The following is a 277,984-nucleotide window of genomic DNA, read 5'->3' as shown; positions in this document are numbered from 1 at the left end:
TAGATCTACATAGATCTATATATGTTACAGTCGATGTCTACAATCAGGCAATGTAAGATACGATGTGTGCATTGCCTGGTTCACTGAGTCATTGTTTACAATGACTAAAACATTCAGACATTGTGTACATATATAAGTAAAAGATTTCACGTGATAGCATAACACTTTTTCAAAACACCAATTAACACCAGTTAATTTTATTCTTTCACTTCCTTTCCATTTCAGCATTTCACTGTCCCAGTCAGATCACGCGGCGATATTTCAGGATCTATGTCAGCTGCTGGAAGGAAATAATTCACGGTGCTGCTTCAGTAAGATACGATGTAGTAAAACACTGCGCGCAATAGAGAATCACTGCCTCCTAAATCTGCTGGGGTAACATCGAGTCTCCGAAATGAAAATATTTCACAGAAAAAGTTCATTAATTATACACGCAAAGAAAGTATAATGAATCAGATAACAAAGTCAACAGTGGGGTTTTTGTAGGTCATTTCCTCCTAAACTTTTGCTAAGTGCAGACTTGTGACTCAACCTGACAAAAATGATGTGAAGTGCTGACTAGTCACTCAGTGAAGTAAACAACTGATCTTACTTGTCGACTGGTGACTCAACGGAAAACAATGCATGATGTGAAGTGCAGACTAGTCACCCAGTGAAATAAACAACTCATCTTAATTGCCGACTGGTGACTCAACGGAAAACAATGGTGTTAAGTGCAGACATGTCACTCAACGGAAACAAATGACGTTAAGTGCAGACATCTCACTCAAAGGAAAAGAAACTGATCTTAAGTGCAGACATGTCAGACAAGGGAAAAATGGATGTTAGCCGCCGACTAGTCACTCAAAGTGCCAGTATCAGTGAGCATTTTATTAATATCCATGCCATTCCCTTCATGCAATGAGCTATCTGAATTAATTACTAATGTAAACAATAAAAGTCTCAAATTTGTTTTTTTTAAAAGGACAGCTGGTGTTTACACATGTGTTCTAGCGATACTTTTCCGTTCATGTTTTATATATAATTAGGAGGGATGGCCGTGGTGTATCATTTATTCTTTCATTCATTCACATATATACGTCTTTCTTTTATTCTTTTTCTTTATTTCTTTCATTCATTCATTCATTCATTCATTCATTTATTCATTCATTGCGCTGGGAACGAGCCAAGTCACTGTGTGCGTTGGAGCATGACGGGGCACACGCTAAATAGTACAAATGGTAAAGATAAGCAAGCGAATGATATGATGTCCGTGCTCAGTGTGTTCCTTTTATCAACCTGCATTACACGCTGTGATCGGGACAGTTCGGCTACAGAATTAAGTCACCAGACCTTTGAGTGTTCCACGTGGTGCATCTACTGGACAGCAAAAGAAATGCAAGTTTGGGAAAATGAAATCTCATAAAATTAACGGTTCATGTTTGTGCAATCCGTTCAGTCTTTGAGCATTAGAGCACAAGGCCAGTCCTGTCTCTTGCTGATGTGTCACTGAGCCTAGACAAACAGGTCTCGACACGGAAATGAACCATAACAATGCTATATCCTGTTACTATAGCCTACAACACACAGACCAAGCGTATCACATTTCCCTCTATCCGTTTCAGTAATCTAGATCATGTGCACAGCTTTAACACTCGTGACATGGCTGAACTGTGTATTGCAAATTACACATCCACATAAACACAGTAAACTCAACCCCAACTCCAATATACATGTATTATGTATGTGTGTGTGAATTGTGTGTGCGTGTACTGTAAATCATCCATCCATCCATCCATCCATCCATCCATCCATCCATCCATCCATCCATCCATCCATCCATCCATACATACATACATACATACATACATACATACATACATACATACATACATACATACATACATACATACATACATACATACATACATACATACATACATACATACATACATACATACATACATACATACGCCCCGTGAAGGTCCCAGGGTAGAATAGGCCTTCAGCAACCCATGCTTGCCATAAAAGGCGACTATGCTTGTCGTAAGAGGCGACTAAGGGGATCGGGTGGTCAGGCTCGCTGACTTCGTTGGCACATGTCGTCGGTTCCCAATTGCGCAGATCGACGCTCATGTTGCTGATCACTGGATTGTCTGGTCCAGACTCGATTATTTACAGACCGCCGCCATATAGCTGGAATATTGCCTAGTGCGGCGTAAACACACACACACACACACACACACACACACACACACACACACACACACACACACACACACACACACACACACACACACACACACAGGGACCCCTGGTTTTTTCAACATGTTTAATTTCATTAAATTTCACAATTTGAAAGCTGCTTCTGTAGACTTAGTAGCGAGTGTGTCCACCTCGTGCAGCCACAAAAGCTCGATACCGTGACGGCATGTTGGACACCAATCACCGGACTGTCGCCCTTGGAATCAAGCCCCACTCTCGCTGTAATGCTCTGCCTAACTCGTCAAGATTGGCTGGTGCGGGATCCATGAAACGGACTCTTCACCCTAAAAGTTCCACAAATGTTCAATAGGGGACAGATCTGGGGATTTGGCCGGCCATAGTAACGTTGCAACGGCTTGTTGTTGCAGAAAGTCTACTGCAACTCTTGCCCTTTGCGGACGAGCATTATTGTCCTGAAAGACGAAGTTTCGACCAGCTCTTTGAGTGAATGGAACAACAAGGGGCCGCCAAATTTCATCAACATAGCGCTGGCCTGTCAGATTTCCACGGACGATGACCAAATCTGTCCTATCGAATGAGACTCCACCCCAGACCATGACAGACCGAATCGTGTTCTTGTACAGTGTTACCACAATTACGCTCCCCTCGACGTCGCCATACACGGATACGTCCGTCAGTGAACCATAAACAAAAGCGGGACTCATCACTATCTATCTATCTATCTATCTATCTATCTATCTATCTATCTATCTATCTATCTATCGTTTTCTTATGGAAAAGCAGCCCCAGTGAGATAGCTAGGAGACCACAGTGCGGCCTGGATGTCTGAGCTAAATCTAAAATATGTTTTTTTATGACAATACTCACTCCTAATACCACGAGTTCTTCTCAATTTGCACTTACTAGCCAAACTTACAAAATGCACTGAGTTTGTTACCTCGAAGCCGGAAAAGAAACGTACAAGATATCTTAGTCTTGGGTTTAGCGCGCGACGTTGCGCTGCGCAGGGACAACATGCGCGCGGATGACACCACGCGCTAAATGAGGTCACGACTTCTATAAATATACGCACTACCTATGCGATGTCATAATTTCAATTTGGCTGCTATGGAGCACATTTCACCTCGGTAATGTGTATCCATACACCCAACCAGTGGTTGCAATGCTTTAATTTGCCAGCTGCCCATCAGGGACTGTTGCCGCCTACAGGCTTTAAAATCTACAGGCTCTGCAGGCCATTTTGTCAAGACCATAGAAAGACTACACTGTACACTCTTTCAACACTGTTTCTACAAAACCAGTGAGCGAAGCCTGTGGCGTTTAAACTTGTTAAAGACTGGTATTGACGTTCCTATGCACGAAGCGCTGAAACACCAGGAAGTGAAACTGTAAGCATGATTGATCATTGAAGACCCCCGAACGTTAAGAAATTACGAAAATAGGAATTAAAAAAAAGAGAAATTACAGCTGAAAAAGAGAGAGATAGTGCACTGAAGGGATGCAGTTATTTGAAATTGCCGGCCCGAAACAATAACAACCGGCCTCGGCGATTATGTCTAACCCTGCTCCCAGCACTTCTTAATCTAATCGATTCAAAACATCATTAAAGTGACAGTTACACTGTAGTGTCTGAATATATCTAATTTTGATACAATCAAATAACCAATTTAGTTTGAAAAGATTCAACACAAGACTTGCTTCACTATTACAGAAAAGGCTGGTCTTAAGGGAAAATAATGTCGGCCCAGAAATAGCAAACGTCATTTACAAGCTGATTGAAACTCATGACTAACGCTTCATCTCTGAATACATAGATTTGATAGCTACAAATAAACCCATTCAAACTGAAAAGGAGCCCAAGGGAGACCGGAGACTCAGAACCTGAGGAAATCTAGACTTACTTCATTTAGGACTTTTGCATTGCAGGGTTGCTAGGTTGTAGAGAAAATAATATGGTTCAGGGGCTGTGAGACAGCCTTAGAAAATCACTGCGTGGCCTTGCCTATTTCATCTTATGCGGAGGCTGCACCTGGATGTGTAGTCAATTTCACAATGGCATACTGACACTCGCCTTAATAACAAAATGATACAACACTAAGTTGTTGTTTCCTTCCTTTCCAACCCCATCTCAAAGGAAAACGAAACGTGTGTGGTAGGAGATCAGTTCATACAGGTTTTACCTGATAGTTTTTAGTTCATCCTCCTGTTGTAGTTTCTTCAACTTAAATATATATAAATCGTGTGTATCTCAATGTATTTCTTTTTACAGAGAGTTACAGTGGACCGATACAGTTCGATATATAATAGCATTTCGTGAAATAACTTAGAGGGTTAGGCAATAAAATTTACGCGTTATTTTGTGTAACATACATAGTCATTTTCATGAACTTCATTTCATCTACATGTGGTGGACATGGGTTCGTGAGGTGTGACTGCTCTGGGCACAGCCAGTGTCAGACACACAGGTGTAAATGCTTCAAAGCCAAACTGAAGTGCAACAAGAATTATTGCTGCCACAATACTTTTAACTGTTGGTGACAAAACGTGATGCTGAAATTGCGATCCACTTTTGTAGATTAAGTTATTTAGTGACATTTCATGATTGACTGAAGTATATTGATTGTTGTTATTTCACGAAAGTCATTTCACTGTCTGATTGTAACATATACACACCGAAACATTTTTTTGTTTTTGTTTGTTTTTTGTTTTTATTGTTTTAATTTCTTATTTATTTATTTTTCTTTTTACTTACTTATTTTTTTTTATTTTATTTTTTTATTTATTTATTTTTTTGCCTTGGTTTGACATAGGTTATCTTGTACCTATCACATCCCGGGTGTACGAGGTTTGTCCAGAATTGGGACACATGCGTCGGCATACGGCCTGTCAGCAATCAGTCCAAAAACGCTCATTCAATACGTTTATTGTGAATCACCGGGCCGTGTCGACGCGGCAGCTGAAGGTGTTCATGGCCATAAAGATAACCCGTCCATTGAAAACCAGACTCACAAAAGATTACACTGGAATTCTACCACGTGATCACAGGTAGTGGTGGAGTCCTGAGTACAGACTGCACGCAGTAGTGTATGATCACAAATCTGAAAGAGTAAATTTAGCGTTCCCATGTAGATCTGTACTACGGGAAATACCCGAGCTTCACCTGATCTTCTGATTAACCCGGGATAATCTCTGTGTAGTCTCCCTGGATTAATATATCACTTGATACACAACAACAGACTGCTGGCTGTCCCTGGGTATGCTGTGACAGAGTGGAATCAGAATGCACCTATGGCGGACACGTATATATTGATTAGACAAGGACAGATTTCCACATGTTCCGGGTACACGTAAGTTGTAATTGGTTGTATTGGTAGTGTGAAATGTATGAAAACGATCGACTTAGCTCGGATCACTTCGGCACCACTCGGTAGCTGGAATCTTATTCGTCGCCGAGGTATTCAGCTTGTCCGGGCATAACATAATGAGGCATCATCACAGGAATTTGTTTTCCACAACTTTTTCCTCACGAACGTTTTCTTGCATACCTTTACCATGCCCCGAATTTATAAAAGTTATCTCGTCTAGGCTGACAAGCGTATTCATGTGTAATATGCTTTTCTGCCCAGTGACAGCTGAAGTTGGCTATTCTGTGGTTTTGGACCTTGCGTTGTGTATTTTTTTATGCGGAGATAACTTAGCCAACTTCAAGTAGGCTCTAGGAATCAGGCCTTATTGCTGGCAAAACATAACAAATAGACAAGAGAAACTCAATAATTTATTCACAACAAAATTCCTGAAGCTATCCTTACCTACCAACCTAGCCTAATCTATACCTTACATACCCACCTAACCTGACCTATACCTAACCACCTAAACTATACCGAACAACCTAAGCTGCCCCCAAATCCTACCAAGACATGGCTCTGATTTCAAAGCCTATGCCTAAAACAAATAAATAGATTAACTTCCTGTGGTAAACTATGAAAAACGTATCTACTTGGTCTGGATCACCAGGACTCAAACAACTAAAATAAATGTCCTCACCTCTGGCGGACCAGTGGACTAAAGACAATGAGTGTTATGAAGCTACTCCTGTTATAGGTCTAGAAACAGGCAGTGCAAGGGCTGCACATGCAAAACAGACCACACTAACCTGCCGGGTGTGTTGTGGCTATGCATATCAGCATAGCCGGGAACACACTAATAGCCCATATTGAAATATTCAACCCTAAATATCCTAAACTACCACACATGTATTGAGGAAGTTACGTCCGTAACTTTGATTTTCCACCTCGTACCACGTAAATATTTCTCACGAATGGTCATTATGAATAGTACACAAATGGTTGTAAATGTTAATTGTTACCAACTACTTTTTATACCTCCATCTACCCCCTTTGGTTCAATAAGTAGTTTGCAGCACGTGCTTGGAGCTGTGCAGCGTAACTGAGTTTGAATATTTTAGTAATAGCAGGTAATATGATGGCGAGGTTCCTTAATATATTTATGGAGGAGAAAACGTATGATTTTATTTTTTAGTTCTAAAAATGTTTGATAAGCATTTCCATCACGCCTGTGTTGATATTTGCCATGTTGGCGGTCAGGATGAAGTAGTGTATACGAGGGTAGTAAAGCTGTCATGAAATCAGACGCATTTCCAAATAAAATTGATAGCTTCTAATTTTGTTGATTGTCCACTGAGACTTTCGCCTCTCCCCAACCCGCACCCTCACCCGTTAAATATACGTCTTGTCAAATGTAGTCACCTGAATTTGTCATCTGATAAGGATGACTTACAACATGATTCGTTAATTGTACCTAAACATAGAGAAAGACATGTTCTACCTCTAATAATACTACTACTCACGGAACGTTTTCCTTGAAACATAAAGGGATACGGGCGGAAGTCTTACCACATATATAAAGTTCTACAGGTAAGCGAGTCGCTATCCGGCACGTCTCGATGTAACGCGAAGGTTAGCATACATCGACATGGGGCTAACAGGTTACGGATACGGGCGAGTTGTGACGATTGCAGGAACTGAATTGAATATTGTAATAGACATGCCAATGATGATTAAGTATTTAGAGAAAATATTTCATTCTCAGTATTATTTGTTTGTCAGCTTACCGAGGACAAGATAAATCGTTTTCTTGCAACAACTAAAGTATCGCTAAAAAAAATAAAAATATTTTAGGGTGTATAACCGTTTTTTCTGTACTCGATCGAGGGGAATGTGACAAACGACGGAATTTAGAGCGGCATTAAGAAGCTGCACGGTGTGATGAACAACATGTAAATTTCTATGGATATACGTACAACTCTTTATTATAATGTAGCGACGTTTCAATGTAGCTGCTAAATATCACATTATATGTTTGGTTTTAACAGCTACACTGACACGTCTTTATGTTAGAATAATGGAGCTGAATATGGATAGAACATCCCTTGCTGAAGAATGCATAACCTGTATTTCGCAACCGCTACCGTCCCTAGCAACAGCGTCCATAACAACAAAGGCCTTTACTTTACTGCCATATGCTACCATGCATGGATTGATTGCAAGGCTTCACGTTTTTACAAAGGCTGCTGCCGCTTGAAAACATACGTGGAAAGTGTGCATAGTGTTCGGTTTCTCTGCTTTGCTCGCTCATTGTGTGGGTTTTAAACTGACCCAGCATGCGCACTGTCTTCTTTTGATTCTGTACTGTGTAATGTTTAATTGGCAATGAACATATATTACTACTGACATTAACCGATCCACCAGGGTGGGTGGGTGTGGGTGCGCACTCTCTCGTTTTGTCCTGAACTTTTATTAAATGCCCATGGCAACGCTCGAGAAAATCGTGTTTGTGCGTGTGTTTTTCTAAGCGCAGGTTACTATGACACAGTCGGCCCAACCCCGGATTCATATACTGAAACCCAACCCATCCCTCGCCGCGCCTCGCAAACCCACCGGGCCAGGTGCCATCCCGAATAGGTTTGACTATAACAAAATTCATCTGTATCTTCAGGCAGTGATCCTAGGACAACGTTCTTCCAAGGGCTAACATGCTGTCTGTTGGATCACTGCCTGAATCACTGTCTGAATGACAGCCACAAGCACACAAGCTTCGTCAAATCACGTGGGACCCGAGAGCGACCTCATTTTGTTCACACCATACCAACATGTGCTACATCCTCATTCAAAACGCAAGACTCGCTCGTTAAAGCGAAACGATCCGATGCAATCTGATCTGGATGTGGGTATGTACATTTGTGCACTGTATGAAATAGGTTATTTAATAAACACGGCTTGCATATTCTCATCCCATGTGAGTTGTATATCATCTCGACAACAACCGAATAAATAAGTCAGTTCCTTCAATAAGAAATTAAGAAATTACACATTACCCTCATGTCATTAGCTGTTCGGAAATTACCAGTGTACAGATCGTCTGTCGCCGCTAAGGCTTCGTTATAACGCGTATTGCTCGCGTTGACAGACCAGATCACAAACTCAATCAAGCGCTCAAAACTGAGTGTTTTTTCAATGCCATCACCTTTGGCAAAACATGATACGGTTTTCTCAGAAAGATTTGAATTTCAAGAGTTGTCTTAACACAAACGTGTGATCGTTTCCTAGCTCCCATGATTGTGTCATGACACTAGACGTCATGTCTGTACTGTTAATCTGTGAATGTACTCGATAACATTAAATCTTCCTTGTAACGATGCCTTTTGGTGTTGCCTAATTCCATCACAGCGTGTTGTGAAACACTGACTATAAACAATCAGTCAGTCCGTGATATCGATGTCATAGCACCATATATGTCTTTCACCATTAATTGCAATTTTTTTTCTCTCTCTCTCTCTCTCTCTCTCTCTCTCTCTCTCTCTCTCTCTCTCTCTCTCTCTCTCTCTCTCTCAGCCTGGCACAGTTTCATGTATATATATGCACGGAGCTTTCACGCGTGAAGGGTTATATAATGCTGTCGATATACTGAGTGGTCTCTTTGTCAGTTAAGCTTGGAAAAAGTCTAAATGGTTAATCCGACATATCAGCTCTCGAGCACTCACTCAATAGTCGATTTTGAAATGAGGTTCAGCGTCGCCACGGGGATGATCTCAATTAACTTATGCAGCCACCTACCCACCGACTTTTCACACACGACTATCCTTGAGATAGGATCTGTACACAACCCCTGAGCCATGTTGATTTCCCTTCTGACCAGCTCTGTGTCAAATGCTTATACCGTTAGGGAAGCATGTTTCGACTTCCCCAGTACTGAATCATCTATCTCAACGGAGAGTGTTGTTTCTCTAAGCAAAGCAACATATTTTCAGAGACAAAGCGTTAGTCTACATGCTGAGCCGAGAGGGAGGGCGTTGCTGTCAATGTGTATCTACCTATATAAATTTTAGGGAGTGAATTGTGTTTATCAGGATTGAGGACATCATGCACTCATGAGTTGACACCTTGTTTGATTCCTCACACACGCACGTACACACGCACATGCACGCACACGCGCGCGCACACACACACACACACGTTTATATGAATCTTTACTGCTCTATTCATATTTCAGTTCCTATCAGGTACGGAATTTGAAAAGTAGGTACGGGGGATAACTCGTGAGTTCGATCACAAACGCCAACGGAAATGTTTGGAGGTACAGTTGCTATTTCTGCTACCTCTCGCTGTCTACTCAGTGATTCAGGGTCACGATTAAAGTGTAATAAGGGTAAGAAAAATATATAAGTTTGTGTGCTTATATTAGTTACATATGTCATCATGTACTTGGGTTGGGTCAACTAGTTCAGGGCAGGCGCTGCAAACAGCTTACGTTAGGAGTTACTTCCCTTACCTCAATGCACATGTAATGGCTCGCCAGCCGGCATCTGGAAAATGTCTGTAAGTAGCTAACCACACCTATTTTAGAGCACCCTTTGTGCAGTATCAAAACTGGAACCGGCCTCCCTACCACAATGATAGTGTCCATAGCTATACTTGACAGGGCCTTTTGCACAAAGGAATGGTAAGCTCTGAGGCGATCGTATCTTTCATACTTGTACGCCCCGTGGAGACCCGGGTTAAATCGATCATGAGTAGTGTGCTCGTAGTAAGAGGCGACTAACGGCTGGAATCGGGTGGTCAGACTCGCCGACTTGGTTAAAACGTGTCATTGTGTCCCAGCTGCGTGGAACGAATGGGCTGACTTTATGGGTTGTGTAGTCACGATGGTCCGAATTCGACAGCCGTAGCGCTATATTGAAGTCGCTTGTTGGACGAGGTGCAGGTGGTTAGGATAGCAAAGTATCACCTCTGAAGATAATTTCCATGTTTGTTACCTTAGTTCAGTTTTCACACAAAGTGTTTCAGCGCAGAATCTGGGTTTTGAATTTTCGAAGTTTTGCACATTTACTTGAATGTTCACAAGTAAGGCTGCCTGTTTTACTTGATATAAATCAAGTACCGTATTCCCTCAAGTAAGCGCGCTGGAGCTTATGTTGTTAACAGACTTCAGTTTGGTGCTTGTTCGAGGTAATACGGTACACGCCATTTCACAACGGTATCAGCACTTCGCGAATAGACAAGTGGAAATTTATTCACCTGTCTTTATTTTCAAAAGGAATGCGTGTCTGTCAGGTGCTTATTTCACATGCCCAAGATATCGTAACTTGCCTCATGGCGTCCCTACTGCCTACACTGTAACATTACCTCAGGTAGTCAGAGCGCTACGAGAGCTTTGTGAAACGGGGCGTATTCAAAAACATTTCGAGACGTTTAAACTTGACACAAATGTTATCTGGTCTATCTGGTTTAGATATTATTTTGGGATTGTTGTTTGTTGTTGGTTATGAATGTGGGATCGTAGTTGACTCCGCAATGAGCAATGTTCATGCTATATCACAAAGGTTATTTATAGTATGAGCTAGCACTGATCCTCGTTATATACTGAGATGCGATGACCGGTGTCTTCCACCGTGCCCTACCACCCGATCCCGTTAGTCAATGTGCGAAGTTGTTTCCAAAGTTTGCTAGACAGTCCTTCAAGCTACATTTGAAAATTACTTGCTTACAATATATTCACTAGCTCGCAATGTGTATGTGGAAACTAAACAAAATGTTACAGAAATATGTGAGAGTAATAAGATAGTGTGGGCATGACACGGATTTCATCGTTAAATAATATTTTTATCAGGCCATATTCTTGTGTGATTTAAAAGTATATCATAACTTACCAAGTCGGAAAGAGTATATTATATTTACAAAGTGACTCCATTAAAATGTACTAGCCAGTCCGACCAGTGACTGGGGATATTAACTGGCCCGACTGGATTTTTACTAGCCTCTGTGTGATTTGAGGATTTATTTGTTTACCCCAAAATGCAATTCTGAAAAGATCGTTACCAGTTCAAGATGCATGCGGGTTCTAAAGGTCCCGAACCAAAGTCCTCTTGTCTAGAAGTATATGGATTGGAAATACCTAGCTGCCCAGTGAATGATTGTTGTTGAAAATACCTATTCATGAAGCTTTTATTTCTTCTCAGGCGCTGCGACACTGCAGTTTTACAATCTCCAGACCAGGTACAATGAATATACGATGTATGAATACAAGGGGAGGTACGTACATACAGTTTATCAGTTACAACATAACCAGCTGGCTAGCTATTCTCGAAACGCTCGTAACCCTACGAACTTCTTAAGCCTATTCTTAACACACTGGCTACGATCAAAGTTACGAATTCTTAGGGCTACGAACGTTTCGAGAATAAGGGCCCTGGAAAGCTAGTGAAATGTCATGTCCATATAAGTCAAATGCAACACGCTTGGCTTGTGCCTTGAAATGTTAAACTATACAGACACCCATGATGACTTACACAGAGAATGAAGTCGGATGGCGATTATTTTCGACATAGGCGTTGGTGTGGCATAGTCCTAGTAGATTTGAATAGCGTATACAGTCTATGATTACCTGGCTTAATCCTCATGGCTGGGAAAGTTAGGTTTGGTTGGATGATGGTTTGTTGTTTAACCATGCACATCATCATCGCAGCTATATGGCTGCGGTCTATCGAGTATGGACCAGACTATCCAGTGGTCAACAGCATGAGTATTGATCTACGAAATGTGGGTACAATGACATTGTCAGCGTGCTGGCAAGAGTAATGACCCCTGCGTTAAGGGTCTTTGGCTCAACCACATGTGGGTGTCTAGGAGTGCCGTTTTGACCGCACCAGTGACCTTTGATGAAATTAGTATGAATCATGAGGAAGCAAGTCGTCTGTAACAATAATACCATTTATTATGACTATATCACATGAAGATATGAATAACCAAAATCAAATATGTAATATGGAAAACAACATCGAGGTCCTCTAGTATCTGAGGACTTTACCACACTAATCTTCAAACAGAATAGAGATAATGAAAATTTGTCATAGATACTATTCTATTAGATAGGACAAATGTGTCATCTACCCAAAATATCAATACTCTTTCAATACACTAAAGCCTTGCACTGTTATGCGACTATGAACTGCTATGAACATGAAGAATATGAATCTTCATGATGTGATAAGAGTGATCATAACATACCTCTAACAAGACTATAGCTATATAGTCTATGAGTCTATGAAGTTACCAGTGGAACGCCAGACCGAAGGTAAGAATACAAGGAACTTACCAACATATTCCTGTGTCCAGCGTTCCCAAAACGTCCTAGCTGGTGTGAGTCCACCCTGGGAACTAGAATGGTCCCCCAAGTAGAATGATCCTGGGTGGGCGTTGGAGGGGTGAGTGAGTGAGTGAGTTTAGTTTTACGTCGCACTTAGCAATATTCCAGCCATATGGCGACGGTCTGTAAATAATCGAGTCTGGACCAGACAACCCAGTGATCAATAACATGAGCATCGATCTGCGCAATGGGGAACCGATGACATGTGTCAACCAAGTCAGCTAGTCTGACCACCCGATCCCGTTAGTCGCCTCTTACGACAAGCATAGTCACCTTTTATGGCAAGCATGGGTTGCTGTAGGCCTATTCTACCCCGGGACCTTCACGGGTCGCGTTGGAGGGGACAGCCTGTGGCTTGACCAAGAAATATTAAAGCTGATACTTGTAATTTGTGTTTCTCAAGCATCAGGTTTTAATCCATAGCAATACTATTAATTGATCTTATGAGTTGATAACTGAAATGTGATAGTAGACGCTACTGGCTACCTTCATGTATAATCTTAATTGTTCATGAGTTACTAATAATGAAGATATTGTTCCAATAAAGATTTTAAAAACAGTTTTCCACTGAGTTTTATGGAAGGAAATACTGTATCCCTTCCAAAATAAACACGTAAGAATAATTTACAAGTTAGACCATATAGCCTGAAAGTTATTAGGGGCCCAATTACATGAGAAAACATTCAAGTTAAATTCACGTGTTGACCTTAAACCTTGACACGAATTGTCCGTGACAAATACAGACAGCGTAATACAGGGTTTCGTCAGAGACATGTGTCAACCAAGTCGGAGAGCCTCACTACCCGATCCCGTTAGTCGCCACTTACGACATGCATGGGATACTGGAGGTCAAATCAAACCCGGATCTTCACGGGGCTTTTATTATCAATTTTAACACAATAATCGTGAATGCTATGTCTTATCGCCGCCAAAGACAAGCTGTGGCCTATAGTAAGAACCTTGGATTCGACTTTGTGTTAGGACTCTTTCAGTGTTGTCACAATCCCCCGTGTACAATGCACAACCCTGTTAGCTTAAGAGAACCCTTGAATCCGTTGGTAGATGACTAGACGGTGGTCACATGAATACGTGCAGACACTCCGTTGTTGGTACAGCAACGTGCAGTAAACGTGGACAGAGAACTGTGGCTGTATGTTTCCCAGTCCACCTAGCTGAGAATGGGTACCTTGGAAGAATGACAAAGCCGCATTAACTCGGTGCGTCTAGTGGCTGCAAGAGTAGTATGTTCCCCGGGACGTTGAGGTTGATAATATGATGTGCAGTTGAGGCGGACATCCGATGATCCAGGAGAAAAATACCATCTCATTGAGCACATACTGGTTGCCTGGATATGTGCGCCATATAAATATCCATTAACAATAATATTGACAGTAGCAACATACCACAGATTGTCACCATGCACCATTGCATAGTCGACAAGCTTTGCACGATATGATACACGCTTCATGTGATTGTACATGGGTTCTTTTTTTACACATATCGATTACTATTTTGAGTCTTAACACATTTGTTTCTTCTTATTTTTTACACAAAACAGCAAACGTGACATTAGAGTGAGTGATGTGTACTTGGCTGACAGGTCGTTGTCCTTTCTCTATTAATTTCTATCTGTGACAGAAATGACTTGTATTGTTTGTTAAGAGGTTTTCAGTGAACTATGGTTTCAACATCAGACAACTTACCATTAAGGTAATGTCTGCATGTTATGCACAAAATGTCGAATATTACGTACCGCGAAACGTATCGTATCATGACCTCAGTAGCCAGGTACGTATCATATGGTGAGGCACCTGTACCGCGAAACGTATACTATATTCACCGTGATGATACGTGTTCGGGGTTCCTTACGTTTTTTTTGGGTTGCATTTGTATTTTTAACCCCTGTCATGGTGTCACTTATTAACGGTCAGAATAATTTTAACCCTGGTTTATATTTCAGGCCGACTAACATTGACGTCAGTTTTCTGCGTTCTGCTAATCATCATTGTGACGTACAATCAGTTGGTCTATGACGTCATTGTTGAGGAGCTCGATGTTCTACGATACAAATACCAGGCTGGTAGGACCAAATACATCTGCTGCGACATGTCAGGCGGGCTTGGCAACCTGTTGTTTCAGTACACCTTCACGCTGGCCATGTCACTCCGCTTTAACATGACAATGGTGTGTGAAACAGATAAAATTCATACCATACAACAGATATTCGACATCCCAGACTGTGCAGATGACAACAGGGGATTTCGGTTGTGTTTTGGTGAACGGGCAATTACAAACAAGTTCAACGTTGGCTATGATTCGAAAGTTGGAAATATGCTTCTGGAAGACGACACTCATTTTATTGGTTATTTTCAGTCCTGGTTGTACTGGATAAAATACGAGGACACAATAAAGGAACGCTTAACCATGAAATCAGACCTTAAAGCATCAGCTAAGAGCTATATCGAAGCCTGTTTACACGAACTCGGAGTGGAAACAAGATCCTCAGTATCTCTAGTGGGCGTTCACGTTCGACGTGGTGACCTGTTAAATTATAAATTTCGTTGGTATGGTTACTTTGTTGCGCCAGAGGAGTATTTCCACAAGGCTATGGCGTACATCACCAAGAGAGTTAGAAAACCAGTTGTGTATGTTATCAGTTCTAACGACATGGAATGGTCCCGAGCAGCTGTCAAGGCCACGAATGCCGTGTTCCTCCTGAACAATACAAGAGAGTTTGACTTTGCAGTTTTGACCATGTGTGATCATTTTATTATGTCTGTGGGAACGTTCGGTTGGTGGGTAGGTTGGCACATTCAAGGAATAGTTATATACTATCTTAAACCATTCCGACCAGACTCTGGGCTGTCTCGTGTCACTACCAATGACTACGTGACAACATTTGCCTATCCAAAATGGATCGGAATGAGCTGATATTTGTATAAATGTGTATTGAGTTGATGACAAATGTGCGTATGTGAACATGTTGCACTCGTCTACACGGGGCTGCCGGGTCACGCCGAAAACAGGGTTCGTGGCAACATAGGTGCAAAGGCTGAAGCCCATTTCTGGTCTTCGCACCCAAATGATATTGATGAAGTAGGGCCATAAATGGGTAAATCGTTGTATATATGGCCAGGCACTCTTGGTTTAACGTCTGTAAAGAAATGTTTGTTTGTGGTTTGAAAACGCATTAAGCAATATTCCTTTTACGTGTATATGAGAACAGGCTGTAAATATCTGTGTCCGGAACAGACAATCAGTGATCGATATTGTGATTACCAAATCTCCGGCACCTATCGTGCAGATTTCGGAACACCTCCACGGGAGATCGCACTGGTGAACTGGAAATTGTGGAGGTATTCAAATTTTTATAAAGAAAATCAGAACATATACTCTCCTGTTGCGCCCCTTTCTTGGTGGTGGAATAGCCCAGTGGTTAAAGCGTACACCGCAGACCCTGGTTCGATTCCCCAAATGGGTACAGTGCTTGAAGCCCATTTCTGGTGTCCATTACTGTGATATTGCTGGAATATTGCTAAAAGCGGCTTTAAACTCAACTCACTCCTGCTCGTTAGTGTCATGGCGCTCGTAAACAATCTGGGCCTAGATTTTCGAAGCTCTCTTAGCGCTAAGATGGTCGTAAGTTTGTGTTAATGTATGGCACTTACGACTATCTTAGCTCTAAGAGAGCTTACAAAAGTCTAGACCCTGATGTATAGCACACACAACACAGTATTTTTCAAGTATTTTATTATTTGTCTACACTGAGAATTTGTCTTATTTTTATTAAATACATATTTACACACGCGAGTCGGAAGTTTTGACTCATACGTACGCGTAGAAATAATAGAACTAAGAGAGTCATAATGTTTAATTTTTTGACAAACAGACAAACAGTTCAAACAGCACTACTATAGAATAGCCCCCAAAATGGAAATCACAGACATGTCGCACTCGGTCATTCAATATCTTGTGTACCCTCCTCGCGCGTCCAAGACGCCGTGTTCTCATGCTCCTTACCAAATTCATAAAGAAGGTTTGCGGATTCGCATTTCATTCCTACTCTGGAGCTCATGGGGGTCCTGGGAGTTCTGCTGGTTCTAGGTGACGTGTGTCCACAACGTCGACCGAGTTCATCCCACGCATGCTCAGTTGGGTTGAGGTCTGGTGAGCATGCTGTCCTCTCCACTCCACTCCACTCCACTGCTGCCTAAGGAATCCCGTAACAATGCTTTGTCGTCTTGCAGTAAAAAGGGTCAACCATAAAATGCATAGCTTGCAGAAATGGTACTACTATAGCAGCCCGAATCTCGTCCCGATAACGCTTTCCGGTTACATTACCGACGACCACGTGCACTGGAGTCCGTCCAGTAGAACCTATCCCCGCCCAAAATTGAATCTTCTTTCATCTGTGAAGAGCACACTAGACCATTGCCGTTGATTCCACCTCCAACGTGACAGCATGTGACGTAGTGTTAGTGGTGGCCGAAATGGAGGTCGACTACAGCGGAGTCAGGCTTCCCTTAAAGGGTGTTCCCGGATATTCTTACATCCTTAACATTGAAGTGTTCTGGCCTAAGATCTGATGCGTTAGGGAAGTATTAATCATGTGCCTGTGGACACCTGACTTTTGTGACTCCGTGGTCGACATGTGTAATCCACGAATCTGTAGACTTGGAATCTCTGCCACAGTCAACAAATAGCTCTCTGACCCACATAAAAGCGGACAGTTTGAACTCTTTCAGCAAGGTATCTGAACAGTGTGCGAGAGTGAAAAGTATCAATGCATGTGTCTTGCCCTCCACTTGCCATCATAGTGACTTACTCGTGTATATTGAATTTGAATAACAAGTACGGTATGCGTAACAGTGTTACGGAAGTTAAAGAACGTAATAACGACATTTCAACGACCTGATGTGTTTTACATATTGTTAAGAAAGGCTGTAAAACATTCATTTGTATAGATTTGAAACAAAAATGAAGATTTTACAACTTTTAAGAACTAGCGATACCAAATGCTTGACTCTAGTTAAATGACGACGAGAAGTGCTGGAAGTTGTAACAAATGTTGGAAAAACCTACAACCGGTGTCACGCATCATTTGGGGTTTTTTTTATTCATTTCGGTGGAGCATTTACAAACATATATAACTGTGATATGATGGCATGACAATGGTGGTCTCATAGACTAGCATAACAAGTACCGTAGGTAGTGCCTATACCACTTTTATGAAAAAGTAGATTAAGACTTTCGTTCCAGTGGAACATTAATTTTACTGAAGTGTATTACTGTGGTTAAATGACTTAGCAATGTTGACATCATATACTAGCATAAGAAGTACAGTAGGTAGTGTCAAGTATACATATACAAAGACGTACAATCAGGCTGTTCATTTCAGTGGAGCATTTACAATAGCATGTAACTTCGGTTTGATGACATAGCCATAGACTAGCATAACATGTACTGTAAGTAGTGCCCAGTGCACTTATATGAGCAAGTACGGTCAGGCTATTCATCTCAGTGGAGCATGTATGAAAGTATGTAACTGAGGTTTGATGACATAACAATGTTAGCAAACTAGACTAACAAGTCCAGTAAATCGTGCATTATGCACTTATACGAGCAAGAACAATCAGGCAATTCATTTCAGTGGAACATATATAAAAGTAACTAGCTGTCACAGTGGTTTGATGGCATAACAATGTTGGGATAATAGACTAGCATAACAAGTACAGTTGGTAGTGCCTAATACTCTTATACCGTCAATACTTGGGTCAACAATGATAAAATTACCATTCTCATCTTTCTTACGTTTATGAACATCAATCTCTGTCATTGTTAAATAAATCTGCAACACCTCTAGAGTTTGACCAATAGGGTGCTATGATACACTTCAAACCCCGGCGTCACGCATCTCGTAACTTTCACTCAATGATGAATGTCAAGCCATGGTGTTACTGAAATATAGTACATGTACAATAATTCAGTGCCAGCCTGTGCAGCAAAAATACATACCACATCCCTCTGTACATATATGTATACTGGGGTGCGATAGGAATGCTTCGGGATCAAAATCGTCGGGTTCCATGGAGCACACCGTCCCACCACCCTGTTTTCATTTAAATTAAATAGAAATCTTCAGAAAGATAGGAGATGCATGCTTTGTTTGTTGTTTAACGAGGTACAGCAATATCCCAGCTATATGGCGGCGGGCGTTAAATATTAGAGTCTGGACTAGACAATCCAGTGATTGGCATCATGAGCACCGATCTGCACAATTGGACCAGGACACCATCAACGAAGTCAGTGAGCCTGCCATGAAGACTACCTCGATGAAAGTATGCAGTGTCGTGAACAACACATTGGAGTGAGTGAGTTTAGTTTTACGCCGTACTCAGCAATATTTCAGCAATATGGCGGCAATGTATAAATTAATCGATTTTGGCTCTAAGAGTGATCACATTCATGACCATCGATCTACACAGCTGGGACGCGGTGGCGAGGTAACCAAATCTGCGAGCCTGACTACCTGTGCTCGGTAGTCGCCTCTTAGAAGCATCGGTTACTGAAGATCACGTCTCACCCGGATCTTCGCGGAGGTCAACAGATTGGACTATATTGTCGTTTTAATGGAAACAGTTCTTCCAAAATGTACTCTAATCCAGTAATGGTTTCTCTGTCTGTAGTCCCTTATTCTTATTTAGATACTGAGACAAAAAAGAAACTTCACAAAATGTAATGTTTAAAAACAATAAATAATTTTTCTCTGATGATATATCTATGTATCCGAAATGGGATCCCTATCTTTCGACTCTAGAAAAACGTTAGCAAAGCCCACTCAAACCCACTCGTGCAAATGACGTTAGCGCCAAGTCAGGTGTTGAACTTGCAGTCATTCACGTTGTTACGGATAAGAATTTACCGTGACAAACTATGTAAGAAATCCCCTCTGAACCAGCAAAACAGAACAAAGACAAGTCGTAAACGTTCCAATTCTCTATTATTATGCAGCGAGAGCAAGGTATACAAAGTCACAAGTCAAGAGTCGCAATGCTGATTACAAATTCAGTACAAATGAGACAAAATCTAAGTCAATGGGTCACAAGATATAAGACAGCAAACTCACCAAAGTCTCATTACGAGAGATAATAAACTATGCAGAATGTAATCGGTCTGACAGCAGTTAATATAGATTCAGGCATTGACGAGTTTTGATGATCAAGCATTGGTAGTGATGTATATCCTCCAGTAATGTGCATGTGTGTCACCCTCAACACTCCAACCAGCCTTTTTATATATATACTAAGTCATTTCCTGAAAGTTCGGGCACATACGGCAATTGTCAACACTGTAGAATGCCCACGAATAAGTCTCCCAGAAGTAAACACATAGAAAACTAGAAGCAGATAAATTCCGGAAAACCAGAATCCTAAAAGTGTTGACCGTCTATTAAAACAAAATGTGACCCATCATATTTAATATTCAAAACACTAAACATTGTGACCCTGTAATAATTATTACTGAATTAACAAAATATACAGAAAATACACACTCATAACACTCCCCTCCTTGAGGAAAAGAAAGTTTCGCAGAAACTTTCTGTTACAATCATAGCAATAATAACTTCCTGCAGTATCACTATGATAAAATGCAGATACATTCATACAGCATCATCAAGTCATCATACATTTATACCCTGGAAAGTGCATCAGCACAAACCTTGTCTATGCCTTTCATGTGCTTGATCACAAGATTGAACCCTTGCAAGGTCAAACTCCACCTCATAAGACTTTGATTCTTGTTCTTCATTTTGTGAAGAAAAGTCAAGGGATTATGATCCGTAAAAATTTCAACTGGCAAAGTGGTGGTACCAAGGTACACTTCAAAATACTGTAAAGCTAACAAAAGACCTAATGTCTCTTTCTCAATGGTTGAATAATTTCTTTGGTGCTTGTCAAATTTCTTTGAAACCATCTGTTCAATCCCTGAATCATCCTCTTGAATAAGGACAGCACCTGCACCAACATCACTTGCATCTATTTGCAACTTAAATGCTTTCTCAAAATTTGTTGCCTGCAATACTGGAGAATTCATGAGTATGGCTTTGACTTTTTCAAATGCAGTGTGACAACTGCTATCCCACTGAAATTTTTCCTTTTTCCCCAAAAGGTTAGTGAGCGGAAATACAACATCTGAGAAGTTTTGACAAAACTTTCTGTAATAGCCAGCCATACCCAAGAATCTCATGAGTTCTTTCTTAGATTGAGGTACTGCAAAATGTACAATTGCCTCTGCTTTAGCATGAACTGGTTGTACCTGGCTGTGCCCTACGACATGCCCTAAAAATTCCACTTGTGCCTTTCCGAATTCACAACTGGTGAGATTCACAGTTAACTTCGCCTCAGACAGTCTTTGAAGAAAGCAGAAGTCCTTTTCAGATGGTCATCCCACTCCATGTCGTAATCGATGACATCACCCAGGGATTGACACGATCAAGGCCTGATGTGACATTGTTGACGAGTCTCTGGAATTTCGCTGGAGCATTCTTCAAACCAAACGGCATCACCTTGTATTGATACAGTCCATCTGGGGTAGCGAATCCCAATATTTTCTTTCCACGGTCTGTGAGTGGAATCTGCCAGAAACCCTTCAGTAAGTCAAACTTACTTATATCCTAAGCTTGACCAGTGCGATCAATGCAATCGGACACTCTCGGAATAGGATACGAGTCAGTTCGTGAGAGGGCATTGACAGCTTTCATGTCAGCACAGCAGCGCCAACCACCTCCACTCTTCGGCACATGGAACACATGGTGAACTCCATGGACTGTCACTGGGTTCAATAATACCATTGTCCAACATGTATTTCACCTCCTTCCATAGAATTTCACACTTCAGGGGATTCATCCGATAAGGGTGTTGTTTTACAGGCACAGCATCACCTACATCTATATCATGGCTAACAACATCAGTTTGACCAGGCACATCAGGAAATAAGTGAGAGAACTCATGAATCAAATCTGACATCTGAACTTTCTGCTCAGGGGTTAAATGTGATAGTTTCTCATCAAGGTGAGCTAACACATCAGAATTTCTCAACTTTGGTGAAACATTATCACTAAGATCATCAAACTTCACATTGCTAACATAATCATCAATGTTGTCAACATTTTCACAATTGTCTTTAGTACAATCAGTAACTGAGGAAAGTATGACAACACAATTGACATGTTTGGTTTCTAACCTGTCATGATATTTCTTATTCATGTTGACATGACACAATCTCTTTTGTTTACGACGACCAGGTGTCAGGATGACATAGTCGTGTCGCTAACCTTTTTGTCAACAGCATATGGACCTTGATATCTTGCTCTCAGTGGCTGACCAGAAATGGGAAGCAAAACTAACACTTTCTCACCACAAGCAAAATTTCTCTCCTTTGACTTTTTGTCATAATTTAGCTTCATTTTATCTTGTGAAACTTTCAAGTTCCTTCTGGCTAATTCACTTGCTTTTGATAATCTGTCCCTAAATGTAGACACACAGTCTAAGAGATTGATCTCATGTCTGTCATTGAGCCATTGTTCTTTTAAGTGTTTTAGTGGCCCACGTACACTGTAACCAAATACAAGTTCAAAGGGGCTAAACCCTAAACTTTCCTGAACTGACTCTCTGACATCAAACAACAACAAATGCACACCCTCATCCCAAACTTTCTCTGTCTCAAAACAATAGTCTTGATCATATTCTTCAAAGTTTGATGAAATCTTTCTAAAGCTCCCTGTGACTCTGAATGATAAGCATAACTTGCTTAATACCTAACTGGTACATAGCTTGCTGAAACACCTTTGGCATAAAGTTTGAGCCCTGATCAGACAGAACAACATCTGGCAATCCAATTAAGGTGAAAAACTTCATCAAAGCCTTGACAATCACAGGAGCAACAATCCTACGAAGCGGAATTGCTTCAGGAAATCTGGCAGAAGCACACATGATTGTGAGTAAATACTGATTACCAGACTTAGTCTTCGGTAGTGGACCAACACAATCAATAATAACTCTGCTGAAAGGTTCCTCAAAAGCCTTCAAGGGAGCGGAAGGAATTTTCTGATTTGATTTTCCAACAATTTGGCATGCATGACAGGTCTTACAAAATTCAGTCACATCTTGTCTCACACTGGTTCAGAAGAAATGTGCCAAAATTTTCTCACAAGTTTTGTTTACACCCAAATGACCTGCCATGAGACTTTCATGTGGCAATGAAAGTACATGTTTCCAAAATAATTTTGGTACCACAATTTGATGGTACAATTTCCATTCATCCTCCGCAGGAACATCCGGCGACCTATATTTCCTCATCAGAACACCATCCTTGTAGTAATAACAAACGGGAACCTTGCTAACCTCCTCAAAAGAAACAGCCTTACTAGCCAACTTCTGCACTTCAACATCCTCACCCTGTGCACTAATAAGCTGCTCTCTGGAAAGATAATGTTCACCACCTGACAAACTATCTGACTTATCAAGAAGTCCTGAAGAGCTACTACCCTTTGAAGATTAGTCATCTGTCTCTACCTCACACAAAGAATGATCCATAAAAGTACCTGACAAATCATAAATGGTATCATTCTGCAAAGAGCGAGCGAGTGAGTCTATTTTTACGCCGCACTCAGCAATATCCCAGCCATATGGCAGCGGTCTGTAAATAATCGTGTCTGGACCAGACAATCTAGTGATCAACAACATGAGCATCGATCTGTACAATTGGGAACAAATGGCATGTGTCAACCAAGTCATTAAGCCTAACCACCCGATCCCATTAGTCGCCTCGTGCAACAAGCACAGTCGCCTTTTATGGCAAGCATGGGTTGCTGAAGGCCTATTGTACCCCAGGACCTTCATGGGTCTTCTGCAAAGAAGTCTTGGAAGAAATGCCTTTCGACATTGAACGAGTCACCGCACAAGAAGGTAAATTCTCGGAAATTCATTCTCCAACTTTTCTGTACTAACTGAACTCTCCGGCAAAACAGTGACAATATGATCAGCGCCAACTTTAGCCCCCATAAGATCATTACCGATCAACAAATCAACACCAGGAACTGGGAGAGAGTCAGGAACACACTAACTTTCACCTCACCTGAAATTAGATCTGAAGTCAAATTCACAAAATGGAGAGGAGCAGAAGAAATGCCACTATACCCTGAAACAAAACATCTGAGTTAGCTGAAGACTCATCAGAAAAAGGCAAAATATCATTCAAAATCAGCGATTGAAGAGCTCCAGTATCCCCCAAGATAATAGAGTTATCGTGGGGTAGAATTATCTCCCATAAGTGACACAGAACCCTTGTACACAAAGGGCAAAAACTCTTTCCGAACTACAGAATCTGAAGACTTACTCTCACAAACAAATTAAAACTCTCCTCAGAACCACCTGGAAAGAAAGGCTTAGGTGCGATGGACACAAAAGTATTTGGGGAACCTGTAGCCTGATGTTAAAACTGGAGTTTGTAACATGCAGACACCATATGACCTGGTTTCTTACAATACACACAAACAGGATCAGAACCATCAGAGCCACTGGTAGTCTTAGACTTAGACTGAAAAGTATGTGGCTGCTTGCCACTAGAATTTGAATCTGTTCTAATACCACTGTAATTTGCATGTCCTGAAGTCTTAACCGGTGAAAAGCCCTTTTGGCCAGAAAACTTTGCATTACCGGGAAACTTAAAAGAACTCTTGTGAGTCAAACAATAATCATCTGCCAACATTGCTGCCTTATGTAAGTCATCAACCTTTTGTTCATCCAAATAAGTCTTAAGGTCAGCATGAATACTCCGCTTGAAATCTTCCATCATCACTGTCTCAAACCATCAAAATCTGTGACCTCCTTAGACCCACACCACCTATCAAACAATGTTTTCTTTTCTTTAGCAAAACAAAAGTCTCGTTGTCCCTTTTGTGAGCATTTCTGAATTTCTGACGATAAGCCTCAGGCACTAACTCATAAGCTTTCAAAAGTGTAATCACAAGATCATAATCTGAGCTTTGCTGTACTGACAAAGCTGAAAAAACATGCTGAACTTTACCCTTCAAAACAGTTTGCAATAGCATAGTCCATGACTCCCTGGGCCACTTGAGATTTTCTGCAACTTTCTCAAAATGTAAAAAATATTTGTCTACTTCTTTCTCATTAAAAGGGGGTACAAGCCTAGCATGCCTTGCAATGTCACTAGTGGAAGATTCTGAGGTTTGAGAAGGGCTTTCAAGTTTTTTCAGAGCAATTTCATTGTCATTTTCCAATTTCTTCAGTTCGAATTCCTTTCTGTCTCTTTCCTTTCTCATTCCTTCTCCATCTCAAACTTTTTCATTTCCATCTCTTTTTCCATTTCTAACCTATTCAGTTCTATTGTTTTCATTTCCAACTGGCCTGAACCTCTTGACCAATTCCAAAACATCTTCAAAAACTCCCTCATCAATATAGTGATTCAAGACAATTTTCAAAATCTGAAATTTCCTCATAGCAGGTTTGGCATCAAGTTTGAGATGTGAAGAAATGTGCAATAAATTTGATTTCCTCAACTGACTATTTGTCTCAGAGTCAGGGGACAATACAAACTTCTCAAGTTCAAACACCATTTTGCTGGTTCAACAATTACCTTGCTGCAAAATTGCAGAAATTTGGAATATATTTCACAAAAAGGTCTCAAATGTCAAATGAATTCTATCTCGGATGAGCCCCCAATTTTGTTACGGTTAAGAATTTACCGTGACAAACTATGTAAGAAATCCCTTGTGAACCAGCAAAACGTAAACGTTCAAATTCTTATGCAACGAGAGCAAGGTATACAAAGTCACAAGTCAAAAGTGACAATGCTGATTACAAATTCAGTACAAATGAGACAAAATCTAAGGCAATGGGTCACAAGATGTAATACAGCAAACTCACCAAAGTCTCAGTACGAGAGATAATCAACTATGCAGAATGTAAACACAGCATATGTCCTGACTTCGTCCGAGAATGGACTTTAAAATGTTTGAAAGCTTTAAATGGAAATAAAATCAGCAGGTAAGTGATACGCAAGGTACTTTACAGAGGTCAACAGAATATAAATTGTGCAGTCTTTTCAACTATCAAAGCTACAGAAGCTTTTGTCAGACCGAAAACGAGCCGAGGCGAGCCGGGCCGCCATTGTTAGTGTCACACCTTTCTATATCTTGCATATTTACGTCATACTTCCAACTATGTACCAGTGTCGAGCGCATGTGCCTGGTCATACATATTATGAAATAGCAATAGTTCTTTAGAAAATGCCAGCGATATTGATTTTCACCGTTTCGTGCAGTATTTGGGAGCTATTAACGTGTGATGACACCGCAATAAATGACAGCATGCTTTGTGTCCATGGAGGCAAATGATGCAGTTCTCCAGATGCCCTGTCTGCTCACCGTACCCAGTGGCTCGTGAACGCAGAACTACAGACCGAAGATATACTGTGAAAAACAAATAAACGATCATAGGCAAACAATTAATAATAATATAATATTTTCCTATTTTCATCGACTCGTGAAGCTCCCGGGATAGAATAGGGCTTCAGCAATGGGGCCAGTTTTTCGAGTGTACATGTAAAGACACGACTGAGAGTTCTCTCATCATGCCGAAGACCTGGGTTCGAGACATGGGTACAAGGTGTGAAGTCCATTTCTAAATAGCATTGTGTATTCAGGCATACGTTTAGCTGATCAACACCAGACTTCTGTAATTAAACGTTTTCTTTAGGATTTACGTGAGCATCTTGATGTTAATTATTCATAAAGTTACCTGGATCAGATGTCGGCATCTAGCATACACCACCCGTTGACATTTTCTCGGTTATTTTAGTTATCTCGGCGTTCACTAAATAATTCATCATTTGAACGTGGTCTCGCGAGCGTCCTGAGCATTGTAGATTGTTTGACAGAGTAAAACACACCATCTCTTTCTAGTGTTCCTGGTATAAGTATGAAGTTGGAGCGATGCCTGTCTAACCGGCGTAAATAACGGTTCTCAATCTCAGGGTATGTAACATTTTGGGCATTTATTATGCATCTAGAAACCCGCCAACTGTCGTGTTTTACGTTGAAATTATAGTTCGGACCTAGTAGAGGTTACAGATCTCGTCGCCATTTTCCATTATCTGAATCAATATTCTGTTCAACTAATTAAGGGCTAGTTGTTTCCTTGATTCCGTGTCATTACAGGGAAAATCTACAGGGATAGGTCACTCGCTTGCTTTCTTTACCATTTGTACCAATTAACGTGAGCCTCGTCATGCTCCAACGCACACAGTGACTTGGCTCATTCCCAGTGCAACTTCACCTGTATCTAGAAGAACTTCATGTAGTTTATTGTATCAGTCGGAATTTTGCAATGAATGAATGAATGAATTATGGTAAAAATTAAGAGCAAGAATTATGTGAATGAATGAAAGAATAAAAATAAAAGAAAGAAGTATATATGTGAATGAATGAAAGAATAAATGATACATCGCGGCCTTCACTCCCAAAACATGTTAAAGAATGCAGAAGTATCGCGAAAACACAGGTGTTAACATCAGCTGTCCTTTTTAAAAAATCTGCTTTGAGACATTTTTGTTTGCATTAACATTTAATTAAGATATCTTATTGCATGTGTTGAATGGCATGGGCATTAACAAAATGTTAACTGACACTGTCACACAACCCTCAAAAACAGAAAGTGTAAAACTGTCACAAAGCTTTGCAAACGCCTTTCTAGTTTTGTCAAATAATACGATCCACGAGAAACAAAGAAGTTATGGAATTATAACCCTCAAGCATCAATGGCGGATCAGATCAGCTCAGCGATATGTCACATTTTGCACACACCTCAAATACACCCTAACATTCTTTTTATGATTATGAAGCTATCACTATTACTTGCAAACACATTTCACCTGATAGTATATTCCCCTTATAAGAAGTAAAGGTGTATAAGAAAGATGTTTTTGAGGAAATAACTAGAAACACTCAAGTAACGGCGAGTAGTATTTCAACGGCGAATCAGAACATCAGATATGTCATGTTTTTCATACTCCTCAAATACACCCTAACAATTTTTTGTAAGTCATAAAGCTATCACTGTTACTTGCAAATACCCTCTAAGTAAAGGCGTGTTTCCCTTCTATGAATGAAAAGAATGTGTGAAAGAAGTTTCTATCGGCACAATTTAGCCTATCTTCGCGGTGAATCGAGAATGGAAGCCAGTGAGCAATGACCACAGGTAAACTGTAGCGCAAATGAGGTTCCGCAGCATAGAGTATATGACCAGTCTTCTCATATGCGAGCGAAGCGAGCAAAGGTTGGCATCGTACTTCCCTCGCTTCAAATCGAAAAATATTTTTCATGTCAAAATATATATCGCCACCATCAAATTTAATGTACATTTCCATTTCCTCACTTGGTTGTACTCTCAGATTTCCAACCCCATGTTTAGTAATTACTCACGTGAAATATGTTTTATTCAACATTTTAAGCGCCGCTCGTGGTATATCAGACCACTCTTCACCTCCATTCCCTCCTGCCGCAGTGAAGGAACAGAAGGGTATTATTCCATATGGAATATACACAGAGTTACCTCAACTGCCTCGTTCACCCACTACGCCAGAAATGATTTTACTGTAGAATAAAAGTTACGAAAATTCTAATAATAACGCCGACAGTTAATTCTAATAAACTACAACAGGTTCATGAAAACATGAGGCAATATGGTATTTGTTTTCAATTTCTGCTTTTTCTTGTTCCTTCACTCCGTTGAACCGGAAGCTGGCAGGGGTAATGAAGGCGAAGAACGATCCGAATACCGAAACTTTACTAGAAATCTACTGTCCTAATACTGGCACTAATACCAATTATTTGACTTAAACTGAAGTGACAAAATAGTTAACTTTACTTATCTTCTACATGTAGGATTTCAGTTGTCACAACACGCAGCGAATTTAATCAGCTGTTGAAAATATACCGGGCTCGTCTTGAATACTAAGCTGTCGCCATACTGGATACACTGGTTACTTAACGACCCGCGGCATACGTTCAGGGGCTTTTCGAGGAGTTTCCTCTCCCTCTCTACGGTGTTTAATTATGACGCCATAAATCCACTTACCGAGAGTAAGGGTGTGATACCGACAGACCAAGAAACATTGGCACGGACCGGCTTTTGAGCCAACGGTCATCTAATTCCGACACAGTAAAGGGTCTCAACTGATCACACATTCAAAGGATTCAGGGTAAAACTGGTCTTCGGTACTTGTAGAGAAGCGACTAACGGGATCAGGTGGTGAGGCTTGCTGACTTGAGAGACACATGTCCTCGTATCCCATTTGTGCAGATTGATTCTCATAGTGTTGATCACTGGATTGTGTGGTCCAGACTCGCTAATTTTCAGGCCACCGTAATATAGGTGGGATATTGCTGAGGGCATTGTTAAACGACATACGAGCATACAAATGAACTGTGCAAAGAGTGTCGGCTCTCAGTACAGGGCTACCCGTGTCGCCACCCAGTGAGTGAGTGAATTTGATTTTAGGCCACTTTTAGCAATATTCCGGCAATATCACGTTTGGGAAACCAAAGATGGGCTTCACACACTAAACCAATGAGGGGAATCGAACTACTTAACGACTAGCCTACTTAAGAGTTAACGAACTACTTAACGACTAGCCTACTTAAGAGTTTCAGGAGAATTACCACTTGCCAACTCAGGACATGTATAATGAAACGGTTTCAATGAAAGTCGTGAACATGAGTTCACCCGGAGAGAGCAATGAGGTAGCGTAGTGGTTATAGCGTTCGCTCGTCACACCGAACACCCGGGTTTGTTTCCCCACATGGGTACATTGTGTGGAGCCCATTTCAGGTGTCCCCCGCCGTGATATTGCTGGAAAATTGCTAAAAGCGGCGTAAAATAAACACCACTTACTCATCCCTTTCTGTAACTTCCAAAAAGACTTGTCCCCGTCTCGATGCTTGTTATGTGCGAAGATACGACAAATCAGTCAGAACGAGCAAAATGGTTGTGGTGCTTTGATAAAAATAATCCCGAGTACTAAATCGTATCTGACATTTTGTCTTTGTTAAGAAAGTCACAAATACATGTATATTTCGCCCTATTGGAAGCACAAAGAACGTAGTTAACAGAACTGTGCTGAGATAAGGATAATACGATCTAAGATGAGAGATACAAACACACGCACGTGCGTTTGGTATAGGAGAAAGCCCATCTCCTGGGATTTTTTTTTTTTTTGAGGGGGGTATAATATATATACCGCAAATGATGGATACGTACAAATTACAATGTATACATACATAGATAGTGTGTGGTAGAGCGTCTGCCTACAAAGCTGTGAGCTGCCGTTCCAGTCTTGCTAGGGAGAACACTTTGAGCTTAATCTTGAACGATATTTTCAGTTGATATCAAACACTCGTATATCATTTGGATGTTGATGTTCATGTAGAGTTCGGAAAAGATAACTGCAGAGAGTAAAACCTCGGAAAATGTCTTTCTAGCGAAAAGTAAAACCTGTCCCGGCAAAACAGAAACCTCAAATGCGGTTATTCTGGGAAAACAAGAGATGACCAAATATATCACGAGAAGCACACTTCAGGTTTATATTTTCATATCGGCTCTCGTGGGTCAAATTGACTATCTTGCGGGCTTGTTTTGGAGATTGTACGTGCGCTTGCATACATAGTTAGAAATGTTGAATAAAAAATATTTCACGTGAGTAATTCTTCAACATGGGGTTGAAAATGTGAGAGCACAACCCAGTGGAGAAATGGGTATATACTTTGGATGGTGGCGATATTTTATTTTGACATGAAAAATAATTTTCGAACCAAAGCGAAGGAATTACGTTGCCAACCTTCGCTCGCAGGTAAGACTGGTCATTTTCTCTATGCCGCGCAACCCATTTGCGCCACAGTTTACCTGTGGTGCATGTTCCTGCAGAAATCTCCCCAAACCATTACGCTTTCGATCTATCGAAATTGAAATCGATCTCATTCGTAACTACTCGCCTCTTTCCGTAACCTGCTTTCCGGAATGACCAGAGTAATTACGAAGGAAATCGATCTATGTCCCATACCACACGGCGTGACGTTCATCGCAACGACACCATGCAAGCCCTCTTCCGCCAATAGATAAAACCTGATTTGTTGCTAAAACCAATCCTGTCCCATTGTCTCTGGTTCTAGCGTAAGCGCAAATCATACGTTCACTTCCTCGCTCACTTTCAACATTTGTAAGGCGTGGCGTGTGTTAATCGAGCTGAAAAGACTTTGAAATTACGAGTTGGTTTGCCTCAGGCATTTTGTTATGCCTCAAGAGAAATAGGACGTTATTCTGTAGGGATATAAGTACACTTGCCAAGACAAAGGGGCATGTCATCGTCCTTTGTTCACAAATGAACCTTTTAATCCCTTGAAACAAGCACATCGTATTTACCAGCACTGCGCACAAGGCGTAACTGATACTGGTAACAAGAGCTAATGCAATTTAATAAGACGAGTTATATTACCAAGCGTGATATTGTTTTCATTGCCGGGGACTTTACCGTGAGAATTTGAAGGGGCTGTGAGTAACCAAATAGATAAACGTTCGCCCGTCATGCCACAGACCTGGGTTCGATTTCCCACAGGGGAACAATGTATGAAGTCCATTTCTGGTGTCTCCCGCCTTGATATTGCTGGAGTGAGTGAGTGTGTTTAGTTTTACGCCGCACTCAGCAATATTCCAGCTATATGGCGTCGGTCTGTAAATAATCGAGTCTGGACCAGACAATCCAGTGATCAACAACATGAACATCGATCTGCACAATTGGGAACCGATGGCACGTGTCAACCAAGTCTTCGAACCTGACCACCCGATCCCGTTAGTCGCCTCTTACGACAAGCATAGTCGCCTTTTATGGCAAGCATGGGTTGCTGAAGGCCTATTGTACCCCGGGACCTTCACGGGTATGATATTGCTGGAATATTGCTACAAGCTAAACTCTCTCACTAACTTCAGATGACAAGAATGTTAGGTGAAATGGGAGTTGTTTTCAAGCCTGTTAAAATATGTGAACGTGAAGTTCCATGAACCAAGTGTTTCACATGATGGAAACATCTGATCTTCTCTTTTGAACACCGGTAAATGAACATATGAACCCCGTTCATATACACACCCTTGATACCCGGTGTGGTACATAATCATCTAAGTTGTGTAAACATGCATGTTTCCCACCAAGGAAACTACAATAGAAATATCAACTTTGCTCCTTTTGCAATTAAAACAAAGACACTGAAAATACTCTGTGGTCACGTATTTGCGGGAGTACGTGCTTTTGTTTGTTCGTTTGTTTGTTTTTGTTTTTGTTTTTGTTTTGTTTTGTTTTTTTTGTTTGTTGTTGTTGTTTTTTTTGGGGGGGGGGTTGTTTGTTTTTTGTTTATTTTTTTCGGTTCTGTGCTTTTGTTTGCTTGTTTGTTTGGGTTTTTTATTCATGCTTGGAAGAGGTGCATACGATGATGTTATGTTTCAAGGGTATAGCATTGCATGAAATATATGCCCGAATATCTAACATACGTAAATCCGGTCACAGCATGCATTTCCTACCGTTTTTGCGTTTAATTTAATGGCGTACAATCCGGGGTGTTTTTCTTTTCTTTTTTTTTTCACGTTGTGTGTCACATTGTGTCACAGATACAGATGCGGTTGGCCAGACTTTGGTCGCATTTTCGCAAGCGCTTGTTACCATGGTTATTTCGCAACATATGCAAGCAGGGTGCGTTGTAGTGTTCAAGGGTTTAATTGGGTAGGATGTAAGAAATCTTTGATAACAACCACCATACCAATTTGACACTACCTACCTTTATTATTATGCTTGGACCGTTCTCACACAACCATGTAGGAAATCAGAACGACCACAATTTTCATTATTAAAGTACAAGTATTTATATAATAGCTCATATCATGATCCGCTACTTGACAAAAGATTCTTCTATACTCCAAGCCTTAAACAGCAATATATATCTTTTGCAGGATACCTTGCATTGCTTAAGGACATATGTTAGACTGAAAGGTTTATTGCCATGGAAAATAACAGATTTAGGTCTTATACGAGGAAATGGTGCTACATCTTACTGTGACAATCTAATGAAGCACTCAACATATGTCATATTTGGGATTTCACTTTCTTAGTAAAGTACAAATTCTAGTACTTTTTTCGGTTTAGTCCCATCCGGGATTCGAACCCGCACCCTCAGAGTCAGGCACCTAATCGCATGCACTCATAAAATATTTCTTATGCAAGCTAATGTGTCCATTACAGCTAAAGACGAGAGAGAGAGAGAGAGAGAGAGAGAGAGAGAGAGAGAGAGAGAGAGAGAGAGAGAGAGAGAGACTGACTTGGTTATGCAGCAGCCAAGATATGTCATATTACCTGTACCTTAAGAGGAAATAAAACAGACGAAGACATCGTATGCAGACACAACACGTGCTAAGTGACTGGAGGTACTGCAGTGGCGTTGGATAGGTATGCTTCAGTTGGTGGTGTAGGCACTCAACAATATTCCAGCAATATCACGGCGAGGGACACCAGAAATGGGCTTCACACATTCTACTCAAGGAAGAATCGAACCCGGATCTTCGGCGTGACGAGGTAACGCTTTATCTACAAGACTACCCCACCAACACTGCACGGTACGACGGGATAGTCAGCAGGTGCCCATGGTACTGGCTGAGATGACATTATCTCACTGTTTAACGCAATGACGTGTTTCACACATAAGTTGTTCCACACATACACTACAAAAGACAGTACGTAAAATAACATATTTTGTGCAGACACTTCAACCACTAGGCAACACTTCCTCTCATTTTGGCTGTGGAAAATGGTTTTATCGCTTTTGTTTGATCATCAGAATTGGTGTCTCAATTCGCTTTACCGAGTATGAGAGAACTCAGTTTTGATCATGAGTGTGAATCTCGCTTCGACCCGACTATTTGTATAGGTGCATTAACCGAGTTATGGCGTTTCTGCCTCATCCAACCATCACGTTTTGATGTATCTGAAGCGCTGTTAAAGTAAACTATCACGCCATACATTTTCCACGACACAACACTGATTATGCAACAGTCTCGTCTCATGCTGCCTGGGTTCCGTCCTTATTGTGCAACTTAGTGCAATCACCAGTCCAGCATTTTCAGACCAACGCTCTCAACTAGATATATAAATAATACTCAGAATTGTTTGATACATATAATCACTTGTATTTTGTAACAGTATACTCCTTGTAACCCTTGGTAACACGTAGAGCGTGTTCTGTCGTGAAACCAATTTCGGACTGGTTGAAAAGTAGGTCATTATCTCAATTGGTTAATGATGTGCATGTTTCGATTTGTCATCCAGTCATGGAGCGGTGTTCATGCAGTCAACCACACTGGACTTGATGATGGACTGCTGGTAGCCTAGTTGTTACGACGTTCACTCATTACGCTGACTGCCTGAATGTGACTTCCCACATAGTCACGGTGTGTACAGCCGATATTTGGTGTCCAAACCATGATATTGCTGGACTAATGGTAACAGCGGCGTAAAACTACACGCATTCACTTAACGAATTGACTGGATGATAGTAATGTAACTCCAAAGTGTACAATATGTCATAGTGGTTTCGTTTGAAATCGATTTCCTACTTTCAATATGTTTTGTTTTACATCAGGCAGGTGAGACTCGTTTAACGACTGATGAAGCCAGATGATGTCTGCCACAAAACACTGACAAGATGAAACTAGGGAGGGAAGTTCAGGGCAGGCTGATACATGCTCAGCATAACCACCATTTGTGTTGTTTACAATAAATAAGACCATGATGCACAGCGATTTTGAAACACAAAACGAACATTGTTCCCGATTAGCACGTGGTGCATGTGTTCACAATAACTATTTATAATATAAGCCTGGGTATAAAACGGGTATACGATCAACACCTCACGTTGTGTCATCATACGCTTAGGCTGTTATCTGCACTAGCTCTGTACAAAGTTCCCGATTGTTTGCCGGAAATAACTAGGCGTCTGTGTCTCGACTTTGAAGCTTATCAGCGTTATTATTTAGTGCTAAGCGTTCCAGTTAACGAGGCTGGGTGTCTACACGAACCTCCCTCCATTCGAAGGTCACTTTCCGAGAGAGCGTCACGGAAACCGGGCACTGGAAGGACTTGACGCAGTCCCTGGTAGAGACATCAGAACGTGTCTGCAGCTGTTGAATATACACACACTGCCCAAGTAACATCCTGTGATGCTGTGACACATTGCCCAAATGACGTAATGTGATGCTGTGTCAGGAGACGCATTGGATCGTCACATGACGAAGCAAATAAAAGGTCGTGGTTGCCAAGCTGCTGTAACGCCTATCTGTTATTAATAATGAGGTTTTTCATTCGACAAAGAGGTATCAAGTTCTTCGCTGCGATCGTTCTGGGATATTGTTTTTTCTGTGTTGCATCTTTTATAACAAGCAAGTTTGGAATTTCTTACTATACTGGATTACTTATGAGGAATAGACAACTGAATTTAAATGCAAACAGTTTGACGGAGCATGTTCATAAACTGTTTGAATCTTTACGAAATCCACATGGGCCACGCATTCCAAACTGGATGGATATAAACCAGTTTCCTATGGACGTGGAACAAATCAGTGAAAAACAACATGTCAAGAATGGGGAGAAGTTTAACTACAAAATCAAACCCGATTCAGTTGTGATATTGGTTCAGGTGCACGACCGTGTCGATGTATTAAAAATGCAGCTCGAGTCCTTCCGAACAAACAGGTACATCAATGAAACCCTTCTTGTCATAAGTCACGACTATTATTCAAAAGCTGTATTTGACGTTATCGATTCCATAGACTTTTGTCCTGTTCTACAAATATTCTACCCATATTCTATCCAAGCTTACAATAAAATGTTCCCCGGAGACGACCCGAATGACTGTCCGCGTGATCTGTCTCAAAACGAGGCCCGGAAGCGGAAGTGCAACAACGCCGAATTCCCGGACCGGTACCAGCATTATAGGGAAGCCAAGCACACACAGCTCAAACATCACTGGCTGTGGAAACTCCAGTTTGTTTTTGAACGATCCTTCTTCAAAGACGTTCCTGGCGTCACGGTCTTACGTCTCGACGACGACTACTACCTTGCCGCAGACGCCATAGATTTTATTAGGAAGATGAAAGTTGCACGGGATGCTGATTGCAGAGACTGCAATATGTTTATCATGGGAGAAATGGACGAGACGTCTTCACGGCCCTATCGTGCCCAGTCAGGCGACGTTAACAGAGGGTACTGGTACGCCGGAGTTGGAAGAGGTCAAGCTTTCACGAAAGATTTCTGGAAATTGTTAAAAGACTGTCAGAAAGCGTTTTGTCTCTTTGACGATTGTAATTGGGATTGGGCTTTACAGCACGTGACCGCCACGTGCATCCCCGGCGGTCTTAAAATATTGAAACCGGTAGCCAGTCGGCTTTTTCATCTCGGCAAATGTAAAGGTTTCCATAGAAATTTGTCTTGCACCACAGAGAGCGTCAAACAAGAAGCTGACCATATTCTTAAAACGAATTCGCAATACTTGTTCCCAGGTAAAGTTCAAATTGTTGGACACTTCCCCAAGAGACCGATCCACGATGTGCCTTACGGGGGTTGGACAGACGTCAGGGACCATGAGCTATGTTTTATGATTTACAACAACAAGACCCTCAGCCATAAGGATTTGTCTGGTATTCATCAACTGTTATTCAAGAAGAATGACTAACTGGATAACATGTGCTGGAAAACAGGTGTTCTTGCGGTAATATCATGGGTATATCGGTACATATATATGTTACTATGTTACAGCTGTATTGTAACACGTGGTGATATCCAGAGTCAAGATATCAAGTGAGTGCCTAGTGCACTAGCACTGTCGGATGTAGCTAGATGAACTGGCCTAGATCTAAGCTTTTTTTCCACATCGTTTTGTAGGAAAGGGTAGAGAAGAGATAATGTTATCTGTATTATTTCTGTACAAATAACAGGAAAGAACAGCGTATCTCGTTTTCCTGTTTCAGAACATGTGAAGATTCGGGTTAGAATTATTCTTCAGAAACCCTTGCTTGTCATAAAGGCGACTAACGGGATCGGGTGGTCAGGCTCACTGAATGGGTTTACACGTCATCGTATCCTCGTTACGTTCATCGATGTTCATGCTATTGATCCCTGAATTGTCTGGTCCAGATTCGAATATATACAGACCGCCGCCATACAGTTGGAAAATTGCTGAGTGCGGTGTAAAACTAAACTCTCTCACTGCTTTTTAAGGAAATTGTTCAATAACGAAATGGAACTGTGTAGCCCGGATTAAGTTCCATTGTAACTTGTGCCATATGGAAGTCGCGCGATTCTTAGCACTTCATGTTAATTCTTTCTGTACGTACGCAACCGCACACGAAATCACACGTGGTACATAACATTAGGGTCATGAAGAAAATGAGATAAGTTCAAGAAAACATTTGATAACAATTGACGTTTGTTGCTTAATGAAACTTCGCGTTTATTGAAAAGCAGCAACAAAAAAACGGAAACAAAATGCCCACCAAACTTAAAAAAAAACATTGAAAGGTGCCATACGGAGAGTAATGCTTCTGTTAATTACGGACACAGACAAATCTTTTAGGGCTTGAATGGTCCGTAGGGTAGCCTAGTGGTTTAGGTATTCGCTCGTCCGGGTTTGATTCCCAACGTGGGTACAATGTGTGAAGCCCATTTTGGTGTCCCCCGCCGTGGTATTCGCGGAATATTGCTAAATGCGGCGTAAAACCACACTCACTCAGAGTAAGGCTTGAGTAAACTCCTTTCCCGCAGTGAACAAACTTCCATTTCCAAAAAGTGTCTTGCCGTCGAAAAAGGTTTCATAATGTCCCGGACTTACCCAAGTGGCGCCATCTCCTGTGACAATGATCACGGCCCAGCTTTCCGAAGCTCTCTTAGCGCTGAGATAGTCGTAAGCAGCGTTCGTAATAACCACTAGCCCGGTAGCCCGATGCTAAGTGAAACTTACCCGGGTTAGTGAAAACAGAATGACCGTAGCCCGGTTTGCTAGTGTGAATGTTCAGTCTGTGAAAAATTCTCAATTGCAAATGGCGCAATGGTCCCGTTTCCCCGCTGATTGACTGACACAGCCCTTAGCTGGACTGCCACTGTTTGAATAGTAACAGTTATAAACCTGAAATTTGTGCTGAATCATATTGGTCTTGACAGTTTGTGTCGTTGCTGTTTGACTTTCAGCTTCATGAAACAAATAATAAGTAAATACTTTTAATTGTTTTGTATCTATATTTAGTTTGACTAGTAAATTTTCATTCTGGCTAGTAAATTTTCATTCTGGCTAGTAAATTTTCATTCTGGCTAGTAACATATAAAACTTCCTAGAATGGTTAACTAGTGATCCTGGACAATTATTTCATACATTGGTCGTAAGTTAATGTATGGTATTTATGAATAAGGGCTCCGAAAATCTAGGTCCTAGGTATCACACGAGTGGTGTCCACTGTAAGACGTTCATAGACACCCGTGCTGCATGAGGATAAACGTTGACCGTCTGAAGGATCGGGAGTTGAGGTTGGACGTTCGAGTAACAACCCTCCAGAACGCAGCGGGTCCGTCACAGTATCTGTCTGTTGAAGCAATCTGGTGATGGTAGTTGACCTGCAGTTGATGTTGATCCGGCCTGTGACAGCCAATGCCAACGCCCCTCTAGAGTTCGGTCTATTGAACCATCGCAATGCGTGCATTTTGCGCTACATGTGAAAAACACGGCAAAAGAGACTGCGACATGCTCCAGTTGAACTATGTTTACAGCGTTGGGACTGACATGACAGTGAAGCTGAGAAAACATTGTATGAATTCGTTATAACGTCAATGACGTATGAAAGACTACTAAATGCATGGACTTGACACTAAGTCAGATACTCCTGGATCTCTGACGTCACACGCCCTTGATTCATGTTCACTGGAGCGTATCGACATATTGATGTCATGTAACTACAGACCTGAAGATGCAACTAGATTACAATCAGTGCTCTCAAACGATGTTCAGACTAACCCAGGCCCAGTAAATATGAAAGCATGTAACACCCATTTTACATGTAACATGACTCCACTATTCTCAAGTTCTTTGAAAACGTCACACCCCTCGTTACATGATATGACTAATGGAGTTGAGGATAATCTTACAGAGAGCATAGACATGTTTGTAAATGCTATTGTCTCAGCTGCTGAATGTATGAAAAAACAATTAGAATTAGCGCTTAACAACGGCGTGAAGTTTTTTTTATAATATGAACTGTAAAAAAAAAAAACAAGAAGCGAGAAAACGCTTGAGAAGATTCAGAAATATTAAGTCATGAAAACAGATGGTTGTATTGTCAGATGAGAAATAGAAAAAAGTATGAATGTAAAACGTCAAAATATAATTACCAGAACAAGAGAAGAAAGGTCCTGTATGATAATGTCAAATACTCGTGAAAGTTTTGGAAGGAATTAAAGAGTGTCTCTCTCGTGCAGATTTTAGTACTTCAAACATTGAACCAGACATGTGAATGAACCATTATAGGAATGTATTTCAGAGGATGGATACCCAGTCTAATGTAGATTACAAAGAGTATGATCACAAACCGTTAGATTAAATTAATGAATGTATTCTTGTCATCTAGTTTATGATGTAGAAAGTCATGATGCCGTCGCGCCATGATCATATTGTTGCCGACTTACTGTAATGTTCTGCAACTCCCATTACTCTCATTTTTAAGAAATTTATTTAGTAGAATGTTTGATTTAGCCGTATTTTCTCACCAAATAAGGCAATTATCACCAGCTTACAAGAAAAGGCAATAAGGACAATCCAGACAATTACAGGGGATTTTCACTTCTTTGTACTTTAATTAAAATATATGCCTGTATACTAAATAACAGATTGACTAACCTGGCTACTATATCTGATAAACTAACAGACACCCAATCTGGATTTTGACATGGGTATCCTGCTTCGGACCATATATTTAGTATATATGCTTTAGTGCAAAAATGTTTATTGGAGAAGAAAAAGAAGCCCGGTGAAGCCTTTATGGATTTTAGGAAGACGTTTGACTCCATTGCCTCTATTATTGTAATAGGCTTTGGAAATGCTCTTAGAAGTTGGTGGAATCAAACTCAATATACCGTATGGTTCAACTTCTTTATTATACAAGGTCACAACGTTTCGTTTAGTCTCTTCTTCAAACTCGAAACACTGTGACCTTGTACAATAAAGAAGTGGAACCATAAAGTATATTGAGTTTGATTCCTTCAATAACAACATCCATGTACATTGTATGTAATTAATACTCCATGTAAACGCACAATGTGTATATGGGTCAAGTGCCTTCATACAAATAAACAACTTGACTTGAGTAATTAACTACTTATGTTTCGCATGTTTAGTTGCATTGCGTGTCTTTGCTACTTTGCTAAGATGTGTATTTAGCTGCTTTCCTGTGTAGTTGCTGTGCTTTAATAATGACAGATAGGGTTACGGTTGTAGTTTGTTAGATTATGTGATTATGTATTGATTTGTTGTTATTGTATGTTTGAGTTATTTCAATGTTCGTGAGTAAGGGTCGTGTGATTTCACGGAAAAGACGGATTTTTTTCATTGCTTCTTAATGTAATCAGCCTTTCTATCTTTATAATTGTCAATACCATGTGTGCGCTCAAGTTTTAAAAAAATGTGGTACTGGTCGACGTGCATTATTCAAGTGGAACGTTTCATTCGTAACTTGCATTTTATTAACATAAAACAGTCACAATTACACTTACATTTACACTCACGGTTACATTTACATTCACACTTATTCTTAAATTCACACTTACACTAGCATTCACACTCACGGCTACACTTTCACCTAGTCACCTTCAGTGATGTTTACACTCACGGTTGCACTTTACATTCACACTTATTCTTAAATTCACACTTACACTAGCATTCACACTCACTGTTACACTTACACCTAGTCACTTACAGTGCTATTTACACTCACGGTTGCACTTTACATTCACACTTATTCTTAGATTCACACTTACACTAGCATTCACACTCACTGTTACACTTACACCTAGTCACTTACAGTGCTATTTACACTCACGGTTGCACTTTACATTCACACTTATTCTTAAATTCACACTTACACTAGCATTCACACTCACTGTTACACTTTCACCTGGTCACCTAGAGTGATATTTACACTCACGGTTGTACTTTACATCTATACACTTAAACCTGTTACACATTTACACACTTATATTCACACTTAAGGTTAAATTCAGACTTACATTTACATTAACGGTTAAACTTACATTCGCACACATTTCACATACACCTGTGAGTGATATTTGCACTCATGGTTGCATCTACATTTACCTAAACATGCTTACAGTTACATTCAGTGTCATATCCACACCAACACAAACACCGCACACACACTAACAGGTTAAAACTACTTAGTCACTGCATACATACGGCATATGCATGTTATTGGTAAAATATGCTTTTCAGTATAGAAACTGCAGTTGTAATATCATTTAATCATGTATACATGCTGCCGTGACCCTATTCAGACATCCGAATTAAATTACCTCTCATTATTACACTCACACTGATATATACACTCATACTGACATTTACATCCACACCTATACCCGCATTTACACTCATACTGAAATGTACACTCACACCTATACCCACACTTACACTCATACTGACATTTACACCCACACCTATACCCACACCTACACTCATACTGACATTTACACCCACACCTATACCCACACCTACACTCACACTGACATTTACTCCCACACCTATACCCACACTTACACTCATACTGACATTTACACCCACACCTATACCCACACTTACACTCATACTGACATTTACACTCACACCTATACCCACACTTACACTCATACTGACATTTACACTCACACCTATATCCACACCTACACTCACAGTGACATTTACACCCACACCTATACACACACCTATACTCACAGTGACATTTACACCCACACCTATACCCACACCTACACTCATACTGACATTTACACCCACACCTATATCCACACCTACACTCACAGTGACATTTACACCCACACCTATACCCACACTTACACTCACACTGACATTTACACCCACACCTATACCCACACTTAAAATCATACTGACAATTACACCCACACCTATACCCACACTTACACTCATACTCACATTTACACTCACAGCTATACCCACACTTACACTCATACTGACATTTACACTCACACCTATACCCACACTTACACTCATACTCACATTTACACTCACACCTTTACACACTTAAAATCATACTGACAATTACACCCACACCTATACCCACACTTACACTCACACTGACATTTACACTCACAGCTATACCCACACTTACACTCATACTGACATTTACACTCACAGCTATACCCACACTTACACTCATACTGACATTTACACCCACACCTATACCCACACTTACACTCATACTCACATTTACACTCACACCTTTACACACTTAAAATCATACTGACAATTACACCCACACCTATACCCACACTTACACTCATACTGACATTTACACTCACAGCTATACCCACACTTACACTCATACTGACATTTACACCCACACCTATACCCACACCTACACTCACACTGACATTTTAATCCCATTCACTGTCACACAAGCACCTAAACCTCAGCGGCCCACATTCATAGTACGCGTTTCTGAAATATCACCTCTTTCCTTTCAGAAATTAGTTCATTGTTAAGACGTCGTTTTTTTATATCTTTTTGTGTTTTCATGATAAATTCAATCATGCTCTATAGCACTGACAAGGCATACATATCAGAAATATGTTCTCGACCGAAAAAAGTGAAGAAGAAATTAAACATGCCGAATAACAACATTTGGGGATCAAGGAATGTTAAGCGTGGGTGAGCTTACTCCGGACCCACCTTACTAATCTTACTCACAACGGTATTTAATCGTTAAAAATGCTATTTTAGATCAGTTTGACCTCCGTGTGAAACACTAGGCTTGTCTGGCGCAGGCGGTGAAACGGTACCGGTGTGTTGAAGCTCGGCTTGGACACGTGTGAGACGTGGTACGGGCATAGTGTGGCTACCTGTCTGTACTAGTTCAACATAAGGACATAAGGACAATACTGGCTGTAATGTCTAAATCCTCCTTACAGCATATGGTATGGATTTCCAACTTCTTTTTTATTATTTATAACATGACGTCCCTGGATTACATCCTGCTCCTTCTCCGGAAACGTTGTAAAATAACAATGAACAAATCCAACCCTTGTCACCTTTCAAGTATTCACATCTGGTGTACACGTTCATCCAAAAGGTTCGGGACAACTTGTAAAAATCGATAGCAAATGTCATGAATGAGAATTTATGCTGGGGTTGGGGTAAAATCAATGCAAGCTAATTTGGCTAAGGAGTGTAACATAACTTCAGGTATATCAATGATGAAATACTATCTACAGAGAGAGGAGGGGAGGGGCGGCTTGCAAGTTGTAAGATTTTCATAAGCATATGTCAATCAATAGTGAGTGAGTGGATTATGTTTACTTTATTCCATCAATATCAGGACGGGAGACACCAGAAAAAGGCATTACACATTGTACCCATGTGGGGAATCGAACCCAAATCTTCGGCGTGACGAGCGAACTCTTGAAGCACTAGGCAACCAATGCCATCAATAAAAGAAAGAGGACGAAGAGGAGAATTCATGATGATGATGATGATGATGATGATGATGATGACGACGAAGACGATGGTGAGTAGCATCAGCAGCAGCGGTAGTAGTAGTAGTAGTAGTAGCAGCAGCAGCTGTGGTAGTAGTAGTAGTTGTAGCATCAGCAGCAACTGTGGTAGTAGTAGTAGTAGCAGCAGCTGCGGTAGTAGTAGTCGTAGTAGTAGTAGCAGCAGCAGCTGTGGTAGTAGTAGTAGCAGCAGCTGTGGTAGTAGTAGTAGCAGCAGCAGTTGTGGTAGTAGTAGTAGCAGCAGCAGCTGTGGTAGTAGTAGTAGTAGCAGCAGCAGCAACAGCAGCAGCTGTGGTAGTAATAGTAGTAGCATCTGTAGTAGTAGTAGTAGTAGTGGTGGTGGTGGTGGTGGTGGTGGTAGTAGTAGCTGTGGTAATAGTAGAACGGCAGTAGTAGTGGTGGTAGTAGTAGTGGCAGTGGTAGAACGGCAGTAGTAGTCGTAGAACGGCAGTAGCAGTAGTAGTAGTGATGGTAGTAGTGGTGGTAGTAGTAGAACGGCAGTAGTAGTGGTAGAACGGCAGTAGTAGTAGAACGGCAGTAGTAGTGGTAGAACGGCAGTAGCAGTAGTAGCTGTGGTAGTAGTAGTGGTTGTAGTAGTGGTAGTAGTAGTGGTGGTAGTAGTAGTAGTGGTGGTGGTGGTGGTGGTGGTGGTGGTCGTCGTCGTCATAGTAGTAGTAGTAGTAGTAGTAGTAGCAGTAGTAGCAGTAGTAGTAGTAGTAGTAGTAGTAGTAGTAGTAGTAGTAGTAGTAGTAGTAGTAGTAGTAGTAGTAGTAGTAGTAGTAGTAGTAGTAGTAGTAGTAGTAGTAGTAACATCAGGTTAATAACGACAGTTACACACGGGAAGGGATTACAACATTCTGAGACCTCTCCGTCCATTTGTTGCTGTTTTGTTTTTTTTCTGAAACTTTCGGCCAACGGCGAGGAGAGCACTACCATTAAGACCTGCAAGCTTTGTACTCGAGGTTTCCAGCTAAACGTTTACACTGTCGGAACAGGTTGTTACTAATTACGTCAGGCATTAAAAAGCCAAACACAATATATCGACCACTTCGTAGAGCAGTATAAAAAATCGAAGTCGGGTTTTAAAGGAACTGTTATCTTCTGATTATGTCGAGTTGACTGTCTGGTCGCACGGTTGCTATCAAGTACAGGTTTTAGCAGTGGAGAGACGTGGGGCGAATCTGGTGGTAACATCAAGAATGTAGGGTTTATTTTGGGGCTTGTGCGGAGCTGTATGTGTTGCCGACAACAAATATGGGGGTGGTGGGGTCGCCCGTTTCTGGTGTCCCCTGACGTGATATTGATGAAAAATTGCTAAAAGCCACGTAAAACTGAAATTCCTCACTGTTCTAATACGGTCTCCTGTTTTATAGTGTTAGCCAGTTGAAATACCACGCATTGGTGCCCAAAACAGACACATTTCACAGACTCGGATGTGTTTTTTTCTCCATAACGACGAGCTATAGGCAAGGTAACAATATGTACCGTATTAAAACGCCTTTTGGTATGACGTGAGCAAACGATCGAACCACGGACCTCCCGCTTGCCGGAATCATGGGAAAGATAAATCACAGGGGCTTGTAAAGCTAAAACCTGCCTTCAAAGTATATAGTGTCACTGACGGCGTCTTTGTACTACATAAAAGTCATTTATACTGAACAGCCAAAGAAACGCACGTTTAAAAAAGTGGAATCTCATAAAAGTAAGCGTTCATGTTTATGGCTTCTATTTACAAACTTGACAAAACGTTGCGTCTCTTTTGCCGTTGAGTATTGTACTAGAACCCCGTCAGTGACAGTATATACCTTGTTGGCATTTTTAGCAGTACAAGACCCTGCGTGATGCATGACTCCGGACATAAATGTCTGATCGTTTTCGATCTATGCATGAATAACTAACTAAAACTACGGATTTACGTCCAAGTTGCAAACATTTTTACATGAGGTAGAGCAACATATTTTCAGACAGACAGACAGACTGATATTTCAATTCAATAATATAGTTCATTTGGCCCATAATGAAACAAAATGCGAGTGTAAATAATACTTATAGGATGAATATATATATATGTGGTGAACATTGAAATTCAACTCTTAGAGTAATGATTAAATAAAAATTAAGTAAGCTTAACAAAGAGAAGAGGAAAGAACACAATGGGTGTTTGTAATGCATACGTGAGTGAGTATGGTTTTACACCGCTTTCAGGAAGAACCAGAAACGGGTTTCACATATTGTACCCATATGGGGAATCGAACCCGGGTCTTTAGTGTGACAACCAACGAGTAAACCACTCGTTTTGGGGTTTTTGTTTTTTTTGTAAATAATGTTGTTAAGGGTAATTACATGTAAACGCATAAAGGTTTCAAAATATTTTCAGTATGTATTTCATGTTACCATTGGTGAGACGTATTGACTAGAGGTTGGGACCTAACTTCACCTTTGCAAACGAATATAATATTCATGTGGTATTGAAAGAATCACCTGTCATAGAAATTGTTATAAAGCCCAGTGATGAAGTGGCCTTGTCATTCTTGAGCGAGGAGACCATGCAACACTTCACTTACAGCGATATCCATTTGCAAGTTAAGATGGAAGACTATCCTCTTTATGTACCTCACTATGAAAATTGGAAACATTACTTCAAGAAACTGAGCACAAGTCACCAGCAATACCACAATTGAAAATTATCAGCTAAAGTAATACCATCTCATACATTGAAAAGAAAAGAAGAAGGACTTTCAGTTGAATTGCAGACTCAGAGCACAGTAGAGAAAGCAGATGCCAAAAAGAGACGTCGCAAGTCTTTAAAACGAGCTGCAGGAGAACAGATCATCACTTCCAAGAGGGTACGTCAGACAGACAACACTACTCCTTCTAAGACAGCTAAACTTTTAAAGTGCACACCTGTTGCAGGAAACGATATTTTCAGTTAACACAATGACACTCTTATCCAGCAGTAACTTTTCGGAATATCTCCCAGATTCTTACTCCATTTTTTCGCTTCCAAGTTACACAACAACCACAGAGATGTTCTATTTCAATGATGTATGTCCATTATTAAGCCAAATCAATGACTCGTCACCATTGGAATTTGCTATCCCTAATCAGGGTAGTGAGTACATGTGAAACTTAAAGTGGTACATGATGATGCTACATCATCTTCACTGGCTGAGAATGAGAAGGTGGGACCTATCAACTTGATCTTACAATCGATGTTCTCCCAAGTTTCGCTTTCCCTGGGAAATCAATTGGTATCGAGTGCAAATAATCACTATCCCTCTAAAAGCATGTTCGAGACATTGTTGAATTATGGAGCAGATGCCAAGAGTTCTCAGTTAACATCACAGTTGTTCTATAAAGATACTGGTAATGACAATGACGACATTGAATCAACTGATGCTGTTGCTCGTGGTAATCAAGGATTGTTGGAACGTGACTCCATTGCCAAACTTCAAGTGTTGACAATGGTTGGCAATTTGTTTGAAGATGATCGACATTTGATTAACGGAGTAAAATTGAATGTAACCTTCTATAGAACAGAACTTCAGTTTTGTCTCATGAGTCTCATGAGTGGGGTTGCTAATACTAAATACAAAATAAGCATTTTAGATGCGACACTGAAGGTGTGTTATTTGAAAGTGAACCCAGCTTTAATTCTGGCTCATAACACATTGTTTGAAGAAAAGACAAACGGGAAACCAAACAATGCACTGTATCCCTATGTGTAGACCGAAGTCAAATCTACCACTATTCCTGTGTATATTGAATCATTTACTATTGAGAATATCTCAAATCCTGTTGCCCATCGATACACAGATGCATTTGTTGAGAGCAGTAGTATGTCAGGTTCTTTAGAGAAGAACCCATACACCTTTCAGTCAAGTATGATCAAAAAGGTTACTCTGAATATAAATGGTGTCAGTCTTCCCGGGAGAGCGTCCAATGCAGATGATGTATATACCTGTCTGAATCTATTTGATGGTGTGAATGTAAAGAGAGAAAGTAAAGGGAACTTCATCAGCAGAAAAGAATTTGTACTTGGAAGTGCCCTTTTTGTGTTTGAACTGAACGAAACTGGCACTGAACATCTCAGTCTAGTAAGACGGGGAAATGTATCACTAGAAATTCAGTTCAATGCAGCCTTAACCAAAGCACCGAGTTGCATTGTATTGACTGAAAGGAAATGGCTTATAGAAATTGACCAAGCCAGGAATGTGTATGTCAAGTGAAGAAGATGAAAACCTCCGAATTGTCATGCGCTATTCAATGTGATCCTGTGGTTAAGAACCATGTTTTAGGAGTGTATGCTAGAGACACTTTACCTGTGCTTATATCTTCAATGTAAATGAGATGTGTTGGTTTAATTGTTAATACTGATGTGAGAAGTAAAGATGGTCGTCAATAAAATGTAGTTTAGTTTAAATCCTGTGGTTGTTATTTGTATAAAAAAGGGACGTCATGTGAGGTTTTAACTCACTAGTACATTACACTGGTGAAGTGAGCAAGTCACCATGGAAGAATGTCTGTTACCCTTTCATACACCTACCACAATTTCTGTAGCTGGAGGATCCTCTAGTGGTAAAAGTGTTTGGACTGCACGTCTCATAAAAGAAGCGAATGCCATGTTTGATCCTCCACCTCACTTGATTATTTACTGTTATGTTGTGTGGCAAGACATTTATTCAGAGCTTGAAAAAAGTGTTTAAAAAATTAGATTTCATGATAACTTGCCTACTGAGAGGAACTGAAATCTTATTCTCATGAATCGGACAAACAATGTTTACTTGTCCTGGATGATTACATGCAACAAATTTGTAAAAGTCCTTTGTTTTTAGATCTGTATACCAAACTATCGGATCATTTAGGAATTACTGTTATCAACATTATGCAAAGTGTCTACCCTAAAGGCGGATGCATGCAAGAACAATGTCACTGAACACGCATTACTTTGTCTTGGTGTCTAATCCACGTTCAGCACATGAATATAAGATTTTAGCGTCTCTGATATTTCTTGGTCAAATGAAATATTTCACTAACTCATTCCAAGATGCTGTAGGTGGGAAAATATATGGCTATTTACTTATTGATGTTAACCCATTTACAATGGAAGATTATGCTCGTTTGAGAACTTCAATATTCAGTGATGAGTCATGTATAATGTACCTGACTCAATAAAACCAAAGTTGAGGACATACCTTTGATCATTTTTCAACTGGGGGTGTACTTGAAAACATCTACTAACATGGATGTGTGTGGACATTTTCTTAATGATGAAGTGGTGGCTGACTGTGTTGAAATACCCACCTTTACCAAACAGTTTGGACAAAAGTTTACTGATAGACTGGCTTCGTTCTAGACTTGGCCCATTCAGATGAAACAGTCACCTAAATCTATGGCTGAAGCAGGATTTATTTACACAGGACAATCTGATAAAGTGTACTGCTTCAAGAGTAAACTTCGTGCGTCACATTGGATACCAGAAGATGACCCAATGAGTGAACATTTTAGGCTGTCTCCTCATTGTGATTACATTCAGATGGTTGGTGAACCTCAAGATAACAAAACAAATTGAAATCAAGATGGAGTTTTATTAATGTTGTCGATTGTTATGTCATATCTTAATATGTTTGTTGTTATTCTAAATACTGTTAACCTTTGTGTGTGGGTTGTGTATAATACATAGTGTGTAACCATGTGACAACAAGTATTTATGTGTTTATGTATGTATCAATTATCGTATACATATATAGTAAAGTATATAACCACGTAACCATGTCAGATTCAGCATACTCTCCATGACCGGCATATCTATACGAGTCATTATCTCTTTCATTTTAGGTTTAAGAAAGAGTTTGATCTTACTTTGGATGATGGTTTGATCTGTAGGTGGATTCATTTCTTTTAGGCTGTCTAGAAGCGTTTGAAACAGAGGTGCCTGTTTAAAGTATTGGGTGTATTCTATAAGGCTGTTTAGACTGCTAGCCAATTGATTTTCCCAACAGTTGTTTCATCTTTCTGTCAATCCATTCCTCGGTTCGACCATTCTGTTTGTACCTTTTTCTTTTGAGATGAATATTCTCATGATACAAGTCATACACCCGCTTCCAGATGTGTTGTAAGCCCACATTTTGCCACTCCTCAGCTTCCATGTTGGTGAGCAGTATCTGACCTCGACGACGCTTGGGAACAGGTCCTCCACCCTTTTGAGAGGATGAATCATCATCATCACCATCATCACCAGTGACATTCTTGATTTCAGACCATTTGGTTCGTTTCCTAATGGCTTTATGGTTATTGACAGGACTCCAGGTCTTGATGTGGTCTTGCAGATCTGTTACATTATCCATCAACACTCCACAGTCAGCACAAGCAATAGCCATAGTGAAAGGACCTGTCTCGCTATCCGTGTCTGAATCTCTTTCTGTGTAGGGGTAATGATCAGCTCTACTATGTTCTTCAGTTTTGCTGCTTGTCTGGACAGGTTTATCAAGTGAGGCTTTTGTTTTGCTGGGACTGACAGTGATTTGCTTCCTAGGCTGTTCACGTTCACACTGAGCATTTGCTCCCTCATCTGTTTCTTTAATGATGTTCACATGCAGTCGGTCCTTGTCTTTTGTGGTATGTTTTAAATCAATGACAAGCTGACCATATGGCTTTTCTGTAGTCTTTTCATACATAGACAAAAAGTAATCCATATTTTCAGGAAAGATTCTACAAGCAAAACGTTTAATTTGTTGTTTGTCAATTGGTGAATTAAACAGGGTGACATAATGAGCGTTCAGTGCAATGTCTCTGGATTCTCGTCCTCTTGGAAATAGATTTTGAACTAGAAGAAGAATTAGGACATTTTTGTGATGAGAAGTTTGGGTGAACAGTTTAGATATTTTCTTGTCAACTTTTGATTGAGCCCAAAAATCGTCAAATACCAAAACATTCCTCAAATTTGCTTCAAAGTAGTTATCATCAGTGATATCATAGGGTAGCTCTTTGACAAAAGTAACTTTTTGGGGTAGTTGTTCGCTAATAGTTTGATATAAGGGTTGCCATTGCATATAACACCAAACAATACGTTCTGGAGGAGGTTCAATCAAACCATTTCGTAGAAGATGATACGTGAACATTGATTTCCCACAAGAGCTTTGTCCAACAACAACAACACTTGACGGAATTACAAATTTGAATTCTTTCTCCTGGTGTGAGCATACATTCTTAGGGGGAGGAGGAGGAGTGTTTATGTTACCATTAGGAGTAGGCGGAGGAGTAAAGAATTGTGTCGACCTATGAAATTGCTTCAGATGTCTCTGTAGGTTATCGCTTCTTGTAAATGTCTTACCACATTCAGGACAGGTGATCATTTCCATGGTGTTCCAACTACAAATGAGCAGGTTTATGAGTCTGAAGCAGTCTTTTATACCCACCAACCATCTTGTTATGTGTCAATTTTTGTAGAGCTCGTTTCAATTTAGTTTTGGCTCGTTGCAATACAGCTTGTGTTGTGGAAACATATTTTATCTTCACAGGCTGTATTTTCTGTGGAGACTTTGTTCCTATCTTGTCTCTCATGTTCCTCTTCTTTTTCTTGTAGATTAAATTTTCTTTTCTTTTCTTCCATGATGCTCTTTTACATGATTTTGCTCTCCTTCTCTGTGATGATAAAGGTCCAAATACATCATCTGTTGAATTTGTCCTCATGGTTCAACAATACGTACTTTCTTTAAGCAGGCAAGCATAAAACTGTCTCTTTGCTACATACCAGTGAGGTTTTATTATTTCTTTTGACGTGTACAGGACAGTTAAAGACCTGGGTTTACTTCAGTCCTCAGAGTATGCATATGTAAGTGTGTAGAGGGTGGATGTTCCCATCAAGAGAGGGATGGAGTTGGTGTGTCTATTAGGAGGAGGAGGAGAAGGATTGGCGTGGATGTTGTTCCCACGAGGAAGAGGGAATGGAATGTTCTCATCAGCAGGAGGAGATGGATGTTTCCCATCAGGAGGACGATTTTTCTGTTAAAGATAGGAAGAACAAAATGGTTTCTACTTTCTACATTTTGTTATATCATTTCTCAGTTATGGTTTCATTATAATAGTCATGTGAACATTAAGTTAACAGGATAAGTTATCATAAGCTTGTATACTTTATGGGAACATTTCAATACCAAGTTGACATTGTCTGCTGGTTCACACGAGCTGATGAATCTCTCTTTCTCTTGTCATTGTGGTTTCCAGTTGAGTAAGACAACATAACTGCTACTACCTTTTATCTGATTGTTTTTCTACAAGCATATGCTTGTTCTTCCACGAAAAGGGATTTGATCTGCAGTGACTGGATTGATTGGATAAAGGGAATGAGATTTTTGGTATTGATGCTGGATTTGTCATACCTATGTATGCATTCAATAAGGGTAAATTTATAATATGTTTATTAAGCAACAATTATTTGTTTTCTTTTCTATGAAAGCAGTATTTTAAACTAAAAGTGATGAACTTTTTATCAATGTTAAGGACTTGCAAGTCTAGTTTTCGGTTCAGTAAGTGTTGGATATTTACATTTCTTTAATTCACTCCCTGTATCGCATAGGCCCTATTTACTTTGCTGTCAACTTTTGAAAAATGTGTGTTACATAGTCAGCTGACCCAGTTTATCAGTTCTAAAAATGCATGTTTGAACTGCTAGCAAGCAAACGTTATATAACGGTACTGTGTATGAGTGACAAAGCGAACTATGTCATATAGTTATGACAGCATGTGATGACAGCACGAGGTGTGAATGCACTTAGCTGTGTTAAATAAGCACGACTAGGAGTGTAAAACAAATGAATGATTAAAGCTGAATTTACCTCACTGTTCTAGTAAACAATTCTAAATATGAGCATCCAAGACGAGACATCCTACATTATGACTTGAATTCAACTCACTGTTCTACTAGTATACTTTGTGTTTGAATTTTATGCACTACTAGAGAGATAGATTATAACTACACTGTGTATGAAACGTGAAACGAGATGAGGCGACCTGCATTTTATGATTATGTAAACATGGTGTTTGAGCGTACACGGGAGAGTTTGTGGTGAATAAGTGCGATTAACCCTTTCACTGCATAGTTACATGTCTCTTATCCGCATGTAGAACTGCTTTGAAGTGAGCATGATTAAGTGGAGTGTAAAACAACTTGAATAGTTTATTTTTACATAAAACAAAGAAAAACTATAAGAATTTTAATACTGTATAGAAGGAATGTGTATTGACTAAATGATACACCTATGAATGCGAGTTAGTGAACCTGTATGCACCTGGGGGCAGCTGTAGGAATGTCTTTTGACTTCAGTTTTGTATAGAAGGAATGTATGATGACATCCATGAACCATTCATACATTTATTCAGGTTGATCCTGTAGGAATGTCTTCTGATCCTTTAGGAATGTCTCTGATCCTTTAGGAATTTCTTTTGTCTGATACTGGAATGTCATTCATAGTTGTGGAATGTTATTGTGTTTGGCTAGGAATGCTATTGTTTGTGTATGACGGGGTACTTTCCTACTACTTATAGGATCTAAGGTTTATTACATTCAGCAATTTGATAAATTCTAGGGCTTCCTCGATTTAATCAGACCTCAGATTCGATTCATTTGTTGATATTGGACCTTCGGTTCGATCATTTTCGATTCGATTCTTCAAACGAGTAAAACAATCAGATTTCATTTAACGCTCAGAATTTACTAAACAAAACATATCACACTGAAAACGTTTTCCAAGATTTGAATGAGATTAGGAATGAAAATGATGGAAGCTTTTTCAACGAAACAAATTATGAAAATATGATGATTGAATAAGAATTATACGCACACGCACACGCACACGCACACGCACACGCGCATATATGTACACATATACACATATGTAAATATATAATAATAATAAATGAGAAAAGTTTATTTTTGTTAAAATACTGAAATTACTTTACATAATATGCAAAAGCAATGAGAAAAGTTCATTATACTTTATTAAAACCCATGCTTGCCATAAAAGGCGACTCAGCTTGTCGTAAGAGGCGACTAACGGGATCGGGTGGTCAGGCTCGCTGACTTGGTTGACACATGTCATCGGTTCCCAATTACGCAGATCGATGCTCATGTTGTTGATCACTGGATTGTCTGGTCCAGACTCGATTATTTACAGACCGCCGCCATATAGCTGGAATATTGCTGAGTGCGGCGTAAAACTAAAACTCACTCACTCACTCACTTTATTAAATATCAAATACTTTTTCATGCTTACAATCTATAACAGCACTAATAAATGTTCCCTCTTTTATGGACTACATGAATCGATGGGCTTTTGACAGGGGTGACCAAACTAGCAAGGAGTTTTTTTCCAGAGGGGCTTATGAACCAATGGACTTGTTGGTACCCATTGAAGCAAAGCAATTCCATTGCGATTATACACAGGATTTTACTAGCGCTTCATCTGACGTTATGATAACAGGCATAAGACATTTCTGTGTCATTTGACAAGAATATATAAGTAATATCTCAGTATATATCCTGTACTTGGATACTCTTTGCGTATATGTGGCATATGGATAGTATACATTGTGTCGCAATAATTATCATTTTCCGTTTTCTTTCAATTTCGTTTTCTACTTCATTCTTTTTGCGTCTCCACGTTTGAAGAGCTCCACAACAAAACAACACGTGTTTGTGCGACAGAATGTTGTTCCTCAAGACTTTTAGATGTCTGACGAGAAGAAATGTCAGTGGCACGTGGATAAGACTATTTTCAACTCACGACAATCCATTTGTAAGTTTTACAGTGCATAATTGTCGTGACTTTGAGAAGGGCTTTCAAAATCAGAGAGAAACTGTCATATCTCGCTCACAGTTAGAATATATACAGTCGCTAGCTCTACAACGATATTTTACCCGATGCTAGGTTGTCGCGTCCTGTATTTCGTAATAGTCACACAGATCAAAATCACTCTTTACTTTCACACCACGTTCATATGTTTCTGTACAAAATATATTTATACAGTTAACAACAACTTCTGAACGTCAACATGATGTGTAGGTGTTAAATGTGAACTAAAGATTATTCTGTTTCTACATAAACTAGGTTTCTGTCCAGTCTGTGTGGAGGGACTGGGGAACTTTCCACCTTTCTATCATAAAAGGTCCGTGAAACTATAATGTCTGTTCTCATTTTATCTTAAGTACATGTAATAATCATAACTAGTCTCTCCATGCCTATTGCCATACTCACTTACTCATTACCATGTCGCCATCACAAAGATCACATTATTTTCAGGGCATTCCTCCTTCATCGAAGAAAAAATCACAAGAGGAACTGAGAAGAGAACATATGGCTCGAGGGTTGCCACAGAAACGTCAGATTGATGGAGTGAAACATGTCATTGTTGTTGCATCAGGAAAAGGAGGGGTTGGAAAATCAACAACAGCAGGTAAGGCTCACGGTATCCCAATATTGCATAGATTGATGTTCATGCTGTTGATCACTGCATTGTCTTGCCCAGACTCAAATGGTAACAGACCACTATCATATAGCTTAAATACTGCCGAGTGCAGGGTAAATAATAAGCAAGACCAACAAGGTAGGACAGGATCAATCATGGTGTTATTTTCCTTCCTACTTCCCAACTGTTACACAATGTAATATACTGATAAAGGTACATATAGACACAACATCAATTAAATGACAAATAAACCAAAGCACAGAATAAATATAACAGAACAGAGATGATTACTTTATAAAGCGTACCTATGGAACGCACCAGAAAGACAGTACAGTTTATATTTACAGTCCGTTCAACTTCATTTGAGACCGTTGAATTGCTCACCCATACTAAATCTAATAATTGCAATAAAACCAAATAAAATCAATGGACCAACTCTTTATAATTTGCATCAAAATTTTGGACATGAATTAAGAATTTGTTTAACAAATGATCATTATGTTGTTGTCACTTGTCGCCATCTTATACATTGCGGTACCATTTGCTGGTAGAACAGCCAGGTGTGTGAGTTGCGCCTGTGAAATTGAAATTTCTCTACACACACTTGTTGATTATCTGGGTGTTCTGTCAGCAGGTGGTCCCCTCAGGTCATAGGTTTGGGTGCATGGGTAGGAAATATGGACAGGTCCCAGCCCTAATTTTCATCACTGACCTCGCATGTGCTGTAATATGCACAGCTGTGAGGTCAAGGCCAGACACCCAATGTAGCTGCAGCTGTAAGTGTACAGGAAAAACCCATACAGTAACTAATGGCTACACCTTGGACAACTGTTTTCAGGGATAGTCATTAAATAGACAATTTGAGAATGATAATGGTGACACTCAGTACATAGCAATAATGCTTACTGACTATAGTGACAGTATCTTGGGCTTGCATGATGGCTAGTTGTAACATGATATTTTTGTCTCATCTTTTGCAGTGAATCTTGCTCTGGGTATAGCAGCTAATGAACCGGTGAGATGTTTTCATTTTCCTCTTGGGGTAGTCTAATTGGGGTGGTTATTGCAGAAAGTGTTCATATTGCAATCGATATTGCGATTCAAAAGCATATATTGCAATATGTACCGCAATGTATGCAAGAAGTTTCTTTAACAAAAAAATACTAATAATCAAGTTAATGCTGGATTTATTTAAAAAACCAAAAAGACAACAAAATCACTATGGTTGATTAAGCTTTAATAAAAACTTTTAATTAGGCCAAATTAAAAATGTAAATAATATTTGGCACAAATTAAGCAAGAGTCGTCAGAAGATGAAACATCCCGCAGGCCCCCACATATTTGAAAGAACATATCATCTGACAGTTAGTTACTTAAAGTCCAGCTTGATGCAAGCTGTTTCTTTAGACACTCCAAGTCATTTCCATAGAAATCACGAAAATATAAAAACCTAAAATCTGTAAGTAGCAAAATGCACCACATCAAGATCGGCCTCCGGAAAAGAAACCCATCCCTCCCTTTTGAGACCAAGTCCTAAAGTCCAGGAAACCAGGAAAAATAAATGACAAAAATATGCGAATGGCTAAATGCTCCGCTTTGTTACCTGCCTCACATATATGCCAGGTTTTGTTGAAAGAGTGTAAGAAGTTTTTGAGTTGTGCTCTGAAAACGAGGCCTAACCCTCCCTTTTGAGACTAAGTCCAAAACATTTCACAGTCATTTATTTATTTATTTGCTTTTATACACTGACAGAATAATTTCTTTATTATGCATTAATAAACCATGACATTTCGGCATAAATTTCGATTAAATTTTCAGTGAAATTGTAAACATATCCCGCGAAATCTACAGATTCTCTTTCAGACATGTTGCTTTTCAGTATGAGTCAAGAATTAAAAAGAAAGCTTTGGCCATTGGGTTGCATCCATTACACTTTTCAGTTGAATGTTATGGGTTTCTGAATGTTCCAAAATCATGCATTACAAAACTAATAGAACTTCAAAGTCATTTGTCCCATACAGTGTAAAACTTCTAAATCTTCCTCCTAAATTCTAATAGTGAAATCAATGATGTGGCATGAGTGATAAGAATTTGATTTAATTATGGTTCATCATTATATTGTGATTAGCTTGACATCGTGTATTTATTATGGCACAGGTCCAAATTTTCTACCCAGATACCCCACCTCCTATTACCCTACCCTACCCAGGATACCCATTACATTAATTAGTAACATGAAATTTACAAGAAATGGCCATATATTCTTCTTCTCAGAGGCTAAAATATCAAGTTTTTTTAATATTTTAACGATGTATTATATTCAAAAGAAGTGACTGTATATTCTGTCGAAATGTTCAAAGACAATACAATCTTTTAACCATGGAAGATTCAGATGTTACATTATTTAGTGTATTGACGGCATGACCATAACTGGTTTGGGTAAAGAGATGGGTCCCCGGACACAACTCAATACCCATCCATCCCAGGTATCCAGGTTACCCGTCCAAGCCTTGCTATTTATATGTTCTTTAAATTATTTGTTGTTACATGCATGGTAATGGCTTTTTGAATGGAAGACAAATTTCCTTTGCGGGGACAATAAAGTCTCGTCACCTGTCCCCGCCCCACTTTTGGTTTGGACCTGACCAGACCGGACCAGACCAGACCGCTTGTGTGTGTCAGTTACACATAGTTAGTGTTTGTGTCTCATATGTTTTACAGATGAAGGACGTCGGGCTGCTGGATGCTGATGTTTATGGCCCTTCGATACCCAAACTGATGAACCTCCATGGAGAGCCGGAACTCACTACAGGTTGCTATATACGTTAGTCCTTATCAGAAAGATTTCTTTAACATTAACATTTGCATCAGAAGTCCAAGACCTGTGAAGATCTGGTTTGTAATTACTCTTCATAAACCCATGATCATGCTAAAGGGTCTGCGGACTTGGTTAACACATGTCATCATAACCCAGGTGTATACATTGGTGCTTATGACGTTGATCACTGGATTGTCTTGTCAAGACTTGATTATTTACAGACTTCCACCATACAGCTGGAATATGCATTAAACACCATACAAACTTAACCAAAGCAAGTCAAATTTGGTTATTAATAACTTCTCCACAAACGATCCAAGTTGTTGTGTCTGTCTGAGTATCCTTGATACTAAATTGATTGTTATTTCCTTTTGCAGATAATCTGATGAGGCCACTAGTGAATTATGGAATAAAATGGTAATGTATGCGTGACATAAAACATAGTTGTTAATAGTTTTTTAGAAACACTGTGTGAAATAGTTTGTTATGATATTTGATATTTTCATCACATGGGCAAATAGGTAAAGAAATTTGGTAATGTGTGGAATCGAAGGCTGAGTGGGACTTCAGCCATGTCCCCTGTACTCAATGACGGGTGTGAAAGCCAACAAAAGTGGAGATCACATGATCACATGGCAGATTGTGTATAATTATACCTAATTGTGTGGACTGTAGGGCTGTAAAACAACCCATATCCCTTTATGAATTCAGTTCTTTAGTGAATTATCAGAATAGAGTATTCATGATACTTTTTTTAATAATAGAGTGTTTTACTCTGGAGTTTTTCTGTTATTTATCAAAGCCTGATGTAGATAAATAAACTCACTGGAGACAGAATATCACGCCCACAGAATATTTAATTTGATAATCTTGAATTGTGATCTCTGGTCCTTTTCTTGGAAATCACTGTCAACATGGTGAAAACATTTCAAGTATAAATTTGACTCTTTTAATCCACAACACAAGCATTTCTTCCTCATTGACATAGTGACAGATATTCCCATGAGACATATGGTGGCTCCCTCAAAGAATAATGACTGCTGGTCACATCTGAGGTCAACACTTGACAAAAATAAAGAAAGAAAGAAAGAAAGAGAGAACAAAAAGAAAGAAAGAAAAAGTTGAAGAGGGTAGTCAGGCCACTCACTCACTAACTCACTCAATCCCCCGCTCTTGCTTGCTTCTGTTACCATATCTGTGGAGGCTCCCATGGCCCAGGCAGTGGTCCTTGCAAGCCTGACAGTCACATGTGTCTGCTGCAGTATATCCATGGGATTTTTGGTGGAGGAAAATGCAGCCATTGTGTGGAGAGGTTTGATGGTGATGGCAGCCATTGAGAGACTGACCAGGCAAGTGAGTATGGTCATCTGCGCCAAGCTTTCTGTATACTGAATGTCCTTTCCATGTTGTCTGGTACCTTCAACATTTAGCTAAAACAAGTACCACAATGTATATGCTTATTATGATGATTGTTCTTACAGGTCTCTTGGAGCCCACTTGATTACCTGGTCATCGACATGCCACCAGGGACAGGCGACGCCCAATTGTCCATATCACAAAACATCCCAGTCTCAGGTAGAAAGTGACCTGTGAAGGTCCCGGGGTAGAACAGGCCTTCAGCAACCCATGCTTGCCACAAAAGGCAACTATGCTTGTCGTAAGAGGCGACTTACGGGATCAGGTGGTCAGGCTGGCTGACTTGGATGACAGATGTCATCGGTTCCCAATTGTACAGATCGATGCTCATGTTGATCACTGATTTTTCTGGTCCAGACTCGATTATTTACAGACCGCCACCATATAGCTGGAATATTGCTGAGTACGGTGTAAAACTAAACTCACTCACTGACTCAGGTAGAAAGTTTAAAGATCAGAAGAAATCAGTGGGCAGTAAGGTTTCTCCACTCAACTGGATGGTGGAATAATCTTCTGGTTAAAATAATTGCTTGTTCAATTCCCGACATTGGTACAATGCATGAGGGCCTTTTATGATGTGTTTTTACTGGAACATTGCTTGAAATGGCCTAAAGCTCAACTCAAAGGGCTTATGCCTTGCCCCAGTCAGAAAACATTTCTCTTATCTAGAAATATCTCCACTGTCCTCTGCTAAACAATTAACAATTGCAGTAAACCTTTTGTATAACAAACATGCTTATAATGAACTGACAGATGCTACATATTTCTGTCATGAACTCTTGCTCTATGCTTTAGTCGAATTTCCTGTGAACTTAAGACAGATCTTCAGTAACCCATGCTTGCTGAAAGAGGCAACATCCAGGATCAGGTGATCAGGCTAAACGACTTGGTTAACACATGTCATCAGTCCCCAATTGCATTCATTGATGTTCATGCTGTTGATCACTGGATTGTCTGGTTCAGAGACCACCACCATATAGCTGCAATGTTGCATAGTGGTGCATAAAACTAAACTCACTCACAAGCTTTTGTCGAAAGGAAGTTTATGAACTACAGTTATTAGGAACTAATGTTTGTGGTCCCATTGACTTTGTTATGACAATAGTTTACGGCAGTGCTACTCACAGAGTCCTTTCTCATTTGGTTTCCTGTTTAACAGGTGCTGTTGTAGTGACAACACCACAGGACATTGCACTGCAGGATGCACGTCGTGGAGCAGAGATGTTCCGGAAAGTGAATGTCCCTGTGCTGGGCCTGATCCAGAACATGAGCGTCTTTGTGTGTCCCAAGTGCGGACACCCAGAACATATATTCGGGAAAGATGGTGCGGAAGGAATTGCTAGGGAAATGAGCTTAGACATTATTGGCAAGTATCCTGGCAGAGGTCCAGCAACATCAGATTAGGAAATCTGTTATCAAGGCTGGGACAGTGGGGTAGCCCAATGGTTAGAGAGTACACTTGTCACAGCAAAGACCTGGGTTTGATTCCGATATAGGTACATAGGTAACATTTGAAGCCCATTTCTGGTGTTGCTGGAATATTATTAAAAACAGCATAAATCCTCACACACTCAATAGTGACATATTGGATAAGAGGCTGAATTATCAACAGGCTTGTGTCATACTCTTTTGTCAGTTTTGTACAAGAAAGAAATGCAGTGTGGAGATTTGCAGTATATGAGCACCAGTGTTAACATGTAACTTCTTTGATGTAATGTGAAATGGCTTACCATCCACGGATGACTTAATGTAAGGTGACTTACCTTCCACAGGCGACATACCTCTGCACAGGCGCATCCGTGAGCTCTCCGACTCTGGCCAACCTATTGTAATAGCTGAACCAGACAGTCCTCAGGTAACATCCATCCCCTATACTGTTCTGTGGTAAGGTGATCTGAAGCTTGGAGTGTTGATACACCTGTATTACACTGATGCTCGCTCATTCACTCACTCACTCACTCATACAGTAAATAATGTACAAAACCACAGCAGAACCTTGTCATTTTATTTGTTTCTACCTACACTGTGACTGAATGACAGTGGTTAAAACGTCATGTTGAAGGTTGGGTGCACCGTAAGTTTGCCTTGTGATTATGTGTTCACTTATCATGCCGATAACATGTTTTCAATTCCCCACATGGGTACAAAGTGTGAAATCGTTTTCTGCCATCCCCTGCCTTGATATTGCTAGAATATTGTTATAGGTGCGTAAAGCTAAACTGAGAATTTGTCAAGGGAACGCCTTAACTACCGGGCTATCCCACCGCCTCAAAGTGAATGTGAAGCCAGGAAAGGGGGTTTATAAATGTTCTCATAGCTACTGTTAAAAGGGTAAAGCCCAAGTGAAATTTTGTAAAATGTTTTACAAGACCTACTTATTCTTTTACAGGCAGAAGCTTACAGATCTATAGCAAAGACTGTTATAGGGCGCTTACAGGATACATGAGTCGGCCAGATGTTCATCTGATTGGTCTGATGTTACCTTATCGTGGACATTGCCAGTGTAGGAGACAGCCCACTCCGTGTTGTCTACAATAAACTGCAGGCTGTCAGAAATCCAATTGATGTGTGAGCCATAGGGATGTGTATTGGCAACAAGATTCTGTTGCAATATGTTGTGATATAGGTGTCCATATTGTGATACGTTTGTGATATATTTAAGTGTTTGACAGTGAGTGGCACTAATTGTGCATGTCAATCCTACTTTCTCCTGAACATTTGTGTTATGGCTCTGTAAACAGTGAGTGAGTGTGTGAGTGAGTTTAGTTTTACGCCACACTCGGCAATATTCCAGCAATATGGCGGCGGTCTGTAATAATCGAGTCTGGACCAGACAATCCAGTGATCAATGACATGAGCATCGATCTGCGCAGTTATGAACCGATGACATGTGTCAACCAAGTCAGCGAGCCTGACCACCCAATCCCGTTAGTTGCCTCTTACGACAAGCATAGTCGCCTTTTATGGCAAGCATGGGTTGCTGAAGGCCTATTCTACCCCGGGACCTTCACGGGTCTCTGTAAACAATAATCTGAAAGTTAGGCTGCATAGTAATGGGTACTATTTACCTTTTTATACAATTTATTGTATTAAAGGGTGCAGTTTTGTCACTAAATAACAAAGGAAAATATCTGTTGTGAATAAAGATATGTGTAGATTCTAATTGAAACCATACAGATTATCACAAAAACTTCATATATGTTCTTTACCCAAAATACCGGTTCTCGGAAAAACATATTGCAATACGTATCTGTCATGAAGCATATTGCATTAGGTATACCGGTATTACCATGCAGCCCTGGTGAGCCAGAGGCAAAATCTATTCAACTGGATCAATTTCGTTGTGTATGAACAAAACACCTTGATTCCAGGATGTTTACCTCCCGTAGGGAGAGGTTCACAAGTCCATGTATTTATGTGTGGCCTGGCTGATTGTGTGTTGTTGTACAAAGAGATGTGAATTGGTATGGATCGACTCTGCCAATAGTTTTCCTGATTGGATTGTGTACAGGCTGTGATGTAGCTGGAAGATCAGATGAAGCTTGTATATCTTTGTGTAAATATATATGTTACAGTCAACTAGCAGTGTGTGGTAATGTCGGTTACATGTGTCTTCAAGATAATGAGGTTGAAGGACTCTACATATTGCATGTTTTGTCATGGCCAACAGAACATTGATGTCTACTGACTATGAGCCAACCAGTCCTTGTTGGACCCATTAATGCCGAGTGCCAGGCAGGGACCAACATGAACCACAATAAAACATTTTTATGCTACAAATTGATGCTGAGCACCAAAACCTGCAACTTTCAGCTCTCTGCCAGCTGCTCAAACCACTACACCTTAGAGGCACCTTCACAGATTTGGCAACCTGATACAGCTTGTTGGACCCTAAAAATCTAACCAACTTTATGGAACCTTGAACACTTTGACTTACCTTAAGAATTGCTTAAGCATACCTGCAGCACCACCTCAACCTACCTGCAAAACCACCACAACCTACTTGCAGCACCACCTTGACCTGTCTGCATCACCACCTCAGCCTACCTGGAGCACCACCTCGACCTACCTGCATCACCACCTTGACCTACCTGCATCACCACCTTGACCTACCTGCATCACCACCTCGACCTACCTGCAGCACCACCTCAGCCTACCTGCATCACCACCTTGACCTACCTGCAGCACCACCTTGACCTACCTGCAGCACCACCTTGACCTACCTGCAGCACCACCTTGACCTACCTGCAGCACCACCTCAGCCTACCTGCAGCACCACCTTGACCTACCTGCAGCACCACCTTGACCTACCTGCAGCACCACCTTGACCTACCTGCAGCACCACCTTGACCTACCTGCAGCACCACCTCAGCCTACCTGCAGCACCACCTTGACCTACCTGCAGCACCACCTTGACCTACCTGCAGCACCACCTTGACCTACCTGCAGCACCACCTCAGCCTACCTGCATCACCACCTTGACCTACCTGCAGCACCACGTCAGCCTACCTGCATCACCACCTTGACCTACCTGCATCACCACCTCGACCTACCTGCAGCACCACCTTGACTTACCTGTTGTGCCACCTCAACCTACCTGTAAGCACCACATTGACTTAACTGTAGTGCCACCTCAACCCACCTGTAGCACCACCTCAACCTAACAGCAACACCACCTTACCTGCAGCACCACCTCGACCTACCTGGAGCACCACCTCGACCTACCTTAAGCACGGCATCCAACTAACATCAAGGACTTCAATACAGTACTTCTAGGTTATCACTGGCCATCCTGGCCAGTGGAGATGCTAATATTGCATGATGCTCTAAATTGATATTTAGTATGATGTAGTGTAATATAGCATTGCTTCATTCGCATATAAATATGATCATAACAGGTGTTTACTGGTATTGTGTGTGGTCTTCATCATTATATTACACTCTGTAACAGTTGGATAGGTGGAAGTAAATTAACAATAGGATTGGTCCTGCCCAACATTGTTGCTATTGTTTGACTTTTAAGGCTGAACACAACAGTATTCCAGCAATATGACGGCACTCTGTAACTAATCGAGTCTGGACCAGACAATTCAGTGATTAACAACATGAGCATCTGTCTACGCCAGACTACCCAATCCCGTTAGTTGCCTCTTACGACAAACATAGGTTGAACACCTGTTGTAACTGCCACGATTAAGGGTCAGCTATCAGATGTTAGACGTAAGGAGATATTTTGAATATGAAATTCTTAACCTGTTAACTGGACAAAATATACATCCGGATATTTACACTCAAAAGTCAGTGATTTCATTGTTTCTACAAAGAAAGATGCTAAACTGGTATCATGAAAAGGGCTGCGTTGCAATCACGACACTAATGGAAGTAACTAACTTTGGTAGTATAGGAAATAAATGTTTTATTAACGCATTTATTGTGGTAGATTAACAACTCTGAAATGGACATATTTTACAGAAAAAAATGTTAATAGTGAAAGATATATACGTATATTGGCCTGAGACTTCCTGAACCTCTCGAAATCTAAGCTTGTCGCATTTTCTAGTGAGTGAATGTGTGAGTTTAATCTTACGCCACACTGGACAATATTCCAGCTGTACTAAGTCTCCGGTCTGTAAATAATCAAGTCTGAACCAGAAAATCCAGTGATCAACAACATGACCATCTATGTACTCAATTGGGAACCGATGACGTGTCAACCAAGTCAGCGAGCCTGACCACCGTATCCCGTCAGTCGCCTCAAGCAGTGGTTGCATAATACCAATTCTGGAAGTGAGCCTATCCGGGCCACACTTTCTAGACCTGCGTGGGCTTTCCTGGATAGATTTTCTTCGGGATCTGTATGACAGACTATGATTGTGGCATAAGTGGGGATCAGGTTTACATTTGGATTGAGATACAAATAGTATTAAAACCATTCCAAGAAGACAGCTATTTATCAAGTCGGTTCCCCACTCCCTCGCAGCAGCAGTGAGTGCGTGGGATGGGATTCTAAGCCGCCTTTCAAAGATATTCAGCTACTGCACCAGAAATGCCCCTCATGAAGTGTATACATGTGGGGAATCGAATCGATGTGACAAGTGAATGTTGTAGCTACAGGCTATCCCACTACCCCTTTGGAGTGGAGCCATCTTGCTGGTCAGTGATTTGTTTTGTAGCTTCAAAGCCAGAGAGCTAGAAAATTCAATATGTACCTAACACTGGGAGTTTTTGTGATATGGACAACTGGGCGTCAGCCTTCCAAGGTGACATGTCCATGACAAGATAACACAGAGGGTGAGTGAACCAGACAGCATGAGTGAGTTATACCGCTATATCAATACCCCCCACATCACACAACCACTGATCCAGAAATAAGTCTAGAAAAAGGCTGTTGCCTGAGGACTGTCTGCTTCAGCCACTACAAAAGACTGGCTAGTGTCGGAACAGCGTCTGTGTAGTTGTATGTCACTCGTGAAATCACTTTACATAACGTCACCTGTGAAGGGTAAGTCACTTTACATTGCGTCAGCTGTGAAGGGTAAGTCACTTTACATTGCGTCATTACTAGAGTATTGGTAAACCTTTGATGAAATTCCATTGTCGACAATTGTGAAAAAATACAACCAGTAACTGAAAGAAAGGAAGCTCTCATGCTTTTGTGAAGACATCGAAAGTCAAATCCACTTGTTGCAATAACTTGTTAAACTATAAATATACTGAGTCAAAAATGAAACTTCACATTCATTCTTCAGGGTACTATAAAACAACAAGACATGGTAAGATGGTTAAATTGTTATTATTTCATTGCTGAGATCTGTGTGATGTACTCGATACACTGACAGTGCCACAATCAGTTCCATTAGGCTACACCGCCCTTTCAAAACATGGGTATACAGAATGTCAAGTCACAAGAATAAAAATTCGAAATTTCTCAATTCAATATTGTGTATGGCCGCACCGCACGTTCACCACTGCCAAACACCACCACCTCATCGACTGCCTGATGCTTGTGAACACGTGGTTGGGGATTCTGCACCATTGCTCTTGCAAGGCAGCGCCAAGTTCCCGCAAATTCTGAGGTTGGTTCCTAAGACCACGAAGCCGCCTCCCAAGTGCATCCCCAAACGTGCTCTATTGGATTAAGGTCAGGGGATCTCGATGACCAGTATGTGAGGTTGATTGCAGCGTTTTGAAGAAAATTTCGTGTCAACATGTATGTATTATCATGCTGGAACTGTAGACCTGGGCCATGAGCCACCATGAAAGGAACGAGTTCAAGGGTGAACACCTGGTCGAGGTAAGCAGCAGCTGTGAGGTTTCCACGGATGACCAGAAGTCGGTTGTTCCCAAAGAAAGCACCACACAGCATGCAACTTCCGTCCCCGATTCTGTCGATTTCCTGTACACAACATTGGGCATACCGTTCACGACGTCGTCTCCAGACTCTATGCCTGCGGCCGCAAATCTGAGGATAAACTTGGATTCATCGCTAAAGACGACTCGATTCCAGTCTCTCTGGGTCCATCGGCGGTGACGTTGGGCCCACAGCAGACGTTGACGTTGACGAAACTGATTTCGAATGGTCTGTGAGGACAGTCACCCTCTAAACATCTCAGCCCTGGTTCGTGTAGCCGGCAGAAATCTGCCACGAAGGTGACGTACGACGATTTGACGGTCTTCTCCTCGTGACGTTACTCGTGGACGACCCGACCTTGGGCGATCAGAAGTGGTGCCAGTTTGTTGCAGACGACCTCGCAAGTCATACACAGTACGACGACTGCATCCCTTTGATCGTATTTCGTCAATAACTCATCTTCCCTCTTGCAACATGCCAACGGCACGTTCACGTTGCACATTTGACAATCATGGCATTTAAAGTACCGTTAGAACTGTGGTTTAAAAGCGTTTTTTTTTTATAAATTCTTGAGGCCAGTGCAAACACGTGCAAATGAAGAAAACTTCCATGCGAAGATCACGTGATCGACTGCACGTGCAAAACATGATTTGGCACTAACGTCATTTGCACGACGAATGGATGGGTTTGAGTGGGATTTCCTAACGTTTTTCTACAGTCGAAAGATAGGGATCCCATTTCGGAAACCTAGATGTATATTCATTATTTTGAAAAATTACATTTTGAGAAGTTGCTTTTTTGACTCAGTATATGTTGGGAAGATACAGTCATATACTGTATAGATATGGGTGTATTTTACGTTACGACCTGAGCACATCTATGCGATCATCTGTTAAGGAGTTTATAGCCTAGTTCCTTTTAGGATCATATATACACCTGGAAATTAATCAAGCAACACCCCAATTTTTTCTATTGGAGCAACTTTGAAGTGTTCTGACAATCAAAATATGCCGGGTTGATATAGTTTGACACTTTTTTATTCAACAGACGATCTCTGACAAACAACTTAAAGGGAAAAAGTATCAAGACTTTGCTTTATTGCAACGAAATCCAAATTCTTAAAACTGTCTTAAATTCATGAAAAAATGGACACAATTTACTATTCATCCACAGACGTTGTTGTCAGGTGTATTAACACAAATGTCACATGGAAAGAAAGAACAGTCATCTGAGAGTCTGCACACCGACTTTCATCAATATCTAGTGTGTCCTCCCTGCGCACGCACCACCGATTCCAGACGCCTCCTCATTCCTTGGATGAGTCTCCGGATCTGATTCTGGGGGATCCTGTTCCACTCCTCATGCAGGGCAGCCGTCAATTCGTTGAGATTATGGACTGGTGGGTCTCTCTGCCTCACACGACGGCCAATAAAGTCCCACAAATGTTCAATGGGGTTGAGGTCAGGGCTCATGGCAGGCCATGGAATTCTGTCAATTGCATTTTGCCGCAAAAAATCATTTACAGCATGCGCCCTGTGAGGTCTAGCATTGTCGTCCATAAATATGGGTCTCGTTGCCAGAGGATGGTTCTCAAAATGAGGTACCACAGCCCTGTCAAGAACCTCCTGTTGGTAACGAACACCGTTAAGGTTGCCACGGATGGTAATGATATCCAACTTGCAGTTCATGGAAATGCACCCCCATACCATAACGGAACCTCCCCCAAAGGCCACAGTCTCCTGGATGTTCCGTGGAGCCATTGCTGTGTTCCTCTGCCTCCAGACCCGAGTACGACCGTCCACCATGTGCAGCAAGAACCGGCTCTCATCTGAGAAATGGACCTTCCTCCAAGAGGCAATGTTCCAGTGCAAACGGTCATTACACCAGGCCAGTCGGGCTGCCTTATGGGCTGGAGACAGTCTGGGTCGCTTGATTGGCCTCCTTGCCCGGTATCCTGCAGCTTTCAGACGATTCCGAACAGTCCTGTTCGAGATGGGTCTCCCTGGAAGCCACTCCTGTCTCAACCGAGAGCTCGAGTCGAAGGACCTGCGCCGTACAAGTCTCAGTAAAGCTCTGTCCTCCCGGACTGTGGTCTTCCTGGGTCTTCCTGGTCTAGGCAGGTCTTTAACTTCATTAGTGGCCCGGTATTTTTTCAAAAGTTTTGAAATTATGGAATGATGTCGTCCGATTTGAGTCCCGATTTGTCTTAGAGACATACCAGCATTCCTCATGCCGATTATTTGCCAACGAGTGGCCTCTGATAATTTCCTACGTGCCATGACATTGAAATGAATGAAAAACCGAATGCAATCGACAACCTGCGCTTGTAAACACCCCAGGGAAAAAGTGCATTTTTCGAAAGTTGAGGTTAAAGCAATGCACGTGCGCTGTGCAAGCTTCACGCGCGTCATATCAACCCATGAAAAGCTCATGCTGTATGTCAATACATCAAAATTGAATAATCAATCATCAAAATTACTTCGTTAAACTTTGTTAAGTTTTTATGTGTCTTTGAATTTGGTGTTGCTTAATTAATTTCCATATGTATAGTTACCTATATTCGGATCATATCATATTTTTAACTTGACTCATAATAATGACTAATGTATTTTACGTAACATATTCCATGTAACGGCAATTCACGTTCCATATGCTTACATCACTAACATATTTGGTGACATCATGAAAACATGTAGTTGAGTCATTCATGCTGATTTCATTGTGCCTAGTGAAGTTCTTACGGATTCAATCATCTGTATATAAGCACTGAACTTTCAGCGTTATGATTCTTGTATATACGTACAAGCCAAACTGTTAAACGTTAGAAAACTTGACGGCGCATTTACCATAAACAACAGTTTTTGCCATAAACATCGGCATCCAGCAGCCCAGCGTCCTTCATCTGTAACACATGTGAGTCTCAAATATCTACCATAACTGACGCGTTCTCCAGGTGTCATTGGCCTTGCATGCAATCAAAACTATCATGGTGTATCACAATATGGTAATCAATCATCTCTTCGTGCAGGGACTTTTCTGTTGTTTTGGAATCCAGTGTAAAAGTGAAAAGGACTTGTCTTCAGGTTTCAGAATCAAACCAAACTATGTTAGCACTGTTGAATGGTTAAAGCAGATATCTCTCTCAGTTAAAATGCTGGCCTTACATATGACATTATTTGATGTGATATATACCAAGCGCTTTGATCAAACGATCTATGTAACGATGTTTACATGAAATGGTTATGTTATTTGATACTTTGTGAATGGCTACAAATCGGAGTGACTTCAAATGTTTCATGTAGGGCAGCCAGATGACAGCTGCTGGGACAGAATGGTTTATTCCAATTCTGTTTCCGCGTTTTCGGTTTGTGCATTCTACCAATGAACTACTGACCTTACCAAATCTACAAATATTTGCAGATTTCAGAGTTCGAAAGTTTTCACAGACTCTGAAATAGACTATAGAGAAATGGCCCTTGTTCTCCGCGCATGCTCAAATGTGTGAAACCAAATCAAACAAGAACGGTTTGTTCAGAGTGTCAGCCTTTCCAAACCTTAGCCGGAAGCGACCTACAGCCGACATGCGTTTGACGCTTAGGGCAACAAGAAATTATCTAGTGTTAATTGTGGTGATTTTCACATTTGTGATCCTAATTCGAAGAAATTCCATTAATCTTGGTAAGTATCCGATGTGTATGTTTAAGTATTTCAACATATTCCAAACAATCTAGACTTATTTACTTATTGTAAATTAATACAATCAATATGAGAAATATATCTCTGCAGTGTATTAAGTATGTTTCTGGCTTCTTACAATCAGCTTGGGTTAGTGCACATTAGTTCAGGGACCGGGAAAATCATAGTGTTGCTCTGAGCAGGACCCCGTGTGGTGTGGAAGTATAACATTATGGCTTCTTTCAGTGTCCGGAGCGTGAGTAGTCCGGGCAAACGAGGTTCGATGTATTATTGATTATATTGATTACACTTTTACGTTAAGATAGGTGACTTTGTACATTGATTTGTGATTTACATGTTGTGGGTTATCATATTCACGAAATTATGTACTCGGTAAAAACAAAGCATTTACAAAAACAGTAGAACACGTTCAGTACATATTTACAATATCCGGCCATCTTCATTTGCTAAGGGAGCTACGAGGCAGGCCGGTGGTCAAGCGTTCGCTCGTCACGCCGAAGGCCCGGGTTTGATTCCCTACATGGGTACAATATGTGAAGCCCATTTATGGTGTCCCTGCAGCAATATTGCTGGAATATTGCTAAAATTGGAAAGTTGTGAAACTTAACTCACTCTCTCATTTGCTAAGACAGATTGTCTTGTCTCACAGGGATTGACACCGGTACTGATTATATGAGAAAAAGCTTGTAGGATCATATATTCTCATGTCTAATTTAGTCATACATTTTTAGCAAATTATCTTGGTTTTTTTTTATTACATCATCAGATTGATTAAAATGTGTGTAACGATTTTCACTCCCGAGATGCCATATTGTTGTTTAATAGTCATGCTCGTTATGCACATGCGAGGAATCGAACCCGTGTGGGCGTGACGAGAGAACACCCATCAATTTAGAGTGAGTGAATAAGAGAGGGGGGTTTTTATGCAAAAGTTTTTCGTGACGAGAGATTGTTTATGTGTTGTTGAATGCAGCATTCAGAAATATTCCACCTATATGGCGGCGCTCTGTTAATATTCGAGGCTCGACCCAACAATCCAATGATCAACAACTGGGATACAATGGCATGTGTCATCAAAGTCATCTCGCTTGCCGCCTCTTACGACAAGCGCGGGTACCTCATCAAACCAAGACATACATTTAATGCTCCGTCTGATCTCGAGACCCCGGAACAACTCCGCTCGCTCAGCTAAAGCCTTTGAGTTAACTAGAGGGCCCATTGCTCTCCCAGCAGTTCTAAAGGTAGAACCAGTGCTGTGACTTCCTGTTTGCAACATGTAACGTTTGATTGCTGGGCAAGGCGCCGGGGTGAATGCATGGGACGATACGTTTGGGGCACACTTGACAAAGTGGAGGCCGTGCACTTATCATTTTCATTTTCACAAGAGTTTCAATGATCATTTTCCGGACAAAACAGGGATTCCGCCTATGAACTGTACTTCCAGCATCCATTAACATACCATACATGCTATTTCACATCGACGAGAAGTGGGGATGGGGTAGCCTAATGGCTAAAGTGTTCGCTCGTTATGCCGATGATCCGAGTTCGATTCCCCACATGGGTACAATGTTAGAAGCCCATTTCGGGTGTCCCCCTCCGCAATATTGACGATAACAACAGAGTCCACAAAAATGTCAATGGATGGATCGTTGGGCGATTACTTTACGAATCAGCTTTTATTTCAACGTGCACAGTGATTAACGAGTATTGCCTTTATGTTATTATCATAGAAAGCTGACTGACGGAAATTGTTTGTATATTTCAGAAACACTTGGAGTAGCATTTTCCAACTTTGGAGTGAGTATCCGAACACGAAAGTAACACTGGTGTGGTGGATGAAGGTTGATGTAAAGGGCCGTCAGTGCTACAACAGCTTCTCGTAAATACATACATCAGACACGTAGTGTCTACGTAGTCTCAATAATATTTCTTTGATTTTCCTAAACAAACTACTTACATGTTTTAACACAGATTCTAGAAAACTCAGTAAACCTTCTGGAGAAAAGCTGAAACGGATATTAAAATCAAACTTACTAGACAATTAAAGTTTGGTAGATAGGTTACTTAATCTTTTCTGTGTACCTTCGTTTTGGAAAACGCGATTGAGTTGAAAGCTGTCAAATTCTAGAGACCCTTTTTCGAAACATCGTGGCTAGATCGATCGATCAGAACGCGTGAAGATCTGGGTTAGAACTGATCTTCATTAAATCATGCTTGTCATAATTAAGAGGCGACGAACGGGATCAGGTGGTCATACTTGCTGACTTGGTTGACACATGTCATTATCTGATCCAGACTCACACCTTTTGAACTCGGAACGAAGTGTGCTTATAATAGTGAGCCAATCAAAGTCAACTTTTTATAAATTTAGATTTTCAAATGAAAACACAACCAGACAGTACATCCTTTGTGGAGTTTATAAAATCTACTGAATGATACATCAGAGCGATTATACTTTTTGAATTCGGACCTCGTCGATTATATTTGTTTTGGATGTAGAGCGGTAAAATATGACAGACGGGCTTCGCAGGAGTTCACCACCTGGTACCTTACACGCACAGGACTAACTTATTGGAGTAAAACGAAAGAGTATGAATTTGGGAACCTTACCCGGAAAATCATTTGTATTAGTTGTTAGGGCAAGTTTGGATGAACTCAACTCAGTTACAGTGAAACCCCCTATCTGGATGTTAGTTCCCAGGGAAGCAGGGGCGCACCCAGATTAGGGTGCAGGGGTGTGCACCCACGTTTTGTCCTAAAGGTTTTTGAAATGACAATTGAAATTCTTTTGAAAAAGGCTGAACATGAAGTGTGTCCTCACCCCACACACCCACATCCCCCTCCCTTTTTCTCCAGAGTTGACATCCCATTCCTACCACATCCATCCTTTTTCTCTTTGTATCCACCCTACAGAATAAATCATGGGTTCTCTCAGTTTCACTGATCGAGTGTTTATACACATTCCTTATGTGATTTCCCCAAAGGTCACATCAGATTACTTGCTGTAACAGACGAAATCTTGGGTGACCAAGCTAACGATAACTTGTTTGTGTATGTCTCGATGGGATATTTGGGATGTCACTAAAGTACCACGTATTAGACTGGCCCGTGTTTCCAGTCCACAGATAAAAAGAGAACGTATGTACTTGCACAATCGGAATGGACCCAAAATTGAAAACGTCGAAAAAACTTTACTGGTCTGAAAAAAGCCTCACAGAAACACTACAATCTTAAGGCCAAAACATAATATGACACATAAATGAAATGCGTCACTTTCGAATAACTAGTTTTCACGGGTTTCTTTTCATGCTTTGCGACCATGAAAAGATCTATGCTCTTTTTCGTGTCAGTTTAGCTTGTTTATGCGGCGTTAAACAAATGACAACTTGGGTTTTTTTTATTTAAGCCATGTGTTCTCAATTCTTTCAGGGACTCGTGGAAAGAAACAGCAACGCCATTCATCAAACTGGAGGTGTTTCTAGGGGATGCTCGATCAAAGAATGCAAGAGGACGGTTGCGGCACAACAGTCATCTAATATTACCACAAAAGATCATGAAAGAAATCTAACTACTATTGGAAATGACTTAGCTTTCAGAACCAGCCATGTTAAAAAGGAATGTGAAAGGCTATCTGTTTTTGTAACTCCCAACAGAAAGGTTCGCCACATCATGACGAACAGTGCCACGAAGCTGGCGTATTGTTACATCCCAAAGTGCGGTTGCACCTTCTGGAAGAGAGTGATCCGGTTTCTGAACAGGGACTACGTGGGCAGGAACGTTACCTCGCCCTTCCACATCCGCAGGTTGGACGTCCACAGAGATCAGCACTACAACTCTGGCACCTTCATGTCTTTCAACGTGTACAGACACATTTCCAAGAGATTCAACAGTTTTATGTTTGTTCGTGAACCGTACGCTAGACTGTGGTCCGCTTATGTGGACAAATTTTATTTGCCCGATTTTTGGAGCAATTTTCAAGCTAACATTCGAGCCAGAAGGCACCCATCTAAAGCCTCAAAATGTGTAAGTGACGTCACGTTCCAGGAGTTTGTTAACCTCTCTTTGGAGACCCAGGAGCCCCATTGGGACCCCATGCACCAAGTGTGTGACCCTTGCACATTCCAGCCTTCTACGGTTGGAAGGGTTGAATCTTTTGTCTCCGATTCTCAATACATTCTCCACAGAGCCAATTTGTCATGGGTGATGGAAGGTTATAATCACCATGCGCACGTGCAGGAAGAGCTCACCACTTTGATTAATTATAACATTGACCTTCTGGCTGTTAAGCCCTACACATGGAAATGCATATCAAAGGTGGAACTGTTTCTACGTCTTTGGAAAGCCTTCCAGATTAACGGCTACCTTCCAGAATACGTGAAACCACCCCCACTTTTCAAGACTACGACAACTGCCGAGTTTACCAAAATTGTCCTCGATCAGTATCGAAGTCGACCGAACACACCCGAGTTGTGGCGAAAACAGCGGAAGCGGTTTATGATTGACGCATACAAGACATTGTCAGCTCAAGCTTTGCACGCACTGAAGATGAAGTATGTCCGTGATTTTATTTTGTTCAACTACAACCCTCAACCAGATGAGATCTTTGGTAATAGGCATTGATTAATGTAATATGTTTTGCATTTTAATACTGTATGTTCTGTTGAAATAGATATGATCCATAGGCATTTTTGTCATTATTCAAGTTAAGAACGTTGCTGATATCACGTGACCTAAATACGTCATTCAAAGAGGTTCTGCACACGACGCCATTGTTGTGACAACATTTATAGGGCAAGGAGAAGAAAACTTCAGGACAATGTCACAGGTAACAACTCTTGATATGGACACTCAGTGGTCCATTTTGGGTTCACCCGTTACCCGACGTTTTCGAAGAGATTTTACTAGTGTTTATAGCCAATACTGATTTAAAAGTTGTCAACCTTCGTTCAGATGTCTGTGCATGTTGAGTGTATCCAAGATTGGCACATGACATAGGGGCTTGTATTGCTGAAAATAATACGTCCTGGGTCCAACAAGCCTACACTGATATCCATACACATGTAAAGAAGGAAAGGGATGTAACGCGCACAAAGTTGTCGAACACCCCACTGTCGATTATGGGCGAATTCTGGGTGAACATTGCGGAACATACACCCGCAAATTAGCGGTATCGAGTGATCGAGTCCACCATGTTTGTCCTTCACCCTCTATAGGTTTGCACCAACACGATATGTCACACCACGAAATAAGCGTACACTAGGGGTTGTGACAACACTGAAAGAGTCTGCACACAAAGTTGACTCCGAGGTTTTTACACCCAGTCACAGGTGGGCTCGATCCCGACACCTCAACCACACTGGATTACTAGCCTGACGCCTTAGCCAGCTCGCCCTCCCACCTAGAAGAAGGTAATGTCTACACAAACAAGTGGATACATTTAAAAAACGGAGACGTTGAGAGTGATGGTGAAGTCGTGACATCTTGCCCAGACTCTTTCAGATGCCCAGCTACAGAAGACTGGCAATCTCCAGCGTGCATTCTTTCAGTGGCGATGTTCCGTGTCGCAGAGTCAAGACGTGGCGTTGTGATTTCACCATGAAACTCCTTTAAAACGAATGCCAATTTCTGAAAGTAATCTGGATTTTCATTGCCAGACAGTACATGCTCCTTGCTGTACAACTTCAAGTGGAAGGTGTTTTCGGTTGCGTTTTGGCGATGTCTTTCTAATCCTTGTAAGAAATCTCATCAGAATCAATATTTTCAGGTATAATCGATAGTTTACTTCTGCAATTGCGTAAAATCATGTTATCAACGCTTTTGTTACATATTTTGACGATTGTTTGAACACAATAGGGAATTAATAGATTTTTTAAAATATAAATCGGACATGCGTTTCTTTTTTGGGAAAGTATATTATAAATCTCCACACATTTTCAAACCTCAATAATCTCCACAAATGAAAACCTCAGTAATACCCACATATTTACAAACCTCAATCATCTCCATACATTTGCAAACCTCAGTAATGCCCAAGGGACCAACTTTCAGTTTGAAATATATTCACAGAGGAGTGAGAACCTGGATGGACTGAATACGTGATTTACTCAGTATTACACTCTGGCCAATATTTTAGGAGTTGCACTTAGAGAATAGCGAGGTTTTTACTATCCACGTGTTACGTTTACACGTTTCAGAATCAAAATACAAAATTTACAACTTGGATAAAATATATTTTGTGAAAATTTACACGGTGACCTAAAACGTGGATAAACTATATTTTGTGAGAATTTACACCTAAAGTTTGGATAAAATATATTTTGTGATAATTTACACCTTAAACGTGGATAAACTATATTTTGTGAGAATTTACACCTAAAGCTAGGATAAAACATATTTTGTGAGAATTTACACCTAAAACTTGGATAAAAAAAAATATTTCGCTAGACACGTTGACAAAACATGACACCCACCATATTAAGATATTAGATACGTAATCAATGCAACAGTTACTATAACGTTTGCTTGATAAAGGTGTTAGGATCTACACTGAAACGTCGCTTCTATTCCTGTAATGAAGTATCGTCCATAACGAGTGACCCTCTTCACCACACCAGCTCCTAAAAGCCACTTACAGAAGTCACACTCTACGTTTGCATCTGTTTGCGCTTTACTTGTGCGTCGCTCTCTGTTCAAATACAGCCATCTTCAAACAAACATGAACAAACATTATGGATTCCCATCTCGTGTTGGACAAATGTACATGATGATAGGTTCATTTGGTGGGGCAGTCATTTGTGTGTTTGCTTCCTCTTTGTATTCATGGCAATTTATTTATTTTTATAAGCGCTTTGGTTACTTTTACATCGCACTCAGCAATATTTCAGCTCTATTGCGGTGGTCTGTAAATTATGGTGTAGTATAAATGTCATCGCGTGGCGCGTAAAAATAAGAAAGGCGTCATGGGCGATTACACCAGTCTCGTTTCCAATTGACTGGGTTCAGGCCTATTGGCAACCTAGTGCAATAACCAGTCCAGAATTGTTAGAGAAATTCATTTAACTGGATACGTAAATATTGATATTAACCATATATATATACACACACACACATATATATATGTGTGTGTGTGTGTGTGTGTGTGTGTGTGTGTATATATATATATATACACACACACACACACATATATATATGTGTGTGTGTGTGTGTGTATATATATGTGTGTGTGTGTGTGTGTGTATGTGTGTGTGTGTGTATATATATGTGTGTGTGTGTGTGTGTGTGTGTGTGTGTGTGTATTACCTGAAACAGCACTTGCACATAGCAACACTATGTCCATCTAATCCTTACAAACACGTCGTACAGCGAGCTCTGACATACGGAAACCTAGAAATCGCGGAAATCTCAAAACGATGCTCTGCTGCTGGAAACGTTTGTTGGTATGGTGCGGAATTGATATTATATCTATCTCAGTGTGCTTCACAGAACTACACTGAATAAGCGTAAAAACATGACCGGTGTAACCAGTGAGGCAGATGCATTGTGAATCATTTTTCGACCTCATAAAGCAGGGACAGTCTAAGACGTCTTAGTTAAGGTCATGCTGCGTACACCTCGCCATAAAATACAGAAATACGGTGTTATTAAAGTTTAAAATTTAAATTCATTTGTAAATATCATTTTCTTGTGTGACAAGGAAATGAAATTCAGTGTAACCAGAGTTTATGATGTCTATTTTCACTTTAACATGAGAAAATTCGGATCGGCATTGTCTGAACAGGTTAATTAGACTCATGTTTCGGTATGCAAACATCGTTACCGAATATATAAGATGCAAACAAAATGGCGTCTGCCTCTCGACTGGATTTATAAAATCATTAAAAGATATTCTGACGAGCCTAAAACCGTTATAAAATGGTTAGCTATATTCAGCTTTGGTGTGCAAACGACGTAATGTATAAAATAGTTTAAACAGAGCAATGAAACTCCATAACATTACTTACAGATCGCTGCTATATGGCTTGAATAATGCTGAGTGCGGCGTAAAACTACACTCACTCACTAAGTCAATCTTGGATTCGACCAACGACATGCACTCGACACGTACAGATATATGAACCAAGTTTAACAAATACTAGATTCTATTCATCACTAAGGTCGCAAGCTTTTCCTTGGAGCCTTCAGAACATCACCGAGTTTACTCAGTACCGTAACTCGCCTCTTGAGACAAGCATGGGTAACATAGGATCAATTATTTCCGGGGATCTTCGCGGGTTTTCTTCAGTGTAACGTTGAACACAATTCACTGCCAGCTTTGTGTGAATATGATTAAGACAAGACAGCACTGTACAATATCGACGTCAACCTGATCATATGTATTCAAACTTTATTTAAACTCTATTTACGCACATTATCTGATACACTATGGTAATTTTATCGAATCGTAAATATAACGTAGGTCTTGCAATTTTATTAAGCATAAACATCCATTAAAGATTTTGTTTTCAATGATTGTTTAACAGTATCGAGGTCAACAGGGTCCCAAGAGGTGAAGGTGACTGTCCTAGATGGCGTCACCATGAGGAATCCATTGTCAGAGAATCTCCCTGAGATGCCAACTGCGTCCAGCCACACAAATGGCGCGATGCGATTTGATGCCACGGTGACTTCAAACTCGGTGTTCGACATCATTTTAACATCAGTTACCTGGAACATAATTGAGGTGAAACATCAACACAGGAGATGGGTGAAAGGTTCAACATCTTGTGACGCCGGTTACCTGTGCGATAAGTAACACCGAAATGTCTAAAGAATGTCAAAAAGAACAATTTATTGTTTACTGGGCAGAGTCGCAAACATAAAGACCAGGATCAGCACAGGAGAACCACATGCATGTATGTGTATTCAGAGTGAGTGAGTAAGTTTAGGTTTAGGCCGCTTTTAGCAATATTCCAGTAATATGACGGCGGGGGACACCAAAAATGGGCTTCACACGTTGTACCCATGTGGGGAATCGAACCCGTTTCGTCGGCGTGACGAGCGAACGCTTTAAGCACTAGACTACCCCACCGCCCCAAGCATATTCAGACTAACAATGGTCAAGTGACTGACTTTGGTTTTACGCCGCTTTTTGGTAATAGTCCAGCAATATTCACTGTGGGGAAAAACAGAAATGGGTTTACCCATGTATGGAATCGAACTCAGGTTCTCTGTAGGACAAGCGGACGCTTTAATCATTAGACTACCCCACCACAACACTAAGACGTCCGACATGAGGTGAACGTCTTGTTCACATTAGACATTATTTAACCAAAGGTTCATTCTGTGATACAAAGTGTTGGGAATTGGTTGAAATCTCACAACTGATGATTGGTTCAATACCAACAAGCAAAAAAAAAATTTTTTAAATTGGTTAGTGTCCTATTTTTAAGATTTTCCTTTTCAGGTTGTTATTGCAGATAAGTATTAAAAAACAGTTTGACATAAGTTTTCATTTAGATTTGAACTTTTGGTGAATTTAGAAGTTGGACGAACATGAAAGCATGAAATGTTTTTGAGAATAACAACATTTTTATTCTTTAGACACCGTTTCAGAGCTAATTCTTGCTCCGTAATCAGAGTGAATGTGAACAATTATATGCCAAAAATCAAAACAAACAAAAATGAAAAACGATCTCAGTTCAGCTCTGTGTGTGTATTGTTTTACGCCGCCTTATCAATATTCCAGCAACATGAGGGCAAAGGACACCGGAAATGGGCCTCACATATTGTGCCCATTGGGTGAACCGAACCTGGGTCTTCGGCGTGATCAGCGGACGCTTTAACCCCTGCCCCCACTGTCCCCAGTTCACCTGTGAATTATTAAACAATCCTTACGTTCGTGTATCCACAGTGACATGTAATATGCATTTTTCGGTCCAGCTTGCTCTAAAACTCTTTTGTCTTCGATTAGTCTTAATCAAAGGAAAAGTACTCGGTCTTTGAAATTTATAGGCATGAAATAGCTTTTATAATTAACATTTTGAAAGACTCTAAAAGAGGGTCGTATTATCCGACTCAACAACCTAATTCAATTTAAGAAAAGCCAACGACATACCACAACTTGTGCTTTGGCGAGTCCCTTGACGTTGTTGTAGTAGGTGAGACGGAGGAATGCGTCGATGCCGCTAGTTGGATCATTCAGGTACACGTAGATAAAACAATACGGCCTGTCTGGACAGCCGGACGCAGTAATCAGAGGGTAAATATCTTGCTTGAAGACTGACTGGGACGACTGTGTGGTCTGAATCCAAAAGGAAAAAAAACATCATGGTTCTATTTCTTAGCAAGCTCTATCCGGTCGTCTTGAAGTACTTGTGTGTGAGTGAGTGAGTGAGGTTTTACACCGCGTTTAGATATAGTGCAGAAACATCACGGCGGGGCGTCACATAATCATTGTACACATGGCGAGAACCGAGCCCGGGTGTTCGGTGTGATGAGCAAACACGTTAACCACAAGTAATAGTTTTTCCTACGGTCTTGCTTGAAGACCAATACTGTATACCTAAATACGATTGAAACAATACGGCAATGTTGTGTGGTTGTCATAAAGTTGATGTTCCTACGTTCATCTAGTTCTCATGCTTTGTCGAATTAAAGTGAACTGAAAAATGCTCTGCCTCTGCGTGTGTTTGTTGAACCGATGGGGAGGGATACGCTAACCTTGTATGATCCCTGTTTAATCATGATTCATACACATTCACGTAAGGGACATTTGGAATCTAAGGCAGATACTTTCACTTTGAAGAAATTGCTTATGACGGACTGAAATGATATTCTTGACGTTCACCAGTGAAGGGGATATAACGCTATTCCTCCATGAACTAATGAATGTGAGTAATTTTAGTTTTATCCCACACTCGACAATATACCAGCTATGGCGGCAGTCGGTAAATAATCGAGTCTGGACCAGTGATCAACAAGATGAGTATACGATACGATATGCCAACAAAGTCAGCGAACCTGACCACTCGATCCCGTTAGTCGCCTCTTACGACAAGCACGGGTTACTGAAGATATAGCAGTGTGGTGCTGTAAAGCATTACTTTGGTGGGATTTTCCATGCAACGTTAGTGCGATTAACCAAATAGTGTCATCCTTTTAAGTTTCACCTTGTACGTAATGTTCCATGTCTTGAGAGGGATGAAGCTGTCCCATCGGTACATCTGGATGAAGAGCGTTCCTGCGGTGGGAACGGCTGTCTTCGTATGGTAGGAGAGGTCGGAACTGAAGGGGCTGCTGAAGACGTGGGCGAAGTCGTTCATGCTGGTCTGCGGGTCCTTGACATCGTCCACCACCAAGTAGATGTTGAGGAAGTTGCCGTCCATGGAGGGGGAGATGAGAACGGGCCCAAAGAATCTCCGAACAAAGTAGTGCAGCATTTTCCATTTGCCCTTGTAGTCTGAAATTCGGACAATTTCAGTATGATGTTTTATTTCCTAGATCAGAACTATGTAATCATCATTTTGTGGTTGTACTTATTACAATTTCCGTCCCGTGATGATCCGGGTCAAAACTGACCTTTGGTAATCCAAGCTACTTGTAGTGGGCGATGAACGGGATCAGGTGATCAGGCTTGCTGACAAGGTTGACACGTCATCGTAATTGCGCGGATAAATGCTCATGCTGTTGATCACTGGATTGTCTCGTAGAGGGTCGATTATTTACAGACCGCTGTCATATAGTTGGAATATTGCTAAGTGTAGCGCAAAACTAAACCCACTCACACACTAATACAACATCTACTTGTTACGAGATTGTAATAATTGTGATCAAGTGCCAAATCTGTACAATTTACTCTAAATGAGAGTGGACCGCCGCACCTGGTTGATGATAGTGGCTGCATGGGTGTATGCATATTGGGAGACATTGACTCCCTAAGGTTTGAGGGCTTTGGCTTTGTAACACATTAGGTCATATGGATGACCATTGGTGAGAGACCTTATTGAACCTTGGCCTCCAATAGCCTGGCAAGAAGTGGGTACCTGGTAGAAGATTTGATTGAATAGTCCTATCACTTGTGAAGCTTTGGGGATTCTGATCGTGAAATCATTCATCGACGCTCCAAGGAACAAAAATCATGTGCTGTCATTCAGGCAGGGAAAACGCTAGACATATCACTGACCTATACTCGCCCATGTTGGTGCCTGCCAGATATCATTAAGCTGCCAGTAGAGGGCGCCCATAGTCTGCCCACGCCCATCTGACGTCAGGGTATTCTGCCAGCGTCGGTAGTGTTCGCTCTCAGCCTGTACAGACACTGCCTGAAATAAGATTAGATGTGTCAACCAAGTCAGCGAGTCTGACCACCCCATCCCGTCTGTCGCCTCTTACGACAAGCACAGGCTGCTTTAGAAAGGTGCGCCAATAAGAAAAAAATCTATGTCAAAACTGCCTCTCTCACCTGAGTTAAGTAGACGATGTCGCTAAATTCCTGTTTGGTATCTGGATTATTTAATGCTTTGAAATGTTGGAGAAATTCTTCAACCATCTGAATATTACCTATAAAACAATGGCGAGCGGGGATAAAAATGAGTATAAATTTATGCCGTTTTACGGCAATAATCCAACAATATCACCAGAAATGGGCCCCACAGATTTTACCCATGTTGGTAATTGAACCTGTTATGATCATAAGCGTATGTTGAATGTGATCGCCCGAAACATTTAGTGTAAACATTAAAATCACAATTATGAAAATCGCATAAAATACGTGATGACACCACGCAATTGTTAAAAGGGTAAGTGAATGTAGTTTTTATGTAGTCTTTGACAATATTCTAGCAATATCACGGCTTACGATACCAGAAATGGACTTCTGACATTGTACCCATAGGAGGAATATATTTTTTTTTATCATATCACATGATATTCATACAGTGCACCTATCCACATGCATATGGTCTTGGTACATTTTCCCTCTATCATTGGATATCTATCTCAACGGCACATCGTATTGAAAATCTCAGCTCCCTGGGGATCATGCAACTCTTGCAACCACTGGGTGCTCGAAGTTATTGCAGCTTATAGTCACAGTACTTTGTCCAGGTTTACTGCACGTTGCTGTAGGTGCTTGCACGTATTTATGTGGCCACAATCTGGTAATATTCCAACGGATTCGTGGGTTCTTTTAAGTGCACAGGGTTGTGTACGCTACACTAGGGGTTGTGATAACTCTGAAAGAGTCTGCACATAAAGTTGACTCCAAGCTTTTTACACTCGGTCACAGATGGGCTCGGTCCTCACTGGATTGCTAGTCTGGCACTTTATACAGATCATCCACCACAAACCATTGTCGTGAGGGGCGAACACTCTACCCATAAGGCTATAGCATCAGCTGAATTTCGTTTGAATTTAAACCTAAATGTTATTTCCTCACTAAGAATTGAGAAACGCAAAACAGTGAACGATACCTGTTAAATATATATACAATTGGATTCTCCACCAAGTTTTATATACTATTCAAAAAAAGAAATGCATACTAGGCAGTATGTTTTATTTCAAAATAAAGTGTGCACTGTCCGGATCATAATATTGACAAAACTATCCTTCAGTATTTGTTACTGGTACATCTAGTGTACATCTGATATCCATGAACAGGACCTCTTTAAAAAATGTTGACTTTGATGAACTGTGTTTGGAAAAATCAGGACAACATCGGCGCAACGCAACATGCGCGTTTTTGCACGTCAAGTGGACCGATTTGGCGTTGGATGCGTCATGATGTGGGGGAAGATATCCTACACGTACTGATCGTACGGATCTGGTCCATGTTCAGGGGAATTTGACAGCAGTGCGCTACAGAGACACAATCCTGCAACCACACTTCCTGCCTGCCATTAACGTCCAACGTCAATTTTTTCAGCAGGATAACGCCCACCCGCATACTGCGCGTGTTACGCGTTATGGGATTTTCTTGCAGCCAACAATGTGAATGTGCTCCCTTGGCCCTCTCGATCGCCTGATCTCAACCCTATTGAGCACCTATGGGATGAGCTGGATCGACGTCTCCGTCAGCGTCAACAACAACCTCAAACGTTGCAAGCACTGGCTGCATGTCTGCAGGAGGGATGGCAAAGGATCCCCCAGGCGGTTATCCAAAGACTCATTCAGTCCATGACTCGGCGTGTGGGAACTGTCATTCGTGCACGTGGTGGCAGATACTGACTTTCCCTTTAACACCGACGAATAATGTAAAGGCCTAAACTCATCTCCTTGGTCGCTGTTTCTATACAATGAACTCCCCTAAGCCAGTGTGAAAAATCATTCTTGAAAGATCATTTTTCACATTGTTATTTATGATTGAATACACAACATTTTGTGTTGTACGGGAGGATCCCTTTGTTCCCCACGACATTATGCGTTTCTTTTTTGAATAGTATATATCATCAACATTTAAAAGACGGTGAACACTATATACCGTTATGTCACCAGTCTTCCTATACGTCTTCCCGTACGGCAAACTGAAGTGATATTGATTGTTTCATGGTATAATGTTGACGCAACTGACCAAGAGGATGGTGATTCCTGTGATTAGACATTGGTCCCCAGTAGTCAAAGTCCCCCGCGTCAAACACGTCTTCTAGGGTCTCGACGTCACACCAGGCCTGAAGCCCGTACTCTGAGGCAAATCGAGGAATCCGGAAAGGCGAATAGTTCCACAGGTCGGCGGCATAATCATAGAAGTGAACTGTGGATCGAAAAAACACCTTAAATAAAGATGCTGATCTTAAAAGCTGCTGAAATTGATCTAAAATGATTTTATAAAGATGCTGAAACTCATCTTAAATATAGGTGTTGAAATTGATCATAAATAAAGATGTTGAATCTATTCTTAAGTATAAACTAAGGGGCCAAAAGAAACGATACCAAGTCGAAATCACTGATGTTACAAAACGACAAACCACCATTTTGAAAAACGAAATGCATGCACACTGCCCATACACCTGTTATATAAATTCACTTTCCTTTTTCAAAACGGGGTTTGTCATTTTGTAATATCAATGATTTCAATTTGTTATCGTTTCTTTTCATGTTCGTTTAGATGCTGAATCTGATCTTAAATAATGCTTCTGAAACTGATCTTAAATAGAATCAGTGTGAACAATCAACATGTCATTTTACGTGTCTTACACGAATCAAGGTCAATACCGAGTGTAACCTCCATGTGAGCCCTCCTCATACACCCTGCCAGCCTCCTGAACCTCTGCAGGGGCAGTCTACTCCAGCCTCCAAGTGATCTAGGTTCTGTACAGGAGGATTCGCTCGTCAGGCCGAAGACCCGGGTTCGATTCCCCACGGGGGTACAATTTGTGAAACCCATTTTCTGATGTCCCCCGCCGTGATATTGCGGGAATATTGCTAAAAGAGGCATAAAGCTAAACTCACTCACTCACTCATTCAATGTACAGGAGGATCCCTTTGTTCCCCACGACGGCCTCCCATGCCCGAAATATGCCAAAGGGCTAAAATCGGGGCTCGTTCAATCGTGAGATATGTCAGGGAGTGATCATGTTCTTTGTCTATATCATAATTGTTATTATTATACTAGACATTTGTATAGCACCGATGTTCATTTCGTCAATATGCAGTTCAACTGCTCAAATGCGCTTTACTTTCCCTTCGATCAGTGGATGTCCGTCACAACGGCACATTTTTCAATTTCAACTCCCTCAAAGCATACAACACTTGCAGCCTACAAAGTGCACTGATTAATGTGGCTTTCCCACCCTTACGAGGTAACCATTCACAGCTGGGTGGAGTGGGACAAAATAGTTACAGTACTTTGCTCGTTGCTCTACCTGCAACGTATTCATGTGGCCACCATCTGGTCGTCTGATTCGTGGTTGTGAATTACTAGCCTGGTCCCTGAGACAGCACGCCCACTGCGCCATATGATTAGCATCATCATAAATAAAATTCAGGCAAAGAACTGATACAAAAAAGTGCACATATAAATACACAGTCGCCAAAAAACAGGAGAGTAGCAAGTCACATTTGTCTAAGCATAACTTACTGTCACCATACATCTCTGATTGTGGGTTTTGTGCCACCCAGCCCTCCTTCTCTGTATCCTTGCCGTTACTAGGACTTGACGGCAGACACACCCTTGTCTTGTCTTCCTTGGTGATGATGGTTTTGATAGTTGTTACATACAGCTTGACGTAGTCATCGTAGTATCGCTTGTAGTCATGGAAACTGAAAGAACACGAAGTTGTGACTAAAATTCAGAGAGCAAGAAACGGCTATTTGTATGGCAAATGAAACCTTTTTAAAATAATTATTTTCTATAACCAGCTAGTAGAGGTGGAAGTTAACTTCACAAATGCCTACCCTTCATCTCTGAGGCCTATCTCCATCTCATTATTTCCTGACCACACGGCGATACAAGGATGGTGCCTGACGCGTCTCACCTGGAAAACAAGAATCATGTTCACAATCCCCATTAGTCCACATTCCGATGTAGACACGACTGGGGGCCACTTTATTCATTCATTCGTTCGTTCGTTCGTTCGTCAGTCCGTCCATCCGCCGCTTTATTCATTCATTGATTTGCCCATTCATTCATTCAATGCCTGGGGCCCACGTAGGGGAACATTATATGCTCGATCACGATCGCGGAAGAGTTTAGGTTAACAGCACGAGAAAGTAACGTTTGCGCATATAAAACACCCGGTGTCTGTGATACCTGGTGTGTGATCTCTTGTGACACCGTATCAAGGAAGTCGGGAGTAGTGGGGTAGAAGTCATCACTGAACATCAAATCGTGCCAGATCATAATGCCATACTCGTCGGCCAAATCGTAAAAATCATCTGATTCATAAACCTGCAAGAAGAAATATGACATATAAAATCATTTACAAAAGAGTTATTCAAAGACCATTAACAAACTGACGGCATTCTCTCCTGGTTGGACATATACCTCTACAAGAGACGTTTATTCGCAATAACTGTAGAACAGTATATAAAATCAGCGTTCATTGCATTTACACTACATCTGATGTTAGTTGTGCGCATACATATTCTTGATCTCAGTGAATCATTTATTCATGTCAGGTTTGTCAATATATACTCCAACTGCTTAACAAGTATTAGATGAGTCATGACCTGACAAATGACCCCAATCTGCATATATGGGAACGCCCTCCAGGACATTCCATTTGAAACAAGAGGGAAACAGGTTGTCGTGTAAATATTGAAAAGTTCAATTTCCTCGTGTCGCGGTGGGTGTCTTGCTGAAGTAAATCACTCTACGAGACACGTGTTAAAGAGAGAGGTATTGATTTCACGCCCCGGACAGCATGTATTGCACGTGCTTAATTGCCAGTCACCAAGTGTATTACTTGTCCCGCCTGCTTGTCACACATGCGTTCACTGCGCTGGCTCAAATAATACTTGTCAAGTAGTAAAAACGCAGGGAAACTGAACTTTCCATTTGTACCTGAAGTATAAGCGTTGACAAACATGTCAGACATCTTATTTCTATTTATCACTACCCCTGAACACAATGCATGGGTTGCACAAGCACAAGGAGGCAACCCTCAATGCATGGAGTGTCATTCTTGATTTTGACGATTAAAAAAGTCGATAAATCACTGTAGACAATTAAGTTTCACAGGCAGCTTGCATCACACGAGTTTGCTTCAATACGTTCGTTTTGCTCGAAAATAAATATCGTTAACATGCAAATATCAACATTGATTGACTTTGTAATCGTAACTGAAATTCCCTTAGTTTTAAGAGTATATTTTTTTTGCTTCATATCATTTATCAGCATTATCATACTCGCCCCTCCTCCCCAAACCCTCATCGAGTTGATGTGGACTTCAACTGCCGACTGGAACAAACGGCGAAGTCGCTGTTTGGTAATATTTTCCTGAAAACTGTCCGCCGGTATCCAGTTAGTTCCTTTGAAGAACACTGGTAAATTGTTTATCTCGAAGTAGAAAGTTAAACCTGTTGGTGAAAAAAACAACAATAGAGGACAGCCTAAGGTAACACTGAAAAAGTGATTCTGTAAAATGTTTGTATACTTGAGAGCAAAAGAAACGCAACTCAACTTGTGTCATGTTTTTAAAGAGAATACATAAACATGAACGCTTACATTTATGAGAATTCATTTTTTCGAAATTTACGTTTCTCTTGCTGTTCAGTATACCCATGACTTATCAGTGAATGAGTATACTGATGACAGATGATGACTGATCATATCAATGTTTAGCATAACAAATTCATTGAAAAAGACATCCCAGAGACAGAGCGATACACCTTAAAAGACGGATCTAACAGTTTAACAAAAAATAAAAATATCAGATGTGACAATGTAGGTTGTTGTCGACATACCCTGACCTTCAGGGTTGTAGCTAACACACACCCTCTACCAAGTCAGTACATCCTCAGCAAACTTTATTTCCTGCCTCCATGCCCCTACCCCATCGGGCTTGCTGCAAACAAATCCTTCACGGACTTGAGTTCCTCCCAGCATACCCCAACCTATCTGGCTTGCTGCAAACAAATCGCTCACTGACCTAGGTTACTTTTGACAACTCCCGCACATTGTTTGTTGTCGTCAGCGATTCCCCACCCACCTTCGTTGGTGACAAGACAATTTTCAGTCCCCACCACAAAATCCGCTGAGATGACAAGAATAGTCTAATGTTGTTGCGAAGAATGTTTGCAGTAAATCAGTAAAGTCCTGATTTAATTCAGTAGTTGGTTGGTCTGTTTGTTGGTTGACGACGCGCTCAGCAATATTGCCATAATTATGGCGATGGTCTGCATATAATCGAATCGGGAGCAGACAATCCAGTGATCAACAGCATGAGCATCGATCTTTGCAAGTTGTATACAATGACATGTGTCAACCAAATCAGCGAGGTTGACCACCCGATCCCGTAGATCGTCTCTTACGACAAGCATGGGTTGCTGATGACCAATTCTACCCGGGATCTGCAGGGGTGGACATGCACGTATGGGCGAAGACTAGAAAAGGCGATCATTTCAGCAGAAACCTACATCAGGCACTGAAACCGAAAAGACCGACGAGCTGTTTGTTGGTGAGAGGGTCAGAGCCATTGACTTAACTACTTCTGTCCCTTCAACTTTGGTGGTGAGAAGGCCCGATACAAAACCGCCGCTTACATCGAAGTACACCCCGACGTCCACAACCCACTGTCCTCCCACATCTAGAAATGTACAAAACACATAAAATCGAGAGTCACAGAACTGTGCAGAAAAAGCTAATGAAATGTAGGCCTGCATCTTTAAACATCGACGGACAAAAAAAAGATAATTATATTGTCATAACAAAACCCATTAATAGAAAAATATATATTACATCGACGTGTACATGGGTCACACTCTTGTTCCTTCCATTGCATTTCTCGTGCTGTGAGCGACATTAAGGTAAAAGCGTTTTCTTGTGACAGGGTCCAATTTTCGATATGGGTGAAACAGTTCTGGTGTCCACACCTGTGTCATCGCTAGAATATTGATAAATATCACTCATGCTTTACACTGACTGTTTTGTTTCCATACAAGTGATAAAATTGTCAAAGGTTTTGATTGAGACGCGTTTATCTCTCTTTCTCTCTCTCTCTCAGATATCAACACGTCGCGCAATGCTGTCAAATTCTAGGACCCCTGCGCGGCATTTTCACATCTCCTTCCACAATGAACCTCATCTACTTGATGGGTGTTGTCAGAGGACCAGGACATGACAACACCCCTGCGAACACCTGGTGTCACTAATGATTTTCAGAGATCCGCAGAAATGTCCATCCGTATCTTACCCTTTGCGCCGTAAGGAATCTGTTTCGACTAATTTTCGAAAATGATAATTTAGCAATTCTTCCGTAAGAATAAAGATTTAATTTAAAGATATATCCTGAATAAAGTATACAGTTCAATCTTTGATCCGATCAGTTTGCGAGAACATAAAAATATCGACTTTTTTTATCCAAGACAATCAACAACTGAAGGTGTCCGATTAGGAGGCACCATGGAACGCTACCCATTTCCAGTACTGTGACACAACATGGCTTTTACTGTTTTGAGCAGTCAGTGAGTATTTGGTTTTATGCTACTTTAGCAATATCCCAGCAATATCGCGGTCGGGGACACACGTTGTACACATGTGGGGAATCGCTTTTAACATTAGGCTACCTCATCGCCCTGTTTTTAGCAGCCGTTGAAAGGAATTTCATTTCCAAACAATACCTAACGTTGTTGCCACTGAAAGCTCACGAATCACGGCAGTATTGAAAGCCTGAATGTAGATATCTTTCCTGAAAAATTTAAAGAAAGCGGGAAAACAACTACAGGAAAATCGTTCTTATATACACAGCGAATTTCAGTTCATCAGAGTGGTAACAAGCGGTTAAACTGACATTTCACAAAATGTCTTCCTAGATATTCTCATTTCAGTTACTGAACCTCATTCAGTCTCCGGCTTTCCCCTTCTGCCACTAAATCCTCACAATTTCTAGTTTATGTGCGAAAGAAAAATAAATTTTCACATAAGTAAAACGAAAACGTACAACGGGATAAATATGTAAACTGTTTAAACATGAACTGGAACGCCAGACATACAACAGACATAATCTTCCTTAGTTTTTAAGTCATTTTCACCTGTGACACATGTCAAGTGATAGACAATATTCGAATACACAATTTCTATGTAACTTACTTTGTAAATCTGTACACCATAGAGCTAGCTCACTGTAAAACTGTAAAACCAAAAATTACGTAAGGGCGTTTCCCAGTTCCAAAGGAAAGAAAATCCCTCTGTTCGGAATCATAAGCACCAGTTGAAATACTTTATTCCTTCTTACCATACTAGGAATGCATGATTCCCATTTGCAAAAGCTTACTCTGAGAAGGCCTTTCCTTGATTCTTGCGTTTAACAAATTACTGTATCCTAGTTCCAAAATATTCCAGTATTACCTGAATGTCAAAGACAGTAGACAGTTACCAGTTCCTATAGCTTACCATATGCCTTGTGTTGGAAAGGGGGATCCCCAGTTTCTGAAGCTTGCCAAATTCCTTGTGTTGTGAAGGACAGTACCCCAGTTGAACAAGCTTACCATATTCCTTGTGTTGGGAAGGGAGGTCCCCAGTTTCTGAAGCTTACCATATTTCTTGTGTTGTGAAGGACAGTCCCCCAGTTGAACAAGCTTACCATATTCCTTGTGTTGGGAAGGGAGGTCCCCAGTTTCTGAAGCTTACCAAATTCCTTGTGTTGTGAAGGACAGTCCCCCAGTTGAACAAGCTTACCATACTCCTTGTGTTGGGAAGGGAGGTCCCCAGTTTCTGAAGCTTACCAACTTCGTTGTGTTGTAAAGGACAGTACCCAAGTTGAACAAGCTTACCATATTCCTTGTGTTGGGAAGGAAGGTCCCCAGTCCCAGCTGAAGGAACACTGCTCCTTTCTGATCATGTTAACATGACACTCTCCATTCCGTGCGATCCCCGGACAATCATAGGGGATGTCATAGGCAGAAGCATTGGCCTTCTGTGCAGCATAAGTTACAGCAGACTCAAAGTCAATGCGGATCGTGTTATCTCCCTCCTGGGGAATAATAACACAAGGTCAGTGACAAAATCTACAAAGGTAATTGAACACAGTAGCATTCGACCGTTATCACAGATCAGAATCAGCATCCGCAACGTATAAAGAATCTTTAAAAATGTACATGATTCCATGTTGCTCACACTCGCTTTACACAGCCAATGACCACCCGATTAGTCCTTGTGTCACTAAGCATGGTCCACTGGGATCGTCTGACCCGTGGTATTGCACATGTATATATCCAATAAGTTAATTAGTGACTGAATTATGTATTCATTTATTTATCATTTATCAATATCAATCTGTAGAATGGTTACTAGCTTGAGTTCAAAATACCAAATGTAACCGCCTGATCCCGTTTGCCACCTCTTACGACCGGCATGGACTGTCAACACCAATTCGAATGTAACCCGGATCTTCATGGGTCCCCGTGTAGGTAAGATGATAATGTATTTTTCAAATAATGGGGGTTTGATGTTGGTATTAGCACGAGCTGCACGAGGCCTGGCGTTTTCCTGTTGGGACAACTCCCTCTGACGGTCGACAAGGCGATGCACCTGAAGACGAAGAATCTTGTCGACGCAGCATCTTGTCGACGCAGCTAACGTCACGTAAATGGCCCATTTAAGGCATTCCGGAACTGAGCCGATACTATTTTGCACACTGCGTTTGCGTTGAACTGACCCAGTACAGGCAGAGAACTCTAACCCAGTACACAGCCGTAACGGTTGTCTAACTGTCCCTTTACAGTTTGATAGCCACCGGCCTGGTTATTAGTTTAATACCGTTTCTACAGTTTAAAATAAGCTGATACAAAACAAAAATAATCTGAAGGAGAAAGGCAAAACAAAACAAAACACAAGTTTATCCATATGAGTTTAATTCCTCCTCACCTGAACTTATGTTTTAGAATTAGATATGCAAACAAGTTTGATATATGCGTACAAACGTTCGATCATTATTGTCAACTTAAACTTCGTTTTGTGTTTCTCTCTTCGTTCATTCATTCATTCATTCATTCATTCATTTATTTATTTGTTTATTTAAAAAAATTTCAGTCTAGTAAACTTGTTTTGTCAAGCCTATGTCCCTGACATATGTGACAAACATTGTTACCTTGGCAGTTTTTTTGATGTCGTAAACATACTGAACAAACATGTTCTCGGATGTCCCAACTTTCTGGTCATTGATGTAGATGGTTGAGATTGTGTCCAGGCCATCACAGACAAGACGGAGGGAAGAAGCAGCCAGTTCATCTGCACTCACTGCAAAAACATTGGATGCAAACATAGCCTCACACATTAGATGTAGCAATGACCTCATACGTGATATGTAGCTCACTACAGAATACTGGCTGTAGTAATAACCTGATGCAGTTATAGTACATATAACTGTTATAGTTATGTAGCAATACCCTCACGACAACAGATAGAATGAGATGTAGTAATGATCCCAATATAATACATTGCATGTACTAATGACCTCAAAATAACAAGTGAGATGTTGTAATAACCCCAATATAAACGTACGACATCTAGTAATGACCTCAGTATAACACATAGAGTAGTGACCTCATTTTACACATGATATGTATTAATGACATCATCCAACAGCAGAGACAGAAGCAATGTAATTATGATAACTTATGATAACAATACATGTGTAGCCTCACAATTCTCAACATTCTATTATAATCTGAAATACGTATTAAACTTTTTCAAAGTAAAACGTGTGTTCGGTTACATGTTACAGGTACATACAGGATATTAATAACAGATTCACATTATGTGTGGTATATTGCTTAAAGGGCCTTAAATACATGCTGTTAACTGCTGTATCAATAAGATATATTCCTTAAATCAGAGATAAGAAGATCATCGATCATGGTTTCTTCATCGGATATTTCTTAATTAAACCGGTGGGGTAGCCTAGTGGTTAAAGCGTTCGCTCGTCACGCCGGAGACCCGGGTTCGATTTCCCCATGGGTACAATGTGTCAAGCCCATTTTTTGGTGTCCCCCGCCGTGATATTGCTGGAATATTGCTAAAAACTCACTCACTCACTCACTCTTATAGTTGAAATAGAATATATTTTCTTATATTGAGTGGGGTGCTAATTGTTGTCTTGTAACAAGATAATTAGGTGTCTCTCTTTATATATGTTCTTACACTGAACGGTGCGTGTGTACGTCCAGTTTTCTCGTCCAATCCATCTCAGATTGACGTCGTTGTCTCGGTAGAGAGGATTCGGAATCAGCTTGTTGTCGTACAGAGCTGTGTACATGCTGCCTGGAACACTGGCTGGGATCTTCACAGCTGGAACAACAGTCATTGGTGCAATACAAGCGAGGAACATCACTTTCTTGTAACATTGGGTCAAGAAACACGCGACAAGGGTCGTAACGTCACTTAAGAAAAAAGTCATCATGACTAAATATTTCTTGATGACGCTGGGAAGTTGATGTGAAATTTACAAATGTAATTGGTACAGATTCTAAATAAAACAGAACAAAACAAACAAAAAAACACAGAGAACCAAATGGTTTTAATACTCATCTGCAATAACAACCTGAAGAGGTAAATATCTAAAAAATGAGCCCAACCAAATTGTTTCGATATTTGCTCGTTGGTATTGAACCAATCATTAATTGTGACTGTCAGCTAATTCTCGGCCATGAAGAACATTTGGGAAACTGATCTGTTTTACGACACACTGAAGATTAGTTTTAATGTCTGAGCCTTTGGTTCTCCTTGATTAAGCATAATTACTCATATGCTACAGAGTATATGATGAATATCGGGGACTTAGCCTACAAGCACAAACATCGACACGGCTGAATTATGTTCGGAGAAAGTGCGAATGACTGTCGACCAAGCTTGGTCAAAGCAGCATAGGTAACCGATAATAATGTTTCGAAATGTAATTAATCCTTTCATTAGTTTTCCAGAAAATACTACTTAAATTATTATAGCTGACCTTTGGATTAGTTGTGTGCTGTTTATAGTCAGTTTCCAAGTCTTACGACTGATGACAACTCATTCTTTCATCGCACCATGTGTCCGAAACCATGAAAGCTGTGCAATCATGAACACGGTGTCTCTATATATACTTGTCATTTATCAATTTAGCTTTTTAGAATTAAAGTCTTTAAATAGACAGAGCGAACGTTCTTTTCAAACTGAATAATACAATCATTACTTTATTGATAACCGGCAAGTGATCTACATACTTATCTCGCTGTGGTTTGGCAAAGCAACTATATGTCTGAGTCGTATGAGGTAAGTGATAAGGATAACCGGCTATACGCAAGTTATCTTAATAGGTCGAAGGGTCAGGGTCATTTTGAAGGTTATATCCAAAAAGTTCTTCTTTTGATCTGGCTTTCCGGAAATCATACTGAGGCCAAATATGTTTTATCGCATTTCTTATCTAAAAAGAATTTGTTTAGGATAAAGCACTTCCTGAGTGTTTTAGAAGTTGAGGTGATGAAGAATATGATATATGTATGGATATATCACGGTCCGTATTCTCGAAACATTGCTAGCTCTAAGAATTCTTAACTTTGATCGTAGCCAATGTGTTAAGAAGGGGCTTGGGAAGTTCGTAAGGTTGCTAACGTTTCGAGAATAGCTTGCACGTTCTTTGAAAGGCTTCGTTTCAACATAGATTCTCTCGTCGTTGTAAAGCAGATGACACATGAGACTTTTGTTTATGGAATATGACCATGAGGTGTTATTACATTAGATTGGGGGATGAGTTGTATGTATAATAGATAAGATAGCTGTTCCAGGAAGGTACAGTCACAGATGGACAACAGGAAGTCAGTCAAACAACGCATATCACTATGTTTGTCTCGAAGAGAGGTTTGTTTAACAAAAACGGTGTAAGTCATATGGGTTTACTGAAAAAATAACGACTGTTTTAGCTTGAGTGATTCAAATGCATTGAGTACAGTACTGGGCGTGAGAAATGTTAAAACATTAAGAATCACGTTGGGAAGTAACTGCAGTAAGCGATTTGAAGACCATTTGATCTTGGGCCACTGAAAATCCATTAATTCATCACACATGACTTAGAAAACGGGCATTATGAATTCAAGATTAACATCCTGTTTCCGCATCCACTCACTGACTTGATTGACACATGCCATCGTTTCCCAGTTGTGTGGAATGATTGCTGTTGATCACTGGACTGTCTGCTCCAGACTCAATTATTTACAGACTGCCACCTTATAGCTGGAACACTGCTCACTCGCTCACTCACTCACGCATTCACTCAATCTACCTTCATAATATATCCAGTCCATTTGGGAAACTGATTTGTTTTACAACACACTGAAGATTAGTTTTAATGTCTGAGCCTTTGGTTCTCCTTGATTAAGCATAATTACTCATATGCTACAGAGTATATGATGAATATCGGGGACTTAGCCTACAAGCACAAACATCGACACGGCTGAATTATGTTCGGAGAAAGTGCGAATGACTGTCGACCAAGCTTGGTCAAAGCAGCATAGGTAACCGATAATAATGTTTCGAAATGTAATTAATCCTTTCATTAGTTTTCCAGAAAATACTACTTAAATTATTATAGCTGACCTTTGGATTAGTTGTGTGCTGTTTATAGTCAGTTTCCAAGTCTTACGACTGATGACAACTCATTCTTTCATCGCACCATGTGTCCGAAACCATGAAAGCTGTGCAATCATGAACACGGTGTCTCTATATATACTTGTCATTTATCAATTTAGCTTTTTAGAATTAAAGTCTTTAAATAGACAGAGCGAAAATTCTTTTCAAACTGAATAATACAATCATTACTTTATTGATAACCGGCAAGTGATCTACATACTTATCTCGCTGTGGTTTGGCAAAGCAACTATATGTCTGAGTCGTATGAGGTAAGTGATAAGGATAACCGGCTATACGCAAGTTATCTTAATAGGTCGAAGGGTCAGGGTCATTTTGAAGGTTATATCCATAAAGTTCTTCTTTTGATCTGGCTTTCCGGAAATCATACTGAGGCCAAATATGTTTTATCGCATTTCTTATCTAAAAAGAATTTGTTTAGGATAAAGCACTTCCTGAGTGTTTTAGAAGTTGAGGTGATGAAGAATATGATATATGTATGGATATATCACGGTCCGTATTCTCGAAACATTGCTAGCTCTAAGAATTCTTAACTTTGATCGTAGCCAATGTGTTAAGAAGGGGCTTGGGAAGTTCGTAAGGTTGCTAACGTTTCGAGAATAGCTTGCACGTTCTTTGAAAGGCTTCGTTTCAACATAGATTCTCTCGTCGTTGTAAAGCAGATGACACATGAGACTTTTGTTTATGGAATATGACCATGAGGTGTTATTACATTAGATTGGGGGATGAGTTGTATGTATAATAGATAAGATAGCTGTTCCAGGAAGGTACAGTCACAGATGGACAACAGGAAGTCAGTCAAACAACGCATATCACTATGTTTGTCTCGAAGAGAGGTTTGTTTAACAAAAACGGTGTAAGTCATATGGGTTTACTGAAAAAATAACGACTGTTTTAGCTTGAGTGATTCAAATGCATTGAGTACAGTACTGGGCGTGAGAAATGTTAAAACATTAAGAATCACGTTGGGAAGTAACTGCAGTAAGCGATTTGAAGACCATTTGATCTTGGGCCACTGAAAATCCATTAATTCATCACACATGACTTAGAAAACGGGCATTATGAATTCAAGATTAACATCCTGTTTCCGCATCCACTCACTGACTTGATTGACACATGCCATCGTTTCCCAGTTGTGTGGAATGATTGCTGTTGATCACTGGACTGTCTGCTCCAGACTCGATTATTTACAGAATGCCACCTTATAGCTGGAACACTGCTCACTCGTTCACTTACTCACGCATTCACTCACTCTACCTTCATAATATATCCAGTCCATTGTACTGCTCTGACAATATCATAAGCACGTGTGTAGTAGGGACTTAAGGCAATGTACGCGAAAATGTCCTCATCGTTGGCGTCAGTCACGAACACCTGCAAAGGCGAGTCAGTCGGTAATGTGTCATATATGTTACTCAGTGGATTGTAAATAATAACTTGGAATTTGGCTTCTGAAGAATTGATTGACTGAGTATAGTTTTACGCCGCTTTTGGCAATATTCGAGCGGTGTGACAGCGGGAATACCAGAAATGAACTTCACACGTAGTGCTCATGTGGGAAATCGAACCCTGGCCTTCAGCGTGACAAACGAACGCCTTATCCATTATGCTACCCCAACGCGTGCTAAAGACTTGAGACAATAACAACAATCAATAGCGTCCCCTACCTCTAGGTTTGTTTAGGAGTGTCCAGTTTCCGGTCAGATCAAGAACACCAGCATGAGAAACCGATACAAGAGCAGATATCAACGTGCAGCTGAAAAACACCGCCATCTTGTCATGTGACAGACTGTCGGCTGGTGGGCTTATCTACAGATCACATGATCACAAATGCAGCTGTTTTAATGTTTGTTTTACTTTTCTACATATTATCAGTCACCCTCAACCAGACTGGTTTCGCTTTGTTCCAGCCCCACGATCCCCAACGAGTTTGACTTTTTATCTTGGTACCACCCCAAAACGCAAAATCTGCAATAAATGCGTCACAAACTTCAGAAACAAATTATGACAGAAACAGTTTGTGTCTTTGAGATAGGCAGAGGTCCACTAGGTGCACACTTATGTAATAATAGGCATAAAAGCAAATTGAAACTACAATCGCTTGTTACAGTGACGCCCCTTTCATGTTTACTGAAAGAGTTTCTTTTAAATATGGAGACCCTACCAATTCCCCTTTCTGATGACGTAAACATAAGGGCATAAGTTATTCTAATATTTTCATTCTTTCATGTACAATGCCAAGGGATCAAACTAAACGTTGAATGGTCACAAAAATGTCAGTTCTCAATATATTGTAAATAGTGCCAGCTTGAATATCTGGTTACAATGTTTCTGAAAGATTACATTGGGTGTGTCCTGTAAGAAAACAAACCCCTCTTTTCAGAAAAGAATTCAAAATAACACCTAACCTTCATTCACAACCAACCTGAAGCTTATTCATTTCAGTCTTTTATTTATTTGTTGAATGTTGAAGTTTGAAGTATAAACGTTTCTCAAAAGTGAAGGGGTAGCCTTTTTGGTTATGGCTTTTCAGTGTGTACACCTTTGTAACTTTTGAACTTTATAAATATCAGATGCTTAAAGTTGAATGGAAACTTTAGTATCTGTCATCAGCTGTCTATATGGCGTGACCGATGTCTCTGTGACACTTATCTGTTTGTTCCCATACTCCTCAATAAAGGTGTTGCTTAATTTTCACAATCTATTGTCACCTGTGGTTACAAGTAACAAATTGACAGTTGTCTGAAGAAATTTAAAATGTTTCAAAGTTCCGGGTTTGCAGCTCTTAGCTTCGAGGTATGGTGCCAGATACCATTTGTTATTTTTGTCGTTTGATGTGAGTGGTGTCTCTGTTTATTTTATATGAGTTTGCATGTTTACATCGATGTTTTGAGGATAATGTCTGGTGTTCACAAGAGTTTGTTTTTCACACTTTATTTTGAAGAGTTCTTCATAAGCACTGCTGCTTAATATTCCCTATTTTTTCAGTTTATTGTTGAAAGAATTGTTTAATCTGTTGATATTATGGCTGAAATTAACATGTCATGCACTCGGTCACACTCAGTAATGAACAGTTTGTTTAGTGTGTTTACATGAAGAATTCTCATAATGTCCATTTAAAAAGGCATCTAATGCCCGTCGTGTATTGTTGAAAAAGTTTTGAAAGAATTGAAGTGTTTTCGACTGTTGATTATTCAAAGTAATAAACACCAGATAAAACGATTCACAAATATTTATGGTTGTTTTTTTCTTTTTATTGATCTCTTGTGCAATCACCTCTGAGCCATGATAGTGGCCAAATGCATAGTTTCAAATTATAGTAAGAGTAATTACACGACCTTAAACCATGTGATACACTTTCACAATATATCGCGATACATACTGCAATATTTGATAATACCCTACCCTTGTATCCATTACACTCTATATCAGTCGAGGTTTTCCTGTCTGTGAGCCTGTCACAAGAAGGGTAAACATATTAGATAAGTAACAAGCTCAGAATATCTATTAACTTTAACCTGCAGAATTAATATCAGTCAATCTAAGTAAAACTAGATTCAGTATTATTCGTTACACTCCTACACTAAATCTAACAAACCCTGGTGTAAAAAGGTAGCGAATCGACGGTCATACATCTCAACTGGCAGAAAACCACCGAAACCATGCCACGCTAATAGCACATGAGAGAGGGGGTTATAGGTACGAGGCAGAGAGATGCCAACAACAGCCATATTGCAACGGCCCTGAACTGGTACCATCATCAGCCTGTTCCAGTGTTGCAGGGAGACTGGCAGCACCCTGGACAGGCCACGATGAGGAAGACCACCATCTGCGTACTCTTGACCTGAGCAGCAAGGTCATCACTGCAGCGGTCGAAACGGCTCTATAACGACATGTCATCAGACGTCTACGTGCAGCAGGTATCAGAACTCAAGGTTCTCGTGGCATGACAATGACCCAGGAACGTTGTTGTGTGTTACAGTGGACAAGGACTGTACGTCGCTGGCTGGTTCGAAATTGGCAGCGAGTGGTTTTCACAGACGAAAGCCGATTCTCCATGTTCCATAATGATGGCTGGATGCGAATATACCGTCGTAAGGGAGAAAGACTCGCTCCGAACTGCGTCTATAAAGTGCATCGGTCGTTTTGGAGAAGGCGGTGTGATGGTATGGGGAGTGATTTGTGGGAAACAACGTACACGATTGGTCATGATACGTGGAAACATGAATGCTCAGAGATACAGAGATGACACTCTTCAACCCGTGGCAACACTATTTCTTTGCAAGCAATAACGGAGAACACTTCTGCAGCGCGACAACGCCAGGCCCCACACAGCGCGAATTGTCCCGAAATTCCTGAACAGCCAGATTATCCAAGTTCTTCCATGGCCAGCACGCTCACCAGACTTAAGCCCCATAGAAAACTTGGGGGATCACCTGAATGGCCAGGTGAGGTGGCGACCACGACCCCCAGTGAACCAAGAACTTGCAGACGGTCTCGGGAAGTGGAAGCGGATTCCAAATGACGTCATTTGTCGGCTGACGACATCTTTGAGACACCAAGTCTGGGGGAGTATTGCTGCTGGAGGTGGTCACACTAGTTGTGCATGCGTGACCAGAGACTTGAAATAACGGAGACATTCCATGACTGACTCTTGTTGCATCTGTGAGCTGCGCTATTCCTATCCCTCTGTCCATTACATGACACGTACTCTTCATCTGTGATTAGTTTCTCATGGACACTGTTGGTGTATTGTCCCAAATGCTGGCTTCATGAAACATACTATAGCTTAAAAACATTATATGTTCTGCTTTGACTTTAGTCAATCATTAATAAGGGTGTTCACTTTCTTTTGCCAACTATTTTAGACAGAAAAATGAAAACTATTATCCCAAATTACCATGATAATTTCAAACGTACAACATTTCAAAAACAATACTGATTAATATGAAAATAAACATAATGTAAGCCCATTTTGACTTTTTCTATAACCATTTTGACTTTAGATATGGCCTAATAATCACGTTTAATCCTGCTTTCATCTCGACTAGGGTATGTCATACCATCAAAACCAATTTTAACACAATGGAAAAGATTTGATAACAATTACACTTCCTAGTCCTATACTAGCAATCCAACTTGATACAATCAGTGTCTGTTTTGTTACGTAAGCGATATTTAAACATTTATTCCCCACGCATATGTTTTAAATCTTTTGCATATCTAACATTTTAAGTGAGTAATTGTTATGCAAAAAGTATTTTTCAATGCATAATTGGAATATTTCTGTAGATATTTTACCTGCATATGCAGCTAATCTGGGTCTCTGTATGCCAAAAATTTAAAACATATGGCAGTACATACTTGATAGTGCTCAAATACCGACATGTATGAAAACAGTGGGTAACGGAAAATGAAATACCAACTCAGCATTCATAATACCCACTCCAAAAAAATACAGTGGGTACAGTACCCACATGAGCCAAATCCTACCTGGAGTTCTTACTTTGTTATCCAACCTGAACTATAGTATTCCCAGAAATTATTGAGAATCATGTTGCGTCATGTAACTCATTACGTTTATTAACTTCTGGCGTTTTACTTACATCAACATGTTAAAACATCATCCTTTTACAGTCTCAGTCTTGTTTTAGTACTTTGTTAGACCTCCTCGCTCAGCAATGCATGCCTGAATACGCCTAGGCACACTACCCATCAAAGTTTGTAGGTAATCGTGTGACAGGGTATCCCAGTATTGGACCACCTCGGCCTTCATATCTTCAATATTTCTCAGTCCCTTTTGGTTTATTCTGTCCTTCATGACTCCCCACACATTCTCAATTGGGTTTAGGTCTGGGCTGTAACTGGGCCAGTCTAAAACTTGAACATTTTCGCCCGACAACCACTGTTTTGTGTAGCGCGCAGTGTGTTTTGGGTCATTATCATGCTGGAAAATCCAATCATCTTCATACAATGTTTGTGCTGTCGGAAGAAGGTGACCATTTAGAATGTCAACGTATCTTTCTTTTGTCAAGTTTCCCGTGCAAACACACAATGGCGTCACTCCGCGACCCGATATGCCACCCCACATGTGAAACTTCGGGCTATGTTTTGGTCGCTGGTAGATATGTTTGACAGTATCTTTGGTCCAAATTTTCACACAATTAGGGAAAAGCCAAACAGAACTTTCATCCGAAAAGAAAACATTATCCCAATCTTGATTTTCATGAGCCCGACACCAGTTTAAACGTTTTTCCTTTTGTGCATCTTTCATCAACTTCGAGGGAATTCCACGTTTTTTCACCCAATTAAGTCTCTGTAATTCCTGCCTAACTGTTTCATTGCATACCTGAGGACTTCCTCTGCTAATCATTTCATTTCTGATGTTCTCAACACTTTTCAATTTGCCCCTACTCACAATCTGCCCAAGTCTTCGGCGATCCACAACACTGAATTTCCTAGGCCGACCTGCCCCTGCTTTGTGCTCTATCCCGGTTCCTGTTTGAATATTCTTCAAAGTTCTGTATACTGTAGACAGAGGAATACCATGTCTACAAGCTAACACTTTAGCATCAGCCTCACCCCTTTCAAAATCATCTAGAATGAGCTTTCTTTTCTCTCTTGCTGTAAATTCTGCCATGTCAACACAGGAAGCCGTTTGCTCAGACAAGGGAGATAACTCTTGACGTAATGAGCTGCCTTCTAAGCCTTCAAGAGTTGTCTCCCTTATTTAGTATGCTTAGTGCATAGTGAAAGCCCTTTTTCCAATCTTAGCATCATTAGAAAAAAAACAAAGATTTTCTCAATATTTTCTGGGTACACTGTATATAGGCATCATATGCTATCATGCTCTATATTGTATCCAGTCCAGTGATACTTCAGTCGTGACATCCCTATGTAGTAACAATTCAAAACATCTAAAAAAAACAAACAGCATTTGCCATAAAGCGTTATAAATTACTATAATATTTTTAGCAAAAATAGTTTATTTTGTCTGAAATTAATATAACCAATTTAAAATGAAAAGTGAATATCCATTAAAGATTTTGCTTTCAATGATCGTTTAACAGTATCGAGGTCAACAGGGTCCCATGAGGAGAAGGTCACAGTCATAGAAGGCGCCATCATGAGGAATCCATTGTCAGAGAATCTCCCTGAGATGCCAACTGCGTCCAGCCAAACAAATGGCGCGATGCGATTAGATGCCACTGTGACTTCAAACTCAGTGTTTGACATCATTTTAACATCAGTTACCTGGAACATAATGGAAGGGAAACGGTGTTTGACATCATTTTAACATCAGTTACCTGGAACATAATGGAAGGGAAACTTCAATTCAGAAGATGGGTGAAAGTAGAATTTAATATCTTTAATTACACATTTGTCTTGCTTGACAACGATATAAAAATCCATACTGAAATTCACCCTCAGGTAACAGTCATATCATATATAATAAAGAACTTATTATCCATAAAAAATCTTACACATCAACTTCTAAAATGCCAAACGGATCACAAATTCAGAAACAACCATGTCCATTAATAACTGTATTTCCATCACTTATGCAAACTGATTTCAAATGCAGCATTCTTATCCCCTTGATAGCATTGTTGCCATAATTTGTATTTCATTGCAACTTTAGGTAGGCATGTCGCTGAAGATTGTTGATCTCATTCGACAAATTTTCATAGATGGCAGTTGTGACTCACAAAAGTTCACAAAAGTATTTTTTTACTAGTGTAAATATTATTTCACAAGTACCAATACAATGTTTAGAATATCTAGTTGGCACTGATGTTGTCATTCACATTTTATTACACCTTAGTTTCCATGACTTAGGCCCCATGAAGGTCCGGAGTAAACATAGGCCTTCAGCAACCCATCAGTCCCACCTGGATTCCGCAGTTGCAGAAAAAATCGCGGAATTTACCTTGCCCTGCAGAAAAATGCCTGGTCTGCGGAAAACGCATTTTCATGCAGAATCCCTGCAGAATTTGCCACTTTTCTGCCGCAGAAGTTGCTTATTTTAAAAACTGAGTGAACACTGACTGTTGGCCAAAATGAAAAGTAGAGTTAATGTCGGATATTACACATAAAAAGGACTGACATATTTGTTGTGACAACATTTTCAAAATAAACATGATTAAAGATACTTTATTAATGAAGCAAGTTTTAGGCATCTTTCAAATAATATTAGATTATCTTGACACTGCAATTACATTCTCAAAATCAATCATTTTGAAAATTGAAATTATTTCAGATTTCTTTTAGGTATAAAATTGTTTTGCATGAAACCAGTAGTTGTTTGTTTGCTTCCAAGTTTTGACTGAGAGGAGAGAAATAACTTTCAGCGAGTGTTAAATTCTCAAACACAGAAAAAAGGTGTGGGTGCTTTGTCATCAAACTTCCTCAAGATGTGATGTGTACTGTCGACTTTACTTCATATCTGTGTTTGAGAATTAATCCATGAAGGTCTGTATAACGTCTTTGTTGTTTTTTCTAAATGTTCTTTAACCACAGAATGTTTTGCAGGATATTGAAAATTGGGGTGCAGAATTTGCTTAAATTCTTAAAACTTTGCCGCGGAATCCAGGAGGGACTGACCAATGCTTGCCACAAAAGGCGACTATGCTTGTTGTAAGAGGCGACTAATGGGATCAGGTGGTCAGGCCCGCTAACTTGGTTGACACATGTCATTGATCACTGGATTGTCTGGTCCAGACTTGATTATTTACAAACCACCACCATATAGCTGGAATACTGCTGAGTGCAGCGTAAAACTAAGCTCACCCACTGCATGACTGAGATTTTTCAAATTCAACAAAATCTTTCTCAAGAAGGTTGTAATGATCATTCACATGACCTCAAAAGGAGAAATAAATAATTAGCAATTAAGAAATTATTTTGTTCATATGTCAATCAAGCTTGCTTCATTCAAAACATGTAATAATCTCAGTGTTCAAGATTATTTTATCCACACAGTGTTGTTTACAGTGTTGTTTACAAGTCTGACATCCTCGATATCTCCTGGTATAAGTTCCAATAAATCTCCACCTGGATGCATCTACAGCTTGGCCCTATGATTTTATTACCTCCCTTTGCTGGCTAAGAATTCTCACAGTAGCCAATGTAAACAAAAATGAAACTGTTTGGTCGTAGTGCAATTCAAATTCTGGGCGAAATCATACAGACAAATTGTCAGGTCTGAAACTTTGAAAAAATATATTCAAGAACTCCTTCTACCTCTTTCAGAGAACCTCTGCATCATTTGTGTTGCAAAGTCTAATCAGTTAGACAATTTAAGAGTTGTGATTGAGAGAGTGAGTTGTGACTGGTAAGCTCAACTTTCCAGCATACACACCTGATTGGATAGTACCTTAGATGCATCCAGGGAATCGTGGAGATTTATCGGAACATATACTCTTGAGATATTGAGGATTTGAGTCCAGTTGTACTGGTCAAACCTTATGTCACTTCTATAGAGCTAGGCCTCCTTTCACAAAGCACAAAGGTCATCATAGATCACTAAGATAACCTTGGGGCAATGTTTAAGAATCAGAGTTGAGGTTAACCTTTGAAGGTTGCTTTGTGAAACGAGCCCCTGGACAATAGACACACTAAACTGAAGTTTAACATGGGTACACCACTCTCACACAACGACTCCAAGCCAGGCAGTCCTTGGTGTATCAATAAAGATAAGACTAAAGCATTCAAACAAATGGTTTGAGAAGCACAGCCTACCATAACTTGAGCTTTGGAGAGTCCTTTGACATTGTTGTAGTATGTAAGAGGGAGGTGTGCGTTGATGCCACTGGCTGGGTCATTCACGTACATGTAGACAAAACAGCTGGATCTGTCCTGACAGCCGGACTCACTGACCAGAGTGTCAATATCTTGCCGGAAAACTGACTCCGACGACTTGGTCAGCTGTAAACAAAAACATATGGTCTACAATAAGATCTCAGTTAATTCACGTAACATCTGACATAGGTGGATCAGGGAATTTGGAATTGGGACCAGACAATCAAGTGACATTTGGGACAAGACCATTTCACATTTGGGACAATTTCACATTTGGGACAAGACCATTTCACATTTGGGACAAGACCATTCACATTGGGACAAGACCATTTCACATTTGGGACAAGACCTCAACCCAGTCACTGAGCTTGACAACCTGATTCATTTGGTCACAAGCATAGTTTGCTGGGGTTTAGAATTTGGTCATGGAATCAAAAGATGCATATATTTTAACATAATATACAATATTTGATAAAGCAGAAAGGTACATGGGGTAGAAAATAAGTTTTGAAAGTGTTAAGAACATTATGCACATTTTTCTTGTGAAACTGATACAATATCATAAATAAAGCCATCTTTTCAATGTTTGAACTTACCAGCTTGAAACACAGGGGCTTGTAACACTGAAAACTGCAATCAAGGTATATATTGTCCAGAATGGGTATTACTACACAGGGGCTTGTAACGCTGAAAACTGCCATCAAGGTAAATATTGTCCAGAATGGGTATTACTACTATATATTTATAAATATAAAATATATTGTAGTAATACCCATTCTGGACAATATATACCTTGATGGCAGTTTTCAGCGTAATAGTAGTAATACCAATTCTGGACAATATATACCTTGATGGCAGTTTTCAGCGTTACAAGCCCCTGTGGCTTGAAACACATACATGGTTTTATGCTACACCTGTGCAGTGAACACAAAGATATAGGGTGGCATAGAAAAAATATATATTGTAAAGGACACACATTATTCATTGCACAAAACTATCTACCAGAAATGAAAAGTTTATGTTATTTATAAAGTACATGTACTACAACCATGCCATGATGTGTTTTATAGTCTCTGAATTAATTTCCATGATATACTTAATTTGGACATACTCAATAACACATCCACCATAATATACACACAATCAGAACTAGCGATGTCAATAAGAATAATATGATCTTCAACACAGACATACAATCATATACAACCATGCATGCATACATGCATGCATACACTCTCTTGTAGTCTTGTGTATGAATTCCTACACAATTATACAATTTGACATTAGGCCAGAATAATCTTATTTCTTGTTTCACAAATTTTTGTCCGTGTGAAACTTAAAGGCTGGAGGGGAAAAAAATAAAAATAAAATAACCACCTAAAGTAATATTCCTTGTAAATATAAAAAGTATTTTACTTCTGGCAGTTCATGAATTGTATATGGGCAAAAATCCATCAAAAAACAAATTTTCTTGTAAGTTGGTCAATAAAACCACAAGGATTTTATTTTTTTATTTTATATTTACTTATTCTTGAAAAAATATGACAGGCAGATCCCCAAAATAAAATTGGTCTGGCCTTATAATAATTTGGTGAGTCATTAAGAAAATAGATTCAATGTTTAGTTTGCTTGTTAAAGTATCAATAACACTGTGGCCGAATACGCATCCTCACCTTGTACGTAACGTTCCATGTCTTGAGAGGCGTGAAGCTGTCCCATTGGTACATCTGGATGTAGAGAATTCCAGTGGTGGCCTCAGCTGTTTTTGTCATGAGATGCACAGCTTCTTGACGAGGAAAGCTGGACTTGAGGAGGGTGACGAAGCTAGTGGCAGGGGTGAAGACATTGACGCCAGTCTTGGGATTCTTGACCTCAGTCAGGGGGATCTCATCCACCACCATGTAGATATTGAGGAAGTTGTCGTCCATGAAGGGGGAGATGAGGATGGGAGCGAAGAACCTTCGAGCAAAGTAGTGCAGCATCTTCCATTTGCCCTTGTAGTCTGAGTTTGGACAAAAAAAATATTTTGTCACAAAATGTAGACATTATATATCTATTCATAAAAACAGACAATGATGTAAGAGTCCAGTGGAATTAACTGACCAATTATCTATATGTTCGCAGTGAAAATGTACCGATGAATTTCACAATTAAGTAAATCAAATAAAGTGAAATTAAGATTGTGAATCCTCATAATTTTACCTTGCCATTTGAACATTTAAAACACAGAATTTGTTCAGCTTAGGATAAACTTTGTTAAACAAACTATCATATTTTCAAACTGCTACTATAGGTTTGTTTTATAATTTTTATCCTAAGATGAATAAAATTCTCAGATTTGAATGTTCAAATAGCTCAAAATCTTAATTTCAATTTATTTCGCTTACTTTTTTGTTGAAAGTGAAATTCTATGGTACTTTTTAACTACAAACAATCTGTAGGCTAGACTATGAAAGGGGACCAGTATTGGATCAGAAGGTCACCAAATCACTTTTTATGTCAAGACATGTGTTTACCCAAGGTTTAGAAGTTTGTTTTATTTTCTCTTACCTGCAAAATTTGCCATCTACCTTTTGTTCAAGGAGGTAGCCTTTCCTGAATTTAACTTTCCTTGGGCTTGTTGTTTGATAATTTTGAGTCATGCTCTATCCCCTTTCAAATATAATTCAACATTTCTGCCCAACAAAGTTAGGCTACATATGAACTGAGAAAAAAACATATTTTTTAGCTAAAAAACTGACCTATACTAGCCCAAGTTGGAGCCTGCCAGATATCATTCAGTTGCCAGTAGAGGGCGCCCATAGTCTGTCCCCGGCCATCCGACGTCAGGTTATTCTGCCAGCGTCGGTAGTGTTCACTCTCAGCCTGTATTGATACGGCCTGGTTTATCTGGGAGAGACCAAGATTTCAGGTAGTGAGTGAGTATGGTTTTACACCACTTTCAGTAATATTTCATAAATATCACAGTGGGGGACACCAGAATTGGACTTCACACACCTGCACCCATTTGAGGAATCAAACTCAGGTTTGGCGAACACTTTAACCACAAGGCTACCCCACCATCTGATTTCATGAACTGTAAAGTTTACTTTATTTCAAAGTCACTAGATGAACAACTAACAGGTTTCTCCATGTTGAAGTTATTGGAAAATTGATACAACAATTTAATGATATCAACCTCCGGTTTGTCTCATCCAGATATGATTATGTTTGAGTTGCCAATATACAGTTGGGATATTGCAGAATGCATCTCATTCACTTCACTCACCTGTGTCAGGTAAATAATGTCACTAAATTTCTGTCTAGTATCAGGATTGGTGGGTTCGTTGAAATGAAGGATTATTTCCTCAACCATCTCAATGTTACCTGTAAACAAAGAAGGTTTGATAACAGCCAGATAATCCTTGAGCCATTGTGTACAGACAAACATAATCACTCATTTCCATACAGATTTGTTTGTCATTTAATTTATTGTTGATTATAAGCAATTTAAGGTAAGAATTCTGCTCGTACCTCAACCTCAATCAAAAACCGAAATTACCAAGTGACATGCATGCTTCATGGTATATATACATTCAATGAACTAGAACAGGTATAAAAAACTGTCAGTGAATTTATGTCAGTGTTTGAATATTACACCAGGAAAGGAGTGACTTTACTATCCAAAAAGAGGGAGGTATGGGCAGAACTCTTTCCCAATTTAAGCTAGAAAGAACCAAACATGAATCAGATGAGAACAATAGTGATTCAGTTATCAAAATATTTTCAGCAATTCACCAAAAAAAACCACATTAGCATTATAACTACAAAAAACAAAAAATTGCAGATGCAGAATAAATCAGACAAGATGTCATATTGCCATTTCAGCAGATGTCCGATACTCTTGACTTCCCTGCATCAGACATAAACAATAACAAAAACAATGTTCAGCATATCCACCCTTTCGTGATTCTTGGCAGATCTTAGGCTGCTGTAAATAATGACATGAAAATTAGTCCTACCCTATTAATATTTCAACATATACTGGACCAATTTTATTTTTGTTTTACAGATCTGCTTGCCAATTCTTTTCACGAATAAGAAAAAAGTAAATGTGACTTTTCCCTGCACAAAAAATAAAATCTTTATGTTTGCATAGGTCGAAAGTGTAAACTTACAAGAAATTTTTTTGGCCCCATATACATTTCATAAATTGCAAAAAGTAAAATACTTTGATTATTTAGAAAGAACATTACTTTCATTGGCGATTCTATTTTATTTTATTTTGTTTTTCAATAGTGCCTTTGGGTTTTCTGAGGACAAAAATCTGTAAAGCAAGAAACATAATTGGTCTGGCCTAGGAATAAAATGTTTTATCAGCTTAACGATAAACTGACCAAGAGGATGGTGATTCCTATGGTAGGACATAGGTCCCCAGTAGTCAAAGTCCCCTGCATCAAACACATCCTCCAGGGTCTCGATGTCACACCAGGCCTGAATCCCATACTCAGATGCAAATCGGGGGATCCTGTATGCAGAATCCTTCCATAGGTCTGAGGCGTAGTCATAGAAGTGAACTGTTCATAGAAAATAACGCAACCTACTCATAACATAGCACTTAATGGTATGCCCTCATCACCTTGGTTACCAGAGAAGGTAATAGGGAAAGGAAAATAGCCATGAAAAGTAAGTAACTCTATTTAAAGGTAGGTAACTTTGTGACTGTTTAAAAAAGGATTCTTGTTGTGTTAAGACATTTGGCATATCAGTAAGTAATTTGTGAATTGAGAAATGATTTAATTATTATCAAACATACAGACATAAACTATAATTATTTCAAGGAAAAATACTTATTTCCGTAAATTGAAGGCAACAGCATATCAACTGAACTGCATTTAGAATGCGGAAGTCTGAAAGGAAGATGCATCTGACATAACTTTATCAATAATGACTTACAACTGACGAGGTTAAGAAAGCCATGGGAGACACTTAGGGCATGTTAGTGAGGTAATGACTTACTGTCGCCATAGAGCTCTGAGCCAGGGTCCTTGGCAACCCAGCCCTCCTTCTCTGTCTCCTTGCCATCACTGGGACTTGACGACAGATATTCCCGTGTTGTGTCTTCCTTGTTGACGATTGGCTTGATAGTTGTCACATAAAGCTTTACGTAGTCATCATAGTAACGCTTGAAGTTTCCATGGATGCCGTACCTGAAAGTCACAAGACTCCAAGTGTCTGCAGTTGTCAGTTGTAAGACAGTTTTATTCATTTTGCCTAGAAATATTTCAGGTATGTGAGCCTAGTCTGACAAAAGTCTAAGTTTACTGTTTTCTCTGTTGTTTAAACTGATACCCCTCAAAAAACAAGATTGTCATTTTATCAGCTATGTAATAAGAACTGGTGAAAATGAAGTAAGCCCCTCCTTTTGAATTTTGTACAATGTCCATTCATTTCATACATCTAAACAGGTTCCTTTGCGTAAAATCAATTTAAAACTGACTTGAACACATTGACATTATAGTTGCATAAATGAATGAAAACACTGTGCATTTTCCTATATAATAAGTCATCTTCTTTACCGCGCAGTCTCTAAACACCAAGTGATTGCTTAATCAGAGTCTGAATAGTATTACGTAGATAACCCAAGCTGTTAAGCACTAGAAGGTTATAGTGATACGACTTTATCCAACTGGGTAGCAATTTCCTGTGGGAACAGAGGCAGTTTTGAACAAAATTACTTGCCTAAGGTCTGTGTTTGCCATGACGCAGTAAACCTGCGTATTTGACGCACAAATTATCTCAAATACGCAGTGAATTTAGAAACTTGTGTCATTGCTGAAACAATGCAACTGGGCCCTAAGTTCAGTTAATCAAAGTTTGTAATTTGCTGTTGATTAAAACTACTCCACTGGTTGCCAGTTACATGTATCTACTCCGTGCTGATTAAACACCTGACCTGCTTTACCTTGTTTTTTCATCATTACTAAACAATCACAGTTGATGTCTTGATGAAAGTTCCATACTGAAGTTGACTACCAAAAACATATCCATGACTCTCTCTCATGACACCAGGGAATCATAATGACTCCTAAATTTTCATGTCTAGGGTAAACACTGCTAAGGTGATCACATGTATCAAATGTGTGTCATACATACCTGTGTATAGCCCAACTTGCTCCCTCATTAACAGATTAACAGAGTAACGGATAAGGGCATATGACAACTGCACCTTCTGTCATGTTATAAAACAAAAAGAAGTTGTCATCCATATACTAGTCTTATATATTCTCAAGAATCTCGTCCATGTGACAATTTCATACCTACCAGTCCTGTCTCAGCCCTTTCTCATTCTCGTTATTTCCTGCCCACAGTACTATTGACGCATGGTGCCGGAGTCGCCGAACCTGTGGATAGGTCAACAGGTTATTCTACAAAACTCTGTATCAGTGCATTACACCCATAAGTTTGGTTTTCCGATCAGTTTCATTTTCGCTATTGACGATCTACTGCAACTACATGGATCAAGCTGTCTTCATGGGTGACACATAAATGGTATTATATGTTATTGTAATGTGTAGTATGGATATCATTATCCTACTGTGTGATATCATTATTCTGCTGTGTGATATAATTATTCTATTGTGTGATATCTTTATCCTATAGTGTGATATCATTATCCTGTGATATCCTTATCCTGTGTGATATCCTTATCCTAGTGTGATATCCTTATCCTACTGAGTGATATCCTTATCCTAGTGTGATATCCTTATCCTACTGTGTGATATCCTTGTTCTACTGTGATATCATTGTCCTATGGTGTGATATCCTTGTCCTAGTGTGATATCATTGTCCTACTGTGTGATAACCTTATCCAACTGTGTATCCTTATCCTATCATGTGATATTATCCAGGTGTGTGATATTATTATTCTAGAGTGTTAAGTCCATAATCATAGTGTGAGCTGAACATTCTTCTTGAGTTAAAGTTACAGCATGCCAGTGTTTGAAATATGCAAGCCTTGTGTGTGATGCATAATACCCAAGTCATCACAAACATCAGAACAAATTCCCCATAATACTGGACCTCAACTCTACAAAGCATGTTGCACCTTTCATACTGATATCTGTAACAAACCTTTTCAGGCATGTGATACCCAGTTTCTTAGTGCATGAGATATATCATCCTTGTCAATGAAATATAATCCAAGTATGCAATATGCTATCCTAGAGTGTAATATGTCCCCCTGGTGTCACACAAGTAATGCGTCATATGCACATTTCTAGCTTATAGAATGACACACATGTTACTAGTGCTGTACGTATACCAAACAGCAATAAAAATGCAACTCAGAATTCATAAAAATTATACTTTTTCAGCATGAATTTGGATTTGATCAAGAAACTAAATTGTTTGGATTTCTTGAATTGCGTTTCTTTTGCTGGTCAGTATATGTATAATCAGTTGTGTTAAAGTGTGATACTGTCTTTTATAGAATGTGATATACTTACTTAGTGTCATACCCTATTCTCTAGTGTTTGCTCTTTTTTAATGTACTATTCTACCACTACCATTCTGTAAATAACAGAGCAGACCAGAAATTCCAGTGACTAATATCATGAGCATTCAGAGAGTGAGTGAATATTGTTTAACGCCACACTAGTAATGATGCAGCTATTTGCAGCGAGTCAAGAGCATTGATCTATCCACCTGTGACACAATGCTTGAGTCAATAAAATCAGTGAATCTGACTACCTGACCACATTAGTCGTGTCTTTGACAAGAATGGGTTACTGAAGATCAATTATGACCTGGATCTTCACAGAAAATGTTCAGATTGTAACATACTTGATGTGTGATCTCCTGTGACACGGTACCAAGGAATTCTGGAGTAGTTGGGTAGAGAGCAACACTGAACATCAGGTCCTGCCAGATCATGATGCCCAACTCGTCCGCCAAATCGTAAAAATCATCTGACTCATAAACCTGCCACAAAGAAACAAACCAAACATCAAATTGATGTTTGATACTGTTGGCGTAAAATCAGAATATTACACTTTATTTATGACTATTGACACATATAAATATTGCCTGGATACTTAACAAAAAAATTTAGCTGCATGTAACTTAGAAGCAACCTCTCTATAATGTCAAGTTTACTGCATGTGTGAATCAAAACATTATTTCCTCAAAGAGTTTACATAGGATATTATCAGTGACACAATTTTTAAATCAATAATCATTAATAATTCTTGCTGTCAACAATCTTATTTCTATTAACTTAGCCTAGCCAAACATTCATGTAGGCTTATCTTCTCTTTCCAAAGAATCACTTGCGCTAACTTCATTAACTAATACGATACTTGCCCCTCCTCCCCAAACTCTCATTGAGTTAATGTGCACATCAGCAGCTGATTGTAGCAGACGGCGTAGACCTTTTCTGGTAATATTTTCCTGAAAACTGTCTGCAGGTATCCAGTTAGATCCCTTGAAGAAAACTGGCACATTGTTTATCCTAAAGTAGAATGTTAAACCTGTGAAAAAAAACAACGTACAGAATTTCTCAATGTTCCAGCTATATGGCAACAGTCTGTAAATAATCAAGTATGGACAATCCAGTGATCAACAGCCTGAACACTGACCTATTCAAATGGGATACAATTACTTGTATCAACCAAGTCAGTAAGCCTGAACAATTGATCCCAGTAGTTGCCGCAAGGATGGACAACACACTGCCCACCCACCTTGGTTGTTGCCAACATAATCCCTACCCACCATGGTTGTTGCCAACATGATCCCTACCCAACATGGTTGTTGACAACATGATCCCTTCCCACCATGGTTGTTGACAACATGATCCCTACCCACCATGGTTGTTGACAACATGATCCCTTCCCACCTTGGTTGTTGACAACATGATCCCTACCCACCTTGGTTGTTGACAACATGATCCCTTCCCACCTTGGTTGTTGACAACATGATCCCCACTCATCTTGGTTGTTGCCAACATAATCCCTTCTCACCTTGGTTGTTGAGAACACGATCCCCACCCACACTGGTTGTTGAGAACATGATCCCCACCCACCTTGGTTCTTGCCAACATGATCCCCACCCACCTTGGTTGTTGACAACATGATTCCTCCCCACCTTGGTTGTTGCCAACACACTGCCCACCCACCTTGGCTGTTGCCAACATACACCCACCCATCCTGGTTGTTGCCAATATATACCCACCAACCTTGATTGTTGCCAACACATTGCCTACCCACCTTGATTGTTGCCAACAGGATCCTGCACCAGCTCGACAGTCCGGAATCCCACACGACGCTGTTCACTGGACACCTCGTTGTTGCTGGTGAAAGTGACGTTGACATTATATCGAGTCTGGTTTCCATATCCATTTGGCCACCATCTTTCAATATTCTCTGTCTACAGAAAAAGGCACATGGTCTGTCAGACAAAGATAGTTTCAAAATAGATACCCAATCCATTCTGAATTAGGCACATAACTGATATCAGTCCTAGACTGTCTGTCCCTGGTCTTCCACCCCTACCTACATTCAACTCTCTTTCTCATCATATGGTAACAGAAAAAAAATTCAGCAAGTCTGGTGCTTACACTAGGAATTGTGATTGTGAACACAGATGAACTGTTTGTAGGTGTGAGCGTCAATGGCATTGACTTTGTGACCGATGTCCCTATGATGTTGGTGGTGAGGATGCCTGACACAGAGCTCCCGCTGACGTCAAAGTACACGCCCACATCCAGAAGCCATTCTCCTCCCGAATCTAGGATTGCACAGGAAAGAAACAATCAGACTTACATTTAACCAGCACAGTCATTTTAAGATGATACTCGATCAGTTACAGGAAGCACAAATGTATTGGAAATAGAGCTGAGTGTGGCATAAACAGAATTCATTCACTATCAAATTTCTTGACGGTCCTTGCAGTTTGAACCAAATTTACATCTACATGTAAAGTCAAGGTCTTCAGTTTGAACTACAGCTAAATATGGTCAATTGAACTTGTGGTCAAACAAAAAATTAAATGATTTGTTGTAGTTAATATAATGGCGCAATAGCAAAAGAAATAATGAAAAGGGTTAGTTTGAATGTTAGCCAAATAATGAAAAGGGTTAGTTTGAATGTTAGCATATGATATCTTTGTTTATAATTACCATATTCTAAGGTAAGTAATATACTGTCCTGTCTGGTTTCATATTTGCAAGGGGCAGTGGGATAGCCTAGTGGTTCAAGCGTTTGCTCATCACGCTGAAGGCCTGGGTTTGATTCCCCATATTGGTACAATGTGAGAAGCCAATTTCTGGTGTCCACTGCCATGATATATTGCTAAAGGCGGTGTAAAAACCCAACTCACTCACTCACTCACTCACTCACTCACTCACTCACTCACTCACTCACTCACTCACTCACTCACTCACTCACTCAGCAACCTAGCCGAAAACTATCAGGAACAGCAAAATTAAATTTGTGAGAGGGATTCCAGAAGTTGCAGGTATGTGACACAACTTTATGGAAGATCCGCTTATGTTTTTCAACAACAGCGACATACTGATATAGGTCTCTTATACTGTTTTCAAGCACGCGCACATGTACATGTGCATACGCAAACACACACATGCTCTCTCACACACCCACACCCACACACCCACCCACACCCACACACCCACACACCCACAACCACACCCACACCCACCACCCCCCCCACCCACCCCCCCACACACACACAAAAAACAAAAAAAACAAAAACCCTGATATAATTTTAGTTTTACATATTGTCTTCCAATACCTCTTGTTGTTGCCATGGAGAGTTCACGGATAACAGCAGTATTGAATGCCTCAATGTAGATGTCTTTCCTAAAAGAGACGAGAAAAGTTGATTCATTCATGAAAAACAGCATATATGTCTATATTTCTATTCCCCAGTTCCTAAAGCTGATTCATCCATGAAAAACAGCATATATGTCTACATTTCTATTCCCCAGTTCCTAAAGGTTACTATATTCGTTGTGTTGTGAAGGACAGTCCCCCAGTTCAACATGCTCACCATATTCCTTGTGTTGGGAAGGGAGGTCCCCAGTTTCTGAAGCTTACCATATTTATTATGTTGTAAAGGACAGTACCCCAGTTGAACAAGCTTACCATATTCCTTGTGTTGGGAAGGAAGGTCCCCAGTCCCAGCTGAAGGAACACTGCTCCTTTCTGATCATGTTAACATGACACTCTCCGTTCTGAACCATGCTTGGACAATCTCTGGGGATGTCATAGGCAGATGCATTGGCCTTCTGTGCAGCAACGTTTACAGCAGACTCAAAGTCAATGCGGACTGTGTTGTCTCCCACCTGGAGCAGAGTTAGTGATTTTACTCCTGCATTCTTAGTATTTGATGATGGGGGATGAGATGGTCTAGTGGTTAAATGTTCACTCATCGGGTTCGATTCCCCACATAGGTACAATGTGTGAAACCCATTTCTGGTGTCCCTTGATGTAATTTTTTCTGCAGTAATGCTGAAAGGGGCATAAAACTTAACTCAGACACTATGTATTTGCTAAACCAGTGACCATTTACAACAATGGCATTTTCTGATGACTTTTAGCACAAATAAATTTCCTCATAAGTGAAACAAAACCTTTACCTACATGTACCTAAATCTGGGCAATTTCAAGATGGCCACCAAATGGTAGACTAGCAAAATGGCAGTCAAGAAAGCGGATGTCTTTGACCTTTATGCACAGATAGGTCAAGCTCACCAGTTTGAAAAGGCATGCTGACAAGTGAGAAAGTACAATTTATAATGTGATGAACATTTTTTACCTTGGCAGCATTTTTGATGTCATAGACATACTTGACAAACATGTTTTCAGATGTCCCGACTTTCTGGTCATTGATGTAGATGGTTGAGAAGGTGTCCAGACCATCACAGACAAGGCGGAGGGAAGAAGCAGCCAGTTCATCTGCACTCACTGCAAAACATTGGATGTCATAAGAACTTCATACAATACATGGGATGTAGCAAGAACTCAGAACTTTACTACACTGGGTGTAGTAATGGACTCACTACAAAACACAGAGTGTTCTAATGACCTCATAATAACACATTAAATCAAGTAATGGCTACAGTGCTATACATTAGATTAAATGAAAGCTTCAGTACATCATGTCATATGTCACAACAGCCTAAAGTGTTTAATAAATAGTAATGAGGTGTCAAAATAAACTTACAACTCAAGAAATGAAAAAGGTATACTTCTTTAACTTATATCTGCTGGGTTTTATATTATTGAGAAATGTTTTCACATGTAATTAAGGCCAGACTAATTTTATTTCTTGCTTTAAGAATCCATCACTTGTATTTTTTCAATAATAACAAACATTAATTTCAAAAATTCTCAAAAAAAATAAAATCCTAATGTTTTTATTTGCCAAAAAATGTAAACTTACAGGAAAATCTTTTAAGATCCTTTTTTACCCCATATACACTTCAAAACTTACCAAAAGCAAAACACTCCTAGCATTTAAAAGGAATATTACTTTGTTTGGTGTTTTTCTCAATTTTTTTCTCCTTGCCCGTAGATTTTCTGAGGACAGAAATCCATAAAACAAGAAATAAAATTGGTCTTCCGCCTAATTACTCAATTTGTAATTCGCAAATTTTGTACAATGTACCTCAAGTTCTTACATTAACACCTTTATTTTGCGTAACATATTATCTGATCTCCTTAACATCAGATCAAGTTCACATGTCAGGTAAACATCTGAGAACATGCCACTGCATGAAATGACACCTTTTGTGAGCATTGCCAGACCAATGAGGTGAATCAGAAGAAGTTGATATCAGTGATTCAGAAAGCTGCTGTCTCAGCCTTTCCATACAGGACACCCTCAACAATTTAAAAACTGGACTAAAATAAATTCTGTAAATTCAAACTGTAAATGTTTGTTGCACTGAGGCAAGAGACAGAGTGTGATCTTGACAGAATCAGCTGCTTAAGTCGTAACTTGAGTTAAGAATATCCCATGTTCAAGTTGTCGTTTTCCTAGTCGAGTGACACCATGATTGTTGTCATGAAAGTCTCCAGATCTTTGTTTGGTAGCAACAAGAACTAATGTATCATTTCAATGTAATGACAATTACTGATTACTGTTGAACACTGGAACATTGTTGGTTTCATAGAAGTCGCAGTGGCTGAACAGACTAGGCGGCTGACTTTGTGTGCTGGCAAATTAGAACCCTGATTCTGAAGGTACAGGTTCGAATCCCAGATGAGACTCAACCCAAAAAGTGTAATCCCAAATATGACATATGTTACATTTGACCACTTTCTAAATGGCATTGTGTAATCATCTCCACTTACAGTATATTATACAGTCTCAATCACTCGTACAAACAGGTAATTAAGTGACTTTTGCTTAGCCATGTCCTTACATTGAAAGGTGCGTGTGTACGTCCAGTCTTCTCGCCCAATCCATCGTAGTTTGACATCATTGTCTCGATAGAGAGGATTCGGAATCAGCTTGTTGTTGTACAGAGCTGTGTACATGCTGCCTGGAACACTGGCTGGGATACTCTCACCTGAAACAATCACACCATAGGTGAGGTAAATGGTTTTACGCCCCTTTTACAATATTCCAGCAATATCATGGAGGGCAGCACCAGAAATGGGCTTCACACATTGTACCAATGTGAGGAATCAAACCTGACTTTGGCAGGGCAAGCATATGCTTTAACCACTAGGCTACCCCACCAACCAATGTGCTTGAATATGTGTAACACTAGAGATGAAAGGAATACATGGGAGGGTGATAAGTACAGACAGGATTTGCTAAAGCCCAAGGGCAATAACCCACCAAAGTATTACGGATGATAAACTGGGGTTTAAACTATTACTGTCAAACTAAAGTTTGGTGAGTGTTTTAAGCTACTTTCAGTTGTATTCCCCTCATATTATGGGGATAATGCAGGAACTGCATTTCTGGTGTCTATTGCTGAGTTAATGCTGGAATATGCTGAGAGTGGCATAAAGACTCATTCACTAATAGAACTCATCCTACCGGGTACCCAATCACTGCTGGTTAACAAGATGAAACATGGACAAAGAGACACAACTAATTCAACAAGCAGTGATTTATCTAGGAATCAAAACTCTTGAATCAGAACCCCAAGAACAAAAAATGTGTTTTACTTATGATAATATTTTCATGCATCAAGAAGAATTGTAACTTTGTATTTTGTCACTGCTCTATTGTTAAACTCAGAAAAACATTCCTCTTCCTATTGATTAATGAAATATAAAGAGCCTTAACCAAGCTATGAATTGGCAATACATCTGCATTTGTTACAGGCATAGGCCAGATATCAACCCCTGAACAGAGCTGGATTTGCGGTTTCTTATCAGAATTATGACAACACTGAACTGTCCGCTGAAACTCATTAAAAATAACCGAGTGGACCAGACAAATATATGGTTGATATCGGAAGTGAGTGAGTGAGGTTAGTTTTATGCTTCACATAGCAATATTCCAGCTACATGGTGGTAGTCGGTAAATAATCAAGTCTGGACATGACAATCCAGTGATGAACAACATGAGCATCGATCTGCACAACTTAGAACTGATCACATGTGTCAAACAAGTCAGCGAGCCTGATCCACAAGATCCTGTTAGTCACCTCTTTTGACAAGCATAGTCGTGTTTTGTGTTGTTGATATTTGGAACTGTCTACTGCTCTCTGCCGGAATCTTCACGACAAACTAAGGGTCAAACATTAATCTTTGACCAGGTCAAGATAAACCACTGAACCCTGCTACTACAGTCAGTTATACTGATAAGCAGATAAGCATGATAAGCAGACTGAACTGTCTTTACCTAGCACTGACATTTAGGCATTAAAGACTTGGGTTTGGGAATGAATTATTTTAAGCAAGAATGATAAATACCCATAACATATGTTTAATTGGAACTGGTCCTGCTACTCACTGCCATGTACATATTAAATCAGCATATATAATATTGGTATTCTGATTAATTGAAATAATCGATGATTGGTCATAATGGGCAAGCAACCAAGCACATTTTCTCAAAATCGAACACAAAAGATTTTGGAACCACTGTAACAGAGTTTAAAATATTTGATGATGGAAAGCATCTAGGATGTTGAAAATATGTTTAATCTTGAGAAAACTCCCTTCACTTACTGAAAAGTCATGACTGAATATTTGTTGAAGATGGTGGAAAGTTTATATTCATGATACATTAGTCACATAAGAAGCTGCATCATTTTACATTTGATAGAAAATTTCCAAATGCAATTTGTACAATTTATAAATAAAACAAAAAACAGAGAACCGAACAGTTTTTCAATACTAATATCTGCAATAACAACCTAAAGAGGAAAATCTACAAAATGAGTCTGACCAGTTTTGGGGGGATGAACCAATCATCAATTGTGAGTGCTCAACCAATTCTCCATACTAATATATAATCATATGTAACTGTTCAGTTAACATGATTGTTTTGGATTGGGTGTAAAATTCACCATAGTATGTGGTAGACTTGTAACCGTCCGTTTTCTCTCTGGGTATGTATAAAAACTGTATGTAAGATCATGTAAAGACTTCAGTCAGGAGACATGTTCCTTGAATGTCAGAAAAAAAATCTGTGGGTTACAATTTCACTATTTGTACATAGCTGCACATGTATATCATTGTCTGTATAAACAAAAGATTACAGCATGACCAGAATTTAGTGAGTTGGTTAAAATGTCCATACCTTTTTTTGTGTGTATTCGGCAAAGTAACAAAAGCATATAAGGCTCTTGCTTTTTCCTATTGCTGTGTTTGTATTTTTTTTAGCTAAGAAATTAACCAGTTTGTCATCGTGGTCTTCATTACAAGTCCAACTGGGAAAGGGGATCAAAGAGATGATTATGCGGATTATGGGAGTTAAAACAAAAACACATTTGATATAACATTCTTAGGAAAATATATCGATATACTTAATATTAATGATAATTAATCTTCCAACTACATATCAATGCAGGCACGTCACTTGGCTTTATAAAACACAAGGTGTAATTCCCGCAGATGAACTAAACTCAGACTTTTATCAAAATTACTAGATTAGGAAACGACGTGGCTCCTGTAAACACCTGTTGAAAGATTACAGTGCTTGAGCCCGTTTTCACCTGTTTTCATGTTCAGTTGCTACTCTGATAGTAGCAAGTCCACACCATTTTTAGATCAACGGTTCAGATTTTTAAAACTATTTTGCCAAGGTTTGTTGATACATCAGCATTGCAACAAACTTTACCTGATTAAATTCTGTCCATCTGTTCTTGATCAACAAGGTGATCAAGTCAACTACTGTCAACTCTGAGAAATGTCCACATTTCCATTTTTGTGAAAAAAACGTCACACCTATTTATTTCAAGTACCAAACTATTTTAAGTAAATGTTGTTGAACCACAAATATATTAATAGTCTTTTCTATCAGCACAGTGCTTTCCAGAGGAAAAATGTTTCATCTGGAATTATACGTCTTCTTTGAACATCCTAGAACTTCGAATCAACGTATGTTTCAGGTCTGCAGAAGAAGAAAGAAACGGTTCATTAAACATCATGACTGATGTACAGTGTCAATGTTGGCAAAATCAGTATCTAAACACTAAATTATTGAAACAGATTCAAGTTAGAGTCAAGATTATGAAGTGCTACCTTTGTTTTTAATCAGTTAAGATGAACTTAAGATTGTAACATGTTTTCATATATTCTAATCTTAAACCTGTATCACCAGTGTTGAAGATTCAATTTACACTGTGCTTTTAAAGACAGTGCTGAAGATACCATGTTTCAAACCTGAAGCAAATCTGATGCTGAATTATATCAGTGTATGTTGCGCGTGTGTTGTGATGCTGTAATGTGCAAAAAATACTCACTCTCTACCCAAATCTACATCATGTGTTTATGTAAGTGCTATGACATCCACAAATGAATAATGCTGAATTCTGCTTAAATTAAAAGATCAATAAAATATTGTCAGTTTTCAAATATTACTATTATTAGCCACAATTTTGTGTTCTATGGCTGTCACTTTTGGATACAGACAGAAAATACATGTAAATCTGAAAATAACATACATATTGCGCAAGGTATTTGAAACAAATAATGCTTTCCTACCTGTTTAATAATCAAAGTACACACATTTGAACACTTTAAAACATATTAAGCATGTTAAATAAAATTACTCAATGAATGAGTCAATGACACGATCATTGTTAGCTGGATTCACACATGGAGTTGTCTGCCCCTGGCAATACACCCCTCCCTCACACAAATCTATCTGAAATGTGCATCCCTGGTTACATTAAGTTAAAATTTGTTTTATAATGGAGAGGATTGATGTGTGCTTATGATAAAAATAATCTAAAGTGTGCCATCGATTGATAAAACAAATTTCAATGTTCAGCAATAGTTTAAATTGTTGGAAAACTATGAAAGAACAGAGCAGACCAACCTTTTTTGCCAATGGCGCCAACGCGGGAATATCTTCTGAAGGGACCAGTCGTTGTTTTTCACCCAAATACATCGTGGAAAAAGCCAGAACGCGTAACACAAGGACCCCCAAAATTGGACCAGGTTTTCATGAGTACTACAGAGTTACGTCCCTTGGCAACTCACTTAGTGTGGACTTGCTACTGATAGGCGTGTGAAATGAAAACTTTGGAAAACACTTTAATCGCGTTTGTTTTGAGCACAACAAGTTCATAGATCAACGAGTGGCGCTCACCTCTAACATTGTTAAGAAGAGTCCAATTTCCAGAAAGATGCACAACATCAGCGTATGAAACCGACACAACAGCAGCTATCAGCGCACAGCTGAAACATCCCGCCATGTTGTTGTCATGTGACACCCAACCACTACAGACAATTTTACAAATCACATGACTTCCATAAGGAGATTTCACACGCATGTGTAGTCTATTAATAGAACAACTAATTCTCAAACTATGTGACCGTCAAAGATAAAGCACAAATGGTGGACAAAAACTGTACCAGTGCTTGAGAAAAAAATCTGTCGTGATTAAGTGAGCATACTTTCTTTTGGAAAGTATTGTTACTTTGACGATGCCTTGCGAACACAACGTATCTGTGTTGCATGTTTTAAAAATTTCTCAACATGAATCAATATAACTCAAAACCTGATTTTTTACTTATGATATCTGTATTGTTTTGGCTACGATACACTTTAAGGCAATAATAACCAAAGCACTCATACCATTCATTCACCTGATGAAGTGTCAAGGATCAATATACTCTGAAACGTGTTAAGTTCTCATCCATGTGTATCACTTCTAAATGTCAGTGAAAGACCCAACCGCCGCACTGTTTATATCTTCTACAACCTACAAACCACGAATGTAGTGACAGTACATATGTACCATTAAGAAAAGTGTGGATATTCCTTTTTGCGACTAGCCATATCACTAGTCAATGACAGTACCTATGAGATGCCGTCTCTGTTAATTCTGCCAAATACACATCTATGGTTTCAGTTGGTAATAATTTATGTGATCCAAACTTTTCGAGCAGAGACCATCGATCGGTTGGGTGGACGTATTTGTCCTTAAACAACTTTTGGACTTCGTCAAACAGAATGAATTCATTGTCTGATGTCTGCAGCACGTCTTTATACCACAAATATGCCGAATCCTTTAAAAAGAGTGGGAAAACCTGTATTTTCTGAGCGTGATTCCATTGTTTGAAATTAGCAAAATGGAGAAAACGATCAAGCCATTCCTCAGCATGAGAACTATCTTTACTTGTAAAATGTTCTGGCATTAAAGTGGAATCGCCCATCGTGAATTCAGAATTGGAACTTACAAGAATGTCTGCATCTGCCAAATGTGTACAGGAACTTGAAGATTCTAAATCCTCCTGAGAAAGGGATGAGAGGGAGTCCTGAGAAACAGAATGAGGAAAGTTCCGAAGAACAGGTGGAACTGAGCCCGAAGCGTCAGATGGAGGCAGATTCTGAGGATCCTGGGGGGGGGGGGGGGGGGGGGGGGGGGTGGAAGATCGTAACGGTGGCTGTATTAAACCTAGGCGGGCCGGATTAGTGAAAATGTTAGAAGTGATGGGGTGAAAGACCGGACTGTCATATGACGTCGATAAGTCAGAATCATTTGGTTGAGACATTACAAGTCAAGAGCGGTGGAAAAAATACTGCAGATACCATATTCAAACGGCGAAAAGAAATCTACAGTCGTCAAACGTCAGTACGAGCGAATGAAAAGGTATTAACGGTCGTGTGTAAACAAATGAAGGGAAACGTCTTAAACATTTTGTTCAAGACAAAACCCGCAATCTCCACCATGTCGTAACTGGGATTTGGGTGTTAGTAAACCCTCTTACCAGTTACCTGTTACGACGACCGTTCTGCCTTATTGGGGGTGCTGCCAGCTCTGGTGGCATACTCGATTGGTCTGTCCGGGGGGCTACATCTAGGAATAAGTGGTCTGACGACCGGGATTCCTAACTAGCACATATCATTCATGTACTGGCACTGAGGCATACAATGAATAACTCAACACAAGTTTCTATACTCACATCGGTTTACTCGATCCCTCTCTTCATAACAATTGGTCTTGGCCTGGACAGGGTAGGGCAAGCTCACGGGATGTGAACGTTCTACTGTCTCTTCAACCCGCACCGCACCTCGCACCTTTTTAGTGCTGCGGTATCTTTTTAAGGTGTTCGAGCCTGCTCCACCCTTATCACATGACCATCTACCATCTCTGATTCGTTAGAAGTTACATCATTCCCTGGTCTCATGTCGTACCTCGTGATTGGAAATCTCCCTTAATTCTAATCAGTGACTCAGCTTTAATTGCTACTTGACGAATCTATTCTGTTGTGTTGTTTGACATTTATTCCCTTTTTCCATCCCTTAATATATTACCCAATAGTAATAGCATTGGTGCTATGTCGAACTAACCGCAAATCTCAATGAAAGATGTATAAATCGTTTCTTGTATACGATTGCAATTTTCACCTTATAACAGTATTATTACTCGCCCGTTGAAGATACCGCAGTGTAATATTTTTACAATATTACAGTTTACACTAGTGTAATATACCGTTTGACGTATGACGTCAAAATGGTTCACAGTTTCACTCGTTTGATGCCAAATCATTGACTCGTTTAATAAAAATGGTATTACACGGATGCGAGTTTAGTATCCTCTATATACACTTTTCAAAAAAAGTAGGGGATATTCAATTCTGCGACTAGCCATATCACTAGCCAATAAGAAAATGGTAATATATCGTCCAAAACTGTGTTCAACAGGAGATATCGCTTGTGTGAGATCTTACGTTTTGGCAGTAGATTTTGAACAATGTCCTAACAATGCTATGACGTTATGAACGTGATGAAGCCACAATGCTATGACATCGCTGCACTGAAAGTCTAATGGTAGTACAGTGTTGAGAGATGTACATTTTTCATTGAAAACTAATGAAGAATGATTTTGATGATACATAAAATCTCACCATCGTTTGCACTGATATCAATTATATCAATACTTGTTGATAAAGTTAATAATATCCTCGGCAAACCTCGGATATTTGTGACTCATGCTGATATATTTGATATCAGTAGACACTTGGGTGAGATTCTCTATATATATCCATACAGATGAAACATTAACAAAAGGAATGGAATATATTTACAATTTTCCTCTTAATTTCTCTTCATCATCTGTTTCCTCCTCGGCTTCGTCATTTATATTTTACCAATGTTGCAATCCTATATCCCTTCTTTATTAATGGTATATGTTTTGAAACAATGTTATTATTTATTTGCTGCCATCATCACTCAAATCAATGTAAGGTTTTGAAGTTTTTACAGTGAAAAAAATCCCAATAACCCTTAATAAAGCAAAACCCAGTGGTGTCTGAGCAGCGTTGGTACAAAGGAACCCCTACCACTGACCTATAGCCGATTACTAGAGACCACCATATGCCTACCCAAGTCCATAATCCGACAAACGGGATCGGGTGGTCGGGCTCACTGATTTGGTTGACACAAGCTATCGTTTCCCAATCGCAGAGATTGTTGCTCATGCTTTTGATCACTGGATTGTCTGGTCCAGACTCGGTTATTTATGCTCAGTGTGGTATTAAACAACCAACAAACAACAACCAAAGTGTATAATTACACAGTACAGTCTCCTTTGAAAGGTGAAACTACATATATCACCTACGTCGATGACAGTATCTTAGTGAACGATGACGAAAGTATATTCGATGCAGAAATAAATTAGCATGTACGTCCATGAAAGTATCACATACCTACAAGACGGTGTGTTCTGAGTTCATGAAGTCTCTCCTACGCTGGTGAATGATAACCTAGAAATGAGGGATCATTTATGTCGAGGAAAGCATCAACGACATATACTAAAGTATCTTCAGAGTAGATGAAAACATAATCTACGTAAAAAAATGTCCATTTGGCGATGAAAGTATCCACTGCGTATATTGTAGTTTCTTCTAATTGATAATTGAATTAGAGGAAGGCAATAATACGATTCCATACATGCAGGACCTGAGAAGATCCGGACAGAGACCATATACCGGTAGATCGATGTTCATGCTGTTGGTCACTGGACTGTCCACACTCGATTATATACAGACCACCGTCATATAGCTAAAATATTGCTAAGTGCGGTATAAACCTAAACAAACTCACTTACTCGCCCATACATACAAGACACAAGGGGCAATCATTTTTTCTCATTTTAATTGTGAATTCCGATGATTGGTCATATCTTAATTGGGGATTAGACAGACGTTCGCGAGAGACGTAATGACCGGATAAAATACACAACATTTTACTGCCATTCTGAATTTGTTTTGTGGGGTCCCTTAATTGTGTACTTCTCAAATCTATCGACAGTGGACCGCTCAGTATATTTTAAGGGCGCTTTAAAACCATTGGCGGAAGTTATTTCCCTTTGAACTCAACGAAAACCCGACTTCCCGAAATGACGTCCAGAAATATAATCGTATGCTTTTCTCGGTAAGACTAAATGACAGGAATTGTTAGAGCTACTTAAATAAATCATGGATCGGTTTCTGTTAAATCTATGTTAAATCTAGTTAGAGGTTTTCTATCTTGGTTGAGTAATCACAGAGAATGTCTAAAATTCCATTCAGTCTCAGAAACCTCGATCCAAGAATTAGTGTGTTAGCCAGTTTGGCACGCCTGGGCTTGTAACGCTAAAACTGCCACCAAGGTATATGCTGTGACTGACGGGAAATATATAGTAAAGACCTCGTCAGTTACAGTCTATACCTTGAAGGCAGTTTTAGCGTTACAAGCCACAGTGGATCGATGTGAAGGTTGAACTTTGATCCATGAGACAGAGTTATGTCCCTTGCCCTATTTATACACATTTGCAGTAACAATGTTACACTTGAAATGAAATTTGTACAGTCACAAACTACTAATAATAACAAACTTGCAACGTATGCAGCAACACTGTCTCATTAATTGTACACGGTTATTAACTAAACTCAGTTAATGTGCTATTACATCAAAGTGATGTTGAAAGATACTTTATTTACACTTGGACCGATTCTCAAAATATCTGGTTGTGACTTTGATTGTATTCCTAACTTTTCTAATAACATAATGTTGTGTTTCAATAAGGAAAATGTAGACAATACTATAGCAATATGTAGCAAGTGTCAGTTTGATGTCACAGAAGACTTTCTATAAGTATGTCCTTACTACCATAAAAGTTGGGTGCAGTTAAAACATTATCATTATAAAACAATATGTCTCTTAAGTTAAAGCAGTTGTTAGGTACAAAAAATATGAATCTTATTAATAGCTTAGCAATTTACCTGACAGGAAACCTACCTGTTTAACTGCTATATTGATGCATTATATTTATGTATCTGTATTGTATGTGCACAAACAATCAATTATCTATTTTTTGTACTCTGGCCCATAAGGCCAATGAGTGAAATAAAATTCTCCCTCATTTAATGAAGAAGAAATGATCATACTTCTAACAGCTACTGTCTTGTTCCTGCAGTATTGCCCAGCAGATAGGCCATGGGGTGAAGCGTGAATTCCCCTCTCCCCATCAGTGTGTTCTGTCCCTCCCAGGGGGAATCTCCTACGAAGCATTTGATGGCAAAGGTAACTGAAGAATTTTACTTGACCTTCAAATATTCAAGAATCATTGTTCATGTTTGGAATGTGAGGCATGTGCTGAATAGTGAATGAGTTTGGTTTTACCCTGCTTTTGATAATCCACTTTTATAGCACTGAATTCCAGCTAGACTGTTCACAGGCACTTGTACTGTTCAGTCTATTTCATTTCAAATAGACATGTCTTCAGATGTTTCTAAACTTGGAGCAGATTTTTGCAACATAGGGAGGTTGTTTCATAGCATATGAACTGCACGTTCAAAGCAGTGGTCCCTGTATTTGGTTCTGGATGGTCTGCTGATAAACAGATCTTATCTTGTGATCTAAGAGTTCTTGCTGGTCTATGGTTATTTAGAAGGGGTGACAAGTGCATTGAAATAGTGTTGGTCTAAGTCACTTGAAGATGATGGTGAGCATCTTGAATTTTATGGGTCTTACAACATATAGCCATTAACCAATGGAGTTGTCTTAACCTAGGGGTGATGTGGTCTCTTCATGGACGAGTTATTTTCCCGGTAGCTGTGTTTTGTATAGCCTGGAGTCAATGAACCAGGGAAGCTGTTACTCCATACAAAAGTAAATTCCAAAAAGTTTATTCCAGCATGTTGTGCCCATGGGGAATTGAACCACTGTCTTTGGCGTGATGGAGGTGTGGATGAAATACTGTCGCTGTGACTATAAACTTGCATGATGAATGGACGCTCAAACCACCAGGCTACTTCACCACCCCTGCATTATTGTATGACATGTGAATTTATGAAATGAAATAACTGCATCTGGAAAAACAAACATTTTAACCACCAGTCTGCCCAACCTCCCTTTTCCAAGGATGAACAGGTGATAGCTAAATCCTGATTATTTCACTGAGCCTGAACTGATCATGTTGAAAAGTGCAAACATGAATTACGAAGAGAATTCATGTACTTTCTTGTTGAATTAATTCATGTTAGATAGAAAAAGATCTTTATTGATTTTCCTCATGAAGCTCACCATTAGAATAATTTAATATTGCCAGCAACTTAGGTTTGTTGAAGCAACTCAAAGTTTGTATATCCAAATATATTTGATCTAAATGAGTGACTTAGTTCTTGTTGTTCATGAAGTCAGTCACAGAATTGGCTGGCCCAGATTTTGTTATTTACAGACCCAGGGAGGGTACATACGATTACAAGTCTTCACATTCTGACCTTTTAGAACCTTTCAAGGAACAGTCTTTGCCCTAGACATGAATGTTTAGGCATCATCATGACTCCCTGGTGTCGTGAGAGGGACTCGTGGATAGGTTTTGGGGAGTATGGAACTTTCATCAAGACATCAACTGTGATTGTTTAATAACAAAGTAAAACAGGTCAGGTGTTTAATCAGCACTGAGTAGTTAACTGGCAAACAATAAAGTGGTTTTAGACAATAGCAAATTTCAAGCTCAGATTGTCTAAACATAGGTCCCAGTAGTATTGCATCAGCAATGATGCATACTTTTAAATTCACTACATAGTTGAGATAATTTGTGCATCAAATATGCAGGTTTTCTGTGCCAAGGCAAACACTGAAAGCCCAATAATTTCAAGACTGTGTGAAAACATCAAATACATCAATGAATAAACATGAAGTTGGTTGAATCTAGGACTGGACTTCCATGAAAAATAACTACATCACTGTAATGAGAAACTTTTGCTTTGCAGTGGAGATTAATTAAAACACATTCCGAGGTATTTTGTAGTTTCCTGCAAGATCTTGACAAGTTGTGCTAAAGTTATGGTCTTTTTGGGGTAGGATCAAATTTCAGGCATATCAAGCATGTGTGAGCCCTGAGATTAGTGTTGTATAGCTGGAATTTTGCTGAGGTGGTGTTGAACAACGACAAAAAAACCCAAACTGTCAGAATGATTAAAGAACCTCACCAACTGTAAATTTGTGTGTAGCAATATCAAGCTTGTACCAGAACTACTGAAATTAAAAAATCGGGAATTCATTGATTTCCTGTAATCTGGAATATTTCAACATGTTGACATTTCAGCCCATGTGAAGCCATGGCATGTGCTGAACCTTGTGGAATCTGGACGAGCAATGAGTTTCAACCCCATTCCTCACGATGACCGTTCCTACCTTGACTTCCACACTCTCTATGAGCAGTACTTGGCATTCATCGTATCTGCAAGGCTGGATATCCATCCAGAGATGTATAGTTATTCCGTGGCTAAAAGTCCCCTCCAGTTGAATAAGGAACTCCTCTACTATGGTAAATCTTCTACAAACCTAGAAACAAAAGTTACTGAATCCAAAACTGGTCTGCTTCTGGCAAGCTGTCAACAACAAACAGTTTCAGTTTCCAAGGAAACCCGTCGTCCTGCAGCTCTTCCTGATTGGTGGAAGGAAAAGTATTCCAAGATCAGCTTGACAGGAAGTGCACTTCGCATAGAACCAGCTCCACGTCCAAGCCAATCAGAGATCAGCTCATATTCACTGACAGTACAGCCAAGTGATACGGATACATATTTACATGTAAACTGGACAGGTTATCTGAAGTTTTGCCTGGAAGCTTTTGCTGGGTTTAAACATGACAGAGACAAGACCGCCAATGTTCTAGAACTGTATCGACCTGTGAAGGTCGCCGAGGTGGGTTACGTTAAGGAATGCAGTCTCGGGGACCTACTGAGGGTAGACTTCTGGTCAGAGCAGACGTCAAATGATAAGGTTAATTTTGAAATCAGAAACACTATGGATGAAGTAGTTCTGTATTGCTCTGTCGAATTTTATCAAGATCTCAATTTTGATTCCTGGTCTTAGCTTTGTACACAAGGTTGACCGTTGACCATCAATAAATCAAACAAGCTGCAGCACCTGATTGTGTGTAGTTTACTATTAATTCAAATGCGGTTACTGCCACATTTCCTGTTAGATGTCATGTCATTAAAGGCATTTGTTCAACCATTGATTGTTCCATGGCAACATACTACCTCAATGAATCCTGTATTCTGCTGTCACAGTTTAAGGAACTGTAATTTTCAAATTCCTGGTTTCAAATTTTTATCAGAGCATATACCAATTAGAGGCCAGTGTCAAACAAATTATGGTGTCTTCTTTTTGACGTTATACAGTTGTTGTTATGGTATACACTTCTGATGTTAATTGTTATGTCGTTTTTAACTTTGAATCAATTTGAAATGATGATGATGATGATGATGATGATGATGATGATGATGATAAACATGTTTGTGCGTGCATGTAATTTTCTGATTCACATTATGAATCTGAAGTATCGCATGTGAAAAAACAGCAAAAAACAGATCCCATCAATTGTTTGCTTCCTCAGCTTTGCTCACTGAAAAGGAGCCAGTGTCATCGGAACTTCTGTTAATACAACTGCTACTAGTCCCAGAAGCAAGGTTGAGGGCATCTTGGTACACTATGGGGTCCGCTTGTCTACGAGGGGTGTCCCAAAACTGGTCAGCCTCACCTGGACAGTTATAAAAATGCAACTGTTTTTATGTTTTATTTTTCTACATATTATCTGTCAAGCTCAAGCAAACTGTTTTTGGCCATATTCCAGCCTCATGATCCCTGTTTTGACTTTCTATCTTGCAGTCTAAGTAAACTTTACACCCCACCACTGAGTCTAACGAAACCTAGTAGAAGGTTGCGTCAGGTAACCTTTGAGCGACCAGTGACCTTCCAATCAAACGAGAGACGGTTGAATAGATTGGACCAATTAGACAACGGATACTATTTAGGGATTGGAGGGAGTTTCAAAATATTCAGATCACTGACAGATCTCCCCACAAACAAAAATCCGCATATAACACAGTTATTTGACCTGCAGTATGTATGCTTTGGGGTTTCTGTTGACATGGTTACCATAGCATTCGGAATCGTTCGGGTACGAACCTTTTCAAGATAAAAAGTTCCAAAGGCATATATACGAATGTCCACTTTCCTGAATTGATAAGCTGTGTTCTGATAGGTCAATCTCAAAGGTTACCTGACGCAACCTCCCATAAGGTTTTTGTTAGACTCAGTAGTGGAGTGTGACGAAAAGTACTGAGGCTAAGTTTACTTAGACTGTTTTATAATAACGCAAAATGGCAATAAATACATCACTAACTTCAGGAAACAAACTATGAAAGAAACAGTTTGTGTGTTCATGTTTAAGTGATGTTTACTGACAGAGCTGGTTTAGGAGACAATACCCACACCCACTTTCGTAATCAAAAGGACACAACTTATTCTAGTGTTTTCACTTATTCATGTATGATGACAAACAAAATACTGAATGTTCACACAAGTATCTGCTCTCAGTATACTGTAAATAGTGCTAAATTTAACGCCAGTGCAAAATGTTTTTGAAAGATTAAAATGGGGGTGTTCTTTAAAAGCAGCCTCATCTAAATATAAATCAAGCAATCCAAATCTTTGAATGGTGATTTTGACGTGGAGTCATCCATACTATACTGAACATATTTTATGACATATTAACCACCTGTGTGAAATTCTGGATATGTCTTTGCTAATGATTCCTTCAAAATAAAATGGAAGCTTTTCTAACATTGGACAGGATATAGTGAAGCCGACCACTTTTGGGGCACTCATCTTAGTCAAGTAACATAGATCCAACTTAGGATTTGATGTACACGTGGACAAGTGGTTGATTGTTGTTTGATAGCAGTATTCCAGCTATACAACTGGATGACTGTATGGACCAGACAATCCTGTGGTCCACATCATGAGGATGGACCTATGCTGACCAACCTGTTTCTGTTGGTCACCTATAACAACATGCATGTAGGTTGCGGTTGGAGGGTGGTTCTGCCTGGAGTGTAATGATGGATGATACAGAGAGACTGAGCTATGATAAGTCAGCTAATGAAGTGGATGTGATTTGTATCACAAAACAGTACTTTCACTTCGTAAGTTCAAATTGTTGCAGGTGGATCAGAACTTTGTTCTGTCACCGTTCAGAATCTGCTTTTTGCTAGCTGGAAAATATTGTCCTGGAGAATCTGCAACATTTCTACATCAATATAGTGATGAAATGTATGACCATACAGGTATTAAAAATCCATGAATCATTAGCGCTGTAATGGTTCACACACATTCGATTTTCAGTATTGGGGCCTTGATTCAGTCATTTTCCATTTGATTCTTCATATCATTAAAAGCATCAGATTTCGTTTAGTTCAGTCTTTTTTCTGAGCGAAATCCATCGTCATCCTTGCAATGTCTCCTAACAGTACACCCTGGATAATTAGCAACGAATCACGTATTGCCTTATTTCAGAGCTCGAAACTTATTGAGTTGGAGTCAAAATATTGTTGTGGCTATGTGGTCACAATTCAAAAAAGTATTCAAATATTGAATCAAAATTATCGAGTTATCGAAACCAAGACGTCAGATTTTCTATGAATCTGAATCATTGCAGACCTATGTACTCACAAGCACACATGTTTTACACTAAAAATAGACAGAGTGGTGTGTAAGTGATGCTTGGAACTAAATTTCCATGCAAATTTGCAAATAGACATATATAAACAGAATAGACTATTTTGCAATGTACTAAACCTTTTAATTTTCAAGTGGACACTATCTCCACAATTATTTTTACCTGGTACTGCTATTAGTTAATAAATTACAATGATGTTTTGGGAGTGAACAGAACCAGCCTGGGTGTAAGGGAGAAGACTTAAACAGGTGACCAGGCTTTGACAAAATAAGAACTGTCTCCAGGTTCTGAAAATGGTCAATTCACAAAAAAGTCAAACAAAGTAATAAACTTATGATTTTTTTATTCTTGGGCTGCGAAAAAAATGCTATCACAAATGCACCATATTCAGAACATTAGTCAAACAAAATAAGACATCAACCGTAATTACTGTCATAAGAGCACTAAGGCAAATTGAAAAATGTGAGGCATATTAAAACATGGAGGAGTTTCAGTTTTACTAACTATTCTTTAAGAGTTACTTGGCACCCATTTAGAGCTAATGGAGTGACAGTTTTGTTCAGGTGCTAATGAGTTATTATTCAAGCCCAGCCATTAATATGGCAAATATAGTATGTGGAAACCTTGCTAAAGTAATTGTCAATACAGCTTCCATGAAGGTTGTTTTGTCGTTAAGTCTCCTTTGTACTGCTACTACTAAATAGGATTAGATATGCAAATTGTCATTTACTTAGTTGGTTAGCAACCATTATATAAACAGTAGTCCTAAAATTAGTTAAATATCGATAAAATAGTTAGTTTCCTTTTTTTGAAGGGACATGCTAAAAAAATACTGACAAGACAAATTCGTATCACATTCACTGAGGTAGAACACCTTTCTATATACAGATCAAATTATGTACACTATAAATCTTACATACAAAGACATTTTAAATACATAAAATGCTGAATGTTGAATGAGGCAAAGATTCATCATATCACATACTGATACAGAACTTTCTTTGCATAAGCTAATTAAATTTAAATTATTTGTGTCATTTTAACTTATTCAACTAATCTCAAATTTAGTTTTGCAAGTATCTACACCATATTTCATTCATAACAGACACAGGTGATGTCAGTGCTTTGGACGAGTTGGTACTATTGTATTGTAACAATTACTTTGTTCCTATACCTAAAGGAATCAATATGGATAACTGTAACCAAAAGGAATATTTTAATAATTTCCTACAATTTCCTACTCTTGAGAAAAGGATGTATTAATGAGGTACAATTATTTTCTATTAAGATTCCATTTTCTGAATCAATTTATTTTCAATTCTAAAATCCAAGACTCCTAAAATTGGGTCAGTCCTAACTAAGACACCTGTTGTCAATTAAAACTTTTTTATACCCAACATAAGACATATTTTCAAAACATTAAAACTGTATTTTACATGAAAAGGTAAAAATGCTAAATCAATAAATCTTTTTTACCAACATTAATGCATATATAATCTTTTTGCTTGCTCTTTTGGTAATACAAATTAAAATACAACATACATTTTTTTGGCACAGAAGTTAATGACATGATTAATAAAGCATATGAGACACGGGGACTTGTTTAACCGGGATTTTCCCAAGACTAGAAGACACTTTACTCATTATTTACAGTAACTGCATCACAATAGTATTTGTCTATCACCTAGTAGATGTAGACACATAATGCTTGATCCTTGCTGGTCCTGTATACAAGGAAAGTCACACTAATAGAAAGCCATCATTATTCAGATAGTCCATCTTGACTGTTTATACTGTAATGTGGGAAGTCTTGAGATGTCACACATTTTAACTCAGGATAATGTGAGCTTCCATTTGGCAGAACTGTTTTATCTCCCTTTGGCTTGGGGCTATCTACCTTTGGATCCTCTTCCGACACACTGCTGTTCATGGAAGAATTTCCACTGCTATTTACATCACTGGCTTCTATTGATACAAAACTCTCTGAGGACAAAACACTGTCTGAAAGACCACTGTCATCTGATGTGTTGGGAATGCTGATTGAGAACTGTGATTGACAAACGACACTGAAACAAAATGGACATTAGCTTTAAAGTAAAGTGGCTTTACGTGATTAATCACATCATCATGCAGATAGCAAGGGAGTGAGTGAGTTAAGTTAACGCTGCACTACAAGTATATGGATGTGGCCTGTGAAATTTTGTATCAGACAATCCAGTGATGAACAACATGAGCATCAATCTAAACAACTAACATATCAATCAAGTCAGTGAACGTGACACAACAATCACCTCTTACAAAAAGATCAAGAAAGTAAAGCAAGAAACTAACAAATATGGAAATGACATACAACTGTCCATGGTTGCAAAGGTTGAGAGGGTGAGTATTGTTTCAATCTGCTACCAGAAGCTACCAATAACAGGCGCACAAGAAATGGGAATCAAACCAGGGCTGTTACACTCCACTTGTTTGTGAACAGCAGCAGAACCACCAGGACAATTTTGTTTTGTAGATTTAAAATGTTCTCACCTTCTCTCTTTCTCTTCCTTCTTCTTGCCCCCTGCCTTCCACACACTCTGAATGTATTCCTCCGTCAGCTTCCTCGAGATGAAGTCACTGATGTTACTTCCTGTCAAGTTTGTCTGGAGGAACAGGTGCAGCACAGAGTCTGACAGGTACAACTTCTCAGCAATCACACTGAAAATGGAGAACCATTATACACTTGCATCAGAGAATTATTTAGATAGATATATATTTGAAATCTAAGGGTTTCTTGATAAATATTATTTCAGTATTATTAGTATTACTATATGCAGCCCAATATCCAGCTCTGGATGCAGGGAAAATACTCCTTAGGCTTTGGTTACTACATGTGTGTCCTTGGCAAGTGTATTATTGTACATCGCTTTAAGCAATATTTTAGCATTATTGCTATGTAGGGCATAGACCCTGGGCTTTCGTTGTTATGGGTGAACGATGTCCTGTGCTTTAAGTGATAGATACCTGAAAGACTGAGAAGAAATATCAAGTGCACTCTAATCAATTCAGCATGATAAGATGGCATCTACTCTCACAACATTCAGCAGTCCACAAATGGACTTAATCTATACCTGTTGAGGAACTTTTCAAGACCTTCTCGTCTCTTCTGGATAAATTCATCATCAAATCTCTGCAGAAAGAACTTCTTTGGTGGAAGATCAGGGGGAGTCCTGCACATAAAGAAATAAGAATAAATTAAAAGAACACATTACACTGTATAAAAAAGGAGAGAGATTGCTGGGTGGTTGTTATCATAACCCCTCCACCAAACTCATGTTGACACAGCAATTCAAAATGACAGTGATTAATACTTCGATCAAGGAAACTTCCTGTTCAGACATGCATGCAATATGTTCCTTATATCAGTTGTCCATTTCAGGATTTAAGAAAAATATAAAGGAAAGCAAACTTAAAGTCGTTTATTTTACATTTCTATTAAGTATTCATAAGTCTCCCGAGACCACAAAGACTCAAGTCTTCGACATTTTGTGTACATACCTGATTGGGTGATGAAACTTCAACTGTTTCCTGAGCCAGACAAACTCAGAAAATCTGCATCTCACAGTTGTATTGGGTAGACTGAAGGCCTTGTTCGCTGTCTGAAATCATGATCAGGGTACACTCTGGGTTGAGTATAGTTATGGAATAAAATTTATATTTGAGTGAGTGAGTTTAGTTTAATGCCACACTCAGCAATATTCCTGTGGCATATATATGGTGGCAGTGTGTAAATAACAATTTACATCTGGAATAGTTTGAAACAAAACAAATTAATAATAATAATACACACATACAAAATCTGACCTTACAAAAATTACATGAAATCCAAAGAACGAGTAATAATACGACTGCTATGTATTACTGGTATTCACACAATGCAACATAACCTACATGTAATTTCTGAATCTATAAAACTGTTTAATATTGTGATGTACCTGTATAATGATATCGTATGTGGTGTACCGTCCCTCATCCCACGTGTGGTGTGTGACTGGGTTCACCACTTGGACATGTGGCAGAGGACACTGAAATGTAAAAAATGTAGAATTGAATAACATTTCATCAGCTTGACATTTCAGTTTGATATTATTTTAAGGGGTGAAATGGTATATCACAGTATTCTGTCAGTTTGGTATGCCATAATAATGCTATCCAAAAATTTAAGGACCTTCATTTCTATTTCTTTGTTCTTTCAAAATAACCAAGAATATATTTTTCAAGAAACAATGAAAAGTTTGCCTCATGAGATCATATCTCAGAATATGAAATGAACCAAAGGACAAATCGTTTGTACCGCACTGTTGTCAGAGTGTACTGTCTTACCCCTAATTAATATTCTGCAATTAAAATCCTGTTATTGTGCATACACACACATTTTTCATGAAGCAAAAAAGCGACAATGTGCCACAAACAAAAAATGTGATAAAGTATTATTACTCGCCCGTTGAAGATACCGCAGTGTAATATTTTTACGGCAATATTACATTAGTGTAATATATGGATTGTCGGATCTAGACTCGGTTATTTATGCTCAGTGCGGAATTAAACAACCAACAACCAAAGTGTATAATTACACAGTACAGTCTCCTTTGAAAGGTGAAACTACATGTATCACCTACGTCGATGACAGTATCTTAATGAATGATGAGGAAAGTATATTCGATGCAGAAATAAATTATCATGTACGTCCATGAAAGTATCACATACGTACATGACGGTGTGTTCTGAGTTCATGAAGTCTCTCCTTTGTATAGGTAACGATCATCAACGCTGGTGAATGATAACCTAGAAATAAGGTATCATTTATGTCGAGGAAAGCATCAACAAAATATACTAAAGTATCTTCGGAGTATACGAAAACATAATCTAATGATGTCCCCTCTGTGCCGATGAAAGTATCCACTACGTAAATTGTAGTTTCTTCTAATTGATAATTGAATTAGAGGAAGGCAATAATACGATTCCATACATGCAGGACCCGAGAAGATCCGGGATAGAACTGACCTTCATTAACTCATGCTTGTCGCAAAGGGCGACTAACAGAAGCGAAGGTTCAGGCTTGTTGACCTGTTTGACACATATGTCGTCGTCCCATTTGCGTAGATAGATGTTCATGCTGTTGGTCACTGGATTGTCTGGTCCACACTCGATTATATACAGACCACCGTCATAAAGCTAAAATATTGTTGAGTGCGGTATAAACCTAAATAAACTCACTTACTCGCTCATGCATACAAGACACAAGGGGAAATCATTTTTTCTCATTTACTTGTGAATTCCGATGGTGGGTCATATCTTAATTGGGGATTAGACAGACGTCCGCGAGAGACAAAATGACTGGATAAAATACACAACATTTTACTGCAATTCTGAATTTGTTTTGTGGGGTCCCTTAATTGTGTGCTTCTCAAATCTATCGACAGTGGAGCGCTCGGTATATTTTAAGGGCGCTTTAAAACCATTGAAGGATGTTACTTCCCTTTGAACTCAATGAAAACCCGACTTCCCGAAATGACGTCCAGAAATATAATCGAATGCTTTTCTCGGTAAGACTAAATAACAGGAATTGTTAGGGCTACTTAAATAAATCATGGATCGGTTTCTGTTAAATCTAATAAGGGGTTTTCTATCTTGGTTGAGTAATCACAGAGAATGTCTAAAATTCTATTCAGTCTCAGAAACCTCGATCCCAGAATTAGTGTGTTAGCCAGTTTGGCACGCAGGGGCTTGTAACGCTAAAACTGCCACCATGGTATATGCTGTGACTGACGGGAAATATATAGTAAAGACGTCGTCAGTGACAGTCTATACCTTGAAGGCAGTTTTAGCGTTACAAGCCACAGTGGATCGATGTGAAGGTTGAACTTTGATCCATGAGACAGAGTTATGTCCCTTGCCCTATTTATACACATTTGCAGTAACAATGTTACACTTGAAATGAAATTTGTACAGTCACAAACTACTAATGATAACAAACTTGCAACGTATGCATCAACACTGTGTCATTAATTGTTCACGGTTATTAACTAAACTCAGTTAATGTGCTATTACATCAAAGTGATGTTGAAAGATACTTTATTTACACTTGGACTGATTCTCAAAATATCTGGTTGTGACTTTGATTGTATTCCTAACTTTTCTAATAACATAATGTTGTGTTTCAATAAGGAAAATGTAGACAATACTATAGCAATATGTAGCAAGTGTCAGTTTGATGTCACAGAAGACTTTCTATAAGTATGTCCTTACTACCATCAAAGTTGGGTGCAGTTAAAACATAATATCATTATAAAACAATATGTCTCTTAAGTTAAAGCAGTTGTTAGGTACAAAAAATATGAATCTTATTAAAAGCTTAGCAATTTACCTGACAGGAAACCTACCTGTTTAACTGCTATATTGATGCATTATATTTATGTATCTGTATTGTATGTGCACAAACAATCAATTATCTATTTTTTGTACTCTGGCCCATAAGGCCAATGAGTGAAATAAAATTCTCTCTCATTTAATGAAGAAGAAATGATCATACTTCTAACAGCTACTGTCTTGTTCCTGCAGTATTGCCCAGCAGATAGGCCATGGGGTGAAGCGTGAATTCCCCTCTCCCCATCAGTGTGTTCTGTCCCTCCCAGGGGGAATCTCCTACAAAGCATTTGATGGCAAAGGTAACTGAAGAATGTTACTTGACCTTCAAATATTCAAGAATCATTGTTCATGTTTGGAATGTGAGGCATGTGCTGAATAGTGAATGAGTTTGGTTTTACCCTGCTTTTGATAATCCACTTTTATAGCACTGAATTCCAGCTAGACTGTTCACAGGCACTTGTACTGTTCAGTCTATTTCATTTCAAATAGACATGTCTTCAGATGTTTCTAAACTTGGAGCAGATTTTTGCAACATAGGGAGGTTGTTTCATAGCATATGAACTGCACGTTCAAAGCAGTGGTCCCTGTATTTGGTTCTGGATGGTCTGCTGATAAACAGATCTTATCTTGTGATCTAAGAGTTCTTGCTGGTCTATGGTTATTTAGAAGGGGTGACAAGTGCATTGAAATAGTGTTGGTCTAAGCCACTTGAAGATGATGGTGAGCATCTTGAATTTTATGGGTCTTACAACATATAGCCATTAACCAATGGAGTTGTCTTAACCTAGGGGTGATGTGGTCTCTTCATGGACGAGTTATTTTCCCGGTAGCTGTGTTTTGTATAGCCTGGAGTCAATGAACCAGGGAAGCTGTTACTCCATACAAAGGTAAATTCAAAAAAGTTTATTCCAGCACGTTGTACCCATGGGGAATTGAACCACTGTCTTTGGCGTGATGGAGGTGTGGATGAAATACTGTCGCTGTGACTATAAACGTGCATGATGAATGGACACTCAAACCACCAGGCTACTTCACCACCCCTGCATTATTGTATGACATGTGAATTTATGAAATGAAATAACTGCATCTGGAAAAACAAACATTTTAACCACCAGTCTGCCCAACCTCCCTTTTCCAAGGATGAACAGGTGATAGCTAAATCCTGATTATTTCACTGAGCCTGAACTGATCATGTTGAAAAGTGCAAACATGAATTACGAAGAGAATTCATGTACTTTCTTTTTGAATTAATTCATGTTAGATAGAAAAAGATCTTTATTGATTTTCCTCATGAAGCTCACCATTAGAATAATTTAATATTGCCAGCAACTTAATTTTGTTGAAGATATATCCAAATATATTTGATCTAAATGAGTGACTTAGTTCTTGTTGTTCATGAAGTCAGTCACAGAATTGGCTGGCCCAGACTTTGTTATTTACAGACCCAGGGAGGGTACATACGATTACAAGTCTTCACATTCTGACCTTTTAGAACCTTTCAAGGAACAGTCTTTGCCCTAGACATGAATGTTTAGGCATCATCATGACTCCCTGGTGTCATGAGAGGGACTTGTGGATAGGTTTTGGGGAGTATGGAACTTTCATCAAGACATCAACTGTGATTGTTTAATAACAAAGTGAAACAGGTCAGGTGTTTAATAAGCACTGAGTAGTTAACTGGCAAACAATAAAGTAGTTTTAAATAATAGCAAATTTCAAGCTCAGATTATCTAAACTTAGGGCCCCATAGTACTGCATCAGTAATGATGCATACTTTTAAATTCACTACATATTTGAGATAATTTGTGCATCAAATATGCAGGTTTTCTGTGCCAAGGCAAACACTGAAGGCCCAATAATTTCCAGACTGTGTGGAAACATCAAATACATAAATGAATAAACATGAAGTTGGTTGAATCTAGGACTGAACATCAATGAAAAATAACTACATCACTGTAATGGGAAACTTTTGCTTTGCAGTGGAGATTAATTAAAACACATTCCGAGGTATTTTGTAGTTTCCTGCAAGATCTTGACAATTTGTGCTAAAGTTATGGTCTTTTTGGGGTAGGATCAAATTTCAAGCATATCAAGCATGTGTGAGCCCTGAGATTAGCGTTGTATAGCTGGAATTTTGCTGAGGTGGTGTTGAACAACAACAAAAAAAACCAAACTGTCAGAATGATTAAAGAACCTCACCAACTGTAAATTTGTGTGTAGCAATATCAAGCTTGTACCAGAACTACTGAAATTAAAAAATCGGGAATTCATTGATTTCCTGTAATCTGGAATATTTCAACATGTTGACATTTCAGCCCATGTGAAGCCATGGCATGTGCTGAACCTTGTGGATTCTGGACGAGCAATGAGTTTCAACACCATTCCTCACGATGACCGTTCCTACCTTAACTTCCACACTCTCTATGAGCAGTACTTGGCATTCATCGCATCTGCAAGGCTGGATATCCGTCCAGAGATGTATAGTTATTCTGTGGCTAAAAGTCCCCTCCAGTTGAATAAGAAACTCCTATACTATGGTAAATCTTCTATAAACCTAGAAACAAAAATTACTGAATCCAAAACTGGTCTGCTTCTGGCAAGCTGTCAACAACAAACAGTTTCAGTTTCCAAGGAAACCCATCGTCCTGCAGCTCATCCTGATTGGTGGAAGGAAAAGTATTCCAAGATCAACTTGACAGGAAGTGCACTTCGCGTAGAACCAGTTCCACGTCCAAGCCAATCAGAGATCAGCTCATATTCACTGACAGTACAGCCAAGTGATACGGATACGTATTTACATGTAAACTGGACAAGTTATCTGAAGTTTTGCCTGGAAGCTTTTGCTGGGTTGAAACATGACAGAGACAAGACCACCAATGTTCTAGAACTATATCGACCTGTGAAGGTTGCCGAGGTGGGTTACATTAAGGAATGCAGTCTCGGGGACCTACTGAGGGTAGACTTCTGGTCAGAGCAGACGTCAAATGATAAGGTTAATTTTGAAATCAGAAACACTATGGATGAGGTAGTTCTGTATTGCTCTGTCAAATTTTATCAAGATCTCAATTTTGATCCCAGGTCTTAGCTTTGTACACAAGGTTGACCGTTGACCATCAATAAATCAAACAAGCTGCAGCACCTGATTGTGTGTAGTTTACTATTAATTCAAATGAGATTACTGCCATGTTTCCTGTTAGATGTCATGTCATTAAAGACATTTGTTGAACCATTGATTGTTCCATGGCAACATACTACCTCAATCAATCCTGTATTCTGCAGTCACAGTTTAAGGAACCGTAATTTTCAATTTCCTGGTTTCAAATTTTTGTCAGAGCATATACCAATTAGAGGCCAGTGTCAAACAAATTTTGGTGATTTCTTTTTGACGTTATACAGTTGTTGTTATGGTATACACTTCTGATGTTAATTTTCTTATTCTGAACTATTCACATTATGAATCTGAAGTATCGCATGTGAAAAATCAGCAAAAAACAGATCCCATCAATTGTTTGCTTCCTCAGCTTTGCTCACTGAAAAGGAGCCAGTGTCATCGGAACTTCTGTTAATACAACTGCTACTAGTCCCAGAAGCAAGATTGAGGGCATCTTGCTGCACTATGGGATCCGCTTGTCTACGAGGGGTGTCCCAAAACTGGTCAGCCTCACCTGGACAGTTATAAAAATGCAACTGTTTTTATGTTTTATTTTTCTACATATTATCTGTCAAGCTCAAGCAAACTGTTTTTGGCCATATTCCAGCCTCATGATCCCTGTTTTGACTTTCTATCTTGCAGTCTAAGTAAACTTTACACCCCACCACTGAGTCTAACGAAACCTAGTAGAAGTTTGCATCAGGTAACCTTTGAGCGACCAGTGACCTTCCAATCGAACGAGAGACGGTTAAATAGATTGGACCAATTAGACAACGGATACTATTTAGGGATCGGAGGGAGTTTCAAAATATTCAGATCACTGACAGATCTCCCCACAAACAAAAATCTGCATATAACACAGTTATTTGACCTGCAGTATGTACGCTTTGGGGTTTCTGTTGACATGGTTACCATAGCATTCGGAATCGTTTGGGTACGAACCTTTTCAAGATAAAAAGTTCCAAAGGTATATGCGAATGTCCACTTTCCTGAATTGATAAGCTGTGTTCTGATTGGTCAATCTCAAAGGTTACCTGACGCAACCTCCCATAAGGTTTTTGTTGGACTCAGTAGTGGAGTGTGACGAAAAGTACTGAGGCTAAGTTTACTTAGACTGTTTTATCTTGGTACCCCCAAATAACGCAAAATGGCAATAAATACATCACTAACTTCAGGAAACAAACTATGAAAGAAACAGTTTGTGTGTTTGAGATAAGCAGAAGTCCTCTAGAATCAAAAGTAGATACTGAAGAGCATAAAAGAACCAACTTAGGATTTGATGTACACGTGGACAAGTGGTTGATTGTTGTTTGATAGCAGTATTCCAGCTATACAACTGGATGACTGTATGGACCAGACAATCCTGTGGTCCACATCATGAGGATGGACCTATGCTGACCAACCTGTTTCTGTTGGTCACCTATAACAACATGCATGTAGGTTGGGGTTGGAGGATGGTTCTGCCTGGAGTGTAATGATGGATGATACAGAGAGACTGAGCTATGATAAGTCAGCTAATGAAATGGATGTGATTTGTATCACAAAACAGTACTTTCTTTTCGTAAGTTCACATTGTTGCAGGTGGATCAGAACTTTGTTCTGTCACCGTTCAGAATCTGCTTTTTGCTAGCTGGAAAATACTGTCCTGGAGAATCTGCAACATTTCTACATCAATATAGTGATAAAATGTATGACCATACAGGTATTAAAAATCCATGAATCACTAGCACTGCAATGGTTCACACACATTCGATTTTCAGTATTGGGGCCTTGATTCAGTCATTTTCCATTTGATTCTTCATATCATTAAAAGCATCAGATTTCATTTAGTTCAGTCTTTTTTCTGAGCGAAATCCATCGTCATCCTTGCAATGTCTCAGTACACACTGGATAATTAGCAACCAATCACGTTTTGCCTTATTTCAGAGCTCGAAACTTATTGAGTTGGAGTCAAAATATTGTTGTGGCTATGTGGTCACAATTCAAAAAGGTATTCAAATATTGAATCAAAATTGTGATAATGGTTATCAAGTTATCGAAACCAAGACGTCAGATTTTCTATGAATCTGAATCATTGCAGACCTATGTACTCACAAGCGCTCATGTTTTACACTAAAAATAGACAGAGTGGTGTGTAAGTGATGCTTGGAACTAAATTTCCATGCAAATTTGCAAATAGACATATATAAACAGAATAGACTATTTTGCAATGTACTAAACCTTTTAATTTTCAAGTGGACACTATCTCCACAATTATTTTTACCTGGTACTGCTATTAGTTAATAAATTACAATGATGTTTTGGGAGTGAACAGAACCAGCCTGGGTGTAAGGGAGAAGACTTAAACAGGTGACCAGGCTTTGACAAAATAAGAACTGTCTCCAGGTTCTGAAAATGGTCAATTCACAAAAAAGTCAAACAAAGTAATAAACTTATGATTTTTTTATTCTTGGGCTGCGAAAAAAATGCTATCACAAATGCACCATATTCAGAACATTAGTCAAACAAAATAAGACATCAACCGTAATTACTGTCATAAGAGCACTAAGGCAAATTGAAAATGTGAGGCATACTAAAACATGGAGGAGTTTCAGTTTTACTAACTATTCTTTAAGAGTTACTTGGCACCCATTTAGAGCTAATGGAGTAACAGTTTTGTTCAGGTGCTAATGAGTTATTATTCAAGCCCAGCCATTAATATGGCAAATATAGTATGTGGAAACCTTGCTAAAGTAATTGTCAATACAGCTTCCATGAAGGTTGTTTTGTCGTTAAGTCTCCTTTGTACTGCTACTACTAAATTGGATTAGATATACAAATTGTCATTTACTTAGTTGGTTAGCAACCAGTATATAAACAGTAGTCCTAAAAATAGTTAAATATCGATAAAATAGTTAGTTTCCTTTTTTGAAGGGACATGCTAAAAAAATACTGACAAGACAAATTCGTATCACATTCACTGAGGTAGAACACCTTTCTATATACAGATCAAATTATGTACACTATAAATCTTACATACAAAGACATTTTAAATACATAAAATGCTGAATGTTGAATGAGGCAAAGATTCATCATATCACATACTGATACAGAACTTTCTCTGCATAAGCTAATTAAATTTAAATTATTTGTGTCATTTTAACTTATTCAACTAATCTCAAATTTAGTTTTGCAAGTATCTACACCATATTTCATTCATAACAGACACAGGTGATGTCAGTGCTTTGGACGAGTTGGTACTATTGTTTTGTAACAATTACTTTGTTCCTATACCTAAAGGAATCAATATGGATAACTGTAACCAAAAGGAATATTTTAATAATTTCCTACAATTTCCTACTCTTGAGAAAAGGATGTATTAATGAGGTACAATTATTTTCTATTAAGATTCCATTTTCTGAATCAATTTATTTTCAATTGTAAAATCCAAGACTCCTAAAATTGGGTCAGTCCTAACTAAGACACCTGTTGTCAATTAAAACTTTTTTATACCCAACATAAGACATATTTTCAAAACATTAAAACTGTATTTTACATGAAAAGGTAAAAATGCTAAATCAATAAATCTTTTTTACCAACATTAATGCATATATAATCTTTTTGCTTGCTCTTTTGGTAATACAAATTAAAATACAACATACATTTTTTTGGCACAGAAGTTAATGACATGATTAATAAAGCATATGAGACACGGGGACTTGTTTAACCGGGATTTTCCCAAGACTAGAAGACACTTTACTCATTATTTACAGTAACTGCATCACAATAGTATTTGTCTATCACCTAGTAGATGTAGACACATAATGCTTGATCCTTGCTGGTCCTGTATACAAGGAAAGTCACACTAATAGAAAGCCATCATTATTCAGATAGTCCATCTTGACTGTTTATACTGTAATGTGGGAAGTCTTGAGATGTCACACATTTTAACTCAGGATAATGTGAGCTTCCATTTGGCAGAACTGTTTTATCTCCCTTTGGCTTGGGGCTATCTGCCTTTGGATCCTCTTCCGACACACTGCTGTTCATGGAAGAATTTCCACTGCTATTTACATCACTGGCTTCTATTGATACAAAACTCTCTGAGGACAAAACACTGTCTGAAAGACCACTGTCATCTGATGTGTTGGGAATGCTGATTGAGAACTGTGATTGACAAACGACACTGAAACAAAATGGACATTAGCTTTAAAGTAAAGTGGCTTTACGTGATTAATCACATCATCATGCAGATAGCAAGTGAGTGAGTGAGTTAAGTTAACGCTGCACTACAAGTATATGGATGTGGCCTGTGAAATTTTGTATCAGACAATCCAGTGATGAACAACATGAGCATCAATCTAAACAACTAACATATGAATCAAGTCAGTGAACGTGACACAACAATCACCTCTTACAAAAAGATCAAGAAAGTAAAGCAAGAAACAAACATATATGGAAATGACATACAACTGTCCATGGTTGCAAAGGTTGAGAGGGTGAGTATTGTTTCAATCTGCTACCAGAAGCTACCAATAACAGGCGCACAAGAAATGGGAATCAAACCAGGGCTGTTACACTCCACTTGTTTGTGAACAGCAGCAGAACCACCAGGACAATTTTGTTTTGTAGATTCAAAATGTTCTCACCTTCTCTCTTTCTCTTCCTTCTTCTTGCCCCCTGCCTTCCACACACTCTGAATGTATTCCTCCGTCAGCTTCCTCGAGATGAAGTCACTGATGTTACTTCCTGTCAAGTTTGTCTGGAGGAACAGGTGCAGCACAGAGTCTGACAGGTACAACTTCTCAGCAATCACACTGAAAATGGAGAACCATTATACACTTGCATCAGAGAATTATTTAGATAGATATATATTTGAAATCTAAGGGTTTCTTGATAAATATTATTTCAGTATTATTAGTATTACTATATGCAGCCCAATATCCAGCTCTGGATGCAGGGAAAATACTCCTTAGGCTTTGGTTACTACATGTGTGTCCTTGGCAAGTGTATTATTTTACATCGCTTTAAGCAATATTTTAGCATTATTGCTATGTAGGGCATAGACCCTGGGCTTTCGTTGTTATGGGTGAACGATGTCCTGTGCTTTAAGTGATAGATACCTGAAAGACTGAGAAGAAATATCAAGTGCACTCTAATCAATTCAGCATGATAAGATGGCATCTACTCTCACAACATTCAGCAGTCCACAAATGGACTTAATCTATACCTGTTGAGGAACTTTTCAAGACCTTCTCGTCTCTTCTGGATAAATTCATCATCAAATCTCTGCAGAAAGAACTTCTTTGGTGGAAGATCAGGGGGAGTCCTGCACATAAAGAAATAAGAATAAATTAAAAGAACACATTACACTGTATAAAAAAGGAGAGAGATTGCTGGGTGGTTGTTATCATAACCCCTCCACCAAACTCATGTTGACACAGCAATTCAAAATGACAGTGATTAATACTTCGATCAAGGAAACTTCCTGTTCAGACATGCATGCAATATGTTCCTTATATCAGTTGTCCATTTCAGGATTTAAGAAAAATATAAAGGAAAGCAAACTTAAAGTCGTTTATTTTACATTTTTATTAAGTATTCATAAGTCTCCCGAGACCACAAAGACTCAAGTCTTCGACATTTTGTGTACATACCTGATTGGGTGATGAAACTTCAACTGTTTCCTGAGCCAGACAAACTCAGAAAATCTGCATCTCACAGTTGTATTGGGTAGACTGAAGGCCTTGTTCGCTGTCTGAAATCATGATCAGGGTACACTCTGGGTTGAGTATAGTTATGGAATAAAATTTATATTTGAGTGAGTGAGTTTAGTTTAATGCCACACTCAGCAATATTCCTGTGGCATATATATGGTGGCAGTGTGTAAATAACAATTTACATCTGGAATAGTTTGAAACAAAACAAATTAATAATAATAATACACACATACAAAATCTGACCTTACAAAAATTACATGAAATCCAAAGAACGAGTAATAATACGACTGCTATGTATTACTGGTATTCGCACAATGCAACATAACCTACATGTAATTTCTGAATCTATAAAACTGTTTAATATTGCGATGTACCTGTATAATGATATCGTATGTGGTGTACCGTCCCTCATCCCACGTGTGGTGTGTGACTGGGTTCACCACTTGGACATGTGGCAGAGGACACTGAAATGTAAAAAATGTAGAATTGAATAACATTTCATCAGCTTGACATTTCAGTTTGATATTATTTTAAGGGGTGAAATGGTATATCACAGTATTCTGTCAGTTTGGTATGCCATAATAATGCTATCCAAAAATTTAAGGACCTTCATTTCTATTTCTTTGTTCTTTCAAAATAACCAAGAATATATTTTTCAAGAAACAATGAAAAGTTTGCCTCATGAGATCATATCTCAGAATATGAAATGAACCAAAGGACAAATCGTTTGTACCGCACTGTTGTCAGAGTGTACTGTCTTACCCCTAATTAATATTCTGCAATTAAAATCCTGTTATTGTGCATACACACACATTTTTCATGAAGCAAAAAAGCGACAATGTGCCACAAACAAAAAATGTGATAAAGTATTATTACTCGCCCGTTGAAGATACCGCAGTGTAATATTTTTACGGCAATATTACATTAGTGTAATATATGGATTGTCGGATCTAGACTCGGTTATTTATGCTCAGTGCGGAATTAAACAACCAACAACCAAAGTGTATAATTACACAGTACAGTCTCCTTTGAAAGGTGAAACTACATGTATCACCTACGTCGATGACAGTATCTTAATGAATGATGAGGAAAGTATATTCGATGCAGAAATAAATTATCATGTACGTCCATGAAAGTATCACATACGTACATGACGGTGTGTTCTGAGTTCATGAAGTCTCTCCTTTGTATAGGTAACGATCATCAACGCTGGTGAATGATAACCTAGAAATAAGGTATCATTTATGTCGAGGAAAGCATCAACAAAATATACTAAAGTATCTTCGGAGTATACGAAAACATAATCTAATGATGTCCCCTCTGTGCCGATGAAAGTATCCACTACGTAAATTGTAGTTTCTTCTAATTGATAATTGAATTAGAGGAAGGCAATAATACGATTCCATACATGCAGGACCCGAGAAGATCCGGGATAGAACTGACCTTCATTAACTCATGCTTGTCGCAAAGGGCGACTAACAGAAGCGAAGGTTCAGGCTTGTTGACCTGTTTGACACATATGTCGTCGTCCCATTTGCGTAGATAGATGTTCATGCTGTTGGTCACTGGATTGTCTGGTCCACACTCGATTATATACAGACCACCGTCATAAAGCTAAAATATTGTTGAGTGCGGTATAAACCTAAATAAACTCACTTACTCGCTCATGCATACAAGACACAAGGGGAAATCATTTTTTCTCATTTACTTGTGAATTCCGATGGTGGGTCATATCTTAACTGGGGATTAGACAGACGTCCGCGAGAGACAAAATGACTGGATAAAATACACAACATTTTACTGCAATTCTGAATTTGTTTTGTGGGGTCCCTTAATTGTGTGCTTCTCAAATCTATCGACAGTGGAGCGCTCGGTATATTTTAAGGGCGCTTTAAAACCATTGAAGGATGTTACTTCCCTTTGAACTCAATGAAAACCCGACTTCCCGAAATGACGTCCAGAAATATAATCGAATGCTTTTCTCGGTAAGACTAAATAACAGGAATTGTTAGGGCTACTTAAATAAATCATGGATCGGTTTCTGTTAAATCTAATAAGGGGTTTTCTATCTTGGTTGAGTAATCACAGAGAATGTCTAAAATTCTATTCAGTCTCAGAAACCTCGATCCCAGAATTAGTGTGTTAGCCAGTTTGGCACGCAGGGGCTTGTAACGCTAAAACTGCCACCATGGTATATGCTGTGACTGACGGGAAATATATAGTAAAGACGTCGTCAGTGACAGTCTATACCTTGAAGGCAGTTTTAGCGTTACAAGCCACAGTGGATCGATGTGAAGGTTGAACTTTGATCCATGAGACAGAGTTATGTCCCTTGCCCTATTTATACACATTTGCAGTAACAATGTTACACTTGAAATGAAATTTGTACAGTCACAAACTACTAATGATAACAAACTTGCAACGTATGCATCAACACTGTCTCATTAATTGTTCACGGTTATTAACTAAACTCAGTTAATGTGCTATTACATCAAAGTGATGTTGAAAGATACTTTATTTACACTTGGACTGATTCTCAAAATATCTGGTTGTGACTTTGATTGTATTCCTAACTTTTCTAATAACATAATGTTGTGTTTCAATAAGGAAAATGTAGACAATACTATAGCAATATGTAGCAAGTGTCAGTTTGATGTCACAGAAGACTTTCTATAAGTATGTCCTTACTACCATCAAAGTTGGGTGCAGTTAAAACATAATATCATTATAAAACAATATGTCTCTTAAGTTAAAGCAGTTGTTAGGTACAAAAAATATGAATCTTATTAAAAGCTTAGCAATTTACCTGACAGGAAACCTACCTGTTTAACTGCTATATTGATGCATTATATTTATGTATCTGTATTGTATGTGCACAAACAATCAATTATCTATTTTTTGTACTCTGGCCCATAAGGCCAATGAGTGAAATAAAATTCTCTCTCATTTAATGAAGAAGAAATGATCATACTTCTAACAGCTACTGTCTTGTTCCTGCAGTATTGCCCAGCAGATAGGCCATGGGGTGAAGCGTGAATTCCCCTCTCCCCATCAGTGTGTTCTGTCCCTCCCAGGGGGAATCTCCTACAAAGCATTTGATGGCAAAGGTAACTGAAGAATGTTACTTGACCTTCAAATATTCAAGAATCATTGTTCATGTTTGGAATGTGAGGCATGTGCTGAATAGTGAATGAGTTTGGTTTTACCCTGCTTTTGATAATCCACTTTTATAGCACTGAATTCCAGCTAGACTGTTCACAGGCACTTGTACTGTTCAGTCTATTTCATTTCAAATAGACATGTCTTCAGATGTTTCTAAACTTGGAGCAGATTTTTGCAACATAGGGAGGTTGTTTCATAGCATATGAACTGCACGTTCAAAGCAGTGGTCCCTGTATTTGGTTCTGGATGGTCTGCTGATAAACAGATCTTATCTTGTGATCTAAGAGTTCTTGCTGGTCTATGGTTATTTAGAAGGGGTGACAAGTGCATTGAAATAGTGTTGGTCTAAGCCACTTGAAGATGATGGTGAGCATCTTGAATTTTATGGGTCTTACAACATATAGCCATTAACCAATGGAGTTGTCTTAACCTAGGGGTGATGTGGTCTCTTCATGGACGAGTTATTTTCCCGGTAGCTGTGTTTTGTATAGCCTGGAGTCAATGAACCAGGGAAGCTGTTACTCCATACAAAGGTAAATTCAAAAAAGTTTATTCCAGCACGTTGTACCCATGGGGAATTGAACCACTGTCTTTGGCGTGATGGAGGTGTGGATGAAATACTGTCTCTGTGACTATAAACGTGCATGATGAATGGACACTCAAACCACCAGGCTACTTCACCACCCCTGCATTATTGTATGACATGTGAATTTATGAAATGAAATAACTGCATCTGGAAAAACAAACATTTTAACCACCAGTCTGCCCAACCTCCCTTTTCCAAGGATGAACAGGTGATAGCTAAATCCTGATTATTTCACTGAGCCTGAACTGATCATGTTGAAAAGTGCAAACATGAATTACGAAGAGAATTCATGTACTTTCTTTTTGAATTAATTCATGTTAGATAGAAAAAGATCTTTATTGATTTTCCTCATGAAGCTCACCATTAGAATAATTTAATATTGCCAGCAACTTAATTTTGTTGAAGATATATCCAAATATATTTGATCTAAATGAGTGACTTAGTTCTTGTTGTTCATGAAGTCAGTCACAGAATTGGCTGGCCCAGACTTTGTTATTTACAGACCCAGGGAGGGTACATAAGATTACAAGTCTTCACATTCTGACCTTTTAGAACCTTTCAAGGAACAGTCTTTGCCCTAGACATGAATGTTTAGGCATCATCATGACTCCCTGGTGTCATGAGAGGGACTTGTGGATAGGTTTTGGGGAGTATGGAACTTTCATCAAGACATCAACTGTGATTGTTTAATAACAAAGTGAAACAGGTCAGGTGTTTAATAAGCACTGAGTAGTTAACTGGCAAACAATAAAGTAGTTTTAAATAATAGCAAATTTCAAGCTCAGATTATCTAAACTTAGGGCCCCATAGTACTGCATCAGCAATGATGCATACTTTTAAATTCACTACATATTTGAGATAATTTGTGCATCAAATATGCAGGTTTTCTGTGCCAAGGCAAACACTGAAGGCCCAATAATTTCCAGACTGTGTGGAAACATCAAATACATAAATGAATAAACATGAAGTTGGTTGAATCTAGGACTGAACATCAATGAAAAATAACTACATCACTGTAATGGGAAACTTTTGCTTTGTAGTGGAGATTAATTAAAACACATTCCGAGGTATTTTGTAGTTTCCTGCAAGATCTTGACAATTTGTGCTAAAGTTATGGTCTTTTTGGGGTAGGATCAAATTTCAGGCATATCAAGCATGTGTGAGCCCTGAGATTAGTGTTGTATAGCTGGAATTTTGCTGAGGTGGTGTTGAACAACAACAAAAAAAACCAAACTGTCAGAATGATTAAAGAACCTCACCAACTGTAAATTTGTGTGTAGCAATATCAAGCTTGTACCAGAACTACTGAAATTAAAAAATCGGGAATTCATTGATTTCCTGTAATCTGGAATATTTCAACATGTTGACATTTCAGCCCATGTGAAGCCATGGCATGTGCTGAACCTTGTGGATTCTGGACGAGCAATGAGTTTCAACACCATTCCTCACGATGACCGTTCCTACCTTAACTTCCACACTCTCTATGAGCAGTACTTGGCATTCATCGCATCTGCAAGGCTGGATATCCGTCCAGAGATGTATAGTTATTCCGTGGCTAAAAGTCCCCTCCAGTTGAATAAGAAACTCCTATACTATGGTAAATCTTCTATAAACCTAGAAACAAAAATTACTGAATCCAAAACTGGTCTGCTTCTGGCAAGCTGTCAACAACAAACAGTTTCAGTTTCCAAGGAAACCCATCGTCCTGCAGCTCATCCTGATTGGTGGAAGGAAAAGTATTCCAAGATCAACTTGACAGGAAGTGCACTTCGCGTAGAACCAGTTCCACGTCCAAGCCAATCAGAGATCAGCTCATATTCACTGACAGTACAGCCAAGTGATACGGATACGTATTTACATGTAAACTGGACAAGTTATCTGAAGTTTTGCCTGGAAGCTTTTGCTGGGTTTAAACATGACAGAGACAAGACTGCCAATGTTCTAGAACTATATCGACCTGTGAAGGTCGCCGAGGTGGGTTACATTAAGGAATGCAGTCTCGGGGACCTACTGAGGGTAGACTTCTGGTCAGAGCAGACGTCAAATGATAAGGTTAATTTTGAAATCAGAAACACTATGGATGAGGTAGTTCTGTATTGCTTTGTCGAATTTTATCAAGATCTCAATTTTGATCCCAGGTCTTAGCTTTGTACACAAGGTTGACCGTTGACCATCAATAAATCAAACAAGCTGCAGCACCTGATTGTGTGTAGTTTACTATTAATTCAAATGAGATTACTGCCATGTTTCCTGTTAGATGTCATGTCATTACAGACATTTGTTGAACCATTGATTGTTCCATGGCAACATACTACCTCAATCAATCCTGTATTCTGCAGTCACAGTTTAAGGAACCATAAGTTTCAATTTCCTGGTTTCAAATTTTTGTCAGAGCATATACCAGTTAGAGGCCAGTGTCAAACAAATTATGGTGTCTTCTTTTTGACGTTATACAGTTGTTGTTATTGTATGCACTTCTGATGTTAATTGTTATGTCGTTTTTAACTTTGAATCAATTTGAGATGATGATGATGATGATGATGATGATGATGATGAACATGTTTGTGCGTGCATGTAATTTTCTGATTCTGAACTATTCACATTATGAATCTTAAGTATCGCATGTGAACAAACAGCAAAAAACAGATCCCATCAATTGTTTGCTTCCTCAGCTTTGCTCACTGAAAAGGAGCCAGTGTCATCGGAACTTCTGTTAATACAACTGCTACTAGTCCCAGAAGCAAGATTGAGGGCATCTTGCTGCACTATGGGATCCGCTTGTCTACGAGAGGTGTCCCAAAACTGGTCAGCCTCAGCTGGACAGTTATAAAAATGCAACTGTTTTTATGTTTTATTTTTCTACATATTATCTGTCAAGCTCAAGCAAACTGTTTTAGGCCATATTCCAGCCTCATGATCCCTGTTTTGACTTTCTATCTTGCAGTCTAAGTAAACTTTACACCCCACCACTGAGTCTAACGAAACCTAGTAGAAGGTTGCATCAGGTAACCTTTGAGCGACCAGTGACCTTCCAATCGAACGAGAGACGGTTAAATAGATTGGACCAATTAGACAATGGATACTATTTAGGGATCGGAGGGAGTTTCAAAATATTCAGATCACTGACAGATCTCCCCACAAACAAAAATCCGCATATAACACAGTTATTTGACCTGCAGTATGTACGCTTTGGGGTTTCTGTTGACATGGTTACCATAGCATTCGGAATCGTTTGGGTACGAACCTTTTCAAGATAAAAAGTTCCAAAGGTATATGCGAATGTCCACTTTCCTGAATTGATAAGCTGTGTTCTGATTGGTCAATCTCAAAGGTTACCTGACGCAACCTCCCATAAGGTTTTTGTTAGACTCAGTAGTGGAGTGTGATGAAAAGTACTGAGGCTAAGTTTACTTAGACTGTTTTATCTTGGTACCCCCAAATAACGCAAAATGGCAATAAATACATCACTAACTTCAGGAAACAAACTATGAAAGAAACAGTTTGTGTGTTTGAGATAAGCAGAAGTCCTCTAGAATCAAAAGTAGATACTGAAGAGCATAAAAGAACCAACTTAGGATTTGATGTACACGTGGACAAGTGGTTGATTGTTGTTTGATAGCAGTATTCCAGCTATACAACTGGATGACTGTATGGACCAGACAATCCTGTGGTCCACATCATGAGGATGGACCTATGCTGACCAACCTGTTTCTGTTGGTCACCTATAACAACATGCATAGGTTGGGGTTGGAGGATGGTTCTGCCTGGAGTGTAATGATGGATGATACAGAGAGACTGAGCTATGATAAGTCAGCTAATGAAATGGATGTGATTTGTATCACAAAACAGTACTTTCTTTTCGTAAGTTCAAATTGTTGCAGGTGGATCAGAACTTTGTTCTGTCACCGTTCAGAATCTGCTTTTTGCTAGCTGGAGAATCTGCAACATTTCTACATCAATATAGTGATAAAATGTATGACCATACAGGTATTAAAAATCCATGAATCACTAGCACTGCAATGGTTCACATATTCGATTTTCAGTATTGGGGCCTTGATTCAGTCATTTTCCATTTGATTCTTCATATCATTAAAAGCATCAGATTTCATTTAGTTCAGTCTTTTTTCTGAGCGAAATCCATCGTCATCCTTGCAATGTCTCAGTACACACTGGACAATTAGCAACCAATCACGTTTTGCCTTATTTCAGAGCTCGAAACTTATTGAGTTGGAGTCAAAATATTGTTGTGGCTATGTGGTCACAATTCAAAAAGGTATTCAAATATTGAATCAAAATTGTGATAATGGTTATCGAGTTATCGAAACCAAGACGTCAGATTTTCTATGAATCTGAATCATTGCAGACCTATGTACTCACAAGCGCTCATGTTTTACACTAAAAATAGACAGAGTTGTGTGTAAGTGATGCTTGGAACTAAATTTCCATGCAAATTTGCAAATAGACATATATAAACAGAATAGACTATTTTGCAATGTACTAAACCTTTTAATTTTCAAGTGGACACTGTCTCCACAATTATTTTTACCTGGTACTGCTATTAGTTAATAAATTACAATGATGTTTTGGGAGTGAACAGAACCAGCCTGGGTGTAAGGGAGAAGACTTAAACAGGTGACCAGGCTTTGACAAAATAAGAACTGTCTCCAGGTTCTGAAAATGGTCAATTCACAAAAAAGTCAAACAAAGTAATAAACTTATGATTTTTTTATTCTTGGGCTGCGAAAAAAATGCTATCACAAATGCACCATATTCAGAACATTAGCCAAACAAAATAAGACATCAACCGTAATTACTGTCATAAGAGCACTAAGGCAAATTGAAAATGTGAGGCATACTAAAACATGGAGGAGTTTCAGTTTTACTAACTATTCTTTAAGAGTTACTTGGCACCCATTTAGAGCTAATGGAGTGACAGTTTTGTTCAGGTGCTAATGAGTTATTATTCAAGCCCAGCCATTAATATGGCAAATATAGTATGTGGAAACCTTGCTAAAGTAATTGTCAATACAGCTTCCATGAAGGTTGTTTTGTCGTTAAGTCTCCTTTGTACTGCTACTACTAAATTGGATTAGATATACAAATTGTCATTTACTTAGTTGGTTAGCAACCAGTATATAAACAGTAGTCCTAAAAATAGTTAAATATCGATAAAATAGTTAGTTTCCTTTTTTTGAAGGGACATGCTAAAAAAATACTGACAAGACAAATTCGTATCACATTCACTGAGGTAGAACACCTTTCTATATACAGATCAAATTATGTACACTATAAATCTTACATACAAAGACATTTTAAATACATAAAATGCTGAATGTTGAATGAGGCAAAGATTCATCATATCACATACTGATACAGAACTTTCTCTGCATAAGCTAATTAAATTTAAATTATTTGTGTCATTTTAACTTATTCAACTAATCTCAAATTTAGTTTTGCAAGTATCTACACAATATTTCATTCATAACAGACACAGGTGATGTCAGTGCTTTGGACGAGTTGGTACTATTGTTTTGTAACAATTACTTTGTTCCTATACCTAAAGGAATCAATATGGATAACTGTAACCAAAAGGAATATTTTAATAATTTCCTACAATTTCCTACTCTTGAGAAAAGGATGTATTAATGAGGTACAATTATTTTCTATTAAGATTCCATTTTCTGAATCAATTTATTTTCAATTGTAAAATCCAAGACTCCTAAAATTGGGTCAGTCCTAACTAAGACACCTGTTGTCAATTAAAACTTTTTTATACCCAACATAAGACATATTTTCAAAACATTAAAACTGTATTTTACATGAAAAGGTAAAAATGCTAAATCAATAAATCTTTTTTACCAACATTAATGCATATATAATCTTTTTGCTTGCTCTTTTGCTAATACAAATTAAAATACAACATTTTGGCACAGAAGTTAATGACATGATTAATAAAGCATATGAGACACGGGGACTTGTTTAACCGGGATTTTCCCAAGACTAGGAAGACACTTTACTCATTATTTACAGTAACTGCATCACAATAGTGTTTGTCTATCACCTAGTAGATGTAGACACATAATGCTTGATCCTTGCTGGTCCTGTATACAAGGAAAGTCACACTAATAGAAAGCCATCATTATTCAGATAGTCCATCTTGACTGTTTATACTGTAATGTGGGAAGTCTTGAGATGTCACACATTTTAACTCAGGATAATGTGAGCTTCCATTTGGCAGAACTGTTTTATCTCCCTTTGGCTTGGGGCTATCTGCCTTTGGATCCTCTTCCGACACACTGCTGTTCATGGAAGAATTTCCACTGCTATTTACATCACTGGCTTCTATTGATACAAAACTCTCTGAGGACAAAACACTGTCTGAAAGACCACTGTCATCTGATGTGTTGGGAATGCTGATTGAGAACTGTGATTGACAAACGACACTGTAAACAAAATGGACATTAGCTTTAAAGTAAAGTGGCTTTACGTGATTAATCACATCATCATGCAGATAGCAAGTGAGTGAGTGAGTTAAGTTAACGCTGCACTACAAGTATATGGATGTGGCCTGTGAAATTTTGTATCAGACAATCCAGTGATGAACAACATGAGCATCAATCTAAACAACTAACATATCAATCAAGTCAGTGAACGTGACACAACAATCACCTGAGTATTGTTTCAATCTGCTACCAGAAGCTACCAATAACAGGCGCACAAGAAATGGGAATCAAACCAGGGCTGTTACACTCCACTTGTTTGTGAACAGCAGCAGAACCACCAGGACAATTTTGTTTTGTAGATTCAAGAATGGTTCTCACCTTTTCTTTTTCTCTTCCTTCTTCTTGCCCCCTGCCTTCCACACACTCTGAATGTATTCTTCCGTCAGCTTCCCCGAGATGAAGTCACTGATGTCACTTCCTGTCAAGTTTGTTTGGAGGAACAGGTGCAGCACAGAGTCTGACAGGTACAACTTCTCAGCAATCACACTGAAAATGGAGAACCATTTTAGACTTGCATCAGAAAATCACTTAGATGATATATATTTGAAATCTAAGGTTTCTTGATAAATATTATTTCAGTACTATTAGTATTACTATATGCAGTCCAATATCCCAGCTCTGAACGCAGGGAAAATACTCCTTAGGCTTACTAGATGTGTGTCCTTGGCAAGTGTATTATTTTACATCACTTTAAGCAATATTTTAGCATTATTGCGGTCTTTCATTGTTATGGGTGAACGATGTCCTGTGCTTTAAGTGATAGATACCTGAAAGACTGAGAAGAAATATCAAGTGCACAAGTGCAATTCAGCATGGTAAGATGGCATCTACTCTCACAACATTCAGCAGTCCACAAATGGACTTAATCTATACCTGTTGAGGAACTTTTCAAGACCTTCTCGTCTCTTCTGGATAAATTCATCATCAAATCTCTGCAGAAAGAACTTCTTTGGTGGAAGATCAGGGGGAGTCCTGCACATAAAGAAATAAGAATAAATTAAAAGAACACATTACACTGTATAAAAAAGGAGAGAGATCACTGGGTGGTTGTTATCATAACCCCTCCACCAAACTCATGTTGACACAGCAATTCAAAATGACAGTGATTAATACTTCGATCAAGGAAACTTCCTGTTCAGACATGCATACAATATGTTCCTTATATCAGTTGTCCATTTCAGGATTTAAGAAAAATATAAAGGAAAGCAAACTTAAATTATTTTATATTTTTATTAAGTATTCATAAGTCTCCCGAGACCACCAAGACTCATGTCTTCGACATTTTGTGTACATACCTGATTGGGTGATGAAACTTCAACTGTTTCCTGAGCCAGACAAACTCAGAAAATCTGCGTCTCACAGTTGTATTGGGTAGACTGAAGGCTTTGTTCGCTGTCTGAAATCATGATCAGGGTACACTCTGGGTTGAGTATAGTTATGGAATAAAATTTATATTTGTGTGAGTGAGTTTAGTTTAATGCCACACTCAGCAATATTCCTGTGGCATATATATGGTGGCAGTGTGTAAATAACAATTTACATCTGGAATAGTTTGAAACAAAACAAATTAATAATAATAATACACACATACAAAATCTGACCTTACAAAAATTACATGAAATCCAAAGAACGAGTAATAATACGACTGCTATGTATTACTGGTATTCACACAATGCAACATAACCTACATGTAATTTCTGATTCTATAAAACTGTTTAATATTGTGATGTACCTGTATAATGATATCGTATGTGGTGTACCGTCCCTCATCCCACGTGTGGTGTGTGACTGGGTTCACCACTTGGACATGTGGCAGAGGACACTGAAATGTAAAAAATGTAGAATTGAATAACATGGCATCAGCTTGACATTTCAGTTTGATATTATTTTAAGGGGTGAAATGGTATATCACAGTATTCTGTCAGTTTGGTATGCCATAATAATGCTATCCAAAAATTTAAGGACCTTCATTTCTATTTCTTTGTTCTTTCAAAATAACCAAGAATATATTTTTCAAGAAACAATGAAAAGTTTGCCTCATGAGATCATATCTCAGAATATGAAATGAACCAAAGGACAAATCGTTTGTACCGCACTGTTGTCAGAGTGTACTGTCTTACCCCTAATTAATATTCTGCAATTAAAATCCTGTTATTGTGCATACACACACATTTTTCATGAAGCAAAAAAGCGACAATGTGCCACAAACAAAAAATGTGATAAAGTATTATTACTCGCCCGTTGAAGATACCGCAGTGTAATATTTTTACGGCAATATTACATTAGTGTAATATATGGATTGTCGGATCTAGACTCGGTTATTTATGCTCAGTGCGGAATTAAACAACCAACAACCAAAGTGTATAATTACACAGTACAGTCTCCTTTGAAAGGTGAAACTACATGTATCACCTACGTCGATGACAGTATCTTAATGAATGATGAGGAAAGTATATTCGATGCAGAAATAAATTATCATGTACGTCCATGAAAGTATCACATACGTACATGACGGTGTGTTCTGAGTTCATGAAGTCTCTCCTTTGTATAGGTAACGATCATCAACGCTGGTGAATGATAACCTAGAAATAAGGTATCATTTATGTCGAGGAAAGCATCAACAAAATATACTAAAGTATCTTCGGAGTATACGAAAACATAATCTAATGATGTCCCCTCTGTGCCGATGAAAGTATCCACTACGTAAATTGTAGTTTCTTCTAATTGATAATTGAATTAGAGGAAGGCAATAATACGATTCCATACATGCAGGACCCGAGAAGATCCGGGATAGAACTGACCTTCATTAACTCATGCGTGTCGCAAAGGGCGACTAACAGAAGCGAAGGTTCAGGCTTGTTGACCTGTTTGACACATATGTCGTCGTCCCATTTGCGTAGATAGATGTTCATGCTGTTGGTCACTGGATTGTCTGGTCCACACTCGATTATATACAGACCACCGTCATAAAGCTAAAATATTGTTGAGTGCGGTATAAACCTAAATAAACTCACTTACTCGCTCATGCATACAAGACACAAGGGGAAATCATTTTTTCTCATTTACTTGTGAATTCCGATGGTGGGTCATATCTTAATTGGGGATTAGACAGACGTCCGCGAGAGACAAAATGACTGGATAAAATACACAACATTTTACTGCAATTCTGAATTTGTTTTGTGGGGTCCCTTAATTGTATGCTTCTCAAATCTATCGACAGTGGAGCGCTCGGTATATTTTAAGGGCGCTTTAAAACCATTGAAGGAAGTTACTTCCCTTTGAACTCAATGAAAACCCGACTTCCCGAAATGACGTCCAGAAATATAATCGAATGCTTTTCTCGGTAAGACTAAATAACAGGAATTGTTAGGGCTACTTAAATAAATCATGGATCGGTTTCTGTTAAATCTAATAAGGGGTTTTCTATCTTGGTTGAGTAATCACAGAGAATGTCTAAAATTCTATTCAGTCTCAGAAACCTCGATCCAAGAATTAGTGTGTTAGCCAGTTTGGCACGCAGGGGCTTGTAACGCTAAAACTGCCACCATGGTATATGCTGTGACTGACGGGAAATATATAGTAAAGACGTCGTCAGTGACAGTCTATACCTTGAAGGCAGTTTTAGCGTTACAAGCCACAGTGGATCGATGTGAAGGTTGAACTTTGATCCATGAGACAGAGTTATGTCCCTTGCCCTATTTATACACATTTGCAGTAACAATGTTACACTTGAAATGAAATTTGTACAGTCACAAACTACTAATGATAACAAACTTGCAACGTATGCATCAACACTGTGTCATTAATTGTTCACGGTTATTAACTAAACTCAGTTAATGTGCTATTACATCAAAGTGATGTTGAAAGATACTTTATTTACACTTGGACTGATTCTCAAAATATCTGGTTGTGACTTTGATTGTATTCCTAACTTTTCTAATAACATAATGTTGTGTTTCAATAAGGAAAATGTAGACAATACTATAGCAATATGTAGCAAGTGTCAGTTTGATGTCACAGAAGACTTTCTATAAGTATGTCCTTACTACCATAAAAGTTGGGTGCAGTTAAAACATTATCATTATAAAACAATATGTCTCTTAAGTTAAAGCAGTTGTTAGGTACAAAAAATATGAATCTTATTAAAAGCTTAGCAATTTACCTGACAGGAAACCTACCTGTTTAACTGCTATATTGATGCATTATATTTATGTATCTGTATTGTATGTGCACAAACAATCAATTATCTATTTTTTGTACTCTGGCCCATAAGGCCAATGAGTGAAATAAAATTCTCCCTCATTTAATGAAGAAGAAATGATCATACTTCTAACAGCTACTGTCTTGTTCCTGCAGTATTGCCCAGCAGATAGGCCATGGGGTGAAGCGTGAATTCCCCTCTCCCCATCAGTGTGTTCTGTCCCTCCCAGGGGGAATCTCCTACGAAGCATTTGATGGCAAAGGTAAGTGAAGAATTTTACTTGACCTTCAAATATTCAAGAATCATTGTTCATGTTTGGAATGTGAGGCATGTGCTGAATAGTGAATGAGTTTGGTTTTACCCTGCTTTTGATAATCCACTTTTATAGCACTGAATTCCAGCTAGACTATTCACAGGCACTTGTACTGTTCAGTCTATTTCATTTCAAACAGACATGTCTTCAGATGTTTCTAAACTTGGAGCAGATTTTTGCAACATAGGGAGGTTGTTTCATAGCATATGAACTGCACGTTCAAAGCAGTGGTCCCTGTATTTGGTTCTGGATGGTCTGCTGATAAACAGATCTTATCTTGTGATCTAAGAGTTCTTGCTGGTCTATGGTTATTTAGAAGGGGTGACAAGTGCATTGAAATAGTGTTGGTCTAAGTCACTTGAAGATGATGGTGAGCATCTTGAATTTTATGGGTCTTACAACATATAGCCATTAACCAATGGAGTTGTCTTAACCTAGGGGTGATGTGGTCTCTTCATGGACGAGTTATTTTCCCGGTAGCTGTGTTTTGTATAGCCTGGAGTCAATGAACCAGGGAAGCTGTTACTGCATACAAAAGTAAATTCCAAAAAGTTTATTCCAGCATGTTGTGCCCTTGGGGAATTGACCCACTGTCTTTGGCGTGATGGAGGTGTGGATGAAATACTGTCGCTGTGACTATAAACTTGCATGATGAATGGACGCTCAAACCACCAGGCTACTTCACCACCCCTGCATTATTGTATGACAATTATTGTATGTGAATTTATGAAATGAAATAACTGCATCTGGAAAAACAAACATTTTAACCACCAGTCTGCCCAACCTCCCTTTTCCAAGGATGAACAGGTGATAGCTAAATCCTGATTATTTCACTGACCCTGAACTGATCATGTTGAAAAGTGCAAACATGAATTACGAAGAGAATTCATGTACTTTCTTGTTGAATTAATTCATGTTAGATAGAAAAAGATCTTTATTGATTTTCCTCATGAAGCTCACCATTAGAATAATTTAATATTGCCAGCAACTTGGGTTTGTTGAAGCAACTCAAAGTTTGTATATCCAAATATATTTGATCTAAATGAGTGACTTAGTTCTTGTTGTTCATGAAGTCAGTCACAGAATTGGCTGGCCCAGATTTTGTTATTTACAGACCCAGGGAGGGTACATACGATTACAAGTCTTCACATTCTGACCTTTTAGAACCTTTCAAGGAACAGTCTTTGCCCTAGACATGAATGTTTAGGCATCATCATGACTCCCTGGTGTCGTGAGAGGGACTCGTGGATAGGTTTTGGGGAGTATGGAACTTTCATCAAGACATCAACTGTGATTGTTTAATAACAAAGTAAAACAGGTCAGGTGTTTAATCAGCACTGAGTAGTTAACTGGCAAACAATAAAGTGGTTTTAGACAATAGCAAATTTCAAGCTCAGATTGTCTAAACATAGGTCCCAGTAGTATTGCATCAGCAATGATGCATACTTTTAAATTCACTACATAGTTGAGATAATTTGTGCATCAAATATGCAGGTTTTCTGTGCCAAGGCAAACACTGAAAGCCCAATAATTTCCAGACTGTGTGAAAACATCAAATACATCAATGAATAAACATGAAGTTGGTTGAATCTAGGACTGGACTTCCATGAAAAATAACTACATCACTGTAATGAGAAACTTTTGCTTTGCAGTGGAGATTAATTAAAACACATTCCAAGGTATTTTGTAGTTTCCTGCAAGATCTTGACAAGTTGTGCTAAAGTTATGGTCTTTTTGGGGTAGGATCAAATTTCAGGCATATCAAGCATGTGTGAGCCCTGAGATTAGTGTTGTATAGCTGGAATTTTGCTGAGGTGGTTTTGAACAACGACAAAAAAACCCAAACTGTCAGAATGATTAAAGAACCTCACCAACTGTAAATTTGTGTGTAGCAATATCAAGCTTGTACCAGAACTACTGAAATTAAAAAATCGGGAATTCATTGATTTCCTGTAATCTGGAATATTTCAACATGTTGACATTTCAGCCCATGTGAAGCCATGGCATGTGCTGAACCTTGTGGATTCTGGACGAGCAATGAGTTTCAACACCATTCCTCACGATGACCGTTCCTACCTTAACTTCCACACTCTCTATGAGCAGTACTTGGCATTCATCGCATCTGCAAGGCTGGATATCCGTCCAGAGATGTATAGTTATTCCGTGGCTAAAAGTCCCCTCCAGTTGAATAAGAAACTCCTATACTATGGTAAATCTTCTATAAACCTAGAAACAAAAATTACTGAATCCAAAACTGGTCTGCTTCTGGCAAGCTGTCAACAACAAACAGTTTCAGTTTCCAAGGAAACCCATCGTCCTGCAGCTCATCCTGATTGGTGGAAGGAAAAGTATTCCAAGATCAACTTGACAGGAAGTGCACTTCGCGTAGAACCAGTTCCACGTCCAAGCCAATCAGAGATCAGCTCATATTCACTGACAGTACAGCCAAGTGATACGGATACGTATTTACATGTAAACTGGACAAGTTATCTGAAGTTTTGCCTGGAAGCTTTTGCTGGGTTTAAACATGACAGAGACAAGACCGCCAATGTTCTAGAACTATATCGACCTGTGAAGGTTGCCGAGGTGGGTTACATTAAGGAATGCAGTCTCGGGGACCTACTGAGGGTAGACTTCTGGTCAGAGCAGACGTCAAATGATAAGGTTAATTTTGAAATCAGAAACACTATGGATGAGGTAGTTCTGTATTGCTTTGTCAAATTTTATCAAGATCTCAATTTTGATCCCAGGTCTTAGCTTTGTACACAAGGTTGACCGTTGACCATCAATAAATCAAACAAGCTGCAGCACCTGATTGTGTGTAGTTTACTATTAATTCAAATGAGATTACTGCCATGTTTCCTGTTAGATGTCATGTCATTAAAGACATTTGTTGAACCATTGATTGTTCCATGGCAACATACTACCTCAATCAATCCTGTATTCTGCAGTCACAGTTTAAGGAACCATAAGTTTCAATTTCCTGGTTTCAAATTTTTATCAGAGCATATACCAGTTAGAGGCCAGTGTCAAACAAATTATGGTGTCTTCTTTTTGACGTTATACAGTTGTTGTTATTGTATGCACTTCTGATGTTAATTGTTATGTCGTTTTTAACTTTGAATCAATTTGAGATGATGATGATGATGATGATGATGATGATGATGATGAACATGTTTGTGCGTGCATGTAATTTTCTGATTCTGAACTATTCACATTATGAATCTTAAGTATCGCATGTGAACAAACAGCAAAAAACAGATCCCATCAATTGTTTGCTTCCTCAGCTTTGCTCACTGAAAAGGAGCCAGTGTCATCGGAACTTCTGTTAATACAACTGCTACTAGTCCCAGAAGCAAGATTGAGGGCATCTTGCTGCACTATGGGATCCGCTTGTCTACGAGAGGTGTCCCAAAACTGGTCAGCCTCAGCTGGACAGTTATAAAAATGCAACTGTTTTTATGTTTTATTTTTCTACATATTATCTGTCAAGCTCAAGCAAACTGTTTTAGGCCATATTCCAGCCTCATGATCCCTGTTTTGACTTTCTATCTTGCAGTCTAAGTAAACTTTACACCCCACCACTGAGTCTAACGAAACCTAGTAGAAGGTTGCATCAGGTAACCTTTGAGCGACCAGTGACCTTCCAATCGAACGAGAGACGGTTAAATAGATTGGACCAATTAGACAATGGATACTATTTAGGGATCGGAGGGAGTTTCAAAATATTCAGATCACTGACAGATCTCCCCACAAACAAAAATCCGCATATAAAACAGTTATTTGACCTGCAGTATGTACGCTTTGGGGTTTCTGTTGACATGGTTACCATAGCATTCGGAATCGTTTGGGTACGAACCTTTTCAAGATAAAAAGTTCCAAAGGTATATGCGAATGTCCACTTTCCTGAATTGATAAGCTGTGTTCTGATTGGTCAATCTCAAAGGTTACCTGACACAACCTCCCATAAGGTTTTTGTTGGACTCAGTAGTGGAGTGTGATGAAAAGTACTGAGGCTAAGTTTACTTAGACTGTTTTATCTTGGTACCCTCAAATAACGCAAAATGGCAATAAATACATCACTAACTTCAGGAAACAAACTATGAAAGAAACAGTTTGTGTGTTTGAGATAAGCAGAAGTCCTCTAGAATCAAAAGTAGATACTGAAGAGCATAAAAGAACCAACTTAGGATTTGATGTACACGTGGACAAGTGGTTGATTGTTGTTTGATAGCAGTATTCCAGCTATACAACTGGATGACTGTATGGACCAGACAATCCTGTGGTCCACATCATGAGGATGGACCTATGCTGACCAACCTGTTTCTGTTGGTCACCTATAACAACATGCATAGGTTGGGGTTGGAGGATGGTTCTGCCTGGAGTGTAATGATGGATGATACAGAGAGACTGAGCTATGATAAGTCAGCTAATGAAATGGATGTGATTTGTATCACAAAACAGTACTTTCACTTCGTAAGTTCAAATTGTTGCAGGTGGATCAGAACTTTGTTCTGTCACCGTTCAGAATCTGCTTTTTGCTAGCTGGAAAATACTGTCCTGGAGAATCTGCAACATTTCTACATTAATATAGTGATAAAATGTATGACCATACAGGTATTAAAAATCCATGAATCACTAGCACTGCAATGGTTCACACACATTCGATTTTCAGTATTGGGGCCTTGATTCAGTCATTTTCCATTTGATTCTTCATATCATTAAAAGCATCAGATTTCATTTAGTTCAGTCTTTTTTCTGAGCGAAATCCATCGTCATCCTTGCAATGTCTCAGTACACACTGGATAATTAGCAACCAATCACGTTTTGCCTTATTTCAGAGCTCGAAACTTATTGAGTTGGAGTCAAAATATTGTTGTGGCTATGTGGTCACAATTCAAAAAGGTATTCAAATATTGAATCAAAATTGTGATAATGGTTATCGAGTTATCGAAACCAAGACGTCAGATTTTCTATGAATCTGAATCATTGCAGACCTATGTACTCACAAGCGCTCATGTTTTACACTAAAAATAGACAGAGTGGTGTGTAAGTGATGCTTGGAACTAAATTTCCATGCAAATTTGCAAATAGACATATATAAACAGAATAGACTATTTTGCAATGTACTAAACCTTTTAATTTTCAAGTGGACACTATCTCCACAATTATTTTTACCTGGTACTGCTATTAGTTAATAAATTACAATGATGTTTTGGGAGTGAACAGAACCAGCCTGGGTGTAAGGGAGAAGACTTAAACAGGTGACCAGGCTTTGACAAAATAAGAACTGTCTCCAGGTTCTGAAAATGGTCAATTCACAAAAAAGTCAAACAAAGTAATAAACTTATGATTTTTTTATTCTTGGGCTGCGAAAAAAATGCTATCACAAATGCACCATATTCAGAACATTAGTCAAACAAAATAAGACATCAACCGTAATTACTGTCATAAGAGCACTAAGGCAAATTGAAAATGTGAGGCATATTAAAACATGGAGGAGTTTCAGTTTTACTAACTATTCTTTAAGAGTTACTTGGCACCCATTTAGAGCTAATGGAGTAACAGTTTTGTTCAGGTGCTAATGAGTTATTATTCAAGCCCAGCCATTAATATGGCAAATATAGTATGTGGAAACCTTGCTAAAGTAATTGTCAATACAGCTTCCATGAAGGTTGTTTTGTCGTTAAGTCTCCTTTGTACTGCTACTACTAAATAGGATTAGATATGCAAATTGTCATTTACTTAGTTGGTTAGCAACCATTATATAAACAGTAGTCCTAAAAATAGTTAAATATCGATAAAATAGTTAGTTTCCTTTTTTTGAAGGGACATGCTAAAAAAATACTGACAAGACAAATTCGTATCACATTCACTGAGGTAGAACACCTTTCTATATACAGATCAAATTATGTACACTATAAATCTTACATACAAAGACATTTTAAATACATAAAATGCTGAATGTTGAATGAGGCAAAGATTCATCATATCACATACTGATACAGAACTTTCTCTGCATAAGCTAATTAAATTTAAATTATTTGTGTCATTTTAACTTATTCAACTAATCTCAAATTTAGTTTTGCAAGTATCTACACCATATTTCATTCATAACAGACACAGGTGATGTCAGTGCTTTGGACGAGTTGGTACTATTGTTTTGTAACAATTACTTTGTTCCTTTACCTAAAGGAATCAATATGGATAACTGTAACCAAAAGGAATATTTTAATAATTTCCTACAATTTCCTACTCTTGAGAAAAGGATGTATTAATGAGGTACAATTATTTTCTATTAAGATTCCATTTTCTGAATCAATTTATTTTCAATTCTAAAATCCAAGACTCCTAAAATTGGGTCAGTCCTAACTAAGACACCTGTTGTCAATTAAAACTTTTTTATACCCAACATAAGACATATTTTCAAAACATTAAAACTGTATTTTACATGAAAAGGTAAAAATGCTAAATCAATAAATCTTTTTTACCAACATTAATGCATATATAATCTTTTTGCTTGCTCTTTTGCTAATACAAATTAAAATACAACATACATTTTTTTGGCACAGAAGTTAATGACATGATTAATAAAGCATATGAGACACAGGGACTTGTTTAACCGGGATTTTCCCAAGACTAGAAGACACTTTACTCATTATTTACAGTAACTGCATCACAATAGTATTTGTCTATCACCTAGTAGATGTAGACACATAATGCTTGATCCTTGCTGGTCCTGTATACAAGGAAAGTCACACTAATAGAAAGCCATCATTATTCAGATAGTCCATCTTGACTGTTTATACTGTAATGTGGGAAGTCTTGAGATGTCACACATTTTAACTCAGGATAATGTGAGCTTCCATTTGGCAGAACTGTTTTATCTCCCTTTGGCTTGGGGCTATCTGCCTTTGGATCCTCTTCCGACACACTGCTGTTCATGGAAGAATTTCCACTGCTATTTACATCACTGGCTTCTATTGATACAAAACTCTCTGAGGACAAAACACTGTCTGAAAGACCACTGTCATCTGATGTGTTGGGAATGCTGATTGAGAACTGTGATTGACAAACGACACTGAAACAAAATGGACATTAGCTTTAAAGTAAAGTGGCTTTACGTGATTAATCACATCATCATGCAGATAGCAAGTGAGTGAGTGAGTTAAGTTAACGCTGCACTACAAGTATATGGATGTGGCCTGTGAAATTTTGTATCAGACAATCCAGTGATGAACAACATGAGCATCAATCTAAACAACTAACATATCAATCAAGTCAGTGAACGTGACACAACAATCACCTCTTACAAAAAGATCAAGAAAGTAAAGCAAGAAACTAACACATATGGAAATGACATACAACTGTCCATGGCTGCAAATGTTGAGAGGGTGAGTATTGTTTCAATCTGCTACCAGAAGCTACCAATAACAGGCGCACAAGAAATGGGAATCAAACCAGGGCTGTTACACTCCACTTGTTTGTGAACAGCAGCAGAGCCACCAGGACAATTTTGTTTTGTAGATTCAAGAATGGTTCTCACCTTTTCTTTTTCTCTTCCTTCTTCTTGCCCCCTGCCTTCCACACACTCTGAATGTATTCTTCCGTCAGCTTCCCCGAGATGAAGTCACTGATGTCACTTCCTGTCAAGTTTGTTTGGAGGAACAGGTGCAGCACAGAGTCTGACAGGTACAACTTCTCAGCAATCACACTAAAAATGGAGAACCATTATACACTTGCATCAGAGAATTATTTAGATAGATATATATTTGAAATCTAAGGGTTTCTTGATAAATATTATTTCAGTATTATTAGTATTACTATATGCAGCCCAATATCCAGCTCTGGATGCAGGGAAAATACTCCTTAGGCTTTGGTTACTACATGTGTGTCCTTGGCAAGTGTATTATTTTACATCGCTTTAAGCAATATTTTAGCATTATTGCTATGTAGGGCATAGACCCTGGGCTTTCGTTGTTATGGGTGAACGATGTCCTGTGCTTTAAGTGATAGATACCTGAAAGACTGAGAAGAAATATCAAGTGCACTCTAATCAATTCAGCATGATAAGATGGCATCTACTCTCACAACATTCAGCAGTCCACAAATGGACTTAATCTATACCTGTTGAGGAACTTTTCAAGACCTTCTCGTCTCTTCTGGATAAATTCATCATCAAATCTCTGCAGAAAGAACTTCTTTGGTGGAAGATCAGGGGGAGTCCTGCACATAAAGAAATAAGAATAAATTAAAAGAACACATTACACTGTATAAAAAAGGAGAGAGATTGCTGGGTGGTTGTTATCATAACCCCTCCACCAAACTCATGTGGACACAGCAATTCAAAATGACAGTGATTAATACTTCGATCAAGGAAACTTCCTGTTCAGACATGCATACAATATGTTCCTTATATCAGTTGTCCATTTCAGGATTTAAGAAAAATATAAAGGAAAGCAAACTTAAAGTCGTTTATTTTACATTTTTATTAAGTATTCATAAGTCTCCCGAGACCACAAAGACTCAAGTCTTCGACATTTTGTGTACATACCTGATTGGGTGATGAAACTTCAACTGTTTCCTGAGCCAGACAAACTCAGAAAATCTGCATCTCACAGTTGTATTGGGTAGACTGAAGGCCTTGTTCGCTGTCTGAAATCATGATCAGGGTACACTCTGGGTTGAGTATAGTTATGGAATAAAATTTATATTTGAGTGAGTGAGTTTAGTTTAATGCCACACTCAGCAATATTCCTGTGGCATATATATGGTGGCAGTGTGTAAATAACAATTTACATCTGGAATAGTTTGAAACAAAACAAATTAATAATAATAATACACACATACAAAATCTGACCTTACAAAAATTACATGAAATCCAAAGAACGAGTAATAATACGACTGCTATGTATTACTGGTATTCACACAATGCAACATAACCTACATGTAATTTCTGAATCTATAAAACTGTTTAATATTGTGATGTACCTGTATAATGATATCGTATGTGGTGTACCGTCCCTCATCCCACGTGTGGTGTGTGACTGGGTTCACCACTTGGACATGTGGCAGAGGACACTGAAATGTAAAAAATGTAGAATTGAATAACATGGCATCAGCTTGACATTTCAGTTTGATATTATTTTAAGGGGTGAAATGGTATATCACAGTATTCTGTCAGTTTGGTATGCCATAATAATGCTATCCAAAAATTTAAGGACCTTCATTTCTATTTCTTTGTTCTTTCAAAATAACCAAGAATATATTTTTCAAGAAACAATGAAAAGTTTGCCTCATGAGATCATATCTCAGAATATGAAATGAACCAAAGGACAAATCGTTTGTACCGCACTGTTGTCAGAGTGTACTGTCTTACCCCTAATTAATATTCTGCAATTAAAATCCTGTTATTGTGCATACACACACATTTTTCATGAAGCAAAAAAGCGACAATGTGCCACAAACAAAAAATGTGATAAAGTATTATTACTCGCCCGTTGAAGATACCGCAGTGTAATATTTTTACGGCAATATTACATTAGTGTAATATATGGATTGTCGGATCTAGACTCGGTTATTTATGCTCAGTGCGGAATTAAACAACCAACAACCAAAGTGTATAATTACACAGTACAGTCTCCTTTGAAAGGTGAAACTACATGTATCACCTACGTCGATGACAGTATCTTAATGAATGATGAGGAAAGTATATTCGATGCAGAAATAAATTATCATGTACGTCCATGAAAGTATCACATACGTACATGACGGTGTGTTCTGAGTTCATGAAGTCTCTCCTTTGTATAGGTAACGATCATCAACGCTGGTGAATGATAACCTAGAAATAAGGTATCATTTATGTCGAGGAAAGCATCAACAAAATATACTAAAGTATCTTCGGAGTATACGAAAACATAATCTAATGATGTCCCCTCTGTGCCGATGAAAGTATCCACTACGTAAATTGTAGTTTCTTCTAATTGATAATAGAATTAGAGGAAGGCAATAATACGATTCCATACATGCAGGACCCGAGAAGATCCGGGATAGAACTGATCTTCATTAACTCATGCTTGTCGCAAAGGGCGACTAACAGGAGCGAAGGTTCAGGCTTGTTGACCTGTTTGACACATATGTCGTCGTCCCATTTGCGTAGATAGATGTTCATGCTGTTGGTCACTGGATTGTCTGGTCCACACTCGATTATATACAGACCACCGTCATAAAGCTAAAATATTGTTGAGTGCGGTATAAACCTAAATAAACTCACTTACTCGCTCATGCATACAAGACACAAGGGGAAATCATTTTTTCTCATTTACTTGTGAATTCCGATGATGGGTCATATCTTAATTGGGGATTAGACAGACGTCCGCGAGAGACAAAATGACTGGATAAAATACACAACATGTTACTGCAATTCTGAATTTGTTTTGTGGGGTCCCTTAATTGTGTGCTTCTCAAATCTATCGACAGTGGACCGCTCGGTATATTTTAAGGGCGCTTTAAAACCATTGAAGGATGTTACTTCCCTTTGAACTCAATGAAAACCCGACTTCCCGAAATCACGTCCAGAAATATAATCGAATGCTTTTCTCGGTAAGACTAAATAACAGGAATTGTTAGGGCTACTTAAATAAATCATGGATCGGTTTCTGTTAAATCTAATAAGGGGTTTTCTATCTTGGTTGAGTAATCACAGAGAATGTCTAAAATTCTATTCAGTCTCAGAAACCTCGATCCCAGAATTAGTGTGTTAGCCAGTTTGGCACGCCTGGGGCTTGTAACGCTAAAACTGCCACCATGGTATATGCTGTGACTGACGGGAAATATATAGTAAAGACGTCGTCAGTGACAGTCTATACCTTGAAGGCAGTTTTAGCGTTACAAGCCACAGTGGATCGATGTGAAGGTTGAACTTTGATCCATGAGACAGAGTTATGTCCCTTGCCCTATTTATACACATTTGCAGTAACAATGTTACACTTGAAATGAAATTTGTACAGTCACAAACTACTAATAATAACAAACTTGCAACGTATGCAACACTGTCTCATTAATTGTTCACGGTTATTAACTAAACTCAGTTAATGTGCTATTACATCAAAGTGATGTTGAAAGATACTTTATTTACACTTGGACCGATTCTCAAAATATCTGGTTGTGACTTTGATTGTATTCCTAACTTTTCTAATAACATAATGTTGTGTTTCAATAAGGAAAATGTAGACAATACTATAGCAATATGTAGCAAGTGTCAGTTTGATGTCACAGAAGACTTTCTATAAGTATGTCCTTACTACCATAAAAGTTGGGTGCAGTTAAAACATTATCATTATATATTAAAACAATATGTCTCTTAAGTTAAAGCAGTTGTTAGGTACAAAAAATATGAATCTTATTAAAAGCTTAGCAATTTACCTGACAGGAAACCTACCTGTTTAACTGCTATATTGATGCATTATATTTATGTATCTGTATTGTATGTGCACAAACAATCAATTATCTATTTTTTGTACTCTGGCCCATGAGGCCAATGAGTGAAATAAAATTCTCTCTCATTTAATGAAGAAGAAATGATCATACTTCTAACAGCTACTGTCTTGTTCCTGCAGTATTGCCCAGCAGATAGGCCATGGGGTGAAGCGTGAATTCCCCTCTCCCCATCAGTGTGTTCTGTCCCTCCCAGGGGGAATCTCCTACGAAGCATTTGATGGCAAAGGTAAGTGAAGAATTTTACTTGACCTTCAAATATTCAAGAATCATTGTTCATGTTTGGAATGTGAGGCATGTGCTGAATAGTGAATGAGTTTGGTTTTACCCTGCTTTTGATAATCCACTTTTATAGCACTGAATTCCAGCTAGACTGTTCACAGGCATTTGTGCTGTTCAGTCTATTTCATTTCAAATAGACGTGTCTTCAGATGTTTCTAGACTTGGAGCAGATTTTTGCCTCATAGGGAGGTTGTTTCATAGCATATGAACTGCACATTCAAAGCAGTGGTCCCTGTATTTGGTTCTGGATGGTCTGCTGATAAACAGATCTTATCTTGTGATCTAAGAGTTCTTGCTGGTCTATGGTTATTTAGAAGGGGTGACAAGTGCGTTGAAATAGTGTTGGTCTTCAGCCACTTGAAGATGATGGTGAGCATCTTGAATTTTATGGGTCTTACAACATATAGCCTTTAGCCAATGCAGTTGTCTTAACCTAGGGGTGATGTGGTCTCTTCATGGACGAGTTATTACCCTGGTAGCTGTGTTTTGTATAGCCTGGAGTCAATGAACCAGGGAAGCTGTTACCCCATACAAAAGTAAATTCCAAAAAGTTTACTCCAGCACGTTGTACCCATGGGGAATTGAACCACTGTCTTTGGTGTGATGGAGGTGTGGATGAAATACTGTCGCTGTGACTATAAACTTGCATGATGAATGGACACTCAAACCACTAGGCTACTTCACCACCCCTGCATTATTGTATGACATGTGAATTTATGAAATGAAATAACTGCATCTGGAAAAACAAACATTTTAACCACCAGTCTGCCCAACCTCCCTTTTCCAAGGATGAACAGGTGATAGCTAAATCCTGATTATTTCACTGACCCTGAACTGATCATGTTGAAAAGTGCAAACATGAATTACGAAGAGAATTCATGTACTTTCTTGTTGAATTAATTCATAGAAAAAGATCTTTATTGATTTTCCTCATGAAGCTCACCATTAGAATAATTTAATATTGCCAGCAACTTAAGTTTGTGGAAGATATATCCAAATATATTTGATCTAAATGAGTGACTTAGTTCTTGTTGTTCATGAAGTCAGTCACAGAATTGGCTGGCCCAGATTTTGTTATTTACAGACCCAGGGAGGGTACATAAGATTACAAGTCTTCACATTCTGACCTTTTAGAACCTTTCAAGGAACAGTCTTTGCCCTAGACATGAATGTTTAGGCATCATCATGACTCCCTGGTGTCATGAGAGGGACTTGTGGATAGGTTTTGGGGAGTATGGAACTTTCATCAAGACACCAACTGTGATTGTTTAATAACAAAGTAAAACAGGTCAGGTGTTTAATCAGCACTGACTAGTTAACTGGCAAACAATAAAGTGGTTTTAGACAATAGCAAATTTCAAGCTCAGATTATCTAAACTTAGGGCCCAGTGGTATTGCATCAGCAATGATGCATACTTTTAAATTCACTACATATTTGAGATAATTTGTGCATCAAACATGCAGGTTTTCTGTGCCAAGGCAAACACTGAAGGCCCAATAATTTCCAGACTGTGTGGAAACATCTAATACATAAATGAATAAACATGAAGTTGGTTGAATCTAGGACTGAACTTCAAGGAAAAATAACTACATCACTGCAATGGGAAACTTTTCCTTTGCAGTGGAGATTGATTAAAACACATTCCAAGGTATTTTGTAGTTTCCTGCAAGATCTTGACAATTTGTGCTAAAGTTATGGTCTTTTTAGGGTAGGATCAAATTTCAAGCATATCAAGCATGTGTGAGCCCTGAGATTAGTGTTGTATAGCTGGAATTTTGCTGAGGTGGTGTTGAACAACAACAAAAAAACCCAAACTGTCAGAATGATTAAAGAACCTCACCAACTGTAAATTTGTGTGTAGCAATATCAAGCTTGTACCAGAACTACTGAAATTAAAAAATCAGGAATTCATTGATTTCCTGTAATCTGGAATATTTCAACATGTTGACATTTCAGCCCATGTGAAGCCATGGCATGTGCTGAACCTTGTGGATTCTGGACGAGCAATGAGTTTCAACACCATTCCTCACGATGACCGTTCCTACCTTGACTTCCACACTCTCTATGAGCAGTACTTGGCATTCATGGCATCTGCAAGGCTGGATATCCGTCCAGAGATGTATAGTTATTCCGTGGCTAAAAGTCCCCTCCGGTTGAATAAGAAACTCCTATACTATGGTAAACCTTCTATAAACCTAGAAACAAAAATTACTGAATCCAAAACTGGTCTGCTTCTGGCAAGCTGTCAACAACAAACAGTTTCAGTTTCCAAGGAAACCCATCGTCCTGCAGCTCATCCTGATTGGTGGAAGGAAAAGTATTCCAAGATCAACTTGACAGGAAGTGCACTTCGCGTAGAACCAGTTCCACGTCCAAGCCAATCAGAGATCAGCTCATATTCACTGACAGTACAGCCAAGTGATACGGATACGTATTTACATGTAAACTGGACAAGTTATCTGAAGTTTTGCCTGGAAGCTTTTGCTGGGTTTAAACATGACAGAGACAAGACCGCCAATGTTCTAGAACTATATCGACCTGTGAAGGTTGCCGAGGTGGGTTACATTAAGGAATGCAGTCTCGGGGACCTACTGAGGGTAGACTTCTGGTCAGAGCAGACGTCAAATGATAAGGTTAATTTTGAAATCAGAAACACTATGGATGAGGTAGTTCTGTATTGCTTTGTCGAATTTTATCAAGATCTCAATTTTGATCCCAGGTCTTAGCTTTGTACACAAGGTTGACCGTTGACCATCAATAAATCAAACAAGCTGCAGCACCTGATTGTGTGTAGTTTACTATTAATTCAAATGAGATTACTGCCATGTTTCCTGTTAGATGTCATGTCATTAAAGACATTTGTTGAACCATTGATTGTTCCATGGCAACATACTACCTCAATCAATCCTGTATTCTGCAGTCACAGTTTAAGGAACCATAAGTTTCAATTTCCTGGTTTCAAATTTTTGTCAGAGCATATACCAGTTAGAGGCCAGTGTCAAACAAATTATGGTGTCTTCTTTTTGACGTTATACAGTTGTTGTTATTGTATGCACTTCTGATGTTAATTGTTATGTCGTTTTTAACTTTGAATCAATTTGAGATGATGATGATGATGATGATGATGATGATGATGATGATGATGATGATGATGATGATGATGATGAACATGTTTGTGCGTGCATGTAATTTTCTGATTCTGAACTATTCACATTATGAATCTTAAGTATCGCATGTGAACAAACAGCAAAAAACAGATCCCATCAATTGTTTGCTTCCTCAGCTTTGCTCACTGAAAAGGAGCCAGTGTCATCGGAACTTCTGTTAATACAACTGCTACTAGTCCCAGAAGCAAGATTGAGGGCATCTTGCTGCACTATGGGATCCGCTTGTCTACGAGAGGTGTCCCAAAACTGGTCAGCCTCAGCTGGACAGTTATAAAAATGCAACTGTTTTTATGTTTTATTTTTCTACATATTATCTGTCAAGCTCAAGCAAACTGTTTTTGGCCATATTCCAGCCTCATGATCCCTGTTTTGACTTTCTATCTTGCAGTCTAAGTAAACTTTACACCCCACCACTGAGTCTAACGAAACCTAGTAGAAGGTTGCATCAGGTAACCTTTGAGCGACCAGTGACCTTCCAATCGAACGAGAGACGGTTAAATAGATTGGACCAATTAGACAATGGATACTATTTAGGGATCGGAGGGAGTTTCAAAATATTCAGATCACTGACAGATCTCCCCACAAACAAAAATCCGCATATAAAACAGTTATTTGACCTGCAGTATGTACGCTTTGGGGTTTCTGTTGACATGGTTACCATAGCATTCGGAATCGTTTGGGTACGAACCTTTTCAAGATAAAAAGTTCCAAAGGTATATGCGAATGTCCACTTTCCTGAATTGATAAGCTGTGTTCTGATTGGTCAATCTCAAAGGTTACCTGACGCAACCTCCCATAAGGTTTTTGTTAGACTCAGTAGTGGAGTGTGATGAAAAGTACTGAGGCTAAGTTTACTTAGACTGTTTTATAATAACGCAAAATGGCAATAAATACATCACTAACTTCAGGAAACAAACTATGAAAGAAACAGTTTGTGTGTTTGAGATAAGCAGAAGTCCTCTAGAATCAAAAGTAGATACTGAAGAGCATAAAAGAACCAACTTAGGATTTGATGTACACGTGGACAAGTGGTTGATTGTTGTTTGATAGCAGTATTCCAGCTATACAACTGGATGACTGTAGGGACCAGACAATCCTGTGGTCCACATCATGAGGATGGACCTATGCTGACCAACCTGTTTCTGTTGGTCACCTATAACAACATGCATAGGTTGGGGTTGGAGGATGGTTCTGCCTGGAGTGTAATGATGGATGATACAGAGAGACTGAGCTATGATAAGTCAGCTAATGAAATGGATGTGATTTGTATCACAAAACAGTACTTTCTTTTCGTAAGTTCACATTGTTGCAGGTGGATCAGAACTTTGTTCTGTCACCGTTCAGAATCTGCTTTTTGCTAGCTGGAAAATATTGTCCTGGAGAATCTTCAACATTTCTACATCAATATAGTGATAAAATGTATGACCATACAGGTATTAAAAATCCATGAATCACTAGCACTGCAATGGTTCACACACATTCGATTTTCAGTATTGGGGCCTTGATTCAGTCATTTTCCATTTGATTCTTCATATCATTAAAAGCATCAGATTTCATTTAGTTCAGTCTTTTTTCTGAGCGAAATCCATCGTCATCCTTGCAATGTCTCAGTACACACTGGATAATTAGCAACCAATCACGTTTTGCCTTATTTCAGAGCTCGAAACTTATTGAGTTGGAGTCAAAATATTGTTGTGGCTATGTGGTCACAATTCAAAAAGGTATTCAAATATTGAATCAAAATTGTGATAATGGTTATCGAGTTATCGAAACCAAGACGTCAGATTTTCTATGAATCTGAATCATTGCAGACCTATGTACTCACAAGCGCTCATGTTTTACACTAAAAATAGACAGAGTGGTGTGTAAGTGATGCTTGGAACTAAATTTCCATGCAAATTTGCAAATAGACATATATAAACAGAATAGACTATTTTGCAATGTACTAAACCTTTTAATTTTCAAGTGGACACTATCTCCACAATTATTTTTACCTGGTACTGCTATTAGTTAATAAATTACAATGATGTTTTGGGAGTGAACAGAACCAGCCTGGGTGTAAGGGAGAAGACTTAAACAGGTGACCAGGCTTTGACAAAATAAGAACTGTCTCCAGGTTCTGAAAATGGTCAATTCACAAAAAAGTCAAACAAAGTAATAAACTTATGATTTTTTTATTCTTGGGCTGCGAAAAAAATGCTATCACAAATGCACCATATTCAGAACATTAGTCAAACAAAATAAGACATCAACCGTAATTACTGTCATAAGAGCACTAAGGCAAATTGAAAATGTGAGGCATACTAAAACATGGAGGAGTTTCAGTTTTACTAACTATTCTTTAAGAGTTACTTGGCACCCATTTAGAGCTAATGGAGTGACAGTTTTGTTCAGGTGCTAATGAGTTATTATTCAAGCCCAGCCATTAATATGGCAAATATAGTATGTGGAAACCTTGCTAAAGTAATTGTCAATACAGCTTCCATGAAGGTTGTTTTGTCGTTAAGTCTCCTTTGTACTGCTACTACTAAATTGGATTAGATATACAAATTGTCATTTACTTAGTTGGTTAGCAACCAGTATATAAACAGTAGTCCTAAAAATAGTTAAATATCGATAAAATAGTTAGTTTCCTTTTTTTGAAGGGACATGCTAAAAAAATACTGACAAGACAAATTCGTATCACATTCACTGAGGTAGAACACCTTTCTATATACAGATCAAATTATGTACACTATAAATCTTACATACAAAGACATTTTAAATACATAAAATGCTGAATGTTGAATGAGGCAAAGATTCATCATATCACATACTGATACAGAACTTTCTCTGCATAAGCTAATTAAATTTAAATTATTTGTGTCATTTTAACTTATTCAACTAATCTCAAATTTAGTTTTGCAAGTATCTACACCATATTTCATTCATAACAGACACAGGTGATGTCAGTGCTTTGGACGAGTTGGTACTATTGTTTTGTAACAATTACTTTGTTCCTATACCTAAAGGAATCAATATGGATAACTGTAACCAAAAGGAATATTTTAATAATTTCCTACAATTTCCTACTCTTGAGAAAAGGATGTATTAATGAGGTACAATTATTTTCTATTAAGATTCCATTTTCTGAATCAATTTATTTTCAACTCTAAAATCCAAGACTCCTAAAATTGGGTCAGTCCTAACTAAGACACCTGTTGTCAATTAAAACTTTTTTATACCCAACATAAGACATATTTTCAAAACATTAAAACTGTATTTTACATGAAAAGGTAAAAATGCTAAATCAATAAATCTTTTTTACCAACATTAATGCATATATAATCTTTTTGCTTGCTCTTTTGCTAATACAAATTAAAATACAACATACATTTTTTTGGCACAGAAGTTAATGACATGATTAATAAAGCATATGAGACACGGGGACTTGTTTAACCGGGATATTCCCAAGACTAGAAGACACTTTACTCATTATTTACAGTAACTGCATCACAATAGTGTTTGTCTATCACCTAGTAGATGTAGACACATAATGCTTGATCCTTGCTGGTCCTGTATACAAGGAAAGTCACACTAATAGAAAGCCATCATTATTCAGATAGTCCATCTTGACTGTTTATACTGTAATGTGGGAAGTCTTGAGATGTCACACATTTTAACTCAGGATAATGTGAGCTTCCATTTGGCAGAACTGTTTTATCTCCCTTTGGCTTGGGGCTATCTGCCTTTGGATCCTCTTCCGACACACTGCTGTTCATGGAAGAATTTCCACTGCTATTTACATCACTGGCTTCTATTGATACAAAACTCTCTGAGGACAAAACACTGTCTGAAAGACCACTGTCATCTGATGTGTTGGGAATGCTGATTGAGAACTGTGATTGACAAACGACACTGAAACAAAATGGACATTAGCTTTAAAGTAAAGTGGCTTTACGTGATTAATCACATCATCATGCAGATAGCAAGTGAGTGAGTGAGTTAAGTTAACGCTGCACTACAAGTATATGGATGTGGCCTGTGAAATTTTGTATCAGACAATCCAGTGATGAACAACATGAGCATCAATCTAAACAACTAACATATCAATCAAGTCAGTGAACGTGACACAACAATCACCTCTTACAAAAAGATCAAGAAAGTAAAGCAAGAAACTAACACGTATGGAAATGACATACAACTGTCCATGGTTGCAAAGGTTGAGAGGGTGAGTATTGTTTCAATCTGCTACCAGAAGCTACCAATAACAGGCGCACAAGAAATGGGAATCAAACCAGGGCTGTTACACTCCACTTGTTTGTGAACAGCAGCAGAGCCACCAGGACAATTTTGTTTTGTAGATTCAAGAATGGTTCTCACCTTTTCTTTTTCTCTTCCTTCTTCTTGCCCCCTGCCTTCCACACACTCTGAATGTATTCTTCCGTCAGCTTCCCCGAGATGAAGTCACTGATGTCACTTCCTGTCAAGTTTGTTTGGAGGAACAGGTGCAGCACAGAGTCTGACAGGTACAACTTCTCAGCAATCACACTGAAAATGGAGAACCATTTTAGACTTGCATCAGAAAATCACTTAGATGATATATATTTGAAATCTAAGGTTTCTTGATAAATATTATTTCAGTACTATTAGTATTACTATATGCAGTCCAATATCCAGCTCTGAACGCAGGGAAAATACTCCTTAGGCTTACTAGATGTGTGTCCTTGGCAAGTGTATTATTTTACATCACTTTAAGCAATATTTTAGCATTATTGCTATGTAGGGCGTAGACCCCGGTCTTTCATTGTTATGGGTGAACGATGTCCTGTGCTTTAAGTGATAGATACCTGAAAGACTGAGAAGAAATATCAAGTGCACAAGTGCAATTCAGCATGGTAAGATGGCATCTACTCTCACAACATTCAGCAGTCCACAAATGGACTTAATCTATACCTGTTGAGGAACTTTTCAAGACCTTCTCGTCTCTTCTGGATAAATTCATCATCAAATCTCTGCAGAAAGAACTTCTTTGGTGGAAGATCAGGGGGAGTCCTGCACATAAAGAAATAAGAATAAATTAAAAGAACACATTACACTGTATAAAAAAGGAGAGAGATCACTGGGTGGTTGTTATCATAACCCCTCCACCAAACTCATGTTGACACAGCAATTCAAAATGACAGTGATTAATACTTCGATCAAGGAAACTTCCTGTTCAGACATGCATACAATATGTTCCTTATATCAGTTGTCCATTTCAGGATTTAAGAAAAATATAAAGGAAAGCAAACTTAAATTATTTTATATTTTTATTAAGTATTCATAAGTCTCCCGAGACCACCAAGACTCATGTCTTCGACATTTTGTGTACATACCTGATTGGGTGATGAAACTTCAACTGTTTCCTGAGCCAGACAAACTCAGAAAATCTGCGTCTCACAGTTGTATTGGGTAGACTGAAGGCCTTGTTCGCTGTCTGAAATCATGATCAGGGTACACTCTGGGTTGAGTATAGTTATGGAATAAAATTTATATTTGTGTGAGTGAGTTTAGTTTAATGCCACACTCAGCAATATTCCTGTGGCATATATATGGTGGCAGTGTGTAAATAACAATTTACATCTGGAATAGTTTGAAACAAAACAAATTAATAATAATAATACACACATACAAAATCTGACCTTACAAAAATTACATGAAATCCAAAGAACGAGTAATAATACGACTGCTATGTATTACTGGTATTCACACAATGCAACAATGTAATTTCTGAATCTATAAAACTGTTTAATATTGTGATGTACCTGTATAATGATATCGTATGTGGTGTACCGTCCCTCATCCCACGTGTGGTGTGTGACTGGGTTCACCACTTGGACATGTGGCAGAGGACACTGAAATGTAAAAAATATAGAATCAGCTTGACATTTCAGTTTGATATTACTTTTAGGGGTGAAATAGTGTATCACAGTATTCTGTCAGTTTGGTATGCCATAATAATGCTATCCAAAAATTTAAGGACCTTCATTTCTATTTGCTTGTTCTTTCAAAATAACCAAGAATATATTTTTCAAGAAACAAAGAAAGGCTTGCCCCATGAGATCACATCTCAGAATATGGACTGAAATGAACCGAAGGACAAATCGTTTGTACCGCACTGTTGTCAGAGTGTACTGTCTTACCCCTAATTAATATTCTGTAATTAAAATCCTGTCCTTGGTGCGCATGTCATTGTGCACACACACACATTTTTCATGAAGCACCTGAAGCGACAATGTGTCACAAACCTGTATGATTTATAATCAATGCAATGTGCTTTGGGGTTTTTTAAACGTGAAAGTTCATCAGTTTCAACATCCATGTTCACAAGGCTGTTGCTATCAGACTTACGGCTGACTGGCTACAATCAACTTATGTATGTTATTATGGATGCGTATGGATGTGTGAGTTTTGTTTTACACCATTTTTATTAATATTCCTGCAACATCATGGCAGGTGACACCATAAATGAGCTTCACACATTGTACCCATGTGGGGAATCAACCCAGGTCTTTGGTGTGACAAGTGAACACTTGTGAACACTTCAACCACAGGGCTACCCCATAGTACATGATTACCCCAACTGAATTTCAAGGTTTCAGTGGCCAAAGCAAGACAGACATGATGCTGCCTTTCAGAAATTACAAAAACCTTGACCAAAATGGGGACAAGATGACTGAGATTGTATGTACTCTTGCGTAGTAATCACTATCATGCACGGGTCAGAAGATATGGGCTTCACACTTTGTACCCATGAAAAAAACTGACAGTCATGACAAGCATAAAGCCTAAGAAAAACTGACAGTCATGACAAGCATAAAGGCTGAGAAAAACTGACAGTCGTGACAAGCATAAAGCCTGAGAAAAACTGACAGTCGTGACAAGCATAAAGGCTGAGAAAAACTGACAGTCGTGACAAGCATAAAGGCTGAATCTCAAGTTCATGTGGATTTGATAAAACATCAAGCACAGTATATACTATTTCATAACAGTGTGAAGAATAGAATTACCCAAGGTATGTGAAATATTTTTGTGGCCACAGTGGGAAAAACAAAACACAAATACCACTGCAAGATAAGCTCTACACTGTGTTATTTAGCCTAATCTGCAGTAATGACTTGCAAAAGTTACAACGTATTTCCTTATTTAAATTTGTGGCTTGATATGAAAATGATGGGGAATTTCCTAAATAAATGTTTAAATCACTAAATACAGGTGTCCTTTGATCCTTCCCTGTAGTGATCTGACCTGTGTCAGGAGTTGAAAGAAAAATAAGGAAATTTTTAACGTGAATCTCATGCGCTCTACTATGACTCATGACAGACACCCGGACATTGCAACTACTGATTTCCAGACTTACACAGGGCATGGTTAAGAAATGAAATACATCTACATCAAACAAATAGAACTCTTTCCCTCTTGTTACATACCTTGGTAAAATCTATCATGATGAAAATATGGTATCCAAAGGTATGTCCAGTAAAGATAGCACACCTTGTATGGTGACAGCTACTAGGGAATGATGCTGATAGTCATGCTCTAGAGCTGCCAGTCATTTGATCAGTCACATGTGGCCTCAGGTGGGAAGTGTTGCCCAATATATAGATTCTACATTGGCTTAGAGTCACATGGCTTGGTGTTGGGAACTGCCGTAATGACTGGTAAATATATCAACATTGAATTGTGGGTGGTTGAAAACACCATAACTGACCCTGTGACACAGGTTGAATCTTTGGTGGTGTAAGATGCTGTATAAGATAAAATGTTATGGATGTCAACTTCTTCATTTCTGGGCTATTCCTTGCCCCTTCCTTGGCCCTGCTGTAGCTATCCCCATAATCCTTTATTGCTAAGCTTCATATATGAACACATACTGAAACCACAGATCCAAAACAAATATGTTCATTACACTACAAACAAACAAGACCCTCTCAAGCCACAATCATCTGTGGTTTAACCTCTTTTTTGCAACTACTGCAATATCAGAGTAGCAATATTTCCAATCCAGTATTATCTGTTGTAAACTTGTTATTTCATTTAGTATTCAAAAGTTTCAGGTTTTAATTTAAGACATGGGTATTGTTTTTCTAAATATATGGGTACTGTTTTTCTAAATATATTGGTAATGAGTTAGAGAATGTCCCTTTAAAAGGACATTAAACATAAAAATCATAAAAATATGGTTATGCCATTTGTGTCAAGAATTATGAAACAGTCCCAGCATACATATTCTTGACAGATACAGGTCATGCTTATTGTCACATGAACAACACTGCCCAAGATGACCTCAAGGTTTAAACTGATAGGCACGTGGAGATATAGGTTAAGTGAGAATTGTTTGCAAACATTCCTTCCTCCCACAGCCCTCTTGATGACAGCAAACGTAACCATAGATAATATCCATGATGTCACGTGTCCACACACGAGTCCTCTATCATAGATATCTGGTGAACATTGTTCAGAGAAAGGACATGAAGTTATGAGACTGTATAACAGCAGAACTGGAATATATATACTGAGAAACAAATTCAACATATTGGAAAATTCAAGAATTCCCTTAATTTATTTCAGTTTTCATTACCAGCTTTGAATAGCCCTCTGGGAGGAAATCTGAATACTGAAATGAAGTGATGTTCCCAATTTTTTCCTTCAGTATAATAGCATTCAATGGGCAACAGAACTGAAAAAACCTGACTTAGTACCCACATGCTCCACAACTAATCTTAATATATTTATATATTTGGTCCACTCCTAGATACTCCCATAGCCTCGTCCAGATAATAACTATTACTGAGAGCAATTTTCTCCACACCCCTTGGACACATTGTACACAACCTACATAACAGTAAGTACATATGGTTACAATAAGTATCCATTACATTTGACCTGTCATTCTGTTATTACCTTGTACACCATTATACCAACAATGTTGAGTCTGTATTGTCTATATTGACATGATTGAGCTGGATGATAAAGCAAACTTGTTTATCAAGCGACGCTACGTTAGCTACAGATGATAATCACAAGCTGCTGTTTAACAGTCAGGTATTCCCCAGGTCATGTTGCGTGGTTGGTCACATGACAGAAGTGAAACCTGTCCTAGTAGCTGATTTGAAATTTTGATGAAAAACACTCCCGAGATTGTAAGCAAAAATACCCTACATAAATAGGGACAGGAATATGAGTGAGTGGGTTTTAGTTTCATCCCCCGGTTAGCAATTTTCAAGCCATATGTCAGCAGGAAATCATCGAGTCTTGACCAGACAATCCAGTGATCAATCTACACAACTGGAATATAAGAAGCTGTACCAGTTTGTTTGAAAACAATATTATCCAATGATAATTTAATGTAATTTGTCTTAAGTTCCATAAGATTACTAACATTCTATTCTTGCTTTTCAAGACTGACATTATTTTTAGGGTTATAGATGTCAATTTACAAATGTGTATTGACACAAACACTATTCAAAAGAAACAATTCAAGTCATGAAAGCAAGTGTGTATTTCACCATTGCTTACATCCACTAAACCTGAACTGTATACATATTTAGTGTTCAGTATGTATTGATCACACAATCTGTGCATGTTAAATTAGTATTATACAATGTTGTGACATTTAGAATTTACTACACTGGTACTGTTAATGTTAATGTTATATTACTGTTGGTAATATAATCCATATTATCACAGTGTATTGCCTTATTGCAACTATGGGTGCGTTGCAAACAACCAATCGCTCGCAAGCGATGTACAGCGATTCGCCTCACAACAAAGTGTTAACTTTCAGCTGCTTGCAATCCCATCATTCGCTGGAGGGGGACACTTCATTCTCACACCAAAATGGTGGCTTAGGTTTGAATTCGAAAGCCGATCAAAATTGTTCGGCTGCCAAAATGGTAAAAAACAGCTTACACCCCAGCATCCTAAGTTTGTTCCATAAATTCATCACTCATCATTGAGACTCTCCTAATACATTCTCTATTAGCACCAGACGAGCAAACGGTAATCGCTCCGCCATTTTTGGCGATTAACGCTTCAAGCTGTTGCAAGCCCGAAATAAGCAGTTCATTTGCTTACCCTAAGCGATTTTTGGCTTGCAACCCACCCTGTGTTTAAAAGTGTTTCAAATTCATTTTATACTGTTGCAAAAACGTTCATACCTGAAATGGTATTACTTATCACACAAGGCCACACAACCATCACCCAGAGTAACTCTTCAGAGTCTGGTTGGTCTACTTGGTCTGCTAGCATTCACCGGGGTACTCTACATGGGTCTCACAAATGTATTTGGAACTTGACTAAATGTTTCATCTTACATATCCTCTGAAACCCTCTCACCCATTCACCCATTCTCTTCCCACAGTGGTTACTTGTCATATCTACCCCCGTAACCTGTTCTAATACGACCCTTTCATGGTGCGAGTGTTCAAGACTCGTGATTGGAGGCAATCAGATTTAGTAGTGCAATCAACGACCTTGTTTCAAAAGTGATCGTTCGCAAGATCTCGGTAATTTCAAGACACATCGTGAAAACTAGAGCGCAATACTCAAATGTTTCTTCTAGACAGAACTCAGTCATGTCATATTTGTTCCTCCACATTGCTTGCATTTGTCAAGTTGAATCTAGGTCGATGTAACACGTGTTCTGATCGGACAGAAAAAAAAGGAAATAGATCTGCTGCCATTTTTTGCCGCTAGGGGATTTTATGAGAATGCTCGAATTATGGCCGTATTAGAACAGAGGTTCGTAGGAAGATATGACAAGTAACCTCTGTGGGAAGAGAATGCCATTCACCAGACTCACCCAACCCACCCCAACATTGTAGTGCATGTGCTGAGACTACACTGTCATTTTCAGAAAGCACTGAAGCACATGTTGTTGTTAAAAAAGATTGCTTAAAATTATTTTACTATCTTCCTGTTATTAAACTATTTAGGACATCAGATGCCATAACAGCATTAATTGCCACTTCTCACACCTAAAAATAAGCAGAACTTGTTTTGTTAACCTTAATATACCATCTTTAAAATGATTTTTTCATTAAGGAACAATACTTCAGCCCATGGCCCAACCAGCTTGGCAAGGTCATGGGCTTCGAACGGGTTGCACGACTGGTTTGAATACAATTACAAGTACGTAATACTACTAGCCTCGATTCGCCCCTGCCCCGCCTCTGGTTTTGCCCCTGGGTCAAGTCCGAAAAGAAAACAGGAAAATTCCACCAGTTTCATTTTGTGACATAACAGCGGTACTCTTCTCAACTAACCGCTTATATGTTAAAATCGCATCAACAGCTTTGACAGTTCCTGAATTCCAAATTGATACGAGTGGTATTTCGCGGTTGTACTATCGCGTAGTACGTATGACCCAGATCAGAAACTGTTGTAACACTAAGTGACCAAGATACGAAAATGTCTCCTCCTGTCCCATCCATTCTCATCAAATAACCGTGTCTAAAAGAAATATACAGCTGACATGCTATGAGAGACATGACCTAAGACACAGAACTGAAAGAAAGAGTCATGATGATATTCTACATAGTTTACACATTTGGTTCGAAGGTATTTGTCTACCTTGTTTCCAGCATTGATATCACATGCATGATGTTGTGGTGCCTCCATTAGAACATAGAGAAATGATATCGTTTAACTTACTGCCTTTCGCTTCCAAACCATTTTCGCTGCTATCTGACGTTCTACCTGTCAAGCGCTACTCGTCAACTTAATGACCTGTCAGACGATGACCCCTCAGAGCTATTAAAGGAAGCACGATGCTACTACTGTAACGACTAATATCATTGCTTACTCCTATTTTTACAAATGGTGCATAAGTGATGACATTGTATGGTGCTAATAACCTATATTATATATACATTTAATGTACATTGCAGAGCATAAATTGGATGGGGGATACTAATAAATTTACTCTGTATTAAAGCATTTTTATAAGATTTTCTGTAAGTAGTTTTAGGGAAAACTGTACAGGTTTAAATCACATGGTTTTCATTCGCACGCTTGATTTACTATTTTTAGAACACTCAGCTTCAAAGCCTTCCTGGAAAATATGAAAGCCGTACATTTTGTTGTTAAATCTTGCTAAAGCATTCAACCCAAATATTCAAAGTAAAATCTATTTTTGTATTATTTCAGTAAAAATGTAGAAATGCACTACGAAGGGGCTTGCTTCTTGAATGAATTATTTATATTTATCTATTATTATTAGTTTTACTAAAGTTCAATCCATTTTTGTCAACGAGTGTTGGCAGATGCAAAAAATCGAAAATCAACGTGAATAGTTGGCCAGGTTGTAATGTTTAGTTACGGAACCAGCCACAATCCATAGGGATAGTTAATTATCAGTAATGTAAGCATGTAGCAGGGATATACCTTTTTTGTTTATTTTTTTTAAAGCCACTTACCAAAGGGTAAGTGAGTTTAAGAAAGTAACTTATTGTGACTAATTTTGAACTGCTCTGATGTTTATGACATAATCGTGATTATGTAATTATGAAAGAATAAATGAACATTGCATTTGACGTTTAGTTTGCTGGACTATTTATCGAGAAGAGATAACTCTATTTTATTTTCAAGTTAATCGCTACATTTTGAGCAAATATGAAATCCATGTTTATTTGCAGGCTGAAATTGTCAGCGGGTAGACATCAGAATGCGTGCAATGAAAATATATAGGTCACCTTGCAAGCTATTGTATAATTTATTAACTGCCTCATAAATGTATGTGCATTACTAAAATCAAATTTACCCCATTTACCTTATTTATGTCATTTACCTTCAAAAGATACTGTTTTTGTGTTGGAAACTGATTTACCAGAAATAATATTTTTATCGGGAACACCTGTATAGTTTTGCGTTTAATAAAGTCCAGCTTATTTCATTTCACTGCAAGAGGTACTGGTTTTGTGTAGGAAACTGATTTACCAGAAATAGTATATTTATTAGAATCGTCTATACGTTTGCGTTTAATAAGCCTAAATTTGTTTCATTTAACTGCAACATGCGCTGGTTTGGAGTTTGTTTTTTTACCAGAAGTACTATATTTATTAGAAACATATGTATGCTATTTCGTTGAATATGCGAATGTGGATGTGAGGGATGAGTGCTCACCTCCAAATCTGACATGACTGAATCTGAGCTGTTAATTGTCACTGACATGCGTACAGGTGACAATGATGACGCCATTACCCCACCCGTAGGTGTTTATTTAACATTTCCTGCAAACCACGCAGTACATATTCAACTCCTCTTCCACGTGACAAGTCGACTGCCTCACTGATAATTTGTCAGCTTTTTTCATAAATTGGTCTAAATAGCATGTGATTTCAGTTTAACTGTCACACGACATCAATTATTCAGTTACGCAAGGAAATCGATGTCTACTTACATCACTGTTATTTTTAGATTCACTGCTCTTAATCAGGGTGCTAATTTCTACCTCAAGTTTAGAGTTGTTGTTTCGACGAGACATGCCGGGCGAAAGTGTAAAGTAAATAATAAAAAAATCATCATAGTTAGCCTCAATCTCCAGTCTGTGATACAATTCACTACTGAAATCCCAACGAAACCGACTTATTTTTCTTCTTCTTTCTTTTTAATTCAAACTAATCTAATTCGTGAAATAAAAATTACTTGAATACGGATTGACATATGTATAAGTGCCGCTCCATTGGATACAACAAAATACTACCAGAATTAAATTCAAATAAAGCACAGAAGCAATTAATTCCACAAAGCCAAGAAATGGATGATAACAGGAAAATACCCACAAAAGTGCATTCGATGGATCATCTCTGGTATTCATGACTAGACTCATGTTTCAAACAAATATGTCAGTGAACTGATTTGGCTCTTAAAATAGCATGATTTTGAAATAGAAATGCATGTTGATTATGTACAGCACGAGTGACAAGAGAGTGATCAAGATGACAATTCAGTCGAACAAATTATGAATCTCAGATAGTTTCGAGAAGATAATAGTTCTGTTATAATGTCGCTACAGGAACAGTCGAGGCAACCATCCTGGTTCCCGGGTCTCTCATTAGTTTTGAGCGCCCAAGACCAGGATGGTGACGAAGTCGCGGAACTGGTTAGGTTATTGGGCACCGACAACGCAACAGCAGGATGCTCAGTCGAAATTCGCGGGAACTTCGAGCATCCGTACTGGCGCGTGGAGCAGCTGGGACCAGAGCGTTTTTTTCTTCCAGACATGCACCAAGTTGCATATGATCCTGACGGGGTGAGACATAATCTGATATACTTTATATGTGTCAATATGTCAGTTCGTTGTGAACTAGGAGTCTGATTTGTTTAAAACTTATTTCAGAGAGCAGAAAACGAAAGCGGTGAAAATGGTCGACCGTTGTTGCATCATGGGCATGTCGGAACGGAACCGGCGCTTTCAGAGAACAAAGGTAAGGGGTGAATTATAGTGAATTCTTAGACCAGACTGGTTCGTAGACGTTAGTAAATGAAGTTAGTAAATGTTAGTTAACTTAGTTTGGTATTATTATTTATTATGACATTAGTGTAAACGAGATGTGTTTGAGATTGGTGAAATAAAAGAATATATTAGGTAAGTATGATCGTTTTTTTTAAAAAAAAACATGATGAGCGGCATTCAAATAATATAATAATCTCAGAGTTTTCTGAAATAAAAACCAAAAGACATAATAGATAAGTATGATCAACATTTAACTACAGAAACAAGCCCAGAAGTAGCAGTGGAGAAGGATAGTGTGTGTTGGTCACCGACTAATAATTAACAACACACTTGAATATACCCACAGTATTTTACAATGAAAACAACTCACTACTTCCTATTTAACAATCACACCCACAGAACTGATCAAGATTCAACTATACATACACAAGCCCAGAAGTAGCAGTGGAGAAGGTGGGTAGGTCACTGCCAAAGTAATTAACAAAACGCAATCAAAACAACTCACTAGTTCCTAATTAACATTCACAACAACTAAGTGCAACCGAATGGCTTTGATGAGTAAACTGTGAAAACTGTTTAACAATTTCGTTATTTTCTTATTTGTGGAATTCGCCGACAAACATTACCTATACAAACGGTTATGATATATAAAGCTCAAGATGGCAAAAAGAAATCATTCAACATCAACCATGGCTCTCTGCGTTGTATGTGTTAAAGGAGTTTGTCCCAGACAACATGCTATCTAGTGTGACAGCTGTGACCAGTGGCAGCCTCGTCTTTGTGACACCTGTATCTACACTGCAACATATCAGCAGATGACTAAAGGGCACATACACATGGACTTGACATGTTTTCACTGAAAACAAAACAAAAAAATCTTGTCATAAGTCTAGTGGTTTATCAAAATTAATATGCTTGCAGAATAATATTCTTCAATTATTTACACACATCTACAAAATCACCATCTACATCTGGTTAACAAAATCACCGCGTCTGCGAATTGAGACAGTCTATGAAAACACTGTCTCCCATCAGTGGCTTATTCTTCAAGACGTAATAAACACAGATTCATCTAGGATTTAACAGAATATGTAGTTTTGGTGTAGTTTGACATAATGCATATACCATGTCTGGCCTCATCGTATTTTCTTGTGAATACATTGATACATACATTTATAATACAAGGTTATCATCTTGTAAAGCATTCTGTTCTGATTTTTTAATATAGTTCTAACTGATGATAACCTTGTAAGGCTTGTTCTCGTGCAATCTCCAAACTAGTCTGTTGGTTAGAATGTTTTGTCTAACGATTTCCAGTGGTTTTCAAGGTGGGACTCCAGATGAAGTGAAAGTTTTCACAGCAATTAATGATATCCTGTGTTCATGAGCCTGTTGAGCAAAGACCACATTACTATATAACCTTCTCCAACATTAACGTCTCTAAGATAAAATGACTTACAACAATATACATACATTCTGTAAAATACTGTCACAACACAAATTTCATTCCAAATAACAGTGGAGGCCTGAAGCTCTATTTCAAGGGGTATAGATATATTAAGTGCTACATAAGAAAAGAACTCTTATCATATGGCAAATGCGAGTGTTCAAGCAGGATGGCCTTTGACTGTAAAGGCTTTGTAAGCACTAATATAGCTTGCACTTAAAACATTTTTGCATGATTGATCATGAAATATCAGATCCAGATCTTTTTGAGTACAGAGGTTTCAGGACAATGTATTTTATTCATGTTATGTCCACTTGTTCCTCTTTTGAGTTATTTATTCACTGATTGGTTTCTTTTGAACCCAAACAGACTGTAGGTGTCTGACCCTGAAAATGGGTTCGAATCCTGGTTGTGATTCAACCTAGCCAAAGTAATGGAAACTGTACTCTACTGAGGAAGAAGTGGAATCCCACATGTAACGAGTGTAAATTCAATCTGCTCCCATTCAAATCATCAGAGCATCATGTATTATCTACAAATTCTGCCTTCATCCAGGTGCTAGACGCAGTAAGATGACGACAATGGTCCTATGGCTTTTGAGGCTTGTGGCCTTGCTGGTGCTGCTCTACATGTTTGTGTGTCTGTTGTCACTGTTAACATCATCTTTCCGGTTACTCTGTGGTAAACTTACAGGTAATGTCCGTGTGTTATATACTTGTCAGAAAAAAGCAAGTGGATTGTGAAGTCAGTAAAAAGATTTGTATTTGTGTGAAGATCTAGTTAGAATTGTTTTTGAGCAATCCATCTTTGCCAGAAGATGCCACTTAATAGTTGCTATACTGCTGAAGTATCTACCTTTCACACTGATTTCATTTTTCAGTGTTTACGGTGGGTCTTGTACAAGTGTAAACAGAAACAAATTATAATCTTTTTACAATCCTGAATATTTCAAAACCGTCTATTGCATAATCATATCATTTATTGTACACATTGCTGTTTTAAGGTACATTTTAAAATTAAGTAGATCTGAATGTATGCATGAAAACATCCATGCAGAATATTTTTGCATGTTATTTTAATTATTTTTTGCAAGAAAAACCGGCTTCTGCAGTAGTTTTACCTAACCTTTCGCGTTTTCTCGACAGGAAGTGTGTTTGCAAACTCCTCCCTACTCCAGAACCCTGTGACAGGATTGATGATAGGTATCCTAGCAACAGTTTTAGTGCAGAGCTCCTCCACATCAACATCTATTGTAGTTTCCATGGTCGCATCAGGAGGTATGTTCTCAAATACACATTCTGGTTTTATCATTCTTTACAAGATGACAAAATATATCCATGTATGAAATGTTTGTTATATTAAATATTTTGTTCAAGTTTTCAGCTTAAAAGTTCACAAACTAAATAGCGCATGCAGCTAGTAATACTGCTGTGTCAACAAAGAACGGATTCTGCGTTGTATCAGGTTAATAGGTTAGAACATTTCACTTTGCTTGTGAAGCCTTCACTGAAGGCAAGCACTTGGTTTTGTTCCCCAAGTTTGTACAGTGTTGGAGGCCCATTCTGATGTCCCCTGAGGTTCTGCTAATGACAAGTAAAATAGGGCTGCATGTTTCTTGGGCACATTTTTTTTCAAAAGTGACGAGGGCGGTAGGACTTTCTTTTCTAATTTTTGAAAGGAAAAAGTGACGAGGGAGGAACACACTTTTTTTCTCTCTCTCACAGAAATACAGCTTGGAAAGTTTAGTATGTGTTAATGAGTTGTAGATTCAGTCACACTCGTTCTTACAGACACTGATTCCCATGGTGGACAAATGGATGACTGGGGTGCAACCAAGTCAAAGTTATTTTTGGAAAATGGCATTAAAACATTGTTACACGCCAATGCCTGAGAAACATTTAATTTTTTTATGTAGCCTTAGTGCTACATAACCAATATCAGTCATGAATCATTAATGTACTGGTTATCAATATGGTTTGCAGTTCCAATATTGGCAGCCCTCGACAAGATGTAATGACTCAGGTGTCATAAATTCTTGACACATAATGTATACAAGTTGGGCAGTAACAATGCATCGAACTGTGGATGGATAGCAATTGTTAGTCTCCTATAACAATTAGTCGATGGAAGAACCGAAAAACTGTCGATGCATCGATAGTGTATGTGACAATCGATAAATGCGAAACTCAAAATACAAGAAGTCCCAGGCTCGTTCACTTTGACTTTTTGACTGCTTGAGGGCAGACTTGCAGTTTCATCAAGTATATGTCATAACTGTTTACTTGATCTTGATTTCAAGTGTCTTGTCAGGATGAAACTGCAACTTAATTTTATTTCATATATATAATATATTCTTTTCGGATATGATTTCAAATGAGTCAATTCAAGGAGAAAAAAAACTAGGTGCAGTTCCTCCAAAATAACATATATGTATTGACACATACTAGAATTAACAAAACCTAACACAACAATTACTAGAGGACTCACAAAGATAACAAAAGCCCGGAAGGAACTCTTTAAAAAAAACTGTTGCAATTGTATTGCAGTGGACTATCGCTATAAAGTATAACAACAGCAACTTGCAATAGACAGTTGCTGTTGCAATAGCTGTTTTTCCCACAATAGACAAACCAGTATTCAGCTGTTTAAAAATTGGCCGGAAGAGGTGGGCCACACTGAGGGAGAAAGAAATCCTTACACTCATTACAGCTTATTCATCTTGACTTGATAAAGTGAATATTAATGCATTACATGGCTGTGTCACAACTGAATGGGTCCATTTATGTTGAAGGGGTGCACCTTTGTCATTGGATTGTTAACATGTCTGAACAGCCGAGACAAGGCTGCCGTTTGACATGCCATTGTCAAGGACTTGTCTTCAATGTTCTAATTTTCTTTTAATTACGAAGGTACACAGAGGTTTTAATGTTTCTGATGCATGCATGCCTCGCAGGAAAGCAACATTTATAACATACCCTGCTCCCTTATTAAATGTAGATATGTAGAGTAGCTCAGGTCAAGCTGAACAAGCTTACATTTCTGTCATGTAAAGTTTAACTAACTTGAGCGGGTGACTGTAGGTTAAACCAATAAGTAATGCTTTCTGCTAGACTTCGATTGTAACGTTAGGCACTGGGCATTCAAAAGCCATTGCTAAACATATGTAGTCTGGTCTTGAAGCTGCCGTAAAATCATGAAGTTTGTGCCTTTGTGAGCTCAATTTGTGAGGATAAATCCAGTTGTCCTGCAGTGGTTGTGTTGAAACAGAACTAAACTCTATAGTTGTTGGCAGTGTGGAAACTAGTTTCCAAATTTTGATGGAGAGTTGAACTAGTTATGCCTGAAAGTTACTAACCCACGAAGAAGTTCAAATTTTGAATGTAAAACCTAGGCAAAGGATTATAAATCAGACATCACACGTTTCATCTTTAAGCTCTAATATGATGAACTAGGCCAAAATCTTGGATGATTTAAAATGTATTCAGTCTTAACATCTTGGAGAGAAAGATATATTTACTAATTATCAGGGTTGTGACGATTAATCGATACGCAAGTTATCTGGATTCAAGAGCTGCACGATATGATACATCGATAGGATTGTCATGTATCGATTCAACACGATACTTACATACTTAGCAGTCAACGAAAACACCGTCTACATTTCTGTTTAGATTTTCGTGGAAATTATTGCCATGGACATGCTCCGACTGAGATAATTTTCACAAATTTATTTTGTTATCTGTGCAAAAAAGCCAATTGTGCCAATGTTGATCCCTGCTGTTCCATTTTTTGGGAAACACTACTTTACTGACACATGCTAAACATTTTTAATAAAATGTCTTTCATGATGACATATTTTATTTTTCTTGGTAGAAGAATACCTTCTCTGAAATGACAACATAACAGCACATTATTTCCAGTACTTTCATTTTTCTGTATACAAGGACAAAATATCGTGATACGTATCGCATCGTATGTATCGAACTACCAGTATCGTCATACATATCGTATCGTGGCATGGACGTATCGTCACAACTCTAATTATTCCCATAAAAATTCGCTAGCCAGTTGGGTCAGTGGGTGTGAAGATTTTCTGGCCAGACTGTATATTTATTAGTCACAGACTTGTGGGCAAGTGGCTGTTTTGCACACTAGTTGTTTGGTGTGTGTACTACAGTTACAAGAAGCATATTAAGTCTTGCTATATATATGAGTTTTGCTGTTACCTGATCAGAAACATTTTTCCTTGCAGTCATTACAGTACAGAATGCAATACCTATTGTTATGGGTGCAAACATCGGTACCAGCATCACCAACACCATTGTGTCGATGGTGTCTCTGAAAGACAGACAGCAGTTCGAGAGAGCATTTGCTGGTGCCACTGTTCATGACATGTTCAACTGGTTGACTGTCATTGTCTTGCTGCCGGTGGAAATAGTAACAGGTAACGTCTGCACTCTGACCTTTGCTCATCTCAGTTGGTTTGCCTTTTCTACTTTCAGCTTAGATTTTAATGAACCTAATAAATAATATCAGCTGGGATGAAGGGGTAACAAAGTGGTTAAAGCATTCTCTTGTCATGCCAAGGACCTGGGTTTGATTCCCTATATGGGGAATGTGTCAGCATTCCTACCTTTGTTCCTCTTGATTGTCTTGATATTTCCTCTTTTAGCTTCATGCATCAAGGTTAGGTTGCTATGCTCGATCGGATGGATATGTACGTGTATGTCGTGCACAGTGTTAGTTGTTAGATTTCATTCGGTCTTTATGCTCCATATTTGGTCATATCTTATGAAAAGACAATGCTTCTTGTTACCTTGCCTCATGCTCAGCCTTCAAGAGATGTAAAAGGGTTTCATGAACTGAATACATAATGTCAGTTATGAAAAGGTCAAATGTAATGTGTCATATTTGGGATTTCACTTTCTGAGTAATTTAAAGTACAGATTGTAGTACTTTTTGGGCCGAGTCCCATTGAGGATTCAAACCAACACCCTCAGTGTCAGGCACTAATCGCCAGCCCACAAAGTCAAACCCGCTCAGCCACTAAGAAAATAAATCCCAAACACATTACATGGGATACTCATGTCAAACTATAGAATGGTATTTTAGTGGGCTAACAACAAAAAACATGTACAAGTACAAGGAGTCGCACAAATCACCTGCATGCATCCTGTTTTTCCAAAGGTTATCTCTACCACCTGACTGAAAGAGTCATCAACTCCAGTGATCTTCACACCTACAAGGCAGGCAAGAAAGACATGCTGAAGGTCATCACACGACCTTTCACAGACCTCATCGTCCAGGTGTGGTATTCAGCCATGTCTTCAAAACTTCAGGTGTCCTTTTGTAGTAATTACTACCTTAATTAAAGTATCAGAGAAGAGTTTAATAGTTCAACAAAGATGGACTGTCCCATGAAAAGCTGGATGAGAACGGTTCTTCAGCTATCAATGGTTGTTGTAAGGACCAATCGGGTGATCAGGTTTGCTCATTTGGTTGACACATGTCCTTGTATCCCAACTGTGTAGATTGATGCTTATGGTGTTGATCACTGGATTGTCTGGTCCAGACGTAATTATTTACAGACCACCGCCATGTAGTTGGAATATTGCTGAGTTAGCATTAAGCAACAAACCAATTAAAAATTAAACCATTTTGAATATGAAAACGTTAACATAAAATATTCAGAAAGATATAGCAATCATACATCTACTGAATCATGTGAATATTTCAATCCTCAGGTAGACAAGAAAGTAATTCTGAAAATAGCAGAGGGATGCACTGAATACAAGAGTAAGAGATTGTTGAAGGTATGTATATCCTACAGATCAATAGGATGTTCAGAAATTGGACTCAGATCCCATGATTTCCTCATTCTAACATACCAGACAAATTGTGATCTTTTCTAGTAACTGATTCCACACCTTGATTAAACAGCATTGAGAACACTAAATAGAAACTGGATAACTCATCCTATAGCTTGTACCATATTTCTTTTTAAACAGGGATTAATTTTTTAAATCCATTTTTCGTTTTAAAAATCACAAATGTGTTTGGTATTGACTAAAGATATCAACAGTACTCATTTCTTTGATTCCAAGACTATACGAAATACGAAGACAGACATTCAGTGCTTTAAAATGTTTGAATGGCATTTTGAAGTCATGAAGGTGAAAATTGTCCACTTCTGTTTTATGAGGAACACACTTTGGAGTATATGCTTACTCCTCCTTGCCTATGTACACAAAGATTATACCTTGAAATGCTGTGTTCCTCATAATTCGAAAGATGGCATCTACTAATTTCCTCCTTTATTTAGTGCAGTAGTCATGACAATGATATTCCATACAGCTAGCCGCAAACCAGGAAACAGACGTCTTGTTTTCTGCTTTTGGTAGTTCATTAAAGCAAACACAAAATGTAATTAATACTTAACCAGTCAAATTCCATGAAACACCTTATTTATGTTTTGAATAGTGAGTGAGGTCTTGTGTCACTTTCAGCGATATTCCAGTAATATGGTGAGGGACAAAAGAAATGGGCTTCACACATTGTATCATGTTGTCTTCAGCATGATGAGGACAAGCTTTAACCATTAGGCTACCCCATTACCGCTGGTTATGAAATATTTTCTACAATGATGAGAATATGGAAGTACATAGAAGATACTAAACGACCTGTGTAATACCATTTTTATTAAGCGACTGAGTGATTTGGTATTAAATGAACAAAAGGGAGATTGAAACTAAATTTTTCATGAGTTTAATGAAAATGGTATTTCACGGAAGTGACTTTAGCATTCTGTTTATTACTTCCAGAACAAATTGATAGAAACTGCGGCTACAGTGTGAGGACTCGCAGTTTTCCTCGAGTCAAACATGGCCCAGTACTACTGTGACAGCAGCATTAGCATTGTGACATCATAACTCTGAACCCTTATGACGTCATACATCTGACGGTATTACACTAGTGTAATATTGCTGTAAAAATATTACAGTGCAGTATCTTCTACAAGCGTATAATAAAGATTGTTCTCTACTCCTCAGGTGTTCTGCAGATTCAGTGATGTGACAACAGCAGTGAATGTCTCCTATGACAACGGAACCGTCACTGAGCTTCAAAACACACAGGAAGTTGGAATGGAAAAGTGTATGTAAATTTTGTTGTACATCCAGGTAGAAAAATATTGTTTTTGTAAAGTTTGCCAGATGTGTGCTTATATAGATGTGGATTTGTGCTCTGGAATTAATAGTGCCAACAAGAATACCCTTTATGTGTTGGAATGCTGTTAAGTCAGGGGTCTAACATATTTATCAGAGGGGCACACAAAGTAAGTGATCTAGACTACCAGTTCTCAGACATTCATTTTTGTGGGAGCAATGGTTGTTGAGTGGGTTAGATAGCTGACTTCGTGTGCTAGTGATTACGTGGATGAGACTGACAGAGTTGGTTCTTGGATGGGATTCAGCTCAAAATGTAATAACATCTGTACTTTACTGAGAAAGTGTTCTAAAAATCATATCATCAGTAGTAAATAAGTGTAGGAGAAAATACATCTCGGAGGTTTTGGTAGAAAATGCAAAACCTGAGGGGGAGGGATTTCAAGGATGGTTTCAAGGAGTGTACTCACATTGAAATGTAGGTGGAACGACTTCTGCTGAATGTTGTGATGATTCTCGCAAAGATTGTTTACAATTATAATATTTTAGTGACAGGTGAATTGATATGCAACCAGTATATCTGTAGTAACTGTAAAATATATGGGAAGGTTATGAAAATTTACTGGATTACTTGCTTAAATTATTTAACTTTCAAACTGCTGGAATGTGCCGTAGATGGCCGAAGTTTACAAGCTACTTTTCAAACACATGAAACTCTCTTCACACTCCCCTGCTGAATTAGTTGGCTCCGACAACTAACTGGATGCCAACGTTGCAAATATTCAAAGGTTAAATAAGAAATCAAGTAAAAAAATGATTACACAAAAACAAGAATCAGTGCATACATAAAGTGTCTCATACCTGTTCATGCAGTTATGCTCGCTTGAAGAAATCAGTCATAGCTTTTTGCTCTGGCTGTATAGAAAAGCGAGAAGACTTTACTTTTAATAACAGTTCGAGGTTTTCACTGTCGCCTTCACACTCATAGTAGCTAATCAGCTGATCAAGGCAAACACAAGCTTCCTTGTGAGACGCATGGGTGGGGGAGGTGGCACCTGCTCAAGTTTGTCATCATCATCAGCCTTGCTGTCAGAACACACTGCTTGGAGGATGTCAGTGTCACTCAAAGATTCACTGTCAACATTCACAAGATCATCGGCAGGAACAGTCACAGTTGCAACTTGTGCATAGGATCATAGTGCATCGCAAAGATCTGACAAAGCCGTGTCTTCTTGTGGGCCCTCATTTGATTGGATAATATCCACATGACGAATGCAATTAGCAATTGTCTTTTCACTCACAGCTGTCCAGGCTTGCTTGATCATCAGGATTGCAGTGCTTATGTTGACAGCTGGAGTCTGGTTCGTGTCAATACAAGCTTGTGGTAATGTGCTTTGAAAGCACGGATTATTCCAGCATCCATTGGCTGTATGTGTGCAGTCGTGTTGGGTGGAAAGAATTTAATTTGACATGTGTCAGCTTCACATTGAGGGTGTGGCTAACTGCATTATCCATTAATAATATGACACGCCTACCTCTAAATCTCGTCTGCCTTGCCAATCACAAAGGGATTGATTTTTAGTGAACCATCTGCATTTGCACACAATGCTACGCTGAATAGTTCTTTAGAGTGTTTTGTACCACTGACAGGCTGAGATGCAAGTGTCTGATTCGTTCCAAGTTTGAAGAACAATCCAGTGTCTTCTACATTGAAGATGTCTTGCTCCTCATAGTCTTCAAGCGCATTCGTTAGATCTTCTCGACCCTTAATCACCGCTTCTTTGTCAGCACTTGCCGCTTCATCTTCATACTTCCTGCTTGATACACAATGTCTAGCCTTTCACTTAAACTGTGTTAACCAGCCACGAGAATAAGCAGCATGTGATACCCATGCTATCACCAAAAGCACATGCTTCTTCAATTAGCATTTCGTCATTGATGGGCAAATTTCGACTGTTCACATCAGAAATCCAAATATAAACTGCTTCTTCCATCTTTTTATGTTTAGCATTGCGGGCACATGATAACTCCAATAAGCTATCAGGAATTTCTAGCCACTTTTATTTGTCTTTCAGAGTGTTGCTGATTGTTGACTTGCCAATGGCGTGACCGAATTCTGTGCCAAAATGTTTAGTAAGGGTTTCTAGGCTTGCTGAGGGATACTGCTCCTTGTATCTACAATTTTCTCTTTTCCCTCGCGTTTACGTTTGTTTGGTAGACTTGCCATTTTGATTGACTGACAAAATATTTCTCAGAGTAATTATAGTGACCCACAAATTGACACGCCTCAAAATTCGAACAAACCTGTAGAGGTTGCAGATTCTTTGAATAGAGTCCTCCTTGGGGTACTTATAAGCATTTAAATGTTCTTTAAATTCTTGCGACAGTTGTAACTATATTTTTTCAATAAAATATATCTCGTGAGACCACCCCTACAGGGCCCCTGGCCCCGTGACAGCCAAGAGCAGGTAACTCTTCAGACTATAGCCTCCAGCAAAACACTTCCGTTCTGTAAGCAATACAGACAGAATGTGGGGAGGTGGGTGGCCGTACCCCAAGGAGGACTCTATTCAAAGAATCTGCAACCTCTACAGGTTTGTTCGATTCTTTTTCATAGAGATCCTCTTTGGGGTACTTATAAGCATAAGACAGACTCCCAAAGAGAGGCATTCTGTCTGCTCATAAACCTGACATAAGATGATAACCTTTATTACGAACTGAAAGTAACAAGGAATCAAACTTACCTGGTCACGTGACCTTCTGTGCCTTGCGGTGGGGTGCGGACCAGGGCCAGGCTATTACATGGTCTAACCCTACCATTCTACGAGAAAGCCGTAGGGTGCCTAAACAATTGTCACCCACCGAGCACGCTCGCTTGACAGTCTGTCTAGCTGGTAATGTCGGATGAACGTGCCCGGTCAGCTCCAAATAGCCGCGGAGCAGATCTCCTCAATGGGCAAGGCAGGCGCATATGCCTTAGACGTCGCCACAGCCCTAACCGAATGAGCTTTCAAACCCTCAGGGGGGCGTACGACCTTTCGAGGTGTATCCCATACAAATGGCAGAGACAAGCCACCTAGATATGGTCTGCTTGTTCGCCGGAAGGCCAGCCTTGCCGCCACCATAACAGCAGAACAATTGATCATTCTTCCGAATGTCTTTTGTTCGTTTGATATAAGCCTTAAGGGTCTTACGGACATCTAAGACGTGGGCAGGTCGAAGAGAGGTACCGGGCGGCGAAGGCTGCGTGAAAGCAGGGAGCTCAATAGGCGCCGTTACGTGAAAGGTGCTATCTCTCTTAGGACGGTAAGTATCTGGCAATCAAATGCTCACTCTGTCTTTGTGAAACACCGTTAATTCAGGGTTGGTGGACATAGCGTGTAAGTCGCCTACCCGCCTGCCAGAAGTTACCGCCACAAGAAAAGCAGTCTTCCATGTCAACAGCTGGAGGGACAGAGCCGACAGATTGTGAAAAAGAGGACCGGACAGCCAATCAAGAACGACTGGCAAGTCCCACAGGGGACTAATCCGCCGGACAGACGGACGGATTCTGTCCACGCCTGCAAGGAAGCGCTGAACTAGAGGGTGCTGCCCCAATAATGCACCATCGACAGGAATGTGGAAGGCAGAGATTGCCGTGGAGTAACCTCTAACCGTAGAAGCGGCCAGACCGGCTTCCAGTTTAGAATGTAAAAACTCCAACACAGATACTAGATCTGCAGAAAAGGGATCGAGAATCCCCCTGTCGACACACCAGCGCGCTTAACAGGCCCATCTATCCTCATATTGAACGTTCGTTGAATCCCTCTACGAAGCCAGAATTGTGTCTGCAACTGGTGCAGGAATTCCTCTCGCATGGAGGCGATTCCGGACAGCGGCCAAGCCACCCACTGAATCCTGGGATTTGGGTGTGGCGCTCCGTTCTGGGATAGTAAGTCCGGTCAAAAGGGAAATAGAACAGGAGGCTGAGCCAGAAACCTGAGAATTACCGGAAACCAGCTTTGAGCCGACCAAAGCGGTGCCAGAAGCACAAGTAGCCGAGCCGGTTGTGCGGTCAGCTGCGAGAGGACTCGTGAGATCAGAGGAACTGGTGGAACGCCCACAGCACTCTCTGTCCAGTCGAGAAAGGCATCGTTGGCTATCGCTCTCGGATCCGGTATCCTTGAGCAAACCAGAGGAAGCTGATTCGTCACCCAAGAGGCAAACAGATCTACCTGGAACGACCCGAACAACTGGGAAATAATCCCGAATATCCCCCGATGCAGCATCCACTCGTGTGGGGCTAGTATACGCCTCGATAGCGCATCCGCGCGGACATTGTATGCCCGGGAGATATACGGGGAGTACAGATTTCAGACTTCCATCCACCACCACAGGTGAGGAATCAACCAAGCGGGAGTCTCGAGAACAGTCTCGTAGCTCTCCGAATGGGACCACAACTGGGCTAACGCCTGCTGAATGGTTGAATGGGTCGCATCCTCAACCTCGCACGCCAGACCACGTCCACTGTAGCCGCCATAGTGCCCAGTAAATGAAGCCAAGTTCTTGGTGTGGCCCTGGGGAAGTCGAGAAACTGAAAAACAGTTTTCTGAACTTTGACGATGCAGTCTGGGGCTAGGGAAACAATCCCCTGAGCCGTATTGAACCGTGCCCCCAAGAACACCAGATCCTGCATGGGGGTCAGGTCTGATTTCTTGAGATTGATGATCCAGCCGAGATTCAACAGGATGTCCATCACTTGCTGTGTGGCATCGTGTGATAACAGGAGCCCGAGGGCCCTCAAAAGCCAATCGTCCAGGTACGGATGACAACACCTGCCCTGTGACCTGGCTAGCTGAGCCGGAATCAACATAAGTTTGGTGAACACCCTCGGTGCTGTGGAGATGCCGAAGGGTAGAACCCGAAACTGATAACACTTCCCGTCGAACGAAAACCGAAGGTTTTTCTTGAACTCGGAACATGGAGGTAAGCGTCCTTGAGATCAATTGACGTGAGCCAATCCCCTGTCTCCACGGAGGAGATCACTGACCGCAGTGTCTCCATCCTGAAGGACGGAACCTCTATGAGCTTGTTCAGCCCCTTGAGATTCAAGATAGGTCTGAACCCTCCGTCCTTCTTGGTCACAAGGAAGTACGTTGAATAAAACCCTTCTTCTTGTTGACCTTCCGGAACCACCTCGATGGCAGCCTTGTCCAGTAACGACTGGACCTCGGCACGGAGGACCTGTGCTTTTTCACGGGAGAACGGCACCGGCGTGTGCCGAATCCCTGAGAAGCGTGGAGGGTCTCGCTTTCACTGTGGCATATGGCCATCCCTGACTGTGGACAGGACCCAGGGATTTGAAGTGACAGCCTGCCGCCTACAGGGACTTCTGGCGCAAGGCAATGTACCCCCACATTCGGCAGTTCTCCGCCTGCTTGTGTGGGGGACACCAAAGGCTCTGGGCAAATGTTTAACGGGAAGCCGGGGCAGGCTTCCCTTTGCCCCGAAAAGGCTGCTGTTGCTGCGACTTGCCTTTTGCCCTCTTGCTTCGTTTGTGCTGCAGCGGAGCAGTCCACTTAGCACCTTCCTTCGTCGGCGCCGAAGGGTAAGCCAAAGCAAGAGTGGGAGGCCGTTGGCGAGTCGAGGAGGGTTGCTCTAACAAGGGCTTAGAGTCCTTGAAAGTGCTAACAGCCTGCGCGGCCTCTCGCACAACCTGCAGTGCCCCAGGGAAGAGGGAAGATCCCAACCTGTAGGGCAGAGCTAGGAGTGCCTGCTGGGTAGTGGGGGAGTACCTGGCTACGGATAACCATAGCCGACGCAACCCCATGACGGCCCCCATCATCTGGCTGGCACAGCACCTAATGCTGTCCCGAGCCAGATGAGAGTACACGTCCGTAAGCTGCCGGCCCAACACTGCCGACTGAGAGTCGTCGGCAGCGCTCCCATGGTCCAACAGCTGCCCCTGCAAGGCAGAAAGGTAAGCTGAATGGACCACTACTCTCAACTGCTGGGCCGCACACCTATACAATTCCTCGAGGGCTGGAGCAGCCGTGGAGAAGGGCTTCAGCCGTCAGCCCTGCCTGGCCGAGGCCAAGGAAGAGGAGGAGGACCCCCCAGGGTGACCGAGGCGTACACACACTCGTCCACCACCGGCGGTTCGAACAGCGAATCCTCATCCAACTGATACCGGCGGCTAATCTCCGGGAGATCAAAGCGCGACCAGGTACCCGAAAAGAGCGGATTCACTATCTCCCCAACCAGCGATGGGAGCAGGCGCAACCTCGCCTCGGCGACCTTAGTAGGCGCGAACGCCTCCTCGGGAAGCCGAAACTGCAAGGGGTCGGGCTCTGACACAGGAATAGAAACCTGAGGTAAGACCTCGGCAATTTTCTCTCTAACCTGTTTGAGGGACGAACCGAACGAGTATGTGACCTCCGATTCGCACTCCTCCCCAATCCCCTCCTCCTCGATATCCATCTCCTCGAGGGTGACTCGTGAGCCCAGGAAATGGACGGGGAGTCGATGCCCCCAACGGCTGGGCAGTACTAGGCTGCCTTCCCACTGTGGCACTAGGCGCGCTGACCGAGCCTAAGCTCGGGCCGCAGCCTCCCTCAAGTGAACCACCATGGCCGCTCAATGAAGATAGGGTGTCAAGTTCGTTTCGGAAACCCGACAGCGCCGAATCTATCATTGATTGGACCGAAGACATCTGTTGCTGAAACAAGGCATTAATTGAATCAACAGAGATTAATGGTGCTTGCGAAGTAGGGGTAGGTGCAGAGGATACAGTGGCAGAAGGGGAAGGGTCCCTAAACACCCTGGCCTTCTTAGCCGACCCCTCCGAAGAGGAGAACATTTAAATGCTTATAAGTACCACAAGGAGGATCTCTATGAAAAAGAATTACTCAGTGTCTCGCCTTGCTACTCAGAGGTAGTTGATCTTCTTATGCTTCAAAGACTGTCAAATTCTTTCGTGTTAGGGCACGCGAGACCCTCGGTAATTGCGTGTGTAAACATACAGGTGCTCAGCCAACCGGATATACAAGACAAAAAATACATAGTTTACTGTTTTGTATGTGAAAGTGACTGTACGATTATGGAAAGCGGATTTCCGGATAGGTGAGTAATTTTACAACATTGTGAATTCTTTTCAAGGAATTTTCGTTCAGAAGGCGAATTTTGCGGATATCTGAGCACTTTCATTAACTCTACAAGACACAACCATGGAACTGGTTTCTGCACTCCTAGAATGAGAATGTATCCAACTTCTAAGACCCATGAAGGTCCCGGATTAGAGTAGGCCTTCAGCAACTCATGCTTGCCATAAAAGGCGACTATGCTTGTCGTAAGAGGCGACTAACCGGATCGGGTGGTCAGGCTTGCTGACTTGGTTGACACGTTATCGGTTCTCAATTGCGCAGATCGATGCTTATGTTGTTGATCACTGGAATGTCTGGTCCAGACTCGATTATTTACAGACTGTCATATAGCTGGAGTATTGTGAGTGTGGCGTAAAACTAAACTCACTCACTCACTCATTCACTCACTCGCTCACTTCTATGTCATATACTTAGAGCCAATAATCACTTATGTTTTTTGCTGTGAAGCAAATCACACACTGTCTACATTATCTAATAATTCTAATAACTTTCAGTTAACAACCTATGCTAATAGTAACTTGATGTTACAATGTTCCTAAGATAGAATACAAAAACTGCAGGAACAACAGCTGCAACTGAGTTAACGTGTGATAACACAGTCAGGTCAACCTTTGATGATGCAACTGCATTCTGTACCACCGACCTGGGTAGACTGAATAGGTTGGGTTGCTTTCCAGCACAGACTCACTTACTCCTTGGATTGACCTCCTGGATGGCTTCCTCTTGTTCCTCCCCTGCAGGAGGCAAAGTACTTATTTCTCCAGCCACTGCCACGTCATTCATATCAGGGCCAAGGCTTGCATCCTCATCTAAAGTTAAAACTGGCTGTGATCGCTCTCCACCCCCATCCTCCCCTGCTGGAAGATGGCCAACATCATGTGTTTCTTTTTCTGGTGTTTCTTTTGTAGAGTCTTGGATGTAAAGCAGAAAAGATTCAGGCAATCCTCCAGCCTGAGTATCATCCTCTTCTACCACTTGTTCTATCACATCGGCTTCCATTGTAGAGACTGGGTTGATGTCCTTCAAGAGTGTCTTTGAATCCAGGATTTCCTGTCTATGAATGGACTTTTCCTTGTCCTCGCTCAGAGGTTTGATGATGTAAATCGATGGCTCAATTTTACCGATGACTTTGAATGGTTTGGATTCCAAATACCATGTAACTTATGCCTTGCCAAGATCTCCTGTCGTGCCCTGTGTCACGGTGCCACCCGCCGTGAAGGGTGTCTGGACGGAAATTGATCCAGTAAATGTATTACAACAAACAAACCGACTACTGTAACAACATTTATTTATGCAAGAACCACACCAGCCAACAACCAGCCGCTTAAAAAAAAAATAACCATAAAACGAACTATTGGCTAGAGTACCCCCACATTAACAGGCAAGACCAGGGGTCAGCACACACATAGCTGGGTGCCACCAACTGAAAAGGGGGAGGAACGATTACGGTGGAGGTGCAACCTCTTACAGGGCGAGCACTGAGCCGAATAATGTTAAAACAATTAACACTAGTATATGGAGTGATCAATACACCAGACAAGTAAACTAAAGTGTGCTAGTCAGCGGGTATATAACCAGCTATACCTATCGGATAAGTATAGGTATAGAGGAGAGGTACACCTCAATAGGTAGGGCAGGAGTCCTACTACAAATAGGGGTAGGGAGGTAGTTGGTCAACGGTTAAGTGGTAAGCTAGAGAAAACCCTGGTAGGGATGATGAGGTATGTCAGAGTTAGAGTTGCATTTATGGATCTCATTCGATCATAAAAACAAATATAGGGATAAAATGTACATGTTGTAAACAACAGAGGTCTCCTCTACACGAGGATAAGTACATCGAGGTTTAAGATGGTACGTACACATCATAAATAGCAAAAGGACGGCTACTGGACGCGCACGGCCCCTTGGGGTGTTCGGGGTAATTTGATACACAGGCACCATAGGCCATGCTGCATGATACATGCACGAGCCGTGTGAGAACTATATCCTTAAAACAAATCTGGTATAACCTATATATGCTTTAACAACAACAACAAAAAAAAAATAGGGGAACTTAACTTGAATTTACGATGGATGACCATTTGTGAGTCAACCAACGTTGACATAATTCAAAATGATGAAGGTTGACATAATACAAAAGGATGAAAGTTGCCATAATACAAAATGAGGAATATTTGTTGTTATAATTAGGTATATACACACGCACGAGTCCCTTTCAGGTGTTGTACGGATAAATTATACTCTTGGAGGAATAAACTCCAGTGGAGTACTCTCTGGTTTTTGTCTTTTATCCGGTGAATAAAAGTCAGTGGACTGTGGTCCGTGTACACGGTCACGGGTTCTCGAGAACCTTTGAGATATACCTCGAAGTGTTTCGGGCGAGGACTAGCCCTAGAGCCTCCTTTTCAACGGTGGAATAGTTCGTTTGATGCCTGTTAAACTTCCTAGAGAAGTAGCTGACCGGGTGGTCTAAGCCTGTCTCGTCCTCCTGGACTAACACCGCACCACATCCTGTTGCACTGGCATCCACGGCCAACTTGAAGGGCTGGTCGAATCTTGGCCCAGCCAACACAGGTTTAGAGCACAACATGGTCTTAAGGAGGTCGACTGCTGTGCTGCATGCTTCTGTCCAGGTGAACTTGGCCTTCTTTTGTAGCAGGGCTGTCAGGGGAGCTGCGACGTTAGCGAAGTTGGGACAGAACCTCCTGTAGTAGCCTGCCATGCCGAGGAAACGCCGGATCTCTTTCTTGGAAGTGGGCAGGGGGAAATTCATGATATCCGCCACCTTGGCGTCGTTGGGAGCCACAACCCCTTTTCCCACAGTGTGACCCAGGAAAGTCACCTTAGCATGTCCGAATTCACACTTGTCCAGGTTGACAGTGAGGTTGGCCATCTGTAACCGGCTGAACACTTGTCTAAGATTAGCTAGGTGCTCTTCCCAGGTGCTGGAGTAAATGACGACATCGTCCAGGTAAACACTAACACCAGAGAGGTCTGCTAGCACTACGTTCATCAGGCGCTGGAATGCAGCTGGGGCCGTCTTCAGTCCGAAAGGCATCACTCTGTATTGGTACAGCCCGTCTGGAGTGGCGATGGTAAGAATTCGTTTGGCTGCCTCGGTAAGGGGAATCTGGTAATATCCCTTGAGTAGATCCAGCTTCGATATGAACAATGCCTGACCAATGCTGTCAATACAGTCGTCAATCCTCGGTAGTGGATGGGAGTCTCCTTTGACTAAGAGGTTGACTCGCCTCAGGTCTGAACAGACGCGGAACTGATTGCCAGGCTTGGGTATCATCAGACAGGGGGAGCTCCAGTCGCTGTCACTCGGCTCAATGACTCCCTGCTGTAGCATGGAGTCTATCTCTCTCTTCAGCAGGGCCCTCTTAGCAGGGTTGAGGCGGTAGGGATGCTGTTTGACCGGAGAGGCACCACCCACATCCACGTCCAGCTGCATGGCGTTGGTCACCCCGGGGCGTCGGGGAATACCGGCAGGTGATCCTCGATGAGGGACTGCATGTCACTTCTCTGTGATGGGGATAGATGGGCCAGTTTCGAGTTCAGGTCAGCCAGGATCTCGCTATTACGTAGCTTGGCCTCAGCACAGACCTCCTGCTGCTCGCTGCTTATCACCACACCGACAGGACTCACAGCGGTCCTCTCCCGGTAGGCCTTCAACAGGTTGATGTGACAATATCTCTCCTTTCTGTGCCTGTCCGGAGTATTGATCACGTAACCTAGGTCGTTAACCCTACGTTTAACCGTATATGGGCCAAAGTATTTGACCTTGAGTGGGGACTTAGGAATGGGGAGGTATAACAGCACTTTATCACCAGCTTCGAACTGTCTGTCCTGCGCCTTCCTATCAAAGCGAGCCTTAGCCTGGTTCTGGGCGGACAATAGGTGTTGTTTAGCTAGTGTGGTAGCCTGCCAAAGCCTATCCTTGATCCTTGCCACATAACCCAACAAGTTCTCAGACTGATTATCATCCAGCCATTTATCCTTGACTAGTTTCAAAGGGCCTCTAGGAGTGTGACCATACACTAACTCAAACGGAGAGAACCCAAGGGATTCCTGACGTGAATCTCTAGCCGCAAACAAGACATAAGGTAGCCCTACATCCCAGTCTCTCTCATGCTCAAGACAAAAACACCGCAACATGCTCTTCAAGGTCTGATGAAAACGTTCAAGCGCCCCTTGGGACTCAGGATGATAGGCACTAGACCTGACTTGGTGAATCTCTAACAATAACATCACCTGTCGAAACAAATTTGACATGAAGTTGGACCCTTGGTCTGACTGAATCTCATTAGGCAAACCTGTCATGGTGAAATACTTGATGAGAGCCTTAGTAACCACAGCTGCCGTAACCTTACGCAATGGAATAGCTTCCGGAAACCTGGTGTTTAGACACATAATGGTCAACAAGTATTGATTACCCTGAGATGTCTTAGGCAACGGTCCTACAATGTCAATCAAAACCTTGGAGAACGCCTCTCCAACAGCAGGAACAACCTTCAGTGGCGCTGGGGGAATCAACTGATTGGGCTTCCCCGCCACCTGGCACACATGACAAGAACTACAGTAATCCTCCACATCCTTGTACATCCCTGGCCAAAAGAAATCTGAACTCAAACGATCATAGGTTTTAGTTCTACCAAGATGTCCTGCAAATAAACTCTCATGAGCTAAACTGAGAATCTCGGTTCGGAACGCCTTAGGGACTACAATCTGTTCCCGTGAACCAACATCCAGCTCCTTCTGAGGACAACGTCTCATGAGAATACCCTTGTGCACATAAAACTCCTCAGTATCCCTAGTATCCGACAGAACTTTGGACCAAATCTGCTGCAGGGTCTCATCTGACTTCTGAGCGATACACAGTGCCTCCTGACTCCAATTAACATCTAGACCGTCTAGGGTGTTCTTATCAACCTCTGTAATCTTTTTAGGAGCCGTAACCGTCTCGGTCTCCGTAGCTGAAACAACCTCACTTGTGCTTTTCGCTGGACCACTACTGGGAAGTTCCTCAAGAGCATTAGACACACATGTGTCTGCGAGGTCTACATCTTCATCTAATGGCTTCACCTTAGACATTGACCTGGTAGTAACACAAGCTGGATACCTAGCCATACTCGAATCTACCTCGGACAAACTATGGCCTACTGGCGAACTGTGAACGTGTAATTCGGGAAAACACCTGGGTTGACAACAACGATCAGTCAAATCATTACAAAGAAGGACATCAACTCCCTCAAATGGCAGCTCCTCGACTACACCTACAACAACTTCACCCGACACAAAGTCACTGTTGAGCCATACCCTATGCAAAGGAACTGACATAGCCTTCTGACCAATCCAACTGACTATGACATAATCACCTGTAGCCGAATGCACTGTCTTAGGCAGAGCAGATGACAACATGAGGGTTTGCCACGCCCCTGTGTCCCTATACACTGATACATCACTAGGCTGATCCCTAACCTTGACATCAGACACTGAACCCTTATGGATGTACTTGCTGACTCTTGACAATGGCATAGCTGACTTGACAAAACCAATAGCTGACGCATTATCCCGGTTCCTCTTGAAACAGCTGTCAACAGTGTGATTTGTCATATGACAGTAACTACACTTTGGCCTAGCCCATGCGGAGTTAACACCCTGAGTACTATTCTGCCCCGAACTGCCGTTACGCTGACCTCCTACGTTACCTTGGCTACCGCTCTGATCAGGGTTAGCTTGACCTGGACCTATCCTTCCATTACCATCCTTGCCGTTCAGACCACCAGTGACACCAGGAATGCCTTTACTCCGAATACCAAAACTGCCCTGATGCGGAACTTTTGGAGCAGCTGGGACTTTGTGAACCAAAGAGTAATTATCGGCCACCTCAGCGACATGTGCTAATTTATGGACCTTCTGATCAGATAAGAGAAGCCTTAAACCTGGTGACATGTTATTTCTAACCTCCTCTAACACCATTAAATCCCTAAGTTCTGTCAACTCCTTCACAGACTCCGACCTCATCCATTTATCAAACAAATTGCCCTTTTTAGCAATAAACTCAGCATAAGTCTCTGAGCCCAGCTTAGTCAAACTCCGGAACTGTTGGCGATACGCCTCACTAGTCACCTCATAGGCCCTGAGAATAGCAGACTTGATTTGCTGATAATCCCGGGACTGCTCGTCACTCAAGGAATTGTAAGCCACGGTTGCCTTACCCTTGAACTTGGATTGAACTAAGATATGCCAGTACTCATTCGGCCATTTTAACTCAGAAGCAATCCGCTCAAACTGCTTGAAGAACCCTTCTACCTCTACCTCATCAAAGTTTGGCAAAGACCTATAACAGTCATTAATCTTGACCTTATCTGACAAAACCGGACCATGAGTCTGTCTAAGCTCTAATTCCTTCAACCTGTACTCATGTTCCCGTGCTTCTCTTCTTTCCTGGAACTCCAACTCTAACCTCCGCAGTTGTAACCTTTCAGAGAGAGAAGCGCCTGAACCATCCCCACTACTACCTCCTGTGTCAACTACAGGCTCCTCATCTACCGACTCCTGACCATCATCAACCCACAAAGCATTGATTAGGACTTCCTTAATCTGTCTAACACAAATTCCTGCCTCTAAGCAAATGTCATATTCTCCTGCTAACTCAAGCAACTCCTCCTTAGAACTTCTTTTAATCTGAACAACTGACGGCTTATCTGAACCCGCCATGATGCAAAAACGATAGTCTCAACAGTTGTACTACAACTTCTCTAATGCAGACGTCTGTATGACCTCAATAAACCCAGGCCGGTCAAAGAACAATAAGGCCTTACCCTAGCAACTTGAATACTAGAAGAAACGATCCCGGACGAGCCCCCAAATTTCCTTCAACGGCAATCTCTTACCCTCTGTCACGGTGCCACCCGCCGTGATCGGCGTCTGGACGGAAATTGATCCAGTAAATGTATTACAACAAACAAACCGACTACTGTAACAACATTTATTTATGCAAGAACCACACCAGCCAACAACCAGCCGCTTAAAAAAATAATAACCATAAGACGAACTATTGGCTAGAGTACCCCCACATTAACAGGCAAGACCAGGGCTCAGCACACACATAGCTGGGTGCCACCAACTGAGAAGGGGGAGGAACGATTACGGTGGAGGTGCAACCTCTTACAGGGCGAGCACTGAGCCGAATAATGTTAAAACAATTAACACTAGTATATGGAGTGATCAATACACCAGACAAGTAAACAAAGGTAGGATTACCATCACAGGCTCCCGTATTGGGGTCCCGAGAGCAGCCTTCCGATCGTCCCACGATGCAGCTTCAGACAGCAAGGTAGCAGGTCGTCATGCATGTGGCAGACTAGTCTTCCCCAAGTGCCAGGAATGACTTTCCAAGACCGGCTATATTTCAACCACGCGGACGTCGTAGAGGACAATACCCAAGGCGATGGGAAAATGGTCAACGCACCGCTGACCGGCACTAAAGTGTGCTAGTCAGGGGGTATATAACCAGCTATACCTATCGGATAAGTATAGGTATAGAGGAGAGGTACACCTCAATAGGTAGGGCAGGAGTCCTACTACAAATAGGGGTAGGTAGGTAGTTGGTCAACGGTTAAGTTAAGTGGTAAGCTAGCGAAAACCCTGGTAGGGATGATGAGGTATGTCAGAGTTAGAGTTGCATTTATGGATCTCATTCGATCATAAAAACAAATATAGGGATAAAATGTACATGTTCTAAACAACAGAGGTCTCCTCTACACGAGGATAAGTACATCGAGGTTTAAGATGGTACGTACACATCATAAATAGCAAAAGGACGGCTACTGGACGCGCACGGCCCCTTGGGGTGTTCGGGGTAATTTGATACACAGGCACCATAGGCCATGCTGCATGATACATGCACGAGCAGCGTGATAACTATATCCTTAAAACAAATCTGGTATAACCTATATATGCTTTAACAACAACAAAAAAAAAAAAATAGGGGAACTTAACTTGAATTTACGATGGATGACCATTTGTGAGTCAACCAACGTTGACATAATTCAAAATGATGAAGGTTGACATAATACAAAAGGATGAAAGTTGCCATAATACAAAATGAGGAATATTTGTTGTTATAATTAGGTATATACACACGCACGAGTCGCGTGACACCCTGCCTCCAAGGTGTTGGCAGAGGAAGTGAGCATGTCCCTCATCGGTCAGCTTTCTTGCCTCGATGGTACACTTTACGTCCAGTAACCACTCTCCCAGGGAAATGTCTCCTACCTTCAATGGCTTCTCCTTGAAACTGGTCAGCTGACATCCAGTGATTTGGTAAGGTGTCGTCTTTGTTTTCTTGACTCCATAGATACTGAACTCATGAACTAGTTTGCTCTCCCTTGATCGCTGTGAAGTAGATGTGGTACCCTGAACTTGACAAACCATTCCTAACAAGGATTCTGGCAACGGTCTTCACAGATTGATCTTTCGTAGGATAGGATTGGGTGTATTTTGTAAATACATCCGTTAATACTAGAACGTTCTCCTATCCATTGTATCCTCTGTCTAAGAGGGTAAAGTCCATGGCTAGAATTTCCAATGGTTTTCTGGCAATGATGAAACCAAAAGTTGGCTTTACATTGGGACCATGCTTTCCAAGCATGCATCGCTCGCACATCCAGTGCTTGACAAACTGAAAATACAACTGATAGTCATTGGGACCAGTGCCAATTAGAAAGTACTGGTCCATGATAAACTTCACTAGCCAAAAATAAAATTAAATAAGAAACAACAATATCTGCTTGTCAAGTCTCTTTATTTTTAATGAATGATGAGAAACATTGAACAAGATGTTTTAACACTGTTTCAGCAGTTGTCACCAAAGATTACAACAGTGAACTCGGAACGCCTAACCATCATCTGCAAGTGCATGAACATAAATTACAGTGTCTTTATGACACTAACTTTATTATCTCTGTAAGTGTAAGTGACAGTAAACACATAGTGTCACTCTCGTCTTACTCTAGACTCATGGTCAACCAGGTCAAGTCATACAGCCATTTTAAAACTGTTTAAGCTGTTATCACAAAAAATTAGAAGTTTTTAACAGTGATTTCAGAGTGAGTGAGTGAGTTTAGTTTTACGCCGCACTCAGCAATATTACAGCTATATGGCGGTGGTCTGTAAATAATCGAGTCTGGACCAGACAATCCAGTGACCAATCCAGGAACCGATGACATGCGTCAACCAAGTCAGTGAGCCTGACCACCCGATCCCGTTAGTCGCCTCTTACGACTAACAGGATCGGGTGATTTCAGAACTTGCAGTCACCTACAACTGAACATATATTACAGTGTCATATTGACACTAACTTGATATAGTAGACACACTCTGGTCTCATTGTCAAGTGAAACAGTCATTTTAGCACTGTTTATGCAGTTGTCTAATGTCATCCAAACAATAGAACAGTGAATTCAGAACTTACTAACAGTCAATTACAACTGAATGAAGCTATACAGTCTTACTGACACTAATGATAGTAAACTCACTCTGGTCTCATTGTAAAGTCAAACAGTCATTTTAACACTGTTTTGTCGTCACCAAACATTTGAACAGTGAATTCAGAAGTAACAATCAACTTTAACTTGAATTCAGAACTAACAGTCAACTTTAACTTAATTCAGAACTAACAGTCATCTTTAACTTTACATTACAATGTCTTACGTAAGCACACTCTGGTCACATTGTCAAGTCAGAAGGTTTTCATTCATCATGTTCATGGTGAACATCACAGTTAGGTATAGCCTTTGAAATGATATGCTCTCGCATAAGGGCATATGCTCTTTCCTCCTGAAGATTAAAATTGTCATGATCTGATTCATCTGAGTAGTAGTCAGAGAGATCTGAGGATCCTACATCTGCAGCAGTGTTTTCTCGAACATCCACAACATCTGCATCCTCAACATTGTCAAGTCCATTAATGGCACATCATAACCAACACCTGCACCCTCAGCCTCAAGCATACGTGTCTGTTTGCTACCTAGTTGAATACATGAAATAGATTAAAATAAGGAATAAGAATTTTAATTTTAAACAGAAAATGTTCTTCAGTTTGTTTCTTTGAACTTGTTGGATGCTAACTAACTTCAATATTTCTTTTTTCACACTAATGACTGAAAAGACAAATATGCATTAAGTACAGCTTTAAATAAAGTACCTTTCTAGTTGCATGAAGGCCTTCTGCTGCTTGAAGTCCACCAGTGATTTATTGCTGGATAAGGATCAAGGTCAGAATGTTGGCTGATTCCAAATTGATCATCATTAAGTTTCCCAGGCTATCATCTCTCAGACAACTGCGCCAGTCCCATTTGATTTGCTACATGAGAGAGAAGCCCCTCTCTGCCTCAGCAGCCCATCCAGGTAGTGACAGAACAAGGCTAAATAATGCCATAACACCAGGCACTTTATCTTAAATCGCTTCCTGTAGTCTTGACATGTCTGTCTTGGGGACCTTATCAAAGCTGAAACACATGACATTCAGACAATCAAGTTGATTTTATTCCATAATAACAAATAAACAATTCAAAGCACAAATAACTCAAAAAAAAAAGATCTTGACACACACTCACATTAATTTTATCACTTAAACTGAAAGGACAGTCACCGAGTGACTTGTGTGTTGTACAACAGAGATTTAAATTTGGGCCAGTCCTCCACAGTGGCAGGAGTGATTCCAGATGCCTGGAAAGCTGCTCAAAACCTTTCACAGTATGTGAACATGTTCATCTCCATATTCTGTAAATAGAAGTGTAAGTTTTCAGGCATCATCAAACTTAAATTACATCTTTCAGTCACATATATTTTCCCATTTCTGACATAATTTAACTACATGTATTAGTAACTCATGTTTTTAAAATTTATGAAATAGAAATTTAACAGGTTAAATTCGGTTTTAATTAGTGGTAGGAATATGGTTTTTGCCCGGTGAGCAGAGTTGCTTCCCCATGCATTACGTCACTAAATTTGGCAAGCATGGTGGCATGGCGTGCACGGCAAGATTTAACCACTCCCTCCCCCCAGTAGTATTACTGGCATGGCAACAATGGTTAATTTCCTGCTTGGTATACAAGTTAGCACCTGCTCCTTCCAGTAATATAGTTGCATTTTTTTTTGTATATTATTGTTTCAAGTCTGCAGGATTCAAAGGGAGTGTTTTAGTTAGTGTTAATTAAGCAATCACAGCGTTGTAAAGCCATGCATGAGGCTATTTGTTCTGCATTCAATATTTGTCATATTATGGGGCATTGTAACGCTGCAGTATGGCGCTGTTACGGTGTCACCTACCGTCAAGGGAATCTGGATGGAAAATGATCCAGTAAAATGTTCCAAGAACAAAAACCTGACTGTGAGTTTAAAACATTTATTGAGTGCAGGGTACCACACCAGCATAACAACAAGCCGCTAGATCAACAAACATAGAATTAACTGGCCACAACAGCTCGCCTTAACAGACAAGGCCAGGGGTCGGCCCATAAATTGCTTAGTGTCCCCTACTTAGGGAGGATGTGGAATAAGTGTCAGATTGCAGCCTCTAACAGGGCGTGCAAGGGTCCCAAATAGAAATATTAATAGTAGTATCTTAGTAATAGTAACTAGCGTGACCAATAGACCGGACAGACAAAGACAGGTAGAAATACCATCACGAGATCCTGTCTTGGACTCCCAAGATCAGCCTTCCGGTCGTCTCCCGATGCAGCTCTTGACAGCAAGCTAGCCAGTCAACCTGCGCGCAGCAGTCTAGTCTTCCCCAAGGTGCCGAGTGACTGTCCATGGTCGGCTATATCTCAGCCGCGCGGACGTCGGAGTGGACAGTACCCAATGTGAGATGAAAAATGTCGACTCATCTCTGACCTGCACAGCCGTGTGCTAACAGTTGGGTATATCCAAGGCTATAACTATGACCTAAGAGTAGGTATAGGCGAAAGGGACACCGGATCAGGTAGAGCGAGAGTCCTACTACAAACAGATGTAGGAGAATAGTTGGTCAATGGGTTCATAACTTGTGTAGACAGCGAAACCCTGATATAATACATAGTATACCTGAGAATTTGGGCGGCATAAATGGTTTTATCTTTGGTATATTAACAAATAGAAAGACATAAGTTACATGTACTGAAGACTAGTGGACTCCTCTGCAAGAGGGTAAGCACATCGAAGGATGAGATGTTATTTACAAGGCATAATAAGTAAGAAAATGAGTACTAGTCAAGCACGGCTCAAACAGCCTGAGCGGGGTAATGTGATGCGTCTGCACCATTGGCCAAGTTGTGGGATACACACGCGAGTCGCGTGACAGCGCAGTAAATTTTGCCAACTCTCCTTGCTCTTATTTCGTTTATTGCAGAAGAGTTATCCAAACTAATATGTATTTAATGTTTAAATTGCTATCTTATGATTTTCACCTGATTCCTACTTAATAATTAACTCTATTAATTTACTGTAAACATAACATTAGCTTTGGAATTAATACCTGGATCTTCATGAAGTCTCGAAGGAAAGATTGATAACTTCACAACGGAAGTAGCCTTCAGGACACAATTTTCATCACTGAACCTGTGGCTCAGACTATCAAAGCATCTATAAGTTTCTGTCTGCAGCTGTTGAAAGCAACCAAAGTTCCCTTCAGTCCAGCATCCAAGGCTCCAGTAGGCAGGCACTGTAGGTTAGGTCCATCCCTGTGATAATATGCAATAAATAAAGTTAAAAAAGCAAAACCTCTATAAACAAATAAGACTGTTGATTAACAGACATCATGCCAATAAATGCAAATTAGGATATGCATATTATCAAGGGAAAGTTTGGGCAAGAATTTACTGGTGCAATGTCTAGTAGACCAGCGTATTTGTCGAGCCCTGTTTCTTTCATAGACACAGATGGTATGTGGGTACATGGGAGTTGTTCGTCTTTAGCATAAATAGCTTCAGCGCGTACAACTTGTCTGTCCAGGTTGATATGGGTCTTCAGGTCTGTTGGTGATATTGTAGGTGTTGCCCTGTTCTCTGCCATAATGACGATAACTTCCTCTGGTTTTGTTGCCTCTGTCCCATGGTTGACTTTCCTGCTGAGAGAATCAGCTTTCTTGTTTTTCTTTCCAGACCTGTGACGAATGGTCAAACTGAACTGAGCTAACTCCCCAATCCATTTCGTCTCTGTGGCACCAAGTTTAGCCAAAGTTTGTACGTAACTCAAGGGGTCATTACCTGTGTATACGGTACATTGTGCACCTGAACTTCTCTGTAACAGCCCATCTTAACACAATGAGTTCTAATTTCATACTGCTGTTGTTGGTCATGTTCTTATCAGCAGCTCACATTAACCGACTATAGTTTGGCATGAAATACATGTGGACCCATATTTTTGTAAGTAACTCTTCATCCAATTATCCAATCAATCTCAAACTTTGAAAGTGGATTTTTTGTCAGACAACCTAATCACCTTGTAGATCACCGTTTTTATGCATTTGTATGAAAGAATCCGTCTATGGAACTATCAACAAAATAAACAGCAGAACGCTGACTGCTTGCCTGTAACATTGTCTGTGACTCATCAACTTTTCAGTGAGTTCAGCTTGACGTTTCACAATATCATCTGTTTTGATGAAGTGTTCCTCTACTGAGGCCTTGTCCCTGGCAGCAGTGATGTTAAACACGCTTTACTCAATCAAACAGTGATGTAGCTCAAGGAACTCAAGATCTGCTTGTTCCTTGGCAAGACACTTATCTCCCGCTTGATGGTGTCTGGTTGCTGCCTATGCGAACTGGCTCTTCAGGGCACTCTGCCTCTGGTTCAAGAAGGCTGGTTCGATATCAGTGATGTGATTGTACAGATCAATCAGGTCCAGAGAAAGGGTAATGGGATCTTGTCCTGGCTTCTGGCGATGAGAATAAAACCGATGCTGTGCTGTAGGTAAGTCACTGCCTCCTCCAAAGACTTTCCTCAGTACTTTTATGATCTCTATGCGTGACTCTTTTACGATCAACCCAAGATCTCCTGTCGTGCCCTGCCTCCAAGGTGTTGGCAGAGGAAGAGAGCATGTTCCTTGTTGCTCATCTTTCTTGCCTCGATGGTGCACTTTACGTCCAGTAACCACTCTCCCAGGGAAATGTTTCCTACTTTCAATGGCTTCTTGAAACTGGTCAGCTGACATCCAGTAATTTGGGTGGGTGGTCTGCTAACTGCTGCTGTTGCTCTTTCAACTGCATCCTCATCCTCGCAAGCTCCTCCTCCAGACGGGACACATTCTCAAGGTTGACAAAGGGGGCATCATCACTGCTATGTGGTGACTTCGGCTGACTCATGATTTCAAGGCTAAGAAGACTACGTCAGAGAAAATACATACAAAAATATTAATATCACCACCCAACACAACATTGCTAGTTACAATAAGTTATGATCATACATTCTTAGCCTAGCCACATTGTCAAAGTGTTCCTTGATACTCAGCACATGATTACTAGGCCACTGAAACAGTCTTGGCACTGTTATCCATCAGAAGCCATGACATCTCCAGCCTGGTCGTGCTCTTTTGGGCTGCCATGCAGTGACGCCATCCTTTCCTCACTCTGGCGGTTTCTTGCATTGCCTGGTTGTGCTCTTTTGGGCTGCCATCCAGTGACGCCATCCTTCCCTCACTCTGGGGGTTTCTTGCATTGCCTGTGTCATCACACTTCTGACACCAAAAAGTTGTAGGGGGGGGAAAATGACTCAAGGTGTTGAGTATTCTATGCATCTTTTAATCTTCTCAACTTTAAACAATGGGAAAAACCTACAACATACAAATATCACAATCTCTTTAGTTAACTGTCATGGAGCAACAGAATGAAATAATATTTCTATGTACTGCTTCATCAGCATGCTCTATACCTACACCTGACATTGTATGTGATACACAAAGTTCATTATTGATAGGTGGCACGTGGACGGAAGTACAGATAGTACAGATATAAACTGACAACTAGTTCAGCTTACACATAATACCAAGATGAACACTGAGCATATAAAGATATGAAAATATTACTAAAATTCCAGAATGAAACAACTTTTGTCTGTAGTTGGACTGATATAAATATGACTGTAATGAAAATGTATTACTATTTTACAGTACAGTGAAAAAAAGCACCGACAAATTTTAACAAACTTGTTCATACAAATATGTATGAATGAGCAGTATACATTACAGACTGATAAACTCACCCCCAGCAGACTTGCTCAACAGCAAAGACATGCTCGGAGCGACATCACCATGTAGTGGCGTTCAAGTTACCTGACAATAACACAAATACGATACTAGAAGGTTCAAAGTTGGCACAATTGCCACCATACTTAAATAACAGTGACTAGATTTGTGAACAATAAAAAACAGAATACTGGGAAACAAAATGTAGATATCACATTCTGCCAGCCAGAGCACATTCACTTACTCTACTGCGACTATAGCCACACAGTGTGTTGGAAAGGGAAGCAACGCATGTGGGCTATCGACAAACAATGGATTGCCTGTTTTGGCGCAAAAACTAACTCATTGACAGTGATTCCAAAACTTAATATATACTTGGTAGGTACATGAAAGACAAACTTACAAAATGCATCAGTACTACATAAAAATAAAAAATTGCAGAGCAATGTAAATTCATGATTTGTAGTTTGCATATTTCACTTGATACTGACCAATGTACTTTGGTCAGCCATTAAAGGGACACTAATGCGGAGCAATATCCGTGGACTGGTGTAAACTTTTGTTATTGTTTTTCTCCCGTGAGTACCCGGATGATATCCCAGAATTCGTGACTGGTTCGTGACCTCTGCTGCGCAGTCCGTAGGCGCAACTGATAGTTTAATTACAGACAGATCAACTGAGGTGAAGTCACTTTTACTTCATTACAAATGTATTGTGAAAACAAATGAAACACTTTGAAGGTTAATCATCTGCCAGTGGTAGAAATGGTAAAAAACTACTGGGACGGAAAAATAACGAAGCCAATGTACGTCTCTATATTTTGCCTCATAACCCTAATTAGTTTATTGTCATATTTGTATGATTCTGAAAATTAACAAAAGAACGCACGATCTGCTTATACTCCTAGTAAATTTCTAACATAACAGCAACATTTATACATTGTATAGATTGCCAATGTGGATCCTATTTCACACACATACGCGATCTAGTGTCTGTTTTCTGTGATACAGATTCTGCTGAATGCTACAATAAATAAATTAAACCAAAATGCAAATAATGAATGTAAAACAGACTAATTTTATAGCAACAATGTCAGGCTACTACCTTGTTCAGGAGTGTATCCATCAATATCCACATAAAAGAAATCGTATTCCATTCATCTGCAGCTGGTAAAAAATCCTGCTCTGTGTCGCGTGTCTTACAACTGTCTCATTTGCGAAAAAGTAACACATCGTTTCACGTCTTTCGTTGGTGAAAACCAGAAAAACCTCTCATTGGTCTCCCAAGATAGCACACCTGGCAACTAATTGTATGATGTCCACTATTCTAAGTAATTTAGTTAACCAATAATGAGCAATCAATCAATCAACGCAAGGGTGGTTAATTCTTTGAAGGGAGGATGTTGTTTTTGCACTCACACTTTACGACAGGGTGTTGTCATCTACACACTCTGCCTTTTGACAAATCCGCTAGAAGATAAAAGTAATTAATCAATCAGTGTGTTATCGGTTAATCCTTTGATCGATGTTTGCTTTTGTAACTCAGCTGATAAAACCTCTTGCATCACTTACATGCACATGTTACATAACATACAATACATTTGCCATTACAGACCTTAATTTATAATGTTGAGTATTTACTCCAGACAGGAGAAATGCCAAATGGGAACCTTTGTTGAGTAACCGAAGTGGTGTTACTACTAATTATACCTGTTTAAAAATCATTAATTGACCATCCAGGGAATGATGACAAATAGCACGTGTATTTACACCATCAAGCGCGAGTTACAGCAAGGAAGATGTAATCTCTGTGTCGCATGCAGCCTGAAAACACTTATGGCCCGAAACTGTTTTGAGGATACCAACGGAATTTCGTTACATAAGGAAAACACACTGGCATTTGCTGTGTACTTTGGTAAATAGGTGAAATAAGGGGTTTTTTACGTAAGAAAATTTTCAGATTTCTCTACCAAAGGCAAAGTCATCGTTTTTTGTTTACGAATTCAAATAAATCAACTGTGTGTTTTTCTTATCATAAATAAGAAACCATTGTAGCTACCATAGCTACCAAAATTTACGTATGATATTTGCTATCACAGCTCAACCAACACTCAAAACTACCTAAATATAAAGCTTTGCAATCTTCCGTACTGAAACAAATGGCTTGCTACGTGCCTGTAGACATTATATTTTGATGTAACATGATTAAATATCGAGGTTAAAAACGCAGAAATAGGATCAAATTGGATCAGTAACTATACCATCCAAGCATCCTAAAAGTACTACACTGCTGGTATATTTGGTTACGATCGGACAAGGAATACCATGGATATTTTCAAACAAATGGCATATGATGGGCATCCGGCCCCCTGACTGTTTAGGTGAAAAAATTCTGCTAATATGGACAGGAGCCCAGTTCCTTTGTCCGTCACGGACGAAGGAGCGGGCGCTGACCAAATTGCGGTTTGGTTTCGTAATTAGACCGTTGGCGAGAAACATTATTCGCTCCGCATCAGTGCCCCTTTAACACATACATTGCTATATATAGACAGACAGGTTCATCACTACAATAACAGTTATGAGAAATCACATACATCAACTGTGTTTTCTGTAGTTGGTATAAAATGCACATATAAAATAGCTTAATGGGTGTACTCACATTGAAATATAGGTGGAACAATGAACAGGATCAATAATTTTCTTTGTGACCTGCCTCAGCAAGAGCAAGCTTCCTTCTGCCGAATGTCGTGATGATTTTCACATAGATTAAAATATTTTAGTGAAAGGTGAATTGATTTGCAGCCAAATAGTAACTGTCAAATATATGGGAAGGTTATTAAAACTTACTGTAATTAATTATTTACAACTTGTGAACTGCCGGAATTTGCTGAAGATTTGCAAAGTTTACGAGGTGTTTAAAACACATGAAACTCTCTTCATTGACCAAAAATATTTTCTTTCAGGTTCTGCCCTCTTCAGTCATCTTGGCCTTTCTGATGTACAATCAGGAATAATACTCCTAGTTGTCTCCCTTGTGCTTCTCTGTGGATGCCTGGTTGCCATGGTGAAACTGCTAAACTCTGTCATGAAGAACCATGTTGCGACAGCAATAAAGAAAATGGTGAATGCTGACTTTCCTGGTAGATGTTCCTTCTTGACTGGCTACCTTGCCATCTTGGCCGGCGCTGGTCTCACGGTCATCGTCCAAAGCAGTTCCGTCTTCACGTCAACACTGACTCCACTGGTAGGCGTCGGTGTTCTTGATCTAGAACGTATGTATCCCCTGACTTTAGGATCCAACATTGGTACCACTGCCACAGCCATTTTGGCATCTCTTGCATCCCCATCCGATAGACTTTCGACAGCTCTTCAGATAGCGCTGTGTCATTTTTTCTTCAATGTCTCAGGAATTTTGATATTTTATCCCATTCCTTTACTGAGGCGGGTTCCTTTGAAGTTGGCCCGATTTCTGGGCAAGACAACAGCGAGGTATCGATGGTTTGCTCTATTTTATCTTTGTTTGATGTTTGTCCTTCTACCTGTGTGTGTATTCGGGTTGTCCTTTGCTGGATCACCAGTTATCATCTCTGTTACTTCAGTTGCAGGTCTTGTAACCATTGTCATCATCTTTATAAATATCTTACAAGACAAACATCCAAAAGCATTGCCAAAAAGTATGCAGACTTGGGACTTCCTTCCCAAACCCCTGCGCTCCTTACAACCATATGATGATATTATCCAGACAACATGTTACACAGTTACAAGTTGTTGCAAGTGTAGTGCTCCTTGTGCTAAAATAGAGTCAGACCCTGTAGAGTCATTTGACCTGACCTTGACCTCCAGTTCAAGTTCACCTAACAGCAGTTGGTCATCCACTTCATCTTCAGACTCTGCAGCATCTGTGACATCATCTACACCATTGATGGTATAGGCGTATGAAGCAATAGGTAATAACAGTTGAATACCTTATAATTCACTAGTGAAACATGTACATGTTTAAACTGCTAAGGAAATTCATGCTAAACCATGAGCCAGTGATAACTGATTTGTTCACAAGATGAAAAAACATTAAGACAACTTGAGATAAGCTTACTTTTTTATGTTTCATGGACATTAGAGACTAAAACTGTGGAAGAGCACAATGGGTGCTTCAATATTGCTCCATGTTTGACACCAATATAATACTTACTAAGCTACCACTATGATGTAATGATTGTATGACAGCTACTCCTGTCAAAGATAAAGACACATAAAGACAGCATCAGTAGTTGTTATGAAATGCATAGATTGAAACAGGATATCATCACGTTGACAGTGCAGGCAGAAGTCTAAAAAAAGCATTCCCTAAAATTAACAATAATCCAAGTCTTAATGGATGTGACTATATAAAGAGAAAATACTTAGTAGAGAAAATAATATTCTCTGCTCAAGCCATATCAAAGACTGCTGAGGAGTCTCCCCAACTGGACCTGCATATTCTGGCTTAGATTTAGAGTGTAAGGATTCCGTTTTAAAGTGATGAAGGTCGACAACATTTGTTACTTTATCCATAAACTCTTGAGAGACAAAGAAGTTGTCATGGGGATGAGAGGCATAGAAGTTGTCACGGGAATCTCACGGTATGGTCAGGACAACAATTTGTCTTTTCATTTTTATCTTGCTGCATGAGATGTTCTAAATGAATTTGACGATGATACGTTATGAGATGGGGAACTAGTCCCTGCAGTCGTTTTGATGGTGTTCTGCTATTTGATTCACCAGTCTGAACCTGTTTTTGCCTCTCAGTTGTAAGTTAATCCCCAACACTTAGAGCCTCTTGTTGTGTCTGTGTGCCTTGTGCTCCCTATCCATTACAAGGAACAAATCCGTGAATGAATCTCAGATGTCTGTCATGTCATCGTTTATTGCTGTTTCTTCTCCACAATGCCAATATATATATATATATATATATATATATATATATATATATATATATATATATATATATATATATATATGTTCTCTCTTTTTTGCGCATTTCTTTCTGAACTTTGTAGTTAAGCTGTGATCAGGTTGGCCTGAACAATAGAAATGACTAGGGCAAAGAGTGACGAAAGAATGCAGTGTTACAATTGGTGGAGGTTAGACTGAGTGTTATACTGCTAACTATACAGAGCTATGAACAAAGAGTGAAATAAAGTATAAAACATTACTAAGATTCTTATAGGTGTTCTTAATGTTTAGTAGAGTAAATTATTAAATGGAAACAGTGCCATTCACCTTGATACTTACTATAATCTTGCTAACTAAGAACTATGTACAAAGACTTTCAAGTCTGCCACATATTTATGAGGTTGATATCTGATCTTTAACTAGAATGATGACTTTCTCTGTGACTTCAATGATTCAAAATCATCTTCAGATCTGAAGGAAGATCAGTTGACTGGGCAAGGTTACTACTCTCCATATAGTCATTGTAAGTCACCAGCTGTCTGTAAATAACCTAAGTTAGACTATTATTATCATCATCTATGATCTCACTGTTGGCTGGGGAATCCATGGCACCAAGTGCCTTGAGCTCCCAAACTGTTATCATATAACTGGTAAAGGATAAGATATTGTTTTTTGTGCACAGGACTGCGATAAAATATCCAGCCTTTACAACCGACCTTTAGGAAATTTTGTAACCTGAAATAAGATTAGTTAAAAATGAGTGGAAACATATATCATGACAAAGGAGAAGCCCCTTTCAAGTCTCTTAATTGTGTGTGTGTGTCATCTCCCATGTATCACGATCTTCTCTTTCTGAGTCACAGTTGTCCAGTGTAATCTGTAACAATTCACTGGTACCTTGAGCTAGTGTTCCTGGACAGTGGTGATGGAACAAGTCCTTATTACAGACGATCTTAGTGTCCAACCAATTCTGGTCTGTGGTTGTAGTGCCTTGGGTCGGATGTCTCTGATTGTGTGACAGTGTGTCCATGCAAAAGTGGACAGGAAAATCTTGGTTACCGTGGTCGGCATCCTTCAAGTGCCATCCAGGTTAACCCCTCTCCTGTCACATCCAGCACTGAGAACTTGTGTTGAGTCACTGGGCATATGAGATCCCAGTTGAACATGAGATGCAGCTCCTCACTGGTAGACTTCATCGCCAACTTGCATCATAGATGGTTGTCATGATCAGTGACGACATAAGGTGCTTGTTAGGGGCAATAAGTTTCTAGACATCCCATCGAATGACCTCTGCACTGGAGTGGTCTCCAAGAATGTTGTTGAGGCCAACACACAGGACAAGCTTCTCTATGTTTATGCCCCACAGAGATACTTTGAACAAGATAGGGATATAATACCAAAACACCTGAATCCAATACTGTGAGAAGTGGGTATGTCTTAGGCAGTTGAGGAAAGCCATGACACCTGAGAGGAGATATTCTGTGAGTTTTAAGCATGTCCTGGATTGGTCTCTCTACACATGAAAGAGGTCTCTTTCTCTCATAAGTTCTTGGAGGAGAGATGCATTGGTTTCCATGGTAATAAATACCATGAGTACTGGTGATGCCTTGGGTAGTTAGGACCAGCTACACTTTTGTGCTGTTCTTGGACGGTTTTCAGTTGGATCCTTGGCAAGGAATTCTGGATCGAGTCTCACTGCTTTCCCAAGCTGCATCAGGGTTAAGATATCTTGGTGGGTCGTGGAGACACCCTGCATCCTATTAGATGTTCTGACTTCTCCCCTGGACATCACATACTGGTCCATAAGTACATCTGAGAATAATGGTCCTGCACTCTGGGGATTGCCTTCCAAGTTTCTGAGGCCTGTCTGGCAGTTATTCTGAAGTGGTTGCACTAGCAACTAATGGGATACCTGGTGAATGTGAATTCTGGTGTGAACAGCTGCCGTCTGGATCACTGGGCCTGTTGAGGAAACGCATGACACCTGGGAAGAGATCTTCTGTCAGTTTAAGGCATGCTTGATCTCTCTGCACAAAGAAGAGGTCTCTTTTTCTTGCAAGTTCTTGAGGAAAGATGCATTAGCTTCCATAGTAATAACTGAAATCAAGTAAAATATTACACAACATAAAAAGACAGTGATAATATTATATTGAGATTAAAACGCTTGATTATATGTTATGCAAGTTCCGACTACACAGTCCAGGTGCTACATAGTATAGCCAGAAAGGGCTTGTGTAAAGACAGTCATGAAATCAAATAATAATCCGAGTGATATACATGTGATGATAATACTGATTAGGGCAACCAAAATTATTCAAAAACTATATAAACACAATATTAGTTCAAAAGATAAGATGTCTGTTAGGTAGACAGGAAAGTATGAAGAATCTCCAGAGTTACCAGGAATAGACAATATTCTAGAATTTTTTAAACAATTGTCTGATATTTATTTCCTTATCTTGACCTTTCATTTAATGTTATAATAAAAACCAGTAATTTTCCTACACCATGGTCAACTGGTATTTTTGTACCAATTCATAATAAACAACGTAGCTGTCATGGAATTACTGTATCTAATATCTTTGGAAAACTTTTTACATATGTCATTAACAAAAGATTAACAAAGTGTGCTGACACTGGATAAATTATGAGGGCCAAGCTTGTTTCAGACATGGCTCTACCACAGCTGACTCTATATTCATACTTCAATCCATTGTCCAAAAATATCTGACTTCAAGAGGTGGAAAATCCTATGCCATATTTGTGGAAACTGCTTAGGCATTTGATTCTATAAAGAGAAACACAATATGGGGCCTTTTTCAAACTCAGAGACTTAGTCAGAAAATGAATATACTTTGATGTAATGTGTATGAAAATGTCTGAATGTATGAAAAAGTTTTTTGTAAGAAACAATTATAGAAGTCTCAGAAATTTGTCATTGCTATTAAGGTGTCAGGCAAGGCTGTATTTTAAGTCCCTTTCTGTGAAATGTCTTATCAATGAATTAGTTGTGCAAATATAATCCATATAATCCATCATGTACAAACATAATCCAGTTATATCCTGATTTAACTCAGTTATATTTATTACTCTTTTCCGATGATAATGTCATATTTTCTAGCACCATTCATGGTCTGCTGAAACCAAGTGATCAACTAGAAAGTTGGTCTCATAGGAAATGTAGGCGGCTATCTCAACATTTGAAAAAATGCGTCTAAGTTCAGCGCCTTAGTGTTAAATAGTGTAGATGTAGTGTCTCATGGCATCTTGCTGACAAGGAGTGGTATGAGGATTTGCTATGACTGACATTTGCCATCCTCTTATGGTCCAGGGCAATGGTCTTAAGTAGACATGAAGGTATCATTCACAGTTATATTTCCATTTTGCTTTTATGCCACGTGTCATTGCTGTGTAGGTCTTCACCTCAGGAACCTAAATGTTCAATGGCACTTAGGTCCAAATAGCGTAGATGTACCTAAATATATTTAAGTCAGTGAGGGAGTTAAGTTTTACACCGTACTCAGCGATATTTCAGCTACATGGCGGCAGTCTGTAAATAAGGAGTCTGGACCAGACAATCCAGTGATCAACAGCATGAGCATCAGCCTGCGCAATTGGGAACTAATGACATGTGTCAACCTAGTCAACAAGTCTGACCACGCAATCCCATTAGTCACCTCATAGCATGAGTTGCTGAAGCTCTATTCTACCCCGTACGTTTACGGATCTTTAGTCTGATGGACCTAGTTCAAGATGCTTACACTGATATAGACAACTGCTTGTCAAATGCTGTCCCTCAAACAGAATGTAACATTGTGATCAAAACTAAATGATTAATAACACTAGCAAAATAACATATCTTTAGAAGTGTACAAAGCAATTCTGATCATTATTTTGATACTGATTTTAAGGGTCAAGTTAGGGGGTCGTCTTATCTATGAGGCAAACTAATCTGGAGTAATATACAGTATTCATTATTACCAGAAACCTTGTTTTCTTTTCATCATCTCATAATTATAGTGATTGCAATATTTTGCGATTCTATTTTTAGGTGAAAAGGTTGCCATCATTGGATTTTTGTTGTCCTCAGCCCGATTTCTTATTTTCGGGCAATCAACTTGCATGAATTTCGAAGTGATAAATGCAGATGGACAATATTATTGATTGGAGACATTTGTTTCAGCTGTGCTCTATAAACCAATTAGCTACAAAGTCTTTACCTTTCATGTAGCAATTTTATCTGTGACATTTTACCAACAGAACGGTGCCATATATGTGTTGATGTGTTTTGTTTGAATAGGGAACAGTTAGGTGCTTTTGTTATTGAAAATATATTGGTTAAACCTGAATTCTGTGTGTTAATGTACCATTTTATGTATGCTAATGTGAAACAGTATTACTTAGTGCTTTTATTGAGACATGCATTTGTCATTTTTAGTTAGTAGTTTTTAGTGACCGTTACAGAGTGAGTCTGTTTAGTTCAGTAGTTCTAAGTAAACTTAGGTTCATATTTACTCATTGCATTGAGTGTAACAAACCCAAGTAGAAGGTCGCGTCAGCTAACCTTTTGAATTGTCCAATCAGAAGACAGCTTACAAATTGCGAGAGTTACCATTTGCACATATCATCTGAAACATTACTTTAAAAACTTAAATGATTCTGAATGCTGTTTTTTGCATGATCAAGTGTACATGGGAAGTACACCATGCAGCCATTATTGACCACCAAATTTAAGGATGTCATCTTGCAGAAATACAAGCAAGAAGTAGTAATGTCATCAGAAATCCCTAAGTGTATACAGTCGAATATCTGTGTTTTATGCAGATTTTAGTTTGTTTAGAGATCTATGTCAGCGACAAGGAAAAAGAAAATCCAAAAACCATTTTATAAGTCACACCAAACCCTGAACAGCAGTCATTGTCTAACTGATCAAATCGGTTTGTCTGTCTTGCTAATTGGACGATTGTGGGGTGCTCAAAGGTTACCTTATGCAACCTATTAGGGTTTGTTAGATTCTTGTACCTTCAGGATAGAGTCCTAGAGTGAGGCCTGTATATCTTGTTATCATTTTCATTTTTGCTAACTGGAAAACTAATTCAAATCTTAAGTTTACTTTCACCTTCCTGTTCCCTTGCCATTTTCATTTGTTACCATAGTTACTGATTATTTTGATTTGCCATGATTACTTCATCCTTATTTTTATTATTTTATTGAAGTTACCTGTTTGTAAATTTATACATATCAACAATTATTTGTGGACTAATGTACTTCTGTTTCTGTGATTTCAGTGGAACTCAACTGAATTTCTTTTTCAATTCTTTTTCTAATAGTCTTAATTATCAGCATTTATTCACATCTCTGACACCATGAGAATGTAAAGCACAAGTGATTCAGTTTCTTATTGTTAATTGCTAACCAAAAATATGTCCATACTTATCTTATTAGGAAGCTGAAACATCATCGCTTCTTACTGAGAATGATACAATTTTTGGTAACAAACAATAAATGAACAATTTTGACCATTTTTTAGTTTTTATTAGTTTGTGAGAAAAGACTTTAATTTTTCTGAAGAATCTGTGTTTAAATACCATATTGTTGATATATCTCTCAGACTAAAGGAATCTCTGGTAATACATGTTATGTTTAGAGGTGATGTACCCTCGATGTTTATGCTCCCTGAGCCAGTGATGTTTTCAGTGCACTGTTATGAATGAATTCGGTGGTCTTTACTGTAGTATATACTGTGAGGAACAGTAGACAAAACACTCTTCCATTTGGCTATTTCATGTATGTTCCCCAGGGAGTTGAGGTATACACAAAACCTTTGTTAGAGGTGATACATGTTTTACATGATTTAGCATGCATGTTCCCAAGGGTGTTGAGAACTCTGTATACACAAACCTTTGTAGAGGTGATACATATTTTGTATGATTTAGCATCAGGCTACTCTTTTGAGTCAGCTGTTAAAGTGAACAGTCACCATCACAAAACTTTCAAAACGAAGTAAGCACGTTCAGAAATAAACATATGGTTTCATCTATATATATTATTATTCATTGCAAGTCACCTCCATAATTATTTCCATTGACTGAAGATGCTCATATTATTATAATTATTTTGCCACTCATGATTGAATAACTAAACTCATATTATCATTATATTACCATTGACTGAATGAAAATACTTCTATTATCATTATTTTGCCACTCATTGCCACATTTCCATTGATTGAATGAATATACTTTTATTATCATTATTTTGTCACCGACAGCATATTACCATTGACTGAATGAATATACTGTTGTCATTATTTTGCCACCCACTGCCATATTTCCATTGACTAAATGAATATACTTCTATCATTATTTTGCCACCCACTGTCATATTACCATTTCTGCCACTTCCATCATGCATTCAGTTCAAGGCAGCATAATGACATGAGACTTTTTTCCATCTCCTTTTAAATTTTAAAATAAATTAAAATCTGTTTTTAAATTGGTACTAAAAGTACTAAAGTGTTACTTCCTGCTCCTCATTCTCATCCCACAGAGGTTAATTGTCATATCTTCCTACCTAGGAAGATGTGACAAGTACCTCAATTTTCTAGAGAATTAGTCCATCCTTTCAGGGGAACATTTATATTGTGTTGATACTGTCCTGTGTTGATATGCGCTTTGTACTGATTGCCATATTTCGCAGTATTTATGCTTTTTTGTTATAGTACTTTTTACTGAATTTTATATTTTTATATGTATTTATTGTTCTCCATACAAGCTTTGATAATAAATGTATTTATTATGAATTGTTTTTGTAGTGCTTAGTTTAATTTTGAAAACTTTGAAGTAACCTCCTCCATAGTGTAGTGGTTAGAGCGTCCGCCCAGAGTGCGGAAGATCGCGGGTTTGATTCCTGTCTGCGTCCTACCAAACGACGTTAAAATATGGTACTTGTTGGCCCCTGCCTGGTGCTCGGCATTAGTGGGTAGAACAAGGACTGGTCGTTTCGGAGTCAGTATATTGAGTCTGAGTAGGTATTCATGCCAAACTACGGCATGATATCACAGTGAGCTAGCACTATAGAAGCAGCTAGGGTAGAACAAGCAACGCACATACACATGCGTGCACATCGTCATTTGAGCAAAATATTCTTAAATATGCCGTTGAACCCCATTTCTCCTTACCTTTTTGAAGTAATTCCCAATGAACCATAAAGATGTATGTAATTTATTGTCTTCAACAACACTGAGGTAGTCAAGGTGTTAAAGCCTCTTGCTTAATAGTTGACTCCCCAAATGTTAACAAACATGGCTCTTGGGAACACCATCTGAACCGGATTTCCGGTTCAGCACCAGCAGGCCCCCATTGCCCAATGCGCCAGTCGAGTACGTGTTTGTTGTCTGTCCAGCATGTAACTTTGTATATCACGCTGTACCGTTGTCCACATGACTTTCCATGTTAATTATGCTGTCTATTTTTAAAAAACCAACAATAAAATCGGGTGCGTAGTGGGAACGTTAGGGCAAGTGATTTTACATGCGCCACTGTTTCGGAGTGCACTAGCAATTTTAAAGTTATTTCCACCCATGGTAGACAAGATACATGGTTGTAATTCTGATAGGGAGACATGCTTTGATTACTTTTGGCCTTGTCTGTCGTTTTGGAAAATTGAGGAACTATACAGGCCTGGAAGGTGGCAAGTAAAGTGTACTGGGGACCTATACCGAAGTATACTGACCAGTGAAAGAAACGCAAATATATATAAAAAAGAATGAAACCTCATGAAAGTATGCGTTCGTGTTTGTGTCTTCTATTTGAAAACTTGATAGTTGCATTTCGCTGCTGTTCAGTATAGATTTCTCTCAGGGAAACATTTAGGGTACTGGAATCTTTCTACAATACGCACAAGGTTACAAGTGTGGGGACCATTTGTGATCCAGTCGCCCTGTTATATTATCGTGTATCAGTTTAAAGCATTCGAAGTCCAAGAAATGTGGCAATCAAGATGGCTGGGTCAATATGCATGGTCGCCGTATCGATCAGTCAGCGTGTACCGTCATATAGTGCATTTGATTTGGAAATTTATCTTTCGGAGAGGGTCAAGAAATGAACTTCAAGACTGGTGCCATAGTGCAAGCCGTGAAGCACCAGATTAGAATTGATCGTAAATGGAGTCTAACTGGTCTCGGACTTGAATGAAATCACCACACCCTAACCCGATTACATAGATCGATGCTCATGATATGAATCACTGGGCATGACTCGATTTGTTTTACAACCGCTGTCATAGAACAGGAATATTACTGACAGCAGCGTTAAACAAACTGCCGAAACGAAAGCAAGATGGGGAAAAACATACAGCGGTATATTATCCTGGATAAATCTACCATGTTCGAATACATACTGTTTTTGTGATTCACTTGTCTATTACACAAACTCGAATGCACAGCTTGACATCTGTTGATTGATTGATCATTTTACTTTTAAAAGATATTTGGGCAACGGGGCCCAATTTACACCTTGTCCACCATAAAGGTTTGCAAAGATTCTAAAAATGTCATCTAAACGTGGTACGCTTTACGAGGTTGCTGTTATCCTTCCGCATTGGTCCTTGCCAATCTTCTCTACATCGTCCCAATTTTAGTATGTATACTGCGTTAGCCATACATTGACACGAGTGTCCCAGGTGAAAAAAATCCATTGTATTATTGATCTGTCTCAGGTCTTCACTAATGCTTCACTATGTGGCAATGTTGATGAAAGTAACTATGTAGACACGATGTAGTGTTTATAAACATACAGACAGTACAGAAGTATTGTATAAAGTGTTATCGTGTGGTTTAAAATACACACTACATTCCGAAACAGCTCAAGGTCTCAATTTCATCAGTAATTATCACAACATAATCAGTCAGGCGAAACTTTATGAATTGTCGGGAGAACTAGGTTATTTTCACAAGCCACAATCACATATGATTCAACTCCATGAAGTTACCTGCTATACCTGCTATAATATATTTCTATCGTGCGTTAAACAAGTACACAAATAACACTCATGTCTCATATGACAAAACAAGTGTGTGCACAGTCCTGCCATGTGCTCAAAGAACTATGTTGTCAGTGACATGTATTTCTTTTGGTTTTTGAGCTAATAAAATCTTGTCTTGTCTGTAACATGTCTCCCACACTGAATATTTATCCTAGAGAGTCCCTCTATAAAGTCCCTCTTTAAAGTCCATCTATAAACACAGTGCAATAATATGAGTAGTTTCAATGATTTGTTCCTCTGTGGCTTGTGGTTCTATATGGTACACATAGGCTATCATGCATGTGTGTGGTGGTTAACATCACACAATATTGGGATGATTAATATCCTGCATTAGGAATAAATATTGTATTTTGCGGGCCTTGGTGAGCTAAATGCATAGTGTTTGTTCCTAATGCTGGATATTAACCATGCCAAATCACACGAGTGTGGTAACCTGTTTGTCATACAATGTCATTCTTACTTTATATGATCAGGCTCGCTGACTTTGTTGACACGTGTCATCGGTTCCCAATTGCACAGATCGATGTTCATGTTGTTGGTCACTGGATTGTCTGGTCCAGACTCGATAATTTACAGACCGCCGCCATATAGCTAGTATATTGCTGAGTGCGGTGTGAAACTAAACTCACTCACTCACTTACTTTATAATTTAAAAAAAAATGCGATTTCATTTGCCACAGATCAATAAACTAAATTTCGAGTGATGTGCCCGCATGTTATGACGTCATAAATATGTGCGTATTAACACATGGCGTCACAAGATCAGTGACGCAATTTTCTACTAATCACTCATTTTAATACGTTATGTAATCTAGTTCCCAGGAAGCTTTTTTTGTTGTCAACAAATCTTACTTTTAGAAAAGAAAATAGAATGCAATTTCAGAAATTTTCAATTAACCTTTTGAACAATAAATACATTTTAATGTTCGCGTGATATTGTGTACAGATTCCTATGCCGCCCTCTCGGTGGGACAGCTGTTGTTGTCTTCGCATGGATTTCTATCTTCGCTTTATAATCAATTCCATCTATCATAACCAGGCGTGAATATTCTGGGATCAAAGCACTGACAGTACAGTTACCACAGCGGTCAGCACGGACCCTTGACGCCATGTTTGTTTACAGTCGGTCAAAGTAAAATTTGCATATGACCTCTCAAATTTGCATTGATATCCGTACATGACCCCAACGGATACCGAAAATATCCGTTGGCTTTATCCTGCCTTGAACACTATCCATTGTATGATAATGTCCGTTACCTTGCCTTGCGGTCTCCAAGGACTGGCCGACCCAGAGCCACTTTACCGTGGACGTATTAATCAGAAGACTTTTTTGTTAGTGTCGCTAGGAAACTATAATGAATTCCTGACCAGCACGAAAAGGCTCTCGCTACGCATGCGCTCATACTCTCGTGTCACGCACGCGCATGCACGTTCTCCTCTTCACAATCACTTTCTGGTGTAGACGACTTTAGGACTAACATTGATAGAGAAGGGAGTTTCGCTTTTGTGGCCACTACACCACCAATCGCCTCGTTGCATCGCACTATCTTACACGCCACCTTGGGACTTCCGGTTTGAACTGACCCGTAGTTTGGCCCATCACTGCCGCATGTAACTGGTTGTCCCGCACCAGACGCAGTAATCTGCTTGCCGTTGTGGCATGCTGCTGATTATAGCATCTGATTAGTTGCTCCTAATGTATGATACATATTCACGAGAACACGACAGAGTCGCAGCCAAATGATCATCACCAGCTGTGCGCTGTTATCATTTCAAAGCAATTCGGAAGTCTGCATAGCCATTTGGGTATAAATGATGTGTATGTATGATGGAAATATATTAAGAGAAACGCTATTTCTATAAACGGCTGCGAAATCAAACAGAGTAGAACACAGGAAACCGACAGTGGTCGTTTCACACAATAGGGATTATAAGTGATTTTTTTTTGCGCCGCATTTAACAATGTTCCAACAATAGTGTGTCGGCGGGACCCCAGAAAAGAACATCTCACTATAGGTATTACTCACAATACTATTCACTGGATTGTCTGGTCCAGAGTCGAATATTTACATACCACCTCCATGATACAGGTTGTAAGTCGCTGAGCGCGGTTTTAAACAACAAACAGAATGTTTAATAACAAAAAGTGACAAATATCATCCCGAGTTCAAACAACTAGTACGTTCGCCGTTCCGCGTTCACAACATTTTTGGTACTTAATATCATGATCATCGTCAATGCCAGGCGGTGGGGTAGCCAGGTGGTTAAAGCTTTCGCTCGTCACGCCTAAGAACCGGGTTCGAATCCCCACATGGGCACAATATGTGAAGCCCATTTCTGGTTTCCCCCGTCGTGAAATTGCTAGAATACTTCTGAAAGGGGCGAAAACTAAACCCAAAACAGTCAACCAATCAACCAATCACCTATGCATTGTTTATTTATTGAGGGGACAAACCGTTGGTATGAGGAGTGAGTTTTAGTTTTACGCCACACTCAGCAATATTCCAGCTATATGGCGGCGGTCTGTAAATAATCGAGTCTGGACCAGTGACCAGTGATCAACAACATGAGCATCGATCTGCGTAATTGGGAACCGATGACATCTGTCAACCAAGTCAGCGATCCTGACCACCCGATCCCGTTAGTCGCCTCTTACGACAAGCTGAGTCACCTTTTATGGCAAGCATGGGTTGCTGAAGGCCTATTCTACCCCGGGACCTTCACGGGTCCGTTGGTATGGATATACGTCACAATTCGCAATGAAGATATTCGCGCCTGCGGGTTATTTACCTGTACCACACAGAGCACAAATGACACTGGAACCTGTCCCAGGTTGTTTAACGCCACACCCAAAAATATTCCAGCTCTGTAAATAATCGAGTATGGTCCATACAATCCATTGATCAACAGCATAAACATCAATCTACACAAGTGGGATGAGATGACATGTGTCAGCCAGGTCAGCGAGCCTGACCACCCTATTCCATTATTCGCCTTTTACGACAAGCATGTGTAACTGAAGACCAATTCTAACCTCATCTCCACAGGTTTCTCCGCCCTAAGGTAACGCTGAACGGACAAGAGTTATTTGGGAATCGATGGTAATTTGTCGCCCTGCATGATACAAGACAGAATCCCAGTCCCAGAACAGCCCAGACATTAATTGTCTGAACCTTCATTAGCAAGGTCCACCGATACCTCGCCGAACCGCAAAACCACATGAATCCCGTATTTCACAATGGCACATCCATCCACGTTTCCCGCTAAGCGTTTCCCTGACCATCCTCGGAACCCAGGGCGCTATTCTTGTGGTTGTTCCAAATACATTCCACGAACCTATCTGGACCTTGCCTATCAGCTATTCCGGTGCCTCAAGGCGTTATACTTATGTCCCTCGGATAGCAAATGTTAGTGTTTCTCCTGCATTGGGCATTGAAATTAATTCCCTTATATGTCAATTCTAACACGTTCGGATACACCACAGATATTCCGGTTTAGAAATGAATTATCAGGTTCGTGACAAGGCTGAGTGATTTAAGATGCACCCATGACACCCGTTGCCCATGCTGTCAGTCACAGATGGGGAGGACTGACTTTCTTTAGAACGATGGAAAGAGAAAGCTGGTGGTTCGATTCCCGATCACATCATACCAAAAGACTTGGTTGACAAATGTTACTTTGCATTGACCGACAAGAATAGTCGCCAAAGAGACACCATTCTGTTTGAATGTTACAGTATGCATATTAATACTGGGGCATGGTATCTATAAACAACATCAGTTCGCTTGTTCAAACGCACACCCCATGAAGATCCGGATTACGATTGTTCTTCTGCAGCCCATGCTTGCTGTAAGAGATGACTAACGGGATCGAGTGCTCATACAATATTGTGGGGTAACCAGTCATAACGAACGCGCGCGCGCACACACAGAGACTCACACACACACGCACACACACACACACACACACACACACACACACACACACACACACACACACACACACACACACACACACTTAAAAACAAACATGCTGAATTTTAAGGAGATGCATGTACAATGTGAATCATCCACCCTAAAATTTAATTTACTTTCTTCCTGCTTGTCATGTACAAAATCAATGAACTCCCCTGCCCTCCAAAACACATGTACAAAACTGATGCCCCTCCCCACCTCATCCCAACAATAACTCTTCCCCAAAACAGATGGGTGACACCACCCAACCCCACTCGTTCGGTAAAACACTATAATCTGGGAGTGTTTAAAGTACGATAAGTATTATCACATGTGTCTTGTCAGAACGGCAATGCCAGTTATAGTATACACGAATTACGTCACAACATTCAAACCAGATCACACTTACACACTTTCTAAATATAGCTCTTGCTGCAGAGACCGTAAACTTCCTGTTGTCGACGTGTGCGTTTTGTGTTTACACTTTACAGCACCAAACGTACGTGTTTCCTGACATGTTGTCAATATTTACATTTAAAATACTGACAAATATCATGTTTCATGAAATATATTCCGAATAAAGTGCACTTCATAACGTACTGTCCAAACAGTCCAGTGACAACATCTATAAACGTGAATGCAGATTTACCTCTGCACATTTGATAATGTGGAATACGTACTATGGTTTTCACATGTGAAGTAAGATGGTAGTTTACAGGGTTCGGACACTATCTTATCAAGAGTGGTTTGGAATTTACGCCGCTTTTAGCAATATTCCAGCAACACCACAGCGGTAGACACCTGAAGGGGGCTTTGCATATTGTAGCTATGTGAGGAATCGAAACCGTGTCTTTAATCGAGCGAAGGATTTAGCCAATAGCCTGCCCCACCGTTTGGGCATCACACTCCTGTTGATGACATTACATGTTTAGAAATATAGGTTATATCCAACTGAACTAACATGCCATCGAATTTGAAGAAAGTGACAACTAATGTCTTGTAAAGATCTTGTTAGGGTGTTGTAAGAAGCTTATTTATCACAAACTAGTCTGTTTATTATGGACAAATCTTGGCACAAATATGCCTGGACAAATGCATAGGCGGATCCAGAAAGGGGTGCAGAAAAAAACCGTGGAATTATGAACACGGGCACAACAACAACAGTGCAATGTGTCTTCGGGTGCGTTTTGGCGCAATCATTCGTTTTCTTTGATTTGTCACGCAGTTCTCCTGTCCAACTGACGTGATCCATACTCTACATGGTTGAACGTAATCGCCGAAACAATGAAAACCCTATAAAATTACACCCCACTCAAAAACTTTTCCTGTCACAGTTTCAGCCACCCTAGACATGGATATAAATTGCACTCCCCGGTAGCGTGTGCGTCTAATGTGTACAGAGTGTGATAATGTTTTCTTTTCAATTTAGGGCGGTGGGGTATCCCCGTGGTTAAAGCGTTCGCTCATCACGTACAAGACCCCGGTTCGATACCCAAGTGGGTGTAGTGTGTGGAGCGCATTTCCGGTGTCCCCGGCCGTGATACTGTTGGAATATTTCCAAGAGGCGTAAAACTAAAGTCACTTACTCTGTTCGAAACTGAGTTGACAAGGTCTGTCCGACATCGATCTCGTGACCCTTGCTATCAGTAACATTAAGCACCTTCTTGAGATTTACGTGAGTGATACAATGCAGGGTAAACAAATTAACGTTTGGGATTGTTGACAACGAGACTTAAAGTGCTCCTATCTCGCCTTCATTGGTTCTTAAACAGAAGACGAGATATAAATTTTCTTATCGAGGAGATACTCAATGGAAGTTCTGAAGGCTTCTGTCTGGTCAGTTTATAATGTTTGAGAGCTCTTCCCGGTGACGTCGTAAAGCTGGCTAGGGTCAGTAAAATGAAAATGAGTCTCTGCTTCAGTACAGTGTGCAATCATTGACCTTGAGGTAACCTTTGCTCCGAGCAGGTACACGTTATCTACAATCAGGCACAATGCTCCTGATATCAACCACTGCTTCACAATATGTAACAGTCTTGCTAAAGACTGCTCCAATCGTCTTAGTTTTGCTTCATGTGGAACAATATATCACATCACAGCTATAACATCTAGTACCGCCTTTAACTGTGATATTTTTAACAAAATACCTACAACAGTCCGTGAGAGAGAGAGAGAGAGAGAGACAGAGAGAGAGGGGGGGCGGAGGGAGGAAGGAGAGTTTCTTGGTTCATCCTCAGCTTTCTCCCTTCAGTCCTATTCAAAACTGGAAAGTATTTAGGGAATTTTCGTCTGTTCCGTATGTGTTTCTCACATTATGTGTCACCTTCTTATTTATAGAAAAGCCCGACTCCAGAAGAAACCCCTAATATATTTACTCAGGGGTGACCTAATGCCCGCCACGTTTAATCTGGCAGAAAACTTTTCGTGACGGCGTTTGGTCGCCTTGCTAAAAAATAAACTACAGGGAGAGGAACAGCCAGGTGTTCATTGATTCATGTACCTGTGTTGATCCCTTCTCGCACATATGGCTGTTCCCCTCTCTGCACTCCCCACTCGTAACAAATAGTGACCCGTGTCAATATTTTAATGATATTTTTATTATTCAATCGCAATTCATGAAACTAAAAATTCACAATGGTAGAACAATTACAGTGCATCATGGCAAATTAGAAATCGTTTATACTTGTTTTTGAGTAAAGTGACACCGTCGCGAAAGGTTGTCTACGGACTATGCTGACGATATTGTACGTGTATGCCGTAGCATTGCATGGGTGTGTATTGTTTGTTCTTGTTTTTTTAACTTACGGCCAAACACATGGATGGCCACGTGTGATGTGCGTGTTACACGTGTGGTGACCCAGTACAGCGATATCGCGATAACAGTGTGTACTTTATTTACGACCAGGAGTTCAATGATTACTTCCTCGATGGGACAAAGTATCACACTGTCAAATATGAGAGTCGTATGGGATTACAGTTTGTTTCTCGAGAGAATGCATCTTCGATCACTGCTACAAGATATATGACGGTTTCTCCTTTAAGAAGCCCACCATGTGTTAATACTGTTATTGAACCCATATTATCTACACCTCTAATATTAGTTCATCAACGTAAAGAAACACAACTTCTGAAACACACGTAATGACGTTGCTTGTGTTTTCTGTAATTGTCTTCTTACTGAGGCCGAGCGCTACCCAGGGTCCCTGGACTTATTTGCAAGCTGACACGGAAATAACTTATCAATTACAGTATTTTTAGACGTAATATGTTCAACTGATTAGTTCAATGACATTTTTCATGTTCAGCAAACAATTTTTCTTTCTTAATCATGAGGCAAATATATTTTCAGTATTTTGTGAAGATATGAACCTTTTTTTAGAGGGTTTGTGAAAATGAAATGTTCTCTGTTTCATTAAGCTACACTTTTGGTGGTGAGTTACGCACAACCTCTTGAACATCACAAACATATAAACGTTCAGAGACAATGAGACAACTGACTACATCATAAGATGACACTACAAGACACGTACTGTGAGGATCTGTGTTTGATAAGGTCTGTAACTATGCTTGTCATCAGAGGCAAGCAACGGGATACGGTTTTCAGACAGGCTGATATGTTTCATGCTTGTCATCGTTTCAGAATGGCTTAGGTCAATGGTCATGATATACCTGAATTACACACGCTGTATTACACACCACCGTCATATAGCTTGAATATTGGTGAGTAGGACTTTAAAGAACAAAAACACTACGATATATATTCAAATAATTGCATCACTTGTGTGTGCATATATGTTTGGAAACAATTTGTGTAGCGTAGTCGTTTTAATTTTGTTTTATTTTTGTTAAAAATGTACTTCTCTTTATTTCCCCTAGAAAACATGTATCCATAATTGAACACTCGATCACTTACTGTGATCCTAGGTTCTGCCTGTTATTACCATGTCCCGTTATGTGTGTTATGTCATTGTGATCTCATCTAATCAAATTGTCTTGAACCTGAGAAACATGAAGGCCTCCCAAGAGGGGAGACATTTTCTGACTTGGAATACCGCCAAACAATTACGCTAACTTCAAACACTTAACGTTGCCTATCTTAATCACTAATGCTGCGGACACAGAAGGCAACGTTTTTTGCAACCTTTTACGGTCCTAGTTCCAGAATTAACAAAATACGAAAAAACCTGCCTTTTATCGGGGGCGACTGCAAAGGGAGATAATCGTATTTGCAGCCTCGCGCAACGGCGAGAACTGTATCGCTATGGTGTATACGAAACAATGCACGTGTCTGACATATGGATTAGACTGTAGACTATCACCGTAAACCGTTGTTAACCTGGATGTGCTCTGCTCAGAAATACAAACGAGGAGTATTCGATAATGTGAGTTATTCAAGCTGCCCTAATCTTCTCAAAGGAATTCAGACCTACAACCAAACACGTGTCAAAGTTTGCGGTACTTCCATAGATACATCGAGTTACCCGAAGCTCGAAATATTGAGTAAAGAGGAATACAGGGATCACCATTTTACTTCGAAGTTACAGTGAGTTCGACACAACGATCTGAATGGCAGATACGTTTTATTGGGATCACTGCTAGAATGAGTTTGGTCAAGGCGGGGGAGCAGAGATGGGCTTAACATCATTGCATCCATATGTGAAATCGAACCTCAACCACTAAGCTAACCAAACGTCCCACACACTGCTTGAAATAATCTATAATACCCGTTACACCGGTGGAGTTCATAAATCAGTAGAAAAAGCGTGGGCGTTATGCATTGTTTCTCTTCCGCTGAAAAATATTTCAGTTACATCGCGGTCTGTGAAATATGAGAGGAAAACAAACATATGTGCAGGTGGTAGACATTTTTAACTTTGGTAAAATCCTCGAGCATCCTTGGGGTGCTCACAAACAAAACCTGATAATCAGAACAGTCTGGGACTTGAACACAGATCTACAAGTGACTAAGGGAAGCAACTCTGAATTCCAGTGCCTCACATGAAGCATGAAGAGTGTTTCTGAGAACCCTAGTTGTGCACGTTCTGCCTCCACCGCCAACACTGGGTTTCCTAAGTCTTTACTCCAAACACTGGACCTTAAAACTATGAAGGTATGAGTATCTTGTATATGTCCCTTTCAGCAATATTCACACATCGCATCGGAATTGGGCTTCACACACTGTGCCCATGTGGGGAATGGAACACGGGTCTTTGGTGTGGAGAGCGAACGCTTTAAGCACTTTGCTCCCGTACCGTTTCCGTGGATCAATATTGGCGTTATGCATATATGGAATAACATCTAAAACGATGCTGGCTCAGATTCCAGAGCCATGGCATATAATACCATTGATGCCTCATCCATTACACGTTATGTGAAGTACCATTGGTTCTGAGCACACTGGCCTGACAGCCTCACGGAGAGTCGAAGTACGGCGGTATATCAAAGTAATCGATATATCCATCGAGTTACAACAGTTTCGTTTAAAGAGATTTTCACTTTATGTACATAGTCATATTTAAGTGACTTCGCAGGTTCACATAAGTGAAACGAAACAACCAGGATGTACTTTTGAAGTAGGTAGTTGGGATATTGTTCAGCGAAACCGAGCATCAACCAGTCATGTATACACTGAGACCATTTACAAGTCATGCTGAATTGTTCTGCATGCATGTGTACGTGGCATGCGGCGGAAACATTGCACTAGTGCATGTCACGTGTTTATAATATATACATATGGAAATTAATTAAGCAACACCAAATTCAAAGACACATAAAAACTTAACAAAGTTTAACGAAGTAATTTTGATGATTGATTATTCAATTTTGATGTATTGACATACAGCATGAGCTTTTCATGGGTTGATATGACGCGCGTGAAGCTTGCACAGCGCACGTGCATTGCTTTAACCTCAACTTTCGAAAAATGCACTTTTTCCCTGGGGTGTTTACAAGCGCAGGTTGTCGATTGCATTCGGTTTTTCATTCATTTCAATGTCATGGCACGTAGGAAATTATCAGAGGCCACTCGTTGGCAAATAATCGGCATGAGGAATGCTGGTATGTCTCTAAGACAAATCGGGACTCAAATCGGACGACATCATTCCATAATTTCAAAACTTTTGAAAAAATACCGGGCCACTAATGAAGTTAAAGACCTGCCTAGACCAGGAAGACCCAGGAAGACCACAGTCCGGGAGGACAGAGCTTTACTGAGACTTGTACGGCGCAGGTCCTTCGACTCGAGCTCTCGGTTGAGACAGGAGTGGCTTCCAGGGAGACCCATCTCGAACAGGACTGTTCGGAATCGTCTGAAAGCTGCAGGATACCGGGCAAGGAGGCCAATCAAGCGACCCAGACTGTCTCCAGCCCATAAGGCAGCCCGACTGGCCTGGTGTAATGACCGTTTGCACTGGAACATTGCCTCTTGGAGGAAGGTCCATTTCTCAGATGAGAGCCGGTTCTTGCTGCACATGGTGGACGGTCGTACTCGGGTCTGGAGGCAGAGGAACACAGCAATGGCTCCACGGAACATCCAGGAGACTGTGGCCTTTGGGGGAGGTTCCGTTATGGTATGGGGGTGCATTTCCATGAACTGCAAGTTGGATATCATTACCATCCGTGGCAACCTTAACGGTGTTCGTTACCAACAGGAGGTTCTTGACAGGGCTGTGGTACCTCATTTTGAGAACCATCCTCTGGCAACGAGACCCATATTTATGGACGACAATGCTAGACCTCACAGGGCGCATGCTGTAAATGATTTTTTGCGGCAAAATGCAATTGACAGAATTCCATGGCCTGCCATGAGCCCTGACCTCAACCCCATTGAACATTTGTGGGACTTTATTGGCCGTCGTGTGAGGCAGAGAGACCCACCAGTCCATAATCTCAACGAATTGACGGCTGCCCTGCATGAGGAGTGGAACAGGATCCCCCAGAATCAGATCCGGAGACTCATCCAAGGAATGAGGAGGCGTCTGGAATCGGTGGTGCGTGCGCAGGGAGGACACACTAGATATTGATGAAAGTCGGTGTGCAGACTCTCAGATGACTGTTCTTTCTTTCCATGTGACATTTGTGTTAATACACCTGACAACAACGTCTGTGGATGAATAGTAAATTGTGTCCATTTTTTCATGAATTTAAGACAGTTTTAAGAATTTGGATTTCGTTGCAATAAAGCAAAGTCTTGATACTTTTTCCCTTTAAGTTGTTTGTCAGAGATCGTCTGTTGAATAAAAAAGTGTCAAACTATATCAACCCGGCATATTTTGATTGTCAGAACACTTCAAAGTTGCTCCAATAGAAAAAATTGGGGTGTTGCTTGATTAATTTCCAGGTGTATATTTACGGTCGCCATTATACAAATATGTATAGAGTAAATTCCGACTGCATTTACTGTTAAAACCAGTCTGATCCCTTAACAGATGCGTTGCATTCGGGTGTCGTGTTTGCGTTTCACGTGGGTATGATTTGAGAGTATGTGTATCTGTGTTTGTCGTGGGTGTGGTTTGAGAGTATGTGTATCTGTGTTTGTCGTGGGTGTGGTTTGAGAGTATGTGTATCTGTGTTTGTCGTGGGTGTGGTTTGAGAGTATGTGTATCTGTGTTTCTCGTGGGTGTGGTTTGAGGGTATGTGTATCTGTGTTTGTCGTGGGTGTGGTTTGAGGGTATGTGTATCTGTGTTTGTCGTGGGTGTGGTTTGAGAGTATGTGTATCTGTGTTTGTCGTGGGTGTGGTTTGAGAGTATGTGTATCTGTGTTTGTCGTGGGTGTGGTTTGAGAGTATGTGTATCTGTGTTTCTCGTGGGTGTGGTTTGAGGGTATGTGTATCTGTGTTTGTCGTGGGTGTGGTTTGAGGGTATGTGTATCTGTGTTTCTCGTGGATGTGGTTTGAGGGTATGTGTATCTGTGTTTGTCGTGGGTGTGGTTTGAGGGTATGTGTATCTGTGTTTCTCGTGGGTATGGTTTTAAGGTATGTGTATCTGTGTTTGTCGTGGGTGTGGTTTGAGAGTATGTGTATCTGTGTTTGTCGTGGGTATGGTTTGAAGGTATGTGTATCTGTGTTTCTCGTGGATGTGGTTTGAGGGTATGTGTATCTGTGTTTCTCGTGGGTGTGGTTTGAGGGTATGTGTATCTGTGTTTCTCGTGGGTGTGGTTTGAGGGTATGTGTATCTCTGTTTCTCGTGGGTGTGGTTTGAGGGTATGTGTATCTGTGTTTGTCGTGGGTATGGTTTGAGAGTATGTGTATCTGTGTTTGTCGTGGGTATGGTTTGAGAGTATGTGTATCTGTGTTTGTCGTGGGTATGGTTTGAGGGTATGTGTATCTGTGTTTCTCGTGGATGTGGTTTGAGGGTATGTGTATCTGTGTTTCTCGTGGGTGTGGTTTGAGGGTATGTGTATCTGTGTTTGTCGTGGGTGTGGTTTGAGAGTATGTGTATCTGTGTTTGTCGTGGGTGTGGTTTGAGAGTATGTGTATCTGTGTTTGTCGTGGGTATGGTTTGAGAGTATGTGTGTATGTGTTGGTGGTCGGTGTGGTTTGAGGGTATGGGTGTCTGTGTTTGTTGCGGGTGTGATTTGAGGGTATGTGAGTATGTGTTTGTCGTGGGTGTTGTTTGGTCTGGGTGTCCCTGTCGTGGACGTGGTTTCAGGTTGTGGGTTTCTGTATTTGTCGTGGGGTGTGTTTGAGGGTATGGGAATCTGTGTTTGTGGTGGGTGTGATTTCACAGCGTCTGCATAATTCTGTGGGCACTCTCTGTGGGCACTGTGTTCAAATTCTACTGATTGACCAATTTTTTATGTAGTATATACGCCATCCAGTATATCCAGCAGGGTGACCTTTACCGCCCCGTGTCTTACACAACCATTAAACAGGCACCAATCGCAAGTGTATATTTTAGTATCTCCACTACCAGAATAATCTCAGAATCTCTCCCACGCTGGAATCAGACATGCCGATAATGACGGTGGAAACAGTGCATGCCAGTACGCCAAAGTGCCTCCTCATCGTGGGAGCATTGAAGGGGGTGAAGGCAGGAAAGGGGTACAGTCATGGGTGGCGATGATGAACGTCTGATGACGCTTTCCTTCGTCATCACCGCTCTTAGTAATATTCCAGCATTATTAGGGCTGGAGACACTATAAATGGGCTTCACACATTGTACCTATCATCCCACTCGTGTAAAACATCAGTTCAAGATAGAGAAGACAAACAATGAATGCACACTCAAACACATATGTTGATTTAGGGTCCCTCATCTGAAAGATCGGATCCAGGTTTAGAAAGGATGCTGTCAACCACAACAGTCAATCATTAAAGACAGTTAGCAACCTAAACTGTGTGAAACCATCACCTCGTTTGTTTGTGCTTTGTTAAATAACTAAGGATACATTCTACATAAAATACATTTACACACATTCCAAAATAGCCCCATACACATAGATGTGCACAAGAGTACACTAATTTGAATTTATGTTGTTTTCACGTTGAAAAGCAATTTGATTTCGAATGGTCAGTCTCTCACAATATACATGTATACGTATAGATTAGGTAAAGACTGAACTGTCAAACCCATGCATATACAAAAGTACTGTAACGAGTACTAAAACAAACAAACAAACAAACAAACATTATATATCTTATCCTCTGTTATTTCATGTCGTTCATTATGACGCCTATCTCAGATAGATCGAGTTTTGAGCCCGAGGGCTTGATATTTCGTGTGTCATCGAAACGCCACCAGCAGCGTGGGCGACTGACATCGATCATTGTTAAGACAAATTATGAAGTTAGAAACACGAGGCAAACAAAATGCCAAGGCGTATTTTAAGTTCGTCAGTGTAGTGCGGTATAATTACTACACGTTTCATACTGATTATTTATCTCTTTACCGACAGCCATAAATCTCTACAACTGCCCCGCCCGGTTGATCTATTCATCGTCAGGAGTATATTTAATGAACAATTTTAAATTCGTTACGTGTCAAAATAATCATGTATATTGAAACAGATGTAACTGTCGTCTGCTCTATGAAGTACCTCAATGTCAATACTGTTAGGCATTCGGTAGATTGTTGTTTAACTGGACTTTTCGAACCATGACACAGCGAAATGCAAGTCACGAGTCAGACGCGCGAAGTCTCTGAACACACACTTTTGAATTACAAACAATTCCGAATAAGTCCCATGGATTCAGAACCTGAGGAATCCAGACATTTAATTGGGGCTTTAGCAATGCAGAAAGGGTTAACCAGAAGGTGGGAAAGCCGTTCAGTGATTGTGAAGCAAACTATAGTCACGAGTGACAGTTGTACGAAACGCCATCACCCGTATAAATCCACGCCATTCCCACATTCTGCTATTAATGACAATTAAATCGAGATCAAACAAAATAGATGATGTTGACAGGTTCATCACATGGCGCAATATCAACAAACGATGAATGAAATTCATTACAAATGCTACTTTCTCAAATTCCCTGTGTCTTCGTACACGACGCTGACAACCCCACAGCAATCACCATTGAAGTGAAAGTGTGTGAAATAAACAAACGTTATTGTCTTTGAAATACAACAATGGTTGTCACTTCAGTGAAGACAAGAGCCGCCATGAGTGAACCGGCGGAGGGATATATAAATGTAGCAACGAGGCGGTCTGAGACAAAATAGTTCAGAAACAGGTCCCCTCACTATTGGTTAACGGAACAGAGCGTTGAGACACAGGTAAAGTCTTCCCGTATTAATAATATTAGCATGTATATATTGTACAAAATTGATGGAGCGTCATGACGTGTATGAAACACGTTTTCAGGTAAGAGTATGAATCAATATTTCACCTATTGATGCTCCCTTGTACACATGATTTATCTTTAACCTTCGGGAAATAGGAAAATAGTCTGACAATTGGCATTCCCTGAAAATAATAGAAACAATGAACACAAACTCGTAATATATTACGGGGTTATGTACTATAAGTATTATTATTCAATGATGATTGTAATTTAGACATTTTACGTGTTGTCAGATATGTCGGAGGATATGTAGACAATATTGTATGTGATTTTCCTGTTTGTGATATCATATATTCACTGAGTAAGTGAGTATGAGTTTAGCGATATTTCAGCAATATCACGGCTAGGGAAACCAGACATTGGCTTTACAAATTATATCCATGTGGGGAATTGAACCAATTTGTATTTATTGTTGAACGCAGGTTACTGGCAACTGCAGTGTTATTTCTCGTTACAAAATAATCTTTGTTGTCCGAATATTCTCCAATTGTAAAAGGTGCATTTTGTCTCATCGCGATGAACGTGTGATTGTTTAGATCTAACGCGTTGTAAACGTCAGAGATATTTCAGACATAGCTGTAGCTTAACGCTTAGTCTCTGAATATATCAGTGTGATTGTAACAAATACACCCAGTTCAACTGAAAAGGAATCCAAGGCAGACCAAAGATTCAGAATCTGATCCTGAGGAAATCTAGACTTCGGTCACAAAGCACTTTGGTATTGGAGAGGTGGCTAATAACCCCCGCCCCTTCCCAGCAACCACCACCACCACACGCACACACACACAGAGACCCAATGCCTCATTTTCTGGGTGTTTTATGCAATGTGTCGGAATATGAACGCATTTTGATTTCGTCAAAGGTGTTCCCGTAACTCCAAAAGTGCAAAGAATTTCCTTGTGGCGGAAATCATTTATAAACATAATTAATTACACGTTATCATACTACCAATCTTATTACACTTCACATTACACTGCAATAACATCACGAGCTGCTGTGAAAATATAAACGTGCATTTGCACTATACAGAGTATATTTAAGTACCAGGTATGCATAACAATTATGTAGAACATTGCAGGGGCGCTTGTAGAACTATCTCTCAGCAAAACAAGCCGAAATCAGCTTATTCCCTACAGGTGTGACTCGTTTATAACAAATGTTAATCAAGGTACATGAAGCCCTTCATCATCCAGCGGAGAAGAGAGCGATGGCACAAAACAACATAATGATTGAAGCGTCGTATAATACCTGACGCAGATATGTTTGTGAGGACTGGAAGTAGGGTCAAGTACTCGGTCCGTAGTCCGTCTCATTGTCCCTGAACTACATCATTTCCACACTGCCTGTTATGCTAGTCCCTTAAATGAAGCAAATCTAAGTCTCCTCGGGTTATGAATCCCCCATCACAGTGGGCCTCCTTTATCATTTACGTTGGTATTCTTCGTTTCTATCCATTTTTTAAATATATATAAGGAGTAAGCGTTTCACAATCACATACCTCTGAGAAAGACTGTCACGGCATTCACTGGTCTGCATCACAGTTCCTGAACTGCATTATTTCTCGTCCGTCTCTCTTATGCAATGCTAATGCCCTAAATGAAACCAATCTAGATTTCCTCAGGTTCTGAATCTCTGGTCTTCCTGGGGCTCCTTTTCAGTGGAAAAGGAATTGTTGGTTTCTATCAAAATTATATGTGTTCGCGGACTAGGCGTTAATCTAGGCAGTCGTTTTCATTTCCTTTTGATAGATACGTTTTGGCTTTGGGTTCGGTGGTGTTATGATACACGACATTCAGACAGGCAAACAGTTTCAGGATACAAAAAATGTTTTGCATTCTGTACGAACGAATTGTAAATAATACTTTCCAACCATGATGGAACGAGCATGACACAATGTGTCACATGTATCACAGAATCGTTTTGATTAACATTTTACATAGAACATACCTGATGTTAATGGACGAACAACATTCATATAAATCGCTACTTGTTAACTACTGGCTTAGTCTTTATTCGTTTTTTGCTCTGAAGAAGCTAATCTAGATTATGATATAAGTCAGTTCTGGTCTTCGTGAAATTAACATCAGTAGGTGAGCTAGTTAGTTTTACGCCGCGTTTAGCAAAATTCCAGCGATATCACGGCCGAGGACACCAGAAATGGGCTCTGTGGGAATGGAACCCGGATCTTCGGCTTGACGGGCGAACACTTTAACCACTTCGCTACACCATCGCCCGTACCATGAAGGAAACGAAGAAACAGATGTGTTGTGTGATTTAAGATATTGGTAGGTTATGTTGGTCTAATTATAGATGTGTATAAAAATAACAAGGAAAAACTATTCACTGGTTGTTAACCAACCGGAAAAGTCCAGTGTTGTAAAACCATGGTGCGCTGTTGTTTCATATGCAGTCTTGCTTTTCACGGCTTGCCGGAAACTATTCTGAGATTATGGCATTATGTTTAATCTTGGGATATACGCAGTGATATTCCCCTCAATATAATAACGCTGAACCATATCACTTCAGCCTGATGGAATTTTACATTGTGAAATATGTTGCAAGTAAACACGTTGACGCAACATAAACAGAAGTTGAAAACAGGTGACGTCACCCTCGCAGAGTAGTCACAACCGTCCAGAACTGGCTTGTACTCGTTTGAATAATCAGAAACTCGTGTGATGAAATCTTGCTCTTGTGTGTAATATATGGTGGTAATTTCGTTAAATATAATCTATAAATATTTTGAACATGAATTTTCAGACATGTAGACTCTTATCTGCTAACAAAGAAGGCGATGACTATTTTACGCGGCCAGACAGCACTCCCTGCTCGTAGTGAGGATATTCATTCACTGAACTTTCACGCATGCGCACAAACTTTGACCGTGTTCAGCGTTAGCCAATCAAATAGCACTCACGCATGTAGCACGAGTGAAATCGTAGTGACTGTCGTGGCGTTATAAATTCACATATTTGCATATTGCCGGCATAGTCAAGAGCAACTGTCAGACCAGAAACAGACACGTGGTGGGAACGTATTTAATTTTCCAATTAACCTTTGGAAAATGACCATTCCCGAAAACCTTACAAGCGTGAAATCTTCAGGAAAGGATCGATATGAACTGATCACTGACCTTAAAAAGGTGAGTTATTTATTATCGATTTTCATAATTTATTCTTCCAAGTAGTGTTTCGTTTATTAAGGGGTTCTTAACGTAATTCATCCTTGGTCTCAGGAAATGCCCTTTCCTCTGGAGAAAAGCAAAAAGGGCGAGGCTGGCGGGGCAGATTCAGGCTTCAGCTCCCGAAACAGTGTCTCAATTCCCAGACATGATGAGGACGAGCAGGATGATGGGGCGAGAGAAACGCCGAGCACTGTCCTCGTGGTAGACGGTGATGCAATGACCAAGGGAAAGCCCATTCGTACCTGTGACGGTGTGTATAGTTGTGTCTACATCGCTGTTGTCATTGTCGTCGTCACACATTCATCTGCTCCAAATAAGTGATAACTGTTCATATTTCCCCAGTGATCAGATAGTTATTCATATTTCCCCACTGATAACCAGATAACCGTCCATATTGGGTACTGATGGGTCTCAATTGGGGAATGACGTAGTATTATATTTACTGGAAAACCGTTTTCATTTTACAGTGAAAAATCTTTGAATAATTAACATCCTGATTGCTTTGAATATATCCGCCTTTATTCGGTTGGGCGATACACTGTGGCGCCATGTGGCTCTCAGTGCCGACTTCCTCTTTACGTGTTTGTCATGACGCAGACTCCGGCTAGCCTATCCTTGGACTCTTGCTATCGATCGTCAGTGAAAACAGGCATATGGGGGATACATGGTACACGAAAGCTGAAATAGGGTATATAGTCAATTACGCTGGCAGACATGGGATGAGCATACCCACCCCCCACCCCCCTCACTCACACACACACACACACACACACATACGACAACAGAAAAAAACTATATATGTTCATATAAGTAATCGGTACATTGATATCGAAGTGTGGCGGTCGCGTTAGAAATACGTGTCATATATCCACGTGTATAGTCTTTTTTGCTTGTACCGTTGTTCTTTCTTGAATGAGTATTATCCCTATCAATACCTGCTTTAGGGTGCTTTCGACACTTCGGTAGCATTGTATTGTACGAGAGCAAACATACAGCCTACAATATTTGCGATGCTCTATTTCTATATGTCTATTTATATACTTTCTTGTTTCAAGCTTCATATGTTATCAGATGAATTTTTTAAGCACACCTCTATTGTGTGGCAAGCTGTCGTTATGGATCGGGTTCCACTGCGTCCATGTGTGTCCGGGTTTGCGCGCGCCGTTAATGAAATAGGCGCAATGTTTGAATGTACGTTCAGTCATGTCCTGGTTTGCCGGCTGTTACCGGATCGCGCCCAACTGATTGCCACTTCTTTAATGGCGGCTTGAAATTGATGAGATGGAAATATATTAATTGCAGAAATAAGTATAGTAGTATAAATTATGATGAATTAAATTCTTGTTTGACCTATATTTTGTAGCACTTCTTACATTTGAAGAAATATTTGTTGAATAACACTGATGAAATTAAAAATTAAAGGGAGAAAGGGATGGAAGGCTGGTGTGGTGCTTGGGTTTGAAAAGGAATGTTTACGGTTATTTCATGGATTTGGGATGATATTTAAATATAAATTTCTTAGCAATATTTTATGTCAGATTATAGAGAATGTGGAAATAGAATAGATAAGCACACTAGTATACTTGAGCTATTTTGTGCAAGGGCTGTTTTTTGGGAGAGGTTCCTTAATACGTCTGTATGTAAAAGTGATGAATTTTGCTTTCTTTTTATTCATTTAGAAAGAAATGTTTCTTTATTGCCTCGTATAATGAATAATATATTTTCAATACGTATATACAGTGGTATCCTGCATGTATGTTCGAAATGAGAACAGCTGGGATTATCAGGAAAATATTATCTTTATTGGATAGGCTTGTGAGGATTACTGCTGTATACCTAATTATCAGTATCTTATTGCCACCGTGTATAACATCCACGAAGATACTCGTAACATACACCTATACACTGTATGTTCATTCTGCAATCGTGCGTAATGCTCAACAAAGAGATAACTCCTTGCTTATCATTACGCGCGTCTACAATTTGCAACGGTAGCATTATCTCACACCGGCTATGAATGCACATGCTCTTGCATTTATTGCACATGTGGATCTCACGTGGTCGTACGATCGTCTTACAAAGCCGTTGTTGGGCATGGCGTTTAGGCCGGGGAGTGCCCGCGTTCACAAAGAGGCTTAGCTATTAATATTCCGGTCAGACTCTTATAATAGTGTACGGTAGGGCATGAATGCGCACACGCGTTAAGCCTTATATCGAGGAATTAACTATTGTACAGGTAATATAACCACTGCTGTATGTATTTTTTATGTACCCGTTTCAGAGCGAAAGAAACTTCGGTATATTTAACCACACTTTTTTTCAGGATCTAATGCAACAACCTGCCTTTTCAGCGTCATTCCACGAATCCAGTTGAGCTGCCGTTGTAATCAGGTCAAATTATTGCACTATGATTGCTTATCATTCAACATTCTTGTGTTAATAGGGGATGAGGACGGATGTCAAGCAAGCCGGATTCCTTTTGGCATCCTGAAGATCGTAGGCATCGTCTGTCTACTGTACTTGTTCATCTGCTCGCTAGATCTCCTTGGCAACGCTTTTCAGCTGCTTGGGGGCAAAGCTGCAGGTAAACTCACACCAATTCTTACATAAGGTAAATGCAGCTCATTAAATTTCAGTATTATTTTTTTAAGGAACAGGTAAAATATTGTATGACGATATATAAAATTTAGTGTATTTAAATGTTTTGATTACGGTTTTAATTTACTATTTTGATTTTGCTATTAGTGTCGAATAACATTAGTTTCGTGTTATGCTGGCAGTGATTTTATTGAATTTTAGTTCAAACAAATAATATATTCCTGCTGCTATTTCAGGACAATGCTTCTCCCAAAGCGACCTTCTGCTGAACCCGATTACCGGGCTGATGATGGGGATTCTGGCCACGGTGTTGTTGCAGAGCTCGTCGACGTCCACGTCTATCATTATCACAATGGTGTCATCAGGAAGTAAGTAGTCCCTGTTGCCAGCGTTTCCTCCATTGCCGAAGTTGATAGTCTCAACCGAAGCCTATGGACTTGTGTTTACGGGGTAAAACTATCAGGCGCATAGCAAGCCATTTTATTTCGTGTAAGCTCTATGGGTTGCAAAGCTATGTATGTAGACTGAATGTTTGCCTAACCTTTTTAGTGAAAAACTGTGTGTTACAGTCATTGACGTTCAACCCGCCATTCCAATCATCATGGGCTGCAACATCGGCACAACAGTGACCAACACTCTGGTGTCCCTGGCCCATTCCAGTAAAGGAAAGGAGTTTGAGAGGGCCTTTTCAGGGGCCACCGTACACGACGTCTTCAACTGGCTCACGGTGTTGATACTGCTGCCGCTAGAGGCTTCCACACGTAAGTGTAGTTCAGAATAATGATTAAGAATAAATTAGTTTATTTTTCTTCTATTTAATATATATACACTGAACAGCAAAAGAAACGCAGGTTTCCCAAAAATGAAATATCTTGAAAGTAAGGTTCATGTTTAGGTCTCCTATGTGAAACTTGACTACAACACAGTTGCGGTTCTTTTGCAGTTCAGTATATTTTAAACTATACATGAGCATATAGTTATCTCTTTGATGATGGTTACAGATATGTTGTACCGCTTGACTGACGTCATTGTCTCCAGCGGGGACTTCAGCAGCATGAAGAGCAAAAAACAGGATCTGCTGAAAAAACTCACGAAGCCGCTTACCAAGATGGTTGTCCAGATTGACAAGAAGGTGATCACGCAGATTGCTGAGAACGACCCTGAGGCTAATGGCAAGAGGATACTCAAGGTAAGAATCTTAAACGCACCTTCAGTGTTTGTTGGTTAACGGACATCCCAGTAATGTACTTGGTGTCTGGACCAGAAAATACAATGATTGTTCCCATGAATCACGTACCAAAAGGACTATTCTCGTGGTCATCTGGGGCACCAAGTTTGACCTTCTATCCTTGATTCGTCACACCTGACACTGGCGATGATTAAAGACATGTATATTTATAAACTTGAAAGAAGCTACAAATGTATCAGGTTTTTTTATGTAGCAAAATTACCATTTGTACATTTGATGCATGTTTATTTCAGACTTTCTGTACTCGCGAGGTCCTCGTCAACGTCACCGAGGGAAGCAACGTCACAGAGACCTGCGACGATAAATGTAAGTTCTGAAGTCATGCCTCTTTAAATAATATTTCAAGACAGTTGTTCTGTGGCGACTATTGACCATTCTTCTGTACATACAAATTCTTTCATCGTGTAAGCAGTGGTAACTGAGTGGGTCAGAAGGCTGACTTTGTGTGCTGATGATTATGTACCTGCCTCAGAGAGTTTGTGTTCCTGGATGGAGCTCAACCAAACAAAAGTACTAGAGTCAGTACTCTACTTAGATAATATACATTGTAACCCTAAATGTAATATTAGTTAAATACTTCCATATCAGATTTTTTCGGAAGGTGATCTTGTCATTTTATCTGATCCATATATTGTTAGAGGTGATTTTGACTTTGATAGTTTTGTTTTACAGTCCATGCTGTGATTAACCATTTCCACGGCTCCCTGAACGACACAATGGCCGGCGTTGTCCTCCTCGTCTTCTCCATCATATTACTAACAATATGTCTCATCTGTATTGTCAAGGTAAGACTAAATACCACTCATCTGGTACAAACTCACTGTGTTTCAAGATCGCTTTTCGATTTAGTGGAATCGCATTGTCTATGAACGTCATCAAAAGATTAATCAATGTTCCCACATCATTTCGTTAAATATGTTTTTTTTATTTTTTCCAAACAAAATGTCTGGATTGTACAAAGTCCCTCCTTCATGTTTCAGCTTCTCAATTCCATGCTGAAAGATAAGATTACAGTCTGGCTAAAGAAGGTCATCAACGCCAAGCTGCCATACCCAGTCGCTTGGCTAACCGGCTACCTCGTTATTCTGATTGGAGCAGGCCTCACGATTCTCGTCCAATCAAGTTCCGTATTCACATCTGCTCTCACCCCATTGGTCGGCGTTGGGTGTCTGAAACTTCGCAGGATGTATCCACTGACGCTAGGTTCTAACATAGGAACCACCGCAACTGGCATTCTTGCTGCATTAGCTGCACCTTCCAACAAACTAGGCGTAGCACTGCAACTGGCTCTTTGTCATCTGTTTTTCAACATCTGCGGTATTGCGTTATTCTATCCCATACACCCAATGCGAAAACTCCCGATCAACGCAGCCAAATTTTTAGGAAAAACAACAAACAAGTATAGGTGGTTTGCTGTTTTTTATTTAGTTGTTTTATTTTTCCTTATGCCAGGATTTTTCTTTGCATTATCCATGGCGGGTACCATTCCGTTTGTAATAGGTGTAACCATTATTGGATCAGTAGGGTTGTTCGTTGTTGTTGTAAATGTTATTCAGAGTAAACGTAAAACCATTTTGCCAAAATGTCTCCAAACATGGGAATGGCTTCCAATATATTTGAGATCTTTAGAACCTTTAGATAAAATTATCAAAAAAATAATCCGCGTATTTTCAAGATGTTCCGGAAGGACATGTTGTTTGAAAAATGAGGGCGATGTTGAAAATCAGAGTGTAAGTGAGGTCTCAACTGACGACGATGAGGACGATTTTGATGATGATAACGATGCTGTCGAGGACGACGAATGCACTGCATTATTCGGTAAACTGTGTTGCGCCAACAAGAAGACCCACATACCTGCCAGTCAAGAAGATGAGGGATTTGACGAACCAGTTAAACAGAACATTCACCAAATCAGCCATTTACGTCAACCTATATATACGCCACCGGGTAGAAAGAAGAACATGGGAAGACTATGCTTTAATCAAACGAACAGTTCACCTTCATCTACCCCCTTATTGCAGGAAGTTACTAAAGTTTAGTCAAATGTTTCATCTTGGTAACAGTGAGCGTGATTTCACTCTGCTCCCAATCTAATGAGATGAGCTTGGAAGGTCAAACAGGGTTGGGGCAGGGGTGAGATAATGAAAGATAACTTGGAGTTCAGCTTTAATTTCCGGACCAATGGGATGGGAACTATATGTGCAAAACAGGTAGTAAGCTATATTAGCTAAGGTTAAATATTAGTCGTTCATGCTGAACATTTTTGTTCCATATATTATGGGGTATAATTGATTAAATCGACTTTCAATGACACTTCGGCTTTGTATGGTAGTGAAAGTAACACTCATAATTCGTATTATTTTTGCAAGTGGGATTTTGATATTTGTCAGTTGAAGCTTTCTATATTTAGTTTCGACGTATCCTCTCCAAGCTCAGTCTCATTTAGCTCTCGCCACATTTCGCAAATCATTCCCAGATGTATTTTAAGTCTAGATCCACATATCAGTGCTGAGTAATTTTAAGTTTTTTGTTCAAAGGAACTGAACACCCGACAGAAAGCATATGGGTGCAATAACGAGTTAAGGAACAACTGCGTGTTATATATGAAGGCTTCTTGACCTTGTAATATATTCACTTGTTGTTTACATGTTCTGTCCATGAAAACAGCATTATTTAATACCATCAGCGAGCATGAGGAGTGTTTGCCGAACATAGTCAAACCAACGATCAATGTTGAACATGGTGAATCTCACTTTTTACAAGCCATTAGTCATTTTAAGTTGTTCTTTGTTCATAATGAAATCAATTTATATGGCTACGAATCTCATTTGATCTCTTGCCAGAGGCTAATGCATTGTATATCTGTATAGTATATTATTTTTTCTACCGCTTAAATGAATTTGGCTCCGGACATGTAGTGTTAGCTTTGTAAATATTTAAATATTAAAAGATACTGATCGCTGGTATTTGCGGTTACTGTTTTATATACAAATATCTATTTTTGAAGTACTTTTTCATTTTATATAATTTGGACTTTTCAAAAATGGAACGGTTTCTGAAAATCTCATTGCAGTAGTATTTGGACCAGTTATATTTGCCAAACATCTCTGGTGTCATTGTGATAAATGAAAACCTCGCATTAAATCACGGTCTTGTGATGAAAAGATGCCGGGTATTTAATTCTGACTTTTCACGTGTGTGACAATCTCTTGAACTGCTGACAAGATGAATAGTATGGACCGAATACGGATCGTGTGAATATGGACGTTTTAAGTATGTATGTATTTATGTATATATGTCAGAAAATGATTATGCATGTGTGTGGTGAGTGCCTGCGTTTGTGTGTGAAGAGAACATGGACAAAATAAAATTTAAAACGAAATCTGTTATTTGTTGTGTTTTCTCATAGTGACCATTTTCAGTACGACGTGTTAATGTTGTTTGTATGTTCAAGGATGTTTTTAAATTTTTATAATTTTATGGAGGATAGACGACTAGCTTAGTGCTAAAGGAGCTTCGAAAATCAAGGCCCTTGAAGGTTGATTGCGGACGACGCTACTTATATTACTATCCTCTGTCATAGGATATTGTCGCCCTTTACCGATATTTTTTCAACTCCCTCGGGATCATACAGCCATGCTGTCTGTTAGGCCCAATGAACTAAACACTCACATTGCCCGCCCATGCTAGCTATTCTCGAAACGTTCGTAGCCCTATTCTTAAGACACTGGTTACGATCATAGTTGAGAATTCTTACGGCTACGAATGTTTCGAGAATACGGGCCCAGGTTCCAAGTCTTCATAGATGTATGACATGGCTGGTGGGGAAACACGTGCGTAACTACATGCCAAGCGTCATTTCATTCGACGTTGCAATAAGAGCCTGGGGGTCGAGTCAAATGTCATGTAGGCATATCGCCACCCTCTGGCACTCTGGCACTGACAACATGGTCCATCATTATGAAGGTGACAGTTGGTAACCCTTTCAATGCCTTGTCATTTATTTTTATTTATTTATTTATTTCTATTTTTTTTTTTTTTTTTTTTTTTTTTTTTGTCGTAGTCATTATCTTCAAGTCCGCAATGTACCTGAAATATTTTTAGGCTGAAGTGGAAGTGAACCCATGCTAACACCCTTGTGTCTCTACTGATTTGTTAAAGCAACCGGTGTATCAGATATTATATATTATTTCAAGCTGTGTTGGGGGCGATGGGGTACGTACAATCCCAACCAAAAACGTTAAACCTAACATAATGTGTAAAGAATTAACAGCAAATGTGAAAAAATGTCTTAACACTACCTGTAAAAACCTATCACAAAATGTAAATGCAATTTTTAACGTTATTTGTAAAGGATTAACGGAATCTGTAAAATAAGCTTTGTTGTATGTCTTGGCAACTGAAATTCAGCTTTTTATAAACTTACTTTATTGTTTGCCAAAATACCTGAAATATTTTAATTCTGACAAAATTATCTTCATTCCTAACTTAAATGAAATCTGATCTTTTGGGTCATTTAACATCAATGTAATTGTTGCTGAGTAATATAGAGTAATATGCAGATGCTGAAATTCATTTTCAGTCACGTTGTTGAACAACGCGTGTGATCCATATGCCCTACAACTCCCCCTTGACTACTGGCCATGAAAACCACGCAATCTTGAAGCGTATACATAAAGGCAGTCTGTGATCAAACTGCTATCCTTGGGCAAGTTGCCAAATGGAGGGAACACGATACCTGTCTATCTGCGGGGACAGCGTTATATAAGTGAAGCAAAAAATACTGTTTAAAGTCTGAATTAGCATTTATGACGACAATATGTATATTAAGAGGTCTCTGTGCCCAAATACATTCGAACATGTACCAACACCCCTACCTTTAATAAAAGGCGACCAACTTTGCCGTAAGACGCGACTGAAAGGATGGGGTGATCGGGCTCGCTGACTTGGTTGACACATGTCAGTGATTCACAACTGGTTCCCAACTAGCCCGCCTCCCCCACCCCCTCCACCCACACACCGGTCCAAAAAAAAAGAGGATTAACAAACAGAAATCGTTTTTCCAACAATATGACTGGAAATGCATTGTAAAGCGGGCTTTGCATTTGCCGCAATATATGGAAGAGTCGTGGGGTCTAAATTTATAGTTACGCAAATCAAAGGTCCTTAAGTAAGTTCGTAAAGAGTGACATGAGACAGGAGTCATTAGTGCATGTCATCAGTAGCGAGTGTGACCACCCTGAGCATCCATACACGCCATCACACGTTTCCTCATTGACGTCGTCTGTCGTCGGGTGACGTCAGCAGGAAGTCCAAGAGAGCGTGTTCAAAGTTCCTGTCAGTTCGCTGGACATGGAGCACGCTGTCTCAACTGACGGCCAAGATGACCCCAGATATGTGCAATGGGGTTCGTGTCTGGAGAACGCACTGGCTAAAGCAGTACGTTCACGTTAACGTTGTGCAGGCGTTCTGACGTTGACGCCTTGCGTTGTTGTTCTGTAGAATGACTCCTTTTGGCTGTTGTCCAATAGAGGAACCACAAAAGGTCTCAACACCTCGTCCCTGTGTCACTTGGCATTCAGTGTTGCTGCAGCAGGAGGTGCAAATTACGTTTTTCAAGTATGGAAAAATGCACCGGTCGTACGAAAGTTTTCGGACAACTTCGTTGTTATCGGGTCCACGTTGCGTTTGGGCGAACGTTTTCTGATTGGGTTCAAACCTGTATTAGCGTTTGTGTATTTCATACAACACTAACGGCGTTGGAGAGTAACAAACATCCAAGTCACTTAGATTAGAGTGATTAACCGATTGATTTTGTCTCCTTTAACAACCTTCATAATGAGTGAGTGAGGAAGGTTTTACGCAGGTTTTTCGCAGAGACGCCAGAAACGGGCTTCGCACAATGTACCGAAACAGGGAATCAAACTCGCGTCTACTACGTGACGAGGGAACGCATTAACAACTGGGCTACCCCATCGCCCTTCAAACAGCAGATAATAGGAAGATAAAAATAGAAAACGACAAATTTACCACCGTTGTCAATTCGTTAATAATTTCATTTCTGAAAGGAACCGCAATCCTATGCGCTGTGATGTTGATTTTCCATTGTGGAACGACAGTCTTTAAGAATGTCGCTGGGCTCACCCTAGACACGACCTGCCTCTATATGTACCTCGTTTGGTGGGCGTTCGTAGCTCGTGTGTATTATAAGATTCCAATAAAGACATTGAGGAAACGAGAACGACTTCTGGCATGTGAATGAAATAGATGTGTTCTGTCCTAGCTAAAGTCTGACGCCTCTGCAATCATTCTTAATCCCCTCGTCGCCTACTCCGTTTGGCAAAGGATCAGAGCCAGTTTCAGATGCAGCTTGTCGTGACGTTAAATGGGACTAACGTCACATTCAAGAACGTTGAACTTACATAGCGATTGTTTGTTTGTTGTTTAACTCTGCGTTTAGAAATGCATGTGCTGTATGACGACGCGTTGTAATTAATCCAGTCTGGACCCGAAAATTCAGTGGTTGACATCAGTAGCATCGATTTTTGCATGTGGGTCACGACAACATAGTATTACATGTGGGTCACGACAACATAGTATTGCATGTGGGTCACGACAACATAGTATTGCATGTGGGTCACGACAACATAGTATTGCATGTGGGTCACGACAACATAGTATTGCATGTGGGTCACGACAACATAGTATTGCATGTGGGTCACGACAACATAGTATTACATCATGACAACCCGATCCCGTTTGTGACCCGTGAAGGTTCCGGGGTAGAATGGGCCTTCAGCAACCCACGCTTGCCATAAAATGCTACTATGCTTTTCGTAAGAGGCGACTAAAGCGATCGGGTGGTCAGGATCGCTGACTTGGTTGACACATGTCATCGGTTCCCAATTGCGCAGATCGATGCTCATGTTGTTGATCACTGGACTGTCTGGTCCAGACTCGATTATTTACAGACCGCCACCATATAGCTGGAATATTGCTGAGTGCGACGTAAAACTAAACTCACTCACTCTTGTCCGACCAGTCGTGTGTGTGTGCCATGTGTTCATAACGCCATATATTGACACGGTGAACTGTTCACCTCAATATACATGCCTTTCATAACAGGGTATGCCCACATGTGTGAAACTACCATGGAAATTGTCTACTATGTCTCAATATAGCTGTGATGGCCGCATGGTCGTAACAGCCGTACAAATGGCACATTGACATCTCAAGTTAATTCAAAGTCTGGAAATAGATGGTGCTATATTGGCTCACTGCCTGTATGGTGATATCGACCGAGGTGACGAAACCACAAATTGGCTGTCCTCGTATCTTAGAGTTATATATAGAACTAAACCCATGACTTGGTAATTGTTTTGTGGGGAGCCCACTCGAATGATATATCAGACTGAGTCTAGATTTCCTGTTAGTTTTAAGTAGAGTGAGTGAGTGAGTGATTGAGCGAGTGCGTGAGTACCGTTTTGCTCAGCTTTCAGCAAAATTCCAGAAATGTGCTTCACGGATTGTAAATACATAATTCTGATAGAGACATTAAAAACCTTCATTTAAATTGAGAAAGAGCCAAAGTGAAGTGAAGATTCTGAAGAAAATCAAGACTTCATGACAGAAGGGGTTGTTAGACAGGGAAAATAGTGTGTGTGTGTGTGTGTGTGTGTGTGTGTGTGTGTGTGTGTGTGTGTGTGTGGTGTGTGTGTGTGTGTGTGTGCGCGCGCGTGCGTGCGTGTGTGTGCGTGTGTGTGTGTGCGTGTGTGTGTGTGTGTGTATTTTGTACGAATCCAAACGACCACGATTTAATGTGTGACGTTTTAGCTCTCACGGTTAAACCTAATCGATAACATCTCAGACAATCCTACTCGCGTCGAGGAAGGCAATCACTTTTTCATCAATCCTCGCCAAAGATAAACAGATACAAACATCAAGTAACATAAATAGATGTGTAATCCAAAATGTGTCACAGCAACCTGTGTTAGCTGATTTCTTCAAAGACGGTTAAACACATTCCACGACGTTACATATTGCGTCACATCTTGACTTAACGTGACTTGGAAGCACATGTTTGTATTCCCACGTCGAATTTAGCCCTACACTGCCCAAGTAAATAGCGGAAATACATTATTTAGGTTTACAAAGAGATCTTTATTAAAACGACTTAATTGTTGCGACAAGAAATAAACAGACTTGCTTGACGCCTTCCTATTCTAAAAATACGCCCCTCTGAATAGCATCGTATTCATATTTAAAGGCGTGAATCGACCTGCACCAAAAGGCTGGAAGACCGAAAGTACCACGTGACCTCAGTAATGGAATTCATTTTCTGTACACGAAGCTTGTGGTCTAACTGTCATATGTTTACAAAGTCGTACTGAAAGTGAACTGACTTTAATGTCAACCGATACAGAGTGAGGTAATATTGTTTTAATAAGAGTATCAGGGCGAGGGCGCACTCATACTGGGAACAAACCCAGACATTCTAGGACGACAAGCGGCGCTCTAACGACTGGGCTACCCCGTAATCAATCAATGTGCTTTTGGAATAAGTGTGACCTGTATTCTCTTATGTTTGCCATTTATGTTATGTTTTGTTTATTTTTTTTATTTCACACTCAGCAGTATTCCAACGGTATGGCGATGGTCTGTACGTAATCTGGACCAGACATACCAGTGATCAACAGTATGATCATCGATCAACGCAAACCAATATTGTACGCATTGGTGGTAGAAAGTGGCCCAAATTCACATGACAGCAGCGTCAAGATGTACTTGGTATGCATGTGAGTGTGTGTGAGTGCGTGTGAGTGCGTGTGAGAGTCAGAGAATGTGGGTGTGCGTTCCGTGCGTGCGTGCTTAGGTAGGTAGATGGGTAAGATAGGTAGGGTAGTGGGTAGTAATAATAAACAGCAGAGTAAGTGAGTATGGTTTTGGGCCACTTTCAGCAATATTCCAGCATATATCACAACGGAGAACACCAGAAATGGCCTTCACAAACTGTATCCATATGGGGAAAATAAATAGAATTAATGGTAGCTGTTATGGAAACGCCAGAGGTTGTGGACATAACAACAGTAAAAACACCAGTAGCTGAAAAAGTATAACAGGGAACCCCCCAATAGACATGCTCAATCTCCGCGAATCCTGCACCAGAATTCCAATCACATCTCAGAATAATGACTCGCACCAATTGAAAATTCATCGGAACTCGGAACCAGGCAGATATCAGAGTCCTTCTTTGAGTAATAACAAATTATTGCGCCCATTGCCTGTTTCTATTTCCATTATTGTAAACCTGTTGATTTTTTTCAAAATGTCAATGCCATTGTATAAGCGTATGACCCTCGGTGCGTGGCTGTCACCGATTAGGGTGTCCGTTCAATAACAGGACTAGGATGACTGCAAAACAATAACACCTGCATACATTGCTCCACATATTCTCCCTGACTAATAGCCCACAGAAATGAGCGTTGGCATTTAGGAACATCGTTAGTGTCGCTTTGTTTCTCCCCAGCCGTCGGCATGGAGGATGTTAACCCTTTGTGCTATCTTAATTGGGCACGAGTTACTGATGTGTAATGTTATCTGCCTTGGTCCTGCCGTTCATCATCCGATAGCTGGTGTGTCTCTCAGTGATTTATCCACATCGAGCTGCAAGTGAGTGAGTGATTGAGTGAGTGATTGAGTAGGGTTTTACGTCGCTCTTAGCAATATTTCAGGAACATCAAGGCAAGGGACATCAGAAATTGGCTCCACACATTGTACCCACGTGGGGAATCGCACCCGCGTTTTCGGCGACAGGAGCGAGCGCTTTAACCACTACACTACCATACCGCTCTTCGGAAATGAGACATCGTGTTACAGATAGTAGTGAGTAGGTTGTATAGGCAGCTTTTCGCAATAGTCCAGCATTATCAAGGCAGGGGACACCAGAAATGGTCTTCACACATCGTAACCATGTTTAACGACAATACCTTTTTAGTCCGAAAGGGAATTTGTTGTACAATGGAATTAAACCCGGTTTTTTTTGCGTTGCGAGCGAACGATAACAAGTATTCAAGAGAAAGTTCTAAATGCCACCCAAAGCAGTCGCCCTTTAGTAGTAGTAGTAGTAGTAGTAGTAGTAGTAGTAGTAGTAGTAGTAGTAGTAGTAGTAGTAGTAGTAGTAGTAGTAGTGGTGGTGCATGACGTTAGGCATCAGGTTGCCAGGCACGCTCTGCATTTGTGCAGATCGATGCTCGTGAAGTCGGTCAGTGAACTGCGTGGTGTAAAAGTCGATTTTTATAGTCATTGACTTGGAATAATAGTGACGGAAAATAAAGCTATTTCTTGAAGAAAGTAGTGACAGTAATACTAGAGAAAGCATGAATAAAAAAGTCACGTCACCATTTTGTTGAGTGAGTGGAAGTACATGACAAATACGAAAACAACATACATGAAACTGCATTGAATGTGTTAGCCATCAGAAACACGTTTTCCCATACACGATGAAAGACTTGTGTTGTCACTGTCCGGGGGTGACGATGCCTGTGTGGCATTTGATACACACCCAAAGACCTTGTAACGTCACGGGAACATGGCAGTGTTAGAATACCCGTGTATCTCTTCAATCTTCTTCCGTTGTGACAAGCCAACGACCTTCTGTTAGAAGAAAACTATAGATCTTTACAACACTATGAAATCTGACAAAAGGACCTTAGACACTTAATTATTGGAACCCTTGGCCATGGCTCCATGTCCACCTCTCCCGAACGTGTCATCAAATGTCCGAAATGTCATCAAATGTTTTTTTGACAAGAAGGTGACTTATGTTGTTGTTTTTTTAAAACTAATCTGTGAAACCAAAGTACCTCTGATCCGAAATATACTCATTCCAGCTAAATGTGTTAATACACCTACGTGAAGTATTGATCTTATATCAGACAAAATATTTGATTATTTGAGGATTATTTTCTCCAAGTTCAGTAATAGAATAGCGTCTTGAAAAGTCGTTTTAAAAGTGGGGTAACCCATTTACTTTAAAAAATACATTTTCAGTTCCTTTCCCTCAATAATGGACAATTCCTTTTGTTAAAACTCGGTAAAACGGTAATAAGAGGGGACTGAAATAAAGTGACCTCCACAACATTTCAAATACTAAAATTTGTGTTAACCTCGTGAGTGGGTGTGTGAGTTTTACGCCGCTTTTTGAGATTCAAGCAAAAACATCACGGCGGAGGACACCAGAAATAGGCTTTACACTTTCTGCTCATGTGGGGAATCGAGCCCAGGTGTTCGGCGTGATGAACGAAAGCATTAACCACTGTACTACTCCATCGCCCCGATTCAATAATGAAGCGATCCATATGTGGCTATGTTAGGTTTAATGAATTCAATCTCATATCGGATCGCCCACACGGACCCGTTACAGGAAATATATGATTTGTGATCCTTATCCATGATTTCAAGACCATTATGATACGACAATGGTAAACCCACAACGGAAAGTGTTTCTCGACGTCGTTGACGTCACGACAGAAAAAAGGAGAACCAATATAGCTCTTCCAGGCTTAGAAGCACTTCTCCAGAAATGTCAATATGAATTGCGTCAGATAAGATACAATTCTGTACGTCTTTGATAAATACCAGTACAGATTATGTGTGTTATGTTTTGTGCAGGGCGGCAGTATGGACGTACATTGTAATGCTGCGTATAGATAACCGGGGGCAGGCCTAAAGGGCAGCTTGACGGGAGTCTGTAACCAGTAACCCCTTTCTCGCGATCACTAGGTGACTCCCCTGACAGATATTACAGTATGTGGAAAAGTCAACTGATAGATATATTTCCCATCATCTAGGACAGAAATACATGTACGTGTAATGGGTTGACGATGTTTTTATGTGATCCACAATTCAGTCCATTCTCGAGTTGGCACACACATTCATAACCCGTCACTGTCTCTATGGCGATGACCGGAGATATGTACACTGTGGTATAGATGTGAATGAGTTGGGCTTGACTCCGCTTTGGTATCCATGTCACCTGGATGCAACAGCACATCTTGATGATGATGATGATGATGATGATGGCGGTGGTGGTGGCGGTGGTGATGATGATCATGGGATATTTAAATAGCACACATATCCACGCAACTAGAGTGTTCCCTTAATCTGCGTTCGCAACTCCTGTGGAGTATTCAACTCATGCAGCCTGTTAAGCGCAACCTCACCCAACTCACCCCCACAAGTCACACATTTCCAGCTGGGTGAACTGAGGCACAGAGTCAAAGTATTTTGCTGAATGATACTGCACGTTACTAAACCTACATCAAGGTGTCTGCACGTGCTCGTAAGTGTGTCCACCATCTGGCCACCTATCGTCGGATGATAAGAGTTCTTTTAGGTGCACAAGGTTGTCCACTGCACACTAAGGGTAGTAATAACACTGAAAATGCCTGCAAATACTGTTAACTCTAAAGTTTTTACACCCAGGCATGTTTAGGGATCGATCAAGCTCTTAGAGAGCTCGCCCACCTTGACAAAACAATTTTGAATGCAGTTTTATATCACATTTCAGAGACTGCACTTGATTTCAGTGAAGTCTCAATACAGGGATGCCCTTCAAACACCAGTCACACGAGCCTTTAAAGCAGTACACTACATACAATTCTTCCTCCTCCTCTTCCTCGCTGTAGGGCGAGGGGTAGAGCAGCGGTCAAAGCGTTCGCTCGTCATCCCGAAGACCCGGGTTCGATTCCCCACATGGATATAATTTGTGAAGCGCATTTCTGGTGCCCCCCGCCGTGATATTGCTGGAACATTGCAAAAGCTAAACTCACTCACCCGTGCAAGTGAAATCTCCTACAGACGGCAGAAAACCATGCTTCCTCATTCTTTCTGCTCCTGATCACCATCTTCATCATCATAATCAGCAGCATCATTCGTTTATTTCGCCTAAACACATATCAATCTTGACAAACCCTGTTCACGAGGAAGATTATTTCTGGCTTTTGTTAACTACAAAAGTTTAAGTTGTGTTCCTTGTAGCAAATGTGTCATTAAGAAAGTAAAAGATATTGGATTTACAAGATTGAATGATGAAGCCAAGGAGGAAACAGATGATAAAGAGAAATTACGGGAAATTGAGACAATGTATTCCATGCCTTTAGAAATGTTTCATCTGTATGGATATGTATTACTTGCTTAAGCTTTGGCATGTAAAATGCAATACACACATGGCCCTGGGTCCCGTTTCTCGAAACTCTAGTATGAATACGATCTCGTATCTTTTCTCGTAACATTCGTACCTCCTATGTTACGCTGTAAGAGGTACGAATGCTACGAGAAAAGTTACGAGATCTTGGGCCCACGAGAATTTTGTGAAACGGGGCTCTGGCTAGAATGACGGCAGATCATCCTTATCCGAAAGTTAAGTAACACCTGATCGATATCACTTCATGTATTTAGTTAGTGTCGTGTAGCACACTGCTAAGATATAAACAGAAGAGATCAAGCCAAGCATTCGTTAACAGGTAGTTGCTCAGACCTCATTTCAACCAATGCTGAGTCCCATGAAACGCACCATGCTGTTTTGTTATTGTGGAATTTTGTAGTGAATCATTGTCAAATACAGTAGGTCTGAAGGAAAAAAAATGCAGGAATAAAATACTATTTATAAAATAAAGCAACAAATCTTGAAATGATTGTAGTTAATGTCAGTGAAGGTTTCTGGAACTGCTGAACGCTAGGGTCACGTGACCTCATTAGGTTGCTCAATCTCTGCTGACACGATTCATGGCTGCACGAAAAGTTGTGTTCATTAGCTACTACACGATTATACAATTGCCACCATTGACAACATTGGGTGTCACTGAGCACAGCGATATCCACTGTAAGCCTCAAAACACCCTTTGCTTGCATAGAACTGAGGGAGAAATTGATCTGTTCAGTTCGCTGGTATTTCAAAGACTGGACTAAGTTACGTTTTTCACTCTTGCAAAGTCTCAGGGATCACCATAGATTATTACCAATCTATATTATCACCACGTCAAAATGGTCTCTGAGACGTCTATTTGCATCTAGTCAACTTGCAACATATTTTCTCGTGTTTTCGGAAGCCATCGTGAACTACCGTTGCACGTATTTATGAAGGTATCATGTCCCGGTCGTATATTGCGTTATATCTACATGAGTGCGTGCGTGAGATTTATTTCGTCAGTGTCAAAATAAGTATTATGTATCGCTCGTGTTATATATACCACGTCAATTGGACAATGGTCTTTCTGTTAAGATAAATAAATGACTAGTCTCTCGCAGCTCTAACGGTAAACACTGCACCTGAAATGTCAAACATTCACCCTCCAGACAACCACTCTAATCACTCCCTAGACACCTTAAACAGAAAACCACGTGACCAACCTTTAATCTTTAAGCATTAACACTGTTTTCTATATTTTCGAGGAAATAATGGCCATGTTGGCACCGATTCGGTCACTATTGATTTCATCAGGTCCCTGGGGGAGAGGGCGCACTGTAGAAGGGCAGGTCGCGTATTTGCGTTCCACTGCAGGCCAGACTACCGGCAGGGGGATGATACCCAATCTCATTTCAAAGGCTGACTTCACTGGTCAGTTTGACATAGACTTGGCAAATATATGTACATGTCAGGGGATGTATCATGACGAAATTTGTTTTAAAGGCAGTGCTTTGATTTTCTGTTTATTACCTTATATTGGAAGTAATCTTATTTTGAAATTGTTGTTAAAACTGTTTCCAGGTAGGGTTAGTAACATTCGTTACTACTCGTGTCATTCCGACTAGCCGGATAGCGTCTTCTTGTAGGTCACGGAAAGAGACGAGTAGTTACGAATGGGCGCGTGAAGAATCTGCTGAAGTTTAAGTCCGCTATTTCATTTTCAAATTATTATCTCATTTTGAAAGTAAACTTATTTTGAAATTGTTGATAACTGCTTATAGACTACATAGATGTTAAGGGAACGTTGGGGAACCATCGGATAAGTTAGACCTGGGATAGGCAATTCTAGGATCAGCCAATTATGGAACGAACATGACTCGATCAGCATATACATGAATAAACAAACACCGGGAGTATCAGTGCCGAGATAGCATAACCTTATACTGGAATAATCAATACTCGGATAGGCAAATAGTAGCAAAGGCAAACAGTGCTATAAGAAATACTGTGACGAGCAATGCATCTGTAAGCCAATACTGGGATAAGCAAAGCTTGGATAAGCAAATGTAGGATAAGCAATGTTTGAATGCTAGGCATACAGATCAAGCAGTCCCTGTTCGATAAGCCAATATTAGGGTAATCAATACTTGGATATTCAATACTAGGATAAGCAAATACTTGGAAAAGCAAATACTGGGATATTCACTGTAGTGACAGGCCACGCGTAACTAAGTCAAACTGGGTTATCCAATACTTGGATAAGCCCATATTAGGTGTTTCCGAATTCAAATAGTAGGATAACCAACACGGGGATACTCAATACCGGGATAATCAATGCACGGATAAGCAAATGACTAAGCCAATACTAGGAAAGACAAATTGTGGACAAGCAATACTTGCATAAGTCAATACTGTGATAAGCAATACCGAAGTACTGATCGCACTGATCGGGTTAACAGTTGGGTAAGTATTTCTGTAAGTAAACAAGGTGATAAGCAGGATGAAAATTCCCGAAGGATCCTTGAGACGGCCATTTCGTCAAGGTCGATACCTTGCGAGACAGGAATGTTTTGCAAGTTATAACTTTTCGACTGCGGTTGACAGTGATTAATGGGCTTATGAAGGCTGAATACCTCGGGGAATTTTGCGGCGGTTCGATTACTTTTTAAAACCCGTCATATTGATCATTTGTTCCTTTAGAACTGGGCAGATTTCGATTTTGAGGATTCTAATTTGGTGATCGTTTTATGGAAAGAGAAACTGGTCCGGTAGCTATCTACCAGCGGCCCTAAGTGAATTTTGAGAGGTCGAATTTAGTTTTACGCCGCACTTAGCAATATTCGAGCTATAAGGCGGCAGTCTGTAACAATCAAGCCTGGACCAGACAATCCAGTGATCAACATCATCAGCATAGATCTGCGCAATTGGGAACCGATGACATGTGTCAGCCAAGTCAGCAAGCCTGACCACCCGATCCCGTTAGTCGCCTTTTACAACAAGTCGCCTTTTATGGCAAGCATATGAAATAGAAGACCTATTCTACCCCGGATCGTTACGGGTGTCCAGCGCTCTTCGGATTTAATGTTTTTGCAAAGGACAAAATGTTCGACCAGGTGAGCAGTACTCTGCCGATGGACATCATCAAGACGCCCAAGAATGTCGCCTATGTAAGGAGTAGAACCCGTTACTATTTTACTCGCAAATAGTTTCAGACTCTCCGTCGTATGCAACATAGCATGGTGATTAGAGCATTCGCTCGTGTGGATGTAGTCCCCCGCCGTGATA

General features: G+C 39.7%; 18 protein-coding genes across 22 annotated transcripts; 10 read left to right on the top strand and 8 right to left on the bottom strand.

The window, feature by feature from the left end:
- The first annotated feature begins 5,149 nt into the window (after nucleotides 1–5,149).
- LOC137298923 (galactoside alpha-(1,2)-fucosyltransferase 1-like) lies at nucleotides 5,150–16,737 on the top strand. Of its 4 annotated transcripts, XM_067831303.1 has the most exons (5): nucleotides 5,280–5,552; nucleotides 8,221–8,452; nucleotides 9,775–9,930; nucleotides 11,741–11,813; nucleotides 14,888–16,730. In XM_067831303.1, the coding sequence occupies exons 4-5, from the start codon at nucleotides 11,783–11,785 to the stop codon at nucleotides 15,856–15,858; spliced, it is 1,002 nt and encodes a 333-aa protein (XP_067687404.1). In that variant the 5' UTR covers nucleotides 5,280–5,552; nucleotides 8,221–8,452; nucleotides 9,775–9,930; nucleotides 11,741–11,782; the 3' UTR covers nucleotides 15,859–16,730. The 4 variants fall into 4 exon arrangements, with proteins under 4 accessions (XP_067687400.1, XP_067687402.1, XP_067687403.1 ...); XM_067831302.1 differs by lacking the exon at nucleotides 9,775–9,930 and having other exon boundaries at nucleotides 5,239–5,552; nucleotides 14,888–16,737; XM_067831299.1 differs by lacking the exons at nucleotides 8,221–8,452; nucleotides 9,775–9,930 and having other exon boundaries at nucleotides 5,150–5,552; nucleotides 14,888–16,737.
- Nucleotides 16,738–54,518: 37,781 nt separating this feature from the next.
- Nucleotides 54,519–64,483, top strand: LOC137298214 (iron-sulfur cluster transfer protein NUBPL-like). Its single transcript, XM_067830385.1, has 10 exons — nucleotides 54,519–54,668; nucleotides 55,173–55,326; nucleotides 56,319–56,353; nucleotides 58,060–58,150; nucleotides 58,534–58,573; nucleotides 59,419–59,509; nucleotides 59,638–59,731; nucleotides 60,732–60,938; nucleotides 61,345–61,427; nucleotides 61,962–64,483. Exons 1-10 carry the CDS (start codon nucleotides 54,579–54,581, stop codon nucleotides 62,016–62,018), a joined length of 942 nt encoding a protein of 313 aa, XP_067686486.1. The 5' UTR covers nucleotides 54,519–54,578; the 3' UTR covers nucleotides 62,019–64,483.
- Nucleotides 64,484–74,027: 9,544 nt separating this feature from the next.
- Nucleotides 74,028–75,239, top strand: LOC137297889 (carbohydrate sulfotransferase 11-like). The gene has a single exon (XM_067829864.1). It carries the CDS (start codon nucleotides 74,028–74,030, stop codon nucleotides 75,237–75,239), a length of 1,212 nt encoding a protein of 403 aa, XP_067685965.1.
- Nucleotides 75,240–78,990: 3,751 nt separating this feature from the next.
- On the bottom strand, nucleotides 78,991–98,653 carry LOC137297887 (beta-mannosidase-like). Its single transcript, XM_067829861.1, has 16 exons — nucleotides 98,541–98,653; nucleotides 94,393–94,539; nucleotides 93,341–93,489; nucleotides 92,025–92,224; nucleotides 90,873–90,940; nucleotides 89,666–89,839; nucleotides 88,444–88,610; nucleotides 87,343–87,480; nucleotides 86,988–87,067; nucleotides 86,671–86,852; nucleotides 85,165–85,344; nucleotides 83,050–83,156; nucleotides 82,780–82,918; nucleotides 81,767–82,056; nucleotides 80,713–80,898; nucleotides 78,991–79,322 (listed from the first exon to the last, which is right to left on the bottom strand). Exons 1-16 carry the CDS (start codon nucleotides 98,644–98,646, stop codon nucleotides 79,089–79,091), a joined length of 2,547 nt encoding a protein of 848 aa, XP_067685962.1. The 5' UTR covers nucleotides 98,647–98,653; the 3' UTR covers nucleotides 78,991–79,088.
- A 5,188-nt stretch (nucleotides 98,654–103,841) lies between these two features.
- LOC137298212 (beta-mannosidase-like) lies at nucleotides 103,842–124,611 on the bottom strand. The gene is made up of 17 exons (XM_067830382.1): nucleotides 124,459–124,611; nucleotides 120,101–120,247; nucleotides 118,489–118,637; nucleotides 117,816–118,015; nucleotides 117,463–117,530; nucleotides 116,270–116,439; nucleotides 115,920–116,079; nucleotides 115,018–115,184; nucleotides 114,499–114,636; nucleotides 112,978–113,057; nucleotides 111,673–111,863; nucleotides 111,051–111,230; nucleotides 109,943–110,040; nucleotides 109,416–109,563; nucleotides 108,348–108,676; nucleotides 106,615–106,800; nucleotides 103,842–104,127 (listed from the first exon to the last, which is right to left on the bottom strand). The coding sequence occupies exons 1-17, from the start codon at nucleotides 124,562–124,564 to the stop codon at nucleotides 103,888–103,890; spliced, it is 2,757 nt and encodes a 918-aa protein (XP_067686483.1). The 5' UTR covers nucleotides 124,565–124,611; the 3' UTR covers nucleotides 103,842–103,887.
- A 4,073-nt stretch (nucleotides 124,612–128,684) lies between these two features.
- LOC137298208 (uncharacterized) lies at nucleotides 128,685–135,064 on the top strand. Its single transcript, XM_067830377.1, has 4 exons — nucleotides 128,685–128,751; nucleotides 129,776–129,882; nucleotides 131,912–133,508; nucleotides 133,869–135,064. Exons 1-3 carry the CDS (start codon nucleotides 128,717–128,719, stop codon nucleotides 132,679–132,681), a joined length of 912 nt encoding a protein of 303 aa, XP_067686478.1. The 5' UTR covers nucleotides 128,685–128,716; the 3' UTR covers nucleotides 132,682–133,508; nucleotides 133,869–135,064.
- A 2,029-nt stretch (nucleotides 135,065–137,093) lies between these two features.
- On the bottom strand, nucleotides 137,094–140,485 carry LOC137297886 (sorting nexin-10-like). The gene is made up of 6 exons (XM_067829860.1): nucleotides 140,375–140,485; nucleotides 139,306–139,395; nucleotides 138,869–138,969; nucleotides 138,442–138,540; nucleotides 137,861–138,028; nucleotides 137,094–137,397 (listed from the first exon to the last, which is right to left on the bottom strand). The coding sequence occupies exons 1-6, from the start codon at nucleotides 140,483–140,485 to the stop codon at nucleotides 137,094–137,096; spliced, it is 873 nt and encodes a 290-aa protein (XP_067685961.1).
- Nucleotides 140,486–140,846: 361 nt separating this feature from the next.
- Nucleotides 140,847–146,715, top strand: LOC137298560 (uncharacterized). Its single transcript, XM_067830859.1, has 3 exons — nucleotides 140,847–140,916; nucleotides 141,932–142,038; nucleotides 144,055–146,715. The coding sequence occupies exons 1-3, from the start codon at nucleotides 140,861–140,863 to the stop codon at nucleotides 144,822–144,824; spliced, it is 933 nt and encodes a 310-aa protein (XP_067686960.1). The 5' UTR covers nucleotides 140,847–140,860; the 3' UTR covers nucleotides 144,825–146,715.
- A 2,036-nt stretch (nucleotides 146,716–148,751) lies between these two features.
- On the bottom strand, nucleotides 148,752–152,143 carry LOC137297885 (sorting nexin-10-like). Its single transcript, XM_067829859.1, has 6 exons — nucleotides 152,033–152,143; nucleotides 150,964–151,053; nucleotides 150,527–150,627; nucleotides 150,100–150,198; nucleotides 149,519–149,686; nucleotides 148,752–149,055 (listed from the first exon to the last, which is right to left on the bottom strand). Exons 1-6 carry the CDS (start codon nucleotides 152,141–152,143, stop codon nucleotides 148,752–148,754), a joined length of 873 nt encoding a protein of 290 aa, XP_067685960.1.
- A 361-nt stretch (nucleotides 152,144–152,504) lies between these two features.
- On the top strand, nucleotides 152,505–158,449 carry LOC137298903 (uncharacterized). 2 transcript variants are annotated; one of them, XM_067831269.1, is made up of 3 exons: nucleotides 152,505–152,574; nucleotides 153,590–153,696; nucleotides 155,713–158,449. In XM_067831269.1, exons 1-3 carry the CDS (start codon nucleotides 152,519–152,521, stop codon nucleotides 156,480–156,482), a joined length of 933 nt encoding a protein of 310 aa, XP_067687370.1. In that variant the 5' UTR covers nucleotides 152,505–152,518; the 3' UTR covers nucleotides 156,483–158,449. The 2 variants fall into 2 exon arrangements, 1 of the variants encoding a protein (XP_067687370.1); XR_010957768.1 differs by lacking the exon at nucleotides 153,590–153,696 and having other exon boundaries at nucleotides 152,521–152,574; nucleotides 155,713–155,780.
- Nucleotides 158,450–159,049: 600 nt separating this feature from the next.
- On the bottom strand, nucleotides 159,050–163,752 carry LOC137297884 (sorting nexin-10-like). The gene is made up of 6 exons (XM_067829858.1): nucleotides 163,642–163,752; nucleotides 162,573–162,662; nucleotides 162,136–162,236; nucleotides 161,714–161,812; nucleotides 161,159–161,326; nucleotides 159,050–160,780 (listed from the first exon to the last, which is right to left on the bottom strand). Exons 1-6 carry the CDS (start codon nucleotides 163,750–163,752, stop codon nucleotides 160,477–160,479), a joined length of 873 nt encoding a protein of 290 aa, XP_067685959.1. The 3' UTR covers nucleotides 159,050–160,476.
- Nucleotides 163,753–164,113: 361 nt separating this feature from the next.
- LOC137298534 (uncharacterized) lies at nucleotides 164,114–170,098 on the top strand. The gene is made up of 3 exons (XM_067830833.1): nucleotides 164,114–164,183; nucleotides 165,197–165,303; nucleotides 167,342–170,098. The coding sequence occupies exons 1-3, from the start codon at nucleotides 164,128–164,130 to the stop codon at nucleotides 168,109–168,111; spliced, it is 933 nt and encodes a 310-aa protein (XP_067686934.1). The 5' UTR covers nucleotides 164,114–164,127; the 3' UTR covers nucleotides 168,112–170,098.
- Nucleotides 170,099–171,976: 1,878 nt separating this feature from the next.
- On the bottom strand, nucleotides 171,977–175,703 carry LOC137297883 (sorting nexin-10B-like). The gene is made up of 6 exons (XM_067829857.1): nucleotides 175,680–175,703; nucleotides 174,346–174,435; nucleotides 173,909–174,009; nucleotides 173,482–173,580; nucleotides 172,901–173,068; nucleotides 171,977–172,435 (listed from the first exon to the last, which is right to left on the bottom strand). Exons 1-6 carry the CDS (start codon nucleotides 175,701–175,703, stop codon nucleotides 172,132–172,134), a joined length of 786 nt encoding a protein of 261 aa, XP_067685958.1. The 3' UTR covers nucleotides 171,977–172,131.
- A 197-nt stretch (nucleotides 175,704–175,900) lies between these two features.
- LOC137298554 (uncharacterized) lies at nucleotides 175,901–181,854 on the top strand. Its single transcript, XM_067830855.1, has 3 exons — nucleotides 175,901–175,956; nucleotides 176,973–177,079; nucleotides 179,090–181,854. The coding sequence occupies exons 1-3, from the start codon at nucleotides 175,901–175,903 to the stop codon at nucleotides 179,857–179,859; spliced, it is 933 nt and encodes a 310-aa protein (XP_067686956.1). The 3' UTR covers nucleotides 179,860–181,854.
- Nucleotides 181,855–182,458: 604 nt separating this feature from the next.
- On the bottom strand, nucleotides 182,459–192,089 carry LOC137297706 (sorting nexin-10B-like). Its single transcript, XM_067829633.1, has 6 exons — nucleotides 191,977–192,089; nucleotides 186,087–186,176; nucleotides 185,658–185,758; nucleotides 185,236–185,334; nucleotides 184,663–184,830; nucleotides 182,459–184,197 (listed from the first exon to the last, which is right to left on the bottom strand). Exons 1-6 carry the CDS (start codon nucleotides 191,995–191,997, stop codon nucleotides 183,894–183,896), a joined length of 783 nt encoding a protein of 260 aa, XP_067685734.1. The 5' UTR covers nucleotides 191,998–192,089; the 3' UTR covers nucleotides 182,459–183,893.
- A 2,390-nt stretch (nucleotides 192,090–194,479) lies between these two features.
- LOC137298104 (sodium-dependent phosphate transport protein 2B-like) lies at nucleotides 194,480–230,115 on the top strand. Its single transcript, XM_067830183.1, has 9 exons — nucleotides 194,480–194,575; nucleotides 194,663–194,750; nucleotides 196,782–196,919; nucleotides 197,372–197,503; nucleotides 200,479–200,670; nucleotides 201,414–201,532; nucleotides 201,971–202,039; nucleotides 203,276–203,378; nucleotides 228,729–230,115. The coding sequence occupies exons 1-9, from the start codon at nucleotides 194,546–194,548 to the stop codon at nucleotides 229,694–229,696; spliced, it is 1,839 nt and encodes a 612-aa protein (XP_067686284.1). The 5' UTR covers nucleotides 194,480–194,545; the 3' UTR covers nucleotides 229,697–230,115.
- Nucleotides 213,997–217,257, bottom strand: LOC137297734 (uncharacterized). The gene has a single exon (XM_067829675.1). The coding sequence runs from the start codon at nucleotides 217,255–217,257 to the stop codon at nucleotides 213,997–213,999; it is 3,261 nt and encodes a 1,086-aa protein (XP_067685776.1).
- A 27,292-nt stretch (nucleotides 230,116–257,407) lies between the features above and the next one.
- On the top strand, nucleotides 257,408–264,895 carry LOC137298213 (sodium-dependent phosphate transport protein 2A-like). The gene is made up of 9 exons (XM_067830384.1): nucleotides 257,408–257,624; nucleotides 257,718–257,916; nucleotides 260,110–260,250; nucleotides 260,501–260,632; nucleotides 260,834–261,025; nucleotides 261,266–261,453; nucleotides 261,747–261,819; nucleotides 262,186–262,298; nucleotides 262,494–264,895. Exons 1-9 carry the CDS (start codon nucleotides 257,547–257,549, stop codon nucleotides 263,550–263,552), a joined length of 2,175 nt encoding a protein of 724 aa, XP_067686485.1. The 5' UTR covers nucleotides 257,408–257,546; the 3' UTR covers nucleotides 263,553–264,895.
- The last annotated feature ends 13,089 nt before the right edge of the window (nucleotides 264,896–277,984 follow it).

This window comes from Haliotis asinina, chromosome 10 (assembly GCF_037392515.1).
Source record: "Haliotis asinina isolate JCU_RB_2024 chromosome 10, JCU_Hal_asi_v2, whole genome shotgun sequence".
In the NCBI taxonomy this organism is placed as follows: Eukaryota; Metazoa; Mollusca; class Gastropoda; order Lepetellida; family Haliotidae; genus Haliotis; species Haliotis asinina.
The sequence above is the reverse complement of the archived record's forward strand: the minus strand, read 5'-3'. Positions and strand labels throughout refer to the sequence as shown.

Coding starts and splice junctions, on each gene's coding strand:
- LOC137297889 (XM_067829864.1), top strand. CDS start 74,028: ATGTGTTCTCAATTCTTTCAGGGACTCGTGGAAAGAAACAGCAACGCC.
- LOC137297706 (XM_067829633.1), bottom strand. CDS start 191,997: ATGGTTTGGAAGCGAAAGGCA. Junction 185,335..185,657: donor AAGTTTCATCACCCAATCAG/GTATGTACACAA, acceptor CTTTATGTGCAG/GACTCCCCCTGATCTTCCAC. Junction 184,198..184,662: donor AAGGAAGAGAAAAAGAAAAG/GTGAGAACCATT, acceptor ATTTTGTTTCAG/TGTCGTTTGTCAATCACAGT.
- LOC137298554 (XM_067830855.1), top strand. CDS start 175,901: ATGAAAACCCGACTTCCCGAAATCACGTCCAGAAATATAATCGAATGC. Junction 175,957..176,972: donor ATAATCGAATGCTTTTCTCG/GTAAGACTAAAT, acceptor TTGTTCCTGCAG/TATTGCCCAGCAGATAGGCC. Junction 177,080..179,089: donor CGAAGCATTTGATGGCAAAG/GTAAGTGAAGAA, acceptor TTGACATTTCAG/CCCATGTGAAGCCATGGCAT.
- LOC137297886 (XM_067829860.1), bottom strand. CDS start 140,485: ATGAACATCTATCTACGCAAATGGGACGACGACATATGTGTCAAACAG. Junction 138,541..138,868: donor AAGTTTCATCACCCAATCAG/GTATGTACACAA, acceptor CTTTATGTGCAG/GACTCCCCCTGATCTTCCAC. Junction 138,029..138,441: donor CTTGAAAAGTTCCTCAACAG/GTATAGATTAAG, acceptor CTCCATTTTCAG/TGTGATTGCTGAGAAGTTGT.
- LOC137298212 (XM_067830382.1), bottom strand. CDS start 124,564: ATGGCGGGATGTTTCAGCTGTGCGCTGATAGCTGCTGTTGTGTCGGTT. Junction 120,248..124,458: donor TCTTCTTAACAATGTTAGAG/GTGAGCGCCACT, acceptor TGATTGTTTCAG/GTGAGAGTATCCCAGCCAGT. Junction 106,801..108,347: donor CATGGAACGTTACGTACAAG/GTGAGGATGCGT, acceptor TTTTGTTTACAG/CTGACCAAGTCGTCGGAGTC.
- LOC137297884 (XM_067829858.1), bottom strand. CDS start 163,752: ATGAACATCTATCTACGCAAATGGGACGACGACATATGTGTCAAACAG. Junction 162,237..162,572: donor CATACGATATCATTATACAG/GTACATCACAAT, acceptor TCATGATTTCAG/ACAGCGAACAAAGCCTTCAG. Junction 160,781..161,158: donor AAGGAAGAGAAAAAGAAAAG/GTGAGAACCATT, acceptor TTTTGTTTACAG/TGTCGTTTGTCAATCACAGT.
- LOC137297883 (XM_067829857.1), bottom strand. CDS start 175,703: ATGACCCATCATCGGAATTCACAA. Junction 174,010..174,345: donor CATACGATATCATTATACAG/GTACATCACAAT, acceptor TCATGATTTCAG/ACAGCGAACAAGGCCTTCAG. Junction 172,436..172,900: donor AAGGAAGAGAAAAAGAAAAG/GTGAGAACCATT, acceptor ATTTTGTTTCAG/TGTCGTTTGTCAATCACAGT.
- LOC137298213 (XM_067830384.1), top strand. CDS start 257,547: ATGACCATTCCCGAAAACCTTACAAGCGTGAAATCTTCAGGAAAGGAT. Junction 260,633..260,833: donor CACAATGGTGTCATCAGGAA/GTAAGTAGTCCC, acceptor TGTGTGTTACAG/TCATTGACGTTCAACCCGCC. Junction 261,454..261,746: donor ATGGCAAGAGGATACTCAAG/GTAAGAATCTTA, acceptor TGTTTATTTCAG/ACTTTCTGTACTCGCGAGGT.
- LOC137298104 (XM_067830183.1), top strand. CDS start 194,546: ATGCACCAAGTTGCATATGATCCTGACGGG. Junction 194,751..196,781: donor GGCGCTTTCAGAGAACAAAG/GTAAGGGGTGAA, acceptor GCCTTCATCCAG/GTGCTAGACGCAGTAAGATG. Junction 197,504..200,478: donor TTCCATGGTCGCATCAGGAG/GTATGTTCTCAA, acceptor TTTTCCTTGCAG/TCATTACAGTACAGAATGCA.
- LOC137298903 (XM_067831269.1), top strand. CDS start 152,519: ATGAAAACCCGACTTCCCGAAATGACGTCCAGAAATATAATCGAATGC. Junction 152,575..153,589: donor ATAATCGAATGCTTTTCTCG/GTAAGACTAAAT, acceptor TTGTTCCTGCAG/TATTGCCCAGCAGATAGGCC. Junction 153,697..155,712: donor CAAAGCATTTGATGGCAAAG/GTAACTGAAGAA, acceptor TTGACATTTCAG/CCCATGTGAAGCCATGGCAT.
- LOC137298208 (XM_067830377.1), top strand. CDS start 128,717: ATGACGTCCAGAAATATAATCGTATGCTTTTCTCG. Junction 128,752..129,775: donor ATAATCGTATGCTTTTCTCG/GTAAGACTAAAT, acceptor TTGTTCCTGCAG/TATTGCCCAGCAGATAGGCC. Junction 129,883..131,911: donor CGAAGCATTTGATGGCAAAG/GTAACTGAAGAA, acceptor TTGACATTTCAG/CCCATGTGAAGCCATGGCAT.
- LOC137298560 (XM_067830859.1), top strand. CDS start 140,861: ATGAAAACCCGACTTCCCGAAATGACGTCCAGAAATATAATCGAATGC. Junction 140,917..141,931: donor ATAATCGAATGCTTTTCTCG/GTAAGACTAAAT, acceptor TTGTTCCTGCAG/TATTGCCCAGCAGATAGGCC. Junction 142,039..144,054: donor CAAAGCATTTGATGGCAAAG/GTAACTGAAGAA, acceptor TTGACATTTCAG/CCCATGTGAAGCCATGGCAT.
- LOC137298923 (XM_067831299.1), top strand. Junction 11,814..14,887: donor ATGTATGAATACAAGGGGAG/GTACGTACATAC, acceptor TTTATATTTCAG/GCCGACTAACATTGACGTCA.
- LOC137298214 (XM_067830385.1), top strand. CDS start 54,579: ATGTTGTTCCTCAAGACTTTTAGATGTCTGACGAGAAGAAATGTCAGT. Junction 54,669..55,172: donor CAACTCACGACAATCCATTT/GTAAGTTTTACA, acceptor CATTATTTTCAG/GGCATTCCTCCTTCATCGAA. Junction 55,327..56,318: donor TGGAAAATCAACAACAGCAG/GTAAGGCTCACG, acceptor CATCTTTTGCAG/TGAATCTTGCTCTGGGTATA.
- LOC137297885 (XM_067829859.1), bottom strand. CDS start 152,143: ATGAACATCTATCTACGCAAATGGGACGACGACATATGTGTCAAACAG. Junction 151,054..152,032: donor ACAAGCATGAGTTAATGAAG/GTCAGTTCTATC, acceptor TTTACATTTCAG/TGTCCTCTGCCACATGTCCA. Junction 150,199..150,526: donor AAGTTTCATCACCCAATCAG/GTATGTACACAA, acceptor CTTTATGTGCAG/GACTCCCCCTGATCTTCCAC.
- LOC137298534 (XM_067830833.1), top strand. CDS start 164,128: ATGAAAACCCGACTTCCCGAAATGACGTCCAGAAATATAATCGAATGC. Junction 164,184..165,196: donor ATAATCGAATGCTTTTCTCG/GTAAGACTAAAT, acceptor TTGTTCCTGCAG/TATTGCCCAGCAGATAGGCC. Junction 165,304..167,341: donor CGAAGCATTTGATGGCAAAG/GTAAGTGAAGAA, acceptor TTGACATTTCAG/CCCATGTGAAGCCATGGCAT.
- LOC137297887 (XM_067829861.1), bottom strand. CDS start 98,646: ATGGCGGTGTTTTTCAGCTGCACGTTGATATCTGCTCTTGTATCGGTT. Junction 90,941..92,024: donor TTCCCAACACAAGGAATATG/GTAAGCTTGTTC, acceptor TAAATTTTTCAG/GAAAGATATCTACATTCAGG. Junction 87,481..88,443: donor TGAGGGTTTGGGGAGGAGGG/GCGAGTATGATA, acceptor TTCTTCTTGCAG/GTTTATGAATCAGATGATTT.
- LOC137297734 (XM_067829675.1), bottom strand. CDS start 217,257: ATGGCGGGTTCAGATAAGCCGTCAGTTGTTCAGATTAAAAGAAGTTCT.